At 44.0% G+C, this 252,400-nt stretch overlaps 3 protein-coding genes, 2 long non-coding RNA genes and 2 pseudogenes across 8 annotated transcripts; 4 read left to right on the top strand and 3 right to left on the bottom strand.

The window, feature by feature from the left end:
- The first annotated feature begins 30,691 nt into the window (after positions 1–30,691).
- On the top strand, positions 30,692–30,864 carry LOC141142016 (small nucleolar RNA U3; annotated as a pseudogene).
- A 31-nt stretch (positions 30,865–30,895) lies between these two features.
- LOC141142018 (small nucleolar RNA U3) lies at positions 30,896–31,021 on the bottom strand (annotated as a pseudogene).
- A 26,684-nt stretch (positions 31,022–57,705) lies between these two features.
- Positions 57,706–96,699, bottom strand: CRIPT (CXXC repeat containing interactor of PDZ3 domain). The gene is made up of 5 exons (XM_073628496.1): positions 96,551–96,699; positions 94,168–94,233; positions 91,717–91,771; positions 87,910–88,013; positions 57,706–61,056 (listed from the first exon to the last, which is right to left on the bottom strand). Exons 1-5 carry the CDS (start codon positions 96,564–96,566, stop codon positions 60,992–60,994), a joined length of 306 nt encoding a protein of 101 aa, XP_073484597.1. The 5' UTR covers positions 96,567–96,699; the 3' UTR covers positions 57,706–60,991.
- Positions 96,676–135,830, top strand: PIGF (phosphatidylinositol glycan anchor biosynthesis class F). 3 transcript variants are annotated; one of them, XM_073628493.1, is made up of 7 exons: positions 96,676–96,871; positions 101,131–101,214; positions 104,451–104,686; positions 107,219–107,310; positions 110,435–110,551; positions 114,219–114,327; positions 135,507–135,830. In XM_073628493.1, the coding sequence occupies exons 3-7, from the start codon at positions 104,459–104,461 to the stop codon at positions 135,618–135,620; spliced, it is 660 nt and encodes a 219-aa protein (XP_073484594.1). In that variant the 5' UTR covers positions 96,676–96,871; positions 101,131–101,214; positions 104,451–104,458; the 3' UTR covers positions 135,621–135,830. The 3 variants fall into 3 exon arrangements, with proteins under 3 accessions (XP_073484594.1, XP_073484595.1, XP_073484592.1); XM_073628494.1 differs by lacking the exon at positions 101,131–101,214 and having other exon boundaries at positions 96,676–96,907; XM_073628491.1 differs by lacking the exon at positions 101,131–101,214 and having other exon boundaries at positions 96,679–96,871.
- On the bottom strand, positions 120,110–192,037 carry RHOQ (ras homolog family member Q). Of its 2 annotated transcripts, none has more exons than XR_012244028.1 (6): positions 191,634–192,037; positions 168,939–168,997; positions 145,858–146,022; positions 143,439–143,534; positions 135,460–136,056; positions 120,110–120,370 (listed from the first exon to the last, which is right to left on the bottom strand). XR_012244028.1 is itself a non-coding variant. In XM_073628495.1 (6 exons), the coding sequence occupies exons 1-5, from the start codon at positions 191,776–191,778 to the stop codon at positions 135,901–135,903; spliced, it is 621 nt and encodes a 206-aa protein (XP_073484596.1). In that variant the 5' UTR covers positions 191,779–192,037; the 3' UTR covers positions 120,110–120,370; positions 135,867–135,900. The 2 variants fall into 2 exon arrangements, 1 of the variants encoding a protein (XP_073484596.1); XM_073628495.1 differs by having other exon boundaries at positions 135,867–136,056.
- Positions 191,543–220,781, top strand: LOC141140942 (uncharacterized). Its single transcript, XR_012244029.1, has 3 exons — positions 191,543–191,703; positions 217,292–217,481; positions 219,918–220,781. It is a non-coding gene; the product is annotated as an uncharacterized lncRNA (long non-coding RNA).
- A 1,546-nt stretch (positions 220,782–222,327) lies between these two features.
- LOC141140938 (uncharacterized) lies at positions 222,328–225,186 on the top strand. Its single transcript, XR_012244027.1, has 4 exons — positions 222,328–222,599; positions 222,983–223,054; positions 223,141–223,317; positions 224,941–225,186. It is a non-coding gene; the product is annotated as an uncharacterized lncRNA (long non-coding RNA).
- Positions 225,187–252,400: the final 27,214 nt, after the last annotated feature.

The following is a 252,400-nucleotide window of genomic DNA, read 5'->3' as shown; positions in this document are numbered from 1 at the left end:
AGAATTGAGCGATAGTGAATTGTGGGGAAATTAATTTTATTATTATATTATTATTTTTTGTAATTATTTATAGTTATTTATTATATTATAATTTATGATTTTGTTTTTCAAACTTTATCATACCCGGGGTATATACAAGACTCTGGTTTGAACAGATTTAAGTGTGTTATTGCTAAGAATTACAGGCCTACAATATAAAAAAACACATTTCTATGCAAAACAATGTACCGCTTTGAGACGCAAAAATCTGACATCATGCCTCTGAGGCATCCAATCTGACCCAATTTCTGAATCACAAACCAACCATGAGTCATAACATACATTTTCCTGCACTAACACTAGTAGCACACTAGAGGGTGCTACAGTGGTATTAAATAGGGCATGTATATGTGGGACCTTTACCATGGATGAATTAAAGCGAGCCTGTTACCAACTTAACCACTTGCCGACCAGCCGCCATCATTATACTGTGGCAGGCCGCCACGGTCCCGCGAACCGTCTTAGCTGTACGTCGGTCCCTTTAAGCGGGGATAACAGGCACATGCCCGCAAGATGACCACCAGCCAGGCACAAAAGCAAGAACAGGGACGTGTGTGTGTGTAAACACGCATATCCCTGTTCTGTGAGGAGAGACAGATCATCTGCTCCTACTAGCTAGGAACAATGATCTGTCATCTCCTCTAGTCAGTCCCATCCCCCCTACAGTTAGAACACACACAAGGGAACACATTTAACCCCTTGACTGCCCCCTAGTGTTAACCCCTTTCCTGCCAGTGACATTTACACAGTAATACGTACATTTTTATAGCACTGATCGCTGTATAAAAGTCAATGGTCCCAAAAAATGTGTCAAAAGTGTCCGATCTGTCCGCCATAATGTCACAGTCCCGATAAAAACCGCAGATCACCGCCATTACTAGTAAAAACAAAATATAATAATAAAAATGCCATAAATCTTCCCCATAGTTTGTAGATGCTATAACTTTTGTGCAAACTAATTAATACATACGCTTATTGTGATTTTTATTACCAAAAATATGTAGAAGAATACATATCGGCCTAAACTGAGGAAAAAATTAGCTTTTTTTTTTTAAAAAAAAATGGGGATATTTATTATAGCAAAAAGTACAAAATTTTTTTTTTTTTTTCAAAATTGTCGCTCTTTTTTTGTTTATAGCTCAAAAAATAAAAACCGCAGAGATGATCAAATACAACCAAAAGAAAGCTCTATTTGTGGGAAAAAAAGGACGTCAATTTTGTTTGGGTACAGCGTCGCACAACCGCGCAATTGTCAGTTAAACTGACGCAGTGCCGAATCGCAAAAAATGGCCTGGTCATTAAGCAGCCAAATCTTCCGGGATTGAAGTGGTTAAAAAAGTTCAGTGAAAAGGACAGAAAAATCAAGTAATTTTAAATGTTTACTTGCAGTTCTTTTTTCCTTTTCCATAAATTATTTTTTAATTTTACTTACAATGTGCTAGAAAATGTGGAGAGTCATTTCCCTAGCACAGCCTCACTCTCCTTGCATATCATCGCCCTCTTCTCTTTTGGGAGTGACTAAGTGCCCTGTGCTGACCCAGCTCCTCCATCCCTCCCCTACATTTATAGATCAGCCAGGGCAGGAACACAGGGGAATACTATAGATTGCCACACCCAGCAGCAGTCTGAGGGCTTTTGGATTTCTACATAATCGAGGCTTTTACAAGTAAATAACATACATGACATACATTAAAAGGACATATTGTATAAGGGTTGATTTACTAAAACTGGAGAGTACACAATCTGGTGCAGCTGTGCATAGAAACCAATCAGCGTCTAGTTTATTTTAATTTTTTTTTAAGGTCAAAGCTTAAAGTGGTTTTGTAAACTCAGAAAAAACAAACAAAAAAAAAGCCTGCAAGACAAAGGCATAATGAGCTAGTATGCATCGCATACTAGCTCATTATGAAATGCTTATCTTAGATCGAAGCTGTTGTAGCGGTTCCCACACACCGCTCTGACCGGAGACATGTCTCCCGGAGTTATTTCTGGGTTCGCGGGCTCCGGGGCTGGGACTGGCCGGAGCCGCGATGATATCACTCCTGTGCATGCGTGCGGGAGACGCCGGTCATGGCACGGCCACTGAAGAAACGGCTCGAGTGGGCCGTTTCTTCAGTGCGCATGTGGCGATGACGTCGGCGTATGCGGATACAGTGAATATCTCCTAAACTGTGCAGGTTTAGGAGATATTCACGGTACCTACAGGTAAGCCTTGTTATAGGGAAACCTGTAGGGAAAAGTGGTGTAACAGGGTTTGAAACAATTTTAATTGAACAAGCTGAAGTTAGAAACTGATTGGCTACCATGCAGAGCTGCACCAGATTTTGCACTCTCCAATTTTACTAAATCAACCAATATTTTTTTTTGTTTTTTTTTGTTTAAATGGATGGTCTAGTGACAGGGTCACTTTAATATACATATTGCTAAATAATGCTCTTTCATGAACATGTTGTGTCAAAATTTTACATGAATATCTTAAACATTGTTTGTTTGCTGCACCTTTTTGGCTGTGCCGCAGTGCTAATAATCTCCTGTTTTATATATTTACAGTTCAAGAGCGTCTCACAAAACAAATCGCATTAGCCATCAATGACGCTCTGCAGCCACTGGGGGTGGCTGTTGTTATGGAGGCTTCGTAAGTAATGTTTTCAATGATTTATTTCAAAAGACTTTTATGTATTTCAATGTCATACATTGTTTATTCTATCCAGGGCCGAAGTTGGGCAAGTTGATCTTTAGCTGTAAGGGATTTGTTCACACCATTTCCATCGAGCTACAAAGATGAAAGCAGTCTCAACACGGGATGGGGAACAAAGAAAATAATTGTTTTCCATGTGCGCAGGGGCGTTTTCTGAAATCAGTGGGCCTATTTGCAAGATCATAAGTTGGGCCCTTTTGCTTGACTTGCAGAGTGCTTAGTTCGTCATGGTGAAGAGTGCAAATGATTTTTTTTTTATTGCACAGGGTGTTGCTGGGATTGTAAAAGACCTGGGACACCTTTGTCCACCTCAAGCGGAGCTGTAATGCGGCGTGCGTAGCCTTTTTTCTAGTCCCGTCGTACGTGTTGTATGTCACCTTGTTCTGGACGGTCGGACTTTGGTGTGACCGTGTGTATGCAAGATCACTAGAGCGGAATTCCTTCGGAGTTCCGTCAGAGAAACCTTCGGAGTTTATTCCGACGGCAAAACCGGTCGTGTGTACGCGGCATACAGTGGCTGTTTGTTACCCCAACATTTCAAATTCCTGATATGTGCCTGCTGTACCATGTACTTGCATGAGAAAGTCTCCTGTTCCCTTTGTATTGCTTCCTTTATGAGAAAGCCCTGGTGTTCCTGCTAGTCCCTTTGCTTTCTTATTAAAAACTGACCACACTAAGCAGGAGAATACACCGTGGTCAGTTCCCTAGCTATGCTGGGAACTCAGGCTGCTCTCCTCCAACGATCAGATTTGTCCTGAAACGCCCCCCCCTGTCACTGGGAAGTTCAGTGTGCTGCTACTGCCCCGGCTAATGCAGCTGAGAAAAGAGGGAATGTGATTTATGTTTTTTTTTTTTTATATCTATACAAAAATGTTTTGCCTTTCATTTCTATTTTAAACTAAATGGGTTGTTTTAAAAGGTGATTGTTTACAATCACTTTAAAAGTGGGAGAGGCTTAAAGGGGCATGGTTAAATAAAACAATAATTATTGAGGCTGGCAACCCTGAGGGGCCCCTTAGTGGCATGGGGCCCTCGGGCAGTGCCCGAGTGCCTGAATGGTCAATCCGCCCATGGTGTGAACCCAGGCTCAATGTGAACGTGGGCTAAAACCTGGAAGCTGCTTTGTTTCTATGCAGATCTGCACCAGATTTTGCACTTTCCAATTTTAGTAATTCAACCCCATAAAGTCACATGACAAGTCACAGCCCCTTGTTTTCAATGGCACTCGTTCAGATTGGTGCGACTTAATGTTGCAGTGACTTTGAAAAGGTGCCTGCACTACTTTGATGCGGCTTGTAAAGATGGATCAAAGTCACAATGGAAATTGTGCGATTTTGGAGTCACGCAGGCGTGAATAGAGCCTTAGGCCCACCTGTGTTTTTAGTCTGATAATCACATTCTGTACCTGGAATCATGGAGTAATTTGGTTTTCCTCTCACCCCAGGCACATGTGTATGGTAATGAGGGGCGTGCAGAAGATGAACAGCAAAACCGTCACCAGCACAATGCATGGAATCTTCCGAGATGATCCCAAGTCCAGAGAAGAATTCCTCTCACTGATCAAACAATAAGAAGCTGCTCTGTATATGTGCATAATTTTATCATAGACAATCAACTGTAAAAGATTTGATTCTTAAACCAATGGTGCTGAACACACTGATTATATTCTGTTATCATAAAAAGAAAATAAAAATGTGTTTTTACATAATAACCTGAGTCAACAAACATCAGTATGTTCAATCGACTTTTGCCAAAGAAGGCAATTGTAAAATTGTCACCCACAGTGACTGTTCAGGTATTCTGACAGTTGCAGATGGTGGCTGTAAGAATACAATAGCCCAGTGCATAGTTGCCAACATTGTAAAAAAAAAAAGTGGGACACTTTTGTGGCTGTAGGTGGAGCCGTACAATAATTAGGGGGCGGGGCATTCGGGCGCGCCTAAAAATGGGTGTGGTTTACGTGACATAGTGGGCGTGGCTTAAATGGGCGTGGCTCCAGAGGGTGTGGTTAGAGTCTGAGATGAGTGAGGGATGGAGAGGGAGAGAGGGATTAGAGGGGGAGAGGGGAAGAGGGAAATGACGGGACAGCAGCCCCAGATCCTACACAATAAAAATATGTGTATTCTAGAAAGTTTAACAATCAGCAGATAAAGATACTCCAAACACCTGGTGTTAGCACTTCAATCATCCCGGCATCATGGTTGTTATGGTGTCAGGATGATTGAAGTGCATTATTTCTATTATTACATTGTAATATAAAATTAAATCATTCAACTCACCATAATGTAGAATCAGTGGGATCCCTGAGCGTGTCACTAGCCACGTCGCCTGCCACCAGCCTTCTGTCCTTGCGTCAGATGTCCCAGCAGAGTCCGTCCTTGCATCAGGTGCCCCCGGCGGAGCCCCCCTTACATCAGATGTCCCCAGCGGAGCCCCCCTCACACCAGGAGTCCCCAGCGGAGCCCCGCCTCACACCAGGAGTCCCCAGTGGAGCCCCCCTCACATCAGGTGTCCCCGGCGGAGCCCCACCTCACATCAGGAGTCCCCGGCGGAGCCCCCCTCACATCAGGTGTCCCCGGTGGAGCCCCCCCTCACATCAGGAGTCCCTGGCGAAGCCCCCTCACATCAGGTGTCCCCGGCGGAGCTCCCCCTCACATCAGGTGTCCCCAGCGGAGCCCCCCTCACATCAGGTGTCCCCGGCGGAGCCCCACCTCACATCAGGAGTCCCCGGTGGAGCCCCCCTCACATCAGGTGTCCCCGGTGGAGCCCCCCGTCACATCAGGAGTCCCTGGCGGAGCCCCCCCTCACATCAGGAGTCCCTGGCGGAGCCCCACCTCACATCAGGAGTCCCCGGCGGAGCCCCCCTCACATCAGGTGTCTCCGGCGGAGCTCCCCCTCACATCAGGTGTCCCCGGCGGAGCTCCCCCTCACATCAGGTGTCCCCGGCGAAGCCCCCCCTCACATCAGGTGTCCCCGGCGAAGCCCCCCCTCACATCAGGTGTCCCCGGCAGAGCCCCCCTCACATCAGGTGTCCCCGGCAGACCCCCCCCTCACATCAGGTGTCCCCGGCAGAGCCCCCCCTCACATTAGGTGTCCCCAGTGGAGCCCCCCCTCACATCAGGTGTCCCCGGTGGAGCCCCCCCTCACATCAGGAGTCCCTGGCGAAGCCCCCTCACATCAGGTGTCCCCGGCGGAGCTCCCCCTCACATCAGGTGTCCCCAGCGGAGCCCCCCTCACATCAGGTGTCCCCGGCGGAGCCCCACCTCACATCAGGAGTCCCCGGTGGAGCCCCCCTCACATCAGGTGTCCCCGGTGGAGCCCCCCGTCACATCAGGAGTCCCTGGCGGAGCCCCCCCTCACATCAGGAGTCCCTGGCGGAGCCCCACCTCACATCAGGAGTCCCCGGCGGAGCCCCCCTCACATCAGGTGTCTCCGGCGGAGCTCCCCCTCACATCAGGTGTCCCCGGCGGAGCTCCCCCTCACATCAGGTGTCCCCGGCGAAGCCCCCCCTCACATCAGGTGTCCCCGGCGAAGCCCCCCCTCACATCAGGTGTCCCCGGCAGAGCCCCCCTCACATCAGGTGTCCCCGTCAGACCCCCCCCTCACATCAGGTGTCCCCGGCAGAGCCCCCCCTCACATTAGGTGTCCCCAGTGGAGCCCCCCCTCACATCAGGTGTCCCCAGTGGAGCCCCCCTTGCATCAGGTGTTTGTCCCCAGTGGAGCCCCCCTTGCATCAGGTGTGTGTCCCCAGTGGAGCCCCCCTTGCATCAGGTGTGTGTCCCCAAAGGAGCCCCCCCTCACATCAGGAGTCCCACAGCGGTGCGCCCCCCCCCCCACCTCAGAGGTGTCCTAGTAGTCACGAGTCCGCAGCATGGCTAGTATCAGACAGGAAGACGGCTGGGGGGGGGGCTAGACAGAGCTCCTGCGTCGCCGCCCACCCTCCGCTCCGTCTCACCCCCACTACCCCCCGCCCCGCTGCCAGTCTGATATGGAAAGGGGCGGGGGTAGGCGGGGTGAGGTGGAGCGGGGCGGAGGGTGGGCGGCGACGCAGGAGCTCCGTCTAGCCCCCCCCAGCCGTCTTCCTGAACTTCATCAAAATGTCTCCGCCGGCCGCGGACCTCTAGCGGCGGCGGCGGCGAATCGTAAGGAACCGGATTTCTCTGGACATTTCCCAGGACACCAGAAATTCGGGAATTGGGCCCAAGTCCCGGGAATGTCCCGGGAAATCCGGGACAGTTGGCAAGTATGCCAGTGGCAGGGTGTCCATTAAGAGCGCACAGGTGCCGCCCCCTCTCTCCAGCCACCCCCTCTATGTAGATGGATAGATTCATGCATTGCATGAATCTATCCATGGCCGCCGCCTCCACCCCCTATTCAGGCATCCGGCCCCTTTTCGGACGCCGGGCGCCTGAATTACAGCGGCGGGGGGTGTTTTTGAAGCACCTGATTAAAGCCAAAAAGCGAATGACTAAACGTGGCTGCATTTGCAATTGATGGGAACAGTGGCAGCATTTGATGGCACAGTGGCAGCATTTGATGGGCACAGTGGCGGCATTTGATGGCACAGTGGCTGCGTTTGATGGGCACAGCGGCTGTGCGCCCAGGTAGGGGGCGTGTGCGCACGCGCCAACCCGGCTATCTTGTGATTCGTCACAGCACAAGCCAGTCAGCGGGCCTCAGGCAATGATTGCCCACCGGCACCCACTGTTCTGCTCAGTCATTTACAGAACAGAGCTCTGTTCACTAACGGGGGATCTTGTTTTTTTTAGCCTGCTTAGCAGGAAAAAAGAACAACAGGATCTTTAGTAATAGCACATATCACACACATTACATGAAGTTAGGCACACATTTAACCCCTTGATCGCCCTAGATGTTAACTTTTTCCTACCCAGAGTCATTAGTACAGTGATGGCGCATATTATTATTATTTCTATTATAATTATTAGCACTGATCACTGTAATAGTGTCACTGGTGATCTCAGTGGCAGTTAGTCAGTTCCTCCCAGTGTCAGTTAGTGTCAAATTGTCCACCGCACTATGGCAGTCCTTTTATAAGTCACTGATCACCGCCATTAGTACTATAAAAAAAAAATTCCAGTATATACCCCATAGTTGGTAAACGCTATAACTGTCAGACAATCCAATCAATATACACTTATTGGTTTTTTGTTTTTTTTATTTTTTTTACAAAAGACATGTAGCAGAATACATTTTGGCCAAGATTAACCTCCCTGGCGGTTTTCCTGAGTCTGGCTCGGGGTTAAATTTCAGTACCATTAGCGGTAACCCCGAGCCACACTTGAGATTGCATTGCAGGATCCTGTTGCAGTGTTACTTACCTTGTCACCGGGATCCTGCGATGTCCCCCACTGTGTCTGCGGGCTCTGTCCTCTGCCCCAATGTCCTGTGTGCCGGTGGCTCCGTTCCCTGCAAGCGCAATGCACAGGGGTGGAGCCCGGCGGCAAATTCAAAAAATTGAAAATTCATAACAAATACAGTACATTGTAATCTTACAGATTACAGTACTGTATGAAATCATTTCACATCCCTTTTGTCCCCAGTGCTTTGTCCAATGACCTGCATGCAGTTTTATGTTATATATACTGTTCTTTCTTCCTGGAAACTTAAGATTGTCCATAGCAACTGAAAAGTGTCCCTTTACGGCAAAAGTGGTTTTAGACCAGCTAGAAAATAGCGATAATAAATTAGAACACTTGCAGAATTGAGCGATAGTGAATTGTGGGGAAATTAATTTTATTATTATATTATTATTTTTTGTAATTATTTATAGTTATTTATTATATTATAATTTATGATTTTGTTTTTCAAACTTTATCATACCCGGGGTATATACAAGACTCTGGTTTGAACAGATTTAAGTGTGTTATTGCTAAGAATTACAGGCCTACAATATAAAAAAACACATTTCTATGCAAAACAATGTACCGCTTTGAGACGCAAAAATCTGACATCATACCGCCAGGGAGGTTAATTAAATAAATTAGATTTTTTAATTGGATATATTTTATTACAGAAAATAAATAATATTGGGTTTTTTTTTCAAAAGAAACTTTTTCATTTATATAGCAAAAAACAAAAAACTCAGTGGTGATCACATACCACCAAAAGAAAGTTTGTTTTGTGCAGAAAAAAAATGATTTACATTTTTGTTTGTGTACAGTGTTGCATGACCGCGCAATTGTCAGTTAGGCCAGGTTCACATATGTGTGAATTGGATGCGGGTTTTCCTGCATTCCAATTCGCATGACATGTGAGTGTCACTGGTTCTCAATGGAGCCGGTTCACACAGGTCTGGGGCAGCCGTGGTCCGCATTCCAAAAGGGTCCTGTGCGTCTTTGGGTCCGGTTCAGATGTAAATTCAGGCAAAAATTCAGACCTGATTCGCACCTGAACTGGTGAACAGGAATGCACCCGACCCCATCCTGGGAACCGCGGCTGCACATATGTGAACCCGGCCTTAAAGTAGCGCAGTGCCAAATAGCAAACAAATGGTCTGCTCGTGAAGGGGGGGGGGGGTAAAATCTTCTGAGACTGAAGTGGTTATAAAACATTAGTTGGATCAACCTCAAAAGTATTATACAGGCATACCCGTGAGTGTACGTAAAGTGCTTCGCAAGTACGGACATTCCAGCGCAGCCACAGTATGGCCTAAAAGAGGCGGAGCTGCTGCCCAGGGTTGTTGCCAGCGAAGAGGCCGCAAGTGAAGAGTCAAAGTTTCCGCTAGCCAGCCCAGAGTTGCCCTCTGCCCGCTGGCCCAGAGTTGCCGTCCGTCCGTCCACCCAAATACCTGCCTAAACTTGGAGTGGATTACTGTACAGTACTATAAACTTCACTCCCTGACCCCCCACTATAGGCCCTGACCCCCCACTACAGGCCCTGACCCCCCCCCCCCCCCCACTACAGCCCTCGTAGCCCTTGTATGCCTGTAAATGACTATTGCAATGCAGTACATGCATTGAGAAGTAAAAAAGGTATTGCTTCACTTTAAGTACATTTTCGTTTTACCTGCATGCTCTGGTCCCTTTGTGTACTTAAAAGTGGGGTATGCCTGTATATGTTTTGTAATAGATTAATTTCTGCTCCATCCAGTGGCCAGTTTTGTTTTTTTATTTTATTTATTTTTTTGTGTGTGTTTGTTTTTATACCTCAATGAGAAGATACCGCATTTTGGCCACTAAATGGTGCTGATGATATTGGAATTAATCTATTACAAAAAATATGGGGATAATTTGTTCATCTTGCCCAAATGCTTTTGATTCATTCAAGGTACAGTATATGTCATAAATAGGCCCTAAGGGGTTGATTTACTAAAGGCAAATATACTGTGCACTGCAAGTGCAGTTGCTCCAGAGCTTAGTCAATGAGGTAAAGCTTCACTTTGCAAAGAGTACCCAATCATATGGAAGGATGATAAATTGGATGATAAAACCAGCAGAGCTTCCCCTCAAATGCACTCGCAGTGCGCAGTATATTTTCCTTTAGTAAATCAACCTCTAAGGCAGTGGTTCTCAACCTGTCTAGTGCCGTGACCCCTTGATAAAATTTCCCAAGTTGTGGGGACCCCTAACAGTAAAATTATTTTCGTAGCATGGGTTGTCAGCACCCAAGGCAAGACAAGTCATTTACACCCCTAGCCCACGGACATTTAGCGCTCCCTGAGTCCCTTCCACAGTATTAAAACCTCTTATGGTACATTTTAGAAAGTCTCTTTGTTCTCCTTTCTTTCCCTTTAATATCTCTCTATCCTAATTTCTCGTTTTTTTTTCCCCTATCCCTCTCTCTAGCTGTCTTTCTTGTTCCTTCTCTTATTCTTTCTCTCCCTTTTCCTTTGTTCCTCACCCTCTTTTCCTCTCCCTTCCATGTATTCTCTTTTTTTATTCCTTCTCTTACTCCTTGGTGTGGGGGGGGGGGGGATGGGATGAGTGGCAGTGCTGGCGGGAAGTTGTGATCAGCCAACTTAGGTGCTCTTGATGAAGGTCATCTGCTGATCTGAGAACTGTAGTGGGGACTTTTAATGGCAACTATAATCACAGGTAGTGTTACTCACTGTGTCTCCGGCTTCACTGTGTCTCCGACTTTGTGGTGTCTCGTAGCAATGACACCTATGCCAAAATCAGGAGATAGGGTCTCCAACCCCTCCCACTTCACAATCCTCACCAGTCAGCTAATCTCCAGTCTCTGTCCCCCAGCCATGCCGTGAACTGAAGAAGAGGCTGAGTGGGCGGCCGCAGGCTCCAGGAACAGCCCAGCTGGGCGGCCGCAAAAAAAGCTGGGAGAGCAGTGCAGGCTTCAGGAACAGCCCAGGATTCGGTGACCCCTGGCAAATCATCATTCGACCCCCAGGTTGAGAACCACTGCTCTAAGAGTTCATTTACACTTGTTCCGGCTTTAACACACATTAACGGCTAGTTTACGCTTGCTTCAAAACATGGCTTCGGAAAGGCTTTGTTAATGCTCTCTGAATGCCAGTCAAAACTCCTGTCACAAAAAAATGGGTAGCTTACAGTCCTGTTTACACCTTGGTTTTGCTTTGCTTTGGCTTCGCTTCAAAAATTATACCCCATGTAGCCTTAGTGGTGCTTCAAAGCGTCTTCAAAGCCTCCATAGAAGTCTATGGAAAAAGCTCGCTTGAAGCCCCACTGAAGCCCCATCAAAGACCCAGTGAAGCCTCACCGAAGACTCAGGAAGCCCCACCGAAGCCTCATCGGGACTGTAAGCTAACCATTTCATTTAGTGATAGGATCTTTGACTGGCGTTCAGAGAGCTTTACCAAAGCGTGTCCGAAGCCATGTATTGAAGCAAGTGTAAACTAGCCCTAAGTGTGTATGGTCAGCTTAATTCACACCAATCAGGTGGGTTTTTGAACTGTCACTAAACCTGAACTCCAAGCAAGCCACTAATTCCATGACTTCCGCATTTTATCAATTTTTAGGTCTGGTTCACACCTATGCAGTTTCCTTTGGATCCGTTCCTGCAGTGCTTTTTGTGTTTTGTGCACACGCCTTTTTGATGTATTTTGCTTTTTTAATGCAAAACACATCAAAAATGCTTTTAAAAAAAGGATAAAAATGCACTGCATGCTTTTCTGCAGCGTCTCCATTGAATCTTGAACGACTGTGGCGTAAAACCAAATGCCTGCAGGACTTCACCCTATATAAATCTGCCCTTCTAAAATACAATTCCTGCCTCTATACTGCCAAACAAGTCTACTTTATCTCTCTTATTAATACCTTGTCATGCAGTCCCCGTCGACTCTTTTTAACCTTTAACTCTCTGCTTCGTCCCCCACCCCCTCTACCCACTAACTCACTCACTGCCCAAGAGATTGCCAATCACTTCAAAGACAAAACTGATGCAATTTGTGAGGACACCACCACTGTGCGTACATCTTCCCCACCCAACATACCTTGCCTAACAGCACATTCAACACTCTACTCTTTCGAACTGGCTACTACTGAAGAGGTTATAAAACTTTTCTCAGATGCCCACCTAACCAATTGTCCCTTGGATCCTGTTTACTCACAACTACTACGGTCACCCTCTTCTTCTATCCTATGCTCCCTCACTCACATCTTCAATCTCTCCCTCTTTAGTGGCACCTTCTCCTCCCCTCTAAAACATGCACAGATCACTCCCATACTTAAAAAGCCCTCACTGGACCCCACCAACCTAAACAACTTAAGACCCATCTCATTGCTCCTCTCCTCTCACCTCTAAACTTCTAGAATGCTTAGTCTACAACCGTCTTAGCTCCTACCTCAGTGAAAATAACCTTCTTGACCCCTTACAGTCTGGCTTTCGCTCGCAGCACTCCACGGAAACTGCCTTACTAAAACTCACTAACGATTTACTAACTGCTAAAGCCAACGGCCAGTACTCTATACTCCTATTACTTGACCTTTCTGCGGCTTTTGATATTGTTGACCACCCGCTCCTTCTCAATAAACTCCATTCCCTTGGCCTCCAAGATTCTACTCTATCATGGTGCTCTGCCTACCTATCCTTCAGTGTTACCTTCAGTGTTACCTACAACTCTGTCTCCTCCTCTCCATTGCCCCTTTCTGTGGGGGTCCCCCAAGGCTCTGTTCTTGGACCCCTTCTCTTCTCTATCTACACCTCCTCCCTTGGTCACTAGTTAACTGCCCACGGCTTCCAATACCACCTATACTCTGATGACACCCAAATCTATCTGTCTACTCCTCACCTCACTCCTTCAGTCTCCTCTCGCATTACTAACTTACTAACTGACATATCAGCATGGATGTCGCACCACTTCCTTAAACTAAATCTCTCTAAAACCAAGCTATTAATATCCCCCCCCCTCCCCCCCGCCCGTGCCCCCCTCCATGACTTTTCCATCAAAATCAACAATACAAATATCAGTCCCTCCCCTCACACCAGGGTACTAGGTGTAATCCTAGACTCTGACTTGTCCTTTCAGCCTCAAATCCAATCGTTGTCAAAAGTTTGTAGAATTCACCTCCGTAACATCTCTAAAATTCGCCCCTTTTTAACAAATGAAACCACCAAGCTCCTCATTCACTCCCTTGTTATCTCTCGCCTTGACTATTGCAACTCCCTTCTCATTGGCTTACCTCTCCATAGGCTATCCCCTCTTCAGTCTATCATGAATGCTGCTGCCAGACTTATCCACCTTACCAACCGCTCAGTGTCTGCCAACCCTCTCCTTCAATCCCTACACTGGCTCCCAATCACCCAACAAATTAAATTCAAAATACTAACCACAACATACAAAGCCATTCACAACTCTACCCCGAGCTACATCACCAATCTTGTCTCAAAATATCACCCAAACCGTCCTCTTCATTCTTCTCAAGACCTCCTACTCTCAAGCTCTCTCGTCTCCTCCTCCCATGCTCGTCTCCAGAATTTCTCCAGAGCCTCTCCCATCCTCTGGAACTCGCTACCCCAACCTGTCTGGCTATCCCCTACTTTTGCTACCTTCAGACGATCCCTGAAAACTCATCTCTTCAGGAAAGCCTATCACGTGTCCAACTAATCTTCTACCACTTCCATCAGCTCATTCCCCACAGTTACAACCTTTTGTAGCACCTGCCCCACCCTATTAGAGTGTAAGCTCTGCTGAGCAGGGCCCTCTTAATCCTCTTGTATTTTATTGTATTATATCTGTTTTGTCTCCCTTTTATATTGTAAAGTGCTGCCTAAACTGTTGGCGCTATATAAATCCTGTATAATAATAATAAAAATAATAATAGTGCGTTTCTGCAAAAAGCACCAAAAAACATACAGGTGTGAACCAGGCCTTAATGTATTGCTTCATCAGTTGAAATTTCACTCCTAGAGCATAACTTTAATCAAAACATTTTTAAGTTCACACTATTGCATCTTGAGAACATGCACACAATCGGGTGCGTTCCCGACATATGAGTTCTGCTGTTAAAGTAGAACTTCACCCAAAAGAGAAGTTCTGCCTTATGTCCTCCTCCCCCTCCTCTATCACATTTGATACATTATTATTATTATTTTAATCTTTTTTTGGGGGGAGCAAGTACCTAGTTTTGATAGGTACTTGCTCCCACTTGGAATGCCTAGGCAATCTGAGCGGAAGTTTAGCCACCCCCTTCTCTTTGCCTGCAGACTGCTGGGACATGTCACAGGTCTCAGAAGGCTGCAGGGCCATTTACAAAGTGCAGTGTGGCTTGCGCATGCTCAGTGGGAAGCCAGCTGCGAAGCTGCAAGGAATCACAGATGGCTTCCCTTAGTAAACATGCTGGCGCCAGAGACCTGAACATCAGCAAAGAACCGGCCCGGGTGAGGACAGTGCTGAATCCTTGAACAGATACAGTAAGTGCCCTTTTATGAAAAGTCAGCAGCTACAGTATATGTAACTGCTGACTTTTATATTTTTCTTTCTAGAATGAAGATCCTCTTTAACCACTTCAGCCTCGAAAGGATTTGCCCCCTTCCTGACCAGGCCATTTTTTGCGATACGGCACTGCGTCGCTTTAACTGACAATTTTGCCGGTCGTGCCATGTTGTACCCAAACAAAATTGATGTCCTTTTTTCCCCACAAATAGAGCTTTCTTTTGGTGGTATTTGATCACCTCTGCGTTTTTTATTTTTTGCGCTATAAACAAAAAAAGAGTGAATATTTTGAAAAAAAACCCCACAATATTTTGTACTTTTTGCTACAATAAATATCCAAAACATAGATAAAAAACAAATTTCTTCATCAGTTTAGGCCAATATGTATTCTTCTACATATCTTTGGTAAAAAAAAATCGCAATAAGCGTATATTGATTGATTTGCGCAAAAGTTATAGTGTCTACAAAATAGGGGATAGATTTTTTTTATTATTATTTATTTTTTTTTTTTTTACTAGTAATGGCGGTGATCCGCGATTTTTATCGGAACTGCAACATTGCAACGGACACATCGGACACTTTTTTGGGACCATTGACATTTATACAACGATCAGAGCTAAAAATAGCCACTGATTACTGTATAAATGTCACTGGCAGGAAAGGGGTTAACACCAGGGGGCGATCAAGGGGTTAACGGTGTTCCCTATGTGTGTTTCTAACTGTGGGGGGAATGTGGCTGACTAGAGGAGGAGAGATCTGTCTCCTCTCCCCTGACAGAATGGGATTTGTGTGTTTACACACACAGATCCCGGTTCTCACTCTGTAACGAGCGATCGTGGGTGCCCGCGCACCTGCTACAGAGTCTTAAAGAGCCGACATAAAGCTACAACAGCTCACCAAAGGGAGCCAACCTGCCGCAGTATAACTGCAGCGGCCAGTTGGGAAGCGGGTAAAGTGTTATGCTGCGTACACACAACCGGAATTTCCAGCAGAAAAGACTTGACGGAACGAATCCGTCTGACATTTCGATCGTGTGTGGGCTTCATCGGACCTTTTCTGTCAAAAAATCTGACGGACCTTAGAAATAGAACATGTTTCAAATCTTTCCGCCGGACTCGATCCCTATCGAAAAAAAACGTCTGTCTGTATGCTAGTCCAACGGACCAAAAACGACGCAAGGGCAGCTATTGGCTACTGGCTATTGAACTTCCTTTTCTAGTCCGGTCGTACGTCATCACGTTCAAAACGATTGGACTTTGGTGGGATTGTGTGTAGGCAAGTCTGTTTCGTCGGAACTCCGTCGAAAAGTCCTTCGGAGTTCAGTCCGACGAGAAGTCCGCTCGTGTGTACGCGGCATTACTAAACTCACAACAGTAAAATCAGTCTGTATATGCAGTAAAGCATGCTTGTTATACTCTCTGTGGGACCTAAGGGGTTAATCCTCCTCATTGATAAGACAGAGCCTTTGGAGACACTCTGCACATGCTCAGTTTGGTGTGAGAGTTTTTTCTTTCTTGATAGAGTGCATGTGAGCACAGGGCCTATCAGCACTGTCCAGACAGAGGGTCAGTGGTCCTGCAGCCTCATAGGACAGTCAGAGGAGAATGTAAATTCCTCCTACAATCTTTAACCAGACATTGATAGAAGTCACAAGACTGCTATTTGAGTTGCCACCTCTCCGGGATTCACCCGGATAGTCCGGTTTTTACATCCTCTGTCCGGGTTTCTGGCTGCCTGACACCCGGACAGCAGGGAACCCTCAAAAATTCTTCCAACACCCCCAGGAAAGCTTAATCAGAATCTAGCATCTATTACATGTATCAGAAGGTCACCTATCTTTACATATTTGTAGCTGTCTGGATGCAAACAGCCCTAGTTACAAGGGACTTGTTTGTCTCTGTGGGGGGATACAGAACCTCCTGGCCGCAGTTTCCGATGCTCTGCTTTTAATTCCGGCTACTGGAGCTAGGGTTGCCACCTGTCCAGGATTCACCCGGACAGTTCGGGTTTGGAATCATGTGTTCGGGTTTCAGACTGCCTGAAACCCGGACACATTATTCAGACTGGACTATGGCTTCCCAGCAGGGTTGCTGGCTGCAGTTGTCTAAGCTGAGAGAGTGTATGCTACACTCTCTCTTTCATGCTGCCCAAAGCCAGCATTAGCAATCTCCGCCCCAAACACACACACAGACGGAGAGGAGAGAGAGCTTGATCTGCACCTCTTCTTCCCGCCCCTACCCCTCTGTGTCTGCCCACACTCCAATCCCCGGGGCTGTCCTTCAGAAAAAGTGGGGGCTGGAAATTTGAAGTCCAGCAGTCTCAGATACATCTAGATGAGAGGGGCTGACTGCCAAGGGGTGAGTGAGCTCACTGTCCATCCCTGTCTGTGACTGTAGTCTCCCCCCTTCTCTCTTCTGCCTCTGAGTGAGTACACTAAGGTAACTCAGGGTTCTCAGAGCACCCCTTACATCAGAGTTCCTCTTTAGACCAGAGGCCGCAGTTTTCTCCCTTAAATCAGAGTTCTCAGTGTTCCCCCTCTTTAAATCAAGGTTCCCAGAGCATCCCTTATGTTGGGGTCCCCAGAGTTCTCCCTTACATCAGAGTCTGCAGAGTCCCCCCTTATAGTGAAAGGGAACTCTGCGAGTTCAGATGTAAAAGGGGAACTCTGTGGACTCTGATGTAAAGGGGGGACTCTTGTTATTAACTTCATACAATTAGAAATTTTATTTATTAGCAAAATATATGGATAGTTTATACAAAAAAATAAAATATTGCTGTGTGCCGCTAAAGTGTTCGGGTTTGACTTGAAGAAAAGGTGGCAACCCTAACTGGGGCCCTCTCAGGACTGCTCACACTGGCAGTCCTATCTGGTGGAGAAGAGCTGTGAGTGTGGGCAAGAAGAGGAAGGAGCTGCATGGACTGGGCTGTGAGTGCGGGAACAGCAAGACAGAGAGGGGAGGAGAGGAGCTGGCTGCCCATTACCAGGCTACATATGTATGTATTCCTCTGATTCCTCTGTGTGTTGTGGTTGTGTCTAGTGTATTTATGCATGTTTGTGTGTATCTGAGTGCATGTATGTATCTCAGTATGTGTATATATGTGTGTGTGTGCATGTATATAACTGAGCATATGTACAGTATATATCTGAGTGTGTGTGCATATGTGTGTGTATACATTTATCTGTGTATATCTGAGTGTGTGTATATATTTATCTGACTGTACATATCTGTGTGTGTGTAAATATCTGAGTGTGTATATATGTGTGTATACATGTATCTGATTGTAAATATGTGTGTGTATACATGTATCTGATTGTATATATGTGTGTGTAACAGACATCCCAACCTGCAAAAACTAATTTCAGGGAGGTTTCAAACTAATTTCAGGGAGGTGATGCTTCGCGCCGTTGCCGACACCCCCCCCCCCCCCCCCCCAATAAAATGCAGCCTTACCAGTGCCAAATAAATGCAGCTACACCAGTGCCCATGAAATGCAGCCTGATCACACAGGGGCTGGGCTGGTGGTCCTGGGGTCTGGCTGCTGGAGCTGGGCTGCTGGTCCTGGGGTCTGGCTGCTGGGGCCTGGGGTCCGGATGCTGGAGCTGGGGTGCTGGTCCTGGGGTTTGGCTGCTGGTCCTGGAGCCTGGGGTCTGGCTGCAACGGGGCTGGTGAGGCATCCCAGCCAGAGAATTCAGTATAGACCACCCTCCCTCAGTGCAGACCCCCCTCCCGCAGTACAGACCCCCCTCCCGCAGTACAGACCCTCCTCCCGCAGTAAAGACCCCCCTCCCATAGTATAGACACCTCCCCCTCAGTACAGACCCCCCCCCTCCATCAGTATAGATCCCCCCAGTGCAGACCCCCCCTCCATCAGCATAAACCCTCCTAGCATATACACCCCCTCCATCAGTATAGACCCCCCAGTGCAAATCCCACTCCTTCAGCATAGACCCCCCTAAGTGCAGACCCCCCCCTCCATCAGCATAAACCCCCTCAGTGCAGACCCCCCTCTCCACTTGTGCTAGTAGTCCCCCCTCCCATAGCGCCCCCAGCATTTGTCCATGTACAAATATACAGTACACTGTTCAGACCTCAGAACAGCACAGGATATGCACAGCGGCGTGTTCCTCCATGGACTCCCTCATCCATCCTGTGTACAGTAGTGTGGGATGAGCTGCAGTGAAGAGGGCAGGAGGGGCGGGGTACCAATCTGAGCCGAGAGCCAGGGAGAGACACAGATCAGTGGGGTATGCGGATTGTGCAATGTCGCTGCCCACAGGTGTCACCCGAATGTGGCCTGCACCCCCCATAACAATGCCACTCACTGCCTCCGCCCACCCCACTCCTTCCCTGCTGAAAAAAAGTACCCGTGCCCATGCAGCAGCCAAAGCAGGCTAAGGACAGCAGTATTGGGTGTCCCCCCCCTGCCTCAGCTCACAGCACCTTACATCTGCCTGTCACTCAGCCACAGACCAAGCGGCCGTACTCCATTCGGGCTGCTCTGTCTGTCTGTGGCTGAGTGACAGGCACAGCCGGGAGATCGCCCTGCACTCGCGGGAGCCCAGGAGCCCGCTGCCAAATGCGGGAGGCTCCCGCGGCTCCGGGGAGACTTGAGATGTCGGTACATGTATCTGATTGTATATATCTGAGTGTGTATATACTGTATGTGTGTGTATACATGTATCTGATTGTATATATACTGTATGTGTGTGTATACATGTATCTGATTGTGTATATCTGAGTGTGTGCATATGTGTGTGAGCATGTACTGTATGTAATTGAGCATATGTATATATCTCAGTATCTGTATGCACTTGAGTGTGTGTGTGTGTGTGTGTTTGTGATTAACTAAAAATATATATCTGAGCATGTAATTTATTATCCTCCATTGATGTGAACATCTGATAATTCATATAATTAATTACTAATAATTTCATTATATACATATACATAAAATGTAAGCACCAACTGTGCAATAACCTTGTCCATTCATGTGAAAAAATATTAAAATTGATAAATTCTTCTTCCGTGCCTCACACCTAAAGAGAGCAGCTCCCCCATAATTTTGACCCCCCCAGATCAGAAAGTAATATAGCGCTTCAGCATCTATCCATGGGGCAACTACCACACTAAGCATCACACACAGTGCAAGCAGATCTCACAGATAAAAATCCATATAAGCACTTTAAAGCGGAGTTCCACCCAAAAGTGGATCTTCCGCTCATCGGATTCCTCCCCCCCTCCGGTGTCACATTTGGCACCTTTCAGGGGGGAGGGGGGTGCAGATACCTGTCTAAGACAGGTATCTGCACCCACCCACTTCCGGGAATAGACTCCCGCGGGAGTCACGCCCCCTCCCGCACTCCCCCGCTGTCTCCTGGGAAAGACACAGGTCCCAGGAGATAGCGGGGACCATTGAGAAAGCGCAGCGCGACTCGTGCATGCGCAGTAGGGAATCGGGAAGTGAAGCCGCAACGCTTCACTTCCTGATTCCCTCACTGAGAATGGCGGCTGCAGCACCCGAGGACCGAGGGACGGTTCAGTCTCGGGTGCCGACATCGCTGGACCCCGGGACAGGTGAGTGACCTTATTTTAAAAGTCAGCAGCTGCAGTATTTGCAGCTGCTGACATCTAAAAAAAATTTTTTCGCGGGACTCCCGCTTTAAGGAGAAACGGAACTCACAATAGTGAAATACTATCGAAATTTTATATTTAAAAAAAAAAAAAAGTAGCTGGCTGACATAAAAGCATACAGGCCGTCCCGTCTTTCCCATCCCTCAAAGTCTGTTGGTGTACATCTCACTACCCCGTCCACTCCCGCTCCAAGGTCTTTTACAATCCTATTGTCTATAACAGGGGTCTCAAAGTACCGGCCCACGCGCCATTTGCGGCCCGTGGACTGGTTAAAAATGGCCCGCAGGCAGGGCCGATCCAGGACGTCTTTTTTCACTGCACCACAGAGGGGGAGGCGCCGAAGAACTTTACCTCTCCATCTGCTCTGTCCTCTCCGCTGCACGCTGCTGCAGCCCAGAGAGAGAACAGAGCGGAGGAAGGATCCGCCCATCGCCCCGCCCACCTAGGCACCGACCTCAGAGCGGGAGATTGTGTTCTCTGGGTCCCCTGTCACTAGGCATGTGTGGAAGCCAGGAGGAGAGGACTCGGGAGGAGGATGATCCTGACTGCCAGGAGAGGTGAGTGAGCATCACACTGAGGCAAAGGCCTTAGTGGGGTGACTGGGGTAGAAATGTGTGCAGTGTGGGGGGGATTTTATGGAGTGTGGGGGGATTTGTGCAGTGTGGGGGGTAATGCTGGGGGTTAACAATGCGTTTGCTGACATCAGTGCTGGGTATAGTATATTATTGTTGGTCTAGTTTATTGTTGTTTGAAGTTTTGAAAGTTTACATGTGGCCCCAATGAGATATGAAAACTTGTCATGTGGCCCTCTGGCAATTTGCGTTTGAGACCCCTGATCTATAGTGTTACTGAAAAAAAAAAATGCCGTCTGCCAGTAAAGTGTTCAAGTTTGGCTTGAAGAAATGGTGGAAACCCTATACTGCTGATGAGAAAAGGTATTTAGCAGTTTATATTTACTAAAATAATTGCATTTCCATGTTCTGTGTACTGTGGGAGACCAGATATAGTGAATGCAGGGTCCTGGGTTTATTAACATTTTAAAGGGATAGTTCATCTTTACCACAAAACTACCTATGCAGATAAGAGGCATCTGTAGATAAAAACAATCTGAGCAGCTCTGACTAAAGATGAATGATACCCTTGCTATAGATGTAGGCATTTCCATACCTTATGAAGCCTGACTGGAATACTCCCAGGACGTTGCTAAGCGAGGCCTAGTCATCACTGCTCACCTCCATTATCACAGGAGTGAGCTCTCTGCACTCAGAGCTACTGCATCAGGGGAGCGAAAGAGTATGTGAGGGGGTTTGAATCAGAGAAAGAACTCACTCCTGTGATAATGGAGGTGAGCAGTGATGACTAGGCCTCGCTTAGCAACGTCCTGGGAGTATTCCACTCAGGCTTCATAAGATATGTAAATGGCCTACATCTATAGCAAGGGTATTATTTATCTTTAGTCAGAGCTGCACAGCTTGTTTTAACCACTTGCCGCCCGCCATATAGCAAAATGACGGTGGCAAAGTGGTTTCAATATCCTGACCGGACGTCATATGACGAGATCAGGATATTAAACCGCTGCGCGCCCCCGGGGGCGCGCATCGCACCGATCGTTGTTGCAGTGTGTCAGTCTGACACACCGCAACTCCGATCTAGGTAAAGAGTCCCTGACAGAGGCTCTTTACCACGTGATCACCTGTGCCCAATCACAGCTGATCACGATGTAAATAGGAAGGGCCAGTGATTGGCTTTTCCTCACTCACGTCTGACAGACGTGGTTAACCACTTCAAGACCAGGCCTTATTCTGGCACTTGTTGTTTACAGGTAAAAATCAGTATTTTTTGCTAGAAAATTAGTTAGAACCCCCCAAACATTATATCTTTTTTTTTAGCAGAGACCGTAGAGATTAAAACGGCGGTCGTTGCAATATTTTATGTCACAATGTATTTGCGCAGCGGTCTTCTAAACGTAATTTTTATTTGAAAAAATACACTTCAATCAATAAATAAAACAGTAAAGTTAGACAATTTTTTTTGTATAATGTGAAATATAATGTTATGCCGAGTAAATAAATACCTAACATGTCGTACTTTAAAATTGCGCACACTCATGGAATAGCGTCAAACGACGGTACTTAAAAAGCTCCATAGCCAACGCTTTAAACACCTTTACAGATTACCTGTTTAGGGTTGCAGAGGAGGTCTAGTGCTAGAATTATTGCTCTCACTCTAACGATTGTGGCGATACCTCACATGTGTGGTTTGAACACCGTTTACATATGTGGGCGCGACTTACGTATGCATTCACTTCTGCGCGTGAGCTTGAAGGGATGAGGCACTTTACATTTTTTTTTCTTATTTATTTTACTTTTTTATTTTTACATTTTTTTTTTTTTTTTGATCACTTTTATTCTTTGTACAAGGAATGTAAACATCCTTTCTAAGGCACCTTTCACATGGGCTGTCCGATAAGGTTCGCCTGTCAGATTTTCAGGTGGACCTGATCAGACGCTCCATTCACCTCTATGGAGCTGCGGATGTCAGCAGGGACATGTCCGCTGACACCCGCCGCTATTCGATCCTCTCTGCCAAAACAAGGTGGATGGTGGTCCTATTTTCCATCCATCTGGTGGATCAGATCAGATGGGATCAGATGAAAACGGACAAGCGGTCAGTTTTCCTCCGATCTCCCCATAGAGGAGAGCGCGACTCTGTTCATCTCCACTCTGATCAGTAAGTGGAGACAGACCTGTCATCCGCCTGCTCAGCGGGGATCAGCAGAGTGGTTATCGTCATTTCTCTATTCACGCTAACAGAGGGGGTCTGCGCTGATAATCAGTGCAGTCCCCTCAGCGATGCCTGCCAGTGCCCACCAGTGATGCCTACTTGTGTCCACCAGTGATGCCTACTAGTGGTGCCAATCAGTGCCCATCAGTGATGTCTATCAGTGCCCATCAGTGCCACCTATCAGTGCCCATAAAGGCTTTCCATCAGTGCTGCTTATCAGTGCTGCCTATCAGTGCCCATCAATTTTGCATATCAGTGCCTCCTCATCAGTGCCCATCAGTGCCACCTCATCAATGCCGCCTCATCAGTACCTGTCAGTGCATCCTCATTAGCGCACATCAGTGAAGGAGAAAAATTACTTATTTACAACATTTTGTAACAGAAACTAAGAAAAACTCTTTTTTTCAAAATTTTTGGTCTTTTTTTATTTGTTTAGCAAAAAACAAAAATCTCAGTGGTGATTAACCACTTCTGCCCCGGAAGATTTATCCCCTTAACCCCCCTGGCGGTATTCCCGAGTGTGGCTCGGGGTTAAATTTCAGTACCATTAGCGGTAACCCAGAGCCACACTCGGGGTTGCATTGCAGAATCCTGGTCCAGGTTACTTACCTTGTCACCGGGATCCTGCGATGTCCCCCCCGCTGTGTCCTCCGCCAGATCATCCGCCCGATGCCCTGTGTTTCGGGCTCCGTTCCCTGTGAGGGTCATGACGCATTGGGGGCAGAGCCCGGCGGCAAATTCAAAAAGTACATAAAACATAACACACACAGTACACTGTAATCTTACAGATTACATTACTGTATCAAAACATTTCACCTCCCTTTTGTACCTAGTGCTTTGTCCAGTGCCCTGCATGCACCTATTATATATACTGTTCTTTCTGCCTGGAAACTTGAGATTGTCCATAGCAACCAAAAAGTGTCCCTTTTCATCAAAAGAGGTTTTAGATCAGCTAGAAAACAGCAACAGCAAATTAGAACACTTGCAGAATTGAGCGATAGTGAATCGTGGGAAAATTCATTTTAATATTATTATTTTTTATAATTATTATATTATAATTTATGATTTCGTGCTTCAAACTTCATCATACCCGGGATATCTACTAGACTCTTGTTTGGACAGATTTAAGTGAGTTATTCCTAAGAATTACAGGCCTACAATATAAAATGCTAAATTTTTATGCAAAACAATGTACCGCTTTGAGATTCAAAAATCTGACATAATCATACCACCAGGGAGGCTACTGACCAGGCCATTTTTTGCGATTCGGCACTGCGCTGCTTTAACTGACAATTGCGCGGTCGTGCGACACAGCACCCAAACAAAATTGACTGCGACATTGCAGAGGTGTTTCTAACTGTGGGGGGGAGGGGACTGACTGGGAGTACAGAGAGATCGCTGATCCTAATCACTAGGAACAGACGATCACTCTGTACTCCCCTGACAGAACGTGGATCTGTTTGCCTACATTGACAGATCCCCGTTCTGGCTTATGATTTTTACATTTTTTTGAATTTGCCGCCAGGCTCCGCCCCGTGCGTCACGACGCTCGCAGGAAATGAAGCCTGGCACAGAGAGGCATCGGGCGGAGGACACAGCCCACAGACAGCGCAGGGGGACATCGCAGGATCCTGGGGACAAGGTAAGTAACACAGCACCAGGATCCTGAGATGCAATCCAGAGTGTGGCTCGGGGTTACCGCTAATGGTGCTGAAATTTAACCCCGAGCCACACTCGGGAATACCGCCAGGGAGGTTAAAGGGCCTGGCGCGAGATTGAGCCGACCTTCCGCAATATAATGACGGCAGCTGGTCATCAAGCGGTTAAATACCACCAAAATAAAGCTCTATCTGTCTTAAAAAAAATGATAGTATGGGTATAGCATTGCATGACCGCGTAATTGTCATTCAAAGTGCGACAGCGCTGAAAGCTGAGAAATGGCCTGGGCAGGCAAGGGGTGTAAGGGCCCGGTACTGAAGTAGGTAAAATGCCTCTTTATACCATTCCGTTTGGTAAACATACCTTCTATTTAGCACATATGAAGGTACATCTTTCATTGTAACACATCCCTTTATAATTAAAAAAAAAAAAGTTAAAACGAATTAAAAAACAATGTATCCCTTAGGCCTGGTTCACACCTATGCATTTTTAGTGCTTTTTGCATTTTGCAGATTTGCACTACAGTCCATTTAACATGGTTTCCTATGGAACACGTTCTGTAGTGCAAATCTGCAAAATGCAAAAAGCATACCTCCCAACAATTTGAGATCGGAATAAGGGACACCTACTAGCAAATGTATGTAGGCATAGCACACGCCCTATGTCACGCCCCTTAAAAGGGACTTAACCAAAAAAAAAGGTTAATTAACCGCTTGCCGACCAGCCGCCGTCTTTATACGGCGGCAGGTCAGCACGATTCCTGCTTGTAGCTATACGTCGGCTCGTGGGATTGGGTTGGCCGGCTGCTTGCTGCAGGGATGCCGATGCTCGTGGCCGACATGCGCGATTGCGGGCACGAGAGGCAGAACAGGGACGTAAACACACAAATCCCTGTTCTGTGAGGAGTGACAGATCGTGAGTTCCTAATAGCTACCCTGTTTCCCCGAAAATAAGACCTAGCGTGATTGGCGGTGATGGCTGCTTTATAAGCCCTACCCCCCAAATAAGCCCTAGTCAAAGTCCTTGTAGGTCTTATTTTCAGGGTAGGGCTTATTTTCGGGGAAACAGAGTAGGGCTTATTTGGGGGGTAGGGCTTATATTGCAGCCATCACCGACAATCACGCTAGGTCTTATTTTAGGGGAAACAGGGTAGGAACCACGATCTGTCATTTCCTCTAGGTCAGTCCCCTCCCCCTACAGTTAGAAACACTCCCAGGGAACACAGTTAACCCCTTAATCGCCCCCTAGTGTTAACCCCTTCCCTGCCAGTGACATTTTTACAGTAATCAGTGCATTTTTTTAGCACTGATCGCTGTATAAATACCAATGGTCCCAAAAATGTGTCAAAAGTGTCCGATGTGTCCGCCATAATGTTGCAGTCACAATAAAAATCGCAGATCGCCGCCATTACTAGTAAAAAAAAAAAAATTAATAAAAAATGCTATAAATCTATCCCCTATTTTGTAGACGCTATAACTTTTGCACAAACCAATCAATATACGCTTATTGCTTTTTTCTTTACCAAAAATATGTAGAAGAATACATATCGGCCTAAACTGAGAAAAAATTTGCTTTTTTAAAAAAAAAAATGGGGATATTTTGTAATAGCAAAATGTACAACATATTGTGTTTTTTCAAAATTGTCGCTCTTTTCGTGTTTATAGCGCAAAAAATAAAAACAGCAGAGGTAAACAAATACCACCAAAAAGAAAGCTCTATTTGTGGGAAAAAAAGGACATCAGTTTTGTTTGGGTACATCGTCGCATGACCGCGCAATTGTCAGTTAAAGCGACGCAGTGCCGAATCGCAAAAAATGGCCTGGTCATTCAGCAGCCAAATCTTCCGGGGCTGAAGTGGTTAAATCCACAAGTGCTTTTTTTTACCACTAATATTCCTTTATATTGGCTTTTAAAATTGACAAATGCAGCAATTTATAGATTGGATGAAAGGTTTAGCACTGGGAAACACGCTTTGAAAGATAAAAAGTGCATTGTATATACAACTATATAGATCAGACCAAAATGAGGGACAAATGAGGAGGAAAGAGGGACAGAGGGACAATGCTCCAAATCAGGGTTGCCACCTTTTCTTCAAGCCAAACCCGAACACTAAAGCCCCTTTCACACAGGCTTTCTGATCAGGTCCTACTGGAAGAACTGAGTTTTTCAGTCAGACCTGATCGGAGCCTCCATTCACTTCTATGGAGTGGCGGATGTTAGCGGTGACATGTCCACTGACACCCGCCTCTATGCGATCCGATTCTGTTCATGAAATCCAGACAGATGGTGACTCTATTTTCCATCCGTCTGGCGGATCGGATCGGATGAAAATTGGGAGCAGGGCTCTGACAGGTCCGTCTCAGCACAGTGAGCGGAGACAGACCTGTCATCTGCCTGCTCAGCGGATCGATCCCCCTGCTAAGCAAAGTGGAGTCCGCCGGCAGGATCGCCTGTGTGAAGGAGCCCACTAGCGTATGGCACTGCGCTTGCTTAACTCGATCCATTCAACTGAATGGGGCTGTGTAGTAACTGTGTGCAATGCACATGGCTACAGCACAGTGACATGGGATTTTAGGGGTTAAAAACGGGTGGTGAGGAGAAAACATAACGCTTCTTCACCACCTGTCAAATGCTTTTTAAAAAATGATCCACAGTGGTTTACTCTTTAGAGTGCTTTGCGACTTTGTTTACACTTATGGTTGGGGGACAGTAAAAAATAGAGGTTGAGCTGTGTTTTTACTCCTACCTAACTGTTCCTCTTATGCTGCAAAGGCAGCAGAGGGGGAATGTGCATAGCCAAAATGCTTTGCATCAGTGTGGCAAAAATTGTCTGCACTGTTGGGTTCAGCGAGAAGTAATGCCTGCTGAATGTGGCTCATCCAAGTGAATGGGGGTTTCCCACATCCGTGTGCAATGCATTCAGTTGCAGGGTGCTGCTGTGGGGTTTAAACAGGTGGTGAGGAGGTGATATAACACCTCCTCACTGCCTGTCAAATTTGCTCTGAAGAGAAATCCAGACATGGATCGCTCTTCAGAGGGCACCACATTTGTAAACAAGCCCTGAGCATGGGTTCACACATATGCGATGTGGGAACCAACGCAATTCCAGCGCCAGTTACCGCATCGCATCTCTCCTGCAGGCAGTTCACGCTGCCCTCTGCGAACCTCTGTGGGTGTCATTATAATGTTAAAGAGGAGTTCCCATTTTAAAAACAAAATTAAAAGTCAGCAGCTACAAATACTGCAGCTGCTGACTTTTAATAATCGGACACTTACCTGTCCCAGGGTCCAGCGATGCCGGGGATAGAAGCTCCGCTCGTCTCCCCCTCCGTTCGGCGGCGCCGGCATTGCAACTGTGGGCACCGGCTGTGGCTTCACAGCCGGGCACCCACTGCGCATGCGCGAGTGGCGCCGTGCGCCGTGATTGCCGCTCAGTCATCTGGGACCTGTAATGTGTCCCAGATGATTGACAAGGAGGAGGGAGCAGAGCTGAGCCCTTCCTGCGCCCAGGGGAAGTGATGTCACCAGCCCAGGCACTGAAGGAGGCAGACTACGAGGGACCCCCTAGCAACAGCCATTTAGAGGTGAGTAAAAAAAAAATTTTTTTTTAATTTTTTTTAAAAATTTTTTTAGGAACATTCATGCTTTTTTTTTTTTTTTCGGTGGAACAACCACTTTAATGACACCCCCATATTGGTTCACAGCTTGCAGTGCGAACTGTGAACTCGCACAGGAATCAGATCACATGAGTGAGAACACCCATGCGATCTGATTCCAGTGTAAAGGAAAAAAGTCTCTCTCTTTTTGTAAACCTAATGCGAGTTCAGCCATACAACTGTATACAACTGTATGGCTGAACTCGCATTGCACAGACATCACATGTGATCAGCACAGCAGTGCGGGTGCGAATCACATGCAATGTCTGTGTTTGCACAAGTGTGAACCCAGGCTAAGGCTGTTCAGCCATGCCAATATATTCTGTGGAGTAACCTCTTGTCTGCAGCAATTCCAAAAAACTTCTGCTCAGCTGGGGGCCAGGGAAAGGAACACTATTTATCCCCCCCCCGGCTCAAGTGCTTAGCTTCTGTGGTGATCCAGACTGTGGCTCTGCACTCCATCTGCTTTGCTGGTGAAGGAATTGAGTAGTTAAAGCGGAGCTCCACCCAAAAATGGAACTTCCGCTTTTCAGGATCCTCCCCCCCTCCGGTGTCACATTTGGCACCTTTCAGGGGGGGGGGGGGGAGCAGATACCTGTCTAATCCAGGTATTTGCTTCCACTTCGGGGCATAGACAGCCGCAGTATCCGCAGATATCTACACCATGTCTGGCCTCTCCTCCGACCCCCCCACTGTTTTCTGGGAGACACACAGGTCCCAGTAGACAGCAGGGACCAGTGGGATCTTGCAGCGTGACTCGCGCATGCGCAGTATTTAACCAGGCTGTGAAGCCACAAGGCTTCACTTCCTGATTCCCTTACCGAAGATGGCGGCACCTCCACCCGAGAGCCAGATTGGCTTCGGGTGCCTACATCGCGGGCGCCCTGGACAGGTAAGTGTCCATATTTTAAAAGTCAGCAGCTGCAGTATTTGTAGCTGCTGATTTTTTTTGGCGGAACTCCGCTTTAATGTTATCAGGAGTAAAGCCCCGTACACACGATCGGACCTTCCGACGGGAAATGTTGGATGTCAGGCTGTTGGCCGAAAATCCGGCCATGTTGATTTTCCGCCAACAAATGTTGGCTAGCATGTCTTCAAATTTTCCGCCAACAAATGTGTGTTGTCGGATTTTCTGATCGTGTGTACACAAGTCCTCCGGACAAAAGTCCAAAGTACAAACACGCATGCTCAGAAGCAGAAGGGGTCGGTCTTGTAAACTAGCGCTCGTAATGGAGAATTAACATTTGTGACGTGGAAAATTATGAGATCTCCAAATGCAGCGCACAATTCTCTTCTTCTTTAATGGGATAATAATGAAGCTGCTTTGCTGGTGATACTGATGGAGTTATGGCAAACAAATTTTCAAATGCTTTTTTTTCTAGTGATATCAAGAATAATATTATATCTGCCTACTCCCAAACTGTCATTTGAAGTAAAACACATAGCCAAGTATTATTCTCCACAATTTTTTTATTGTGCATTAAAAAAAAAAAAATAGACATGCTATCTGCCAATAGAACTTAACCAAAAACTGCATTCTATACATCCAAAAATATATAAAATATACCAAATGAAATCATTATTCAACCAAAAAAATAATGTCAAAGCAATAACTCCAAGGCCAATAATAAATAACGCGTTATCTCCTCTGATTCTGCAACATGTCTGGTTGACGAACGGCCATTCAGAAACGAACTGAAAAGCAGAAAATTAAAAGCGCGAAAAGAAAAGCGCAAATCAACACTCACCAAACTTCTACTAACATGAAATTATCAGAAGGAGCCCAAAGGGTGGCGCAAAAGAGCTGAAAAACCACGTAGTACGTCTAGTACGTAATTGTTGGTCAACATTTGTGTGACCGTGTGTATGCAAGACAAGTTTGAGACAACGCCCTTCGGACACAATTCCACGGTTTTGTTGTCGGAAAGTCCGATCGTGTGTACGAGGCATAAGTTCTTATCTTTATTCAGCAGTTCCGACCATCTAACCTGAGTATACAAATCGAATTTGTTGCGCTATCACGAAAATAGTAAATATGAGCAGCTAGCACAATATTGTTGGGTGCAATAAAAAATATGTGGGGTATAGGTGTAGCGCTATAGATAAATCATATTCAAAAAGTCCATGTGTTGAACCATAAAAAATCTCCAGTTTTTAGTCAATCTGAATCAGTTCATAATAAATCTCTGTAGACGTAAAAGGAGAAAGAGCCCATCACCATCACCCAAACACACTGACCCTTACCGTCAAGCAAGTGGGTTAAATATCATAGCATTATTAAATGGTGTCCACGAAGAAATGCCTCTCATTGCCCAGAGCTCCTGACTCCATTGATAAACTCAGAATTGCGGTAAATGCTGTTAGCCAGAATAGTTATGCCAAAAAGGTACAGAATTACGATGAGGAGCTGTTGTGGTTTTTCCTGAGTGCAAAGTTAGAAGCGTTGCTTTGTGGTAGTGCTAGTAGCTGTTGATGACCGTTCCTCTTCTCTCTTGTAGAGAGGTCGGAGAGAATGACCACAAGCCATTTCCCAGGCAGCAGTAGGAAATGGGAAATGGCTTGTGGTCATTCTCTCCGACCTCTCTACAAGAGAGAAGAGGAACGGTCATCAACAGCTACTAGCACTACCACAAAGCAACGCTTCTAACTTTGCACTCAGGAACAACCACAACAGCTCCTCATCGTAATTCTGTACCTTTTTGGCATAACCATTCTGGCTAACAGCATTTACCGCAATTCTGAGTTTATCAATGGAGTCAGGAGCTCTGGGCAATGAGAGGCATTTCTTCGTGGACACCATCTAATAATGCTATAATGTTTAACCCACCTGCTGACGGTAATGCCGCGTACACACGACCGGACTTTACGGCAGACTTTGTCCGGCGTACTTTTCGACGTACTTTACGATGGACTTTCCGAATGAACCGACTTGCCTACACACAATCAACCAAAGTCCGACAGATTCGTACATGATGACGTACACCGGACTAAAACAAGGAAGTTGATAGCCAGTAGCTAATAGCTGCCCTAGCGTCGGTTTTTTGTCCGTCAGACTAGCATACAGACGAGCGGATTTTTCGACCGGACTCAAGTCCGTCGGACAGATTTGAAACATGTTTCAAATCTAAGTCCTTCAAACTTTTAAGAAAACAAAGTCCGCTGGAGCCCACACACGATCGAATTGTCCGACGAAATCAGGTACGCCGGACCAAGTATGTTGTAAAGTCCAATCGTGTGTACGCGGCATTAGGGTCGTTGTGTTTGGGTGATGGTGATGGGCTCTTTCTCCCTTTACGTCTACAGAGATTTATTATGAACTGATTCAGATTGCCTAAAACCTGGAGATTTTTTATGGTTCAACACATGGACTTTTTGAATATGATTTATCTATAGCGCTATACCAATCTAATCTGAGTCCCGAGGTCCACTTCTATACAGATCCACCGGACATTTTAGTTACAGGGAACTGCGGAATAAAGATTACTCCGCCTGAGCCCGAAAATCATCAAATAGTCCCGACGAAGTAATCTTTGTGCTGCAGTTCCCCGTAATTACATTGTCTGGTGGATCTGTATAGAAGTTGACTTCGGACTCAGATTAGATTGTCGGAACTGCTGAAAAAAGATAAGAACTTACTCCTGATAACATTAACTACTCATGTTCCTCCACCAGCTGAGCAGATGGAGCACAGAGCCACAGTGCAGTCTGAATCACGTGTCCATGATTCAAAACCCGTACTGTCCGGGTGAATCCCAGACAGGTGGCAAGCCTACTCCAAATCGGGGACAGTCCCTCGAAATCAGGGACAGTTGGGAGCTATGCAAAAAGCACTATAAGTGCATAGGTGTGAACCAGGCCTTAAAGTGATTTTAAAGTCTGGTTTGTTTCTTTTTTAGTTAAAAATAACAAACATGTTATACTTACCTGCTCTGTGTAGTGGTTTTGCACAGAGCAGCCCACATCCTCCTCTTCTCGGGTCCCTCTTGGGCGCTCCTGGCCCCTCCCTCCTGTTATGTTCCCCCCACAGCTAGCAGCTTGTCATGCGAGCCGAGCTGCTGCTCTGTGTGTCCATTCAGACATGGAGCCATGGCCCGGCCCCGTCCCCTTTCTCTCCTCATTGGCTGACTGACCTTGATTGAAAGCAGCGGGAGCCAATGGTGCCGCGCCGCTGTCTCAGCCAATGAGGAGGGGAGTCCCGGGCAGCCGAGACACTCCTGCAACATTGCTGGATCTAGATGGGCTCATTTAAGTATGAGGGGGGCTGCTGTACACAGAAGGCTTTTTATCTTAATGCATATAATGCACGGAGATAGAAAAAAAAAACTATCTTTACAACCCCTTTAAAGTCTATAGTACTGTAGACATTGCAATGACGAATTAGATCTCACAAAGCCTTTTAAGTCAGACTAGAAAAACAACAGCACCTCACAGTGGCAGAATAAGATATTACATGTACCCATTCATAATGCTGATACTAATATTTTAATGTTGACACCAATATTGTCATGAAAATTGGAACAGCATTAGTCTGAATATAAAGAATGACTAGCCAAAAAATAAAAAGGGGCAGAGCAATGCCTGCACATTATGTCAGGTTCTTTGAGTTGAACTAAAGTCTGTTATACCTATCTTCCCTCTGGTGATGCAACTTCAGCTATCTCCGTCGCCTGAGCTGACATCTTCTTCTGCGTTTGGCAACCTCTGCCATCTCAATTGGCTGGTTTGGGATGATGTACAGTTGTGTTAAAATTAATAGCAGTGTGTTTGAAAAAGTGAGTAAAGCTTAAAATCCTTATAATAGCGTTTATTTCCATACAAGCAAATGCATCGGGAACACTGCATTAAAGTGAAAAACCTTCTTTGCTGCAGCTGCCCCTCCCCCATTTCCTTACCTGAGCCCATCCAATCCATGTGCACAGCCGCTGTCTTTGTGAGGTCAGGCACTGATGTGGACGAGAAGGCCTGGCTCACAGCCTCTACTCTAATTTATCCCAAAAGAATTCTATTGGGTTGTGGTCAGGACTCTGTGCAGGCTAGTCAAGTTCCTCCACCCCAAACTCGCTCATCCATGTCTTTATGGACCTTGCTTTGTGCACTGGTCCAAATAATTTGGTGGAGGGGGGATTATGGTGTGGGGTTGTTTTTCAGGGGTTGGGCTTGGCCCCTTAGTTCCAGTGAAGGGAACTCTTAAAGCGTCAGCATAACAAGACATTTTGGACAAATTCATGCTCCCAACTTTGTGGGAACAGTTTGGGGATGACCCCTTCCTGTTCCAACATGACTGCACACCAGTGCACAAAGCAAGGTTTTTGTTTGACAGCACGGCTATTCATATACAAGCCGTGTCTCAGCGGGAGATCCTGCTCTGTGTCATCCGGCCACACGATCCTCACAATTCCTCCCTGGTGCATTGCTGGGCATGAATGACTGATGAGGCTGCACTTATGGGCAATGATGAGGCTGCACTTATGGGCAATGAGAGGCTGCATGATACGCTGCACTGGTGGGCAATGGTATGCTGCACTGATGGGGCTGCACTGATTGGCTGCACTGATGGGCATTGATTGGCTGCACTGATGGGCACTGATCAGCTGCACTGATGGGTACTGATATGCTTTATGTTAACATTGTAAAGTTGTTGTTGGACAGTTAATATTTATTTTTGGAACTTAATTCTGCAAAAAACATTTAACAGTGTAATTTCATGAGATAATTTACAAGCGCGTGTTTAGAGGCAGATTTAAGAGCGGAGCAGGGTAGGGGTGGGGTGGGGCAACTGGTGACGAGTAACTCTTAGGCCCCTTTCACACGAGGCTTCCATGGAGTCCGCCTCTGTCCGCCGGCTCAGCGGGAGATCTCTCCGCTGATCTCCGCTGAGCCGGCGGATGACAGGTCCTTCTCTGCTCACTGAGCGGGGAGTAGCTTGTCAGGCGCCGCTGCTGCCTATGGAGGGATCGAATGAAAATGGACAGCATGTCCGTTTTCATCAGATCTCACCCGATCCGATGCGCCAGTGACGGATCAGGACGTAGGGCCATCTGTCTGCTTTCAGCGGATCGGACTGGGTCAGATGTCAGCGGACATGTCTCCGCTGACATCTGTCGCTCCATAGGCTAACATGGAGCGCCCGTTCAGGTCCACCGTCAAAACTGACAGGCGGACCTGAACTGTTCGATCATGTGAAAGGGGCCTTAAAGTGGAGTTCCACCCACTTTTACAACTCTTCAGCATCCCTCACTAAACTGTGCACTGTAAACAAATTGGATATTTTTAAATTTTTTTTCTCAGTACCTACTGTATATCTTCTGTATTCATTTTTCACTTCCTCCTCCCTGGCCGCGGCCCATCGCATCATTTCCTGTTTGCAATGCTTGCTGGGAAGGGGTGGCAACTTCCTCTGAAACTGCAGTTGCTATGGAAACCTGACCTGAAACCTATTACACTGCTTGTGCTGCACTGAGCATGTGCGAGATCTGCGAGGATGAGATCCAGGAAGAAATACAGTCTGGCTTCAGATGCCCACACTTAAGATGGCCACGGCCTGCTGTAAGTTTATAAAATAACAAACTACTGCTATAAACTAACAAAACAGACCTTAGTTTACAGACTAACTTTACTAGAATACATTAAGCTTGTGTATTATAGGGGTATTTTTATTTAAAAAGTATCATTTCGGCCGGAACACCACTTTAAGGCCTGGCTAGCGACTCAGGACTTGAAATTTTGAGCCCTGATATAGTGTATATAACTCACCAGGTGCTAAGGGGGTGTGACCACATGTTATCACTACAGAATCTGAATGCCCCCTCTGCACACCAATATGCACCCTTTCTATCAAACTTTGCAGAAATAGAGGGATTTTTAGTTCACATGTATCACAATACATGTTTAAGCCGGCCAACTGCGTCAAAGTAATCCCTCTCTGGCCAGTCATGTCTTGGTAGGGGGGCTCAGTATATAGTCTGCCTGGGGAGATGGTCATGGAAAGAAGTTCAAGGACCAAGACATTAAAAGATGGTACTTAGGGAGGGGGCGGTTAAGTGCCACTGATCACCAATAATTGTGGCATTAGTCATGTGGGGGAGTTACCAATTGGCAACCGCCTAACTGGTAATGTAGTCATTACTTTGAAGTTAAATACCACTGTAATGGCAGCAGCTAGCTGTCACAACCCTGGTATTGCTTTTTCCCTTAGGTGGATGGCTTTCGGGTAAAAGTGTTCCCAGTAGCAGATTTTCCTCAAGATTACTTTTATAGGCGGCGGGAGAGGCAACCCCCCCCCCCCCGCCGCTGCTTCCCGGTCAATTCTGAGCTTACCAGAGCTGTCAGAAAGCTTGGAACCGATCTGATGCGGCCAATGGCTAGGCAGAAAGCCAAGTGCGAGCAACATAGCCCCCACTCGGCTCTATGCCCTTGGAGGACCAGAGCAACCTCTGACGTCACTTTTGGTCCTTCGGCAGATCGACTGGATTTTTTTTTTCTTAAAGTCAAAATTAAATTTTCTTTTTTTTTTTTAATGGTAAATGTGAGATCTGAGGTCTTTTTGACCCCAGATCTCTCAATAAAGAGGACCTGTCATGCTTATTTCTATTACAAGGGATGTTTACATTCCTTGTAATAAGAATAAAAGTGATTAAAAAAAAAAATCAAAAATAAAGGGGCAGTGTAAAAAAAAAAAAGGAAAGTAAATAAGAAAAAAAAATTCAACAATATCTTTCACAATACACAAAAAAATGGGCTAACGTTACTGTTGTTTTTTTTTTTTTCAAAAAATTGCGTTTGAAAGACCACTTCGCAAATACAGTGTGACATAAAATATTTCAATGGCCGCCATTTTATTCTCTAGGGTCTCTGCCAAAGAATATGTACCGTATATAATGTTTGGGGGTTCTAAGTAATTTTCTAGAAAAAAATACTGATTTTTACATGTAAACAAGAAATGTCAGAAAAAGGCCTGGTCTTAAAGTGGTTATTAAAAAAGGCCCCTGTGGAATTCGTTTTTGGGTTAAGGGAATTAAAGGGCTGATGGCCACCGATCATGTTACTGATCAACAACATCATGGGATTCGTTTTTTGGTTGGGGGGGCTAGTGCAACTGATCACCAATATTTAAGGGATTGTTTGTTAACCACTTCAGCCCCGGAGGATTTGCCTGCTCAATGACCAGAGCACTTTTTACAATTTGGCACTGCGCTGCTTTAACTGGTAATTGCGCGGTCATGCAATGCTGTACCCAAATGAAATTTGCGTCCTTCTTTTCCCACAAATAGAGCTTTCTTTTGATGGTATTTGATTGCCTCTGCGATTTTTATTTTTTGCGAAATAAATGGAAAAATACCGAAAATTTTGAAAAATTATATTTTCTACTTTTTGTTATAAAAAAATTGAATAAACTCAATTTTAGTCATACATTTAGGCCAAAATGTATTCAGCCACATGTCTTGGTAAAAGAAATGTGGCTTGGTGGTAAAAAAAATTGTCAATGAATAAGTGTTTATTATTGGTTTGCGCAAAAGTTATTTTATGACTGCCTATCTCATTTCTTGGGGTGATACCAACCCCCCCCCCATGACCCAATTTTGGAAAGTAGACACCCCAAGGAAATTGCTGAGAGGCATGTTGAGCCCAGTGAATATTTTATTACAAAGTTGTCACTAAATAATTTATTGCTCACACTCACACATGACATGGTTATATGTGGAATTACACCCCAAAATACATTCTGCTGCTTCTCCTTAGTACTTGGATACCACGTGTGGGACTTTTTGGCAGTCTAACCGTGTACAGGACCCCAAAAACCAATCTCTGCCTTCAGGCTTTCTAAGGGCGTACATTTTTTATTTCACTCCTCACTATCTATCAGAGTTTCGGAGGCCATGAAATGCCCAGATAGCACAGGACCCCCCAGATGACCCTATTTTGAAAAGTAGACACCCCAAGCTATTGATGATAGGCATGTTGAGGTCATTGGGGTGATTGGGGGGGGGGGGGGGGTTGTGTGCCATCTTTGCATTTTTTGGCCTTCAAAACTGTGATAGGTAGTTAGGAGTGAAATAAAAAATTTACACCTTTAGAAATCCTGGAGGCGGTGATTGGTTTTCGGGGTCCTGTATGCGGCTAGGCTCTCAAGAAGTCTCACACATGAGGTATCCCCATACTCAGGAGAAGCAGCAGAATGTATTTTGTGGTGTAAATCCACATACAACCATGCCATGTTTGAACAATATATCATTTAGTGACAACTTCGTGCAAAAAAAAAAAAGTGTAATTTTCCTGAAACTTGTGGCAAAATATAAAATATTCCATGGACTCAACATGCCTATCAGCAAATAGCTTGGGTGTCTACTTTCCAAAAAGGGGTCATTTGGGGGTTTTGAACTGTCCTGGCATTTTATGCACAACATTTAGAAGCTTATGTCACACATCACCCACTCTTCTAACCACTTGAAGACAAAGCCCTTTCTGTTACTTTTTGTTTACATGAAAAAATATTATTTTTTTGCAAGAAAATTACTTTGAACCCTCAAACATTGTACATTTTTTTAAAGCAGAGGCCCTACAGATTAAAATGGTGGGTGTTGCAATTTTTTTTTTACACAGTATTTGCGCAGCGATTTTTCAAACGCAATTTTTAAAAAATAAAAAACACACTTTTTTAAATTTTAATGCACTAAAACACACTATATTGCCCAAATGTTTTATAAAATAAAAAAGATGATATTATGCCGAGTACATGGATACCAAACATGACATGCTTTAAAATTGCGCACAAACATGCAGCGGCGACAAACTACATACATTTTTAAAAGCCTTTAAAAGCCTTTACAGGTTACCATTTTAGATTTACAGAGGAGGTCTACTGCTAAAATTACTGACCTCGATCTGACCTCACATGCATGGTGCAATTGCTGTTTACATTTGACACCAGATCGACGCTTGCATTCGCCTTTGCTCGTGAGCACGGGGGGACAGGGGTGCTTTTTTTTTTTTTTTCCTTTTTGTTATATTTTTAAACTGTTCCTTTCATTTTTTTTTTAATCATTTTTATTGTTATCTCAGGGAAAGTAAATATCCCCTATGATAGCAATAGGTAGTGACAGGTACTCTTTTTTGAAAAAAATTGGTTCTATTAGACCAGTGGTTCTCAACCCTTCTAGTGCTGTGACCCCTTGATAAAATTTCCCACGTTGTGGGGACCACTAACAGTAAAATTATTTTCGTAGCGTGGGTTGTCAGCACCCAAGGTAAGACAAGTAATTTGCGCCCCTAACCCACGGACATATAGCGCTCCCTGAGTCCTTTCCACTCATACAGTATTAAAACCCCTCATGGTATATTTTAGGATGTACCACTCTTTCTCTTTGTTCTCCTTTCTTTCCCTTTTATCTCTCTCTCTATCCTAATTCCTTGTTTTTTTTTTTCCCCATCCCTCTCTCTAGCCGTCTTTCTTGTTCTTTCTCTCCCTTTTTCTTTGTTCCTCCCCCTCTTTTCCTATCCCTTCCATGTATTCTCTATTTTTATTCCTTCTCTTACGCCTTGGTGGTGGGATGAGTGGCAGTGCTGGCGGGGAGTTGGGATCAATGGCAGTGCTGGGGGAAGTTCTGATCAGCCAGCTTAGGTGCTCTTGATCAAGGTTATCTGCTGATCTGAAAGCTGTAGTGGGGACTTTAAATGGCAACTATAGTCGCAGGTAGTGTTACTCACTGTATCTCCGACTTTGTGGTGTCTCGTAGCAGTGACACCTATGCCAAAATCAGGAGATAGGGTCTCCTCCAGCCCCTCCCACTTCACATTCCTCACCAGTCAACTGACCTCTAGTCTCTGCCCTCCAGTCATGCCGTGAACTGAATGAGCGGCCACAAAAAAGCTGGGAGAGCAGTGCTGGCTTCAGGAAAAGCCCAGGATTCAGTGACCCCTGGCAAATCATCATTTGACCCCCGAGGGGGTCCCGACCCCCAGGTTGAGAACCACTGTATTAGACCCTAGATCTCTCCTCTGCCCTCAAAGCATCTGACCACACCAAGATCGGTGTGATAAAATGCTTTGCCAATTTCCCAATGGCGCTGTTTATATCCGGCGAAACCGAAGTCATGAAATGCTCGTAGCTTCCGGTTTCTTAGGCCATAGAGATGATTGGAGCCATTCTGGTCTCTGATCAGCTCTATGGTCAGCTGGCAGAACCACCAGCTGCATTTTCGGGTTCCCTGTTAGTACAGGAGAGCCCGAGAAAACCATGGAAGATGGTGGGTGGGGTGAACGTTCCCTCCCACTGCTTGTAAAAGCAGTCTAGAGGCTAATTAGCTGCTAGGATTGCTATTACATGAAAGCCGACTGCTGGCTGAAAAGAATGATACCAAGATGATACCTAAACCAGCAGGCATCATTCTGGTGTAACCACTCAAAGTCCAGTACGTTGCTGGTCCTTGTTGGGCATACATTGTAATGTTCTTTTTTTCATGCAGCCTGTGGGCTGAACGAAAAAAAAGAGATTGATCGGTGGGTATGCCCACCATTATCATCCACCCACTTCTAATGATGGGCATACACGCACCATTTATTTTTAACTGTGGTGGTGAAATCATCTCGTACAGCGCTGGAGTCGCTAATTGACGTATCGTGGGAGTTTACAATAAAACAAAGTAACATAACAGTATCACAGTAAGACATACCATACCTGCAAAGCAAATACAATAAAACAGTAAAAAATAAAACATTTTTTAACACAATCTGTGCCTAAAAAATATATGCCGAAGCATGGGGGCAATCCACCCCTAATGTTAGAGGCAAATCTCACCTCCACCCCTGCCCCCATGCTTCAGCATATATGCTCTTATTTTTTTTTTTTTTAAGACGGGAATGGTAGCGTTATCAGTGACACAAATACGGCGATCGATTAGTGACACTGGGGACAGGGGGTGAAAGGGTTAACTGGGGCACAATCAAGGGGTTAAATCTTTATTAGGGGGTTTAGGGGGGTAACCTAGACCTAACAGGGCCTACTACTAATTGCCCTAACACTTATTTCAGTCATAAATGACACCAATGCAGTGATCAATGAAAAATCTGAAAACTGCAATTGGTGACACAGTGACAGGGAGTGAAGGGGTTAACTGGGGGGGGGGGGGGGGGCGATCGGGCGGTGGCAAGTGTACCTGTGTATACTGGTGTTAGTGTAGTGTTGGTGCAACTCACGGTTAGTTGTTATCTCTCCTCTCACTGGAATCGAAAAGAATCCACGAGGAGAGATGACATCACTTCCTCCTGTCTGTGTTTACACTTACACAGACAGGGGGAAGGTTTCCATTCGTTAGGACCAATCACCAGGTCCAGACCATAAATCATTGGCCTGGCCCTGGGGACTGATCGGTCCTCTAACGAATCTGACTGCCACGGGCACGGGGGGGGGGGGGTAGGTCCCGATTGCCCACCCGTGCCATTCTGCTGATGAACATCGACATGCGGCAGTCGGGAACTGGTTAAAGAGGTGCGCCAACCTCCCCCCCCCAAGAAAATTTAAAGTCAGTGGCTACAAATACTGTAGCTGCTGACTTTTAAAATAAGGACACTTACCTGTCCAAGGACCCAGCGATGTCCTCACCTGAGCCAATTCTTCAATCTGCTTCAGGTCCAGGTCTTAGGTAAGGGAAACTGGCAGTGAAGCCTTCTGGCTTCACTGCCAGTTCCCTATTGCACATGCCTGAGCTGTGCTGCACGTTGTAAATGGTCCCCAGTCTTCTGGGACCTGTGATGTGTCCCATAAGGCAGTGGGGGGGAAGAGGAGGGGCCCAAACTTTAGCCATCTGAACAGAAGTGGGAGTGAGTACTGTCAAACCAGTTACCCACTCCGCCCTTCCTCCCAAAAAGTTCCAAATGTGGCTGTGGAGGGTGCAAACAAGTTGAACTTTGCACCCTGTTGGTACCACTGATCACTAGCGATTGTATTTTTTTTTTGGGAGGGGGTTAAGTGATAATGACCAACAATAATGGTGGGTTGGGAGGGGTCTAAAATGACACTGACCACCTGTGATTGTGGGATAGTTTTGAAGGGGGAGGTTAGGTACCATTGACCACCAATAATTGTGAGATTCGTTTGGGGGGGGGTTAGTGCAACTGATCACCAATATTTGAGTAAATATTTTGGGGAGTTAAGAGCTGATGTCCATCAATAATTGTGGTATTAGTTATGTATTTTGGATTTATCCATGCCATCAAACCATGCAATTTCCTCCTCCGGGAATTTTCTTCCGCTAATATCAGACATCTTGTCTTTGGCGTCAGTGGTTGATCCTTATAGGCTAAGAGCTCCTTAACTTATTTTTTAATCCCCTCAATACCGGCATGTTTCTTCATCTCCAAAAACTGGTGGCAAAATATGCAATATCACCATGGGGGGCGCTGTGTAATAATTTACAGTTAGAGGAAGGAGCTGAGAGCACCAAATCCAAAGAGGGAGTTGTCTACCTTTCCCATTGAAATGGTTTCTGCTTTTGATTTCACTTCCTTTTAATGTCATTTTTGAATTTGGTGCCCCACCACCATCTGTTCACTTCTGAACTAACATTCAATTAGTAGAACGTCTTTCACAACGTAACTTTCTCTTTCCATATACTAACATCAGGCATGTTTGTCCTGATAGTACTATATACAATATGTTCCTCCAGAGGTTGCTCAGGGTTCCTTGAGCTGTGGTTGGTTGACCTCCCATCTGATGGTGTCTGCATAGTTTTGGGTCCAGTGCCACCTCACATGGCAATCAGCATGACACCGATGATCTTTATGGTGGTCTGTAAATGTGGCATTCTGACCACAATTGTTGGAGGGACATTCTTCCCACTGACCACCAATGTAGGCATTCATCCTTCCCACTGACGCCTATTTCAAGGGTTCCCCTGGTGTAAAAGGGTTGATGAAGTTTGATATAAAATGTCGGCCTATAAAAAGTGCAGAATAGGCAGCTGCCTGGGGCCTCAAACTACACACCATGCGTTTATATACACGGCCTGTACCTGCAAACATTATACCTGCTGCCATAATGTGACTAATTTACAGAGACTAGACTTATGGTGTTTCCCACTGCCATCCCATGGCCGAAGGGTAATATAGTGGTGAAATATGGGGCGAGATTCCTCACCCTGCTGTCATTCCTCATTATTTAGTATTAGAGAAAGGAAGAAAGAACCTTCATATACAAAGATAATTAAGGTACAACCAATCGGAGATCGGTCACTGTTATCCTTTGACTTCTCAGAGGTGGGGCCTTTTCAGACCCCTAAATTTTCGGATGATTCAGAGGAAGGCGAAAACCACCTCAGTCAGATGGGCTGCAAAGGGGAAAAAATTCCTTCCTGACCCCTTAAGGCGATCGGATTGTCCCTGAATCATCAGTCCAGGGTGCCCAGTTAGTTTCCTCTCATATAGAGGAAAACACGCTGTCTCCAATGACCAGTCTACGGGATGTGTTTTTAAATATTTTTTGGAGAACTTGGATAGCAGAAGGGAATTAGTAGGATGCTCCAAATTAACTATGCACAAGCAAGGTCAACTCTCTTTCTGTAGAACTGTCTAGCAGATTATCTGCTGAACCATACAGCGTTTGCATGTGTAGCAAGGTCTCAGGCCTCCTTCGGTCTAATGAGAACCTCCAGAGTCAGAGATAGCTGACATCCTCCTGTATGTAGTGGATTGCAAGGCATAGTGGGTAAAAGTCCTTGGGCGCCAGACACTTCTTGAATGCAAAAGAAAGTTTATTTCTCCTAACAAACTTTTTTGGGGGAAAGAGAGTTAGGGCCAGGATACCCTTAGGTATTTGCAAGTTCAATTGGCAGACAACGAGACTTCAATAGGAGAACAGCCATGCAGGGAAGGGCATCCAGCAAGAAGCCACATCTGCATGTGCAGGTATGCTGTCTCCTATGGCAACAGTCTTTAACAGTTCCTAACTTGAAGTTTAACAGTTCCTTTATCTTCCACTACAATCTCTCCATGTAGTTCTTCAGCACTAGGGATGAGCCCGATGTTTGAGTCAAATGTAAGTTCAACTCGAACATCGAGTAGCCCCCAAAGCACCGTGTCCCCATGTTGATGGGGACAAGGGCCTCATCCCCACAACCCTTGCCCGATGGTTGTGGGGGTCTGCGGGCGGGGAGGCTTATCGGAATCTGGAAGCCCCCTTTAACAAGGGGACCCCCAGATCCCAGCCTCCCCCCCCTGTGTGAAATGGTAATGGGTACAAATGTACCCCTACCATTTCACAAAAAAAGTGTGAAAATGCTAAAAATGACATGACATGGCTTGGGACAATTCCTTTATTAAAAAATAAAAAAATTAAAATGTCCCACAAAGTCCATTAATCTTCTTCTTCTCTCGCTCCAACGGACCGAAGAAAAAAAAAAAAAGCCGCACGCCGCCACCGATCCGCCTCCATGGGAGGCACCTGCCGTAATGACCATGACAGTTCTTTTATAACTGAGGACGGGGCCACATGGTGACGTCCCCGGGTGACCCCGCCCCCCTCTGACGCACGGGGACATCCCTATGGCTTCCCCGTAGCGTCAGAGGGGGGTGGGGCCGTCACTGTGTGGCCCCGCCCTTAGTTATAAAAGAACTGTCACCTGAGAGGACGGTCATTACGGCCGGTGCCTCCCATGGAGGCGGATTGGTGGCGGCGTGCGGCTTTTTTTTTTTTCCGGTCCGTCAGAGCGAGAGAAGAAGAAGATAAATGGACTTCGTGGGACATTTTTATTTTTTTATTTTTTAATAAAGGAATTGTCCCAAGCCGTGTCATGTCATTTTTACCATTTTCACACTTTGTGAAATGGTAGGGGTACATTTGTACCCTGTTACCATTTCACACAGGGGGGGAGGCCGGGATCTGGGGGTCTCCTTGTTAAAGGGGGCTTCCAGATTCCGATAAGCCCCCCGCCCGCAGACCCCCACAACAGCCGGGCAAGGGTTGTGGGGATGAGGCCCTTGTCCCCATCAACATGGGGACACGGTGCTTTGGGGGGCTACCCCAAAGCACTTCCCCATGTTGAGGGCATGTGGCCTGACCTGAAGGGTCTGGTATGGATTTTGAGGGGGGACCCCAACGCCATTTTTATTTAAAATTTTGGCACGGGGTTCCCCTTAATATCCAGGCCTGGTATGGAATTTGGGGGGACCCCCACGCAATTTTTTTTTTTTTTAATTCTGGTTCGGGGGTTCCCCTTAACATTCATACCAGACCCAAAGGGCCTCGTAATTGACTGTGGGGGAATCCCATGCCGTTTTTTTCAATGGCTTTTATGTGTATTGCTGGGACCGACAATTCATTATACTTTTAAATGACTTTTTTTCCTTTAGAAATGTCATTTTGTGCAGGGACTGTTGTAAAAACAGGAAACACGCGCCACTTTACAGGTATGCTATAGACACCCCCCAGGTACGAAATTTAAAGGAATATTTCATTTTTATTGTTCTACTTTAAGCATTATTAAAATCACTGCTCCCGTAAAAACTGCTGTTTTTTAAAACTTTTTTTTACATTGATACATGTCCCCTGGGGCAGGACCTGGGTCCCCAAACACTTTTTATGACAATAACTTGCATATAAGCCTTTAAAATTGGCACTTTTGATTATTTATGTTTGTGTCCCATAGACTTTATATAATAAAATCATTATTATTCCTGTCTATAGACTGCATACACACAGAGCTGTGACTCCTGAATTGAGGATGTTTATCTCTGTAACTGACAAAATTCAAATCTGCCAGCCTGGTAAACAACTGTCAGTTTTTGAAAAGACAAACAAACAAACAATCTTTATCCTGGTGTGTGTGAGGCTCAAGGTTCAGAGCTGCAATGTAACATCTCGCCATAAGAATTCAAATTTTCCCAAAATCTAATAACATTTAGGTATTGTAGTTTTATCAGGACATTCACCTGAACTCAGTCATGGGGGTTGGAGGGTTCACATACTGTGTGTGTATATATGTGAATATATATATATATATATATATATATATATATATATATATATATATATATATATATATATATATTTTATTTACATATTTTTATATATATACTATGTGGCTGACGCCTATTAAGTTCTCTTGCAGTGCTGATCATTATATTTCACTATTAGGCTCGGGTCACATCTATTGGGGTTTTTTTAGTGCGTTTGCTGAACTGCAGGAATGCATGACAATCCATGTGGCATTATTTCCTATGGGTTCCATTCACATCTATACAACTCTCCACATTGTGTTTTTTTTTTTTGGAAAGGTGCAGGGACTTTTTTTTACACGCAGAGCAGTGCATTGTTGGGTTCATAGACTTCAATGAAGGCTCAGTAAAAATGAATGAAAAATGCTTGTACGTGTGTTTTTTATCGACTTTTGCTGGGGTTTTGTGTTTAAAAAAAAAAGTATCAAAAATGTGCTGGAAAACGTACACAAAATGCATCAAGCACACACACAGAGGTGTAAACTTAGCCATATACTACTTACCATCAACGTCATCTGGATTTGTGATTGTGAGTTTGTGGCTCCTGAAGGTCCAGATTCTGCCTATGGCAGCCCTGACCCTCCGCCCAATTGCCCTGGCCCCACCCCTATTAGGGGTAGTAAGGGTGGGCGGTCCATTTGTCTGGTGCTCCCCTGTTAATGGGTGCACGTTTAATAATAATACGGAATCTTCTTGGTTGTTGTTCAAAAGATTCTTCGCCTTGTAACCGTTCTTTCTCTGAAATCGTGTCATTGTTCTCATAGAACCCGCAACACCGCAGAGAGAGAGATATTGCATCCTGCTCAGACAGAGTCAAATAAGCAAGTGAGCTGCAGCTGCTGTGTGAGCCTTTATATGGACATAGGGGGAGGAGTCACACGATGACATCACAGGTTCCGTATGCATATGAGGTCACATGACCTTACTGCTGAAGCCACACCACAATATCTGATAAACAAAGCCATTGGGACTGCTATGTGTGTTTATTTGGCAATTATTTTACCAATTAAAGAAATATGGGACATTTTTGCTCATTTTACATCTGTTTTCTCCATGATTTCTGTATCCAGCCCATAATAAAATCATTATTATTCCTGTCTATAGACTGCATACACACAGAGCTGTGACACCTGGATTGAGGATGTTTATCTCTGTAACTGACAAAATTCAAATCTGCCAGCCTGGTAAACAACTGTCAGTTTTAAAAAAAAAAATCTGGTAAACAAAGCTATTGTGACTGCTATGTGGGTTTATTCAGGATGAGGCTGCTTATGTCTGTAACTGATGAAATTCAAATCTGCCAGCCTAAAAATAACTGTCAGTTTTTGAAAAAAACAATCTTTATCCTGGTGGGTGTGAGGCTCAGGGTTCAGAGCTGCAATGTAACATCTCACCATAAGAATTCAAAGTTTCCCAAAATCTAATAACATTTAGGTATTGTAGTTTTATCAGGACATTCACCTGTGTGTGTATATATGTGGAAAAAAAAAATATATATATATAATAAAATCATTATTATTCCTGTCTATAGACTGCATACACACAGAGCTTGTGACTCCTGGATTGAGGATGTTTATCTCTGTAACTGACAAAATTCAAATCTGCCAGCCTGGTAAACAACTGTCAGTTTCAAAAAATATATATATATATTTTTTATCCTAGTGTGTGTGAGGCTCGATATACAAAGCTAACACGTTGCCATAAAGATCCTTACAATTACATTTTTTAGTTTTATAAATATTTTTGATTCATGTTTTTTTTGAGACAGATTTATTTTGCTGATATTCATTAATCACTCTGGGGGGTTTTATTATTTAGCCACTTTTTTTCTGACATTTGTTGTTTACAAGTAAAAATCTGTATTTTTGCTAAAAATCACTTAGAACCCCAAAACATTATATATATTTTTTTACACTGTGCCTTTTTTTTATTTAATTTTTTTTGATCACTTTGATTACTATTACAAGGAATGTAAACATGTATAGAAATGTAATATAAATAAGCATGACAGGTCCTCTTTATTGGGAGATCTGGGGTCAAAAAGACCCCAGAGCTCTCATTTACCTTTTAAAGCAAAAAAATAAAAAAAAAATATGAAATTTTGCCTTTAAGGGGAAAAAAAAGCATCCCTTTAAGTCCAAAAGGTGGAAGTGATGTGAGCTGCTGCCATAACCCCAGTATTTAACGTCAAAGGAATGATGTATATTTACAGTTAGGCGGTCGGCAAGTGGTTAGTATAGAAAAAGAGAAGAAAAAACTATTTCTTTTACTTTCCATTATAAATCATTGTAAATAAAAATGCCAGGATAGTGTGAACACTGATTGTTGCTATATAAACCCCCAGAGGCGATCTCTCATTACCACAATATTTTGGAAATGAAGAATCATTCTGGTATTGACGGGGTTAAATAATAATTTTTTTAATACATTTTAACCACTTGCCGACTGCCTTCCGCATATATACTGCGTCAAGGCAGCTCGGTTGTGCAAACTGCCGTACCTGTACGTTGGTCTGTGCATGTGGTACTGCGGATGTGCCGCAAGGAGCTCACCCGCGGGTCCGGTGGACCCGTCCGCCGGCCACCCTCGATCGCTGTGAAGAGAGGCAGAACAGGGATCTGCCTATGTAAACAAGGCCGATCCCCATTCTGAAAGGGGAGGAGAGATAGATCAGCTGTTCCTAGCGATCAGGAACAGCGATATCTCTCTACTCCCAGTCAGTCCGTCCCCCCACAGCTAGAAACACCTCCCTAGAGACCACTTAACCCCTTGATCGCCCCCTAGTGTTAACCCCTTCCCTGCCAGTGCCATTTATACAGTGATCAGTGCATTTTTATAGCACTGATCACTGTATTGGTCTCACTGGTCACAAAAAAGTGTAATTTAAGGTCAAATTTGTCTGCTGCAATGTCGCAGTCCTGCTAAAAATCGCTGACCACAGCCATTACTAGTAAAACCAATAAAAAAAACAAAAAGTCCCTAAATTTTTCCCCTATTTTGTAGATGCTATAACATTTGCACAAACAAATCAATATATGTTTATTGCGATTTTGTTTAACAAAAATATGTAGCAGAATACATGTTGGCTTTATCAAGAAATTCGATTTTTTTATATTTCTTGGGGGGATATGTATTATAGCAGAAAGTAAAAAATACTGGGTTTTTTTTTCAAAATTGTCAGTCTTTTTTTGTTTATAGCGCAAAAAAATAAGGACCGCAGAGGTGATCAAATACCACCAAAATAAAGCTCTATTTCTGGGGGGAAAAAAAGGACATCAATTTTGTTTGGGTAACACGCAGCACGATCGCGCAATTGTCAGTTAAAGCGACGCAGTGCCACATCGCAAAAAATGGCCTGGTCATTAAGGGGTAAATCCTTCCGGGGCTGACGTGGTTAATGATTGTAAAATTTGCTGAGTGCAAATCTTCCGTAATTGGTGGAGAAAAGTTTAATTGTGTGCAATGACTAGACATTATGGCTAAGCTCCCCATACACACACACACACACACACATACTGTACACATACCTTGGTGCAGCCTGAAGGATGTCATGAAGGGATGAAACCATCTACCATAGGGAAGGTGACCCCTTTCTGCCTTTATTTTTTATAACTCACCCTCCCCCCTCCATTCTGGATTAAATACTCCTCCAACCTTCCCACAAACCTCTCCCCTAGCACAGCAGACTCCTCTCAAAACCTCTGAGGTGCAAACCATCTTTAGCATTTAAGTTGTACCCCAATGAAAAGTCAGCCCGGTGCACTAGACACCCAAATTTGCCCATCCTACACCATTTCTTCAGCCATACATTTACCTCTACAAGTTCCCACTGACTTGTCTGGGTTTGTGTATGGTATAGGCAATATTACAGAGAACATAATCCTGGGGGGCTTTCCTTCACCCTGCAGCCTAGTCCTCTAAATGGATTCTTGGAGTTCCTCCATCTTCCATGTCTTTCTGTGATTGGTCAGAGCTTGGACCAAGACAGCTGGGTCATTACTGGTTATTTTTTATAATTTGTCCACCTGGTCCACCACATGTCCAACCCTGGCATCAGGAGACAGCAAACAATACCGTGGAGCCAATTGTGGTGCCTAATTTTTCTTCCTGATGATAGAATCCCCAAATATCACCAACTGTCTAAGCCTTCCTGCATTACCCTTCCCACTAAATTGGCTTTTCTGCAGTTCTTAGTAGTAGCAGACACATCTAAGTTGGCCACCACCCAGGTTTTCCACCCACAAATCTTCACCCAACCTAGCACATAGTTTGGGGTGCTCAAATGTAGATACATTTCTGTGCACCCACCATTCTCTCTATGTACTGTAACCTAGCTTCCTACCCCCTCATCCTGACTAACTCTTCCACCATCTCCCCCACACCAACCCCATCAACTGCCGGCTCAGTGAGCAGAAGACTCAAGGTTGGTGGTTCTCCTCAGTGCTGGAATTCTCTCCTCCAAATCTTTAACTACAAAAAAAAGTTTACATACTTTCCCAACAAAAAAAATATGGCAATGTTTACGTTTGTCCTAGCCGGAAGTGACAAAAATGCTTGTCGCTTTCGATCTCCTAGACCAGGTGTCTCCAAACTTTCTAAACAAAGGGCCACTTTATGGTCCTTCTGACTTTAGGGGGGTCGGATGTTGGTGTCAGTGGAAGGAATAATGCCCAATCGTTAGTGTCAGTGGGAGGAATAGTGCCCCATCATTGTTAGTGAGAGGAATCGTACCCCTTAATTGCTAGTGGGAGGAATAGTACCCTATTATTAGTTAGTGGGAGGATTAGTGCCCCATCATTGGTGTCAGTGGGAGGAATAGTACCCTATTATTAGTTAGTGGGAGGATTAGTGCCCCATCATTGGTGTCAGTGGGAGGAATAGTGCCCATTCATTGTTGTCAGTGGGAGGATTAGTGCTGCACAGCTGGTGTCAGTAGGAAGAATAGTGGCTCATCATTGGTGTCAGTGGGAGGAATAGTGCCCATTTGTTGTTGTCAGTGGAGGGATTAGTGCTGCATAGCTGGTGTCAGTAGGAAGAATAGTGGCCTATCATTGGTGTTAGTGGGAGGAATAGTTCCCCATTGTTCGTGTTAGTGGGAGGAATAGTATCTTGTATTAGTGAAAGGACCATGAGGTAGTAGCCGAGGCCCACTATTTTCACACAACAGCCGGGCATCAAACTCTGGAAAGAAATTTTTCCTATTCTGCCAATCTGACTTTCTGCTTACAACCAGTGACCTACCAAGTCAGTCCAGCGTGATCCCCACCCTTCAAAAACTTGTATTAGTGAGAGAAACACTGCACCAAGGGCTTGATAAAAGGCAAGCAAAGGGCCACAGTTTGGAGACTGCTGTCCTAGACCATAGAGGTGATCGGAGAAGATAAATTCTCCTTTCACCTCTATTGTTATTGGCCGCAACCACCGGATCAGATTCCGGGCTTGCCAGTGCACCAGAAAACAAGGTACGACACCAGAAGCTGCGGGAGGGGGGAGACCCCTCCTACTGCTTGTAAAAGTGATCTAATCAGCCACTCAGGTCACTTTTATAGGGTAGAGAATCGCCGGCTGAAAATGTTGATACCGAGGTTATGGCTGACAGCTGCAGCCATGGTCCATAACCACTTGAACACAATGACATAAATGTACATGATTGTGCGTTTGTGAGCTCACCCATCATCAGTATATAATGCAGATTGTAATTTACGGAAAGCTTAATAAATCTGAGTGGTTTTTTTGGGGGGGGTGGGGAGACAACTGTTGTGGTACACGAAGCACACAGCAAACTAAATGCCCTCCAGTTGGGGCCTCCCTCTACGTGGATGATAGGTCTTGGAGTAGGTAAGTGGTCATCCAGTTTCATGGTGGAGCACGGTTTTGAATATTGGACTCAAAATGGAAAGGACACAATGATTGATGAAAATTTGATTATTGATTTGTAATCAGCACTTTATAGACATTTGTGTTTTTATTGATTTGTCTTTTAATATCATATCATATAATTTTTCATCAGGAAGGTTTTCTGCATTTAGTGTACATACTGATCACTGGTTCTACCACCATGTTTGGTGATCATCTCTAATTTACTGAACCCCTGAAAACCAATCTGAATACGTGAGCGCAGTTTATTACTTTGTGATATGTAAGTGAAGCTGTACTTATCACATTTACTTCATATTATACCGCATTCTTTTCAGAATAATTTGCTCATCTTATGGTGGTTAATGGATATCTCTCGTTTTTGTTTTTTGTTTTTTTCATTATCAAAAGAAAACTGCCCCAGGTTGTATATTTCCTGACCGACCACTAAAGAACCCCAAAATAAATTCTCTTACTCCTGAAGTTCCCAATTATACCATTAGGGGGTCCAATTATTTGTTCTTTGTACCCTTAGTAGGCCAAGCAGCAGGGAGAAGGGTAGTGGTGGCCAATCTGCCTTTCTCCTACACTGCACATAGTGACAGGCACTCTGCCCGTCTCTGTACACCAAGTTAGAGTCAGTCATATTTAGCTCCAGTTTCATTATCTAGGAACTGGAGGAAATTATTTTTGAATTTGGTGCATTAATAGCAACACTTTGTAAAAGTGGCGATATTACCAACTACGGAAAGTGGTTCTTTGCATGGCGATCGGAGGATGCCCACCCATGACCTCCAGGGATGCCCACTCATGGCCACCAGGTATGACCACCAGGGATGCCCACTCATGGCCACCAGGTATGACCACCAGGGATGCCCACTCATGGCCACCAGGTATGACCACCCATTAACACCAGGGATGCCTACCCATGACCACCAGGTAAGCCCACTAGAGCCCACCAGAGATGCCAATCAGTGCCCATTAGGGATGGCACTCTGTGCCCATCAGAGATGCTTGCTGGTGCCTCCTGATCAGTGCTGCCTATCAGTGCCACCTATGAGTGCCCATCAGTGCTGTATATCAGTACCATCTATCAGGGCTGCTTTTCAGTGCCTATCAGTGCTGCGCATAAGTGCATCTTCATCAGTGCCACCTCATCAGTGCCAATCAGTACTGCCTCATCATTGCAGCCTCATCAGTGCTAATCAGTGAAGGAAAAAAATGACTTATTTACAAAGTGTTGTAACAGAAATGAAGAAAAACTTTTTTTTTTTTTTTTCTTCTGTCTTTTTTTTAGCGCAAAAAATAAAAACCCAAGTGGTGATGAAATACCACCAAAAGAAAACTCTATTTGTTGGAAAAATGATAAAAATTTAATTTGGGTACAGTGTCGCATGACCACGCAATTGTCATTCAAAATGTGATAGCGATGAAATCTGAAAATTGGACTGGGCAGGAAGGGGGGAAAGCGCCCTTCATTGAGGTGGTTAAGAACTGTCAGATGGCAGAGCAGGCAAACAGCAGGAGCTTTTTTATTTTCCCGGTCCAGTGGTGCGGAGGGCGTCGTGATTGATGATGGATCTAGCCCGTACTCATTCATTTGGAAGGTGGGGGGGTCGAGATTTGGAAGCCCCCTTATTAATTGGGGCTTCCAGGTTCCCATAAGCCCCCTGGCCGCAGACCCCCCACAACCACCGGCTAGGGTTGTGGGGAAGAGGCCCATGTCCCCATCAACATGGTACCCCGAAGCTCACTCGTCCCCTCCCTTTCCTGACCTGCCTTGTTGCATGCTTGGATAAGTGCTTGGTATGGCTTGGGGACCGCACACCGCTGTTTTCCCAATTATTTTTTGCCGGAAATTCTGTTTCTTTCATTCAGCTGTCAGCGGTGAAACCAAAGCAAAGTTGGCCTGTACCTTTAGCAGAGAAACAGCCTCAAAGCATCATGTTTCCACCTCGTGCTTGACTGTAGGGATGGTGTTCTTAGGGTCATAGTCAGCATTTTTCTTCCTCCAAACACGGTGAATAGAGTTAATGCCAAAGGGCTCAATTTTGGTCTCATCTGACCACAGCACTTTCTCCCAATCCTTCTCTGAATCATTTAGATCAGGGATCTCAAACTGGCGGCCCTCCAGCTGTTGCAAAACTACAAGTCCCATCATGCCTCTGCCTGAGGGAGTCATGCTTGTAACTGTCAGCCTTGCAATGCCTCATGGGACTTGTAGTTTTGCAACAGCTGGAGGGCCGCCAGTTTGAGACCCCTGATTTAGATGTTCATTGGCAAACTTCAGATGGGCCTGTATCTTCTTTAAGAAGGGCACCTTGCGGGTGCTGCAGGATTTCAATCCATGGCGGTGTATTGTGCTACCAATGGTTTGTTTGGTGACTGTGGTCCCTGCTGCCTTGAGATGATTCACAAGCTCCTCCCATGTAGTTCTGGGATGATCCCTCACTTTTTTCGTGATCATCCCTACCCCATGAGGCGAAATCTCGCATTGGAGCTCCAGACCGTGGACGATTGATGGTTATTTTGTATTTCTTCCATTTACGAATAATTGCTAACAGTTGTCTCCTTCTGACCAAGCTTTTTTCTGATGGTCTTGTAGCCCATTCCAGCCTTGTGCCGGTCTACAATCTGGTCCCTGATGTCCTTTGATGGCTCTTTGGTCTTGCCCATGATGGTGAGGTATAAATGGAAGAAAGAGATTCTGTGGACAGGTGTCTTTTATACACATGAGTTGTCGTTAGGAGCACCTTCTTAAATTGACAGGACTAATCTGTGTACCACATGAGCACCTACTGTAGCCAGTCTGTGGGAGACAGAATTATTGTTGGTTGGTAGGGGATCAAATACTTATTTACTGAACTGCAACTCAATTTATAACATTTGTATAATGTGCTTATTCTGGATTTTTGGTTGATATTCTGTATCTATCATTTAAAATACACCTATGATAGAAATGATAGACCCTTCCTTTCTTTGTGGGCAAACTTACAAAATCTGCAGGCAATCAAATAATTATTTTCCCCACTGTATATGGAATAAAGTACAATTGGCTGAGATTAGGGCCTTTTTAGGCACGCACGTTATTAGCTTTAGTCTACTCTGCTGTATTAATAATTATGGCCTTCCATATAGGTTAGTCCTGTAAGGCAGGGTTCACACTATTGGATGCAGGGAAACCCGCATCGAATTCGCATGACAGGAGAGTGTGACCGGCTCTCAATGGAGCCGGTTCACACATCTCTGGGGTGGCCGCGGAGCGCACTGCAGAAGAGTCCTGTGCATCTTTGGCTCCAATTCAGGTCCGAATTCAGCCAAAAATTTTCACCTAATTCAGACCTGAAACGGTGAACCTGAAACGGGACCCATCAAACCCCCTGCTGCGAGCTGCGCCGCACACAGTGTGAACCCAGCCTTAGGATTTATAGCTCCCCTGGCTAAACACTCCCTTGGGATGTTGCTCGTCGTTGACATTGTGGCAATCAGCTATATCTCACTGTGTTCTTTAAAGTGCTACTAAACCCAGGACCCTGCATTCACTATATCTGGTCTCCCACAGAACATGGAAATGCAATAGTTTTAGTAAATATAAACTTTAAATACCTTTTCCCATCAGCAGTAATACAGCAGTCTTATGACTTCTTTGAGTGTCTGGTTAAAGCTTTTAGGAGTTGTCTAGACATATGCACTGCCAAAAAAAAAAACTTGTTTGTTTTCGTTTCATTTGATTTTGTTTTTTTTCCCGTTTTTCAGGTCATTCGTTATGATCCCAATTAGTAAATTTGTGCATTTGTAAATTCGTACATTCGTAAATTAGAAAAACCGAAAACGCGAAAATTAGAAAATCTGAAATGGTAACTAATTATAGGTATTGTAATTTCCTTTCAAATTTGGCTGTTAGTGAATGTAACAAATACGAATTTATCCAAAGTTACGTTTTATCCGAAATAACGAATGCCGCATCTAAACAAATGAAACAGAAGAAATTAATAATAAATAATAATAAAAAGTTTTTATTATTATTATTATTATTAATTACGTTCCATTTGTTTAGATGCGGCATTCCTTATTTCGGATAATTCGTAACTTCGGATAAATTTGTATTTGTTACGTTCACTAACAGCCAAATTTGAAAGGAAATTACAATTACTATAATTTAATAGTTCGTAATAGTTAAGTTATTATTAAATATTATTTCAGATTTCTGAATTTACAAATTTTACGGATTTACTAATTTACTAATTTCCGAATGTACGAATTTACAAATGTATGAATTTGCGAATGAACGAATGTACGAATTTACAAATATTCCACTATTCAGAAAAATTTCTTAAACAGGTTTTCGTTAATTCGGATATTTCCGAATCAACAAATTTGTCAAAAAATGAATTTGGAACAAAACGAATTGCACATGTCTAGAGTTTTCATTCTACTCTGACTGTCCTATGAGGCTGCAGGACCCCTGACTCTGCCTGGACAGGGTTGATTGGCCCTGTGCCGATCACATGCACCCTCCAAAAGAAAAGAAAAAAAAAAAAAAACTCTCTGCACATGCTCATTTTGGTGTGTATTGCTAGAGTGCCTCCAAGGCTTTGTACTATCAGCAGATGGATTGGGGACAGTAAAAGAAGGGGAGGATCAGAGAAGGCAGGATCAAAAAGCCTTTTTATACAATACAGAGGATTAACCCCTTAGGGTAACCCCTTGTGAGTATAACAAGCATGTTTTACTGCATATACAGACTGATTCTACTGTTGTGGGTTTACACTTTAAGTATAAGATGTAAGCATTATACATTGGTATGACCGTTATATTTTTTTCATGTTTTGTTTTAAAAAGGTTATTATATCTCTGTATTCACACCTTAGATCGACCATCATTTCCCCTAAAGAAAAAATAATATTCTCTCTCATTTATGATGGCTTTAATGAATTTGTATGATTAATACACGTGTACCTTTATAATATTTTTTTTTGTGCAAGTGTCTAAAAAGTCCATAACCTCAGCCAATGGAACATTATGTGGTAAAGCGTACATATAGCCAAATCATTTTAGTTTTGGATTGAGTTGCGCAGTATTAGAACCTCTGTCAGGTTTTTATAGGTTTTTTTTTTGTATCCCTGCTAGGCAGTTTCACCTTTTGTAATTGTCCATGGACAGAAATTGAGATGAAATTGGTGAGTCTGACGTCCTGGGATCGCAGGGTGCTGGGTAGGAGATGACTTTCTACAGAGGACAGCCTTTGTTTAAAGTTGACTATTTTAGTCCTAGCAATTCCTATTTTATTAATAGATGATAACCTGCTTTAAAGTGATATAAAATAAATAAAAAATAAATAAAAGCCCCCCCATATGATTTTAGTCCTCATACATACCTTTGAAATGATCCCCTCCAACGCTGGCACTCCTGTTGGTCATGGGCGCTTCCAATGTTTCCCGGTCGTCCTACCTGGTTTGGACTCTTTGGCTGCTTGACTGGGTGGGCTGTGATGATGTCACTGCCACACATACGAACATGAGTCACATCATCTTGGCACAGAGCTGAGCATACGCAACTCAGTGTACATTCAAGCAAAACAATGCTAGAGAAGCATAAATGACAGAAGAGACCAACAGGGTCTACTATAAAAATCCCATCTGTCAACCATTTGACATTTTCTAAATTAATTCTGCTTTAAGAATTTCAACTTGCAGCATTAAAGCTGTGGGCAGGAAAACATTGTAATCATTTGACTTAAACAGGAACTGCAGTCTGTTCACATAAATTTGTAATAAAAACATCTTTGCCATTCTGAAGCTTCCCTCCAACCACGTTGCATATTATTTTATATATACTGTGATTCTGTACTTGCCAAATATGCTGCAGAAATCTCCCTCCACTGAGTATAGCTGCAACCATTTTAAATGTGGGCAGCTGACCCCCCCCCCCCCCCCAGCAAACTTTCTCTAGAGAGAGAGCGAGATGTGCATGATGTTATAAGCCTAGGCTTTTTACCAGACAAGAAACAGGAAGTGGGCTGTATAAGCATAGCTTCCAACTATCCCTGATTTCGAGGGACTGTCCCTGATTTGGAGCAATGTCCCTCTGTCCCTCATTTTGGTCTGATCTATATAGTTGGATATAAAATACACTTTTTATCTATTAAAAAGTGTTTTCCAGCGCTAAACCTTTCATCTGATTTCTAAATTGCTGCATTTGTAAATTCCAAAAGCCAATATAAAGGAATAGTAGTGGTAAAAAAAAAAAAAAAAAAAGCACCTGTGGTTTTAACCAAGCTTGTTTTTTTGTACAATTCTCCTTTAAGGGGGCGTGGCAAGGGGTGTGTCCTATGCCTGCATACTTTTGCCGATAGGTGTCCCTCATTCCCATCTCAAAAAGTTGGGAGGTATGTATAAGGTATTTACTGACAGAAAAAAAAAAAAAAATATTTACTATCCAAAGTTAAAACAAGGGAGGAAGATTTAATAGATGGAAAGATGAATAAAATGACTGAAGTTCCGCTTTAATATAATAATTATCAGACTTTATAGGATGTAGAAATGTACAGTTTATTTCATACACAAATCTTCTCAGTCTGCAGAGCATGGCACTACTTTTTACATCATAAAAACAACCCTAAGCAAAACAGAACTGATGAGAACCAAATTCTTACTGCAGAAGATAAAAATAAAACATAAATTAAGAAAAAAACAAATCCAAGAATAAAGCTTTCTACACATCATTTATATAAATTTTCACAAACTGGTTTATATTTTTTAACATTTATGCATGAAGATATGTTTCTGAGTACATTAAAAATAAAAGCTGACTTTTCATGCAGTAACAATGTAACTGACAAATGTCACTTTTTTTTTACATCGACCTATAGACTGCACAAGTTACTTATTGTATTTTAGGTAACATGGTCCACTGATTACCATAAAACTTAGAAAGGGAAACACCTTCTTGCACATGTCATTCTAGCAATTTGTAAGTACAATACGGAGAATGATTATGTGACCGCAGCAGGGAGGCATGTCTACCAAGCACCCAGTAAGGAGGAGGTGACTGGAATACATATATCAGTTTCAACAGAATATTAGATGTAGGAGTCTGCAAGATCCTTGCAATGTGTATAGTGTCTATGCAATGAGCTTAAAGTGATTGTAAACCCCCCTGACCTCTTTTACACATCGGTGAGCCTTTACTAAGGCTTACCTATATGTACTGAAAATATCTCCTAAACATTTGCTGTTTAGGAGATATGTGCCTTGTAGTGCACCGAAGATGTCATTGGAGCATGCACAGTGAAGAAACGGCCCTCTGAGCCGTTTCTTCCCCAGCGTGTGCGGCTCCCGCGTGCATACGCTCCAGCCAGTCACAGAGCCGGAGTCCGTGGCCACAGAAGGAAGAGGGGTGAAGATGGATGCTTCCAGCAGTGGGGACATCGTGGGCTTCGTTTGCAAGGTAAGTGACACATAATGGGCTAGTATGCAATGCATACTAGCCCATTATGCTTTTACTTTGCAGGGGAATATAGAGGAAGTAAAACCCATCAGGGTTTACTTCCTCTTTAAAAGCGGTAGTAAAGCCCGCTTGGTCATTTTTACCTATAATAAGGCTTACCTGTAGGTAAAATGAATATCTCCTAAACATACACATTATAGGAGATATTCACCCTTGATTCAGCCAGTTATGTCACCGGTGCATGCACCCTGAAGGTCCGGCGTAATTTGCCGGACCTTCAGAGCTTCGTGCCAGAACCGAGGGCTCTCACTGCTGCAGGGCCTTGTTCCAAGGTGAGTATTTCATTAAAGCGCTTTTATGCGATACAACAGCTGCGGCTAACAACAGCACTGTGGCCTGATTCACACCTATACAGGTTGCAGTTTGAATATTCCAGGTGCATTTTGCGTTTTTCAATACACATTTTTGCTCCATTGAAGTCTATGGAACCAAAAAACAGAAAAAAAAATCCCTGGCCCGTTCCATAAAATGCAAAGATATGAACTACATCCATAGGAAACCATGTTAAATGGATTGCAGTGCGTTTCTGCAAAACTGAAAACACACTAAAAAATGCATAGGTGAGAACCAGGCCTAAGAGGAACACTTTTTTTTTTCCTCCGAAAAGTTCATTCAACAAGCTGTAATATATTTTGTGCAGGAAAAAAAAAAACAAAAAAACAAAAATGATATATTTATATATTCACAAGAGCCTGTTAGGCCTCATTCACATGGGGCGCGCACAAAACCGTACACCCATGGAGTGCGGTGTTTACCCGCACAGATGTCACATTGGGAGCAGCAGCTGTGTCTGTGCAGCTGCTACGTCCCAATCGACAGCAATGGGAGAGCCTGCATGGGGATGCACAGAATACCTTGTGTATGCTCTGTAGGAATAAAACCTTAAGGCTGGGTTCACAGTGGTGATAATTGGATGCAGGTTTCTCCGCATCCAATTCACATGTCAGGAGATTGTGACCGGCTCTCTATAAAGCCAGTTCACACAGCTCCACAGTGGCTCTGGTGCAAATTGCACAGGAGTTCTTTTCGTCTTTTGACCCATTTCAGGTCCGAATTCAGCCCAAAATTCGGGTTGAAATCGGACCTGAAATTGTGAATGGAGACGCACCGGACTCCTGCTGTGAGGCGGAGCATGCTGCAGTGTGAACCCCACCTAAAGAAGAATAGGGGTTGAATTACTTAAGGTAAATAGACGTGAAAGTGCAGTTTCTCCAGAGCTTAGTAAAGGAGGTGAAGCGCTGCTAACTTCCATCATCCAATCATATACAAGCAAAAAGCAGTTTATTTATTTATTTTTTTCCTTGCATGTGAGTGGGTATTTATTGTAAAGTGAAGCTTCTCCTCATTTACTCTTGATCAACTGCACTTCCAGAGTGCAACTACACCTGCAAAGTCATTTTGGCTTTAGTAAATCAACCCCTTAGGCCAACATTGCTGAGCTCCTTCTTAGAGACACTTGGCAGAATTAATAAATTGGCTTCTCTCCATTCAAGCAACTATTTTCTCAGACTCTTTATATCCCCCCCCCCCCCCCCAAATTTACTCATTAACCATTCATGCCAATGTTACTTACAGTGTCTGTCCAATGCCACATCCCAACCCACTAATTCCCCACTCCAGGGCTCTCTCCCTGCACCTTTATCCATTTCAGTGGCCACTTAAATACCCAGTGATTGAGCCTAGAGGGGGTGGCGATGTTACCCCCTCTGTCATGTAGAGGAGGCCACATACCAGCCCATATTCAGAAGTACTAGGTATTTTTTGCCAACTAACATGGAGAAAGGTGCGGCAGGGGACAGTGTTAAATGACAATGGGGTTGATGTACTAAAACTGAAGAGCGCAAAATCTGGTGTAGCTCTGCATAGAAACCAATCAGCTTCCAGTTCTTATTGCCAAAGCATAACTAAACAAGCTAAAGTTAGAAGCTGATTGACTACCATGTACAGCTGCACTAGATTTTGCACTCTCCAGTTTTAATAAATGAATCCCGGTGTCTCTTAAAAATGCAAGCTGAATAGCTTGTACACAGGCGGTCAAGTTCCAGTATTTCTGTGTCAATGCCTTGTAATGTGAATGCAGAAAGTGAAGAGTCAGTTCATGACCTCCATACTTGTCTTGGGTCAAGGACTCAAACATATTGAAGCCAGAGGATCAGCATGCCAGCCAGGCAACTAGCATTTGTACTTCCCTTGTAGCAGGTTTCCTTTAAACTCTTGTTCACCCCCCTCACCCTCCAAATTACTTGGTGAAACATTAGCCAGGTCAAGCATTAGAATCATTACGCAGCTCTTGCAGGCTTTTATTAAACAGAAGTTTGCTTGTAATTTTTCGTGTCCAACACTTTCTTCCCACACATTGCGCAGATTCCTGCAAGAAAAACAGATGGCAGTGTAAGCACATTCAACATAAAACAATTCTCTTATACAGTATGTTATTAATTATTAACAGACAGGGAGGTAGAAGGAACTCATTTTTTTTTTGCTGTGCTTGTCTGCAGATACCACAAGATCAGAACTACCCGATATGTTTTCCTTTGTGGCATTGGAGATGACAAGTGCTCTCTTGCAAGTTGCGGGGGAATAGAAAAAAAAAGTTGATCTCGTGATGAAAAATACAGAGAGACTGGGATACAAGATCTAACCACTCATGTCCAGCAGGGTTATGCCTTTCTTTTGAGGCAAAAGCAGTTTTTAGTTGTAGTGATTTGTCTGTTTTTGTTCACAATTTGTGACTGAACCTAAAGCCAAATGTCAGGCACATATATAAAGACACAAATGAATGCATAAAAGAGAAAAAAGGTCAGTGCTACTACCCATACACCACATAGATAGAGCTCCCAGGTGCTCAATCCACAGTCGCTGGCTGAGTAGAGTAATGTAGAAAAAATGATCCGCACTCCGGTTGTTGCTCCTAAAATTTCTTCATTTTATTGAACAGCCACAGTGAACAGACGCTGATTAAATCAGTTGACGCGTTTCAGCCTATAAAGCCTTAGTCATGACTAATTTGTGGATTTGTGTCTTTTTTCAACCTGAATATGTAAACTATATTTGGCCCGTGTGTACGGCCCTTAAAGTGAATGTAAAGACAGAAGGTTTTTTTTTGTTTTTTTTTTTTTTTAGCTTCATACATTCTATGCATGAAGATAAAAAAAACCTTCTGTGTGCAGCAGCCCCCCTAATACTTACCTGAGCCCCATCTCTATCCAGCGATGTGCATGAGTGCCTCGGCTGTCCAATCTCCCTCCTGATTGGCTGAGACACAGCAGTGGCGCCATTGTCTCCCGCTGCTGTCAAAGTCAGTTAGCCAAATCGGGAGAGAGAGAGGGGGGGCGGGGTAGAACCTCGGCTCAGAGTCTGAATGGACACACGGAGCAGTTTGGCTCGGGTGCCCCCACAGCAAGCTCCTTGCTGAAGGAAAACTTGACACAAGGGAGGGGCCGGAAGCACCGAAGAGGGACCCGAGAAAAAGGAGGATCCGGGGTGCTCTGTGCAAAACCATTTCACAGAGCAGGCAAGTAAAAAATGTTTGTTATTTTTAAAGGAAAAAAAAAAAAAAAAAAAACACACACAACACAAGTAAGTATCACTTTAAGGGCCATGTGAGGAAGGAGATTTTGTTGCAATAATCCTTTTTTTTTTCCCCCCCTAAAGTGATTGTAAAGGCTTGTTTTTTTTTTTTTTTTTTTTTTTTTTGTTTTTTTATAAATAACAAACATGTTATACTTATCTCCTCTATGCAGTAGATATGCACAGAGCAGCCTGGATCCTCCTCTTCTCGGGTCCCTCGCCGGTGCTCCTAGCCCCTCCCCCCTCTGAGAGCCCCTCGTGGACATCGCTGGAGAAAGAAGGGGCTCAGGTAGATAATTGGGGGGGGGGGGGGGGGCTGCTATACACAGAAGGTTTTTTAGCTTAATGCATAGAATGCATTAAGCTAAAAAAAACCTTCTGCCTTTACAACTTCTTTAAGGACAATGCAAGTTGCTGGCAGTTGAGTTTTTGCAGCATTTTCAGCAGCAAAGGTGTCATGTCTCGCTACGCCAGTTGGCAAGGGAGAAGACTCACAAAAGCAGGTTGTGTTCTCCCTGTATTTTCTAGTGATCCTGTTCTTGATGAATTCTCACTAGTGACAGAACTTCCAATGTGATGGGACCCTGCAGGCAGGACTTTGACCTTTAGCTTCTAAAAAAAAAAAATTGCTTTTAGTAAACAAATTCCCAGTGATTACATTGCTATCTACAAACCTCTGTTTATCAGGGCCATTAGTGAATGGTAATGGCAAGGAATTCACTGCTAGATATCTCTGGTCTAACTTGACTAATAGCAATTTGTAGCTTAGCGATGTATCTCACTGATGATATGCTTTTCACAATTACAGGTCAAACTGGTTCTACATCATTACTTTGGTGTTCGCTGCTACAATTACTGCCCATTCATTGATTTGTAGCTAAGCCACAAACGGTGAATGAAGTTCAAATGTCACGGATGAGCTTAAAATCACTGAGTGACCAAGCTCCAAATTGCTGAAAAACAAAGAAAGATCAGTGTCAGGGTCAATGGTGACCTGAAATTCTACAACCGAGACCCTGTTAACTGGTCTGACTTCAAACGTGGTCAGTTAGCTTTTAGTTAACCTTTTGCCCCTGTGGGGCAATTTTGAAATTTTTCACATACATGTTAAAATTTGCATTTTTTTTTCTCCCCTTTTCTAGAAAATTACTTCGAACTCCCAAACATTATATATTTTCTGAAAGCAGAGGCCTTGGAGATTAAAATGGTGGCTGTTGCATTTTTTTTTTGTTGAACAATATTTGTGCGGCCCTTTATCAAACGTAAATTTTAAGGAAAACGTGGTTGTAAAAATCAGAGATGGAATATGAACAAAGCATATCCCTCTATAGCAGTGATGGCGAACCTTGGCACCCCAGATGTTTTGGAACTACATTTCCCATGATGCTCTGGCACTCTGCAGTGTAGTGGAACATCATGGGAAATGTAGTTGCAAAACATCTGGGGTGCCATCACTGCTCTATAGTGTGTACTTGTCTCAATCCAGAGCACCAAGTGTAATTTCTGCCTGCTGCCTCATTCCTCTGCTATCTGCATGAGTCACTTCTGACAAGTTTTCCTGACATTAAGGCCCCTTTCACACTGGGGCGGTAGGGGGCCTCGGCGGTAAAACAGCGCTATTTTTAGCGCTGTTTTACCACGGTATTCGGCCGCTAGCGGTGCGGTTTTAACCCCCCCCCGCTGGCGGCCGAAAAAGGGTTAAAACCCCTCGTATAGCGCGGCTATAGCCGTGGTATTACCGCGGTAAACCCGCGCTGTCCCATTGATTTCAATGGGCAGGAGCGGTTTAGGAGCGGTGAATACACCGCTCCTTCACCGCTCCAAAGATGCGGCTTGCAGGAGATTTTTTCTTCTCCTGCCAGAGCACCGCTTCAGTGTGAAAGCCCTCGGGCTTTCACACTGAACAAACAGCGGAGCTGTTTAGGGGCGGTTTGCAGGCGGTATTTTTAGCGCAATAACGCCTGCAAACTGCCCCAGTGTGAAAGCGGCCTAAGAGAAAAAAAAAAAAAAAGACAGCGGAAAGACCTCCAGCACACAGTCTTTGATTAACAGCCTTAGCCCTGTTCCTGTGTGAAGGGGGGTGTGCTCCCTCCCTCCAATCAACTCTGCAGTGTGGAATTTAAGCTCTCCGACCCCTGTTTTGGCAGCTTGGACAAGCTTTCAAAAATTCAGGTTTTTAAACAGCTGTAGAGAAGAGAGGACTGCAGATAAAATGGTACAACTTATGTAGGAGGCTTTGTTTCATCTTTCATCACCTGAGCCTAGTCACTTCATTGGGTATATGTAAGGGGTTACAACCACTTTAAAATTAATTTTAGTACACATAAACACAATATAATAACTAATTTTTTGGCAAGATATAAAAGATGGTGCTGCGTTGAGTAAAGAGATACCAAACAGGTTAAAGTGGATGTAAACCCGATTCATGAAATTTGAGCTGGGCACATATCTGCAGTGTTTTGTTATTTCTCTTCAAAGCCCTGTGTCCCATAGATTTGTCCTGCTCTGTTGTTCTGTTATCAGCCTGATAACTTTTGACAAGCTCTCCGAGACGGGAGACTGAAGTGTGTGTCGGAGGAGGTTGCTATAAATAGATTAGCAGACTGCTAAACTATTCACAGGCACGCTCTGCGTGTGTGGGGATGGGGTGTGTGCCTTTCCTCCAATCAGCTGTCTCACAGTGTCTAACAATAATCCACCCCTACAGATGAATGAGGAAGTGAAAAATCAAACAGGACGTGCACTTTCCAAGCAGTATTTAAAGGGGGAGACAGCAGATATACATGTAAAACCTATGTAGGGAGATTGGTTTCATCTTTGTGTATCATCTGAGCCTGTTCACTTCACTGGGTATATGTGAGGGTTTACATCCACTTTAAGATTTAAAATTGTGCATGCCTGTGAAACAGCAACAAGCTATAGTACCTAAAATTGTCCATAGGCACCACTTTAAAAACCTTTACAGGTTATTAGTTTAGTTAGAATCAAACATGAGCTATGGCGCTAGAATTATTGCTCTCACTCCAATGTTTGTGGCAATACCTCATATGTGTAAAAAGAGTAAATCAGCGCAGATAAGTATATAAAAAGCACTCAGCAGCTGAACACCAGGGTCAACAATCAAATCCCTAAAGTAAATAAATATGCAGATGGTGCAGCGCTAAATAAAAAAAATATTCATAAAACATATAATAAATGAAATCGTTCAGATTCAAATGCAGCACAGAAAGTCCATGGAACATCCAATGAATCCAATCACTCAGGTGAGGTGAGATTGTATGCTGACATCAGTGACTTATCAGTGTACCCTCCACCAGTACAAAGGATGGCCTCTCACCTGATGACAGGGACCCTTTAATTATAGAGGGTCATACAAGCGTTCCCTTACGGATCAATTCAGGATGGGGCACAGCAGATAAATATCCATCACTTCCGTCATGTAGCAGGGCACTGAGGGGTGGATTAAGGCACTTTCCCAGGTGTGTAGTATGGAACAGAGAAGGATAACAAAATAGTGCTCTCCGTATAATATAGTTTATTTAAATAAAACAAATGATACACTTACAAGTGAGGCACTTCTCCAGTGCCGGATGAAATGGCATGAATCGATAGCGTGTAAACAAAGCAGGGCAGGATGCACAATGGCCGCGGGTGACGTCATGACGTATCCTTGTTCTGGACGCGTTGCGTCCCAGTGGGCGGGGACTTCTTCAGTAGATAAACTACGTGGGCACCCGCGCTTTATACTAGGTGAGTTACCATGGCAATTGTAAATAAACCTTGGACGGCGTACACTACACCGGGATACAATCCCAGAAGTGTCCCCATACGAGGCAAACTGAACCAACGGAAATAGATCTATGGATACCGATTTTACATACACATCAAAACACCATAAAATTGGCAATTTAAATCCTAATTAAATGCATTACCACAAAGGAACATATGCAATATTAGAAAATATATATAAAAATATAAAATAATCCCCATAATATATAAAATATATTATATTAAATGGAATTAAAAATAGGGAATTGAAAAATAGAAAAGAAAATAATGATAAAATATATACATCATCCGCGGCACCAACAATAATACTATAATGAATCAACGATCAGAGATAAAACAATTAGTATCAAAATCTACATTTAATCCATCAGGGCAAAGAACTCGGGTTTCATATATCCAATAAGATTCCCTTTTGCTTAATTGTCTATTAAAATTGCCCCCCCTCCAGTGCTTAGTAACCCTTTCAATGCCCCAGAATTTCAAACTCTTAGGATTCTGTTGGTGAAAGAGTTTGAAATGTCTAGACATATTGTGGGTCTTAAGGCCTTTCTTGATATTATTAACATGTTCCGCCAACCTCACATGCAGGGGTCTAGAAGTTCTACCGATATACTGGAGCCCACAGCCGCACTCCAGCATATAGACAACACCGACAGTGTCGCAAGTGATTAATTGCTTAATATCATACTCTCTATTGGTGGCTGATGCAAGAAATTTTTTTTTTTTTAATGTTTCCTTTGGAGTGCTTGCATGGGACACATCTTCCACATGCATAAAAGCCTCCCAAAAAGGAAAATAACCTGTCGGAAGTTGGGACTGGGGGATTTAAAACACCAGGGGCTAAACGATCCCTTAATGAAGGAGCTTTCTTGTTGATGAATTGTGGTCGGTCCGGTAACACAGGGCCTAAAACTTTATCCTGCTTTAGGATAGACCAATTTTTTGGTATGATTTTCTCAAATTTGCGATATTGCACATTTATAATCTAAAACAATTTTAAAATTATGGTTATCTCCTTTTAGATCCTTAATAGGATTAGAGATAAGTGTGCTTCTATCCATCGATTTAACTCTTGTTACTTCTTCCTCTAAAGCAACTCGATCATAACCTTTTTGTTCAAATCTAGAAGTGAGGACATGAGACTGAATGACAAAGTCATCCTCATTAGTGCAATTACGACGTAACCTGATGAACTGTCCCCTGGGGATGTTGCACAACCAAGAACGGTAATGACAACTGCCCAGGGGAATATGCGAGTTACGATCGGTGGGTTTGAAATAGTTGGTAAGCTTAAAATGATCATTGTCAATGCTAATGGTCAAAACAAGAAACACAACCCTTTCAGGGTCAATCGTCCATGTCAAAGATATATTTTTTTTCTTTGACATGGACGATTGACCCCGAAAGGGTTGTGTTTATGAGGATGACTTTGTCATTCAGTCTCATGTCCTCACTTCTAGATTTGAGCAAAAAGGTTATGATCGAGTTGCTTTAGAGCAGTGGTTCTCAACTCCAGTCCTCGGGACCCACCAACAGGCCAGATTTTAAGTATTGCCTTGGGGAGATGCAGACTAGAATACTGCAATCACTGAGCCGCAAATTATATCACCTGTGATGTATTTCAGTTATCTTGCAAACCTGGCCTGTTGGTGGGTCCTGAGGCCTGGAGTTGAGAACCACTGCTTTAGAGGAAGAAGTAACAAGAGTTAAATCGATGGATAGAAGCACACTGATCTCTAATCCTATTAAGGATCTAAAAGGAGACAAACATAAAATTTTAAAATTGTTTTAGATTATAATGTGCAATATCGCAAATTTGAGAAAATCATACAAAAAAACTGATCTATCCTAAAGCAGGATACAGTTTTAGGCCCTGTGTTACCAGACCGACCACAATTCATCTACAAGAAAGCTCCTTCATTAAGGGATCGTTTAGCCCCTGGTGTTTTAAATCCCCCAGTCCCAACTTCCGACAGGTTATTTTCCTTTTTGGGAGGCTTTTATGCATGTGGAAGATGTGTCCCATGCAAGCACTCCAAAGGAAACATTAAAAAAAAAAAACGGAAAAAATTTCTTGCAGCCGCCACCAATAGAGAGTATGATATTAAGCAATTAATCACTTGCGACACTGTCGGTGTTGTCTATATGTTGGAGTGCGGCTGTGGGCTCCAGTATATCGGTAGAACTTCTTAAAAAAAAAAAAAAATGGAGGGGACACTAGAGAGAAGAAAAGGAAATTGCTGCTCACCCCTTAAAAATTGGAACAAAAAAGGAAAGATTTCCCCACATTGGGGTTTTTAGGCAGCACAGTAACAGATATAGTCAATGTTGTATGAAAAAATATAACAATTTTATTGGATAATATACCATCAGAGTTAAAAACAATGAGCTCCAGTGGGAATTACTTTAAAAATTGTTGGCTGAACATACATAGGCAGACATTTGTTCATAACAATACTTTAAATCATGAACATTAAACCTGACGCGTTTCAACCCCTATAATTGGGGTCTTCTTCAGAGGATCAGTCTGCTGGGGAGAACACGAAAATAGAGTTGATATACACATATAAGTTCCATTGGTAAAAATATAATATTAACTACATTAACTATGTAATACATCAATGCAGTATAGTTACCAAATGAATGTATGTCCAACGGAAAATACAGATTCCCACATGGAGATCCCTTTAAAAAGATATGTTTCTTTGCCCTCTTCCCCAAGGGGAGGATTCCAAACACTTCTACCGCCACCGCAACCCAGACAAGGATGGTGAGAAGCAACGTGGCTTACGAGAGGTCACACTTTAAAGCACCGCCCGCCAGAGCAGACGACCGGCCGGAAAGCATCAGACCACCTGCGATGAAAATTTGCAAGGCAAAATAAGTAAAAGCCCATAATAGGGTAGTCAGATTTATTCTGTGGACTAAAAAAGCCACTGAGGAATCAAGGTCATCTAAGTTTATAAATGTAATATATATGGTTCAAGCCGAAAGGGTTACGAACCATATTTATCTGGTATGTGTTTAAAGGTAAATACCATGGGGGGCGTGGCCTGGACGGCGATGTGAGCGGACGTGTGAGCCTGTAGCTCCGCTGACGGCAGATCCTCCTTCACTCATCCTGCACGATAGGAACACCGAACCCCGCTAAAAAACAGCCACAAACCGGACACGAACCACCGAGCACATCATGTCCCCGCCGAGGCGCACCAACACAGCCTCCTCGTCCCTTGAGAGATACCGCAGGACGGAGCGGGACACAGAGAGCCAAGATGGCGCCGCGCCAGCAGAGCACGAGGCCTCTCTCACAAATCAACCACCTAACGACACCGCCAAGGTACTTGAGGCAATCTCCCTATGCCAATCTACCCTTACATCTAAAATAGAGGAGGTGAAGGTGGATATTTCATTAATCAGGCACGACAAGACAAAGCTCAGAGAACGGGTCACTGAGACTGAGACTAGAATTGGGAGGGTGGAAGACACGCTGTACCCCCTGCAAAACTCACAGGAGGATATGCAGCACCAACTACAGCAACTGGCACAGAAACAGGACGATTTGGAGAACCGGACCCGCAGGTCCAATCTCCGGTTTATTGGACTGCCAGAGGGTTCTGAGGGCACTGACCCAGCCACCTTTTTAGAGCAACTCCTGATCAAAACGTATGGGAGGGAGGCATTTTCAACTACTTTTGTGGTAGAACGTGCCCATCGCATGCCAGCCCGCCGTCCACCTGAAGGGGCACCCCCGCGCACATTCATAGCAAAGCTACTGAACTTCAGGGACCGGGACGCGGTCCTACGGCTGGCAAGACTGAAGGGAAATATTCCATACCAATCCGGCTCCATCTCAGCGTTCCCGGACTTTTCAGCGGAGGTCCAGCGCCAAAGAGCTAGATTCTCTGACATCAAACGTCGCCTCAAAGCACATCACATAAAATACGCAATGCTTTTTCCAGCCCGCCTTCGTGTGGTGGGCGAGGACCGTGTCCACTTCTTTGAAGACCCACACATGGCTTCCACATGGCTGGATCAACAAGATGCGCAGAGAAACCGGCCTGCCTGAGACATACCCCCGCTGTCAACTAAAGTAAGTGACATTGCACTACTCTTTAAACTGCAATATTTCTCAGGATCCTCGTAATTCGGCCCAACAGATGCACCTCCACAAACCCCATAGTTGCTGAACGTTTTCCTAACAATATATCCTGTGGACCTCCTATACGCCATGACACTCCACCGATAAAAATTCTGAACTGCCATAGGGCCCTACACATCGCCCCAGGCCCACTACACACTGCTACAAGCCACTTATGCTCTCCGCATGAGAACCCCTATAACACCAATACCGAAATAGCTCGTCACTATCCTCCATTTTGTCTGAAAACCATGCCTTGCTACCAATCACACCCTAAAGGATCACAGAGGACTGTTACGGCTCCTTTACGGCTTAGGGACTGGGAGGACTTTGCCCTTGCTATACTCATACTCCTTTTTGTCAACCATCACAGTGGAAATTGTTCCTACCATACAGAAACTTTTTTTTTTTTCTACTTGCCGCATAACTGAGGCTACGTGTGCTTCATCGCTGGTATATCACCCAGTATTCGTTCGCCCCCCAAAGGGTGTTTGTTTATGTCACCACTGTCGTTGCCCAATAGGCTATTGATGGTGCTGACTGGTTTAATGTGCACCTGTTCTTTGATTTTTTGTTTTAAATTTACTTACAGTAACACCTTTTATCCTCACAGCTGCACTAAGTTTGGGATGCATGCCCCAGTCAAGTTCGGGCGACTGAGGGCAGGGAGGGTGGGTAGGGGAAAAGTTAAGTTACAAGTTAAGTTAAGAAACATGTATAACAACTTGCAACGCACTGCACTGTATTTCTATGTGTATTGTTACATGAAGGAGAGAGGAGTGGCCGAGACCACCCCGGGAGACTGGAGGCGGGCACACGCCCTTAACAAGCGCCATAACTCTATCCTAAAAGGTCATTGGAAATGCCATTCAAATGGCTAATTTAAAATTTCTTATCTGGAATGTTCGCGGGATTCGTGACAAACTCAAGCGCACGGCTGTCTTTACCTGCCTTAAAACATACCGTGCAGACATCACGGTTTTGGTTGAGACCCACGTTACAGGACAGCTCCAGCTCGCGCTGAAGCGACCCTGGATAGGCTGGGCGTTTCATGCCACTTACACTCCTTACTCCCGCGGGGTCTCGGTCCTTATAACTAAGACTGCACCTTTTGCGTTAATTTCAGTGCGCACAGACCCTCACGGTAGCTTTGTCTTCATACATTGTACATTATATGGCTCCCAATACTTGATTATGGCATTCTACATACCCCCACCATATAAATCCAACTTCATTACAGAAGGCCTACTATATATGGCTCAACACCCCAATATACTCGCTATCTGGATGGGGATTTCAATATGGTACTGAACCCTCAGATAGATAGAACACAACCCGGGCAGGATGTCCACCCTCCAGACACTACCAGACTAGGACGTACATTAAAAGAATTTTCGCTGACTGATGTCTGGAGATATAGACATCCCCATGACTTGGCGTACTCATGCTTTTCTGCAACCCATTCCACTATGTCCCGCATTGACCTTATTTTAATATCCGACATAATACTTACCCAATTAACTGACTCGGGTTATCACACTAGATCCCTCTCTGACCATGCCCCCTGCTGGGCAACACTACAATTGACCCAGCACGCTGGGCCTCGGACCTGGCGATTACACCCCTTCTGGTTATCAATGGTAAGCGACCAGGAGGAAACACACGAGGAATGGAAATTCTTCTTTAGAATTAATCAAAACACTGCCTCCACGGGCAATATTTGGGAGGCATACAAACTACATGTCCGCACTATTCTAACTTCCCGCATAAACAGAATCAAAACCTCCTCCAATTTACTTATCAAGCAGGCCTCGGATAGGATTGACACACTAACAAGAGAATTTCATAAAGATCCCAGTCAAGAAAGAGCAGCAACACTTAGACTCCATACACGGCTACTAGACCAACTACACTACGATAAAGCTAAGCAGAAACTCTTCTTCCTAAAGCAACGCATGTTCGAGCAAGGGGAGCGCGCTGGCAAATTATTAGCATACCTGGCCCACCAAAACACCAACCCCCCAGTGGTGGTAACCCTGCTGGGACCCCACAACACCAAAATTTCAGACCCACCTGAAGTGGCGGAAGTATTTCGCAAATACTACTCAGATTTATACTCCTCTAAGGTATCAGCCACTACACAGGAAACCAGACTGTTCCTTCAGGAAATCCCCTTCCCACAATTATCAGAACCTCAGCTACAAGAACTGGAGGCTCCCCTCACACTAGATGAAATTACCCTAGCTATTGCATCCTTGGCTCCGGGAAAGGCACTGGGAGGTGATGGTCTCCCATTAGACTTTTATGCGGCATACTCAGAGATATTAACCCCTGAACTCCTGAAGCTATACAATCACATATTTGAAACTAAAACCCTCCCTGAAACCCTCCGTCAGGCGGTAATTATAGTAATCCCCAAACCGGGCAAAGACCCCCAACTACCAGAATCCTATCGCCCTATTTCACTTCTCCAAGCAGACATAAAAATATTAGCCAAAATATTAGCCATGCGCCTTAATAATAGCATCCTCTCTCTTGTCCACCCCGACCAGACAGGATTCATGCCAGGAAAAAACACAGCCATGAATCTAAGACGCCTACACATGAATATCCAAGTGGACCACGAGAATGTGGGAGATAGAGCCGTAGTGACACTCGACGCCGCCAAGGCGTTCGACTCAGTGGAGTGGGGATATCTCTGGGAGTGCCTACGGGGCTACGGATTCGGCCCCAACTTTATACAATGGGTACAGCTGCTATATTTTTCCCCAATAGCAAGAGTGGTGGTAAATGGCTGCACATCCGACCCCTTCCCGTTAAGTAGAGGAACCCGTCAGGGTTGCCCGCTGTCCCCTTTGCTATATGCTTTGGCGGTGGAACCTCTGGCTATTTCCCTTAGACAGAATCCACACATACGGGGGCTACGAGCGGGACCTTTAACAGAAACATTAAGTATGTACGCAGATGACATGCTCATTTATTTAGAGGACACCGGTCCATCTTTACAGGCGACCCTGTTAACTATTGAAGAATTTGGTAAACATTCAGGTCTAAGCATGAACTGGACCAAATCCCAGATTCTCCCACTAGATGTGACATCCCCAACACATAACGCGGCGTCTCTCCCCCTGCAGAGAGTTGCATCTATTAAATACTTAGGTATAGTAATCACTAGAGATCCATTGGAATACACCACGAATAATATTGAACCACTTTTTTCATACCTAAAATCACGAACACAAACCTGGGCGAGACTCCCTCTTGGTGTAATGGGCAGGATTAACCTCTTTAAGATGATACTACTACCAAAATTTCTTTATACACTCTGGAACTCCCCAATTTTTATTCCCCTTAAAATTTTCAAAACCCTCGATAAAATCCTTAATTCCTTTGTTTGGGGCCCTAATAGGCATAAACTAGCCTGGAACACACTTAAAAACCCTACTTCTTCTGGGGGGGCTGCCCTCCCGGACATACACACGTACTATATAGCAGCTCAGCTCTCACACTTCTATTATATCCACAAAACAGACGAAGAAAGATACCAAATTTTAGTTTGCAGGAAAGCTAATAAAGACCTATACTCCCCACTACAAGTTCTCTTCAGAGGAGGCAACACCAAACACAAAAAAGAGGACCGCAACTTACTGCTATCCCAGCACAGACGCGTATGGGAGAGAGCTGTCAGGCTCACTGGAAATGATCCTTTCCACTCACACACTCCATTGTGGCATAATCCACAGTTGAGGGAGCTCATGTCTTTACCTGGGACCACCACTTGGGCCGCTAAAGGAATAGTATTCCTATTTCAGGTTATCACTATATTTGGCATGAGAAATTTTGAAACAATTTGCGAAGAGTATGACCTCTCTCCCCACATGCGATTTAGATACATACAACTGAAACACGCACTCCATGCACAATTCACAAATGGCTTCCCCAATCCACAATCATTAACACTAGTGGACGTGATTACTGGATCAGACCCAGACAAACTTATCTCTACCCTATATACCATTCTACGCACCAAATCGGTAGCCAATATTGCCGATAATGCAAGGCTTAGATGGGAAAATGATGTAGGACCAATAGATTGTTCTGACTGGGAGGACATACTGGAAAACGTTAAAAAAACCTCACCTAAAATCTCAGAACGCCTGACCCAACTTTACATAATACACAAATCCTATCTCACACCAGCCAGAATAGCCAAATACTCCCCACAGCAAAACCCAAACTGCCCTAGGTGTTCCAGTAACCCCTGCACATTCTACCATTTAATATGGCTATGCCCCGAAATACAAAGCTACTGGACACAGATCATTAAATTCCTCCACGACCATATGGGTTCACCGATCCAGCTAGACCCCAAGCTATGTCTCCTTGGCCTTTTACCAGACACCATCAAAGACAGATCCACAATCACATTTCTCAGCGAATCAATATTTTATGCTAGAAAATTAGTGGCTAAGTATTGGATGGGTACAGACTCTCCCACCATACAGACCTGGATTAGGGAGGTGAACATCTCACTACCATACAAAAGGGCTATGTACAAACACAGAGGTCGCCCAAATAAATACTATAAAATTTGGAACAAATGGCTGAACAATGAAAACACTTGCGTTGTTTAATTTTGAAGTATTTTAGGAGTTTAATGAGCCTCCCGTGAACACCTCATTATACTATGGTATATAAGACCAAGCTACAACCCCCAATAAATGCCATAAACAGGTTTTAATAACTAGAAATGCAATGATGAAAACTGTGAAGCACTTTCTGTAACCATATTGTTATATGCCGATATGTAAAATGCACAACATACTTGTGTACCCTCACACTTTGTGGGAAATACCCCTTCATGTGATTGCAAGTGATGCACTATAACTGTACAATGACATAATTTTTCAACAATAAACATGTTCTTTTTCAAAAAAAAAAAAAAAAAAAAAAAAAAAAAAAAAAAAAAAAAAAAAAGGTAAATACCATAGAAGGTACATAGCTGCAAGAATAATGGTAAATACTCTATTTGTGCAAAAAAAAAAAAAAATGGTGGTGACGGAGTGAAGGAAAAGTGAAAAAGGGTTGAAAAGTGAAATAAAACATGCAAACTAGGTATAATGAATTATAATAAACAACTAAAGTGGTGCAGACAAGTGCAAGTGAGTGGAGAGGGGGGGAAAAAGGGGTTGTTTGGGGGGTGGTGATGTGAGAACGGAATTGTTACCTCAACAAGTGCTAGATAGCGCATGTGGATGCATCAAATTGTCCCATATGACTAGACTGTTACTTGTTAGCCAACCCGGGATTGGTCACAAGCTGTATAAGACTCAGGGGGTTGGTAACCACAACCTGAGTCAGCCAGTCTAAAAACAAACAAAATATAGAATTGTAAAGAATATGACCAAACATATTGTTAGTAGTCAAAAAAATAATGGTAATAATAGGGGTCAATGAGCCCTAATTGTGTGAGACAAAAAGATGCTATAACAACACATGGCTAAAAGGGTGTACTTACTAAGTGGTCGAGAGTGACAGCAGGAGTGATAACAGGCAGCAGAGGATGTTTGCAGTTCACCAGATAAGAAGAGATTGAAGACATGTTACAAGTGCCAGTTTTTATACCTATAATTAGGGGGGTGTGTGTACCTTGCACCAGTCCATCCAGGTGTGTACAATCCGCCGATAATCCCATGGTGGGCGGCATGGCGGCCATCATGGCAGCCAAGTGTGATCTCCCCGGCGTTCCGGAAGAGCGTAGCTCCGAACTCTCGTCATTCTCGACGAAATCTCGCGATGTCTATGACGTCACGTCGCTCGCGCGGGGCCCCGCACATGCGCAGTGACGAAAGGCATCCGAGAATGTTCCGGAATGCCGCCGGCAAGGAGGGAGAGATCCCCAACGCGGCGCCCGGTGGCCAGCCAAGCGTCCAATGGGGAAACATGGGGGGAAGAGGAGCCGCCCGGACGGGCCGGCCCGTCCCCCCCCCCTTGCTCCCCCCCATGTTTCCCCATTGGACGCTTAGCTGGCCACCGGGCGGCGCGTTGGGGATCTCTCCCTCCTTGCCGGCGGCATTCCGGAACATTCTCGGATGCCTTTCGTCACTGCGCATGCGCGGGGCCCCGCACGAGCGACATGACGTCATAGACATCGCGAGATTTCGGCGAGAATGACGAGAATTCGGAGCTACGCTCTTCCGGAACGCCGGGGAGATCACACTTGGCTGCCATGATGGCCGCCATGCCGCCCGCCATGGGATTATCGGCGGATTGTACACACCTGGATGGACTGGTGCAAGGTACACACACCCCCCTAATTATAGGTATAAAAACTGGCACTTGTAACATGTCTTCAATCTCTTATCTGGTGAACTGCAAACATCCTCTGCTGCCTGTTATCACTCCTGCTGTCACTCTCGACCACTTAGTAAGTACACCCTTTTAGCCATGTGTTGTTATAGCATCTTTTTGTCTCACACAATTAGGGCTCATTGACCCCTATTATTACCATTATTTTTTTGACTACTAACAATATGTTTGGTCATATTCTTTACAATTATATATTTTGTTTGTTTGTAGACTGGTGGACTCAGGTTGTGGATACCAACCCCCTGAGTCTTATACAGCTTGTGACCAATCCCGGGTTGGCTAACAAGTAACAGTCTAGCCATATGGGACAATTTGATGCATCCACATGTGCTAGCACTTGTTGAGGTAACAATTCCGTTCTCACATCACCACCCCCCAAACAACTCCTTTTCCCCCCCTCTCCACTCACTTGCACTTGTCTGCACCACTTTAGTTGTTTATTATAATTCATTACACCTAGCTTGCATGTTTTATTTCACTTTTCAACCCTTTTTCACTTTTCCTTCACTCCGTCACCACCATTTTTTTTATTTTTTTTTGCACAAATAGAGTATTTACCATTATTCTTGCAGCTATGTACCTTCTATGGTATTTACCTTTAAACACATACCAGATAAATATGGTTCGTAACCCTTTCGGCTTGAGCCATATATTACATTTATAAACTTAGATGACCTTGATTCCTCAGTGGCTTTTTTTAGTCCACAGAATAAATCTGACTACCCTATTATGGGCTTTTACTCATTTTGCCTTGCAAATTTTCATCGCAGGTGGTCTGATGCTTTCCGGCCGGTCGTCTGCTCTGGCGGGCGGTGCTTTAAAGTGTGACCTCTCGTAAGCCACGTTGCTTCTCACCATCCTTGTCTGGGTTGCGGTGGCGGTAGAAGTGTTTGGAATCCTCCCCTTGGGGAAGAGGGCAAAGCAACATATCTTTTTAAAGGGATCTCCATGTGGGAATCTGTATTTTCCGTTGGACATACATTCATTTGGTAACTATACTGCATTGATGTATTACATAGTTAATGTAGTTAATATTATATTTATACCAATGGAACTTATATGTGTATATCAACTCTATTTTCGTGTTCTCCCCAGCAGACTGATCCTCTGAAGAAGACCCCAATTATAGGGGTTGAAACGCGTCAAGTTTAATGTCCATGATTTAAAGTATTGTTATGAACAAATGTCTGCCTATGTATGTTCAGCCAACAATTTTTAAAGTAATTCCCACTGGAGCTCATTGTTTTTAACTCTGATGGTATATTATCCAATAAAATTGTTATATTTTTTCATAGAACATTGACTATATCTGTTACTGTGCTGCCTAAAAACCCCAATGTGGGGAAATCTTTCCTTTTTTGTTCCAATCGGTAGAACTTCTAGACCCCTGCATATGAGGTTGGCGGAACATGTTAATAATATCAAGAAAGGCCTTAAGTCCCACAATGTGTCTAGACATTTCAAACTATTTCACCGACAGAATCCTAAGAGTTTGAAATTCTGGGGCATTGAAAGGGTTACTAAGCACTGGAGGGTGGTGGGGAGGGGGCAATTTTTTTTAGACAATTAAGCAAAAGGGAATCTTATTGGATATATGAAACCCGAGTTCTTTGCCCTGATGGAATAAATGTAGATTTTGATGCTAATTGTTTTTTCTCTGATCGTTGATTCATTATGGTATTATTGTTGGTGCAGTCGATGGCCGCGGATGATGTATATATTTTATCATTATTTTTTTCTATTTTTCAATTCCCTATTTTTAATTCCATTTAATATAATATATTTTATATATTATGGGGATTATTTTATATTTTTATATATATTTTCTAATTTGGCATATGTTCCTTTGCGGTAATGCATTTAATTAGGATTTAAATTGCCAATTTTATGGTGTTTTGATGTGTATGTAAAAATCGGTATCCATAGATCTATTTCTGTTGGTTCAGTTTGCCCCGTATGGGGACACTTCCGGGATTGTATCCCGGTGTAGTGTACGCCGTCCAAGGTTTATTTACAATTGCCATGGTAACTCACATAGTATAAAGCGCGGGTGCCCACGTCGTTTCTCTATCTGCTGAAGAAGTCCCCGCCCACTGGGACGCAACGCGTCCAGAATGAGGATACGTCGTGACGTCACCCGCGGCCATCGCGCATCTTGCCCTGCTTTGTTTACACGCTAATCGATTCATGCTGTTTCATCCGGCACTGGAGAAGTGGCTCACTTGTAAGTGTATCATTTGTTTTATTTAAATAAACTATATTGGGCGCATGCGCGGCATGGAGAGGAGCAGACGCAGCTGAGGAGAGCTCCATCGTTCCTGGGCAAACGGCCGCATTAAACGGGGATAATATCACCCGCAACTGGCACATTTTGTGACATCCCCACACTACTAACATAGTGCATGCCTGCACCCTCACACAATACTGCCGGAGATCTGTGAAAAGAGGCAGCATGTCTCAAGATGGCGCCGGCTCCCTGCACTCCACTGCAGAGTCTCACTCCCCTGCTGAAGTTCGGCAAGACCCCATGGCATCAGCATCAGGAGGACAAACACCAGAAAACAGTGAGTACACCCCCCTTTCAAAAGCTGAATTGGACATCAGCTTAGATGTACTTTGCACTAGGTTACTCACTAAATTTCAAACAGAACTGCAAAAATCTACCTCCACTTTGTCCCAAGAAATAGCTGCCCTAGGCTCCCACACTGATTTACTTGAAAACAAGCATGATGAACGTGCAATTACTTTCGATGATTTATCCAGGGAGCATGAAAACCTCTCATCAGCTTTCGCGCAACTGCAAGCGCATGTGGAGGATTTAGATAACAGAAACAGAAGGAATAATATCAGAATAAGAGGTGCCCCAGAAACCATTACTGATTTACCAGCATATACCACCAAATTATTCCGGACGCTGTTACCAGAGCAAAATCCCCAGTCCTTCACGTGCGATCGCATACACCGCGCCCTAAGAGCTAAACCTCCTCCTGACAAACCTCCCCGAGATATAATCCTCTGTATGAAAGACTTCTTGGTGAAGGAAGAAATAATGAGAGCTGCAAGGAGTCTCAGAAATATTACTCTTGATGGAGTACATTTGCAGTTATACCCAGATATCTCTCAAGCTACCCTGGACAGACGCAGGAAAATGAAAGAAAATTACTACAATTTTTTCCACGGCCAGAATCAGATACAGATGGGGTTTTCCTTTTAAGCTGATTATCCCGCATAACGGCACAACTTATATTGCCACCTCGATCCCTGAAGGCCAGGATATTCTCGTCAAGCTAGGATTATGGAACCCCAATAATCCTCCACGTACCCCATCTACGCCCAGGCAAGCTCCGATATGGAACACTCCCTCACACAGAGGGGACAGACGCAGGCCTAGACATGAAGCGGGCCAATGGAGTCCTAATTAACATCAGGCATCTATGATGAGCCTTCAATTTCAGTCATTTACACTGGATATTTGAGATCCAATTGGCTCTCTTTCTACCATATCTTTTTTTTCAATTTCAATTATACCCATTTTCTGGTTCCATTTGTTTTACAGGTTTCAATCTTCTATTTTTTTTTCCAGGCGGAATCTATTACAGGTTACTATATTGTTCTTATACATTAAATCTCCTCTATTTCCTTTAGCAGCTAATTATGGTGTTATTATCCCTAAAGGACTCAACACTGACATCTTCAGCTTTTCACAGGGACTTTGAGTATACAGCACTCACCTTCATCTAACTCACATACCAACTCATATAATAACTGCAACGCTGACATCTTATGACTATATATGGTATTACGATCATTCCTCTCTTTTTCAAGATAATGGTATCCAACATCCATGTATATGATCTAATTCAACATTTAACAGTTGTAATTCCTTCTTAAATTAACAAGTTATGATAATTTTGAATTTAAATTCTGTTTCTATGCTGTTTACAATGTACATGACTTCAGATCTCTCAGCAGTATGGAATACACATGAGGCATAGATCCAAATAATACCGCAAACCTTTCTGTAAAATTATATATACACAACATTTTTGCTGATTGTGGTTACATACCAGCTATTAATACATTTACATTAGTAGATGTTGGGGCTATTAATATTTTTCAAGTTGCTCATTACAGGGCCTTTAGTAAAGTTACGCAAGCTTAGTTGCAAAAAAATATATTTATGCTTTCAGACAAAAGTTTTTTTTTTCTTTTTGATGTACTATTATTAATATAACAACTATTAGTGGCGGCCGTTTGCTCACTTGTCGACATGAATCATCCCCTCTCAGTCGTTACCCATTCTCCAGTTTTTAGGAGACATTACAAGTTTTTTAGATGTATCGATTTACATCTTCTATTTCAACTTTCTATATCACTTTTTTTTATTTTTTTCATTACCAATATTTTGACGCACAAACTGCTAAGACTGAGTTTGAGACACTGTGGTCTCATATGTGTTCTCAGTCGGTTGGAGATTCCTGTCTTTCCCAACCCCATGTTATTTTCCTATAATAGATCTATGGTACAACTCGTATGGTTTAATAAAATTTTCGTTAATACATCAGATAAGAAAGTTCACGGTACAAGGCTTAAATTCTTTATTCGCATCAATAGAATTAAGCGAATCGTTTTTTTCTTTAACTTTTTTTGCACCTGTTTATATATAGAAATAATATCTCAAGATAGAGAGAGATAATATATATATATATATATATATATATATATATATATATATATATATATATATATATATATATATATATATATATATATATATATATATATATATATATATATATATATATATATATATATATATATATATATATATAAGAAAATTTTTCAATACACATTAGCACTTTCTGTCAGAGTCCCAAAAATAAACGTACCACCATGACCATTGTAACTATTTCACATAATGTACAAGGATTTAATTCCCCAAATAAAAGGAAAAAAGCTTTTTTGCAATTTAAGAAATTAAACGCAAAAATAATCCTTTTGCAGGAAACTCACTTTATGAAGGACAATCATCCAAACTTCTTTCATAAAGCTTATAATCAATCCTTCTACACTTCATCTCCCTCTAAAACTAAAGGAGTAGCCATCTTTATTCATCAATCTTTACCACTTGAAGTTCAACAGGTCTACAAAGATCAAGACAGTAGATTTATTATAATTAAAGGTATCCTGTCTGGTAGAGAACTAACAATCGCCAATGTTTATGCACCAAATAAAACTCAAACCACCATTCTTTACTCATTTATTTTAACATCCTGCAACGTTATCATTCACTACATATTATATTAGGTGGAGACTTTAATTCAGTAGCTCAACCAAATTTAGATCGTAGTAGACACAATATAAACTCAAGAACATTCTCTAAAACAACATAAAAACACATAAACGACCTACAACTTATAGATTCATGGAGAGCATTAAATGTGGGTGCACGTGAATACACTTTTTATTCACACCCACATGATTCATATTCACGTTTAGACTATATCTTATGTACCCCTATAATCCTATCCAATGCATGTGAAGCACTGATTCACCCGTGTACTTGGTCAGACCATCAGATAACTACACTCAACACACATTTTATAGGTCTTACCTCAACACCTTACTCATGAGACTCAACGAATCTTTATTAACAGAACCTACCCACCAACAAGAAATAACCTCAGCAATTAAAGATTATTTCACATTAAACGATACACCAGGTATATCCCCTACTACTTTGTGGCTTGCTCACAAAGCAGTCTTGAGATGTCGTGTTATTAAAATGGCAGCTCAAGCCAATAAAAAAAAAAAAAAAATGGGCAAAAATTCACTCCCTTACACTCGATCTCCAAAAACTTTATAGAGAACATACAAAACACACATGATCCAGATGTCTATAACATGATATCTCAAAAACGCAATGAACTAGATTCTATACTTACATTTAAAGCAGAGAAGGCTCTCCGTTGGTCAAAAGACAATTTTTTCCTCTCAAGTAACTCCTATTCAACAAATGTTTGCACGGAAATTAAAATAATTCTATTAAACCCACCCACGTCTACAAGCTTAAAAATAACACTAATCAATTAGTCACTCATCCGCAAGATGTCCTATCAATCTTTTCAAAATTTTATTCTGAGCTTTTATCCAAACCTTCTTCACCAATCCCTTCCTCAACGATATCATGGCTAGATAATATTCCCGTCCCTTCATTATCCCCTTCACAAACAGACCATTTGAATGCTCCCTGCACAGACGAAGAAGTTCTCCAAATCATTAAATCCCTTAAAAGAGGAAAGTGCCTTAATCCACCCCTCAGTGCCCTGCTACATGACGGAAGTGATGGATATTTATCTGCTGTGCCCCATCCAGAATTGACCCGTAAGGGAACGCTTGTATGACCCTCTATAATTAAAGGGTCCCTGTCATCAGGTGAGAGGCCATCCTTTGTACTGGTGGAGGGTACACTGATAAGTCACTGATGTCAGCATGCAATCTCACCTCACCTGAGTGATTGGATTCATTGGATGTTCCATGGACTCTCTGTGCTGCATTTGAACTTGAATGATTTTATTTACTGTATGTTTTACGGACACTGATAAGTACACTGATAAATCACTAATGTTAGCATGCAGTTTCACCGCACTTGAGTGATTGGATTCATTTGATGTTCCATGGACTTTCTGTGCTGCATTTGAATCTGAATGATTTCATTTATTGTATGTTTTATGAATACCTCATATGTGTGCTGCAATTACCGTTTACATGTGCGCTCCGGACCTGCATTTGGATTTGTGCATGAGCACAGGGGTGCTTTTGACTTTTTTTTCTATTATTTTCATTTGTTTTATTCAAATGTATTTTTACACCCCTCACGGTTTTGTAAATATTTTATTATATCTTTTCATGTGACAACACTGAAGAAATGACACCTTGCTACAATGTAAAGTAGTGGGTGTACAGCTTGTATAACAGTGTAAATTTGCTGTCCCCTCAAAATAACTCAACACACAGCCATTAATGTCTAAACCGCTGGCAACAAAAGTGAGTACACCCCTAAGTAAAAATGTCCAAATTGGGTCCAATTAGCCATTTTCCCACCCGGTGTCATGTGACTCGTTAGTGTTAAAAGGTCTCAGGTGTGAATGGGGAGCAGGTGTGTTAAATTTGGTGTTATCGCTCTCACTCTCTCATACTGGTCACTGGCAGTTCAACATGGCACCTCATGGCAAAGAACTGTCTGAGGATCTGAAAAAAAGAATTGTTGCTCTACATAAAGATTGTCTAGGCTATAAGAAGATTGCCAAGACCCTGAAACTGAGCTGCAGCACGGTGGCCAAGACAATACAGCGGTTTACCAGGACATGTTCCACTCAGAACAGGTCTCGCCATGGTCGACCAAAGAAGTTGAGTACACATGCTCAGCGACATATCCAGAGGTTGTCTTTGGGAAATAGACGTATGAGTGCTGCCAGCATTGCTGCAGGGGTTGAGGGGGGCGGGGGGTCAGCCTGTCAGTGCTCAGACCATATGCCGTACACTGCATCAAATTGGCCTGCATTACTGTCGTCCCAGAAGGAAGCCTCTTCTAAAGATGATGCGCAAGAAAGCCCGCAAAACAGTTTGCTGAAGACAAGCAGACTAAGGACATGGATTACTGGAACCATGTCCTGTGGTCTGATAAGACCAAGACAAACTTATTTGGATCAGATGGTGTCAAGTATGTGTGGTGGCAACCAGGTGAGGAGTACAAAGTGTGTCTTGTCTACAGTCAAGCATTGTGGAGGGAGTGTCATGGTCTGGGGCTGCATGAGTGCTGCCGCCACTGGGGAGCTACAGTTCATTGAGGGAACCATGAATGCCAACATGTACTGTGACATACTGAAGCAGAGCATGATCCCCTCCCTTCAGAGACTGGGCCACAGGGCAGTATTCCAACATAACGACACCAAACACCTCCAAGACGACCATTGCCTTGTTAAAGAAGTTGAGGGTAAAGGTGATGGACTGGCCAAGCATGTCTCCAGACCTAAACCCTATTGCGTATCTGTGGGGCATCCTAAAAATGGAAGATGGAGGAGCGCAAGGTCTCTAACATCCACCAGCTCTGTGATGTCGTCATGGAGGAGTAGAAGAGGACTCCAGTGGCAAGCTGTGAAGCTCTGGTGAACTCCCTGCCCAAGAGGGTTAAAGCAGTGCTGGAATATAATGGTGGCCACACAAAATATTGACATTTAGGACATTATCACTTAGGGGTGTACTCACTTTTGTTGCCAGCGGTTTAGACATTAATGGCTGTGTGTTGAGTTATTTTGAGGGGACAGCAAATTTACACTGTTATACAAGCTGTACACTCACTACTTTACATTGTAGCAAAGTGTCATTTCTTCAGTGTTGTCACATGAAAAGAAATAATAAAATATTTACAAAAATCTGAGGGGTGAACTTACTTGGGAGAAAATTATATATATATATATATATATATATATATATATATATATATATATATATATATATATATATATATATATATATATATATATATATTTATTACACACACAAATTCAGGGTGGAAGACACCCATCAAACAAGTGACCTGACCAACCCAATATAATTTTCAATCATGTATATATTTGCAACCTAGTTGACCATTTCCTAGCCTTCTTAGTGCATTACTGGCCATTATATGCCCATTTACCCAATTTATTTTTAATTATCCCATTTTTAACAATCCCTCATCCACCTTCAGCAATTTCTATCTATATGGTTGGTCGGGGCTGGCTTTACTGGTCTCAGTCCCGGGGTTGCAATGCGCTCAGTTCACTACCCCCCGCCCATCCTCGTCACATGATGGGGCGGGTGGTATCCTCAACGCATTGGCGTCATGAATTCCCGTCCCACACACGGCGCCAATCGACGCCGTGCTGGGGGAATGTGTGCTCTTCCCATTCTGCGCCGCAGCGATGGGCGGGCGGGCACCCATTGCCTTTGGTGTCCCCCTCCCCCTACACGCTGCCTTGACGCCCATACATGACGCTGGTGTGAACACGCCCCCAACCTGGGGTATTTAGTGGCGAACGGATACCGGCTCACTCCATGCACTACCTCGGCGGCGTGGTGACCTCCATGCTTCACAGCTTTCTTAGACAGGTACTCACTTCACTTTTATGTTATTTTTTATTCGCTAGCTTGCCAGTTTGTTTTCGTACTTTTTGGTCTGTTTTTTACTAGCACACCTTGATACACACACACACACACACACACACACCCTATTTGAATTCAGTTGTGCCCTTTTTATTCAACACTTAGCTGGTCCACCATCCCCTATTGGGCTCAAATACATTCACACATACACACACACCAATATTTTGGTGTTTATGCACAGACATTTACCCTCACTATTCACACACACCCTCTCATACCTGCCCCCCCTTCCCCCTTTTTCTAGAACTGGGTCTGCTTTGCAGCATGCTTGCCCGCTCCTACGTGGTGGTGTGCCGGTGTCTTTAGTTGCCATTTTTTCCTCGGCTTGAAAGTTTTCTTTTTGGGGGATGTTTACTGCCTCAACCCCAGGTGAGATTACATGACCCAGTCTACCGACCTAACCCTTCCCGAGAGTGGTGATCGACCTGCGGTTTTCTGTGAGTAATATGGAAACAGGTGCTTCTTGTTTACCTATTTCCCACCTATATAGGAGGGCCTCATTCCCTAAAAGATTTATTGTTATTTTTTAGTTTTCTATGCATCTGACTCTTGATGATTGGTTGAAAGCCAAGAAATGCGTTGAGTTACCAACTAATGAATGCTCCAATAAATTTGTTATATTCCCAATGTAATGACTTCTGTATTAATTATGTATATTATTTGATCTTTTGTATCAACTATATATCTTGTCCAACGTTCAATCATATTAAATATTTTTATATGAATACTACTATGTAAATCCTTTGTGATTACAAATATTCAGTCTATATTATTGCATATTTATATTTTTGACACTACGGATTTTGATTTTGTTGTTCTTAAAATAAATTTAATCTATCTTCCAATAATCACCATTGACTCTTTGATATGCCTCATTTAAAGTCCCGTTTACTATTTTCCTTTAATATACACACACACACACACAGAACAGCAAGTATGTAAAAGAGCCAAATTATAACACAGCAGCATGAGGTGCTTTGGAAATGTGTGTGTGTGTGTGTGTGTGTGTGTGTAAGGCCCCTTTCACACGATCGGACCGCTCAAGTCCGCCTGTCAGTTTTGACGGCGGACCTGAACGGGCGCTCCATGTTAGCCTATGGAGTGACAGAAGTCAGCGGAGACATGTCCGCTGACATCCGACCCCGTCCGATCCGCTAAAAGCAGACGGATGGCCCTACGTCCAGATCCGTCGCTGGTGGATCGGATGAGATCTGACGAAAACGGATCATGCTGTCCGTTTTCAACCGATCCCTCCATAGGCAGCAGCGGCGCCTGACAAGCCCCTCCCCGCTCAGTGAGCAGAGAGGGACCTGTCATCCGCCGGCTCAGTGGAGATCAACGGACTGATCTCCCGCTGAGCCGGCGGACCGAGGCGGGCTCCGTGGAAACAGAGTCCGCCTCGTGCGAATGAGGCCTTATACTTCACACGCTACAGGACACCACAGCAAGATAAACCTTATTTAAATAAATAAATGGAGAGAAAAGAAAAAAAAACTTGGGCTCTGTCACATTAACCTATCAAAGCCTTGTCACTGGCTCCTTCACCAACTCCATTGTGTTCTCTGTAGCAATATGCAAACATTACTCCATGTGACACTGCAGGCTCCAAACTACACTCTATATTTTTATAAATGGAATACAAGATGGTGGTGCACTATGGAGTAAACTCTGGAAGTTCAGCTCATGCCTATATCCACTCTGTTATTATGGGGGTTTGAAGCTGAAGTTTAGCTTAAAAATGTTTTTCCTCTACAACTTTAGCTACACTATTTATCTGTAATGAAGGAGGCCCACACGATGTGATGACTGCTGGATTCTGTAGAAATCTTCACTTCCTCTTCCTGCTGCTCTGCCCTTGGAATTAACAGCTTCGGGTCTCTGGGTTTAGCTGCACTAGAGATGACCTGATGGGGGCACACCCCCTTCTGCCCTCTCCTCCAATTAGAAAAGGGTTTTCACTGATTACACTGCCTGTAACATGCTCTCTGTGAATAGGAGAGAGCCTGATCAGTCACAGAATTCTCTTCCCCCATTCACAAATCCTATTATCAGACTCAAAATAAGGTAGAAAATAAAAAGTAAAATATGAAACAAGTTTTCAGAGTTAATAGTGTGTTTCAGGTTTGTGGGAGAAGTTCTGTCACTCACCCTTCTTATAGGCACATCCTTGGCAGTAGTGAGACCCAGGCTGGTGGACAGAACTCTTGCAGATACGACATATCGCAAAGCGATTTTTTCCATATGGATCAAACCTGCATTAATTGAGCAAGGAACACTGTTGAATGAACACATTTTGATTCAGTAGAACATGAGTGCTATGGCAGAACGCTATACAAACATCAATGACTAGGAACATCAAAGTCTATAGCCTAAGTATGCCTGTGCTTATGGACACCCGATTCATGCATGAACAGGCTGTTCTCTATTTGAATATAAAACTTGTCCCATCACCTTAACAAGTGTTAGGAGGGGAGAGGGAGCATTTTTAAGACTGGTTAGGTTTAGTGTGGAATTGAACTTTAAACCTTAAAGTGGAACTACAGGTGATACTCGAAAAATTAGAATATCGTGCAAAAGTTCATTTATTTCACTAATGCAACTTAAAAGGTGAAACTAATATATGAGATAGACTTATTACATGCAAAGCAAGATAGTCCAAGCCGTGATTTGTCATAATTGTGATGATTATGGCTTACAGCTCATGAAAACCCCAAATCCACAATCTCAGAAAAGTAGATTATTACATGCAATCAATAAAACAAGGATTGTACATAGAACAATATCGGACCTCTGTATAAGCATAAGCATGCATATGTACTCAGTACTTTGTTTGGGCCCCTTTTGCAGCAATTACTGCCTCAATACGGCGTGGCATGAAAACTATCAGCCTGTGGCACTGCTGAGGTGTTATGGAAGACCAGGATGCCTCAATAGAGGCCTTCAGCTCTTCTGCATTGTTCGGTCTCATGTCTCTCTTGGCAATGCCCCATAGATTCTCTATAGGGTTCAGGTCAGACGAGTTTGCTGGCCAATCAAGCACAGTAATCCCACAGTCGTTGAACCAGGTTTTGGTGGTTTTGGCAGTGTGGGCAGGTGCAAAGTCCTGCTGGAAAATGAAGTCAGCATCCCCATAGAGCTCGTCTGCGGAAGGAAGCATGAAGTGCTCCAAAATCTCCTGGTAGATGGCTGCGTTGACCCTGGACTTAATGAAGCACAGTGGACCAACACCAACAGATGACATGGCTCCCCAAATCAACACAGACTGTGGAAACTTTACACTGGACTTCAAGCATCTTGCAGTGTGTGCCTCTCCATTATTCCTCCATACTCTGGGTCCTTGGTTTCCAAATGAGATGCAAAATTTGCTCTCATCAGATAAGAGGACTTTGGACCACTGAGCAAGAGACCAGGTCTGTTTGTCTTTAGCCCAGATAAGACGCTTTGGACGTTGTTTGTTGTTCAGGAGTGGCTTGACAAGAGGAATACGACATTTGAAGCCCATGTCCAGGATCCGTCTGTGTGTGGTGCCTCTTGATGCACCGACTCCAGCCTCAGTCCACTCCTTGTGAAAGTCCCCAACACTTTTGAATGGCCTTCTCCTGACAATCCTCTCCAGGTTGCGGTCATCCCTGCTGCTTGTGAACCTTTTTCTTCCACACTTTTCCCTTCCACATAACTTTCTATTAATGTGCTTTGATACAGCACTTTGGGAACATCCAACTTCTTTTGCAATTACCTTTTGAGGCTTTCCCTCCTTATGGAGGGTGTCAATGATGGTTTTCTACACAACTGTCAGGTCAACAGTCTTTCCCATGATTGTGATTCCTACTGAATCAGACAGAGACCATTTAAAGGCTCAGGAACCCTTTGCAGGTGTTATGGCTTAATTAGCTGATTAGAGTGGGACACTTTGAGTCTAGAATATTGCACCTTTTCACAATATTTAAATTTTCTGAGATTGTGGATTTGGGGTTTTCATGAGCTGTAAGCCATAATCATCACAATTATGACAAATCACAGCTTGAACTATCTCGTTTTGCATGTAATGAGTCTATCACATATATTAGTTTCACCGGTGAAATAAATAAACTTTTGCACGATATTACAATTTTTCGAGTATCACCTGTAAACCTAACTTGTAAAAAAAAAAAAAAAAACAAAAACAAACTACAAGCGGCTAGTTCTTTATAGCAGAAGAGACATGCTATGTCATTTCTGCAATAAACACACAGTTTACCTGCCTGCTTGTAGTCCTCAACGAAATGTACACTAAGCTGCACATGTGCAGCTTAGCAAGCATTCCTGGCACACTCTGGCTGTGCTGGAACCAATGACTCCCATGCAGGATAACCATCCCCCCCACTGGTTAATCAAGCCCAGCACCCAAAAGTAGCCTGGGAGAAGACACCAGCAGCTGGAATGGGATGTAAACTCCACATCGCTGGAAGGTGAAGGTGAGTATTTTGGGGAGTTTAGTTCTGCTTTAGCTCTATTTTTTTTAGCTTTGGATTGCAAGAAAGACTAGAACCACTATCAATTAATTATTGCTGCCACTGTCCCCCTTTGGGAGATTATTCTCCACTTCCTGCCTATAAGTGTCAGATAGAACATGGAGTCTCACCTACTATGATATATTCAGCAATTAAAACGCATTTCCCTGAAGAGTAAGGATGGTTAAGAACCTCTGTTAGGTTTTTGTCCCCATTAGGCAAATTTCCTCTCACCTCCTGTCCAGCGGCCCTCAAAAAGTATTTCAAACCTGACACAGAAATCTTTTCAGCCGGGAAAAGCCATTTAAAACTTGAGTTTTGATCACCTGCTTGCAAAGTACTAATTCAAGTGGTTCTAAAAGGCAGAAGTTTTTTTTTTTTTTATAGCTTAATGCATTATGATAAAAAAAAAAAAAAAAAAACTGTCCAGGACTCTCCCTCCTTATTGGCTCCTGCTGCTGTCAAAGTCAGTGAGCCAATGAGAAGAGAGAGGGGGCAGGGTTAAGCCATAGCTCTGTGTCTGAATGGACACCCAGAACAGCGGCTTGGCTCCCCCATAGCAAGCTGCTTTCTGTGGGGGCATTCAGCAGCAAGGAGGGGCCAAAAGCGCCGGCAAGGGACCCGAGAAGAAGAGGATCGGGGCTGTTCTGTGCAAAACCACTGCACAGAGCGGGTAAGTATAACATGTTTGTTTTTAAACAACCCCCCCCCCCCCAAAAAAAAAAAAAAAAAAAAAAAAAAAAAAAAAAAAAAAAACTTTAAAATCACTTTAAGACAGAAGTGCTCAACCTTTTGAAGAGCGAGGGCCACTGAAGTGATTTTGTAACCGGTCGCGGGCCACAATTAAATTAAATGGTTCAGAATTTAGATTTTTTTTATTTTGAATAGCAGAATAAACATTTTCCTCCTGCATTCACTAAATTCCAGTGGGAGAGAGGAGGAGAAGCTGTCTTTCAGAGGTTGTAGGAGGAAAATGGAGAGGATCGGTTTCTGTATATGCCTCCTGTCCTGTCCAAACCTAAAACAGAATGTGACAGGAAAGCCGCGTGGACCGCCTGAAGCATGGGGCAGGGTTGCCATTGCGACCTTCGATGCTACGCCAGTGGTTGTGGTGTGTGGTAAAAACAACTATGGGGTTTTACTGCCCCCAAACCGCAAAAGTAAGCAAGCTCTTAGTGTCCTAAACCCCCTAGAAAAGGCTGCTTTCACACTGATGCACTGCGGTATACCTCAGGTGCAGCGCAGAGCACCTGTGGCTTTTCCCGTGTGTTATCTGCGCTTTTCCATAGACTTCTATTATATCTTGCAGGTGTGCTGCACTTTCAGAAAGTGCACCAAACCCACAGGATATAATGGTTTGAGGTCAAAGGTCACATCAGAGGGCTCCGAGGGCCACAGGTTGAGCACCCCTACTTTAAGAGAAACATGAAAAACCAGGAGAGCTATTGATGTAAACTCAACTTACCTTGCTTTCTTTGCAGTCAGTGCCTTGTTTTCATTCAGTTTCCGACCTCCACTTTCTAATAAAATTAAGATACAAATTTAGATTAGGATGAACTCAAATACAGAAAATGTGTCAGCTTCAATTTATTTGACAATAATCATTCCTCAAGAAGTGCTATTATATTATTATACAGAAGTACACAGTAATATTCTTACAGTGGATCAGTTGGCTATAATCACCAATCATCTGCATCTCAAGGCTAGACAAGGTGCGATTGGGCAACATGCCTGTTTGTTTGCTCGCCACCCAGTTTCAAAACTCTACATCACTACATATCCATCCTCTGAATGGCCTGCTGGAGATTTTCAGAACAAACCTTAAATTGATTGTAAAGTCGGAAGGTTTTTTATCTTAATGCATTATTTGAATGCATCTATGCATTCAGATAAAACACCTTCTGCGTGAGGCAGCTTCCCCAGCACCCTATAATACATACCTGAGCCCCATCTAGATCCAGCGATGTTGTAGGATTTTCTTAAGCTACCTGTGATTCCCATCCTCATTGGCTGAGAAAGCTGCGTGGTGCCATTGGCTCCCGCTGCTATCAAAGTCAGTCAGCCAATGAGGAGAGAAAGGGGGCAGGGCCAGGCCATGGCTCCATGTCTGAATGGACACAGGGAGCTGTGGCTCGACTCGGGTGCCCCCATAGTAAGCTGCTTGCTGTGGGGGCACTCATCAGGAGAGAGGGGCCAGGAGCAGCGTAGAGGGACCCAAGAAGAGGAGGATCTGGGCTGCTCTGTGCAAATCCACTGCACAGAGCAGGCAAGTATAACATGTTGTTATTTTTAACTAAAAAAACAAAAACAAAACAAAAATTAAAAAAAAACACGAGAGACTTTAAAATCACTTTAAGCTGGCCATAGATGGATAGAATTTCAAATGAAAATAAGGTTCTAAGAAAGTTATAATTAGTGGATCAAATGTGATGAGAAATTTCAAAGCAGGATAGAAATTTGTTCATTTGAGGAAAAGTTTCCTACATAGTATGTGGTTTGATCATCAGTGCAGAACCACCAGGGATGCCCACTAGAGCCCATCAGGGATGCTAATCAGTGCCTCCTCATCAGTGCTGCTTATCAGTGCCCATCAGTGAAGGAGAAAACTTGCTTATTTACAAAATTTTATAACAGAAACAAAAAAAAACCCAGTGGTGATCAAATACCACCGAAAGAAAGCTCTATTTGTGGGAACAAAATGATAAAAATTTAGTTTGTGTACAGTGTAGCATGACTGTGCAATTGTCATTCAAAGTGCGACAGCGCTGAAAGCTGAAAATTGACTTGGGCAGGAAGGGGGTGAAAGTGTATGGAAGTGGTAAAAGTCCATTCATTCCAAAACCAAAATGTTAAAAGCGTACAAAATCTTTTGAAGGACGCACGAATGTTCTTAGAATATTCTGAGAATTTTTATACAAATTTTCCTAATACTTTTCATTTGAAGTTCTATCCATCATGGCCAGCTTAAAGCAGAACTTTACCCATAACAACTTAATAATTATTTTTGAAAGGAACATACATTCCACAATAAAGAAGTGTTCCAGACTGGAAGAAAATACTGTAGCTGCTGACTTTTAATACTAGGGCACTTACCTGTCCAGGGAGCCCACGTTGTCGGAACCACAGCCGATCTTCAGGTCGACTCCCGGGTGCTGCCGCCGTCATTCCTGGTAAGGGTACCCAGTAGTGAAGCCTTTCGGCTTCACAGTGGGTACCCTACTGCGCATGTGCTTTCTAATTGGCCCAATGGCGGGGGAAGGAGGAGAGGGACCGAACTTCCGGGAGATCGGGCCGCGGCCTGTCCCCGGAAGTGGGCCTGTGAAAAACAGTTCCCCCGTTCCACCCTGAGAGGTGCCAAATGTGGCACCGGAGTGGGGGAGTGGGGGGGGGGGCAAGGAAGCGTATAAGCGAGAGTTCCACTTTTGGGTTGAACTCTTTAATAACGATGCTACTAAAATTAGTGTGTGCTGTAGATTTCCTCCAGCATTGCTCCTGTTTCTTCTTGCTGGAGGCTGCCATTTTGCTGAAGCCCAGAGCCCCTGAGCAGCAGTAAAATCATAAATCCGAACTAAACCTATCGATTTAAAGGGGTTGTAAACCCTCGTGTTTTTTCACCTTAATGTATCCTTTGTAATTACATTCTGAAATACAAAGCCATTCTTCCCACATTCCGAAGGCAAGGAAGTGGGTGCTGCTACCCCCCCCCCCCAGTGTCATAATGCGGCTTTATCACGGGTGCTCTGGCAGAGGCAGCCGACTCCTCATCCACACGGTCCATATAAGCAAAGAAAAACTGGCACTCCGGTGTATGCTCTGCAATCTTGTGTTTATTGGCGGGTGACATCCACAAATGTCAGCGCGTTTCAGCCAAACTGGCCTTATTCATGACTTCCCATTTTAGTAAAAAATATTTTACCTGTAGTGTTCCTTGCACCGGACTTCCATGTGTCTGGTGTGATGACTGTGCCCAGCTTCTTCTCACCTAACATTACAAAAGGATATAGATGTCATTAGGAAAGGTGCAAATAAACTAGATGGTTTCTGTAATTTCATAGCTTGCAGAAGAAAAAACATTGAACACAAAGAACGCTTGCTTAGCATTACCCATTATGAATAGAACTCATGTGGCTCAATTCACATTCTTTAAAGTAGGGATACACCAACATACATAGATAGAATAAAAAATATATAGATAGAGAATATATAGATAGAAAAAAAAAAAGTGTGCTGATAATGGCATACAGCATCCCATTGATTTCAATGAAACCCCCCCCCACCCATGCACTACAATGAAAAACGCCCCCCCCCACCCCCCCGTGGACTACAATGAAAAATGTCCCATTAACTTCATTGCAAAAATCGCGTCCCATGGACAGGCACACAAGCAGCAATAATCAGAAATCCTATTCTTTCCATAGGATAAGAAATTTGTATTCCTACCTGTGTTAGAGATGTCCCCTCACTAAGAGAAGGCTAAAAGACCCTGTAGTAAGCTTTTTATTGCAAAGTCCCTGTTAGAGATTTCCCCCACATTTCCTCATCAGTGTCACTGAGACAGAAGTGAGAGAAAATCTCCCCTACGTGAGCAAAGACACGGATTAAACCCAGACAGAGGTTCGAACACTACCCCACCGCCTTACTTCCTGGGCCAGTGAAACCAGGAAGAGAAAATCTCCCCCACATGACTCCAGCCAGTGAATAAACCCAAACAACTGTTCTAACACTACCCCACTTCCTGGTCCAGTGACAACAGGAAGTGGATAAAATCTCCCCCATGACCCCCCTGTGTTAGAGATCTCCCCGCATTTCCTCATTGGTGTCACCAAGACAGGAAATCTCCCCAGCCAGTGATTAAACCCGGAAAGAGGTTCTAACCCTACCCCGCCTCCTCACTTCCTGGCCCAGCGTTAACAGAAAGCAAGATAAAATCTCCCCCACGTGACCCCAGCCAGTGATTAAACCCAAACAAATGTTCAAACTCTACCCCACTTCCTGGCACAGTGACAACAGGAAGTGAGAGAAAATCTCCCCCACATCACCCCCTGTGTTAGAGATGTCCCCCACTAAGAGTTTGAATGCTAGAAGTCCCTGTTGGCTTTTTATTGCGGTGTCCCTTTTAGAGAATTCCCTGCATTTCTTCATTGGTGTCACTGAGACAGGAAGTGAGAGGAAATCTCCCCAGCATAACTGCAGCCAGTGATTAAACCCAGACAGGGGGTTCTAACACTACCCCGTCTCCTCACTTCCTGGCCTAGTGCCAACAGGAAGTAAGAGAAAATCTCCCCCATATGACCCCAGCCAGATGTTCCAACCTTACCCCATCTCCTCACTTCCTGGCCCAGAGACAGCAGGAAGTGAGAGAAAATCTCCCCCACGTGACCCCCTGTGTTAGAGATGTCCCCTCACTAAGAGTAAGAGAAGGCTAGAAGCCTCTGTAGGCTTTATATTGTTGTGTCTCTGTAAGAGGTTTCCTCACACTTCCTCATCGGTGTCTCTGAGGCAAGAAATCAGCCCAGTCAGTGACTAAACCAAACAGAGGTTCTAACACTACCCCATGTCTGCACTTTCTGGCTCAGTGACTACAGGGGGATGAGAGAAAATCTCCCCCACATGACCCCAGACGGTGATTAAACCAATCAGAGGTTCTAACCCCTGGTCAATTGACAACAGGAAGTAAGAGAAGATCTCCCCCACATGACCCCCTGTGTTGTTAGAGATGTCCCCTCACTAAGAGAGGACTAGAAGCCTCTGTCAGCTTTTTAGCGCAGTGCCCTGTTAGAGATTTCCCCCGCATTTCCTCATTGGTGTCACTGAGACAGGAAGTGAGGTGGAAATCTCCCCAGCCAGTGATTAAACCCAGAAAGGAGGTTTTAACCCTACCCCATCTCCTCACTTTCTGGCCCAGCGACAACAGGAAGTGAGAGGAAATCTCCCCCAAAATGACCCCTGCCAGCGATTAAACCAAACAGGAATTCTAACCCTATCCAACCCCCCTATCAACGGCACAACATCGCGTTTCCTCATCTGTGTCACCGAAACTGGAAGTGGGAGAAAATCCCCCATGTCCCCCAGCCAGAGGTTCTAGCCTTACACCAGCCTAACAACACAGCCAAGTTTAGAATTCAGCAACCCTTTCTGTGGAACAACCACCACCCAGGTCAGGACTGGTGTGACTCTCTCTCACGGTCAGCAACTCAGAAGCAGCCAGGCAAGCTCTATATAATGTTTTTTTTTTTTTTTTTTTTTTTTTTGTAGAAGAAAGGCCAGCGACGGCTACCGGAGGCTATCAGCCCACTTACACTTCTCGCACACCATCTTCTCTTCCTGGTAAACACGGGCGCTTCCTATAGACGTCACTTCCCGCTTTGGTCAGGTGCTGGCTCAGGCGGGCGCCAATTGGCTTTAGGCTGAGGCGGAAGCGAGGTGGCTTTAGGCTGAGGCGGGCGTGGATTGGCTTTGGGCTGAAGCGGGCACCGATTGGCTGCGGGCGCTGAGTGTCTGTTGGCTGAGAGGGTGCCGATTGGCTGTAGGCGCTGAGTGTCTGTGGGTTGAGCGGGCGCTGATTGGCTTGTGGGCGGGTTCCCGGCGCAGGTGATGGAGGAGGAGCTGTGAGTGGACAGGTGAGGTGATGGTGACCTGAGGAAGGAGAGGAAGGGGTGTGTGTAGTGGTCGGGTTCGGGTTCTGGGTTGGGGGGTCTTCTGAGCTTATAATGTCCCAGCCAGAGCCGTATGTGAGCTGTGAGGCCGCACACCGCGGGAGAGCCATCATTAGGATCTGTCTGCCCTTCACCCCCTTCCCCCCATGAGCTTCCTGACTGGAAATACCAGAGGCCTGGCTGCTTTTGGCCCTCAGGAGTGCTGGGCGGTGTGTCCTAAGAGGAGTCAGCATTTCTCACCTCCCAGGGGGCCCACTCATCCCTCACCCTGTGTCTATGAATGGGTATTATACATCTTTTTTCCTAACACCCTAGAGAATAAAATGGTGGTCCTTGCAATAATTTCTGTCACAACGTATTTGCGCAGAGGTCTTACAAGCACACTTTTTTTTGGAAAAAATACACTTTTTTTAATTAAAAAATAAAACAGTAAAGTTAGCCCATTTTTTTTTATATTGTGAAAGATAGTGTTACACCGAGTAAATAGATACCTAACATGTCACGTTTTCAACATTGCGCCCGCTCGTGGAATGGCGACAAACTTTTACCCTTAAAAATCTCCATAGCCGACGTTTCAAAAAATTCTATAGGTTGTATGTTTTTAGTTACAGAGGAGGTCTAGGGCTAGAATTATTGCTCTCGCTCTACCGATCGCGGCGATACCTCACGTGTGTGGTTTGAACACTGTTTTCATATGTGGGCGCTACTCACGTATGCGTTCGCTTCTGGGCGCAAGCTCCGCGGGACGGGGCGCGTTTAAAAAAATGTTTTTTTTTTCTTATTTATTTCACCTTTTATTTTTTATTTTTACACTGTTCTAAAAAAAAAAATTGTATCACTTTTATTCCTATTACAAGGAATGTAAACATCCCTTGTAATAGAAAAAAAGCATGACAGGACCTCTTAAATATGAGATCTGGGGTCAAAAAGACCTCACATCTCATATTTACACTAAAATGCAATGAAAAAATAAATGTCCTGACGTCGCTTCCATCATCCAACTTCATTGAGTCGAGTGGGGGCCATCATTCCCTCCTTTTTTGACCTCAAATCTCATATTTACACTAGAATGCAATTAAAAAAAAAAATAAAAAAATTGTAATTTAAAAAAAAAAATGGCCCTTTAAGAGCTATGGGCGGAAGTGACGTTTTGAGGTCGTTTCCGCCCTGCAGTGGTATGAAGACGGGTGGGGGCCATCTTCCTCTCACTCGTCTCCATACCACTGACGTAAGAGGATCCGATCGCCTCCGCCACTGCCGACCGCTCCGGTAAGCGGCAGAGGGCACCAGAGCGCGGCGGGATGGGGGGGCCCCCTCTCCTGCCGCCGATAAAAGTGATCTCGTGGCAAATCCGCCACAGAGACCACTATTATCGGAAAGCGGACCGCTGGCCGAAGAAGAGGATACCGGGGTTATGGCAGCTAGCTGCTGCCATAATAATGATATTCCTCTTCAAAGTTAGGATGTATATCAGCGTGCGGCGGTCCGGAAGTGGTTAGGGAGGGGGCTGGGAAGCCGGCCGCTGTGTCCTTAACAACGGATGAGTCATCAACTGTCAACGGGCTTCCTCGCTGACAGCTGAATGGAAAAGAAAAAAACATTGCCAGTGTTCTGTAGGGGTGCGCATCTTCACTGGCCTCACGATTCGATTCGATTACGATTATCAAGTCAATGATTTGATTCCGCGATGCATCACGATTACAGCGCAAGTCCGCAGGTGCTCATGGTTTTCATCAAAAAAAATTAAAATAGTCAGGAGAACTCCATTTTTTTTTTATTCTATCTGTTCTTAAGAAAAAAAGAGACAGCAGAGGAGCTCCAGGCTCTCTTCCAAAATACTAAAGGAGATGGTCAGAGCCTGCGGACATGCTACAGGAGATGATCAGAGACTGCGGACATGCTACAGGAGATGATCAGAGACTGCAGACATGCTACAGGAGATGATCAGAGACTGCAGACATGCTACAGGAGATGATCAGAGACTGCAGACAGACATGCTACAGGAGATGATCAGAGACTGCGGACATGCTACAGGAGATGATCAGAGACTGCGGACATGCTACAGGAGATGATCAGAGACTGCGGACATGCTACAGGAGATGATCAGAGACTGCAGACATGCTACAGGAGATGGTCACAGACTGCGGACATGCTACAGGAGATGGTCACAGACTGCGGTCATGCTACAGGAGATGGTCACAGACTGCGGACATGGCACAGGAGATGGTCACAGACTGCGGACATGGCACAGGAGATGGTCACAGACTGCGGACATGGCACAGGAGATGGTCAGACACTGGGGACATGGCACAGGAGATGGTCAGACACTGGGGACATGGCACAGGAGATGGTCAGACACTGGGGACATGGCACAGGAGATGGTCAGACACTGGGGACATGACACAGGAGATGGTCACAGACTGCGGACATGGCACAGGAGATGGTCAGACACTGGGACATGGCACAGGAGATGGTCACAGACTGCGGACATGACACAGGAAATGGTCAGATACTGGGGACATGGCACAGGAGATGGTCAGACACTGGGGACATGGCACAGGAGATGGTCAGACACTGGGGACATGGCACAGGAGATGGTCAGACACTGGGGACATGACACAGGAGATGGTCACAGACTGCGGACATGGCACAGGAGATGGTCAGACACTGGGACATGGCACAGGAGATGGTCACAGACTGCGGACATGACACAGGAGATGGTCAGATACTGGGACATGGCACAGGAGATGGTCAGACACTGGGGACATGGCACAGGAGATGGTCAGACACTGGGGACATGGCACAGGAGATGGTCAGACACTGGGGACATGGCACAGGAGATGGTCACAGACTGCGGACATGGCACAGGAGATGGTCAGACACTGGGACATGGCACAGGAGATGGTCACAGACTGTGGACAATAATGCAGAGTTGTGGTGTGATGAAGGCACATAGAAGACAATTCTATGATATGGACTTGTGTCACAGCGCCCACCCCCCCCTCCTCTGTACTTACATGCTGCTCTGCCGGTGGCAGCCTGTAACGAGCAGGGCGATCTGCCTGCTCACCATCTCCCCCCGATCTCCATTCGTGCGGCCGGTGTTCCGCCGGTTGTCACATCTCAGGTCAGCAGTGAATTCTCCCGGGAGAGCGCTCCGTGCATAAAGTTGCTATTAGTGTGTGTATATTCCGGTCATGTGACTCTCAGCCGTGCCTCCCTCCTCTCACGTCTCTCCTGATGTCAGCCCCGCCCGCCTCTCTTCTGACCTGATAGCTCCAGTCAGTGGGCGGAGCTGACACCAGGAGAGACTGAGAGGAGGGAGGCGCGGCTGAGAATCACATGACCGGAATATACACACACTAAAAACAGCTTTATGCACGGAGCGCTCTCCCGGGAGGGGGCGGGGCCAGACATCGATCTTTCGGGTCGCATGCATCGATGCCGCATCGGGGACACCCGAATCGTGATGCATCGATGCTGCGATTAATTTCAGCAGCCCTAGTGTTCTGTCGAACAGTGCCCTCTGTCGCAAAAATGCCCGCTCTGGGCTGCACATGCGCAGTACGGAACGGCACAACAGCTGATTTCCCGATCACAATAGCTTACGAGCGCCGAGGGACAGAATTATTCTGCCTCACACTTGCGGGGCGTGTTCGGTGTTGTGAGGGGTGGGGTTTTTTTGTGTTGAGGGGCGGGGTTTTTTTGTGTTGATGGGCGGGTCCAGTGCTGCAAAGGGACAATGTTATTTTCCGATTCTGTAAACAATGTATGCAGCACTAACCCCGCCCATCAACGCAAAAAAAAACCCCACCCCTTTACAACATTGAACACGCCCCGCAAGTGCGAGGCAGAATCGGAGAATAATTCTGTCCCTGGGCACTCATCGGCTATTGTGCCTGACGCACTGCTCATGCGCCGTCACAACAGCTGATCGGGAAATCAGCTGTTGTGCCATTCCGTACTGCGCATGTGCAGACCGGAGCGGACATTTTTGCGATAGAGGGCATTATTTGACAGAACACCGGCAGTAGAAAAGAAAATGTCGTGGGGGTCCCCCCAATCCATACCAGGCCCATCGGGTCTGTTACGGATTTTAACCACTTAAGGACCGAGCCTAATTTTTACACTTGTTTTCAAGTTAAAATCAGTTTTTTTGTTTGTTTTTTTTGCTAGAAAATTACTTAGAACCCCCAAACATTATAGTGTTTTTTTTTTTCCAGACCCCCTAGAGCAGTGGTCATCAACTCCTGTCCTCAGGGCCCACTAACAGGCCAGGTTTGGAAGATAACTGAAATACATCACAGGTGATATCATTTGCTGATCAATGATTGCACTATTCTAGTCTGCATCTCCCCAAAGTAATACTTTAAATCTAGCCCATTAGTGGGTCCTGAGGACAGGAGTTGAGAACCACTGCCCTAAAGAATAAAATGGCGGTCGTTGTAATACTTTATGTCACATCGTATTTGCGCAGCGGTCTTACTAACGCAATTTTTGTTGGGGAAAAAAAAAAATTACACTTTTTTTTTAATTAAAAGATAAGAAAAGTTAGCCCAATTTTCTTATTATATTGTCAAAGATAATGTTACGCCGAGTAAATTGACAGCCAACATGTCATTCTTCAAAATTGCGCCCGCTCGTGGAATGGCGACAAACTTTGATGCTTAAAAATCTCCATAGGCGACATTTAAAAATTTCTACAGGTTACCAGTTTTGAGTTACAGAGGAGGTCTAGGGCTAGAATTATTTCCCTCGCCCTAACGATGCCTCACATGTGTTTTGAACACCGTTTATATATGCGGGCACGACTTACGTATGTGTTAGCTCCTGCACGCAAGGACGGCGGGACGGGGCGCTTTAAAGTGGATGTAAACCTGAAATTTTTTTTTTCTTTAAGTCATAATGTAGAGTATAAGATTTCCTATCATTTGAGCCCAGTCTTGCCACATCTCTGAGCAATCCTCTTTTATTGTTCAGTGAGATAAATCTTGACAAACAGCGAAAAACTTTGTCAAATCCTCCCCCTTGCTGTGAGTGACGGGTGATTTACATCTCGTCCACTAGCCTAAGAGACATGCATTATTTTTTAATTCCCTCCCCCACTCCTTTCTTCAGCAGCTCTGCAAGGATTGGCTGTTCCACACCTCAGCATGATTTGGCATGCTGAAGTCATGTGGTTACTTTCCTGTCTTTTCATTGGATGTTAGAGATCATAGCAGGAGTTCAGTGTAAGAAATACACAGGAGAAAATGCATATTGATAAGGGGAGTGTAGAGGAGGGCGGGGAGTCTACTGACATCACGACTCCACCCACCGAGCTCCAGACAACAGACCCACCCACAGAATCTGCAGTTTTTCGGGTCTCATAACAGACAGAGGGGAGACATTTGACAGGTAAAGATACATGCAGGAGGCTCATGTATATCCTTATAGATAACCCCTATGGCAGTAGTTTAGAAAGGATGACATTGGGTTTACATCCACTTTAATTTTTTTTTTTTTTTACTTTTTTTTTTTTAATTTTACACTGTCCCTTTAAAAAAAAGAATTTTGGATCACTTTTATTCCTGTTACAAGAAATGTAAACATCCCTTGTAATAGAAAAAAAGCATGTCTGGACCTCTTAAAATGAGATCTGGGGTCAAAAAGACCCTAGATCTCATATTTACACTTAAATGCAATAAAAAAATACATGTCCTGATGTCGCTTCCGTCATCCAAAGTCATTGAGTCGAGTGGGGGCCATCATTCCCTCACTCGGCTTCCAGCCTCTGAGGTGAAAGGATCGGATCGTCTCCGCCGCTACCAACGGCTCCGGTAAGCGGCAGAGACGACCAGAATGCAGCGGGGGCCATGTTGATGGGGACAAGGGCCTCTTTCCGACAACCCCGGGCGGTGAGTGCCTTGTCCCCCCCACCCCAAAGCGCTCGCTTTAAAGCAATTTTTCATTTCTACTGTTTTACTTTAAGCATCAGTAAAATCACTGCTCCTGTAGAATTTTTTTTTTTTTAAATGTTTGCATTGATCCATGTCCCCCAGGGCAGTACCCGGACCCCAAAACCCTTTTTATGGCCAATAACTTGCATATGTAGTTGGGGTCTAAACCTTTGCGATGTTCGAGAGCTCTGGCGCAAACCGAACTGGGGGGGGGGGGGGGGTGTTCGGCCCAACTCTATGCGGTACATAGAGCTGAATGTTCTGTGTCACTTCAATAAAGTTAAAAAAGAAAAAAGTAAACGGTGTGATGTGTTGTATCCTACAGTGACATGACTGCGTGAGCCCTGGCAATGTGTTGTGCTAAAGAGGAACAAAAAGCATCCAACTAAAGTGGCCATATGTATGTTATTCATTGTTTGTACCCCTAATAGGGCCCGGAAACAAAATTCTTGAAATATATCACTCTGTGTGTAACGCATCAATAATAAATATATGAGTTTCATTTTTTTTATTTAATTATTGAAATAAATTAACTTTTTGATGATATTCTAACTTTTTGAGATGCACCTGTATGTGGTGTAGACTCGGCTATGGTATATGTGGGGTAGACTCGGCTATGGTATATGTGGGGTAGACTCGGCTATGGTATATGTGGGGTAGACTCGGCTATGGTATATGTGGGGTAGACTCGGCTATGGTATATGTGGGGTAGACTGGGCTATGGTATATGTGGGGTAGACTCGGCTATGGTATATGTGGGGTAGACTCGGCTATGGTATATGTGGGGTAGACTCGGCTATGGTATATGTGGGGTAGACTCGGCTATGGTATATGTGGGGTAGACTCGGCTATGGTATATGTGGGGTAGACTGGGCTATGGTATATATGGGGTAGACTCTCAGCTATGGTATATGTGAGGTAGACTTGTCTATGGTATATGCAGGGTAGACTCGGCTATGGTATATGCGGGGTAGACTCGGCTATGGTATATGCGGGGTAGACTCGGCTATGGTATATGCGGGATAGACTCGGCTATGGTATATGCGGGGTCGACTCGTCTACGGTATATGCGGGGTAGGCTCGGCTATGGTATATGTGGGGTAGACTGGGCTATGGTATATGCGGGGTAGGCTCGGCTATGGTATATGCGGGGTCGACTCGTCTACGGTATATGCGGCATAGACTCGGCTATGGTATATGCGGGGTCGACTCGTCTACGGTATATGCGGGGTAGGCTCGGCTATGGTATATGTGGGGTAGACTGGGCTATGGTATATGTGGGGTAGACTGGGCTATGGTATATGTGGGGTAGACTGGGCTATGGTATATGTGGGGTAGACTGGGCTATGGTATATGTGGGGTAGGGCTCTTTTTGGAAAGGTAATTCAATAAGTCAGGATGTAGGAATAACAAAGTTTTTCACTTGTTTCAGTCACAATACTGCAGCTATCTCTTAAAAAAGGTTTTCCTGCCTTCAGATAAAAAGTGGAAAACCAGTGCAAAGCCAGTGCATGCTGCAAAAAAATTAAAGGGAACCATATAAGTACAAAATGAGGTTTTGGTTATAGTACTTTATTTAAAGAGCATGTCTTTTCTATTCTTAGGTGACCCAATGGATGAGACAGAGATCCGGAGACTTGCAGTGGGACATGTGCTGAGCGTCTTGGCTGTGCTGTTCTCCCTGTGTGTCCCACCACTCCTCTTCGATCACTTCTCTGTCCTGGGAACACATCTCACATGGCTGTGCTTCTGCTCTGTCTGTGTCATCGCTGTTAATCTTTTATTACTTTTAACGCTCAAACCAAACCCTTCAACCAAAAGAAGCTCTCTTTCAAACAAGGTGATTAGATAATGTATTTACCTTATCCTAGAGTTCTGCTGTTGTATGATGACTTTAAAGCCTAAAGCGCTAGGTACACGGTGTGTACAGCTCCTTGTCTGTTGTTGAACGAGCATGCTGGAAAACCAGCAGCCAAACGGCGTCTGATCAGTGCTTGTAGCCATTGGCTGCGAGTGCTGACCAGTGTGTTCTAGTGGGGGGCGGTCCCCCTGTCAGAGCACAATAGCACAACGGTGGAGATCTTGGTACTAACATTGGATAGTTAGTACAGCAACCTGCTCCAGTTTTTTTGTGTTTTTTTTTCAGCCCGCAGGGTGGAACGAAAAAAAAAAGCTTCCTGTGTGCACCAGGCTTTATTCCATGTTAATGTGACGTAAAAGTAGAAACTATTGGCAAAATGCTTTTTCTTTCATTTTGGATAAAGGAGGGTTGTAACCCCTTCCAGGTTTTTTTTTCTGCCATCTGTGTCCAATTGGGAACATTTCCCTTCACTTCTTGCTCCATTGCCACAGGAAGTGAGAGGAAATCCCTTGGGGCGCTGCAGGTCACCAGAACTAGTGTCCCCATTGGAAGATTTTCCCTCCATTACTGTTCTGGGGAAAACCCAAAATTTGGAATTTTCTTTTACTTTCTTTTACTTTCACTTTCAACAGTAGTGTTAAAGGGGCCAAAGAGAGAGGGTGAATCTCCTTAATGGGGGGGGGGGGATAATAAAAACCTGACAGGTATTCTAATCAATCTCCACTCTATCCAAAACCAAACAAAACAAAAAAACAGTGCAGCAATATACAGTGTAACGTGTGTAGGTAATCGAATTAATATAATTCCTTGAGAATTAACTAACTGCAATATAAATATAGGTGTTTAGTGTTCCATATATGCTCAATATTCCTCCTGGTGCAAAAAATAATAAATGTCCACAAAAATGAATTTCTGAAATAACTCCGTAAATTGAAACTCTATGGATATTCCTTCTGTGCTCCGATCAGCTGGATTGAAGATTCACCAGAAATCCAGGCTGCTTAAGTGCAGCAAACCCGCGTATCCATCATGCACAGCTTTTGTGTGAACCCAGGCTTGTCATAGTGATTTCAGCCTGGATTCACACCGGAGCAGTGGGGAAACCATATGCAATTCTTTGCATAGCGATTTGAGCCTGTTCATTTTATGTGAGCTCAAATTGCACCTTAAAGGTATCCGTACTTGTTATCGGTGAGTAATTAACCAAAAGTTTCGGTACTCGTATTCACCGATATAAGAATTCAATATCAGTGCAGCCCTAATAGTAACCAATCAGGGTCTAGGTTTTATTGCCAAAGCTCTTACTAAACCCACAACAGTAACATCAGTCTGTATATGCAGTAAAGCATGCTTGTTATACTCAATGTAAAACCTAAGGGGTAAAAAAAGCTGTTTGATCCTGTCTTCTCTGATCCTCCCCCTCTTCCACTGTTCCCAATCCATCTCCTGATAGAACAGAGCCTTTGGAGTCACTCTGCATGTGCTCAGTTTGGTGTGTATTGCTAGAGATTTTTTTTTTTTTCTTGGGAGGGTGCATGTGAGCAGCACAGGGCCAATCAGCACTGTCCAGACAGAGGGTCAGGGGTCATGCATCCTGATAGGACAGCCAGTGCAATATGAAAACTCTACCTACAAGCTTTAACCAGACACTGATAGAAGTCACAAGACTGCTATATACTGCTGATGAAAAAAAGTCTTTATTGGTTTATATTTACTAAAATTATTGCATTTCCATATTCTGTGTTCTGTGGGAGACCAGATATAGTGAATGCAGGCTCCTGGGTTTAGTAACACTTTAATTTAACAACCTGAAGTTTGAAGCTGATTGGATACCATGCAGAGCTGCACCAGATTCTGTGTGCTCCAGTTTTAGTAAATCTCCCCCAATGAGTGCCTTTGGACCCCTTTCACACTTGGGTGCTTTTCAGTCATTTTAGTGCTAAAAATAGCGCCCGTAAAGCGGCTCTCAAGCCACCCCAGTGTGAAAGCCTGAGTGCTGAGTGCTTTCACACTGGGGCGGTGCGCTTGCAGGATGGGAAATAAAGTCCTGCAAGCAGCATCTTTGGGGCGGTTCGGGAGCGGTGTATATACTGCTCCTGCACCGCCCTGCCCATTGTAATGAATGGGCAGTGCTGCCAAATAGCCTGCAAAGTGCTTCGCCAGCGCCGCAACACAGGCACTATTAACCCTTTCCTCGGCCACTAACCGGGGTTAAAAGCACCCTGCTAGTGGCTGAAAAGCACCCCTATAGCAGCGGTAAAGCACCGCTACAACTAACGGTGCTTTACCTCTAACGCCGGCACTGCCCCAGTGTGAAAGGGGTCTTAGTGATCACAAATACCTCACTTAGTGATGCCTTGTATTTCCTGGTTAGGAGAGCCCTCCTAACAATCTACAGTCAATCTGGTGACATCCTCCATGTTTTTTTTCTTGACAGGTTTCCTTTCATTAAGGTTTGTTTAATGGAATATTTTGCTTTTACTTTTTCTAATTTGTTATTCTGTTTTGCAGGTCAATAAACTGTATAGATCCTGCCTATACTTCTTAGCTTCCTGTCTGCTGTTTCATGGGATTATAGTTTTGTATGGTGCACCTCTTGTAGAGTGAGTATTGTTTTCATTTAGCAGTCCTAAAATCATAATTTCCGTACATCACATTTATTCTGTAAACTAGAGGTGCAGAACGAAAAGGAGAGTGGAAAAGAAGCTGCCATGGTTTTGTTTATAAGAAAGTATTCCTTTAAATGCACACAATCCGTCTAGCTACCAGCCAACCAGCGATGCCATGAAAGCTTGTACAGCTCCAGGAATCGGCCTTATATCAATTCCTATGCAGAAATCCCCCTGTATATATGCCTTTATCAGAAAAAAATGTAAACGGGTAATCTTGAGTGCTTCTAGTAGAATATTCAAAGGACGGTGGCGGAGACAAAAATATGAATAACATCTTGCCGACCACCCACAGTATATATATTTCATTACTTTGACGTTTAAAACAGAGTTATGGAAGCAGCCAGCTGACAGAACTCCGATATCATTTTTTTCTGTGGGGGATTCAGCGTCTGCTTAACGTGATCCTGGCAGGAGATTTGCCATGGGATCACTTTTAGACCCCTTTCACACTGGGGCGTTTTTCAGGCGCTTTAGCGTTAAAAAAGCGCCTGAAAGAAGCCTCATCTGCAATCCCAATGCGAAAGCCCGAGTGCTTTCACACTGAGACCCATTTCACACTGGGGCGTTTTTCAGGTGCTTTAGTGTTAAAAAAAGCGCCTGAAAGAAGCCTCATCTGCAATTTCAATGTGAAAGCCTGAGTGCTTTCACACTGGGGCGCTGCGCTGGCAGGGCGTCATAAAAAGTCCTGCAAGCAGCTTCTTTGCAGCGCTTTTGTGTTTTTTCCCCGGGGCTAGGTGCGCAGATGGCCTGAGCCCTTTAACACTGCCAGTGCTGGGAAAATGCCTGAAAAATGCCCCAGTGTGAAAGAGGTCTTAAGCGGCGCTTTACCAGCGTTTTTCGGGCGCTGGCAGTGTGAAAGGGCTCGGGTTTTTACATTGGGATTGCAGATGAGGCTTCTTTCAGGCGCTTTACATGTGTTTTTTATAAAGCTAAAGCGCCTGAAATACGCCTGAAAAATGCCCCAGTGTGAAAGGGGTCTTAGAGGCAGCGGGAGAGGTGTGTGTGTGTGTGTGTGTGTCCCCCCCCCCCCCGGCGCTTTCCAGACGATCCAGGGTTTACCGGAGCCGATCCGGTGTTCTATCAGAATACCGCTACCCATCAGAAAATGCAACAGAAGTGACGTTGCAAACAAAATAGGTTATTGCTATGGTATGTGTTCTAGCATGGCCGCTATGCCTTTCAATAGGTTTCCTAATGTGACAGAATATGAAGGCGGCAGCGGACATCTTCTTACACCCAGGCAAGTCTTCAATTTCACACTTATATTAGCAGTTAATTCACCTTATATACTGAAATAGACTATTTCACTGCGACAGAGTGAAATAGTCATAGTTACATAGTTGGTGAGGTTGAAAAAAGACACACGTCCATCCAGTTCAACCTGTGTGTGTATGTTAATAGTACGATGTATACCCCTGTATGTTGTGATCGTTAAGATACCCATCTAATTTTATAAAATAAATTATTGACTCTCCCCGCTGAGACCACTGCTTGTGGAAGAGAATTCCACATCCTTACCGCTCTGACAGTAAAGAACCCTCTACACAGTATAAGGTTAAACTGCTTCTCTTCTAATTTTAGTGAATAGCCGTGTGTGTTTTTAAATTCCCTTTCACTGAAAAGTTTGTTCCTTATGCTAGAGTCACCAGTACAGTATTTGTACATTGATATCATATCCCCTCTCAAGTATCTCTTCTCCAGAGAGAATAAGTTCTTTCCCCATAGATGAGATCCTCCAGTCCCTTTATTAGCTTTGTTGCCCTTCTCTGGACTCTCTCCAGTTCCAACACATCCTTCCTGAAGACTGATGCCCAGAACTGGATGGCATACTCCAGGTGCGGCCAGACCAGAGTCTTGTAGAGTGGGAGAATTATCATTTTATCTCTGGATTAAATCTCCTTTTTAATGCATGCCAATATTCTGTTCCAGTGATCCAATGTGTGTTAAAATTTTACTCTGCAGGTTAGTCACAAGAAACTGCATCATTCCAGTGGCCTAAAGTTATTGGGACACAACTGTATTTCATGGCAGACATAAAGAAACCTATTCCCAAAAATATGATAAAAACGCACACAAGCAGGGGTTACCTTTTAGGCTCATTTCACATTGTTATGCTGCATTGCGGTGTGTTAACAAACTCCCGTTCAAACTTGTGTTGCATTAAGACAGCCTATTCCTATAAATGGGCTTCCAATGCCTCTCCATGCAGGCAGAATCAGACATGTACCATCTTTCTAAACGCAGCATGTCACAGTGCACACTATGCTCTTTACCTATTTACCTTATTTTCACATGCCAAATGCACTCTCCTTGCAGTTTCTGGTATTGGTAATGCAGACCTGTGTAGTGACATGTCAATTCTGGGGGGTCCAGTTATCCATGTTATCACCCAAGATTCACACAAGATTCTCACAATACCAACCAAATCGTTCTCTTCGTTCCTCCCAAGACCTGCTCGCTAGCGCCCTCGTCACCTCCTACCATACTCGCCTCCAGGACTTCATCCGAGCTTCTCCCATCCTTTGGAATTTCCTACACCAATCTGTCCAACTATCTCCAACTCTATCCACTTTTAGGCAATCCCTGAAAATTTGCTTATCCTGCCCCTTGCCTAACAATTGTACTTTTATTTTCTTCATCAGCTCATCACACACAGTTATTACCTTTTTGTTTCACTTGACCCTCCCTCTTAGCTTGTAAGCTCTAATGAGCAGGACCCTCTGATTTCTCCTGTATTTAATTGAATTGTAATGGTGCTGTCTGCCCTCATGTTGTAAACCGCTGCGCAAACTGTTGGCGCTATATAAATCCTGTATTATAATAAATTTTATACTTAAATCTTGCGTTAAAAAAAAACATTGATAGATAGGCCCCTAAATTGCTTGTCTCCACTCCCATAGACTCCACTGTAACACACTGTGCTGTGACAGACATAATTGCAGTGCATATATGTTTTCTAAACTCTTTGGCTCAGTGATCTACATCTTTTACTAAAAATGTGATTGGTTTGTATTGTAATTTCACTCTCCAGCTGACTCTTCACATTATGTTACAGATCGGTGGGGGAAACCTTCTTTTTTGCGGTCTTGTTGTCATCCTTCACAACGTCACGCTGTCTGTGCATTCTTGGACCAAATTTTCATGCTTGGGTCAGAGTATTCAGTAAAGATGGGTAAGTCGTCATTTTTTAAATCCTTTTCCTGATAGTTACATGCTAAAATAATTTATTTATGCGCATAATCATGCAATATCTGTATTGTCAAATTAAATATAAAAGAGGAATTGCGCAGTGATGTATACCCCAAAACTAAAATTAAACCAAACTCAAATATTCAGCTGCTGAACACCCTGACTTGTCCACCAAGAACAAATACATGTAATATATACAAACAACAAAGTGCAGCGTCATAAGTGAGACTCTAATATACACAATATATCCAAAAGTCCATGCAGCACTGAGTAAAACTGCCACATATATAATCAAACGGGTACAATATTAAACATAAGCACAGTTCAATCCTAGTGCAGCACCAAAAGTGAGACTGCCTAATGGTGATCTTCCACAGATTCAAGCCAAAAGTCTGTGAAACAGTTTTGTATGTACAAAATATGATTCCAGTGCATATACACAAATATTAGTGTCCATGAACTCAGACTGTCACCTCTTCAGCAAATAGCACTACATGACTCCACACGTATAGTGTATGTAAATATATGGACTCATCCCTCTTGAGACCTCTATGTCATAGGAGGTCTATATTCGCATATATATATATATATATATGTGTGTGTGTGTATATATATATATATATATATATATATATATATATATATATATATATATATATATAATATCATGCACCTGTCTCCAACTTACGCGTTGCACCCTCTAGGGGGGCTTCATCAGAGTATTCTGACCTATTTGAGCGCAGAGGAGAAGGATTTTTATTAGGAATGGAGACATTTAGATGCCCTGATTGTGGATGGAGGGGGACCCCTACAGTGGAGAGAAGCAATCATATATGAACAAAAAAAACGCCATATAGATCACCTATGACATAGAGGTCTTACAAGGGGGGTGAGCACATATATTTACTATATATATATATATATATATATATATATATATATATATATATATATTTTTTTTTTTTTATATATATATTTTTCCCTTACAGTGAGGGGAAAAATGTATTTGATCCCCCTGCTGATTTTGTAAGTTTGCCCACTGACAAATGATCAGTCTATAATTTCAACCACCTCAATACTGGCCACTTTCACCCCCTTCCTTTCCAGACCAATTTTCAGCTTTCAATGCTCTTGCACTTTCAATGACAAATTACTCAGTCATGCTACACTGTACCCAAATGAAATTTTTATCATTTTGTTCACACAAATAAAGCTTTCTTTTGGTGGTTTTGCATGGCTGCGCGATCATGCTCCTTCTGAAGGACGTTCAGGAATGTCCACTCAGAAGAAGGAAGCGCCCACCGGCCGTTTTTATATGCAGTGGCCGGGTGGGAAGTGGTTAATGGTAGGTTTATTTTAACAGTGAGAGAGACACTACGCAGTGAAGGACTGAAATCCTGCAGCCCCCACAAGGTCCCCCTGCTCAAGAAAGCACATGTACAGGCCAGTCTGAAGTAATTACCCACTGAGGACATCTAGTGGGCTGTAGTGTTTTTGCACATTCTGAGGACATTTTTTTGCAGCAAGTAGTATATATGCATGTTAATATGTGATATTTGATGGTCACTAAGTAATATTGGCACATTGCACATTTTTTAATATTTGCCATATTTTATTTTTTAGCACTTTAAACAGTTTTTTGGAATATTATTTTGTCACTAGTAAACACTAAGTGGACAGTATATTTTTGACACAATATTAAATGATACAGAAAAGCACGCTACATAGGATAGATATCCTAATTTTGCATATTTCAGCAGTGGTATCATACACAGAAGTTAGCGCAATCCAGTTTTATATTAAACCTGTTGGCCAACTACAAGAAACATCTGACCTCTGTGATTGCCAACAAGGGTTTTGCTACCAAGTACTAAGTCAAGTTTTGCAAAAGGGTCAAATACTTATTTCACTCATTAAAATGCAAATCAATTTATAACTTTTTTGAAATGCGTTTTTCTGGATATTTTTCTTGTTATTCTGTCTCTCACTGTTAAAATAAACCTACCATTAAAATTATAGACTGATCATTTATTTGTCAGTGTGCAAACGTACAAAATCAACAGAGGATCAAATACTTTTTCTCTCTCATTGTATGGCGTCACATGGTGCTATTTGCTGCAAAGCGTTGACTTTCTGTCCGTATAATCCAGTTTTTGACAGTCGTGTAGTTATTTTTGCATTTTTACAACAATACTTGTTATGTAACTGCATCAATACTTTATCTGTAATATTTATACTGCAAATAAGGCTTATTGTGAATCTTTTTAAACATACGTTGAACTTCATGCCCTAAAAAATCTCAGTTAGAGGGTTTGTACATGTAGTAAAGTTTAGTGAACATTCACTTTCCTAAACGAACAGCCTCTAAAACACACAAACATACGGTTTAAGGTTCCTTTGTCTTGTGAAGTTCTAAATGAATCTATAGGAGTGCCAACAGTGACACATAAAAGCAATGTAAGTCCTTGTTCACACGGGTGTACTACAGCACATGTCTACATGAGGGCTGTATTTGCCCATATGGGTGTTCTGTTCAATTCCATGCAGGCAGCACCATTCATGTCAATTGGGAAGCAGTGTCGTCTCACCCTCACCTCATCTCTAGAATATAGCAAGGGTGGGGGGATGATCTGTACTGCACAGAGGTAATCTGGGAATTTGTGGCAGGATGACAGATATTTTTTAATCGAATTTATCAGTCGGGTATAACAAAATGCTGCCAATGTTAGATTTAACAGACCAAAACAGCAAATTAGAGAAGTCCATTATTAAGGTTTACATACATTTTTAAATACTAGCCTCTAACCCAGAATAAGTGTTAATTTTGACATCAAATTTTAATTTCGTTTTAGTCAACTGACATGTTTTAGTTGTATTTTAGTCGACTAAAAGCTACAGTACATTTTAGTCAACTAAAATCCAATGGGTTTAGTTAAATTGTAATGCTTTATGTAAGCATTTGTCTAGAATTTCCAAACTCATTATATACTCCTGGAGTAAAAATCGAATAGGTTATTATTTCTGGTATAAAGGTTTGTACATGCACTACAGACACAGATTTAGCTGTTGTGATATACTGTATAACCAGTGTTAATTTTGACTTCAAATTTCCATTTAGTCATAGTCTTTTGACTAAAATGCCATTTTAGTTTAGTCATATTTTAGTTATTTGAATTGTTTTAGTTTAAGTCGCATTTTAGTCAACTAAAATAGTGTTAATTTCATCAACGAAAATATTTTCATCGACAAAATGAACACTGCCCGGAACAAGTATACAGATAAGGACTGCTATCTAGACCCTGACTTTCTTGATCTGCGTTTTTGTTCCTTGTCAGTGACTGAACGTATTGAAGCCAGAGGGTCAGTATAACTGCCAGGCAACTAGAATTTTCAGGAGGTTGACACACATATTTCACTTAGCAAAGGTTTACTTTAAATGAAGTGGGAGTAAGCTTTTATTGATGGTAGCCCTCGTGGTGCATACATACACACCTACACAGGTTGAACTGGATGGACTATTGTCTTTATTCAACCTTACCTACTATGTAACTATATAACTATGTATATGAAAAACTCAGAGCTTGCAAAAATGCTGCAAGACAGTAAAATGTATGTCTTTTTACATACGACTCCTTTTTCTCTATTCTTAGGGCAATGTCAGTATGGGATCACAGTCTTCAGATCACAACCATCTGTAGTGTGGTTGGGGCCTGGTTGGGGGCGTTTCCTATTCCTTTAGACTGGGACAGACCTTGGCAGGTGAGTCATTCATGCAGATTCTTCAGGACAGTATGTTTGTTTTATGTTAACTGGTACATTGACATTGCTTCTGTCCAATCGGTCATCAATTACTTTTCTCGTAAGTCTACCATTGCATCTTTCTTCACCTTGGCATTTAGTAATTCTTGGAAACATTGTTTTTGTGTTAGCGTAAGTATTATGAACATTGTAAGCAGTTGTCTATACTCGCTAATTCTTTGCTGACCAATGAAAACACTGTTGACGTTACTCAAATTAACTAAGGTGCCCACAGTGGGTACCAGTGTGTCAGTGACCAATACCTGACACTTCATTTGGTCAACAATTTCTGTTTAGAGCAACACCATACCTTAGACTCGGTTTCCACTATTGCGACCCCAAAGTAGCGCGATTTACAGTGCGACTTTGCAATGCGATTTTTGATGCAATGTCATGCGACTGGTGAGAACCATGGCAGAACAAGTTGCACTGAAGTCGGAACAAAGTAGTATAAAAAACCTTTTTTGGAGCCGCTTTGACTTAAGTCGCACCAATTAGAACAGGGACCATTGAAATACATGGATTTTGACTTGTCATGTTGTGCGATCAACTCCCAGTAGTGGAAACAGAGCCTGATGCCGCGTACACACGATCGGACTTTACGGCATACTTGGTCCGGCGTACCTGATTTCGTCGGACAATTCGATCGTGTGTGGGCTCCAGCGGACTTTGTTTTCTCAAAAGTTTGACGGACTTAGATTTGAAACATGTTTCAAATCTATCCGACGGACTCGAGTCTGGTCGAAAAGTCCACTCGTCTGTATGCTAGTCTGACGGACAAAAACCGACGATAGGGCAGCTATTGGCTGCTGGCTATGAACTTCCTTGTTTTAGTCCGGTCGTCACGTACGAATCCGTCGGACTTTGGTTGATCGTGTGTAGGCAAGTCCGTTCATTCGGAAAGTCCGTCGTAAAGTCCGTCAAAGTCCGCCGGGCAAAGTATGCCGAAAAGTCCGGTCGTGTGTACGCGGCATAAGAGTCCTTTCACACAGGGAGGATTCCATTGTGATCAGCTGATCTCCTGTTGATCTGAGCAGAGCGGGCGGGTGACACATCTGTCTCCACTCAGTATCTGCAGAGCGGACATGAGCACACCCTGCTTTGCTCTGTGGGTGGCCGGGAGTAATCGGCCAGCGATGTACCTCTGACTACCTCTGATCCACTGCTCCTAAATGGAAGAGGACGGGGTCCTCTCTCTCTCAGACCTGGAGGTAGCTGGGTGTAAACGGACACAAATCCGTTTACACCCGCCTGTCCAAAGGGATGAATGGACCTTCCAATCAGGTCCACCTGACAGGCAAATCTGATTGGAAAGCCCGTCTGAAAGGGGCCTGAGACCTGCTAACTGCAGGAGATCTCACACTGCATGAAGAACTAATAGGATTTATGTTGGCAAATGCTAATAAAGGGGCCTGCTTCCCGCAGTCCCTGTTCATCACAGAAACAGAAAATGTAGGTAAGCAGGTAAGTACTTAATGAAGAAAACACAGAGCATTAACCCTTCCTTATTCCCTGGAGAAATGTCAAATAATGACATAATTGTGAAACCCTTTAAAAGGCATGTCTTCATGTAGCAGATTATGTTAAGGTATAACTAAAGGCATAGATTTTTAAAGTTTTGTACAGAATGGAAAGGAATTAGAACCCCTGTCAGCTTTTATTGCCATCTGTGTTTCTGTTAAGGAGAGTCACTCTCTCTCTGTTTGTCCTGCTTACCATTATGATTGAAAGTGAAAGTAAAAGAAAATCCCAAATTTTGGGTTGTCTCCAGAAAAGCAAAGAAGGGGGAATCTTCTAAAGGGGACACTAGTTCTGATGACCTGAGGGTCCCCAAGGGATTCCCCTAATTTCAGGGCTTTCCTCTCACTTTCTGTTTGGCTTTGGGACAGGAAGTGAATGGAAATCTCCGCAATGGGATGACGGGAAAAAAAAAAATCTGAGGGGTTATAACCCTCGCTTACTCTATCCAAAATGGAAAAAAAAAAAGTCTTGCCTATAGCTCTACTTTAAAATGTACTGTCTGTTTTCCCAATCTATGAAAGTTTTTGCATATTTTGCAAGGGGTAGTGCTAAGCTCCATGTTCCTTACCTTTTTAGAAAGAATCTCAAATGCTTAGCTCAAATGCAAGTTCTAGGCAAGAGCGCAGCTCAGTTACTAAGACTCTATGTCCATTGGGTAGCCCCACAATTCCAGGCACAACATTTATATTGAGAGCTGCAGCCATTGCCTAACCCTCCTACAAACCAATCACATGGTGTCTGCTGCTTTTTTAAGCCTCATTGTTTGGTTCATCTTGTAGCTTTAAGAGTTTAGGTTGGGGGGGACTAGGTGTCGCTTATTGTTTCTGGGAAGCTGCACTGCAGAGCAAATCAGCTCAGGGGAGTGAGAAATGGCTAGAATAATAAATCATGCATAAAGACCAGTAACAAGACTAACAATTACTTTCTGTCTGTACCATCATCATCATCATCATCATCCCTTCCTAGGATGATATATCTGTAAGTGACACCCAACACTCCCTCAGCTTAAAGTACTGTATGACTGCCATGACACTGCACAGCCATTATTAAATAAACCAACTAAGGTGTCTAACTTTTTTTCAGCAACATTTTTCTAACAATTTCAAATAGGATGGGGGCAAGTCACAATGTTAGGTTTTTACTGCTGTCTGCACCAATTGGGGAGATTTTTCTTTCACTTCCTGTCCCAGTGAAAAACATGTCACCTGGCCAGGTATTAACCACTTCAATATGGGGCACTTATACACCTGACTGCCCAGGCCAATTTTCAGCTTTCAGCGCTGTCACACTTTGAATGACAATTGCGCAGTCATACAACACTGTACCCAAACTTAATTTTGTTCCCACAAATAGAGCTTTCTTTTGGTGGTATTTGATCACCTCTGGGATTTTTATTTTCTGCTAAACAAATAAAAAAAAGACAGAAAATTTGAAAAAAAAAAAATATTTTTTTTTTGTTTCGGTTACAAAACTTTGTAAATAAGTACGTTTTCTCCTTCACTTATGGACACTGATGGGACTGCACTGACGGGCACTGATAAGGCGGCACTAATGGGCACTGATAGGCGGCACGGATGGGCACTGATAGGCGGCACAGATGGGCACTGATAGGTGCCATGGATGGGCACTAATAGGTGACACAGATGTAATGTATAGTACCGATGGATGCCAATCAGTGCCAAACAATAATGCCTGCCAATCAGTGATGCCCATTGTGGGCACTGGCATCCATTGTGGGCACTGATTGGCATCCCTGGTGGTCTAGGGTGGCATACCTGGTGCTAACATCCCTGGTGGTCCTAGTGGCATCCCTAGTGGTCCAGTGTGGGCATCCTCAGGGGGCTGCGCTGATCATTGATCAGCACAGACCCCCCCCCGTCAGAGGAGCAGCCGATCGGCTCTCCTCTACTCGCGTCTGACAGATGCGAGTGTGGAAAAGCCGATCAACGGCTCTTCCTGTTTACATCTTGATCAGCCGTGACACGGCTGATCACGTGGTAAAGAGTCTCCGTCAGAGACTCTTTACCTAGATCGGAGTTGTCAACAACGATCGCCACGATGAGCGCCCCCGGGGGTGTTCAGCGGCTTAATATCCTGGCGACGTCATATGACGTCCGGTCAGGATATTGAAACCACTTTGTCGCTGTTGTTTTGCTATATGGCGGGCGGCAAGTGGTTAAAAGCAGAAGAACGTAACCAGCACACCGTGGATCTCCAACGTGGGTCCAAAGCTTTATTTAGCGTCATATTGTTACAGCAAGAACAACGTTTCGGAGCCTTGCAGGACCCCTTCATCAGGCATTTGATGTCACATGCCTGATTAAGGGGTTCTGCACTGCAGCACCTGATTACATGCATCGCCATTTTTCCAAGAATGTGTGCGTTGGGATTGTGCATTGGCCAGATAGTAAGGAACACATTAGCAGTTAATGCACTTTTTTTAAGTAAAATAGGGAAAGGCTACAACCTCTATATCAGATTTATGTTGCTGTCCTCTCTTGCCCAGTGACACCATTGTCTCTTGGGTACAGGGAGTGAGGGAAAATTTCCCTATCTGGCCTACAGATAGCAAGACACCTGGCAGGATCTACTCCTTCCCTTGGTCTACTTGAATCTTAAAGCTAAAGTTTAATCTGCTCAAATCTGGCCTTCCCTGGTTCCTCCTTCCCACCTCATCAGCATGCTAATCTTTTAAACACAACCTTTCCATTTTTATTACATACTTTTTTATTTTTTATTTTTAAGACCCAGTGATGTTTTAACTGTTTTATAACTGGAGGTGTCTGTGCTTCTCTGTGCAATGCAGTAAGTGTGTGTGTTGTACATAGCTTCTTGAAAACATCACCCTGCCTCAAAATACCTCTCTTAGGCCTGATGCAAGCCTGTCCTGGTTGTTGTGAGGAGTGGGCATTCCTAGGCCATGCTGCATTTGCAAGCGGGCTGCTCTAAGTAATGCCAACTTGTACTGAGCCTCTATGACTAAAATCCAGTAAATGAAAGGGGTGGGCCATGGACGGTAAGACGCGGGAGGAAAGATGTAGATCAAGGGTCTCCATAACTGCGAATCGCAGGCTGTATGTGGTCCCTTGGCACACTATTTCTTCCACTGTCAGCAGAGATGTGGAACTAATTCCCCCACTGATGGGGCACTATTCCTCCCACCGACACCAATGATGGAACTGAATTCATCCCACTGACACCAATGATGGGGCACTATTCCTCCCACTGACACCAATTATGGGGCACTATTCCTTCCACTGACACCAATGATGGGGCACTATTCCTCCCACTGACACCAATAACGGGGCACTATTATTCTTCCCACTGACACCAATGATGGGGGCACTATTTTTTCCTCACTGACACCAATGATGTAATTTATTTATTTATTTTTTTTACTTTCACTGCTTGCTGGGGCATTTTATACTGTCACTGGCCACAGCCCAGCCCCCTTAAAGTTTGAAGGACAGTAAACTGGCCCTTTGTTTTGAAAGTTTGGAGACCCCCTGAGCTAGATGATGCTGGCCCCCAGCCAGGCTCTGTTTGACTTGCTGCAGAATCTGAAGCACATTGTGAGAAGCTTACAGTGTGCAGTGAAATCGGGGGGGGATTATTACAGGAGAGGAGCATGTGCAAGACTGATTGGGGGCTGGAGTTCAACTTTAAGGAAAAAGAGGTCTTTAGCACTTATTTTTAGTGTATTAAAATAATTGCAGTCACAGCACATCAGTTTATATATATATATATATATATATATATATATATATATATATATATATATATATATATATATATATATATATGATCCTCTGGAACTCCCTGCCCCAGTATGTCCGGTCAGCTCCTACCCTGTCTGCCTTTATTCGATCCTTGAAAACACATTTATTTAGGGAAGCCTTCCCCACCTCCACCTAAGAACTGTACTTGAGTCTCCTCCATCAGATCATCCCTTACAGCCACTACCTTTTGTACCACCTCCCCTCCCTTTAGATTGTAAGCTCCATGAGCAGGGCCCTGCTATTTCTTCTGTATTGAACTGTATTGTAAATTCTGCTGTCCTCCTTTTTATTGTAAAGCGCTGTGTAAACTGTTGGCGCTATGTAAATCCTGTATAATAATAATAATTTATTCCAGGGAACCAGGTCTTCAGTTCACAGTTATCCCAGGTGTTTGAAAAGCAGCTGAAAATCTCTTAGGGAACAATAAAAAGTCCACACATAGCTGGTAATAAACACTACACAGATTTATTAGGCATGATAAATGACCTATGCTCATCACATTAGAGATATTCGCACCAAAAAAAAAAAGACTGAGGCACATTGGCGTGATCAAGTTGTGCAGAGGCTTGCGTTGAGGTCATGCCAAGCTTGTCCGGGCGTGAAGAGGTGACACAAATTCCCACAAGAAATCTCCCATACCTCAGATCTAGGCAACTCCGCTTCCTCTTATTAATATTGGCATTGGCTGCTTCAAAGAGCCTTTACTATACAAAAAAAAAAAAAAAGCACACTCTGCATTATACACACACGTTCTCATGCTGGTGAAAACGAGTGTTAACGAAATCACTTCTCGTACCAGTTTTGCAAAGTCTTTTAAATAAGCCTTTAATTAAAACGTCTTTTATTTTCCGTACCCATTGCAATGTAGAAAAAGCAATATTAAAAACACAGTGCCGTTTGGTTATACAACAATAGAAAATAACTTTGCACACTATATAGGAGCTTCAATATACAACATGCAACTATCTAGAAAATGCAGCTGTACAAAAACGCCACATTGGTTTAAATGTTAGAGGAAAACTCATTTATATAAATACTGCAAATACTGCAGCACTTTTACAGTAAATCCAGTTCATCCATGTTTAGAGAGCTACTCGATACTTCGTTCAGGCTTCAGACACTGAAAGTAAGAGCATAAATCAGACTGAGCACACGGGCTGGAAGCGGTTTTCTGAGCAACACAATAGGGGAGGTTTAAGCCTGTTTTGCACGGGCTTCAGCTGGTATAAGAGCAGTGTGAACAGCTAGCTTTGAGAAAGCATTTGCAGAGCTTTCAGCAAGCTTTGTTGAAGCTTTTAGGGTACCATTCAACTCCAGTTTCTAAATGTTGAACACAAATCCTAATGTGGGAGGTGATTGCCGCTTTAAGCAAGCTGCTAGCAGGCTTCAACAGTACTTCAAGCTTGCAGAAAGCCTGCTAGCAGCTTGCTTAACCACTTCAGCTCCGGTAGATTTACCCCTTTCATGACCAGGCCATTTTTTTGTGATACGGCACTGTTACTTTAACTGACAATTGCGCGGTCGTGCGACGTTGTACTCAAATAAAATCGTAGTAATTTTTTTCCCACAAATAGAGCTTTCTTTTGGTGGTATTTGATCACCTCTGCGTTTTTTTTTGCGCTATAAACAAAGAAAGACTGACAATTTTGAAAAAAAAATAAAAAAATTTTTTTACTTTCTGCTATAAAACATACCCAATAAAAGAAAATGTAAAAAAAATCTAATTTCTTCATTAATTTAGGCCAATATGTATTCTTCTACATATTTTTGGTAAACAAAATCCCAATAAGCTTATATTGATTGGTTTGCGCAAAAGTTATAGCGTCTACAAACAATTTTTTTTTACTAGTGATGGTGGCGATCAGCGACTTATAGCGGGACTGCGATATTGCGGCGGACAAATCAGACACCTAACTGACACATTTTGGGGACCAGTGACTCTAATGCAGTGATCACTGGTAAATAATATGCACGGTCACTGTACGAATGACATTGGCAGGGAAGGGATTTTAGATGGCGATCAAAGGGTTAAATGTATTCCTAGGGAGTGCTTGCTAACTGGGGGGGGGGGGTGCTTTGACTGGGGGAAGGTAAAGATCCGTGTTCCCACTTAGCAGAAACACAGGATCAGTACATTCTCCTCTCACAGAACGTTTTCGAACTGTTTCGACAGGTACCCGCTCCCACTTCTGGCTCAGCTCCGGTGAGGACATCACTGGATTCCTCTGACAGGCAAGTGCGCTAATATTAAAAGTCAGTAGCTACAGTATTTGTAGCTGCTGACTTTTTATTTTTTATTTGGGTGGGGCCTGGAGCTCCTCTTTAAAGTGGCAATCAACTGCCATTAGGATCGGTGTTCAACATTTACAAACTGGAGCTGAATGGTACTTTTAAAGCTTCAACAAAGCTTGCTGAAAGTTCTGCAAATGCTTTGTCAAAGCTTGCTGTTCACACTGCTCTTATACAAGCTAAAGGCCGTGTGACAAAAGCCATACTAAGACTGGAGCACACACAATCTGGTGCAGCTGTGCATGGTAACCAATCGGCTTCTAACTTCAGCTTCTTCAATTAACCGCTTGACGACCAGCCACCGTCATTATACTGCAGCAGGTTGGCACGGCTGCACGAATCGCTGTAGGTGTACGTTGTTTTTTTTTTTTGTTTTTTTTTAAATAAAAACCGCAGAGGTGATCAAATACCACCAAAAAAAAATTTATTTGTGGGGGGAAAAAAGAGGACATCAATTTTGTTTGGGTACAGCGTCACACGACCGCACAATTGTCAGTTAAAGCGACACAGTGTCGTATCGCAAAAAATGGCCTGGTCATTAAGGGGGAAAATCCTTCCGGTCCTTAAGTGGTTAAGCTTTAAAAATAAAACCTGGAAGCTGATTGGTTTCTATGCAGAGCTGCACCAGATTTTGCACGCTCCAGTTTTAGCAAGTCTCCCCAATGTTATTTATGGCCCATTAAGCATAAGAAACTAGTCTTGTTGCATTTTCCTTTTTATTCTCCACATCATTTTATTAAAGTATTACGCGTTACATTTTAATACAGTTCTAACCATCCCAGCAGTGTTGTGATGGGTCACATTGGAACCCGCTGCACTAAAAAAAAGTACTACATTCAGTACGGTTTCCAGCGCATACCTCAGCAACACTGTGGTATGAACTGAAACCATTGCAATCAAGGCATTTTCCCTTGTGTCTGTGTTGCGACTGTGCTGGAAATAGCTGCCAACGCAGCCCCGCTGCATCTGGTGTGAGGCACTAAAGGTAAAGAGCATGTTCACTTTTGCAAAGTGAATTGTTACTTCATTTAGTTAACAAAGTGAAGCTTTTCTAACTTTCTGATGTATTTTTTTATTTATTTCTTATAGGTACTTCTATAGTGCTGTCAATTTACACAGTGCTTTAAATATATATACATTGTATATTCACATCAGTCTCTGCCCACAAGGAGCTTAGAATCCTATTTTCTTCAATTTTTTTGCACATGATTGGGTATTCTCAGCAACGTAAATTTTCACTTAGCTTTACCTCACTCATTCAGAAAAGATGAATTAACACCATACACCCACTCCACCTACCCCAGTGATGGCGAACCTTGGCACCCCAGATGTGCAGAGTGCATGAGCACCATGGGAAATGTAGTTCCAAAACATCTGGGGTGCCAAGGTTTGCCATCACTGACCTACCCCATCCCCACTCTACTTACCTCCGTGGATGCTGAGCTATCAATGCCACGCAGCCAGTCTGGGGATTTGAAATGTCTGCTCTTCTCTGTGCAATGCTTCTGGGATGGATCAGAGTGATCCTTTGGCTAATCAGAATCGCTCTGATCTATCACAGAAGCGCTGCAGAGAAGAGGAGAGATTTAAAGGCCTAAAAGTTCACTTTTGGAACATGTTACATGTTCCACCTATATTTAGGATGGAACATGTAAATGTGTTTTGTTTTTTTTGTTTTTACCTGCAAAAAAAGATGCATATTTATTATTTTTTTATAAGGCTCTGTGCACATGCGTTGTTTAAGGTTTTAAAAGCTGTAAGGTTTTAAAAGTGGTATTTTTTTTTCTGCTCCTATAAACTAAATAGTATCCTATGTGTGCATGCGCACTACTTTATTAGCATTTTTTGAGCTTTAGAATCAAGAACAACTTGTGACATCACCAATCGGGCATGCTGGGTCAGTGACGTCACAAGGTGGTAACGTCACCGGGTGGCCACGCACCTTAGCAATTTAAAAACCGTCAGACGGCAGAGGGGAGTATTCAGTGCAAGCGGAGCTATTTTTTCTTTTATCAGGGTGGGTGGTGGGCGTTGTGATTGACAATGGATTTACATCGAGGGGATATTGTTTTCATTTTTTAATAAAGGAATTATCAAAAACTTCTTTATTTCTTTTTGACACTTTTTGGTGAATGAGTAGGCGTACAATGCCCCTACTCATTCACACTGAAGGGGGTGGGATCTGGGGGGCTCCCTTTGTTAAAGGGAGCTTCCAGATTTCAATAAACCCCCTGCCTCCTACAACCACCAACCAGGTTTGTGGGGAAAAGTCCCTTGTCCCCAACATGGGAACAAGGTGCTTTAGGGGGGTGGGGGGCTCGCTCGCACACCCCCCCCCCTTCCTTTTAGTTGACATTCAGCTGATGAGTCAATCGTTATTAAAGACGCTGGCAGCCCGCCCGCTCCTTAATGAAAATGCTACCGCTCCTAAACACTTGTAAATGCTCCCAAATGCTGCAAAAACGCTGGCAAAAAATGCAAAATATTAGCATTTTTTAATCATCTAGTGTGCATGGTGCCTAAAAGGTGAACTTATCTTTTAAAATCCCTGAAACACAACACCAGCTGCGTGTGCACTGACAGCTCTTCACCCATGGAGGTGACAGTAAGGATTGGGGGGGGGCCGTGTTTTCATTTTTTCTGAAAAGTGAACTAATTCTTAAACCAAAGTAAAAATAACTTTGTAACATGAACATGCTCTACTCCTTTAGTAAAACCCCCATTGTTAAATCTAATAACATTTTATTCTCATATTCTTTAACATAGTATAACCTTTGCTTTATGTTTAGTGGTCCTTTCAAGCCAGAAGGTTAATAGCTGTACAAAACTACAATTTACACCTATGCTTTCTCTGGAAACAACTGAGCATGATGGTAACGACTAGCCGGGGGAAATCAATTTGCAGTATATTATTGTGAATTTGATTGAATAGATGCACCTGCTGCCCTGTGCACAAAATCAAATGAGGATATACTAGTGCAGCATATCTTTCTCTTGGCACTGGTAAATATAAAGTTAAAAAAATGTCGTTTTGGCTGGCATTCAATAAGGTTGATTGAATACCACAGTCAAATATGCTGATAACTGAAATTACTTTGCACCACGGTTCCTCTGCCAGCTAAACCTCCCAACCACACAGAGGCTGGCTTTGCATTCCAGACTGGATGGTGATAGAATAGAATGGTCTGGCTCTGTCTATCCTGACAATAAACATAACATAGGCGATAGAAAAGCATCAATTTTGTAGGCTGAAAAAGGATTATGAACATGTAACTTCTCATCTGCCTGTCGCTGTGCGAATATCACTTACTGGTACTGGAAATTACCCATTCACCCACAGAAAGGCTGCCACAGCTGTGATCAGCAGATACTTTTAAGCTACTTTCACACGGATCTGCTGCAAAAACGCATATGGGGTTTTGCTGCAATTTTACCGCATTTGCTGTGCGTTTTTCACAGGACATATGTCTCAAAATCCGCCGCTTTATACCACATTTTAAATGGGGACGTGTGTTTTTTTTGTTTCGTTTCGTTTTTTACTGCACCAAAAATGCGGCAAACAGGATTTTTTTTTTTTACAACGGAGGCGCAACGCCCCAGTGTGAACACACATAGAATTTAAACAACTTAAAGACCAGGCCTTTTCTGGATTTTTTTTGTTAAAAAGTTTAAATCATCATTTTTTGCTAGAAAATTACTTAGAACCCCAAAAAATGATGTATATTTTTTTTAGCAGAGACCCTAGAAAATAAAATGGTGATCATTGCAATATTTTATGTCTTTCAAATGCAATAAAAAAAAAAAATCCAAAAACACAATAGTTACCCTTTTTTTTATATTGTGAAGGATGATGTTACGCCGAGGTAAATAGATACCTACCATGTCTATGCTTTAAAATTGCACACGCTTGTTGAATGGCGACAAACTACGATAATAAAATCTCCATAGGGGACGCTTTGAAAATGTTTACAGGTTACCTGTTAAGAGTTAGAGGCGGTATTGCACTTGAATTATTGATATTAATTCTTGTGCTAATGTTCGGCGATACCTCACATGTGTGGTTTGAACACCGTTTACATATGCTTGCGCGACTTACGTATGTGTTTGCTTCTGCGCATGAGCACAAAGGGATGGGGGGATTTTTTTCTTATTTTACTTTTTATTTTTACACTGTCCCTTTATTTTAAAAACTGTGAAAGCAGCCTTAGTTTTGTTTAGATTGGGGAAGATTTCTTCCTGTCACCACCCCAATAAGATTAGAAAATACATTGGGGATGGAAAGTATTCAGACCCCCTCAAATTTTTCACTCTTTGTTATATTGCAATGATTTGCTAAAATCATTTAAGTTCATTTTTTTTCCTCATTAATATACACACAGCACCCCATATTGACAGAAAAATACAGGATTGTTGACATTTTTGCAGATTTATTAAAAAAGAAAAACTGAAATATCACATGGTCTTAAGTATTCAGACCCTTTGCTGTGACTCTCATATTTAACTCAGGTGCTGTCCATTTCTTCTGATCATCCTTAAAGATGGTTCTACACCTTCATTTGAGTCCAGCTGTGTTTGATTATACTGACTGGACTTGATTAGGAAAGCCACACACCTGTCTATATAAGACCTTACAGCTCACAGTGCATGTCAGAGCAAATGAGAATCATGAGGTCAAAGGAACTGCCTGAAGAGCTCAGAGACAGAATTGTGGCAAGGCACAGATCTGGCCAAGGTTACAAAAAAAATTCTGCTGCACTTAAGGTTCCTAAGAGCACAGTAGCCTCCATAATCCTTAAATGGAAGACGTTTGGGATGACCAGAACCCTTCCTAGAGCTGGCCATCCGGCCAAACTGAGCTATCGGGGGAGAAGAGCCTTGGTGAGAGAGGTAAAGAAGAACCCAAAGATCACTGTGGCTGAGCTCCAGAGATGCAGTCGGGAGATGGGAGAAAGTTGTAGAAAGTAAACCATCACTGCAGCCCTCCACCAGTCGGGGCTTTATGGCAGAGTGGCCCGACGGAAGCCTCTCCTCAGTGTAAGACACATGAAAGCCTGCATGGAGTTTGCTAAAAAAAAAAAAACACCCGAAGGACTCCAAGATGGTGAGAAATAAGATTCTCTGGTCTGATGAGACCAAGATAGAACTTTTTGGCCTTAATTCTAAGCGGTATGTGTGGAGAAAAGCAGGCACTGCTCATCACCTGTCCAATAGAGTCCCAACAGTGAAGCATGGTGGTGGCAGCATCATGCTGTGGGGGTGTTTTTCAGCTGCAGGGACAGGACGACTGGTTGCAATCGAGGGAAAGATGAATGCGGCCAAGTACAGGGATATCCTGGACGAAAACTTTCTCCAGAGTGCTCAGGACCTCAGACTGGGATGAAGGTTTACCTTCCAACAAGACAATGACCTAAGCTCACCGCTAAAATAACGAAGGAGTGGCGTCACAACAACTCCGTGACTGTTCTTGAACGGCCCAGCCAGAGCCCTGACTTAAACCCAATTGAGCATCTCTGGAGAGACCTAAAAATGGCCGTCCACCAACGTTTACCATCCAACCTGACAGAACTGGAGAGGATCTGCAAGGAGGAATGGCAGAGGATCCCCAAATCCAGGTGTGAAAAATTTGTTGCATCTTTCCCAAAAAGACTCATGGCTGTATTAGATCAAAAGGGTGCTTCTACTAAATACCGAGCAAAGGGTCTGAATACTTAGGACCATGTGATATTTCAGTTTTTCTTTTTTATTAAATCTGCAAAAATGTCAACAATTCTGTGTTTTTCTGTCAATATGGGGTGCTGTGTGTACATCAATGAGGAAAAAAATGAACTTAAATGATTTTAGCAAATGGCTGCAATATAACAAAGAGTGAAAAATGTAAGGGGGTCTGAATACTTTCCGTCCCCACTGTATATAGAAGCTTTTATATGCACCCATATTCTTTAAACTGCAGAGTGTCTGCCACTCAGCAAAAACAGTAAGAAGACAGCTCTGGAAGAAACCCATAAAGATCAAATCTCTGAGTAAGGAAACTAGGGCATGGTGTATTCAGCCTCATTAAGTGCCTGTCAATGCCCCCCCCCCCCCCCCCCCCCGTGTTCTGCTGAGCCCCGGGGCTGGGTAATGTGCTATAGTCCATAAAGTAAGAGTAAGGTGCTACAACCCTATAGAGTGAAAAAGTCCTCTAGAGCTGTAGGGTGCAGGATAAGCAGTCGCACAGCTTTAAACACAATTGTAGAGGAAGACTATCTGCAACTCCGTACATGCTCTTACAGGATTCAAGTTTAATAGTTCTCCATATAAGGCTCAGTTCACACTACCCTGCAATCTGCGGGCTAGATGCAGGTATAGGAATCGCACCTGCAACCACCCACAGCCGAATCTCGCTGCCCTTACGAGACACGTGGTGCTGCCATTCATTCTGAATGGCACCCCCATGCACCTCAGCCTGCAGCACGTTTGCAGGTGCGGGGACTGCAGGGAAATCCCATGGTCAAAAAGACCACGCAGTTTCCTTACTGCCGCAATTTTTAAAAGGTGCATGCACGTCTTTTTATTTTTCTGTGGGAAACACGGGCACAGCAGCCCATTCAAATGAATGAGCTGCCGTGCCCGAGCAAATGCGCGCCACACGGCCAGCAATAGTGTGAATCTAGACTTGTAGACACAACAACGGTACAGCAGATGTTGACGCGTTTCAGCCTTGTTGTGGTACTATGTAACTGTTTTACACTCACCATCAAGCCTGAGGCATTGTTTATCCCCACTGGGACATTTTACGACTTCCACTGGCCACAGTCTGCTTCCCCCCCCCCCCCCCCCCCCAGTCTAAAGGACAGTAGACTGGCCCTTCCTTTGGAAAGTTTGGAGACCCCTGTTCTATATGAATGTTTTGTCAATCCACTTTATAGTGATCTCTGAGTGGGCTAAACTACACAACTAATTGTACACCGTTTGTGCTTTTATAATTCCCACCTGCACATTTCACAAGTGACATTGTCAGCTGCTGTGTTTACCAAGATAAATGATGGGAGGAAGGAGTCCCTTTAGGAGGACCTTCTAGATCTAAGACACATAGTCTCTGGTACCACATCCTTGAGAAATTGTGTACAAACCCCCCCCCCCCCTAACTAAAGAATAGAGGACTTTAAAGGTACCACGTATATATATAAAAAGTCAATATTTTATTCTACAAAATGTTAAAAAGACAGAAGTACTATATGTCAACATTGCAAGTACATAGGATTGTATTGTATGTCATTACTCATCATCCCCGCCAGACTTGTAACTTCAAGCAATCCACAGAAGTTACAGCAAGAAATCCATCACCCAAGTCTGGCGGGGATGATGAGTAATGATATACAGTAAAACCTTGGATTGCGAGCATAATTCGTTCCAGACACATGCTTGTAATCCAAAGCACTTGTATATCAAAGCAAATTTTCCCATAAGAAATAATGGAAACTCAAATGATTTGTTCCACAACCATTTATTCATAAGTCCTTCAGTTTATAGTCAATATAAAAAGATTATAGCAATGTGACCAGGTTGTGTAACCATAACATGTCCATCCACAAATGGAAGCCTCCACAAGGGGATTAGAAGAAAAATCCAGCAGGAGCTCCAGAGTATAAAAGAGAAGAGAGGCGCCTCTAAGTGTAGCAAATATGGTTACATTTAATGAAAGTACAACATTTAGCAACTTACATAGTTGATGAATAAAAGAGGTACATCTAAGTATGCAGACATCCGGGGTAAAGCTGTCCACATAGACCATCCTCCTCACCGCCGGCTCTCACCGCTGTCAGTCTGCAATCATGACCGGGAAGACTACCCTGCAGTAGAGTGATCTGAAAGCGAGGCTTGAAGCGTTCGTGGAGCGCAGTATGGAAGGGATGATGTCGATGGCGGTGTGGAGGGCGGTCTATGTGGACAGCTTTACCCTGGATGCTGCATACTTAGATGTTCCTGTTTTAATCATCAACCATGTGAGTTGCTAAATGTTGTACCTTCATTAAATGTAACCATATTGCTACACTTAGAGGGGCCTCTCTTCTCTTTTATACTCAGTTGTGACATGACGCTACTTGTATATCAAGTCAAAATCTCTTTAAAAATGTTGCTTGTCTTGCAAAACGCTCTCAAACAAAGGTTTTACTGTACAGTACAATCCCATGTACTTGCAATGTTGACATATTGTACTTCTGTCTTTCTAATGTCATATATGTTTTTTTTAACATTTTGTAGAATAAATTATTGACTTTATATATACATGGTACCTTTTCAAAGTCCTCTATTCTTTAGGTAGGGTTTTTTTTGTACTGTGCTTACCAGTTGTGGACTGAAGTGGTAACCCCCCCCCCCCCCAAATTGATATTATTCATTTATCCTACATAATAGGTGTAATATAGAATAACTCAACAATGAAACAAGGACCAGTAACACAGAGATATTAGATTCAACATGCTGGCTTCCACCCAAAACTGGAATAACACTTTTGGCCCTTTAGCTCCATGTCTAGAGACTAAAAGGATAGAAAGCGCTTATCAGGTAATATTGGGGGTTATTGTTTCACAAAAGCTACAGCATCTCCTATGGCTTAATGCTGGTCCACAGTATAAAATAGGACATACAGTTATTGTAGTTGTTACCAGCTGGGTAAGGGTTTGTGTACACAGGCTTTTGTTTTGCATCTGTGCCACTTTTCTTGCCCATAGAAATCAATTTAAAAGAAGCAGCTACAGTAGATGTAACACTAAACTAAGCAAAAGGAAAAGCAAAGTATCTAAAAAATGTCTTTAGGCATAAAGCATCTGACTTGCTTCTGAATTATGCCACTGTCCATGAATACTAAAGCAGCTCATAACATTGGCAAACATGCACAAAAGTTTTCACAAAAGTAAAGTTAGCTGAAACGTATCCCTTGTTAGGAAATTACAGTGGATGCTGGGGCAAGGTTCACTACTGTGTAAGAATGTTGCTAAACTAGGCAGAAGAATCTATCTGGTGGTATAAAATCAGCGATATAGCTATGCAGAGGAGCCCATGTTTGCATTTGGCGGGTGTAATGCAAGTTGGCTTAATTACACTATTAGTCTAAGGCCCCTTTCACACGATACTGACAGGCGGACCTGAACGGGCGATCCATGTTAGCCTATGGAGCGTCGGATGTCAGCGGAGACATGTCCGCTGACATCCGACCCCGTCCGATCCGCTAAAAGCAGACGGATGGCTCTACGTCCAGATCCGTCGCTGGCGGATCGGATCGGGTGAGATCTGACGAAAATGGACACGCTGTCCGTTTTCGTCCGATCCCTCCATAGGCGGCAGCGGCGCCTGACAAGCCCCTCCCCGCTCAGTGAGCAGAGAGGGACCTGTCATCCGCCAGCTCAGCGGAGATCAACGGACAGATCTCCCGCTGAGCCGGCGGACCGAGGCGGGCTCCGTAGAAACGGAGTCCGCCTCATGTGAAAGGGGCCTAAGAGCTGGTGGGGGGGAAATCAGGAACATGTGCCATTTGTTCCATTTCAGCAGGTGTAGCAGACCTTTCAAATGGTTTCAAGATGAGAAAACTCGATCTGCTTATAAATACTTAAATCAGTGACAGGTTTAGGCCTGATTCACACCTATGCCTTTTTAGCGCTTTTTGCATTTACCAAATTTGCACCACAGTCCATTTAACATGGTTTCCTATGGAACACGTTCTGTAGTGCAAATCTGCAAAATGCAAAAAGCACTGAAAATGCATAGGTGTGAATCAGACCTTATGGAGATTCAAGCATTTAAATATTGGTAACAATTAGTTGAGCCTTGAGTCCCGGTTTACACTGGTGCGATGCGGGGAAACCCTGCGATTTCAGTGCCGGCTCCCGCGTCGTACCTGAATCGCATACTGGTTCACACTGACATCTGTGAACCGCTGGGGGTGTCAATGTACACTTAATGACACCCCCCCAGATCAGTTCGCAGATCACAGTGCGATCTGTCAAATGGTGTAGGAATCGTGTCGCATAGGCGTGAACAGTCATGCGATCCAATTCCAGTGCGGACCAAAAAAAAAGGGTCCTGCACCATTTTGGTCTGAATTCAATGCGATGCGATTTCAGCCATACAGTTTGTGTGGCTGATTTTGCATTGCATGTGATCTGCACAGCAATGCGGTGTAAATCGCATGCAATGTCTGTAATCGCACAAGTGTGAACCCAACCTGAGGCTCCATGCACACTGGCTTTAAAAACATTGCTTCTACAGGAGTTTTGTGTTCTGCCTGTAGATGGAGCTCAATGTTATCCTATGTGTCCATGCACATTAGAATGATTACAGGCATATTTTGAGGCAGAAAAGGCAGGGAAAAAAAACCTTCTGGTTCGCGTTTCTGATTGGAGCTTTTTGGAAAAAATGCAAAACTCCTAAACTTTGTAAAAAAAAATGCTCTATGTGGATGTTTTTTTCTGCCAAGGGAACTGAAGCTTTTTAAGCCCAGTGTGCACAGAGCCTTAAACTCTGTAGCTGCAGACACTGGAGCAATTACAAACATCACAACAGAAGCAATATACTAATTTAAAGCAGACCTGTCCCCCCCCCCCCCCCTCCTCCCCTTCCCTATAACATAATTGTAAAATAAAATAAAAATGTATGGACTTCCCCCCCCCCCCCCCTAAAGTTCAGGTCTGTCATTCTTGTCCAGGCATGTACCTGGACCCCTCAGGTCACTGAGATCCCTTTTATGGTGTTTTCTGTACCTGTGCAAGGCTCTGCAAACTGCCTTCTGGGATTTTTACATTACTCATCTCAGGGACAGCTCATGGGATCTTGCGCATGTGCAGAAACCGTTCACTGGCAGGACCAATGGCATGTCTGCACCTGTGTGAGCGGTCCTGCGCAGACTTACTGCTGGGATCTGCCAGGTCCCATAAACCTGTCAAAGATCCCTCCAGTGTCTCAGCGCATGCACTGGATATGAATTTCAAGATGGCAGTGCCAGAGAGAAGCAGTGTAGGGAGAACTTCCCCTACAAGCAAGACAACGTTGAACTCAATGGACTGGTAAGTATAGTTCTTTTTTTTTCTTCACCAGTTCCAGTCTGGGCCAATTCCGACATTCCTCTCCTACATGTAAAAATTAGCATTGTTTGCTAGAAAACTAATTAAAACCCCCAAACACTCTATATATATATATATATATATATATATATATATATATATATTTAAAGCAGAAGCTCTAGAGAACAAAATGGTGGGTGTTGCATATTTTTATGTCACACGAAATTGGCGCAGCGGTTTTTCAAAAGCAAATTTTCTGGCATAAATACACTTTAATGAATTTGTGACAGCTCCTCTTTTTGGACAGATCTAAGGTCTATTAGACCAGTGGTCATTAACCCTGTCCTCAGGGCCCACTAACAGGCCAGGTTTTATGTATTACCTTGGGGAGATGCAGACTAGAATACTGCAAATCACTGAGCAGCAAATGCTATCACCTCTGATGTATTTCAGTTATCTTGCAAACCTGGCCTGTTAGTGGGCCCTGAGGACAGGGTTGATGACCACTGTATTAGACTACAAATCGCTACCCTGCCCTCCAAAGCATCTGATCAAATCGAGATCAGTTTGATCAGAGGCTGTCACAAGCCGATAACGGCTTGTTTACATGAGAACAAAAACCAAAAGTGACTAAATCCTCGTTGCTCTCGGTTTGATGTCACACAATGGGAGGAACAACATCAGTTGTTCTCACTGTGTTCCCGGGGGCTGGGGGTGGAGGGACCCCCTTGGCTCTATTAAAAAAAAAAAAAAAACTGGGATCCTGGTTGTTGCCAACTTAGGCTGTTTATAAATAGTTTCTAAGAAAATGATGATCATCATCAGTGCTTCTGTTTACGTGGAAGTATTACTCCACAGTGCCTCCAGCTACAGAGGTCAGTGAGTACTTGTTTTAAAGTTCATTTACTGCATGTAAAAAAATATTGAAATGCTTAAATGTGCCTGGCTTGGCTACAGGTTTAATTTAGGTAGCAATTTACAAGTCTTTAAAATCATGTAATAAGTTTGGTTTTTTTAGATCAAATTAGATCTTGAAACATTTGTTTACCAGAATCTTCAATATTAGGCCCAATTAACCCTTTAGGACAGGGGTGCTCAACCTGTGCCCAATGAAAGAAAGATTGAACTCTTTGGCCTGAATGGCAAGCATCATCTCTGGAGGAAACCAGGCACATGTGGCCCTCGACCTCACCAGGGAAGGGCATGCCCATGCTCTGAATAGTGGGTCGTGAAGCCCAGATCACGATCCAAGGGTTGCCAACCGCCATTCCAGAGCATCTGAGTGCATGGAGCCAGTGCCAGCACCGGAGACAGCAAGTGGCCATGGAAGGAGCAGGAGCTGCATAAGCTAATGCTTCTTCTGTAGCGCCGGCTTCTGTCCCAGGCAGAGCAATACCAAGTGCACTTCACCTGGGACCTTCCTAGCAGCCAGCCTGAAGAAGGTCCCAGTGCACCTGCAACTTTCGTGTGGGTTAGCTACACTGAGCCGCAGACTTCTATTATATCCTGCAGGTTGGGTGTGCTTTCAGAAAGTGCAGCACACCTGTAAGACATTAATAGAAGTATATGGCAAATTGCAGATAACCTGCAGAAAAGCTGCAGCACATCAGTGTAAAAACAGCCTTTTAGGGGGGCTGAGGATAGTAAGTGCTCATTTACATTTGCGGTTCGGGGTGTTAAAATCTCATAGTTCATTGTGGCCTGCGACCAGTTATCAAATCACTTAGGCCCCTTTCACACTTGTGCGACTTGGGACTACAAAGTTGCATGACAAGTCGTATCTCATGATTTCCAATGAATACCATTCATATATGTGCAACTTCAAGTCGCACCGACTTCAAGGTAGTCCCTGTACTACTTTGATGCAAGTTGAGGTCCACAGAGCTGAAGTTTACACAGGCATTCCCTGAAAGCGCTGTAAAAATTGCGCGACTTTCAAGTCGCGGCAGTGTGAAAGGGGCCTTAAGTGGCCCTCGCTCTTAAAAAAGATTGAGCATCCCTGCTTTAGAAATACTACGTCAACTAACAAAATAACATATTGTGTGCTGCAGATTTTCATTAATCAGCACCCGGAACTAATGGTACCATCTCCCTAGGACTCCATATCAAGTAACTTGCCATGAAGTTCTTTATAGGAAATAAAACATTTACTGACCCCAGATCAAAGTGATGTATCTGTCTGAAAAATTGAAATGTGTATGCCATTTTTTTTTTTATATATAAAGCATTGTATATTTTAATGAACACTCTTGCTGTATAAACATAATGCAGGGGGCAGATAAGTGCATTAAACAGGGAAAAAAATAAACCTCTTTGTTTAGTACTTTAAGCATTTTTCCATGTTCACAATAATAACTTAGATCTTTTTATATCTGTGGCAAGATAACAAAAAAAAAAAAAAACCAGGCCCAGTGATACAGAGCTATCCTGTAGATACAGTCATTACATCTGTATGACATGCCTACCATTGTGCTAATTGGTGACCATACTTGTTCTGTGTGTCTTCCTTTAGGTGTGGCCCATCTCTTGCTCTCTGGGTGCCAGTTTTGGTTACGCTATCAGCCTCCTCTTGGCACCCTTCTGGATTTACTGGAACCGGAAACAACTGACATACAAACGAAGATAGCAGGGACGGGCGGATGATGAGAGCTTCTGTGCAATGAAACTCAGGCCACCTTATCAAGTTCTGTCCCCATAAGAGACACTTGTAACCTCTATAGAAATATTACCCTGAGAAATGGCATCTTTCAGAACATCGCTGAACAATCATGTCCTCGTCGTGTTGCCGTCAAACGTTATGTTTGCAAAAGCAGGTCAATAAAATATTTTTTGTGCAGCTGCGGTACAAGCGTTGTGTGCGTTGGACTCGTACCGTGTGTGGGGGTTGCACGAGGCACATCCTTGCCTCACGTGATCAGACAGCAGTTTATACACCTCGAGCCCAGTCTCTTCTTCATGGGGTTTTTCTTTGGCGTAAGAATAGCTATAATGGATTCATCAAAGACGGCCTTCAAACCTTTCTGTGTCAGAGCCGAACACTCGACGTAGCAGCACGCCCCGATCTGTCAACAGGAGAAATAGGTGCTTAGAGACTGAAGTTGCCAAATTACTTAAAGCAGTAGTAAATGTAACAAAGACTTACCTTAAAACTAAGCGCTCCAGCGGTGCATTGTAACCGCTGCAGAGGCTTCCATCTTCACCTGGTCTTCCTTCCGGGTTCATGGGGCCACGGCCGCAGCCGTGTGAATGACCAAGCCGCGATTACTCCCGTGCATGCATGCGGGTCCACGGCACACAGCTCTGAGGGAACGGCACAAGTATGCTGTTACTTCAGAGCGCATGCTCCGGTGACGTTGCCAGCTGCTGCTCACTGGAATATCTCCTAAACCAGGGATATGTAATTAGCGGACCTCCAGCTGTTGCAGAACTACAAGTCCCATGAGGCATAGCAAGACTCTGACAGCCACAAGCATGACACCCAGAGGCAGAGGCATGATGGGACTTGTAGTTTTGCAACAGCTGGAGGTCTGCTAATTGCATATCCCTGTCCTAAACGATGCATGTTTAGGAAATATTCATTTTACCTACAGGTAAGCTTACCTGTAGGTAAAAAATAAAGTTTAGGAGTTTGCTACCACTTTAAGGGATAATAATAATAAAAAAAAAAAAATAAGCAGAAGAGGGCGCCACCACCTAAATGTAGACTATTTATACAATCAGCATTAAAAGTGAAATGCATTCACTGCATAATTAGGAAGGTCAGCATATCGTAAATACAAGATGGAACCATCTATGGAGCAGCTCTAGTTAGAAGGATCAATGTCAAACTGGAACCCAAGTACCCTCAGATGCATCCTTGACAAAGAACGGTGATTTCAATTTGAAACCTGTTGGATTTGAGTCCAGAAGTGACCTCACTCAGCCCATAGAGGGTTAACTCTGCATTTGAGGGCGGTTGATGGCTATCCTTCTCCCTGACACCAGCAGCTTCCCTGCACAGCTCTGCATTTACCAGCCGCCTTCCTGCCGACCTCTGCTGACTAGAGCTGCTTCGTAGATGGTTCCATCTTGGATTTACGATACGCTGACCTTCCTAATTAAGCAGTTTTGCTTTTAACACTTTTTTAAAATAGTCTACACTCAGATGGTTGCGCCCTCTTCTTCTTTTTTTTTTTTTTTTTTTGTATGTCATTAGATATATATAGTGTTTTTTTTCGTGACGTCTAATTAACCTAAACAGTAATAGAAAAGAATAAATGAAAAAAACTGTGGCGCTATCCTAAACAAATTCATTTTTCACCCTTATGCCCCGTACACACGGTCGGATTTTCCAACGGAAAATGTGTGATAGGACCTTGTTGTCGTAAATTCCGACCGTGTGTAGGCTCCATCACACATTTTCCATCGGATTTTCGAACACACAAAGTTTGAGAGCAGGATATAAAATTTTCCGACAACAAAATCCGTTGTCGGAAATTCCGATCGTGTGTACACAAATCCGACGGACAAAGTGCCACGCATGCTCAGAATAAATAAAGAGATGAAAGCTATTGGCCACTGCCCCGTTTATAGTCCCGACGTACGTGTTTTACGTCACCGCGTTTAGAACGATCGGATTTTCCGACAACTTTGTGTGACCGTGTGTATGCAAGACAAGTTTGGGCCAACATCCGTCGGAAAAAATCCTAGGATTTTGTTGTCGGAATGTCCGAACAAAGTCCGACCGTGTGTACGGGGCATTAGAGTGATAATAGAAATTCAAATACACATTGTAACCACCAAGTGACAAGTGAAGAATATACAAAAAGTACACAACAAATGATTACATTGCTACTGAGTGTAAAAAAGGATCCTAAATAAAAAGTCTTTATAATGGTGATGTCATCTTAGTAACTTCCACCACACCAGAGTGCTGAGTGAGCCCCCTCCCTAAAGAAATTCACTCACCGACTCCAATTGCCTACACTCTCATGTAAGGCTTAAGTGCTTTTATACCTCAACAGGAAGGGTCACAACGGCAAACCAAATATCCAAAAATGTGTGCAGGAACCGTTCCACATGTAAATGAAAATAGTGCTCCAATAGTGTAAATCGTATAACCAGTTTATTGAAAAACACACACACTCTTCAATGTTTAAGCTCACAATTTCCAAATTCAAAATAGCAGAGTAAAACTTCCACAGCAAACTAAACTCCGCAGCACAGCACAGCAAACAGTAGGATACCACAGTGAAGGGTTGCGGTCACGGCAGACCCGAGGTAAGCCACCCCAGGGGCGTGGCTGTAGGATGGTGTTCACCAATGACGAGTGACGCTTTCTAGCTGCACCAGGGAGTGGAGATTTGTCAGAGAGGCTGGCCATCGAGGAGTAGGTGAGATTAGCGATCTGACGACCTGCTTACCTCGGGTCCGCCGTGACTGCAACCCTTCACTGTGGTATCCTACTGTTTGCTGTGTTACTAAGAAGACATCACCATTATAAAGACTTTTTATTTAGGATCCTTTTTTACACTCAGTAGCAATGTAATCATTTGTTGTGTACTTTTTGTATATTCTTCACTTGGTTACAATGTGTATTTGAATTTTTATTATCACTCTAAGGGTGAAAAATTAATTTGTTTAGGATAGCGCCACTGTTTTTTTCATTTATTCTTTTCTATTACTGTTTAGGTTAATTACACGTCACGAAAAAAACACTATATATATATATATATATATATATATATATATTTTCAACATCTAAAATTAATTATTGTATTCCTGGGCGCAGTGGTGGTAAACGAAGTAAAGGGGGGCAGTGATACTTTGAATACCAACCTTGGTGTTATGTCATTAGATAATTCAAGACCTGGTCCAGAGAAGCAGCTCTGTATTTACCTGCTGACTAAGGCTGCTCCATATACGTTTCCATCTTGGATTTACAATATGCTGACCTTCCTAATTATGTAGTGAGTGCATTTTTGCATTTAAATATTAGTTTTATAAACAGTCTACACTCAGAAGGTGGTGTCCTCTTCTGCTTATTATTAGTATGTCATTAGGCAACTCAAGACATGGTCTAGAGGAGCAGCTCTGCATTTACCAGCCTCCTTCTTGCTGACTAGAGCTGCACCATAGATGGTTCCATCTTGGATTTATAATATGCTGACCTTCCTAATTATTATGCAGTGAGTACATTATTGCCTTTAATACTGGTTATAAAAACAGTCTACACTCAGATGGTGGCGTCCTCATCTGCCTATTAACTCAAGACCCGGTCCAGAGGAGCAGCAACCATCTCCAGTGCTTTTTAATATTTTTTTAATGAACTTTAACCCAGTTGCCCCCTTAATATCAGGTCCTATTTGATACCAAATCTCCCATAAGCCCTGTAGCTGTACTATATAATATTTAATCGTTATTAGCAACCAGGCTTGTTTATCAAACTATGCACTTACATTTGCAACTTTCTATAGCCAAAATGTTAGTTTCTGGATAGAGAGAGATTAAAATCCCTGTCAGGTTTTTTTTTTTTTTTTTTTTTGACTGTGCCCCGTTGGGGAGATCTAACTTTACTTCCAGGCCAAAGTTGTTATCAGAACACTGGAAGATTCCCCCTCACCTCCTGTGCTAGTTTTGATTTCCCATTACTTTTTGTCCTGAAAACAACGAGAAGGGATACGGCAAGAAGAACCTGACAGGTGTTGTACCACTTTCTTACTCCAGAGCGAGAGGATGTCACCAGCCCACCAAGGATCTCCAGAACAGGTCCAATGCTTTATTCAGCCATTACATCATTTTAGCAGAAACGTTTCGGAAGCCTGGCAGGACCCCTTCATCAAGTCACGTGGCTAGGGAACCGCAACATCACTTTTCTAGCCCCATGGCCTGCTGAACAAATGGATCTCAAGCTAATGGCTGCTGCAGCCATCAGCTTGTGATTTAACAGTTCACTCTTTAGACGTACTATGTACGTCCGAAGAGCTGAACTAGTTAAAAATGCTAGCTGCCTGGCAGTCATGGTGACCCTCTTTTACTTCTATTCAGTGACCTGGAAAAAAGTAGGCAGATAAGGACCTCTGATTACACTCCAACTTCACTGGGTTTGTACCTGTTTTGGGCTCACTGAAAAGCACAGAGGTCAGAGGGTTAGTATGACTAGCATGTTCAGAAGGAGGTCAGCAATCACAGCCCCATATTTGTCTCATCAATCAAAAGATTCGGTATTGCTAATGAAGAATAAAACATCCAAGGCTTTCTTTATATATATATAAAAAAAAAAAAACACTCTACATGTGCAAAAAAAAAGGCAAAATTATATAAACTGCTCATTTCTGCTCAGTAGACTTGAAGGAACGGCCCCTGTCACAGACAGAAGTTCAGAGACGAGAACTATATTTTCGAACAGTAAAGTTAAATTGCCCAGAAAAAAAGATGACGAGAACATACATTGTCCTTGAAATGGGACCACTTTGCACAATTTCTCTTCCTGTTCAGTAGGCAAGAAAAGAAAATTGCAAGCTTTGGATCTCATCGCTGCTGTACGGATTATTGGAGGCTGTACATAGAATACAATACAGAAAGGTAACAAGATGTACAAAACATTTGCAGGCTGGATTAGTAACACTTGGACAATAGCGGAGTGCTCTCTTGCCTATAACAACCAATCAGATTCCTGGAGCTGTCTGCAATGACTTGTGTGATCCTTAGCACACAGAATCCCCCGAGTTGCCAGGCGACCTTTGGGGTGGTAGCAAGCCAAAATTTGATGTGAATCACGACGAGCTTTTTGCAGAGGCAGAAAGGACAGGTGGCAGTAGTGCATCTTTACAAATGCGACTTGCTACGCTATATTACCAATAGTATTGGGACGCCTGTCTTTACACGCACATGAACTTTAATGGCATCCCAGTCTTATGCCCTGTACACACAGTTGGATTATCCAATGGAAAATGTGTGATAGGACCTTGTTGTCGGAAATTCCGACCGTGTGTGGGCTCCATCACACATTTTCCATCGGAATTTCCGACACACAAAGTTTGAGAGCTTGCTATAAAATTTTCCGACAACAAAATCCGTTGTCGGAAATTCCGATCATGTGTACACAAATCTGACGTACAAAGTGGCACGCATGCTCAGAATAAATTAAGAGACGAAAGCTATTGGCTACTGCCCCGTTTATAGTCCTGACGTACGTGTTTTACGTCACCACGACAACTTTGTGTGACCGTGTGTATGCAAGACAAGTTTGAGCCAACATCCATTGGAAAAAATCCATGGATTTTGTTGTCGGAATGTCCGATCAATGTCCGACCGTGTGTACGGGGCATTAGTCTGTAGGGTTCAATATTGAGTTGGCCCACCCTTTGCTATAACAGCTTCAACTCTTCTGGGAAGGCCATCCACAAGGTTTAGGATTTTGTCTATGGGAATGATTGACCATTTTCCAAAAGCGCATTTGTGAGGTCAGGCACTGATGTGGACAAGAAGGCCTGGCTCACAGTCTCTGCTCTAATTCATCCCAAAGGTGTTCTGTCGGGTTGAAGCCAGGACTCTGTGCAGGCCAGTCAAGTTCCTCCACCCCAAACTCGCTCATCCATGTCTTTATGGACCTTGCTTTGTGCATTGGTCCAAATAATTTGGTGGGGGGGGGGATTATGGTGTGGGGGTTGTTTTTCAGGGGTTGGGCTTGGCCTCTTAGTTACAGTGAAGGGAACTCTTAAGGCGTCAGCATATCAAGACATTTTGGACAATTTCATGCTCCCAACATTGTGGGAACAGTTTGGGGATGGCCCCTTCTTGTTCCAACATGACTACACACCAGTGCACAAATCAAGGTCCATAAAGACATGGATGAGCGAGTTCGGGGTGAAGGAACTTGACTGGCCTGCACTGAGTCTTGACCTCAACCCGATAGAACACCTTTGGGATTAATTAGGGCGGAGACTGAGAGCCAGGCCTTCTCATCCAACATCCGTGCCTGAACTCACAAATGCTCTTCTGGAAGAATGGTCAAACATTCCCATAGACACACTCCTAAACCTTGTGGACAGCTTTCGCAGAAGAGTTGAAGCTGTTATAGGTGCAAAGGGTGGGCCAATCCAATATTGAACCCTACAGACTAAGGCCCCTTTCACACTGGGGCGGGGGCGGCGTCGGCAGTAAGCGGCGCTATTGTAAGCGGCGCTTTACCGTTGGTATTCGGCCGCTAGCGGGGCAGTTCTACCCCCCGCTAGCGGCCGAGAAAGGGTTAAAAACCTCTGCAAAGCGCCTCTGCAGAGACGCTTTGGCGGCGGTATAGCCGAGCTGTCCCATTGATTTCAATGATTGGGCAGGAGCGGTGAAGGAGCGGTATATAGTCTGCTCCTTCACCGCTCTGAAGATGCTGCTAGCAGGACTTTTTTTCCCGTCCTGCTAGCACACCGCTCCAGTGTGAAAACCCCGAGGGCTTTCACACTGGATACAAAGCTGCGGCACTTTCGGGTCGGTTTGCAGGCGCTATTATTAGCGCAATAGCGCCTGCAAACCGCCCCCAGTGTGAAAGGACCCTAATACTGGGATGCCATTAAAGTACATGTGCATGTAAAGGCAGGCCTTCCAATGCTTTGGGAAATATCATATAATATATATATATATATATATATATATATATATATATATATATATATATATATATATATAGCGCAAGTTCAATAATAATTCACGAGTAAGAAAAACGCAGTAGTTAAGAGAAAAGTTTTTTTTTGGTTATTCATACTTACCTAAGTGGATGCTGCATCTGTCCCCCGCCGCCTCTGTACTGAGAACCGAGCCACCGAACACCAATGGCTCAGTTCTCTCACCTCCCCGAGCGGAGAGATGCTGCCTGTCAGTCACTCTCCTCCACGCTCACTGGAGCGCTGAGCTGGGGAGGGGCGGGGAGCGGCTCACTGAGAGGCTGAGACAGCCATCATTGGACTTCCTATTGGTTGTCCATTGGACCCCGCCAATGGACAACCAATAGGAAGTCCAATGAAGAAAGAAGCATCCAAGAGGTGCTGGGACTCGTGAGCTCATATTAAGTAGTGAAAAGGACAAAAACGTTCGGAGGGCTCACTGGCTCAGATAGGCTGCTCATAACAGAAAAGGCTACCCAACACATCACGCAACCTCAGATTTAGGTGGTTATTTTAGGCATTTCGCTTAGGGGGCTTTTTATACCAGCACAGCGATTACTTTGGGCGGGATGCTATAAGAGGGGTGCTACTTCAGGTGCCAAAGGTTGTGTGCCTACAGGTTCCAATGATAGAAATCCAGCTCTGGAATCAAGCATTCTGATTGGCCGATATGCACAATGGCTCCACTTTGACTTTATTAAACCAACCTCACCTGTCTAGTACAAAACAACAAATACATCTGATATACAATGAAGCCGGGACTACAAAGTACTCCACTCATAACAATCAAAAACAATCCGTCTCTTTACCTCTTTCGCCAACTTATGCCCTTGCTCGCTGGTAATGGGTTTTTCCTTCACATCATTTAGTTTTGCTAGAGTCTTGGGATCATCTCGGAGGTCGATCTGCAAAGCAAAGCATTCAAATTAAATTCTTTTTTTTTTTTTTTGGTCTCTTTTTTTCATAAATCGGAAACAAGAAAAAATCAAATAGAAGAATGAGGAAGCGGTATCACAGAGCGATGGTGCAGAGTATGCCCTCGTGCCCTCTTTGGAGAATCACATATTATAAGACATTTAATGAGAACCAAAACGCAGAACGCTTTTCATCACGGTCAGATAAAATGAGCTGACCCAGATACCTTTACTTCATCTGAAAAACTGCTCCGAAGACTTTGAAACTGCATGTTTATAGCGGGGCTGTGTCAAAGAGGCCTTTTTTTTACTGTAAGGATTGGCAGATTCTGAGCTGATTAAGGCAAAGCATCGGACTGATCCAGTGATTTACCCCTTCAGTGCCAGAGACGTTTTTGCACATTTTTTTGCACATTAAAAAATGAATTTAAGGCGTGAAGATTAGTTAAAGGGGTTGTAAACCCTCGTGTTTTTTCGCCTTAATGCATCCTATGCATTAAGGTGAAAAATTCTTAGAGGATTCTAACTGCTCAACAGTCCTGGGTCTTCTTTGTTGTATTTTTCATTTCAAGATGCGCTCTTAATTTTCAGTTGGTGAAAGGTCTGGACTGCAGGCAGGCCAGCTAAGGACCCGGACTCTTCTACAGTGGAACCTCGGATTGTGAGTAACGCGGTTAACGAGCAATTCGCAATACGAGCAATTATTTTTTTTAAATCCTGACTTGGTTTGCGTGTGTTGTCTTGCAAAACGAGCAGGAGTCAAGCTTCTGCGGTGTGCAGTACTGCATTTGGCCAGAGGTGTGGGGGCACTGGTGACACTCGGAGCCGTTTGTAAATACTCTGAAACACTTGGAAATACTCCGTTTCCAAGCCTTTCCGAGTGCATCCGAGCGGTCTCCGAGTCTCTCCAGCGCCCCCCCCACCTCTGGCCACATGCGGTATTGCATACCATAGAAGTCACTGTGGAACTAATTATCTTCGTTTCCATTGACTTCTATGGGGAAACTCGTTTTGATATGCGAGTGCTTTGGATTACAAGCATTCTCCTGGAACGGATTATGCTCATAATCCAAGGTTCCACTGTACTATGAAGCCATGCTGTTGTCATAGATGCACTATGCAGTTTAGCATTGTCCTGCTGAATTATGCAAGGCCTTCCCTGAAAGCTATGTCATTTGCATTGCAGGCTCATATGCAAGAAAAATAATAAAAATGTATTAAAATTTAATAAAAATAATAAAAAAAATTTTTAAAAAGTTTTTTTTTCTGCAAATGTGGGTGCATTTTTTATTTTTTTTTTGCAAAAGATGGACTTAACCTATAATGCGTCGCTAACATTGCAATGGTGGGGAAAGGCATAAACACGACATGGCCCCTGCTGACAGCCAATAATCTTAAAGCAAGGTGGGTATCACATAAAAGTATTCTGAGTAGGGATGCAACGATACCAATTTTTTTTACAATGAGTATGAGTACCGATATTTTTTTTTAGTACTCGCCGATACCAAATACCGATACCTACCGCAACTGTTTTGTTTTCACTTCAGCTATCAGCAATGGTACAAAGCATTGAAAAGTTATTTACATATTTTTTTTTTTACATTTTGCGCTTTTTCAATGTGAAATGTGTAAATATATGTTAATATATATATGTAAAAATATTCACTAACAAAGCAAAGAAAAAAAAAGTTTTCATAGTTTATCGTTTATAATATAGACGTGAACAAAAAAACAAAAAAGCAGGAAAATAATAATTAAATGGAGGAGAATAGGGAGTTAATTAAGGCTGATTAGAGTAAATTAAGGGTAATAAGGAGTTAAACAGAGGAACATTTGTTCATCCCTTTGATCTGCAGATGAAGAAACAGAAAGATACAAAAAGAAACAATGTTTCTATTAAACTTAGTGTTTCAGGGGCATGAGCAATGTTGTTAATAAACATTGCTGGCTGATTTTTATTTTTTTTTGACAGCTCCAATTACCAGACTTCTTTAATACTTCAGCTGTCAACAGGGGAGACCCACTGACAGCTCAAAGAACTGAGCCTGAAAGTATCGGCTTCAGCTATCGGTGCATTTGCACGAGTACCGATACTTGTGCAAATACTCGGTATCGGCACAGATACTGATACTAGTATTGGTGCAACCCTAATTCTGAGTGTTCGTTTAAGAAGATATGTTGATCTGCATTTTAACAGCTCTCCCACCTTCCATAATGGAGATAAAACCTGCAAACAGGCTGAAAAAAATATCTCTCATTAGAAAGGACAGAAAAAGTTTTGGAACGGAAACAGAGTTCCCCTTTAACACTCTACCTGAGTTCCCACTAGCAGGAAAGGTACGTTTGGTGCGTATTCCTTTAACTCCGGAACCCATTCTTCCTTCACGTTCTGGAAGGAGGCCGGATTCACCACGGAGAAGCAGATGAGGAAAACGTCTGTCATGGGATAAGATAATGGCCTCAACCGATCGTAATCTTCCTGGAAAAAGAAGTCATGATTAATAGTCAGCTGAAATATGGGAGATCATATCACTGTGATGGCATCATACGAAGTTTAATACTTTCTATGCACATCACCCAAAAGTCCAGCTAAGCACAAGTAACAAAAGGGAGCGCCTTGAACGTTTGCCCACCACACGCCACGTGCCCCCGCCACAGGCAATATTCACATCTTACCGAGTTGTATGGTAAAAGCTGAACTCCAGGTAGAAAAAAAAAAAACACACAAATGACTATTCAATCATCAGTTATTCATTCATTAACCCTATCCTGTCCTGCCCCAGTGTCCCTTTAATTGGGTATTTATGCCCCAGAGGAAGACACAATAGACTGCCCCCATCACGTGACCACTGTAGTTGGGAGCGCAGAAAGAGCGCACTCCCTGCACAGAAACCTCAGCTGTTCATGGATTATTATTATTATTATTAACGATTTATATAGCGCCAACAGTTTACGCAGCGCTTTACAATGTAGAGGGGGGACAGTGCAATTACAGTACAATACAGAAGGGACAGGTGAGCCCCGGCTCCTACAGCTTACATTCTAAAGGGAGGGGGTGATGGTACAAAAGGTAATAGATGCGAGGAATGATTTGATGGGGTTGTTATGTGGGTGTGGGATAGGCTTCCCTGAATAAGTGAGTTTTCTTTATTAAATAGACTGTACACTTTTCAAAGTGCACTTGCTCCAGAGCTTAGTAAATGAGCAGAAGCTCTGCTGACCTCCATCATCCAATCATGTGCAAGCAAAAATGCAGTTTTTTTTTTCCTTGCACGTGATTGGGTATTCTTTGCGAAGTGAAGCTTTACTTCATTTACTAAGCTCTGGAGCAACTGCCCTTGCAATGTACACAGACTATTTTTGCCTTTAGTAAATTAACCCCATACACTCACCTGGCCACTTTATTAGGTACACCTGTTGAATTGCTTGGTAACACAAATTGCTAATCAGCCAATCACACGGCAGCACCGCATCAGAATGGGGAAGAAAGTGGCCGGTGATCGTATATTTGCAAATGTGTGTGACTAAACCCCTATGAAGATCAGGAATACTGACTACATAGGAGTCTGCTTACAAACAGTTCTTAGAGAAGCCCCACTTTGTCATGATATGTAGAGCAGCTGAGAGTCCGCTGTTTGACCTTGTAGATGCCAAGATATGGTTCACTTTGCCATAGAACATGCTGCTGTTTTCCTAAAGTGTGCTCTATACTTGGATTGCAGCCAGAAACAACAAATCCCTTAAGAGATATGATCAGAATGTACAAGTGTGGGCAGGTACCTCACCCATAGGCATTGGAGTCCCTGAAGATGGGGGGGGGGGGGACATCTGGGGTACAGAAAAAGGTATGAGAAAAGAGGAAAATTTGGGGCGGAAAAAAGCAATATTTTTACTTTCTGCTATAAAACATATCCAATAAAACAATTTAAAACATCTAATTTCTTCATAAATTTAGACCAATATGTATTCTGCTTCATATTTTTGGTAAATATATCCCAATAAGTGTATATTTATTGGTTTGCGCAAAAGTTATCGCGTCTAATTAAATTAGTAATGGTCAGCAAGACTGATAGTATGGCAAGCAAACTGACACTACCTGACACTTTCTAGGAACCAGTTACACTAATACAGTGATCAGTGCTAAAAATATGCACTGTCACTGTACGAATGACACCGGCTGGGAAGGGGTTAAACATTTAGAGTGATCGATGGGCTATGTGCCTAGCCAGTGTTTATGTGTGCTGCTTTTACTAAGGGAACTGATAGATTTTTCCTTTCCTGCAAAGCAGGGAATGATATCCATCGCATCCCTGCTGTCAGAACGGAGCTCTGCCTTGTTTACATATGTAGAGCTCCATCCTGACTGGCAGGTGCCAGCAGACATATACAGTGATCAGTGCTAAAAATATGCACTGTCACTGTACTAATGACACTGGCTGAAAAGGGGTTAACATCAGGGGCGATGTGTGCCTAAAGCCTCATACATACGATCGGAATTTCCTGCAGACAAAATCTCTGACTTTTGTCCGAAGGTAGTTGGCCAGGAACTTGTCTTGCATACAAACGGCAAGGAATTGTCGGCCAACAACCCAAACGTAGTGACGTACTACGAGCTAATAAAGAGGAAGTTCAATTGTCAGGCGCCACCCTTTGGGCTCCTTCTGCTAATTTCGTGTTAGTAGAAGTTTGGTGAATGTTGATTTGCACTTTTTATTTCGTGCTTTTAAGTTTGTTTCTGAACGGCCGTTCGTCAATCAGACATGTTGTGGAATCGGAGGAGATAACCTGTTATTTATTATTGGCCTTGGAGTTATTGCTTTGACCCAAGTCCAGTCCGGGAACAGGAGGAGGAGGATTTCTTGGACCAAAAATTGGTTGCTTTATTAATCGTGACCAATTATGTCATATGCCTTTGCTGCGGGAGCTCCAAGAGAATAATCCGGATGATTTTCGGAATTATCTCCAGATGACGGACCTCTGCTTTCACCAACTCTTGGCATTGTTAACCCCCCATATATTAAGAAGCAGGACACATGCATGAGACTTTTATTTTATTTTTTGGTTCAATTTTGATTTTGTATATTTTCTATATTTTTGGATGCATAGAATGCACTTTTTAGTTAAGTTCTATTGGCAGATAGCATGTCTAATTTTATTTGTTTTCTTTTTTAATGCACAATAAAAAATTGTGTAGAATAATACTTGGCTATGTGTTTTACTTCAAATGACAGTTTGGGAGTAGACAGTTACATTTAAAAAAATACAATGTAACATTGACAAGGGACACCAACATAGTTGTATCTTTGATCTTAAAAACTACGGGATAATGGTGTTGTGGTAACTTGCCCAAAAAATAAAAAAATAAAAATCATAATAATATTATTCTTGATATCACTAGAAAAAAAAAAAGCCTTTGAAAATTTGTTTGCGATAACTCCATCAGTATCACCAGCAAAGCAGCTTCATTATTATCCCATTAAAGAAGAAGAGAATTGTGCGCTGCATTTCGAGATTTCATAATTTACTACGTCACGAATGTTAATTCTCCATTACGAACGCTAGTTTACAAGACCGACCGCTTCTGCTTCCGAGCATGCGTGTTTGTACTTTGGACTTTTGTCCGATGGACTTGTGTACACAGGATCGGAAAATCTGACAACAGACATTTGTCCGCAGAAAATTTTTAAGCCTGCCATCCATTTGTCCGCGGAAAATCCGACAAACAATTGTCTGATGGAGCGTACAAACGGTCGGATTTTCCGCCAACAGCCTGACATCAAACATTTCCCGGCGGAAAATCCGATTGTGTGTACGAGGCTTAACAGTGCTTGGTTCATTCACTTTTTACTTAGGAAGGTGCCGGTTGTTATTCTCTGCTTTACAGGGTAACAAAAACCGCCACATTCCAGCTGACAGGACGGAGCTCTCTTGTTTACACTCACAGGTCCGGTCATGTCACCCTCTTCACCGATCAGCGGGTGCTGGCGGTCAATCATTGGTCAGCAACCGCCGACCGGTTTGTGCTGTGACTAATCACAGCATAGCTTCGCTCGTGCCCCCTACCTGGAAGTACTGGATCACATATTAGATACTTAATCCAAACGCAGGAGAGCCACTCTGCCTTTATACTCCTACGTGATTCGGTCGGCAAGTGGTAATTGGCGGCCAATGCGGGGGAAACCCGCATCCAATTCGCAATAGTGTAAACCCAGCCTAAAGGGATGCTGGCCAGGCAGCTTTCCTCATTAGAGCCCTGCAGGTGCAGCAGCTCATTGATAATTAGGAAACCACTCCCATTAGACTCACTTTCCCACATGGACACAGACAAACACACAGGAGGGATTTCTTCAGAATAACAAAAGGTAGGATTCTGCAACAAAGTTTGTTATAATCCTTGTAAAGTACATCGATCACTCAGAGGGGAATGTTCTTCTCTCAACAAAAGTGGAGTTACTCTTTAATTATTTCATTTTGTCATATTCGTTTTCAGAATTAGTTTCGTATATGCGTTGTTCCCAATCGATTCGTATTTTCGAAAGTTATTTCAGAAGATGTTGATTCCGCTTTAAGATAAAAGTGGTCTCCGCTGTGGATTCGCCACAAGATCACTTTTAATTGGCAGTGGGAGAGGTGCCCCCCCCCACTGCATTCCAGTCGTCTCTGTCGGTTACCAGAGCCGTTGGTAGCAGCGTAGACAAGATCCAATCCTTCCCCTCTGAGGCACTGTGTCAAGTGAGGGAATGATGTTGGATGACAGCAGAGACGTCAAACGTCTCTTCCACCCAATGGCTGTAAAGGGACATTTCTTTTTTTTTGCATTTAAGTGTAAATATGAGATCTGAGGTCTTTTTGACACCAGATCTCACATTAAAGAGGTCCTGTCATGCTTTTTTTCCATTACAAGGGATGTTTACATTCCTTGTAATAGGAATAGAAGTGATCCCATTTTTTTTTAAAGGGACAGTGCAAAAATAAAAAATTAAAAGTAAAATAAATAAGATTTTTTTTTTAAAGTGCCCCGTCCTGCCGTGCTCGCACGCAGAAGCGAACGCATACGTAAGTCGCGCTCACATATGTAAACAGTGTTCAAACCACACATGTGAGGTATCGCCGCGATCGTTGGAGTGAGAGCAATAATTCTAGTGCTAGACTTCCTCTGTAACTCTAAACAGGTAACCTGTAAAGCCATTTAAAATATCACCTATGGAAATTTTTATGTACCCTAGTTTGTCGCCATTCCACGAGCATGCACAATTTTAAAGCGTGGCGTGTTAGGTATTTATATGATAAAATTGGCGTTTATATTGTGTTTTTTTTTTTTTTTTAAATCATTAAAATGTATTTTTTCCCAAAAAAATGTGTTTGAAAAACCGCTGTGCAAATACAGAGTGACATAAAAAATTGCAACAATCTGCATTTTATTCCCTAGGGTCTCTGATTAAAAAAAAAAAGTATAATGTTTGGGGATTATAAGTAATTTTCTAGTAATAAATACTGATTTAAACTTGTAAACAAAGAGTGCCAAAAAAGCCTGGTTTTCAAGTGGTTATTTAATTTGTCAAAAGATGAAAACTGCATATATTAATATCTCCACCCGAAACCACCCTTCTTGACGCGTTTCATCACTGCTGAAACACATCAAGGAAGATGGTTTCGGGTGGAGATATTAATGTATGCAGTTTTCATCTTTTGACAAATTAAATATAGAAAGAAGAGCTACATTTTGGAGTGCGGATTATATTTACTTTTCACTGTGGTAGCCAGCACCTGGGTTGTCCGTGTAGGTTGAAAGTAGCAAGTCTGGAGTGGGAGCCATGGGTTTGGATATGTTCCTGTTATATGTCTCCATTAAGTATTGGAAAATCAAAAGAATGCTTTAAAAAGTAACTGTAATTTTTTTACCGTGTACGGCTAGCTTAAGACCCCCTTCAAACTGGGGCGCTTTACCCCCTCTGTAACCCTAAACTGGTAACCTGTAGACATTTTTAAACATCGCCTATGGAGATTTTTTAAGTTTCAAAGTTTGTCGCCTTTCCACGAGCGGGCGCAATTTTGAAGCGTGACATGTTGGGCATCAATTTACTCAGCGTAACATTATCTTTCACAATATAAAAAAATACTAGGCTAACTGTACTGTGTTCTTATTTTTTTATTTAAAAATGTGTATTTTTTTCCCAAAAAATTGCGTTTGTAAGACCGCTGCGCAAATACGGTGTAACATAAAGTATTACAACGACCGCCATTTTATTCTCTAGGGTGTCTGAAAAAATATATATAATGTTTGGGGATTCTAAGTAATTTTCGTACAAAAAAAACCCCGATTTTAACTTGTAAACTTGTTTGAGAAATAGGCCTGGTCCTTAAGTGGTTAACATTACAAAAGGCCCAAACTATCCCATTCTATCATCCGAATGAATATAAAAAGAATTAATTGTTTTCATTATAATTTATTTGGGATTCATTCAAATTCCTTTCTATCGTGATTCAGGGATTTGGATACATCCAAATCTCAGAATAACGAGAATGTAGTCCAAATTTCGATTCGTAACGAACATTTCTGCCTCCAACTGACAGTGGGGACTTTTGGGGTTACTCTGTAAGCTCCACGTCGATATGAAATAACATACAGTGCCTTGCAAAAGTATTCACCCCCTTGGCATTTTTCATGTTTTGTTGCCTTACAACCTGGAATTAACATGGATTGTTTGAGGATTTGCATCATTTAATTTACAGAACATGCCCACAACTTTGATGATGTTTTTTTTTTTTTTTTTGTGAAGCAAACAAATAGGACAAAATAACAGAAAATGTCAATGTGCATAACTATTCACCCCCCCTAAAGTCAATACTTTGTAGAGCCCCCTTTTGCGGCTATCACAGCTCCAAGTCGCTTTGGATAAGTCTCTATGATCTTGCCACATCTTACCACTGGGATTTTTGCCCATTCCTCCCGGCAAGACTGCTCCAGCTCCTTCAAGTTGGATGGTTTGCGCTTGTGAACTGCAATCTTTAAGTCTGACCACAGATTTTCTATTGGATTGAGGTCTGAGCTTTGCTAAGGCTATTCCAACACATTTACATGTTTCCCCTTAAATCACTCAAGTGTTGCTTTAGCAGTGTGTTTGGGGTCATTGTCCTGCTGGAAGGTGAACCTCCGTCCTAGCCTCAAATCACACACAGAGTGGTACAGGTTTTGCTCAAGAATATCCCTGTATTCAGCACCACCCATCTTTCCCTCAACTCTGACCAGTTTCCCAGTCCCAACCGCTGAAAAACATCCCCACAGCATGATGCTGCCACCACCATGTTTCACAGTGGGGATGGTGTTCTTTGGGTGATGTGATGTGTTGGGTTTGCAGCAGACATAGCGTTTTCTTTGATGGCCAAAAAGTTCAATTTTAGTCTCATCAGACCAGATCACCTTCCTCCATACATTTTGGGAGTCTCCCACATGCCTTTTCGCAAATGCAAAATGTGCCATTTTGTTTTTTTCTGAAAGTAATGGCTTTCTTCTGGCCACTCTGCCATAAAGCCCAACTCTATGGAGCGTACGGCTTATTGTCATCCTATGTACAGATACTCCAGTCTCTGCTGTGGAACTCTGCAGCTCCTCCAGGGTTACCGTAGGTCTCTGTGCTGCCCCTCTGATTAATGCCCTCCTTGCCCGGTCCGTGAGTTTTGGTGTGTGGTTGTCTCTTGGCAGGTTTGCTGTTGTGCCATGTTCTTTCCATTTGGTTATGATAGATTTGATGGAGCTCCTAGGGATCATCAAAGATTTGGATATTTTTTATAACCGAACCCTGACTTGTACTTCTCAACAACATTGTCCCTTACTTGTTTGGAGAGTTCCTTGGTCTTCATGGCAGTGTTTGGTTAGTGGTGCCTCTTGCTTAGGTGTTGCAGCCTCTGGGGCCTTTCATAAAGGTGTGTCTATGTAATGACAGATCATGTGACACTTAGATTGCACACAGGTGGACATCATTTCACTAATTGTGTGACTTCTGAAGGTAATTGGTTGCACCAGAGCTTTTTATAGACTTCATAACAAAGGGGGTGAATACATACGCACATGTCAATTATCAGTTTTTTATTTCTGAAAAATAGTTTTATGTATATATTTTTCTAATTTTACTTCACTAAATTAGACTATTGTGTTCTGATCCATCACATATAATTCAGATTAAAAAAAATTGAAGTAAAGGCTGTAATGTAACAAAATAGGTAAAAAGCCAAGGGGGTGAATACTTTTGCAAGGCACTGTAAGAGAGATTCCTGGTACGGGAAAGTGCTGGGCACAAAGTATTTCTATTTGCAGTAAAACAAATATAACAAAAATAGGAAAAATAGAATAGATCCTTTGTCCAGGCAGGTTGGTGATGTGTGCGCCCCTTGCAGGACGTAGAGTTCGGTGATGGCTCCCCTGACCCGGCACAGTGTATACAGCCTCTGTACATAGACAGCACACACAGCATTCACCAGCAAGGTCAAGAATTAGCACTGCATGTCCTGGCAATTATCAAGCCTCGCTGATCACATGTTGGCGGGCACGCAGCAGAACAGAATGCACTTTAATGGCCATTTTTATGATTTACTAATGTAAAGGAAAACAGCGTGAGATTTAACAAGCAGTAAATAAACAATGACAAGCAGGCTGGAAATGAAGTTGGAAGGGGAACTATTTATAGACTGATGAGCCTCGGCATAGCCAACAATCATACAGAAAAGTCACAGGAAAACGTAAACAACTGCCATGCAAATGAGACCTGCCACAACGTACGGCCAGGCTTCAAGGAAATCTCCGGGTTTATTTTAAAGGTGTATAATAATGAAAATGCTTTTCAATAAAGTATATCTTTTTATACAATATACAGTGTTCTCATTTTCTCCTTAGACTTGGTTCACATATACTATATTGTCAAAAGTATTGGGACGCCTGCCTTTACACGCACATGGCGTCTTAGTCCGTAGGGTTCAATATTGAGTTGGCCCACCTTTTGCAGCTATAACAGCTTCAACTCCTCTGGGAAGGCTGTCCACAAGGTTTAGGAGTGTGTCTATGGGAATGTTTGACCATTCTTCCAGAAGCGCATTTGTGAGGTCAGGCACTGATGTTGGATGAGAAGGCCTGGCTCGCAGTCTCCGCAAAGGTGTTTTATCGGTTTGAGGTCAGGACTCTGTGCAGGCCAGTCAAGTTCCTCCACCCCAAACTCACTCATCCATGTCTTTATGGACCTTGCTTTGTGCACTGGTCCAAATCATTTGGTGGAGGGGGGATTATGATGTGGGGTTGTTTTTCATAGGTTGGTCTTGGCCCCTTAGTTCCAGTGATGGAAACTCTTAAGGCGTCAGCATACCAAGACATTTTGGACAATTTCATGCTCCCCACTTTGTGGGAACAGTTTGGGGGATGACCCGTCCTAGAACTGGCCAGCCACGCTGTAACCGTCGCTCGGCTATAGCACGGTCGGCAAGTGGTTAACTCATAGGGGTTTATGAAAGGCAAATAGACTGTGCACTTTGCAAAGTGCAGTTGCTCCAGAGCTTAGTAAATGAGGTAAAGCTTTGCTTTGCAAAGAATACCCAATCACGTGCAAGGAAAATAAAAGAAGAAACATAATTTTTGCTTGCACATGATTGGATGATGGAAGTCAGCAGAGCTTCTGCTCATTTACTAAGCTGTGGAGCAACTGCACTTTGCAAAGTGTACAGCCTTTTTGCCTTTAGTAAATCCACCCCTATGTGTGCCTTCACTTTTTTACAAAGGAGCTGAATTCCTGGAATTCAGCTTTAAATAGGAACATAAGGAAGGATTAAAAGATAAAGAAACTGCATATTCAGAAAGTGATCAGCTGTTGAAAGTGCTAAAAAAAAAACTGGAGGTTTAATATCACTTTATGGTGGAACCCTCTCACAAATCCAAAATCCAAGGTTTACGGAGGAATTACATTTCCAGATGTGTACAAAATGAAGGTTTTCATCTCCTACCGCTCTGTGTGTCGCAGTCAAATCTTACTAAAATTCCTGTGACTTCTCAGTAACGTTTTCCCATTTCGCTCTCTAAGCAGTTTAGTAGAGTGGATGGCATCACACCCAGGTTAGAGTACGAGCTGGCACCTCTTCCTTTGTGATCTTTAAATCAGAGGCCATCTGCTACGTCTGTGGTTTAAAAAGAAATTCTAGTCTGGCTTTACTGCTTGTGACACCATCCAGCAGAGCCAAAAATAAGTTCTGGGCAGGAATCCAATGTTTAACCATGAAAGGGCAGTGGTAACGGTTGCTTAGGTATAAGCCTTGAACACATGTATGAAACCTAGAAGGGCTTATGGTCCTTCTGTTGCAAGCTTAGGCAACCTGCGGCTTTCCAGTTGCTGCGGAAGTGCAAGACCCAACGTCCCATCGCAGGCCATAGCTAGCTGGCAAGGAAAACAGTTCCAGCAGTCTGTGACAGTTACGTTTCTTTAGGGTGGTCTACTTCAAAGTTTCCCGTACCAGCACCTGGGATTTCGGCTTTGCTAATCTGAAGTAGAGTCTCACTATGAATAAACTGCCCCTCAACCTCCACATTTTCCAGAAGTACCCCCTAGCTTGCTGCAAAACCTCCAGACCCCCCTCCCCCATAGTGCCCCATGTAGTGTCCCTCAGCCTCTACTGCGCCCTCCAGTCTCCCACATTGCTCCTGGAAAACCCCCAGCTTCCTGGAAAGACCCTCCATTCCCCTCTGGAGACCCAATCCCCAACAGTTACCCCCAGCTCCCCACATAGTGCCTGTCAACCTCCCACAGTGCCCCCAACAGTGTCCCTCAGCCTCTACCGTACCCTCCAGTCTCCCACATTGCACCTGGAAAACCCCCAGCCTCCTGGAAAGACCCTCATTTCCCTCTGGAGACCCAATCCCCAACAGTTACCCCCAGCTCCCCACACAGTGCCCCTTTTCTACCACATTGCCCCTGAAAACCATCAGCCATCTCCAGAGACATCATCCCCCATAGTTGCCCCCAGGGCCGGTGCTACCACTAGGCAAACTAGGAAGCCACTGGCGTTTCTACTCTATTCTCTCTGCAGCAAGCAACTAATGCCGCGTACACGCGGTCGGACTTTTTGGCAGACTTTGCCCGGCGGACTTTTCGACGGACTTTCTGAATGAACAGACTTGCCTACACACAATCCACCAAAGTCCGTCTAATTCGTACGTGATGACGTACGACCGGACTAAAACAAGGAAGTTCATAGCCAGTAGCCAATAGCTGCCCTAGCGTGGCTTTTTGTCCGTCAAACTAGCATACAGACGACCGGACTCGAGTCCGTCGGATAGATTTGAAACATGTTTCAAATCTAAGTCCGTCCAACTTTTGAGAAAACAAAGTCCGCTGGAGCCCACACACGATCGAATTGTGCGACGAAATCCCGTCCGCCGGACAAAGTCTGCCATAAAGTCCGACCGTGTGTACGCGGCATACGTCTCAGCATCTGCAGGCAGCCCTCAATCCGTTCGCACATAGTGTCAGAGGACTGGGTCTGTGTCCCGACTCCCGAATAAATAGAAGCAAGCAAACATTCATTGATGGGCACTGGTGAGGCTGCATTGAAGGGGCTGGTGGGCTGGATTTGATGGGTGCTTCATTAAAAAGGTGGGGTATAGAATGGGCGGGGCAAATGGGGTGGAGCCAAGGGGGGTGGCAAAATGAGGTTTCGCCTAGGGTGTCAAAAATCCTGCTTGCAGCATCTTTAGAGCAGATTTGGGGAGCTAAAAAAAACACACCAAAAACACACCTTCCCATTGAAATGAATGGATACAGCATCAAAAGGGCCTCAAAAACATCCCCACTAATCATTTTTGGTGCAGTTTTTGAGTCACATGTCCTTTATAGACCGCACTGCAAAAGCGCTCCATTAACGCATAGGTGTTTTACTGGCAGTTTTGAAGTGAACTAGTGTGAAAGTGCCCTAAGGAGAGCCGATGAGCAGAAAAAAGTCAGGCAGATCACAAGTTAACGATCACTGATATACTGTATTTATTGGCGTATAACACGCACTTTTTCACCCTAAAAATCGGGTGCAAATAGTGTGTGCGTGTTATACGCCGATCCTGCAATTTGGGCTGCCTAGGAGGGAACGGGAGGGGGGCGGGACGAGCGCCGTCAGATTACATACAGTGAGAATCTCCTGTTTATTCAGTGGCCTCTGTAATAGGAAGTCCCGTCTCCTGGGCCGGCATTGGACCAGTGTTCTGTCTATCATAGAAGCCGGTCCAGGAGGAGGGACTTTGCATTAAAGAGGCTGCCGAGTAAACAGGAGATTCTCGCTGTATGTAATCTGACGGCTCTCGTCCGGCCCCCCTCCCTGTGCCCTCCGAGGCAGCAGTAATCTGAGGTGAGGCTGCAGATGGGCACTGATCAGGCTGCATTTATGGCAATGGTGAGGCTGCATATGGGCATTGATCAAGCTGCAATGATGGGCAATTGTGAGGCTGCAGATGGGCAATGGTGAGGCTGCAGATGGGCATTGATCAGGCTGCATTGATGGCAATGGTGAGGCTGCAGATGGGCATTGATCAGGCTGCATTGATGGCAATGGTGAGGCTGCAGATGGGCATTGATCAGGCTGCATTGATGGCAATGGTGAGGCTGCAGATGGACACTGACCCTTATTTTGCTTCAAAGTTCTTTATTTAAAATTTAAGTTTTTTTCCTGAAACTTCCCTCCTAAAATGAAGGTGCGTGTTTTACGGCGTGTTATATGCTGATAAATGCAGTAGATAATGTACTTCCAGCAGTCTGTGAATTTAAAGTGATACTAAACACACACTTTTTAATTTATATTATCCCTTCTATTTCTGTATGTGGATGATGACACTATGTCATTATTCTAATAAAAAAGCAAAAACATCTACAAGTACCTTTTTTCTTAATCCATATACAGCTGTCACATGACCCAGCTCTCTCCCAGCCTGTCTGCAGGGAAACATAAGTAGGTGGAGCTTCTATTCCTCTGTTGCTGGTCACATGATCAACACAAAAAAAAACAAAAACAAAAAAAAAAAATGAAATAAATAAAATAAATAATTAACCCCTTCCCACCGACCGTACGCACATCTGCGTACTCCGCTTTCCGGGGTTATACCGGGATAATGCCTGCAGCTGCAGGCATCATGCCGGTACCGTTGTTTAGAGCGGGCGATCGGCTATCCGAGTATAACAACCGATGCGGCTAAAAGCCGCTTGGCTGTTATACCAGAAGAGCGGGAGGGGACATCTCCCCCTCCCGCCGCCTCCCGCCGCTCTTACCGGGCCTCCCGTGCGATCGGGAAGCCCGGTGTCCAATCGGCCGCCTTCGGCGGCTGGGGGCGGGCTGGAACGAAGCTGTGGCACTTTAATGGCATCCCAGTCTTAGTCTGTACACACGGTCAGAAAATCTGAAGTTAAACTTCGTCCGATGAACGATCTGCCGATTTTCTGATCGTTAGTACGCTGCTTTTGACAGCTGATTTCGCATATTCGGCAGACAAAAACTGGATGTGCAGGCTCCAAAATTTTTATCTGATGTGACCACAATGTCTGATTTTCTTTTCATTGGTACGGTTTTCTGACAAAAAAAAAAAATCTGAAGAGCAAGACTAGGCATGCTCAGAAATGAGAGAACACATACAAAACAAATCAACACGTTACGTCACTTCTGATGTTGAATTCTGTCGTCAGATAATTTTCTGATGGTGAGTACCCTCTTCACTTTTGATTTAAGACCAGCATCCAACAAAAAACTGACGAAAATTCAACCCATAATCTGACCGTGTGTACAAGGCTTTAGTCCGTAGGGTTCAATATTGAGTTGGCCCACCCTTTGCAGCTATAACAGCTTCAACTCTTCTGGGAAGGCTGTCCACAAGGTTTAGGAGTGTGTCTATGGGAATGTTTGACCATTCTTCCAGAAGCGCATTTGTGAGGTCAGGCACTGATGTTGGACGAGAAGGCCTGGCTCGCAGCCTCCGCTCTAATTCATCCCAAAGGTGTTCTATCTGGTTGAGGTCGTTCCCACTACCTCCAGGACCAGGGCGTTGCCATGGGCACTGGTTTGCGCACCGGCATACGCCAATCTGTACCTGGGGGAGTGGGAACGACTACTATTCATGGACACCCAGGCAGCCAGTTACACCAGGCATGTGGTAACATGGTATCGCTCACACTGAGGCCACCCGTGTGTTTGCGGTAAGTGGTGTTTAAGTGGTGCTTTTGCGCCACTTTTCAGCCGCTAGTGGGGCGCTTTTAACCCCTGAAAAGGGGTTCAAAACTCCAGTGTTGCGGCGCTTCGGAAGCACTGCCCATTCATTGCAATCATTACGCTTAATGATTAAGCACAAGATGTTTGTGTGAAACGCGTCTACGTGACCACAGTTTGGGGTCTTTGGTGTTATCTTTGTGAAGCAAAATAAAAGGCAATCGGAAGTTCTGGATGTGCAGCCATTTCTTTCTTCTCTCCGGGGCTAGCACTCTGCAAGATACTCCAATCAGCCTTATCTTTATACACCTGGAGCAGCGGTTCTTTTCCTTGTATACATCTCGGCACACCTTGATGCCAGCATGGATGAACCCCTGGTGCACATGTGCAGGAGTTCCATCATCACAGCCTGGCCAATTAAGAATGCCGAAGACCCTGTGCCCCCGAAGAAGCTGGGAGAAGAGAATGGCGCTGCCCAAGGAGCTTGTGGACATTGCATTACTGGACAGGAGGCGATGGTTTACTTATGCTTTAGATCCCACTAGATCAGTGGTTCTCAACCCCTCTAGTGCCGTGACCCCTTGATAAAATTTCCCAAGTTGTGGAGACCCCCAACCGTAAAATTATTTTCGTGGCTTGGGTTGTCAGCACCCAAGGCAAGACAAGTAATTTGCGCCCCTAACCCACGGACATTTAGCGCTCCCTGAGTCCCTTCCACCTGTACAGTATTAAAACCCCTTATGGTACATTTTAGGATGTACCAATCTCTTTGTTCTCCTTTCTTTCCCTTTTATCTCTCTCTATCCCAATTTCTTGTTTTTTCCCCCCATCCCTCCTTCTAGCCATTTTTCTTGTTCTTTCTCTTATTCTTTCTCTCCATTTTTCTTTGTTCCTCCCCCTCTTTTCCTCTCCCTTCCATGTATTCTATATTTTTATTCCTTCACTTACTCCTTGGTGGGGGGATGGGATGAGTAACAGTGCTGGGGGATTTCTGATCAGCCAACTTAGGTGCTCTTGATGAAGGTCATCTGCTGATCTGAGAACTGTAGTGGGGACTTTTAATGGCAACTATAATCACAGGTAGTGTTACTCACTGTGTCTCCGACTTTGTGGTGTCTCGTAGCAGTGACACCTATGCCAAAATCAGGAGATAGGGTCTCCTCCAGCCCCTCCCACTTCACATTCCTCACCAGTCAGCTGACCTCTAGTCTCCGCCCCCCCAGTCATGCCATGAACTGAATGGGCGGCTGCAAAGAGGCTGAGTGGGCGGCTGCGGGCTCCAGGGACAGCCCTGCTGGGCGGCCGCAAAAAGGCTGGGAGAGTGGTACGGGCTTCAGGAACAGCCAAGGATTCGGTGACCCCTGGCAAATCGTCATTCGACCCCCGAGGGGGTCCCGACCCCCAGGTTGAGAACCACTGCACTAGATGATACAAGGAAACAGAGACGGTTCCTTTTCAGATACTTTGATAAATCAGGCCAAAATGCCATGGAAGTTTCACTTGGATTGAAGAGCCAGCTGATAAATTTTGAGCAATGGCCAAGGCAAACCCACTTACCACTGACCTGACAGCGCTCTGAATACTCCATGAACATCATGGATATATAAACACGGCACATTTCAATATGTAAACCATCCAAGCATAGGAACGGGCTGTGTAGCTACCCTGCATAATATGCTCTGTGTTGCCATAAATGTTCAGCGGAGAGAATAATGATCAAAGAAAATGAGATTCTTGCATGCGTTTGTAAAGATCCTTTCCCTCTGCTCAGAGTAATACAATGTTCTCTTCACTCCCTTCTACAATGAGATGGCAGATGACATTCTATGTGCTATAACTAGATAATACCCCTCATCTGTGCGTACACAAACTGCAGCTATTCTACTCTATTTATCCAAATGAGGGGTTTTTTTTTCTGTTCAGTTTCAAAGTGAAATGCAGAATAAGGCGATGGAGTTTAAAGCTGAACTCCACACAATGGGAATACATACAGTACTGTGCAAAAGTCTTAGGCAGGTGTGAAAAAAATGCTGTAAGTGAAGAATGCTTTAAGAAATAGCAATGTTAATAGTTTATTTATTTTTTTATCAATAAACAAAATGGAAAGTAAATGAACAGAAGAGAAATCCAAATCAATATTTGGTCTGACCGCCATTTGCCTTCAAACCAGCATCAATTCTTCTAGGTATGTTTACACACAGTTTTTGAAGGAACTAGGTTGTTCCAAACATCTTGGGGAACTAATAACAGATCTCCTGTGGTTGTCGGCTGCCTCAAATCCTTCTGTCTCTTCGTGTAATCCCAGACAGACTCCATGATGTTGGGATCAGGGCTCTGTAGGGGCCAAACCATCACTTCCAGGACTCCTTGTTCTTTACACTGAAGATAGTTCTTAACTACTTGGCATCCGCGCTATAGCCGAAGGACGGGCCTTAATTGCCAGGAGGGCGTCCATGGACGTCCTCCCGAGCAAGGTCGCGCGCGTTGCGCTCTGTGATCACTGAGTCTATGAGACTCGGCTGATCACAGATCCGAGTAAGGGGTTGATCCCAGCCCCTTACCACGTGATCAGCTGTCACCCAATGACGGCTGATCACGTGATGTAAACAGAAGCTCGGTAATCGATTTTTTTTTTTCCACGCGCTATCAGCGTGAGGGTAAAAAAAAGTCGATCACCGGCTTCTGTCAGAGGGACATCGGTCCCTCACTCAGAAAGCCGCGGCTGTGCCCACCAGTGTCACCTGCCAGTGCCCACTGTGCCACTTACCAGTGCCACCTACCAATACCACCTACCAGTGTCCATAGTGCCTCCTTACCAGTGCCCACAGTACCGCCCATAAAAATGCCCACCAGCGCTGTCAATCAATGCCCATCATTGTCTAATAATCAGTGCCACAGATCAGTACTGCCTATCAGTGTTACCTACCAGTGCCTACCAGTGCAGGTTATCAGTGCCACCTATCAGTGCCCTTCAGTGCCACCCATCAGTGCCAACCAACAGTGCCGCCTCTCAGAGCCACCTCATCAGTGCTGCCTATCAGTGCCCATCAGTGAAGGAGAAAAATTACCTGTTTTCAAAATTTTATAACAAATTATGAAACTTTTTTTTTTTTTCAAAATTTCGGACACTTTTTGTTTTATTTAGCAAAAAATAAAAAAACCCAGCAGCAATTAAATACCACCAAAAGAAAGCTCTATCTGTGTGGAAAAAAATGATAAAAATGTCATTTGGGTAAACTGTAGCATGACCGCGCAATTGTCATTCAAAGTGTGACAGCGCTGAAAGCTGAAAATTGGTCTGGGCAGGAGGGGGGTTTAAATGCCCAGTAAGCAAGTGGTTATGACATTGGCTGTATGGTTGGGGGTGGTTGTCCTGCTGCAGAATAAATGTGGGGCCAATCACATGCCTCCCTGATGGTATGGCATGATGGATAAGTATCTGTCTGTATTTCTCAGCATTGACCACACCATTGATTCTGACCAAATCTCCAACGCCATTTACAGAACTGCAGCTCCAAACGTGCAAGGAGCCCCCACCATGTTTCACAGTTGCCTGCAGACACTCATTATTGTACTCATACACAACACTCATTATTGTACTCATACACAACACTCATTATTGCACTCATACACACACACAATACTCATTATTGTACTCATACACACACAATACTCATTATTGTACTCATACACACACACACAACACTCATTATTGTACTCATACACACACACACAACACTCATTATTGTACTCATACACACACACAACACTCATTATTGTACTCACACACACACAATACTCATTATTGTACTCACACACACACAATACTCATTATTGTACTCATACACACACACACACAACACTCATTATTGTACTCATACACACACACAATACTCATTATTGTACTCATACACACACACACAATACTCATTATTGTACTCATACACACACACACACAACACTCATTATTGTACTCACACACACACAACACTCATTATTGTACTCATACACACACAACACTCATTATTGTACTCATACACACACACAACACTCATTATTGTACTCATACACACACACAATACTCATTATTGTACTCATACACACACACACAATACTCATTATTGTACTCATACACACACACACAACACTCATTATTGTACTCACACACACACAACACTCATTATTGTACTCACACACACACAACACTCATTATTGTACTCATACACACACACAACACTCATTATTGTACTCATACACACACACAACACTCATTATTGTACTCATACACACACACACACAACACTCATTATTGTACTCACACACACACACACACAACACTCATTATTGTACTCATACACACACACAACACTCATTATTGTACTCATACACACACACAACACTCATTATTGTACTCATATATACACACACACACACACACACACACACACACACAACACTCATTATTGTACTCATACACACACACACACAACACTCATTATTGTACTCATACACACACACACAACACTCATTATTGTACTCACACACACACACACACAACACTCATTATTGTACTCATACACACACAACACTCATTATTGTACTCATACACACACACACAACACTCATTATTGTACTCATACACACACACACACACAACACTCATTATTGTACTCATACACACACACACACACACACAACACTCATTATTGTACTCATACACACACACACACACACACAACACTCATTATCGTACTCATACACACACACACAACACTCATTATCGTACTCATACACACACACACACACACACACAAAACACTCATTATCATACTCATACACACACACACACACACACACACACAACACTCATTATCGTACTCATACACACACACACAACACTCATTATTGTACTCATACACACACACAATACTCATTATTGTACTCATACACACACACAACACTCATTATTGTACTCATACACACACAACACTCATTATTGTACTCATACACACACACACACACAACACTCATTATTGTACTCATACACACACACACAATACTCATTATTGTACTCATACACACACACACAATACTCATTATTGTACTCATACACACACACAACACTCATTATTGTACTCATACACACACAATACTCATTATTGTACTCATACACACACACACAACACTCATTATTGTACTCATACACACACAACACTCATTATTGTTCCGCTCTCCAGCCCTTTACTAAACAAACTGCCTCCTGCTACAGCCAAATATTTCACATTGTGGCTCATCAGTCCAGAGCACCCGCTGCCATTTTTCTGCACCCCAGTTCCTATCTTTTCATGCATAATTAAATCACTTAGCCTTGTTTCTTCGTCCTGTGCATGAACAATGTAAACAAGACAGATTGTCATTCTGTCAGTGGGGAAGGCATTGATCCTGTGTTCCTGTGTTCCACAGGATCAATGCCTTCCCCTAGTCAAAGCACCTCCCACACAGTGAGAGAGCACAACCTAGGCACCCATTTAACCCTTTGATCGCCCGTGATGTTAACCCCATTCCCAGTCATTTGTACAGTGACAGTTTATATTTTTAGCACTGATCACTGTATTAGTGTTAGAAAAATAAGGAGTTGCGCTAATACCTGTATAACATACCATAAAAATCTGCAGTGAAAGAAGATAGTGATGATAAGTATAAATAAAGTGAATCTAAAAAGCATGTGATAATAATCAAAAAAAGTCCCATTGAGTGAAATGTCAATACAATAACCTAGTGGCTGTAAATCATCAGCATAAGTGTAAAACAAGTCCACGTGATAATAAATGTTAATCCGTGACAGCAAGGAAGGGTCCACCACCGGGAATGGAAGGGGTTACTCCTTACCAGATGGCCGTGACCCCCCACTACAGAGGATCACAGCAAGCAGATAACTTTGTGAGCCAGAGAATGGAAACTGTTAGCGGCGTCCACTAGAGGTCATCTCATCGTCAGCCACACCAGCGAAACCCAGGGCAAGGGTACCATACAATATATGAAGAAAGCTCACATAGTGTAAAACCAACAAATTTATTCAAAGTTTAAAACCACAGAGTGCACACTTACAAGCATAGTGGATAAAAAAGCCTGAAGTCCGGTTCCTTGGCCACAGGAGCGCGGACAAACCCGTCCTACTGGAATACAATTTGCTTGGGGGTGACGTCAGCACGTCGTCTGGCTCCGCCCTACACGTTTCGTGACACCATCACGTCTTCCAGGGGCACAGGCGGCGCGCTACGTCACCTCCTTAAATAGTCCCAGAGCGAAACCAAGCCTCGCTGTGAATTACTACACGCTGCGAGTCACCCAAGACGCTACAGATACTTCCGGCATCCGGATGCGCTTCACAGTACAAGCAGTCAGCAAAGGTTGTCAGTTTCTGTTAATCTATACGGACCGATATGTGTCATAGAGTAATTCGATAGAAATCATTTGGGGGACTTTTTTCCTCTATAGCCTCAATTTTATCCATTAGATGCCATCTCAATGTGATAACAAGACTCTGACGGTTTATGAAATGATATATTCCCCTCAGTGGGCTTTTGGGATTTATCCATTAGATGGCGCTGCTGCATTCATGCGGGATGGTTAGGTTTGAGACTACTATGCACCAATTATCCCTTTTCCGGTCCCTAAAAGTTCAGACCTAGATAGAAGATGTGGGAATATAAGCACTTAAACTTGTATTCCCCTTTTAAGGGGTTCTTTTTTGTGTTCTAGATAGGTTTTGTCAGTGCTCATATTGGATAAGTCTAAATCACTAGATTTGGAGTGTTAGTTATCTAGTAGAAGTTTACTATTGTTGGGACATATATGAACTGTCTATTTTAGTTTATTTTATGTTCAGTTTTATATGTGTATTGAGTTTGTCATATATTTGCAGGATACCTTTATATGATATGTAATTGCAAAATACCTGTACATGAACTTGTTACCCAGACGTATATGTTGTTTACGGACACATATCGGTCCGTATAGATTAACAGAAACTGACAACCTTTGCTGACTGCTTGTACTGTGAAGCGCATCCGGATGCCGGAAGTATCTGTAGCGTCTTGGGTGACTCGCAGCGTGTAGTAATTCACAGTGAGGCTTGGTTTCGCTCTGGGACTATTTAAGGAGGTGACGTAGCGCGCCGCCTGTGCCCCTGGAAGACGTGATGGTGTCACGAAACGCGTAGGGCGGAGCCAGATGACGCGCTGACGTCACCCCCAAGCAAATTGTATTCCAGTAGGACGAGTTTGTCCGCGCTCCTGTGGCCAAGGAACCGGACTTCAGGCTTTTTTATCCACTATGCTTGTAAGTGTGCACTCTGTGGTTTTAAACTTTGAATAAATTTGTTGGTTTTACACTATGTGAGCTTTCTTCATATATTGTATGGTACCCTTGCCCTGGGTTTCGCTGGTGTGGCTGACGATGAGATGACCTCTAGTGGACGCCGCTAACAGTTTCCATTCTCTGGCTCATAAAGTTATCTGCTTGCTGTGATCCTCTGTAGTGGGGGGTCACGGCCATCTGGTAAGGAGTAACCCCTTCCATTCCCGGTGGTGGACCCTTCCTTGCTGTCACGGATTAACATTTATTATCACGTGGACTTGTTTTACACTTATGCTGATGATTTACAGCCACTAGATTATTGTATTGACATTTCACTCAATGGGACTTTTTTATTATTATCACTTTATTTATACTTATCATCACTATCTTCTTTCACTGCAGATTTTTATGGTATGTTATACAGGTATTAGCGCAACTCCTTATTTTTCTAATTTTTATTTACAATTAATGTTTATTGTCGGATTTGCAGCTTTTCAAATGATTTAATTATTCACTTGGTTTTTAGCGCAGTTTTTTTCAATTTTTTCCACTGTATTAATGTCACTGGTCCCCAAAAAGTGTCAAAAGTGGTAGTTAGTGTCCAATTTGTCCACCACAATATCGCAGTCCCACTATAAGTCAGTGATTACTAGTAAAAAATAAATAAATAAATATAAATGATCCTGCCAGTAGACCCATTATTTTTCTACTGTACAAAAAATAAGCTGGCAACCCAATAGCTTCTTCTTTACAAGATTTATTAGGCACAACAGCGATGAACAATCCAACATAAATCTAACGCGTTTCGGCCGAAGCCTTCCTCATAGCAATTATTATCTTTCTACTGCCTGTAACAGGGCGACAACGCTGTTCATTCTGCAGTAAAATCACAGCAGCCTTGTCATCCTGTAGACGGGGTTACCTTAGATGCAGATTTAAGGCTGAAGTTTGGAGATGGCTTTTTTTGCATAGCGGTTTTGGTTTAGCTTGGACCAGTGTAAGTATGTATATGCCGTACCTGGCTAATCCCTCCGGAACAGGGGTCTCAAACTTGTGGCCCTCCAGCTGTTGCAAAAATTACAAGTCCCATCATGCCTCTTCCTGTGGGAGTCATGCTTGTAACTGTCAGCCTTGCAATGTCTCATGGGACTTGTAGTTTTGCAACAGCTGGAGGGCCGCCAGTTTGAGAAGGGCCGCTGGAGGGCCGCCAGCTCTAGAAGCTGGAAAGCATTGTGTTAACCACCACTACTCCAGTGATCTCCACTAGCTTGCTTGCTTGGCCTGGACACCATTCAGAGAATGCTTTACATTTTCTCAATGAATCGTTCTCTGATTGGATGAGGTGGAGAGGCAGAGCAGTGATGCCATGATCTCCACCTAGTCTAATCAGAGAGCGCCTTGCATTCATTAAGAAAACTGCAAGGTATTCTGGGAATGGTGCCTGTGCCAAACGAGCGGATGCCCTGCTCCGTAGTGAACATGGGGTCACTCATTCGGCACAGTGCTCCTCCATTCACAGAACACCTTGTATTTTTTTATGGGACCTGGAAGCTAGCGGTGAACACTGTATTAGCGGTGCCTACTACAGTGATTTCCAGCTTCCATGAGGATTGGTCAGGTATGGCCCATACATATTTACGTTTGTCAAAGCCGGACAAATGAAACTATGCGAAAAACTGCCATGACTAAACTTCAGCTATAATGGACTTTAACCACTTGCAGCCCGCCCAACGTGAAATGACGGAGGAGAGGTGCGGATCTTGTTCTGGGTGTAATAGGTGGAATATATACATACAAAGGACATTCACTATCTGTTATACTCACTTGTCCTGCGGTATCATAAAGTCCGAGAAGGTACTGTATGCCGCCAACAGTAACACTCACTGCAAGAACAAGAACACAGCGTTAGGCTGAACAAAGTGAAATTCAGCACCGGATTAGTGCATTGCTCTGTAAGCTAATGAATGGGTGGATGGTGGGGGAGTATTTAGGAGACTTACCAGCGTATCAATCTTCACTAGCAAAGCAAAGGCAGGGGGCGGGGCAGTGACACAGAATTTCAGAAATGCTAAGTAATTTTTACCTTTTTATGCTACATGGCTAGAATACAATTTGATGTCAGGAGCTTACACAGGGCTGAGAACTCTGCCCACCCCCATGTGACAGCACTGGACCAATCACCAAGCACCAGCACTTTTTTTTTAGCAACTGGGGTTCCCAGGACACCAGATTTCAGGAAAGAAAGGGAGACTGTCAGTGGCTGTGTGCCCTTTAGACATTTTAAGGCTTAGTGTTCAATTTTGACCCCAGTGTAAATTAAAGTGTTACTAAACCCAGGACCCTGCATTCACTATATCTGGTCTCCCACAGTACACAGAACATGGAAATGCAATTATTTTAGCAAATATAAATTGCTAAATACCTTTTCTCATCAGCAGTATATAGCAGTCTTATGACTTCTATCAGTGTCTCTGGTTAAAGCTTGTACGAGGAGATTTCATTCTCCTTTGACTGTCCTATGAGGCTGCAGGATCCCGGACCCTCTGGCTGGACAGTGCTGATTGGCCCTGTGCTGATCACATGCACCCTCCCAAGAAAAGAAAAAAAGCTCTCTAGCAAAACACACCACACTGAGCATGTGCAGCTCGACTCCAAGGATCTGTACTATGAGGAGATGAATTGGGGACAGTGGAAGAAGGGGTGGATCAGAGAAGACAGGATCAAACAGCATTTTTACACGATGTGGAGGATTAACCCCTTAGGTTCCACATTGAGTATAACAACAAGCATGCTTTACTGCATATACAGACTGATTTTACTGTTGTGGGTTTAGTAACACTTTAAAAGTGGAACTAAAGGGAAAACCTTTTTTCCTGGTAATAACTTGCCTACAGACTAATATAATATACAATGATTTTTTTTTTTTTTTTTAAAGATATGTGGCAGAATAAATTTTGGCCTAAAGTTTTGAAGAAAGATTATTTATTTGCAATATTTTATAACAGAAACTATGAAAAACTTTTTTTTTCTTCCAAAATTTTCAGCTTTCTTTTTTTAGCAAAACAATAAAAAACCCAGTGGTGATTAAATACCACCAAAAAAAAGCTCTATTTTTCTGCAAAAAAAATGATAACAGTTTGTGTACAGTGTTGCATGGCCGCGCAATTTTCATTCAAAGTGTGACAGCGCTGAAAGCTGAAAATTGGCCTGGGCAGGAGGGGGGTGAAAGTGCCCGGTAGGCAAATGGTTAAACAGCCGCCCCATTTGTATGGTCCACAGCCAACGGTATAAACATTTCAAAACATTTTTATTCCCTAAAGTGTCCAGCAGACAGAATTGGTTTCCCTGCGATGTCCTTCAGTAAAAGGCTGCGTGGTAAATGACCCCTCTGCTGGCATATGAGAGGCTTGTGCTATCGGAGAAGGTTGGCGGCGTGTCATACACTTGTTCAGCTTTTCTAGGACGCTCTGCCAGGTACTGCACTCTATCCCGTCCTAATATAGCCTACAGAGAGGAAGTTTAGCCTGAGCCAAGCACAATACAGAAGGCAAGCTCTGCCACAACGCCCCCCCCAGGGTCAGGTCATGCTGCCCAAGGAACTAAAAGTTCCAGAAAACAATCGCTTAACAGCTAAAGTATCTTTTTTTTTTTTTTTTTTTTAATCGTTTTTACTGTACATATACGGCGGCAAGGCGGGTACCTGATCCTACACTTCCGGATTTGTGATTGGACCCAGCAGGAGCCAATCAGCAGGTCTGGCAGACTCGATGTCTGCCAGGACTCGCCGATCATTCGGGACAGAAGCAGAACGGTGGTCTGCCTATGTAAACAAGGCAGATCATTGTTCTGTCAGTAGGGAAGGTAGTGATCCTGTGTTTCTGCAAAGCATAGTACAAGCACCTCCCCCCACAGTTAGTAAGCACATTTTAGGCACACAGTTAACCCTTTGATCGCCCCTGATGTTAAAGAGGAACTGCAGTCTTCTGACATAATTTGTAATAAAAACATCTTTGCCATTCTGAAGCTTTCCTCAAAAAGACCCCCAAATGTCTTTTTTACCTTTTTTTTGATCTGTTGCTTTAAAAAAAAAAAAAAAAAATATATATATATATTTTTTTTTTTCTCCCAACCTGGACTGGAAGTGATGTCGGGACCTTGTCCTCCAAGGTCAGAGTCGATGAAGAGTGTTAACCGTTGGATCATTCATTCGGCGAACCAGTGGAAACAGCAAGCCCGAGAAACAGTGGCGGGAGCATCCCCTCCAGTCGTTTCAGAAACCGTTTCAGCGGCAGATGAGCCGCTCAGACCGGTTTCATGAGAAAGCTGTTCGCATTCAGAAAAAAAAAACTGTACCGAGGTTATGGCTGAAGATAACCTGAGCTGAGGTTAATCACTTGCAGATCTCAATGTATATATATATATATATATATATATATATATATATATATATATATATATATATATATATATATATATACACAGTATATATATATTGTGGTCGGCAAGTGGTTAAGCGTTAATTACAATGTAGGACTATTCTGTATGCATAGTACAAAAGAGCCGGCACACGGTGACCAATCGCCAATGCTTATTTTATTTCAACTGACAATCAAGGTATGACAGAGACGCTAAAGCATTTTGGCCAATATGGTCTTACTCATGAGCCTTAAATAAGGCAGTATCGGCTCAAATGTGTTAACATCTCTGTCATGCCTTGATTATAAGCCGAAGATGAAATTAAATATACTGTAGCATTGAGGATTAGTCACCTGTGTGCCAACTCTCTTCTACTGTTTGGATTACTCCATGGCTGGCAGAAGCCTGGATGTAGACCAAGTGAGGAAAATGAACCAGCAGGTTTATTGAAAGACTGCCAACAGGACTAAAACAAGGGACCAAGGGGTGACGATGTTCCACCCATACATTGTGCTTCTTTAAAACCTAAAGGAACCTGGATGAACAGTGGTGTTCTATGTTGATGGAATAAGGGTGGAGGAGGTTGAACATTCTCAACTTGAGATTAGCTGTTCTGTAACCAAAGCCTTAGGCTACCTACTTTAGAGGGCTGGTCGGTGTGAGGGCACAGCCTGTCCACCATCAAGGTCAACTGTTTCACGGGTCTTCTGTACACGCCTGAGCAAACATACAAGTTTATGGCAACGGAGAGGAGAAGAGTCAGGAGGGGTGCAGTTAGATTTGCCGATCATAGCAGGCAAAAACACCAAAAAGGATGAATTTTCAAAACTGGTCAGATTGAACCTTTCCCAGGAAAAAGGTCATTTCAATGGAAGTTTGGCACACCCCATCAACAACCACCCCCAGCAGTCTGCAGACCGTGTGTGGTTTGTGCATGTGTAGTGGGTAGCCGGCTGTGAAGTTGCATGGAGTCATAGCCGGCTGCCTGCGCCAAGGACTCAAAGAACGGCAAAAAACTGACCCAGGTGACGACGGCGCTGAATCCATGGATAGGTAAGTGTCCCTTTTTTTTACAGTATCTGTAGCTGCTGACTTTTAATTTTTTTAAAACAGAGTGAAGCTCCGCTCTAAATTTGTCAGTACAAACAGCCATAGGTTAAAATGTTGCTATAGCGCAGGCAGGAAGTGGTTAATATCTCACTTTTTTTTTTTTTTTTTTTTAAAGTTTAGTTACAATGAACATCTGTTCAATAAATACAGAAAAATACCTGGTGATCTTTCAAAAAATATTGTGCTGTCCTGTGCACTCTGTAATGTTATCAGCTTTGTCCGGTTCTCTTTTGTGGCCTACAGAACACAACACCCCTATGTTATGAATAGGAGCGGGGAGGGGTCGCTCTGTGGTCCCTTGAATACTTACGGTACTTTCACACTGGGGCGGTGCCGGTGTTAGCGGTAAAGCGCCGCTAACATGCTTCTTGCAGGACTTTTTTCCCATTCTGCAAGCGCACCGCCCCAGTGTGAAAGCACTCAGGCTTTCACACTGGGGAGGCAAGAGAGGCGATTTGCAGGCGCTATTTTTAGCGCTAAAGCGCCCCAGTTTGAAGGGGGTCTTAAGCTAGCCGTACACGGTAAAAAAATTACAGTTACTTTTTAAAGCATTCTTTTGATTTTCCAATACTTAATGGAGACATATAACAGGAACATATCCAAACCCATGGCTCCCACTCCAGACTTGCTACTTTCAACCCACACGGACAACTCAGGTGCTGGCTACCACAGTGAAAAGTAAATATAATCCGCACTCCAAAATGTAGCTCTTCTTTCTATATTTAATTTGTAAAAAGATGAAAACTGCATACATTAATATCTCCACCCGAAACCATCTTCCTTGATGTGTTTCAACAGTGATGAAACGCGTCAAGGAAGGTGGTTTCGGGTGGAGATATTAATGTATGCAGTTTTCATCTTTTGACAAATTAAATAACCACTTGAAAACCAGGCTTTTTCTGCCACTCTTTGTTTACAAGTTTAAATCAGTATTTATTACTAGAAAATTTCTTATAATCCCCAAACATTATAACTTTTTTTAAAGTAATTTCCTAGTAAAAAATACTGATCTAGTAAAAAAATCACTATTTCTGGGTGCTTATTGACATGTGCTTTGGGTCATTGTCCTGCTGTAAGACCCATTACCTCAAGGTCCCCATTACAGTCCGCCTTTACATCAAGGTTCCCATCACCTTATATCAGGGTTCCCATCAGAAACCCCCCCCGGATAAGGTTCCCCATCAAAGCCCCCTTTTACATCAGTGTACCCCATAACATCAGGGGTCCGATCACCTTACGTCAGTTTCCCTATTAGAGTCCCTCCTGATATCAGGGTTCCTATTAGACTCCCCACTGACATCAAGGTTCCCCATCAGAGTTCCTCCTTTCATAAGGATCCCAATCAGAGCCCCCCCTTACATCAGGATAGCCATCAGAGCTCCCCCTTATAACAGGGTCCCCACCAAAGTCCCTCCTTACATCAGAGTCCCCCCTTACAACAGGGTCCCCATCAGAGTTTTCCCTTCCATGAGGATCCCAATCAGAGTTCCCCCTTCCATGAGGATCCCAATCAGAGTTCCCCCTTCCATCAGGATCCCCACCAAAGCCCCCTTACATCAGGATCCCCCAACAGAATCACCCCTTACATCAGGATCCCCATTTGCGCCACCCCTTACATCAGGTTCCCCATCAGAGCCCCCCTCCTTACATCAGGATCCCCATTAGCACACCCCCTTCCATCAGGATCCCCATCAGAGCCCCCCCTTCAGTCAGGATCCCCATCACAGTACCTCCTTACATCAGGATCCACATCAGAGTTCCCCCTTACATCAGGGTTCCCATTAGAGCCCCCCTTACATTAGGACCCCCTATAGAGCCCCCCTTACATTAGGACCCCCTATAGAGCCCCCCTTACATAAGGGTTCCCCATAGAGTCCCAACTTGCATTAGGCTCGCCATCAGAGTCCCCCCCCCCCCCCCCCGTAAAATAAGAAGCGGACAGCCTCTGCTGACCATAATCTTCAATCAGTGTACATTGAGTATACACCACTGACCCTTTCTGTGGGCTGGATATAAAATCTTGGAGTGGGCACACCGGACAGTCTGGAGACCCCTGTCCTAAACTAAGCATTTAACTCCACACTGTAGGGCCAGATCTTTACTTATTCCAGAGTTGGGCTTTAAAGAAGTCTGATGTCAGTCCTATACTAACTATCCTGTAGAGCAAGCGTCTCCAAATTTTCTAAAAAAAAGGGCCAGTTTACTGTGCTTCAGACTTTAGGGGGGCGGACCCTAGCCAGGGAATAAACAATGTCCCATCTTTGGTGGGGAATTATTAATGCCCCATCATCGGTATCAGTTGAAGGAATAGTGCCCTGATGTTAGTGTCAGTGCCCCATCGTTGGTGTCATTGGGAGTAATAGTGCCCCATCGTTGGTGTCAATAGGAGGAATAGTGTCCCATCATTGGTGTTGATAGGGAAAATAGTATCCCATCATTGGTGTCGATAGGAGGAATAGTATCCCATCATCCTTGTCAGTAGGTGGAATAGTTCCCCATTGTTGGTGTCAGTTCACCATCATTGGGAGGAATAGTGCCCCATCAATCGTGTCAGTAGGAGGAATAGTGCCCCATCATTGGTGTCAGTAGAAGGAATAGTATCCCATCATCCGTGTCAGTAGGTGGAATAGTTCCCCATTGTTGGTGTCAGTTCCCCATCATTGGGAGGAATCATGCCCCATCGTTGGTGTCAGCGAAAGGAATAGTGCCCCATCATTGGTATCAGTGGAAGGAATAGTGCTCCATCGTTAGTGTCAGTGGGAGGAACAGTTCCCCATCCTTGGTGACAGTGGGAGAAACAGTGTCCCATTCTTAGCGTCAGTGGGAGGAACAGTACACCATCATTGGCGTCAGTGGGAGGAACAGTGCCCCTTCCTTGGTGTCAGTGGGAGGAATAGTGCCCTATTATTGGTGTTAGTGCAGACACCACAGGCTGTCCTGAAAAAAATCTTGACTTATGAAAATCCTCGACCTCGTCACTTCCGGTGCGGCTACGTTAGTAAACAGCTGTTCGCGCGGCTTTACCGCACATGTGCAGACACTATCTTCAGGTCCAGAAAAATTATAGCACGAGCAGGCGGGCAGAGGCGGCGAGTTGCTTAATTACGTCAGCAGCAGCCCCACCCCTAACACATCCCTAGGCTGCTCTAGAGAAAGGGGGCAGGCCCCGTGCATAAGCAGAGAATCAGAGATCCCCGTGCCCAAGAGCTTGCAATCTATTAAAATGCCATACAGTTTATCTCTGTTTACTGTTTGGTCTTTTGATAAGTGTGCTTTACATAAAGCATGTCAAGCCGTAGCTGTGCTCCCTGGGGATATGCTGATTGCCCATCTGTGCTGCTGCTGCAGGGAGCCCAGGTGACCATGAATGAGGGCCCTGCAGACTTGGTCATGGTGAGTGAGACCATCCCATACCACACTCCATCTCCCCCCGGTGACAGGGACCCCCTTCTCCCCCAAGGACAGGGACCCCCCTTCTCCCCCAAGGACAGAGTCCCCCCTTCTCCCCCAAGGGCAGGGACCCCCTTCTCCCCCAAGGACAGAGTCCCTCCTTCTCCCCCAAGGACAGGGACCCCCCTTCTCCCCCAAGGACAGAGTCCCCCCTTCTCCCCCAAGGACAGAGTCCCCCCTTGTCCCCCAAGGACAGAGCCCCCCCTTCTCCCCCAAGGACAGGGACCCCCTTCTCCCCCAAGGACAGGGACCCCCCTTCTCCCCCAAGGACAGAGTCCCCCCTTCTCCCCCAATGACAGAGTCCCCCCTTCTCCCCCAATGACAGGGACCCCCTTCTCCCCCAAGGACAGGGACCCCCTTCTCCCAAAAGGACAGAGTCCCCCCTTCTCCCCCAAGGACAGGGACCCCCTTCTCCCCCAAGGACAGAGTCCCCCCTTCTCCCCCAAGGACAGAGTCCCCCCTTCTCCCCCAAGGACAGGGACCCCCTTCTCCCCCAAGGACAGAGTCCCCCCTTCTCCCCCAAGGACAGAGTCCCCCCTTCTCCCCCAAGGACAGGGACCCCCTCCTCCCCGGGGGACAGAGAGAAGAGATCACAGTGATATCACCCACAGGCTTACTACGGGGCGTCTGTTGTCCACCATCCCTCCTCCCCCCTGAAGCTGGCACTGGGGTGATCGAATGACCGGTCCGGAGCGCCCCGAGAATAGATAAGAATACACATCTTCCATCTACAGGATAGCTAGTATAAAACTTAGAATGGGGTGGGGGTCAAGATTTAAGATTAGACAGGTTCAGGCCGGACTTCTGCTTTAATTTTAATCAGTCAATCAGACAATGACAGGAAATGGGTAGAAACTAAAAATATGGTTTAGTGGGTTTTTTATCTTCTGGGAGGTCTGAGTCATGCGATTCAGCTCATCAACTCAAATATGTAAAAAACGAAGATCTATATGATATGATATTGAATACATCTCCTGCCTGAGATGTCAGTGAGGTTTTCTGAACTGTGTCCTGTAGTGATGTAGTAGTGGGTAGATAATTAATTAGTTGTTATTAGTACGATGCAAACCCGATTCTTCCAGAGAGATGCACTTCGGAATCAATCCAAACAGAGGTACAGACAAGATGGATGACAGGCTATTCATTTAGACACCTTCAGGAGAGCCCAGTTCCTTCTGTCGCACCTTTAGCCAAAATGGGCTTTCCTTCTTATACACCTTTTCTCCGCCCCCCCATGGGCGACAAGGGCTGAGCAATTCGATTGGTCGTTTCTATTAGGCCTTTGATCTGCTTCTGTCTTTCAGAGTGACAGATAATGACCCCCTAGCCGTAAACAGCTGCAGTCATAAAACTACCACCTAGGTTGACCGTTTCCCATGGATACCCCCTCAAGTCTAATTACCATCAATAAATACTTCTTCTATGGTCCTTTATCATCCTTAAAAATGTAAACAATGTACCCTTTGATTAACCACTTCAGCCCCGGAAGGTTTTACCCCCTTCCTGACCAGAGCACTTTTTGCGATTCGGCACTGCGTCGCTTTAACTGACAATTGCGCAGCTGTGCGACGTTACACCAAAACAAAATTGACATCCTTTTTTTCCCACAAATAGAGCTTTCTTTTGGTGGTATTTGATCACCTCTGCGGTTTTTATTTTTTGCGCTATAAACAAAAAAAAGAGCGACAATTTTGAAAAAAAGCAATATTTTTTACTTTTTGCTATAATAAATATCCCCCAAAAATATATAAAAAACACATTTTTTCCTCAGTTTAAGCAGATATGTATTCTTCTAAATATTTTTGGTAACAAAAAATAAAAAATCGCAATAAGCGTATATTGATTGGTTTGTGCAAAAGTTATAGCGTTGACAAAATAGGGGATATATTTATGGCATTTTTTATTGTTAAATATTTTTTTTATTAGTAATGACGGCGATCTGCGATTTTTATCGTGACTGTGACATTATGGCGGACGCATTGGACACTATTTTTGGGACAAATGCCATTTATACAGCGATCAGTGCTATAAAAATGCACTGATTACTGTGTAAATAACACTGGCAGGGAAGGGGTTAAACACTAGGGGGCAATCAAGGGGTTAAGTGTGTCCTAGGGAGCGATTCTAACTGTGGGGGGGATGGGCTACAAGTGACACCACAGTGATCACTGCTCCCGATGACAGGGAGCAGTAGATCTGTCATGTTGCTAGGCAGAACAGGGAAATGCCTTGTTTGCATCTCTCCGTTCTGCCACTCCGTGACACGATCACCGGGACACCGGCGGACATAGAGTCGGCGGGCGTGCGCCCACTAGCCCCGCAAATTAAAGGAGATGTACAGGTACGCTCATTTGCCCACCACTGCCATTGTGCCGACGTATATCGGCGTGCGGCAGTCGGCAAGTGGTTAACAGGCCATTCCTCACATACCTAGGTAGACTTGCATAAGATCAACATCAAAGGGTCATCAGCTGACCTTTTGATATGTTAAAATTGAGTTGGCTTGGACAACTCAACAATTATCAACTGAATTCTGGCCTCGTCAGTATGTCAATATTGTACTGTAGGTATACATTATATATTATCCTACATAAATCGGCCAACATATTACATGTCCCAGCAATCCTTGCAGCCAACTTATCACATGGATGTCCTTTCGAAGCCAGAAATTAGCAGAGGACATTGAAATGGAACTAAACCCTCCAATCATTTACAGCCATAGAAGTTGCCATCTTAGCCTCTATTTGATCCACAGTTGTTATGATGCTGCACATGTGATCCGTTATGACACCAGCCATTTCATGGCTTGACAGTTCAGATGAGAGCACAAGCAACTGTGACAGTTATTATTTATGGCATGCCTTCAATGTAACCATTTTTGTTAAATCGATAGGTTTAATTCCGTTTTAACAGTACTGGCCATGTGACTGCCCAGACTCCCTGGGGGGAATTATTAAAAAAGTATTCGAGACAAACTTTGTCTCCAGTGGAGTGCAGCCAATCAGAATTTAATAGAAGAAATGAGTGTATTTATCCCGCGCTATCTCCTCTGGAAAATCTTCCGAAACTCTAAATGTGCGACAGCTGCAAACCAAATAATTGTCTTCCCACAACTCAAAAAAGTGTAAATAAGGTATTGTATGTTGGTTGCGGTTATCCAAATTGTTTAAATCATCATGTGTGAATCACAATAACATAATCCTTCATGTCTTAAAATAAAACATGAAATGTTCATCCAATAACCATGAATTCAAAGTAAAGTTCATAAATAATAATAAATTCTTCAATCTTCAAAAAAATTGCTCCTTAATTGTGAACCTTCTGCAAACCTTCACCCTGTGTGGGTTTAAAAATGCATGTGCAGCAATCCCCGTCACCTATTCACCACTGCGCTCACCTCAATATTAGACCTATAATAGGTCCAACATCTCCTTCCCCAGCTGGGGTGTACCCTAGGCTTTAAACAGATGATCGATGTCCTCTCCTCCTCTCCCCTCTCCAGGTTTCACTATAGACTTTTATATGGACTGTTTAAAAAAAAACTCCTCTCTCATCTGCCGCCCCACTTGAGGTTGCTCTGCTCGGAGATCCTGACATTCTCCAGCGCTGATTATTGACTGAAGCATCAGCTCCTCAACTTGTTGAGTTGGTCATTCAGAGCCACCTTGATCTTCAGAAGAGCCTCCTCCTCCTTCCTTAGCTCCTGCAGACAACTCAGCATCGTGCTCTGTGCCCCGGATCACGGCCTCGGCCGCCTCATCACCGCAGAACCCAAGGGCCCCTCGCCGCCTTCGCCGTCCCATCACCACAGAACCTCAGGGACCATCACCGTCTCACCACCACAGAAACTCTGGGCCCCTCACTGCCTCGGCCGCAAACTCTTGATGAAGTCACGTGATCAGTGGCACAACGCGTCAGAAGACAGTTAACGTCACTTCCGCTCGCAGCCGAGACCGGAAGTCTCTGGTTTATGTGAAGCTGAATAGTTCAATTTTAGATGTAAGTTACTGTTTTTTATTAAAATATTTTACTGAGATTCTGCACATGGAGATTTATTTATATTACATGTGAGAATACAATGAAGGAGCGTGGAGGAGTTTAAGGAAATATAAAGTATCCATTGAAGAAAGAGCCTGCTGCTGACACCTTAGAGAGCGATACCAGAAGTGCGACTAGACCTGTAGGGGTCTTTTCCTGAGATGAGAGGCTGGGGCACTTTGTGGTCACGGATGGTGAAAGTTTTTCACTTTGAAAGAATTGAAAAATGATCTTGTTTGTGCATTCTGGATGGTGACATCACTATATGAACTATTTTTTGCACTCGAGTTTTGCACGGAGCACTTTATGAATTTTTCTGGAACTCTTTTTATGTGAAAACATATATTTATTTCCATTCATATATATATATTTTGTGTTGTTTTAGCATCTGTACTTTATTATATCATCAGTCATTGGATGTTACTTTCACTTTATTCACATTTTGCACAGTATATTTTCAGCAATTGAATAGTTATTGGAAGTGTTTTTATGTACTAAATTCATATATTGAGGAAGCGCCACATCATTATTTATTATATTGTCACTGTGCGGGAACATTTATTCGTGTTGGCAGCTACTCACTGAAAGTACACTATATTGGTTCGCACATTAGTATATTCACACTAATTGCACTAGAATTATTGCTCTCGCTCTAACGTTCATGGCGATACCTCACATGTGTGGTGCGAATACCATTTATGTATGTGTTTGCTTCTGCGCGCGAGCACGGAGGCACTTTACATTTTTGGGGGTTTTTTTCTTCTTAATTTTACTTTTTATTTTTACACTGTCCCTTTCATTTTTTGACCAATTTTATTCCTATTACAAGGAATGTAAACATCCTTTGTAAGGGCCAGTTCACACCACATGCAGCCCAGTGCGTTTTTTGTTTCTGCATAAAAAACGCAAGAAAGGTAGGTTATATGGTTTTCAATGGCATGGTTCACACTAGTGATTGCAGTTCCAGTACGTTCCAGTTCCAGGAAAAAAATTAAAAATTTAGAACATGCTGCATTTTTCCTGCACTGGACTGTACTGGAACGCTGTAAAACGTATTAAAAAGGCACTGGAACACACGTCCTTATTTAAGGTTAAGAAAAAAGAGGGGGGAAAAAATGCACTGGACTGCATCAAAAACGAACCAAAAACGCATCAAAAACGCGCATGCAGAAAAGCATCTGGAACGCATCTGGACTGCGTTTCTATGGTGTGAACTGTGCCTCATAGAAATAGGGATGACAGGTCCTCTTTATGGCAAAATCTGGGGTCAAAAAGACCACAAATCTCTTCTTTACCTTTCGACCCCTATCACACTGAGGCAGGTTTCAAGCGTTTTACTGCTAGAAATAGCGCCTGAAAACTGTTTCCCATTCTCTGCAATGGGTGCTTTCATACCCGGGCAGTGCGCTTGCAGTACGTTATAAAAAGTCCTGCAAGCAGCATCTTTGGGGCGGTTTTGGGGCGCTGTATACACCGCACCCAAAACGCCCCTGCCCACTGCAATAAATGGGCAGCGCTTCTGAAGCGACTGAAAAGCGCTGCAACACGGGAGTTTTAACCCCTTCTTTGGGGTTAAAAAGCGCCCCGCTATCAGCCAAAAAGCACTGCTCAAACAGCGGTAAAGCGCCGCTTAAAACGAGCGGCGCTTTACCGCTAAGGCCACTTTCACACTGAGGCGCTTTACAGGCGTTTTTGCGCTAAAAAAAAATAGCGCCTGTAAACTGCCTCTTGTGCAGCCCCAGTGTGAAAGCCCGAGTGCTTTCACACTGGGGCGATGCGCTTGCAGGATGGGAAAAAAAGTCCTGCAAGCAGCATCTCTGGGGCGGTGCGGGAGCGCTTTATACACCGCTCCTCCACCGCCCCCGCCATTGAAATTAATGGGCGCCGCTATTACTGCGGTAAAGCGTCGCTAAAACTACTGCAGCGCGCCATATTGTGTGAAAAATGCGTAGAAACGCACCTTGTAGATTGAAATTCATCTGGATCAGCAGGAACCGCCCAAATTTCCCTCCATCTATGGGCAGGCTGCTTGTACAGAAGTCGATCCATTGATTGACTTCAAGATCGCAGGATATCTCGTACCTGCACAATAAAAGCGTGAATTCTGATTGGTTGGTCTGTGCAGCACAGACGCTAATGTTCTTTGCTAATAATTCCCATCAGGATGACTCAACCCGGCTGATGAAGTCATGGCTTTTTGCTCAGAGAAAGGAAGAAGCAACCTTTGCTGATCTCACCGTCATAATAAGGCCCAGAGATACGATTGTCATCATCATTATCTCTATGGATTATTCCAACACTTTCCAGGAAAACACAGGGAGGGGGCAGAGAGCAGACAAGACAACCATTGTGTGTATGGGAGGGATGGCGAGGAAAGTCGGGTCAGCTGCTGATTGCTAAGAAACACTCAGCCCTGCAGTAGTACTGCCAGAGACAGGGCCAAAGCTACACAGCCCAGGGAGAGGTGGCCCTGAGGTCCAGACCTCCGAGGGGCCCGGACTCATAACCCCCAATTTGCCAAAGCTCTCCTCCCTTTCATTAGATTTCATTTAGTTCTTAAATGGTTTAGCAGCTTCAGTTACCTTGACAAGAACTCTAACATGGCTCTTTGGCAGAAGTAATGTAGAAAAAATGATCCGCACTCTGGTTGTTGCTCTTAAAGTGGAGTTCCACCCAAAAAAAAATGTCATTAATGTGCTTGAAAAAAAAAAAAAAAAAAAAAAACATTTGGAAATTTTTTTTTTTTTTTACTTACCTTACAATGCCTGTTGCTATGTGATCCCTCGAAATCTGCCTCCTTCAACCCCTGGGCTCCTGACATCACTTCCCTCGGCGCAGGAAGGGCGATCACCTCTCCCCCCCCTCCCTCTAGGCAATCATCTGGGACACGTGACAGGTCCCAGATGATTGTGCGGCCAGTCGCGGCGCGGCTCGCACATGCGCAGTGGGTGCCCGGCTGCGAAGCCACAGCCGGGCGCGCACAGTTAAAATGCCGGCGCCGCTGAGCAGAGGGGGAGACGAGCGGGGTTTTGATCCCCTACATCGCTGGACCCTGGGACAGGTAAGTGTCCGATTATTAAAAGTCAGCAGCTGCAGTATTTGTAGCTGCTGACTTATATATTTTTTTTTAAGCGGAACTCCGCTTTAAAATGTCTTCATTTTAATGAATAGCCACAGTGAACAAATGCAGATTAAGTCAGTTGACGCGTTTCAGCCTATAAGACCTTAGTCATGACTAAGGCCTTATAGGCTGAAACGCGTCAACTGACTTAATCTGCGTTTGTGACTAAGGCCTTAAAGGCTGAAATGCGTCAACTGACTTAATCTGCATTTGTTCACTGTGGCTATTCAATAAAATGAAGACATTTTAAGAGCAACAACCGGAGTGTGGATCATTTTTTCTACATTACTCTACTCAGCCAGTGACTGTGGATCGAGCACCTGGGAGCTCTATCTATGTGGTGTATGGGTAGTAGCACTGACTTTTCTGTTTACTCTTTGGCAGAAGGGATGAGAACTAGGAGCTTGCTGTTGTGCACTCTAAGTTCTCCGCTGCAAGCCAGTTAAAGGGATAGTTCGCCTTTACCAAAAAACTGCCTGTGCCAATAAGGGGTGTCTGTAGATAAAAACAAACTGAGCAACTCTGACTAAAGATGAATACAGACATCCCAACCTGCAAAAACTCATTTCAGGGAGGTGGCGCTTCGTGCCCGCAACTCCCCCCAGCGGCAAAATATTTTTTAAATCACTTTTTCAATATTTTTTCACAGTGCTTCTGGGGAAGGGGGTGGGGGGTGGGTGGTAAGTGTCAGTGGACAGTGTCAGTAGTTTTTTTTTTATTTTTAATAATTGATTTTTTTACAATTTCATTTGTTTTAAATTATTTTTTCACAATGCTCTTTGGGGGAGGGGGTTGGGGCAGTGGACAGTGTTGGTAGGGCAGGGGAGAGTGGTGTGGTTTATTTTATTTTTTTACACTTTTTCATTTTTTACTTTTTTTAAAATATTTTTTGAGGGGGCTTTGGTGAGATGTCAGGGGTCTAAACAGAACCCTGACATCTCCCCTTTGAGACAGACAAAGGGATTGAGGACACAGATTCCCCAGTCCCTTTCTCAGCACTAAAGATGAATGAATAGGAGACAGAGGCTCCTGTCCATTCATAAACTGAGCAGAGTAAACACAGTTTACTCTGCTCAGTTATCATGGGAAACAGGAGCGGCGATCTTGCTCACTGTGTCCTATTCCTGACAGTCGTCGCCCCCCCACCACCACTAGCCGGCTGAAGAGGAGAGGAGGGGAGCCGGCTGCAGTGGATGAGGGGGTGGAGGAGGTGGAAGAGAACACGGGGGCCGGGGGAGAAGGAGGACACGGAGGGGGCTGGAGGAGAACAGGGGGGGCTGAGGAGAACACGGGGGCCGGAGGAGAACACGGGGGCCGGAGGAGAACACGGGGGCCGGAGGAGAACACGGGGGCCGGAGGAGAACACGGGGGCCGGAGGAGAACACGGGGGCCGGAGGAGAACACGGGGGCCGGAGGAGAACACGGGAGCCGGAAGAGAACACGGGGGCCGGAGGAGAACACGGGGGCCGGAAGAGAACACGGGGGCCGGAAGAGAACACGGGGGCCGGAAGAGAACACGGGGGCCGGAAGAGAACACGGGGGCCGGAGGAGAACACGGGGGCCGGAGGAGAACACGGGGGCCAGAGGAGAACACGGGGGCCAGAGGAGAACACGGGGGCCAGAGGAGAACACGGGGGCCAGAGGAGAACACGGGGGCCAGAGGAGAACGCGGGGGCCAGAGGAGAACGCGGGGGCCAGAGGAGAACGCAGGGGCCAGAGGAGAACGCGGGGGCCAGAGGAGAACACGTGGGCCAGAGGAGAACACGTGGGCCAGAGGAGAACACGTGGGCCAGAGGAGAACATTGTGGGCCAGAGGAGAACATTGTGGGTCAGAGGAGAACACGGGGGGGGAGAGGAGAACACGGGGGGGGGGAGGAGAACACGGGGGGGGGGAGGAGAACACGGGGGGGCAGAGGAGAACACGGGGGGCAGAGGAGAACACGGGGGGCAGAGGAGAACACGGGGGGCAGAGGAGAACACGGGGGGGCAGAGGAGGACACGGGGGGCAGAGGAGGACACGGGGTGCAGAGAAGGACACGGGGGGAAGAGAAGGACACGGGGGGGCAGAGAAGGTCACGGGGGGGCAGAGAAGGTCACGGGGGGGCAGAGAAGGTCACGGGGGGGCAGAGAAGGACACGGGGGGCAGAGAAGGACACGGGGGGCAGAGAAGGACACGGAGGGGCAGAGAAGGACACGGGGGGCAGAGAAGGACACGGAGGGGGCCAGGGGAGAAGGACACGGAGGGGGCTGGAGGAGAACAGGGGGGGCAGAGGAGAACATGGGGGGGAGAACACGGGGGGAGGAGAACACGGGGGGGGGGGCGGAGAGAACACCGGGGGCAGAGGAGAACACCGGGGGGCGGAAGAGAACACCGGGGGGCGGAAGAGAACACAGGGGGGCGGAAGAGAACACAGGGGGGCGGAAGAGAACAGGGGGGGGGGCGGAGGAGAACGCAGGGGGGCAGAGGAGAACACCGGGGGCAGAGGAGAACACCGGGGGGCGGAAGAGAACACCGGGGGGCGGAAGAGAACACAGGGGGGCGGAAGAGAACACAGGGGGGCGGAAGAGAACACAGGGGGGCGGAAGAGAACACAGGGGGGCAGAGGAGAACGCAGGGGGGCAGAGGAGAACGCAGGGGGGCAGCGGAGAACGCAGGGGGGCGGAGAACGCAGGGGGGCGGAGGAGAACAGGGAGGCGGAGGAGAACACGGGGGGGGAGAAGGACACGGAGGGGACGGAGAAGGACACGGAGGGGACGGAGAAGGACACGGAGGGGACGGAGAAGGACACGGAGGGGGCCGGGGGAGGAACACATGGAACAGCTGGTAATGATCGGTGCGGCGAGAGGGACAGCTGTGAACACTGATCTCCCTGTATAGCTTTGTAGCTGACAGCCACAGGAGGGGGAGAAGGAGCACCGGAGTTCGTGAGGGGCTTGCGGGTGTGCGGGAGCCGCCGCAGAAATGTAGGAGACTCCTGCACCTCACAGGAGACTTGAGATGTCTGTGAATAATACCTTTGCTATAGGTGTAGGCCATTTATATACCTTATGACCCCTTTCACACTGAGGCAGTTTTCAGGCATTTTAGCGCTAGAAATAGCGCCTGTAAAGTGCCTTAAAACTGCCTTCCATGCCGCCCGAATGTGAAAGCCCAAGTGCTTTCACACTGGGGCGGAGCGCTTGCGGGACATTAGAAAAAGTCCTGCAAGTAGCATCTTTGGGGTGGTTTGGGAGCCATTCCCAAAACACCCTGCCCATTGCAATGAATGGGAAGCTCTTCCGAAAGCACCTGAAAAGCGCTTCGGAAAGTGCTGCAACATGGGCGTTTTTAACCCCTTCTTCGGCTGCTAGCAGGGCGTTAAAAGTGTGGGGGTTAGAGGCCGATAAGCGCTGCTTAAACAGCGCTAAGGCGCTGCTAAAACTAGCAGCGCAACATTGCTAAGCGAGGCCTAGTCGTCACTACTCACCTCCACCATCACAGGAGTGAGACCACACTTAGTAACGTCCTGGGAGTATTCCAGTCAGGCTTCATAAGGTATGTATATGGCCTACACCTCTAGCAAGGGTATCATTCAGCTGCGCCGTTTATTCTAATCTACAGATGCCCCTTATCTGCATATGCAGGTCTTTTGTAAAGGTGAACTATCCTTTTAAGGACCAGGCCTTTTTTTTTTTAGAATTTTATATATATATATATATATATATATATATATATATATATATATATATATATATATATATACATATATACATATATATATATATATACATATATATATATATATATATATAATATCTTTATCTTATACATTTATATTTTAGACAATATGTATAAAAGAAATTTGACAAGAGGAGAAAAATTATGGATATCTTATAGATACAACAATTTCCAGACCAGGCATTTCTTTTTACATTTGTTGATTACAAGATTAAAGTAGTATTTTTTGCTAGAAAATTACTTAGAACCCTCAAACATTTTATATATATATATATATATATATATAATATAGGACAGATTTGGATGCATACCGTATATACTCGCGTATAAGTCGAGTTTTTCAGCACATTTTTTTGTGCTGAAAGTACCCCCCTCGACTTATACTCGAGTCAAGCACTTTTCTGCAGCAAAAAATTTCATTTTCCGAACCGAATTTGGGGCCCCATATCTCAGGGCCACTTGATGCTAGGAACCCCAAATTTGGTGTGCTAACCCAGTTACGGGGCCCCAAAATCAGTTCGGAAAATGTCATTCTCTGCTGCAGAAAAGTGCTTGACATTTTCTGAACTGATTTTGGGGCCCCGTATCTCAGGGCCACTTGGGGCTAAAAACCCCAGCTTTGGATGCTTTTTTGGCTGCAGCTAGGGGGCATCTAGGAACCCTTAACTACCGAGTTTGAAGTTCGGGGGACCTATGGCTACAAATGGGCACAGTGAGGCATGCAAATGGGCACAATGAGGCTGCAAATGGGCATTGTTGACCCTCTTTTCCACTTACAGTAGCTGTGCATTTCTCACCCTCGTCTTATACTCGCGTCAATACGTTTTTCTCATTTTTTTGTGGTAAATTAGGGCCTCGACTTATACTCGGAACGACTTATACTCAAGTATATACGGTAGTATGTAAAGCACTATTTATAAATATCACCAGAACTGGAGGTCCTCGGTTTGAATGCCAACCATGGCACTATCTACATTAGTTTGCATGTTCTCCCTGTGCCTGCTTGAGGTTCCTCTGGATACTTCAGTTTCCTCCCACACTCCAAAGACTAGAGCTGAACTCAGGCATCCTCCCAAATCATCTCTAGCTGAACTTGTGTTCTTTATTTTTATTCCAATGAACTGCAGCCAGGGTCATTCCCACACTGCAGCTCGCATAACCAAAGAGGCGGGAATGACCTGGGTTCAATAGAGTCAAAAAAGGACGCAAGTTCAGAGAGAGATGAGTTCAGAGGATGTCCAAGCTCCACTCTACCAAAGACATGCTGGTAGGTTAATTGGCTCCTATTATATGTGTACAACTTGGCTAGCACATGTGCTAGCACTATCTGCATGGTGGTCTCAAGCTCCAACAGTTGAGATAAGACCCGGCCACCTACCTTTTAAAAAGTTTGCCAAGAAAATTCTATGAAAAAAAGGCTTTCAAGCGTACCAGACATGGTGCTGAGAGTCACGCACAACCAATTGGATAAACATTTACATACTTTTCAATGTAAAATAGCCAAACTTAATGTTGCCTAGGTACATATGGGAGTGTGTATGGGTAAATACGTGCACAGGATACAAGTACAGAAGATATTAAACTAAAAATATAATAGACTAAACTGGAAGTGAACTGCTGCCCCTACAAATACACTACCACCAAGGTGGAGTGTACTGAAATTAAATAAATAAAACGTAGGTCTGGCGCTGTTGCAGACCTACGTCTAGGTACATATGGCCCTGTACTTGGCAGTTGAAAAATTGAAAAATAGCACTGGACCCGTAAGGTTATCTTGATTGGTACTACTATCTTAAAGTATTGATGTTGGTGTGAATGATCTGGTTCCCGGGCAGGTAGCTTCTAAACCTCAGAGGATCCCCAGAGTCTCTTTGGCTTGTAGCATAATGTAACAAAAAATAGAAACAGAAGCACCACAAGGAGGTCCAGATATAACTTTACTCCAATAAAAGTCAAGGGGACAATCCAAAAATAAGCGAACATGTTTCGGGGGTACAATAGCCATGATAAATGGAGCCACCCTGGACCCCTTAAATGTACAGGCATCTTTTTGGATGGCCCCCCTGACTTTTATTGGAAACAGTTGTACCTCAACCTATTAACAGTGGTGTGACGCTTCAGTTTAAATTTTTGTTACAGTACTTGGTGGTGACCTTTGGGCAGCAGAGACACCATGAACCGCACCCATCAGGTTATCATGGCCACCCAAGTGAACCGTTCCCTCTGACTGGTCAATCTTGCTCTATATCCAACTGTTACTCTGTTGACCTTAGCAAGTTGGGTCATCTGCCTAAAAGGTGGCCCGGCATGCTCCCTATAATGTAACAAAAATGAAAATGGAAGTGCCACACCACCACCAAGAGGTCCATACATGACTTTATTCCAAGTCAGCAGGGCAATCCAAAAAACAGTTATTGTGTTTTAGAAGTCCAATAGCCCTGATCAAGGGGGCTCTTTTGGATCCCTGAAACATGTTGGCTACTTTTTGGATTGACCCCTGAGCTTTACCGGTATAATGTTGTATCTGGACCTCTTAGCAGTGATGTGGCACTTCAATTTCAATTGTTGTTAGTGTACTTGGTGGTGACCATTGGGCAGCAGAGACACCATAATGTGCACTCATCAAATTATTAAGGCCACCCAAGTGAAATGTTTCCTCAGATTGGTCAGTCTCGCTCTATACCTAACTGTTCCTATGTTAAATATACCAGGTTCTGTAGTGAGATTATTCACCAAAGTGAACTGTTCCCTCCAATCTGTCAGTCTCGCTCTATAGCAAACTTGACATTACCAAGTCCTGTCATCAGATTATTACGGCCACCCAAGGAACTGTTCCCTCCGATCTGTCAGACTCCCTCTATACCCAATTGTTGCTCCATTGATCTTACCACATTTCGCCATCAGATTATTATGGCCACCAAAGTGAACTGTTCACTCTGATTGGTCTGTCTTGCCCTATAGCCAGTTGTTGCTCTACTGACTCTACCAAATTGGGTCATTGGATTATTACGGCCACCCAAGTGAACTGTTTCCTCTGATAGGTCAGTTTTGCTCTATACCCAGCTGTTGCTCCATTGACCTTAGCAAGTTGGGTCATCCACCAAAAACGAGATCCAGTGTGCTTCCTATTAGTGGCACTGACCTCTGGGCACATGAGATGTCATAACCCGCACTCATCAGAATATTACAACCACCCAAGTTACCCGTTCCCTCTGATCAGTCAGTCTTGCTCTTTACCCAACTGTTGCTCTGTTGACCTTACCAAGCTGGGTCAACTTCCAAAAAAGTCTGGAAGCTATATAGTTATATATAGCTATATAATATAACAAAAGTGGAAACAGAAGTGCCCACCACTGCTAAGAGGTCCAGATACAACTTTATTCCAGTAAACGCCAGGGGGACAATCCATGATGAAGGAGGCTTTCTTAGACCTCCAAAACGTGTTGGTACCTATTGGATTGCTCCCGAGTTTTTATTGAACTAAAGTTTGCCTTTGGGCAGCAGAGACACCGTAACGTGCACCCATCAGATTATTTTGGGCACCCAAGTGAACCATTCCCTCTGATTGGTCAGTCTTGTTCTATACCCAACTGTTATTCTGTTGACCTTACCAAGTTGGGTCATCAGATTATTATGGCCTCCCAAAATTAACCTTTCCCTCCCAATGGTCAGTAGATTATTACGGCCACCCAAGTGAGCTGCTCCCTCTGACTGGTTACTCTCATTCTATACCCAACTGTTGCTCCATTGACCTTACCACGTTTGGTCATCAGGTTATTATGGCCACCCAAGTGAACTGTTCCCTCCAATTGGTCAGTTTCACTTTATAGCCAAGTATTGCTCCTTTGACCTTACCAAGTTGGGTCATCAAATTAATACAGCCAGCCAAGTGAAAATTCACCTTTGATCAGTCAGTCTCGCTCTATATCCAACTGTTGCTTTGCTGACCTTTGCAAATTGAGTCATCAGATTATTATGGCACCCCCCAAGTGAACCGTTCTCTCAGATTGGTTAGTGTTGTTCTATACCCAACTGTTGCTCTGTTGACCTTACCAAGTTCAGTCATCAGAGTATTACAGTCACCCGAGTGATCTGTTCCCTCCGATCGGTCAGTCTCGCTCTATACCCAACTGTTGCTCAGCTGACCTCACCAAGTTGGGTCATCCACAGAAAAAGTGATCTGGTGTGCTCCCTATAACTGACAATGACCTCTGGAAGCAGAGATGCCATAACCCACACCTATCATATTATTACAGCCACCTAAGTGAAGCCTTCCCTCTGATTGGTCAATCTTGCTCTATAACCAACTGTTGCTCTGTTGACCTTACCAAGTTTGGTCATCAGATTATTACAGCCACCCAAGTGAACCATTCCTTCTGATTGGTCAGTCTCGCTCTATACACAACTTTGGCTCAGTTGACCTTACCAAGTTGGGTCATCTGCCAAAAATGTGGTCCTGCATGGTCCCCATAAGTGGCACCAACCTCCCCTGTCCACCAGGGGTCACTCTGCTGCTGCAGAACCTCTTGCTCCTCTGATTGGCAGCTGTGTGGCATCTGCAGTAATACTTATGATGTAATCTTTTGCTCTTTTTTTTTTTCTTCTCCTAACATGCCTCCCCCCTCCCCCTCCATGGTGCCCCCATTGTCTTGTTTTGAGCACCTACCTGCATAGTGGTCGAAGACGGTGGGTACATACTCCTCCGGGAAGGCGTCGTTGGCATAGCTCATCAGCAGGCAAGTTTTGCCCACCGCCCCGTCCCCCACCACCACGCATTTCAGCATGCTACTGCCGCTGCCATTCGCTGCCATGGAGCCTCATCTTAGGGGGAGGAGGGCAGGACGTTCCGGGCACCGGGTGGGGGGGAGGGCAGCCGCTGCCCCTCCGAGGATTCCTCCCAACGGGCGGACTTCTCACCCCCCACTCCCTCCCCCAACTTCGGAGGGCACAGCACTTTCCGGCTACAGCCTCTCCGGGCTGGGAGGGAGACAGACTGTGCCGCCTAAGGGAGCGTCTCCAAAGAGCTGCCTGCGGTACGGGAGGAAGCGGGGCTCAGCCACATGTCACTGCCGCCCGCCCGCCTACCTACCTCCCTCCCTCCCCGCCGACCCCTGCCTACCTACCTCCCCGCCGCCTCCTACCTACCTCCCCGGTGCCTACCGACCTGCCGCCCGCTTACCTACCTCCCAGCTGTCCTTCTACATCCCCCCATCCACAACTGTCCTACATCCCCCCATCTACAAATGTCCTTCTACATCCCCCCATCCACAACTGTCCTTCTACATCCCCCCATCCACAACTGTCCTTCTACATCCCCCCATCCACAACTGTCCTTCTACATCCCCCCCCCCATCCAAAACTGTCCTTCTACATCCCCCCCCCCATCCAAAACTGTCCTTCTACATCCCCCCCCCATCCACAACTGTCCTTCTACATCCCCCCCCCATCCAAAACTGTCCTTCTACATCCCCCCCATCCACAACTGTCCTTCTACATCCCCCCCCATCCAAAACTGTCCTTCTACATCCCCCCCATCCACAACTGTCCTTCTACATCCCCCCATCCACAACTGTCCTTCTACATCCCCCCCCCCATCCAAAACTGTCCTTCTACATCCCCCCCCCATCCACAACTGTCCTTCTACATCCCCCCCCATCCAAAACTGTCCTTCTACATCCCCCCCATCCACAACTGGCCTTCTACACCCCCCCCCCATCCACAACTGTCCTTCTACATCCCCCCCCCCATCTACAACTGTCCTTCTACATCCCCCCCCATCTACAACTGTCCTTCTACATCCCCCCCCCCCCATCTACAACTGTCCTTCTACATCCCCCCCATCCACAACTGTCCTTCTACATCCCCCCCATCTACAAATGTCCTTCTACATCCCCCCCATCCACAACTGTCCTTCTACAACCCCCCCCCCCATCTACAAATGTCCTTCTACATCCCCCCATCCACAACTGTACTTCTACACCCCCCCCCCCATCTACAAATGTCCTTCTACATCCCCCCATCCACAACTGTACTTCTACATCCCCCACATCTACAAATGTCCTTCTACATCCCCCCCCATCTACAAATGTCCTTCTACACCCCCCCCCATCCACAACTGTCCTACATCCCCCCCATCCACAACTGTCCTTCTACACCCCCCCCATCTACAAATGTCCTTCTACATCCCCCCATCCACAACTGTACTTCTACATCCCCCCATCTACAAATGTCCTTCTACATCCCCCCCCATCTACAAATGTCCTTCTACACCCCCCCCCATCCACAACTGTCCTACATCCCCCCCCATCCACAACTGTCCTTCTACACCCCCCCCATCTCGATTGTACTTCTACATCCCCCCATCCACAACTGTCCTTCTACACCCCCCCCATCTACAACTGTCCTTCTACATCCCCCCCATCCACAACTGTCCTACATCCCCCCCCATCCACAACTGTCCTTCTACATCCCCCCCCCATCTACAAATGTCCTTCTACATCCCCCCCATCCACAACTGTCCTTCTACATCCCCCCCATCCACAACTGTCCTTCTACATCCCCCCCATCTACAACTGTCCTTCTACATCCCCCCCCATCTACAACTGTCCTTCTACATCCCCCCATCCACAACTGTCCTTCTACATCCCCCCCATCCACAACTGTCCTTCTACACCCCCCCATCTACAACTGTCCTTCTACATCCCCCCCATCTACAACTGTCCTTCTACACCCCCCCCATCTACAACTGTCCTTCTACATCCCCCCCATCCACAACTGTCCTTCTACATTCCCCCCCATCTACAACTGTCCTTCTACATTCCCCCCCATCTACAACTGTCCTTCTACATCCCCCCCATCCACAACTGTCCTTCTACATCCCCCATCCACAACTGTCCTTCTACATCCCCCCCCATCTACAAATGTCCTTCTACACCCCCCCCATCCACAACTGTCCTACATCCCCCCCCCATCCACAACTGTCCTTCTACACCCCCCCCATCTCGATTGTACTTCTACATCCCCCCCATCCACAACTGTCCTTCTACACCCCCCCATCTACAACTGTCCTTCTACATCCCCCCCCATCCACAACTGTCCTACATCCCCCCCTCCCATCCACAACTGTCCTTCTACATCCCCCCCCCCATCTACAAATGTCCTTCTACATCCTCCCCCATCCACAACTGTCCTTCTACATCCCCCCCAATCTACAAATGTCCTTCTACATCCCCCCCATCCACAACTGTCCTACAGCCCCCCCCATCCACAACTGTCCTTCTACATCCCCCCCCATCTACAAATGTCCTTCTACATCCCCCCCATCCACAACTGTCCTTCTACATCCCCCCCATCCACAACTGTCCTTCTACATCCCCCCCATCCACAACTGTCCTTCTACATCCCCCCCATCCACAACTGTCCTTCTACACCCCCCCATCTACAACTGTCCTTCTACATCCCCCCCATCTACAACTGTCCTTCTACATCCCCCCCCATCTACAACTGTCCTTCTACATCCCCCCCATCCACAACTGTCCTTCTACATCCCCCCCCCATCTACAACTGTCCTTCTACATCCCCCCCATCCACAACTGTCCTTCTACATCCCCCCCATCCACAACTGTCCTTCTACATCCCCCCCATCCACAACTGTCCTTCTACATCCCCCCCATCCACAACTCTCCTTCTACATCCCCCCCCATCCACAACTGTCCTTCTACATCCCCCCCCATCTACAACTGTCCTTCTACACCCCCCCCCATCTACAACTGTCCTTCTACATCCCCCCATCCACAACTGTCCTTCTACATCCCCCCATCCACAACTGTCCTTCTACATCCCCCCATCCACAACTGTCCTTCTACACCCCCCCCATCCACAACTGTCCTTCTACACCCCCCCATCTACAACTGTCCTTCTACATCCCCCCACTGTCCTTCTACACCCCCCCCCCATCTACAACTGACCTTCTACATCCCCCCACTGTCCTTCTACACCCCCCCCCCCCCCATCTACAACTGACCTTCTACATCCCCCCATCCACAACTGTCCTTCTACACCCCCCCATCTACAACTGTCCTTCTACATCCCCCCACTGTCCTTCTACACCCCCCCCCCCATCTACAACTGACCTTCTACATCCCCCCATCCACAACTGTCCTTCTACATCCCCCCTCATCTACAACTGACCTTCTACACCCCCCATCCACAACTGTCCTTCTACATCCCCCCATCCACAACTGTCCTTCTACACCCCCCCCCATCCACAACTGTCCTTCTACATCCCCCCCATCCACAACTGTCCTTCTACATCCCCCCCAGCCACAACTGTCCTTCTACATCCCCCCCATCTACAAATGTCCTTCTACATCCCCCCCATGCACAACTGTCCTTCTACATCCCCCCATCCATAACTGACCTTCTACACTCCCCCATCTACAACTGTCCTTCTACACCCCCCCATCTACAACTGACCTTCTACATCCCCCCATCCACAACTGTCCTTCTACATCCCCCCTCATCTACAACTGACCTTGTACACCCCCCATCCACAACTGTCCTTCTACATCCCCCCCCATCCACAACTGTCCTTCTATATCCCCCCCCCCATCCACAACTGTCCTTTTACATCCCCCATCTACAACTGTCCTTCTACATCCCCCCTCATCCACAACTGTCCTTCTACATTCCCCCTCCCTCATCCACAACTGTCCTTCTACATCCCACCCTCCCCCATCCACAACTGTCCTTCATCCCTCTCCATCCACAACTGTCCTACAACCAACCAATCACACTGATCTCTCCTCTACACCTGTCCTTCTACATCCCCCCATCCACAACTGTCCTTCTACATCCCCCCCATCCACAACTGTCCTTCACCCCCCCCCCCGTCCACAACTGCCCTTCTACATCCCCCCATTCACAACTGTCCTTCTACACCCCCCCTCATTCACAACCGTCCCTCTACATCCCCCCTCATCCACAACTGTCCTTCTACATTCCCCCTCCCTCATCCACAACTGTCCTTCTACATCCCACCCTCCCCCATCCACAACTGTCCTTCATCCCTCTCCATCCACAACTGTCCTACAACCAACCAGTCACACTGATCTCTCCTCTACACCTGTCCTTCTACATCCCCCCATCCACAACTGTCCATCTACACCCCCCCCCATCCTCAAGTGTCCTCCTGAAAGTCCAGCTTTTCTGCCATTCTCACCTTCACAACTGACCTTCTCGATTCAACTCCCTCTACTCTTCTCTTTTCGACAACTATAGTTCTAGATTTACCACCTCTGCCCTTTTTTTCTCTACCACTATTCTTCTAGTTTCAACCCCCTTCTACCCTTCTCTGTTCCATATCTGCCCTTCTTTTATTTCCTTCTAGATTTTCTAAAGTCAAGATCTTCTGTCATTCTCACCCCCACAAATTTCTTAGATGCAACCCTCCTCTTCACTTCTCTCCACAAACAACTATCCTTTTTCTAGATTTGATCCCCTCTGCCCTTTTCTCCTCTACCAATACCCTTCTAGAGTCACCTCCACAACTGTCCTTCTACATTCAACTCCCTCTACACTTCTCTGTTCCACATCTGCCCCTCTACTAGATTCCCCCATCCTTCCCCCTCATCCACAACTCTCCTAAAAGTCAAGATCTTCTGTCATTCTCACCCCAACAACTTTCTTAGATTCAACCCCCCTCTTCACTTCTCTCCACAACAACTATCCTTTTTCTAGATTTGATCCCCTCTGCCCTTTTCTCCTCTACCAATAACCTTCTAGAGTCACCTCCACAACTGTCCTTCTAGATTCAACCCCCTCTACTCTTCTCTCTTCTACATCTGCCCTTCTAGATTCAACTCCCTCTACACTTCTCTGTTCCACAACTGCCCCTCTACTAGATTCCTCAGTCCTTTCCCCTCATCCACAACTCTCCTTCTAAGGCCCCTTTCACACGGGACGGATCCATGTTGATCCGCCCCGTGTTTATCCGCTGCTCAGCGGGGATCGCTCCGTTTTCCCCAGCTGAGCAGGCAGATGACAGGGCGGGACCCGCACACTGTGCAGGGACCGCCCTGTCAGATCTCCGCTCTCCCCTATGGGGGATCGGAGGAACACGGACCGTCTGTCCGTGTTCTTCCGATCCGCTCTGCAGACGGATAGAAAAATAGGATTTTCTTCCGTCCGCAGAATCGGATGTACATCCGCTGACACCCGCTATCCCATAGGGATGCATGTATGTCCGTATTTCATCCGAAAATGGATGGATGAAATACGGACATACTGTCCGCATGTGTGAAAGGGGCCTAAAAGTCAAGATTTTCTGCCATTCTCCCCTTCCTAATTGTCCTTCTAGATTCAACCCCCTCTTCTCTAGTCTCTTCCACATCTGCCCTTCTAGTTTCCCATCCTTCCCCTTCGTCCACAGCTGCCCTAAAAGTAAAAATCTTCTGCCATTCTCACCTCCACAAGTATCCTTCTAGATTTTACCCCCTCTACTCTTCTCTCTTCTACAACTGGCCATCTTTTAAATTCACCCCCTCCCATCCTTCCCCCTTATCCACAACTGACCTTCTAAAAAACAAGATCCCCTGCCATTCTCACCTCCCCAACTGTCCTAGATTAAACTCCCTCTAATCTTCTCTCTTCCACAACTGCCCTTCTTCTAGACTACCCCCCACTGCCCTTCCCCCTCATCCACAACTGTCCTTCTAAAATTCAAGATCTTCTGCCATTCTCCCCTCCCTAATTGTCCTAGATTCAACCCCCTCTACACTTCTCTCTTCCACAACTACTCTTCTTCTAGATTTAATTCCCTCTGCCCTTTTCTCTTCTACCACTTTTCGTCTTCTAGAGTCAAACCTCCCTTTCCCCCTCATCCACAAATGCCCCTCTAAAAGTCAGGTTCTTCTGCCATTTGCACCTTTTTTATTTATTTTTTTCTTTTCTTTATTCCACATCTCCCTTTTTCTAGATTCAACCCCCTCTGTCCTTCCCACCCCTATCCACAACTGTCCTTCTAAAAGTCAAGCTCTTCTGTCATTCTCACCTCCACAATTGTCCTGGATACAACCCCATCTACACCACAAATCTCCCTCTTCTAGATTCAAACCCCTCTGCCCTCTTCTCTTTCACAATTGTCCCTTTTTTTAGAGTCAACAACATCTGCCCTTTTCTACTGAACAATTATCCCTCTTCTAGATTCAAACTCCTCTGCCCTTTTCTCTTCATTAAATTTCCTATATCCAAACCTGTCTTCCCTTCTCTTCTCCACAACTATCCTCAATCTAGTATCAATGTCTTCTCTAATCCACAACTGGCCTTCTGCTACATTCAACCCCTCTTTCCTTCTGTTCTCCATAACCAGCCTTCTGTCCTTCTCTACCCCATAAATGTCCTTTTAGATTCAGCCCTCCGTACCTTTCTCTCCTCTAAAACTTTCCTTGTAGATTCAATGCCTTCTGCCCTTCTCTCATGCACAACTGTCCTTTGTGTAGATTTAAATCCCTGTGCCTTTCCCCCCTCTACAACTGTTCTGCTAGATCAGGGTTTCTCAACCAGGGTACAATGGAACCCTATGGTTTCTCCAGAAGTTGCTAGGAGTTCCTTGAGCAATGAGAACTTTCTGCCCCTCAGATAAACTTCCCATTGACGCCAATGATCTTTTTGAGGTGGTAATTCTTCCCAATGACCACAAATGTAAAGAGCATTCTTCTCATTGACCATCACACTAATGTATGGCCATTTTTACCAGAGGTTTCCTGATACCGAAAAGGTATTTTAAGGGTTCCTCTGTGTTGAAAAGGTTGAGAAAGGTTTAACTCTAGAAAATCCTTTCTGCCCTTCCCACCTCCCCAGCTGTCCTAATTTCAGACCCCTCTGCCTCCACAACTGTCCTAGATTCATGCCTTTCTGTCCTTCCATCCTCTACAATAGTTCTAGATCCAAACCCCTCTGTTCTGCTCTCCCCACAGCTGTCCCTCTTCTAAATCTAAACCCTCTGCCCATCTGTCTTACACAACTGTCCTAGATTCACCCCTTCTCCCCCCCTCAAGCTTTTTTCTTCTAGATTTAAACCCTCTGCCCTGCTCTCCTCCACAGCTAACCTTCTGCATTCAACACCCTCTGTCCTTCTATACCCCACAACTGTCCTTCTAGATTCAAACCCTTCTGCCCTTCTCTTGTCCTCAGCTGATCCTCTTATAGGTTTAAAGCTGTTTTAAACACCAAACCAAAAATGTAATATATTGCAGATGTGCTGGCTGCATTCGTTCTCTTTTTTAGGCTTGATTCCCCCTCTGTTTTCACCTGGTGATCTGGCCAGTACCGCACCACCTGTATTAGAGGCCCCCACTGAATGAGCACAGGGGCCACCTTTGGACAGCAGCATTGTTAATCCGGAGGGGGGGGGTTAGGTGTTAGATGTATTAGCAGATTTAGATACGCTAAACAAATTGAAACCAAACTCCAGCTCACACTTTATAATCGGTTATAGCAAACTTTTTTTTTGTTTTGGGATGGGCACGCAGCACGGCAATCAGCGGTGAGCTCTGTCCCTCGGACACAGCGCATCACCATTTAGGGTAAGGAGCTAATGACATTGGCTCTTGACCATGTGATCAGTTGTCTCCAATCACAGCTGATCTCATGTAAACAAATGCTGGTTTTTGGCATTTTCTTTCCTCAGCGCTGTCACTGTGTGAGAAAAGGAAAGCCATTAACTGACTTTCCTGTGACAGCAGATATTTACACTAATAATCAGTGCCCTGATTTTCAGTGCAGCCCCAGCAGTGCCAGTCAGTGTCCATCAGTACAGCATATTTGTGCCCATCAATGCAGCATATCAGTGTTGTCATCAGTTCCTCTTCGTCAGTGGCCATCAGTGCTGCCTCATCACTGCTCATGAATGCAGCCTTATCAGCGCACATCAGTGAAGAAGAAAAATTACTTATTTGCAAAATTGTATAACAGAAACAAAGATAAAGGTGTTGTTTTTTTTCCTGTGTTTAGCAAAAAAACAAAACAAAAACCCAGTGGTGATCAAATACCACCAAAAGAAAGTTCTATCTGTCTGAAAAAATGATTAAAATTTCATTTGGGTACAGTGTTGCATGACTGTGCAATTGTCATTCAAAGTGTGACAGCGCTGAAAGCTGAAAATTGGCCTGGGCAGGAAGGGGGTAAAAGCGCCTGGTAGGTAAATGGTTAATACTGCTTTATACCCTCTGCCCTTCTCTCCTGAATAATTGTGCCTCTTCTCAGTTCAACCCCATTCCACCATTCCCTACTCTACATCTGTCTGTCTTTATGTTTGAGATCTATTTAGCCACTTCCTGCCCGGGCCTATAGCAGAATGGCGGCCGGACGGTGGTTGCATTATCCTGACTGGGAGTCATATGGCGTCCAGCAGCATAAGCCAAGATTGTGCGCCCGCAGGGGCACGCAGCGCGGTGATCGGAGGTGCTGTGTGTCACTCTGACTCACCGCAACTCCGTTCTAGGTAAAGAGCCTCTGACGTAGGCTCTTAACCACGTGATCAGCTGTGACCAATCACAGCATTTAACGAGGAAGTGCCGCTAAACGGCTTTTCTTGGTGCACGCTGAGAGGAGAGCAGATTGGCGGCTCTCCTGTCCGGTGGGGGGGGGGGTCTGAGCTGATAATCAGTGCACTGATTATCAGCTCAGCCCCCATCAGAGGTGTCACCACAGCTGCCAATCAGTGCCCATCAGCTGCAAGTCAGAGCCCACCAAAGTCCTAATCAGTGCCCGTTAGTAACGCTTGTCAGTGCCCATGTCAGATGCCCAATGCCGCCTGTCGGTGCCCATAAGTGCTGCCTATCATATATTGATATATTAGTGCCTCCTCATCAGTGCCACCTTATCAGTGCCGCCTCATCCGTGCCCATCAGTGCAGCCTCATCATTGCCCGCCAGTGAAGGAGAAACAAAATTTTATAACAGAAACGAAAAAAAAGGTTTTCTTTTTTTCAAACATTTCGGTCTTTTTTAGTTTGTTTAGCAAAAAATATAAACCCCAGTGGTGATCAAATACCACCAAAAGAAAGCTCCATTTGTGGGAAGAAAATGATAAAAATTTGGTTTGCGTACAGTGTTGTATGAAAGTGCAATTGTCATTCAAAGGGCGGCAGCGCTAAAAGCTGAAAATTGTCCTGGGCAGGAAGGGTGGAAAGTGCCATTGAACATTGTACAGGCAGTTAAAATGTTACCAGTATAGCTGATGTAACTAAATGTGACACCCAAATTATACATTGTTGAATAATTTTAAATACTAGTAAAGACAAATATTTGCAAATACAGCACTGAGATGTGTCCTTTTTTGTAGAAACATTTTCTTTGCTAATGCCAAGCATTGCGTAAAGCAAAACCATAATAAATATATATATTATATATATACTGTACATACATATACACAGTATATACATTATATTACCGAAATTATTGGGACACCTGCCTTTACACACACATGAACTTTAATGGCACCCCAGTCTTAGTCTATACGGTTCAACATTGAGTTGGCCCACCTTTTGCAGCTATAACAGCTTCAACTCTTCTGGGAAGGTTGTCCACAAGGTTTAGGAGTGTGTCTATGGGAATGTTTGACCATTCTTCCAGAAGCGCATTTGTGAGGTCGGGCACTGATGTTGGACGAGAAGGCCTGACTCGCAGTCTCCGCTCTAATTCATCCCAAAGGTGTTCTATCAGGTTGAGGGTAGGACTCTGTGCAGGTCAGTCATGTACCTCCACCCCAAACTCACTCATCCATATCTTTATGGACCTTGCTTTGTGCACTGGTGTGCAGTCATGTTGGAACAGGAAGGGGCCATCCCCAAACTGTTCCCACAAAGTTGGGAGCATGAAATTGTCCAAAATGTCTTGTTATGCTGACGCTTTAAGAGTTCCCTTCACTGGAACTAAGGGGCCAACCCAACCCCTCAAAAACAACCCCACATCATAATCCCCCTCCACCAAATGATTTGGACCAGTCCACAAAGCATAAAGACAAGGATGAGCGGGTTATTACTTTTGGTAATATAGTGTGTGTGTATATATATATATATATATATATATATATATATATATACACACACACACTAAGGCCGCATACATACGGGCGGACTTTTCAACCGGACTTGTCCGACAGACTTTCCAGCGGACTTTCCATGGACTTCCGACGGACTATTTAACGAACAGACTTGCCTACACACGATCACACCAAAGTCCGACGGATTCGTACATGATGACGTACACTGGACTAAAATAAGGAAGTTGATAGCCAGTAGCCAATAGCTGCCCTAGCGTCGGTTTTTGTCCGTCGGATTAGCATACAGACCAGCGAACTTTTCGATAGGAACTGGGTCCAGTGGAGTTCCGACGTAAAGATCTGAAACATGTTCCAAATCTAAAGTCCGTCAGATTTGCGACTGGAAAAGTCCGCTGAAGGTCCGGTGAAGCCGGATTTGGTCTGTCGGCGTCCGTCGGATAAGTCCAGTCGAAAAGTCTGACCATGTGTACGCTGCATAAGGGTTATCCCTCAGAAAGGTGGAAAGTGTTATAATAAGCTAGCCACACATTTCATATATATATATTTTTTATTTTATAATCCAATTCCTTGTGTTTTATTTAGGAAATGCATGCAGCTATTGACATAATGCATTTAACCCTACGTACTAAGACTGGGATGCTATTAAAGTTTGCGTGTAAAGGCAGGCGTCCCAATACTTTGACAATATAGTGTATACTGCTAGTGATTGCTGCCATTAAATGTGTATCTCTAGGAATTTAAGGCAGGGCGGTGAAAAAACACCCCTCTCCATTGAAATGAATGGAAAGCTCTTCAAAAGCGACTGAAAAGCTCTTCAAAAGTGCTGTGTTTTACTGTCATAAGAGGAAATCTTCCAATATAGGAATACTTGTTCTGGGGTCAACTGCCTAAGAGGAGAATGCCCTTTGGGAGATTTCCTCCAACTTCCGGTTGCATCTCTGAACAGAAAGTGAAGGATAATTTCCCGAGTGGTAGACAGCAAAAGAATAAACTGACAGGGGTTTTAACCCTTTCCCTACTTTATCCAAAACAACAAAAAGTTTTGTCTATATACTGTATACACTTGAAAGTGAACCTGTATCTAAATACCACCCCAGGAAGGATCACACTCTATAGGTATGGATATGTAGGTTATGGTGCCGCAGCACTATCACCTACATACAGTGCCTTGCAAAAGTATTCACCCCCTTGGCTTTTTTACTTATTTTGTTACATTACAGCCTTTAGCTCAGTGTTTTTTTAATCTGAATTATATGTGATGGATCAGAACACAATAGTCTAAGTTGGTGAAGTAAAATTAGAAAAATATATACATAAAACAATTTTTCAGAAACAAAAAGCTGATAATGGGTATGTGCGTATGTATTCACCCCCTTTGTTATGAAGCCCATAAAAAGCTCTGGTGCAACCAATTACCTTCAGAAGTCACATAATTGGTGAAATGATGTCCTCATGTGTGCAATCTAAGTGTCACATGATCTGTCATTACATATACACACCTTTTTGAAAGGCTCCAGAGGCTGCAACACCTAAGCAAGAGGCACCACTAACCAAACACTGCCATGAAGACCAAGGAACTCTCCAAAGTAAGGGACAATGTTGTTGAGAAGTACAAGTCAGGGTTAGGTTATAAAAAAATATCCAAATCTTTGATGATGCCTAGGAGCTCCATCAAATCTATCATAACCTGCCAAGAGACGGCCGCACACCAAAACTCACGGACCGGGCAAGGAGGGCTTTAATCAGTGAGGCAGCACAGAGACCTACGGTGACCCTGGAGGAGCTGTAGAGTTTCACAGCAGAGACTGGAGTATCTGTACATAGGACGACAATAAGCTGTACGCTCCATAGAGTTAGGTTTTATGGCAGAGTGGCCAGAAGAAAGACATTACTTTCAGCAAAAAATAAAATGACACGTTTTGATTTTGCGAAAAGGCATGTGGGAAACTCCCAAAATGTATGGAGGAAGGTGCTCTGGTCTGATGAGACTAAAATTTAACTTTTTGGCCATCAAAGAAAACGTTGTCTGGCGCAAACCCAAAACATCACATCACCCAAAGAACACCACCCCCACAGTGAAACATGGTGGTGTCAGCATCATGCTGTGGGGATGTTTTTTTAGCAGTTGGGACTGGGAAACTGGTAAGAGTTGAGGGAAAGATGGATGGCGCTAAATGCAGGGATATTCTTGAGCAAAACCTGTACCACTCTGTGTGTGATTTGAGGCTAGGATGGAGGTTCACCTTCCAGCAGGACAATGACCCCAAACACAATGCTAAAGCAACACTTGAGTGGTTTAAGGGGAAACATGTAAGTGTGTTGGAATGACCTAGTCAAAGCCCAGCCCTCAATCCAATAGAAAATCTGTGGTCCGACTTAAAGTTTGCTGTTCACAAGCGCAAACCATCCAACTTGAATGAGCTGGAGCAGTTTTGCAAAGAGGAATGGGCAAAAATCCCAATGGTAAGATGCGGCAAGATCATAGAGACTTATCCAAAGGGACTTGGAGCTGTGATAGCCACAAAAGGTGGCTTTGCTATTTTGTTGGTTGTTTGTGACAGATCTCAGATGCCTCTGCTGGGCACCTCCACCAGACCTGTGTCTCCTGTCCTCCAAACGCACCCGCAGCCTGCAGACTCGCCATAACCAGCCCTTAACCCCTCAATCACGAGACAAGCCACACAGGTGTTGAAGGTTAAACATGCAGAGCATAAACTGTTTATTAAATACAAAAACATCCACCTTTAAACACAGTTAGGGACACTCCCCTTAGCCTTGTCATAGAGGGGGTAGGGGACAAGGAAGAACCAATGGGAACTCAACACTTGTACATGGAAACAGAAACTACAGTTGAAACACATAAAGGGATTATGATAAGCAGGCAGCCCCTCCTTACACATCCCCTACTGGGAGATGTCTCCAGACCTTTGTCTACGTGCCATGACCCAACACAATTAAAACACAGCAGCAAGAGGGGGGGATGGGGGAGAAGGGATGTAGCATTACATTACATTATCTCAATGCCATTTTGTCCCCAAGTCTCTCAGTCTCTTCTGGGCCATAGTCTGTGGGTAGGAGGCCAGCCCACAGTCCCTTCCAAAACACACAGTGACAGTGGGTTCTGTCACATTTCTCCCCTTTTAAAAACAGACTAACCAGGTTCCTGACCCTCCACTGGTCTGGACCTGTGTTAGTCACAAAATCCCACCCCAGGCAAACAGAAAAAGAAACAGTACGACTCTGGCGCTGGGGAGCAAAACCACACATACGTTATCCATGAATAAAAACAGCCTCTGCAGAGTGGGAACAGCTGTCCGCACTCCCCTGATCCGGGGCTGGATTGTAGGTATTGGGGGAGCTGAATAATCCTCTGCCCCGATGCTAGCGCTTCAGCTGGTAGGGAGCGTATGCTGGTAGTGCTAAGCCGTTGGGGAGGAAAAGGTACTTGCTTTTCTCCTGGTGTAGTTACCAGCAGCTGGGAAGGTATCTTGCAGGGACTATCTCCCGGACTCTCTGTCTCTTTTTCTGATGCTGGGCAGAGACCGACAGCACTTTGCCCCGTAGCCAGCGCTTCTGCTGAGGGGACATATACAAAGGTAGAGTTCAGCCGCTGGAGAGGGGGAAGGGATTTTTCCCCTCCCGGTTCTGTGACAAGCCGCTGGGGCGACTTCTGATAGGGGCTGTCTCAAACACTGGGGTAGTGTCCAAGTGCTGGGGAGGGAGAATTGCTTTCTCCACTCCCGGTGGGGATATCTGCTGTTGGTAAAACAGCTCACTGAGGTCATCCCTCGGACTCTCCGGATCCAATTCTGAGGGTGGGCAGAGGCCAGCGGCGCTCTGCTCCGTTGCCAGCACTTCTTCTGGGAAGGTGAACACTGGGGTAGTGTCCAATTGCTGGGGAGGTAGAATGGCTTTCTCCACTCCCGGTGAGGACATCTGCTGCTGGGGAAACAGCTCACGAAGATCATCTCTTGGACTCTCCGGATCCAATTCTGAGGGTGGGCAGAGGCCAACGGCGCTCTACTCCATTGCCAGCGCTTCTGCTGGGGATATAAATACTGGAGTAGGCTCCAAGTGCTTGGGAGGGAGAATTGCTTTCTCCACTCCCGGTGGGAATATCTGCTGCTGGGGAAACAGCTCACTGAGGTCATCCCTCGGACTCCCTGGATCTAACTCTGAGGGTGGGCAGAGGCCAGCGGTGCTCTGCTCCGTTGCCAGCGCTTCTGCTGTGAAGGTGAACACTGGGGTAGTGTCCAATTGCTGGGGAGGTAGAATGGCTTTCTCCACTCCCAGTGGGGATATCTGCTGTTGGGGTAACAGCTCACGGAGATCATCCCTCGAAGTCTCCGGATCCAATTCTGAGGGTGTGCAGAGGCCAGCGGCAATCTGCCCCTTAGCCAGCACTTCTGCTGGGGGGGATGATCTCTCGGACTCTCCGGATCCAATTTTGAGGGTGGTCAGAGGCCAACGGCACTCTGCTCCGTTGCCAGCGCTTCTGCTGGGAAGGTGAACACTGGGGTAGTGTCCAATTGCTGGGGAGGTAGAATGGCTTTCTCCACTCCCGGTGGGGATATCTGCTGTTGGGGTAAGAGGTCACGGAGATCATCCCTCGGACTCCCTGGATCTAACTCTGAGGGTGGGCAGAGGCCAGCGGCACTCTGCCCCTTAGCCAGCGCTTCTGCTGGGGGGATGGACATAGGGGTAGTGTCCAATTGCTGGGGAGGGAGAATTGCTTTCTCCACTCCCTGTGGGGATATCTGCTGCTGGGGAAACAGCTCACAAAGATCATCTCTCGGACTCTCCGGATACAATTCTGAGGGTGGGCAGAGGCCAACGGCGCTCTGCTCTGTCGCCAGCGCTTCTGCTGGGGATATAAATACTGGAGTAGGCTCCAAATACTGGAGTAGGCTCCAAGTGCTCCAACTGCTTTCTCCACTCCCGGTGGAAACATCTGCTGCTAGGGAAACAGCTCACTGAGGTCATCTCTCGGACTCCCTGGATCTAACTCTGAGGGTGGGCAGAGGCCAGCAGCATTCTGCTCCTAGCCAGCGCTTCTGCTGGGGCACCGGATGCGATACTCTGGACTTGCTGTGATCACCATCTACCAACCTTCCAGCGCCCGTCTCAACTCCCCTTTCTGAAACTTTTATACTATTAGCTTGCCTTGGGAACCTCCGATGCGTTCTGACATTCTAGCACTCACAGTGCCCTCTGTATCATCGCCGCTTCTTCCATTGTCGTTAGGACGGGAAAATGTAGGAGTACACCTGGCCCCGTTTGCTCCGTATCTTCGCGACTGTCCGCTATTTCTCCCGGACAGTCCCAGGCAATGGGAGCCATGCTGGGCTGCTGATCACCGTCAAACGGCTGCTTGTAGGCAATCTCAAGCTCCCATTCCTGCTCAGCCAGGAACTCCAATTCCTCCAGGTCACACGCCTCTCCGGGGAGGTCCAGCACCTCATCTCGGAAGTCAAGGATGTCTTCCAGCCGCAACTCCTCGTCGCTCCCAAAGTCTGGGTCTCCGTACATTTTTTGATGGAGCAGCCCCACGCCGCCATAGCCAAAGCCTTCTGTCGGGCTGCCATCTGCTGTACCTGGCCACAGTTGAGCCGCAAACCACCAGAGGGCTCTGTAGCTGGCGTCCAGCCTCATCTCCACCTGGACCAATCTTCAGAGCTCCGTCTTCCACTCATCTCGTGGTCGTTCCTTCAGGAACACCTCTTGCGCACGGTACTGCATCCAGTTCATCTCTGTGGAAGAGGGAAGGATCTTCCCCTGAAGGTGTTGCTCGTGGCTTAGTGTCTCTTGCCAGAGTTTCTGGTGGGTCACATCCCCCCAGCCAAGCATGGTGTGCTCTGTCGCTGGTCCCCTATGTTGTTTCCGCATGCCTTGCAGCCTCTTCCAAATTCCTCTCTCATGCTGGCCAGTCCCCGTATCGTTCCTGACTGAATCTTAAATCCTGGTGGTAGTTTGGATGTCCAGGACTGCAGGAGACATCCCACCGCTGCCACCAATGTGACGGATCTCGGATACCTCTGCTGAGCACCTCCGCCAGACCTGTGTCTCCTGTCCTCCAAACGCACCCGCTGCCTGCAGACTCCCCATAACCAGCCCTTAACCCCTTAATCACGAGACAAGCCACACAGGTGTTGAGGGTTAAACATGCAGAGCATAAACTGTTTATTAAATACAAAAACATCCACCTTTAAACACAGTTAGGGACACTCCCCTTAGCCTTGTCATAGAGGGGGAAGAACCAATGGGAACTCAACACTTGTACATGGAAAAAGAAACTACAGTTGAAACACAAAAAGGGATTATGATAAGCAGGCAGCCCCTCCTTACACAACCCCTGCTGGGAGAGGTTTTCAGACCTTTGTCTACGTGCCATGACCCAACACAATTAAAACACAGCAGCAAGGGGGGGGGGGGGGGGGGATGTAGCATTACATTACATTACATTATCTCAATGCCATTTTGTCCCCAAGTCTCTCAGTCTCTTCTGGGCCATAGTCTGTGGGTAGGAGGCCAGCCCACAGTCCCTTCCGAAACACACAGTGACAGTGGGTTCTGCACATTGTTCATTTTAGTTCTACAGTTTTTGTACTTTTTAAATTTAAAAGAGAACTCCAGCTTTTGAACTAATTTACATAGTTCATTTGGGCCAAACTATGTCTCTCCCTAAGCTATCAGCCCACTGCATATGCGATAAATCATAAAACTGTATGTATCTGCGGCTACATACATACAGTATACAGCACTGTGTTCCAGGTATAAGCGGAGACTTCCCAGAACACAGATTCTATTAATGAATGAAATTCATTCATTAACTACTTGCCGACAAGCTGCTGTCGTTATACGGAGGCAGGTTGGCTCCCCTGCGCGAATCGCCGTAGCTGTACAGCAGCCACTTTAAGGGGTATAGGGGGCGTGCCAGCGGCGCGACGTAAGAGCCGATGCATGTGGCCAGCGGCCAAGATGTCCTCCGGCCACCCGCGATCGCTCCTTAGGGAGCCAGAACGGGGATCTGTCAATGTAAACAGACAGATCCCCATTCTGACAGGGGAGGAGAGAGAGATCTGCTGTTCCTAGTGATTAGGAACAGCGGTCTCTCTGTACTCCCAGTCAGTACACTCCCCCCCCCAGTTAGAAACACCTCCCTAGGGAACACCTAACCTCTTGATCGCCCCCTAGTGTTAACCCCTTCCCTGCAAGTGACATTTATACAATAATCAGTGGCTTTTTATAGCACTGATTGCTGTATAAATGTCAGTGGTCCCAAAAAAGTGTCCGATCTGTCCACCACAATGTCACAGTCCCACTAAAAAAACGCAGATCACCACCATTACTAGTAAAAAAAAAAATAATAATAAAAATGCCATAAATATATCTCCTATTTTGTAGACGCTATAACTTTTAACTTTTACGCAAACCAATCAATATACGCTTATTGCATTTTTTTTTACCAAAAATATGTAGAAGAATACATATTGGCCTAAAACGATGACATTTTTTTTGTGGGGGGGGGGGATTTATTATAACAAAAAGTAAAAAATATAGTTTTTTCTCAAAATCGTCGCTCTATTTTTTGTTTATATCGCAAAAAATAAAAACCGCAGAGGTGATCAAATACCGCCAAAAGAAAGCTCTATTTGTGGGGAAAAGAGGACGTCAATTTTGTTTGGCCACAGTGTCGCACGACCGTGCAATTGTCAGTTAAAGCAAAGCAGTGCCGTATGTCAAAAAATGGCCCGGTCATTAAGGGGGAAAGTCTTCCGGTCTGTAAGTGGTTAAAAACTGTCAGTTTTGGTTTTTGGCCAAGTGCATCCTTTATTTTCGGTTCTGGTTTTGGCACCAAAATTTCCATATGGTGCGCCACTATCAGAGACTGCAGACATACTACAAGAGATGGCCAGAGACTGCAGACATGATACAAGATATAGTCAGAGATTACAGAACCTTTACAAGAGATGGTCAGAGACTGTAGACAAAATACAAGAGATGGTCAGAGACTGCGAACATGATACAAGAGATGGTCGGTGACTGCGAACATGATACAAGAGATGGTCGGTGACTGCGAACATGATACAAGAGATGGCCGGTGACTGTGGACATGATACAAGAGATGGTCAGAGACTGCGAACATGATACAAGATATATTCAGAGACTGCGAACATGATACAAGAGATGGTCGGTGACTGTGGACATGATATAAGAGATGGTCAGAGACTGCGGATATGATACAAGAAATGGTCAGTGAATGCAGATATGATATAAGAAAAGGTCAGAGAGTGCAGACATGATGCAAGAGATGGTCAGAGACTGCAGACATGATGCAGGAGATAGTCAGAGATTGCAGACATGATACAAGAGATGGTCAGAGACTGAGGACATGATACAAGAAATGGTCAGAGACTGCAAACATAATGCAAGAGTTTGTCAAAGACTGCATATATGCTGCAGGTGAATGTCAGAGACTGTGAACATGCTATAGGAGATGTTGTGAGGACATGCTTCAGGAGGAGATGGTCATAGACTGGAGATATAGTAGTGTTTTCTAGCATGTAATATACTGTAACAAATCAATGGGGAGACGCAGTGTCTGAGAGGCCCAGAGGGCAGCGCAAAGAGTGCCGCAGGTTGGGCACCAGGATTATAAGATGGGAAGAGGAGACTGTGGAAATGCTTCCCCCTGCCTGCAGCACACTGATAACATCATCTCAGCCTAGGCAAAGTCAGTGATTGAAATGAGCTCAAAGACTTTTTTTATTGATCAAAGATGGAGATTTTTTAAAACTGTCTATGGTGACATGTCAGGCATTGATCCACGCAGACTTTTAAAGTTGCTCTATTAAGCCTAACACTATGTGTATGAGGCTTATCTTGATGACGCAGCAGCTTGTGCAGTGTTTGTCTTGTCAGGTCATCAGTCTACCTGTCTGCAAGCAATTTATGTTGCTTGTGTTGCAGAATGGGCTCAATGACCCGGCATCAGACAGCCAGCACAGACAGATATTTGAAATCTGTCTCAGGACAATAAATCATTTTTGGATAGTTACACCTATTGAATGAATATTTCGAAAATTCACAAAGCGGCTTAGTTTCCTTGGTGATCATTCCAGCCTGCATGCACCAATGTAAAATCCTCTACAACTAGCAGAAGTATGGATGCCAAGAGACAGCACGAAATAGGCACGGGCACACCAAAAAGAAGTCACCATATTGCCGGCAGCAACAAAAAACTACTTAGCCGATTGGCTAATAACATTCACAAAGTTTTAATACAGAAAGCTTTTTTAAAATGTGCTTCTAAAATGGTTACCAGTACATTAAATCAGGGGGTCTCCAAGCTTTCAAAACAAAGGGCCAGTTTTCTGCCCTTCAAATATTAGGGGGGCTGGACAGTGGCCAGTGAGAGTAGAAAATACCCCAGCATTAGTGAGAGTAAACAATGTCATACGCTTGGTGGTCAGTGGGAGTAAAAAAATAAAAATAAATTATTGGTGTTAGTGGGAGGAATAGAGCCCCATTATTGGTGTCAGTGGGAGGAATAGAGCCCCATCATTGGTGTCAGTGGGAGGAATAGTGCCCCATCATTGGTGTCAGTGAGAGAAATACTGCCCCATCAGTGGTGTCAGTGGGAGGAATAGTGCCCCATCATTGGTGTAAGTTGGAGGAATAGTGCCCCATCATTGGAGTCAGTGGGAGGAATAGTGCCCCATCATTGGAGTCAGTGGGAGGAAAAGTGCCCCATCAGTGGTGTCAGTTGGAGGAATAATGCCCCATCATTGGTGTCAGTAGGAGGAATAGTGCCCCATCATTGGTGTAAGTTGGAGGAATAGTGCCCCGTCATTGGAGTCAGTGGGAGGAATAGTGCCCCATCATTGGTGTAAGTTGGAGGAATAGTGCCCCGTCATTGGAGTCAATGGGAGGAATAGTGCCCCATCATTTGTGTCAGTGGGAGGAATAGTGTCCCATCATTGGTGTCCATGGGAGGAATGGTGCCCCCCCCATTGGTGTCAGTGGGAGAAATAGAGCCCCATCATTGGAGTCAGTGAGAGAAATAGAGCCCCATCATTGGTGTCAGTGGGAGGATGTGCCCCATCCGTGGTGTCAGTTGGAGGAATAGTGCCCCATCATTGGTGTAAGTTGGAGGAATAGTGCCCCATCATTGGAGTCAGTGGGAGGAATAGTGCCCCATCATTTGTGTTGGTGGGAGGAATAGTGTCCCATCATTGGTATCCATGGGAGAAATAGTGACCCATCATTGGTGTCGGTGGGAGGAATAGTGCCCCATCAGTGGTGTCAGTTGGAAGAATAGTGCCCCACCATTGGTGTCAGTAGGAGAAATAGTGTCCCATAATTTGAGTAAGTGAAAGGAATAGTGCCCCATCATTGGTGTCAATAGGAAGAATAGTGCCCCATCAGTGGTGTCAGTTGGAGGAATAACCGTACATACAAAAGAACATTACAAGATAACAAAATTAAAACAGAAACTGTAGCAGTATTAATAAACCCCACGCTCACATTGGTGGCCAGGACAGTGCTATTTTCTCTCATATTTACATAGTTAATTTGAAAAAAGACACAAGTCCATCTAGTTCAACCAAAAAAAAAAATCATACAATCCCATATATACAATCTTATACCCACATTTGATCCAGAGGAAGGCAAAAATAACACTGCAAAGTATGATCCAATTTGTTACAGCAGGGGAAAAAATTCCTTCCTGATCCCCCGAGAGGCAATCGGATTTTCCCTGGATCAACTTTACCTATAAATGTCAGTACCCAGTTATGTTCTGTACATTTAGGAAAGAATCCAGGCCTTTTTAAAGCAATCTACTGAGCTGGCCAGAACCACCTCTGGAGGGAGTCTATTCCACATTTTCACAGCTCTTATTGTGAAAAAACCTTTCTGTATTTGGAGATGAAATCTCTTCTCCTCTAGATGTAAAGAGTGCCCCTTTGTCCTCTGTGATGACCTTAAAGTGAATAACTTTGTACATGGTGATCATATCCCCCCTTAATCTCCTTCTCAAGAATAATAAATTTAGTTCCTCTAATCTTTCCTCATAGCTGAGCTCCTCCATGCCTCTTATCAGTTTGGTTGCTCTTCTCTGCACTTTCTCCAGTTCCCTGATATCCTTTTTGTGAATTGGTGCCCAAAACTGAACTGCATATTCCAGATGAGGTCTTACTAATGATTTGTACAGGGGCAAAATTATATCTCTCTCTCTGGAGTCCATACCTCTCCTAATACAAGAAAGGACTTTGCTCGCTTTGGAAACCGCAGCTTGGCATTGCATGCTGTTATTGAGCTTATGATCTACTAAAACCCCTAGATCCTTCTCCACTATGGATTCCCCCAGTTGTACTTCCCCTAGTATGTATGATACATGCATATTCTTAGCCCCTAAGTGCATAACTTTACATTTATCAACATTAAACCTCATTTGTCAAATAGTTGCCCAATTAGACAGAGCATTGAGGTCGCCTTGTAAATTGGAGACATCCTGTAAGGACGTCTGCAAAGTTTGGTGTCATCTGCAAAGACTGAATTGTTACTTTTATTCCCAGACCCGATATCATTTATAAAGTTATTAAAAAGTAAGGGTCCCAGCACTAAACCTTGGGGTACACCACTGATAACCTTACACATTCAGAGTACAAGTCATTTTGTGGTCGGTGGTAATGTTTGTTATTTAACCATCTCACAATGGTGATTGATGCTGCACCTGGCGGCAGTGACAGGCACATCAGGTAAGTGTTTGAAGATAGGAGGGTGGTAAAAGTACTGGCTAGAGTGGCCACTGCCTGCCATACACAATCCGTTCAAGTGAAACGGAGCCGTGCTGCAACTGCGCCGCAGTGTGGCGGTGCGCCATTTACAGGGTTAAAACAGGCAAAATATTGGCTCCTCACACCTCTGAAAACTGATCCAGCAGTGACGGCTGCATGTCTAAGAGCCCTTTCACACTGAGGCGCTTTTCAGGCGTTTTAGCGCTAAAAAAGCACCTGAAAAGCGCCTCTCATGCCTGCCCAGTGTGAAAGCCTGAGTGCTTTCACACACTGGGGCGGTACGCTTGCAGGACGGGATAAAAAGTCCTGCAAGCAGCATCTTTGGGGCGTGTATACAAAAAAATGAAATTAATGGGCATCACTGCCGAAGCGATTTTAACCCTTTCTTCGCCCGCTAGCGGGGGGTTAAAAGTGCCCCGTGGCCGGTCGAACGGTCGAAAAGCGCCACTATAACTGCGGTAAAGCGGTGCTAAAACTAGCAGTGCTTTACCGCTAATGCTGGTACCACCCCAGTATGAAAGTATCCTAATAGTCATCCATGGCAAGAGATGTATAACCTGCCAGAGACGAAACGCAAGGTCTCCCCCCCCCCCTTATGGGTGATGTCACATTTACATCTTCTTATTAAACAATTCTACCCGCCACAAAGTCTTTGTTATTTAATTATCCGCTGTGTGGGTGTATGCTGAATAATACATTGAAATACTAATTGTAGACATTATTTATTCATGTGACACCAATAAGTTATTTTGGGCTTTAGGAAAGACTGTAAACACCAATAAATAATTAGTCATCTTTATTGGCAATCTGGACAGGCCACCGATTGATCCGATAAAGTAACGCGTTGGCATGAATGTCATGAATGCCGCTCTGCAGCATCCCGGCACACAGTAGACCTTCAGGTCGGGATCACACTGCGATGGGTTAACAGGCGCTCACTAATGTTCACTATGCCTTGCGTTTTGTATGCGTTTAAGGCAACTCATTCATTCGAACACTCAAAACACAAAGGGCTCATTCACACATTTGGGGTTCGGGGCACGGTATAGATATGTGCGGTTTGTTTCATTATGAATTGAAATTCGGGAGGAGTTTTTCGTTATTCAGAAATTCGGATGTATCCGAATTTCCGAATTACAATAGTAACGAATTTAAACAAATCCAAAATAACGAAAAAACTATTTCAGATGAAATTCTAATAGTTTTCTAATTCTAATAGTTTTCGAATCGAATTTGAATTTCCGAAGAGAATAAAATAGAATAGAAATTAAAGGAATAGAATAGAAAAGAATAGAATAGAAAATAAAAGATTACAAAAAAAATTGAATAGAAAATAAAGGGATAGAATAGAAAATAAAAGAATAGAATAGAAAAGACCAGAGTAAAACAGAACAAAATAGAATAGAATAGAAAAGAACAGAATAAAATAGAATAGAAAATAAAGGGATAGAATAGAATAAAAAAATAAAATTCTTCTGAAATTTTAATTTCAAATAGAATAAATTTGAATAGAATAGAATAGAAAATAAAATAATTGAATAGAATATAGTAAACAATAGAAAAAATATAATATAACTGTTTTCTGAAATTTGAATTTTGAAAAGAATAAATAATAGAATTCTTCTGAAATTTTAATTTCAAATAGAATAAATTTTAATTCCAATACAATAGAAAAGAATAGAGTAGAAAAAAAGAATAGAATTAAAAAGAATAGAAAGAATATAACCTTCCGAAATGTGCATTTTGAATAGAATAAATTTGAATAGAATAGAAAATAAAATAATAGAATAGAATATAGTAAACAATAGAAAAAATATAATATAACTTTTCTGAAATTTGACTTTTGAAAAGAATAAATTTTAATTAGTAAAGAATAGAATATAAAATAAAAGACTAGAACAGAAAAGAAAACAATAGAATAGAATGGAATAGAAAGAATATAACCATCTTCCAAAATGCGAATTTTGAATAGAATAAATTTGATTTAAATGCAATTCAAATCAATTAGAACTTGTTGAATTCAAAACTATTCGAATTCAAATAAACTAAACGAATTCTGAAAACAAATTAGACAAATTTAACTAAACAAATTTATGTAAATACCGTATCAAAACTAAATTAAATTAACTTTTTCGTTCTGCACGTGACTAGCGTGGTAAAACCCTGCAGACCTAATGGTCTGGTATGAATTTGAGGGGGGGGGCTGCCATTCTTTAAAAATTATTTGGCATGGGATTGCCTTTAAAATCCATACCAGATCTGAAGGGCTTGTTTATTGCCGGCAACTCTTTTGTGTACATTCAGCTGTCAGCGGGGAAACCCGCTGACAGCTGGTGAGTCATCCGTTGTTAAGGATGGCTTGCCAGCCTGCCCCTTAAAAAAACCAGCTGTTCACTGGCTGCTAAGGAAGCCGACGGCCTCCCTCTTAGAGAAAAAAAACACACGTTTAGCAGAGTTTAGAAGAGTTTAGGAGCTGTCAGCGTTTTTTCTGCCAAAACGCTGTTGCTCCAGAATGCCCTGGTAAGTATATCAAAAATGGTAATTGTTATCTGGAATATATCATCTAAATAAAACAAAAAAGAGCCCTAAACAGTTCAGGGAGCAAAATGTAGAGTTGCTATAAAATAAATTCTCACAAAAAAATAAATAAAAATTCTCAAGTATATCAAAAATGGTCATTTATATCTGGAATATACCCTCTAGAAAAAAAAAAAAAAAAAAAAAAAGAATCCTAAACAGTTCAATGAGCAAAGTTTAGCATTACTAAAATTATATAAATAAAGTTACAAAAAAAAAAAATTCTCATAAATTGCAAAAACGGTAATTTTATCCAGACTGTATCCTCTAATAAAGCAAAAAATAGTCCCAACCAGTTCATAGTTTGAGTTAACGAAAAAAAAATTGAGATACAAAAAAAAACAAAAAACTAAAAATTGTATCATATAATTCCCGTAATTTTCCTTTCCTGATGCCGAATGCATGGCATCATTCAAAGGTGTGCTACCATGTTGGTGCAAGCAAAATGGAAAAATTGTACCATTATTATCATATATATTATTACCGTCATTTTCCTTTTCTGGCACTAATCCATGGCAGCACACCTTTGTAAGCTTCCATATTGAAGCCAGCAAATAGAGTTACAAAAAAAAATTCTCACCCATATCAAAAATGGTAATTTTATCCAGAGTACACCTTCTAAACAGAGCAAAAAATAGTCCTAAACAAATCAAGGAGCAAAGTTTAGAGTTACACAAAAAAAAAAAAAAATAGAAGTTATAAAAAAAAAAAAAGAATTTCACAAATAGCAAAAAATGGTCATTTTACAGCAAAATCAGTTTAGCCGCAATTACTTTGCTCATAGTAAATATACATAATATCTGGCAATGTGCTCTCAGTATTTCTCTTTCTGATTGTGAGCTGTAGTGGCATTTGATAAATGGAATTTCTCTTTTCCCAGCAGATGAGAGCCGCTCTGATCATAGGACGTGGATGGGGAGACTCAGGGTTGAATCAATGGCCATTAGGGGTAATGGCTTCTATATTATCCCTTATATAATCCACACAAGCAGCACACTGTCAGATATCATTTTCTGCTCCAGGAATCTTTTTCTCTCCCAAATGGAACATCTGAAACCAAGAAGCCCACACAGGTAAATAGCTTTGCACTTTATATATTTACTACATCATTTTTTTATATGGGGTGCTCTCCATTTTTATGGGTACAGCGCTCTTATGTTATTATTTTACTCTTCTACTGTCTTTAACCCCTTGTCTACCAGGGCAATTTATTTATTATTTTTTTTTAACACACATGTTCAAATCTGCAATTTTTTGTTGGATATTACCTTAAACCTCCAAACAATTATATATTTTCTGAAAGCAGAGGCCCCATAGAATAAAATGGTGGTAGTTGCTTTTTTTTGTTATGTCACATGATATTTGCAAAACTATTTATCAAACGTGTATTTTGGGAAAAAGTACACTAAATTGAATTTTAGTGCAAACACAAAATAATGCCCTTTTTTGGGCGGGAATATAAAAGAAGGGGTTGGGTTGAGTAGATACCAAACATGTCAAACCTTAAGGTATTACTAAACCCAGGACCCTGCATTCACTATATCTGGTCTCCCACAGTACACAGAGCGTGGAAGTGCAATTATTTTAGTAAATATAAACTGCTAAATACCTTTTCTCATCAGCAGTATATAGCAGTCTAATGGCGCGCACACACGAGCGGATTTTCCGTTGTAAAAAAACTTGGATGGTTTTTCCAACGGAATTCCGCTCAAGCTTGCCTTGCATACACGCGGTCACACAAAAGTTCTCTGAACTTTCGACCGTCAAGAACGCGGTGACGTACAAAAGTACGACGAGCTGAGAAAATGAAGTTCAGTGCTTCCGAGCATGCGTCAAATTATTTCCAAGCATGCGTAGGAATTTTGCACGTCAGAATTTGTACAGACGATCGGATTTTCGGATAGGAACTTTTTCCAACCGAAAAATTGAGAATCTGCTCTCAATCTTTTGCTGGCTGGAATTCCACCAGCACAAGTCCGATGGAGCATACACACGGTCGCATTTTCCGACCAAAAGCTCTCATCAGCCTTTTGCTGGCTGAATTTCCGATCGTGTGTACGCGGCATTGGGCTCCATGCACACTGGTTTAAAAAATTGCTGCTATTACAGGAGTTTTGTGTTCTGCCTGTAGAAGCAGCTTTATGTTACCTTATGTGTTCATGCACATAGGAAGATTACAGGCAAATTTTAAGCTCAACATTTAGAGGCAGGAAAAAAAAAACCTTTTGGTTTGCGTTTCTGATTGGCAGAAAAAATGCACAACTCTCCTAAACTCGTCTAAACAATGTACAAAAAATTCTCTATATGAGTGTTTTTTTTTTCCGTCCAAGGGAACTGGCATTTTTTTAAGCCCAGTGTACATGGAGCCTTATGGCTTCTATTACTGTCTGGCACACAGTAGACCTTCAGGTTGGGATCACACTGCGATGGGTTAACAGGCGCTCACTAATGTTCACTATGCCGTGCGTTTTGTATGCGTTTAAGGCAACTCATTCATTCGAACACTCAAAACACAAAGGGCTCATTCACACATTTGGGGCGCAGTATAGATATGTGCGGTTTGTTTCATTATGAATTGAAATTCAGAAGGAGTTTTTCGTTATTCAGAAATTCGGATGTATCCGAATTTCCGAATTACAATAGTAACGAATTTAAACAAATCCAAAATAACGAAAAAACTATTTCAGATGAAATTCTAATAGTTTTCTAATTCTAATAGTTTTCTAATCGAATTTGAATTCCCGAAGAGAATAAAATAGAATAGAAAATAAAGGAATAGAATAGAAAATAAAAGATAAAAAAAAAATTGAATAGAAAATAAAGGGATAGAATAGAAAATAAAAGAATAGAATAGAAAAGACCAGAGTAAAACAGAACAAAATAGAATAGAATAGAAAAGAAGAGAATAAAATAGAATAGAAAATAAAGGGATAGAATAGAATAAAAAAATAAAATTATGAGTGTTTTTTTTTCCGTCCAAGGGAACTGCCATTTTTTTAAGCCCAGTGTACATGGAGCCTTATGGCTTCTATTACTGTCTGGCTGAGCACTAGTTAATGCTTGTAGGAGGAGTTTTCATTCTCCATTGACTGTCCTATGAGGCTGCATGACCACTGACTTTCTGTCTGGATAGTGCTAATTGGCCCTGTGGTGATCACATGCACCATCCCAAAAAAAAACCTCTCTCTAGCAATACACATCAAACTGAGCATGTGCAGAGTGCCTTCAAGGCTCTGTTCTATCAGCAGATGGATTGGGGACAGGGGAAGAAGGGGAGGATCAGAGAAAATAGAATCAAATAGCCTTTTTACACAATGCAGAGGATTAACCCCTTAGGCTCCACAGTGGGTATAACAAGCATGCTTTACTGCATATACAGACTGATTTTACTGTTGTGGATTTCATAACACTTTAAAGTAATATTCCGGGATAACCCTAACTACTCTTAAAATGATGCCCTCCCCCCAACACTTATGCTTACTAACCTGTGTGTACTTACCTGTTTTCAGCCTGCTCCAGTCTGGTCACATGATTCTCTGTGTCAGCTGCAGAGGAGAGAAGAGCGCAGTGGTGGCCGCTACATTTGGGGCGCAAGGGCCCACATTGGTGACTAATGTATTTATATTCTGCTCTGACACTGTAGCACTTTATCACATGCCTGATAAAGGGGTCCTGCGCGGCTCCGAAACGTTGCACTTATCTGTATGATGTGATCTCTTTCAATAAAAGAAAACTTTAGACGGAAGTTGTTGATCCATGGTGTGCTGTCGAATATCTACACTTGCTTGATGTTTCCAGGACCCAATTGGTAACCGCTGCAGCACCCACCATTTTAAGAGCCATATATGCCAGGAATGTGTGCGATAGGAATATCGACAAGACCCCCTAATCCATACACCCGGCCCCTAATCTATTGTGCAGAAAAAAAATAACACAAATTAAATTAGAGATGCTATCTGCCATCCACATGCAAAGAACGTAAAAAAAAAGTGCATTCCATGCATACAAATTTATAGAAAATATAACAGAAAAAAAAAAACATTATTTAAAAAAACACAAAATAATAGAAATTAGTAAGGGGGAGGCGGTGATAATCCCCAGACCAGCGGGGTTGTTGAGGTTCTTGTGGCTGGTATTGCAACTGACCGCCATGCTGCTGTGGTGGGTGGGTTGGCTGTGGAGGTGGTGTATGTGGGCCCACAAAATCACACAGGTGGGTGGTGGCATAGATATCGCCCGTCGCCCCCCTGTAGAGGAGCTGCAGGATGAGATCCTCGCACTTTCTCCTCTGGTCACCGGCCATCCTCCTTAACCTATTGGCCATCCCCACGCCAAATCCCTCACACTCATCTGGGTCTGTCCTGATGGCAGTAGTGGCCTGGCTGAGGAAGGCAGCTGTGGCCTCCTCCAGATTCCTGCTCTTTCTGGTCCTTTTAGCAGGAGGGCATAGGGGAGGATCTGGGACTCTGTCTGGCTGCTGGCCGCTTGCTCCTCCAGACTGACACTTTCCTGTGTATGAAAATGGGACATAATTAGGATCTTTTTATTGGTTTGGTCATTAGTCACACACAATTTTGATCTCCTCACTATTGCAATTTGAATGTGGAGAAATAGAAAAGACTATAATTCTAACCCCAGCAATTTTCATTCTTGTTTAAATCATTTTTGGTCCCTACTGTCTATTGATATGGAAACCACTTTGTTAAGGCAGAAATATTTTCCCAATAACGTCTAGTTATCATCATTGTATTTTTGGATACAAATATGTTCAACAATGCTATACCTGGGTCAAGCTGGGCTCCTCCATATCTTCATCCTGTGCATCAGGACCTGTGCGAACCTCAGGAGCTGTGGCCTCAGACGTAGAAGGGAGCGTAGAAAGCTATGGCCTGGGTTCAATATGGTCTGTCAAAAACCGTAATACCACAGCCTGGGGACATATAGGTCATCCGCTGCTGCTCCAGATCTCTCAGAGTCCAAGACCTTGTTCAGCTCCCTTTTAAATGTACTACGAAGGTTGGCTATATTTTGCCTGACATAGTTGGTGTCTGCCCTGGGGTACACAGGTTTGCACAACTCTACCAGTTTCTCCAATGCTGCCTTCCTCAGTATTTTATTTGAGTAGTCTCTACTCTTCAGCCGCCAGAGACAGGACAGCTCCTGGTACATGTCAATGAAATGGGAGAGAAATTCTGGCGGAGTGAATTTATCAGTCATGATGATATGATTCCTGCAAGACAGAACACAAGACAAACCATAATGTCAGGTGTAACCCATAAGCTGGTCCCCATATAGGCCTCAATCTAAGCAGTATAGGCCACTAACAACCTATGCCCCAATTTCCAATTGTTCCTTTGTTTTCTGCTCCTTTTGTGTGTTGGCGTTCAAACGTCCTCCACTCCAAGATCATTCCTATGGCCGTTCCATCGACCGTGCGTTCTGGCTTTATACACACTTTATACACTTTATACACACATGGGTCAAACTCCAATCTCAGTGGGTCATGACACTGGGGCGTGACCATCTCTCTTCTGCATGCGACACACACAGCGGGACATTTGGAAGGGACAACATGGCGGATTGCAGCCAGCCCCGCAGTGGTGGAGCTCATAGGAGGCACAAAGCAACCCCCATGAGCAAGGGTGAGATGGTGGAGATGGTGCGCATCCTAGAGAAGCACGCATATGACTGCAAGCTGTGCAATTACGAAAGGCCCAACAGCCGAAAGGACAGCATTTTGGAGAAGGTCATTGCCATTTTGCACAGAGAATTTTCGGTGGACCGATCAAAGGACCAAATCCGAAAACGATGGTCTGATCTAAAATACCGGGAACAAGACCAGATGGAGTACATACATCAGATCATAAAAAAAGTAATCAATATTTGGATCTAAACAATATGTATATGTGTAAATGAGCTGTCTGTATATGTTCTTTCTCCAAGTAGCTCTAGAGAATTCTATCTATATAAACTTTTAGAAAATCTTTGTATGACTTGGGATTCCAAAGATAAAGGTAAATATAAAGCATATATGAACATTCTTATTTGGTCATTTTTTTGGACATTAATTTATTTTTTGCACTTATTGTTTTTTTTATCTTTCAACAGGGAGGCACAAAAAAAGGATGCTCTAGCCAAGCCACTGCAATGGTCGAAGGGAGGCTACCCTCGCTTGGGCCCCAACAGGGGAGGTAACAAGGCCATCTTCCCCCCAAAAACATATGTGCCAACTTCAAACACACTCATGTAGACACCGACAGGGGTGTTTCTAGGTGGGCCAAAGGCTATGAGCTTAGGGCAGAACTTAAGGGGTAAAGAACACTTTCTGGTTGCTGCCTGGCTCATCAGTGCCCATTAATGCAGCCTTGCCAGTGTAGACATGGGTAGAGGAGAGGCCCCAGGGCTCCCAGTCACACAGAGTCATGCCTGCTAGGATGGTCATCATATATCCCGTATCCCATAGGAGACAAGAGGGGTGGGGGGCAACTGCAGGACTTTTTCAATGTTGGCACTTGTCAAGTGTTTGCCCTCTGGAAAATACCGTCACCTTCCCTTTTTTATGCATTTTTCACAGAAAAACATCCAGAGTGCAGCATGGTGAAGTCTACTAGACAGGAGCAAACATTGACATCAGACCAAGTGCAAGGTTGGTCAACTAATGTAGCAAAATGGATGCTAGAAACAGATGGCACTTGCAGTGGCTTAATGAATGTTTTATTGTTTCTTTTTTAGAGGAAAGTGAGTGTGGTCAGCTCACCCAGGATGTTTCTTTGGAGCCATGGGATCTGTCTCCTGGACCCAGCACAGACATTGTCATTGTGGACATCAAATCACCTGACACGAGTCTCAGTGAGAGCCAAAGCGAACCAGAAGAGGAATAAATTATTCGGGAGCCTCTTGTTTGCACAAGTAAGTATTTGTCAGGTCACCTGGGACCAGGTGACAGATGCACTCTGTAGGAGTCAGAAGTGCACCGCTAAGGTAGTGGACCCTAGGACTGACTGCTGCGGATTGAACCCTGGAAGGTTCAGGAAACAGGTCTACAGGATAACTAACATGGATCCCAGTGGGAGCTAGAGCATAGATTCCCCAGGGCCTGGGGTGGGGCTATGCTTAGAGGAGAGGTTAAAAAAACAGTCAGGTGAGAGGCAGCTGGTCTTTAGAGATGAACACATGGAGACAGGTAAGCTGACAGAGAAAACTCTATTGCATAACCATGACAGTATTCTTGGAATCTTGCTTCAAATGTGTATACATGTCGACTTTAAAATCTGAAAGTTTAGGGACAGAACTCAGTGTTTCTCCACTCCACTGCTTTAGGTGCACCACCAGGTCCTGTTTTCTAGATTTTCCTCAGTCTATAAACGACTGTGCGAATTACTAACAGTGAAAATGACAGCATCACCTGTGCCAAATTCAAGAAATCAAGAAAACATGACCTGGGTTTGCATCTTGAGGAGGAGAGTTGGGAAACACTGCCCTTACTAATCTGAATTGTAATGTTTATCTGTTTTTTAGAATCTAAAACCCCAAATTTGAAGGTGCCCACAAATTGGGCCTTAACATCCTTATTTTCCCCATGACCCCACACCTAAAATGTGTGTAGTTCCATACATTTATTTTTATAAAGCCCCAAAACACACAGTGTGTCAACATGTGCTATCTCCCATCACGGGGTATTAATGGACGTGTTTTGGAGGTGCAACCCCTTCCTCATAACTAAAGTAGCTCTGAGGAAGGGTTTGCACCCCCGAAATGCATCCATTGATACCCTGTAATGAGATATAGCACATGTTAACAAACTGTGTATTTTGGAGCTTTAGAAAAATAGATGTTTTGAACTACACACAATTTAGGCATGGGATCATAGGGGACATTTAATTGGTAGGCCTCTACGTGTAAGTGGCTTCAAATTTTGGCTTTTAGAGGGGTGAGATCACCCCATCTGAGGAAGGCAAGATCAAACAGTCTTGGGATACTAATGTCTCGGTTGCCCTTCACTTTACCAAACTCGAACTTTGTTAGTTACTGAGTTTTGGATGTGTATCTAATGGTTTAGAACATGCCTGTTAACCACAAAAAATGAGAAATAATGCCAAACATACATGTTATACACCAAGATGTTGGTTTGTTTTAAAACCTTAAAACACACATGTGAATGTGCTTTGAGTAAAATGTTTTTTACTAAACAATGTGTGGCTTATTATTTAATTGCTCAATACCAGTGTATTTCGTAAGTTGTTGTAGTTACAGTGACAATGTGCTCTTAAATGTGGATCCTCCTGCGATTTTTAGGCCTAAAAAAATTAAAAGGATTTGTAAAGGCATAATGTTTTTGAACTTCATGCAATAGATCCATTAAGAACAAAAACATTGTGTGTGTGTGGCAGACCCACAGCACACCATAATAGTTAGCTGAAGAAGATATTGTCACCTCATGTAGCAATTAAGGTGTCAGGGCTGGGCTCAGCCCTTCCTTCTCAAAGCTTGCCGCTCAGCTGTCGGCTAATTCCAGCTCCTTTCTCTCCACAGTGACTCACCTGTTGATTATATCCTGCTCGTCAGTCCTGCCTACTTAAGCCGTCCAGCCCAGATGATCTCTGCCTTCGCCTTGGTCACATCTCTAGAGACGCTCTCCTGTGTTCCTGTTAAAGACTTGCTTGGCTCACATTCCTTCTGGCTCCAGATCCTGCTTGCTGTTCTACTACGCTCATCTCTGGCTCCCTGTTGTCTGACTATCCTTTTCGGTTCCTGAAATCTGGCTATGTTTTGACTACGTTTACTCTGTTTACCTTTTATTAATAAACAAGTGTGATTTAACTGTACTTCTGTCTCAGTCTGATTCATGGTTTCTGACATAAGGTACATTTGCACTATTGGAGCAAGTGTCCAAAATAAAGCCCATTTGGGAACATATTAGACATATAAGAAACACAGACAACAGTAGTTCAAATGAAAAAATGAAATATGAGTTTATGATCTCAAAAAATGATTAGACATGATCAGCTACAATTTGCTGCCAAGCCACTGCCCCTCTACCCACAAAATATTCAAGGTATTTCTGCCATAAATCTCGGGCAATTTGGGAAGGCAATCCAGCACGGGCATTTTTTTTAACAGCCATCAGCCTGCCCACAGACGGATGAGCTGCAGCCTCTTTAGTTGGGCCTGCCACTGCAGGGTCCACATCACTTGGCAGTGAGGCTAGGTAGCTGGTAGCATTCCTCCTTAAAAAATTATGTAGGATACAGCAGCACAGGACCACATGGCTTATCTTGTAGAGTGCCAGGTTGATTGGAGTCAAAAACAGCCTGAAACGACTCAAAAGGATGCCAAAAGCATTTTCGACCACCTTTCTGGTACGAGAGAGCCTGTAATTGAAGATTCTCTGCGCTGGGGTGAAGTTCCTCATAGGAAACAGCTTCATCAGATGTTCCCCCAAAGCAAAGGCCTCATCTGCCATGAAAACAAAATTGAGGCCCTCAACATTCTCCTCAGCAGGTGGCAAATTTAAGGTGCCATTCTGGAGTCGCTTGTAGAGAATTGCGGCCTTTCTTCCCAACAGCCAAATTCAAGAATTCATAGTTGGAAGACACTACAGTGTTGGCTGGTGGTACAATCCGGACATGCTTGCCATCAATAGCACCACCACAGTTGGGAAAATCCCGCTGCTGTTGGAACTAGGCTGCAATGTCCTGCCATTGCTCTGGGTTGGAAGGAAACTGTGGATTAAAAAAAGAAAAAAGAAATTACTATTTCTGCACATAACATTGCAATCAGATTTGACACAAACATGCTTGGCCAACATAAGGATACACTTAAATGAGTATTTAAAGACAAAAGTGAAAGGTCAGCTTATCTTATTCCCCCCCCTCTGGTGGCACATTAGGGGGGAGGTAATGGGTAGATGTTTTGGACAGGTAACCCTCTCCACTTCCATGAGAGCTGTTTGCATAAATAATCAGTGATACTTTGGCCAGCCCCTCCTTACTTACACTATTGGCAGCCCAGTGGCCAGGTAAGAAGTGTCATAATCTAAAAAGCTGGATGCACACTGACCAATTTGCAGCACATTTTGACATTATGATTTAACCAATCAATATAATAGGAGACAAAAACTTAAGAAGTTTCAATTTGTAGGTAATCAGGCAGGCCCTTGCACTACATGGTTTGGGGAATTTATACAGAAATTTGAACACAAAAGAGGGGTAGTGTGTATGGGTTGTTCCAAGTCAGCAGATAGAGTATTTGGATCCATTGACTTAGCATTTTTGGGGGAGAGGGAGGGTTCCAAATGTGTTTGGGCCAAAAAAAAGGCCTCTTGCACTCTGCCCGAATGTGAGGACACCAATAACATTTGTACACATTTTAGGGGTTGTTTAGGGTAAGCCCCAAAAGGTAGCTGACAAAAACATTGTTAAGTTACCAGGCTAGGTGTGTATGGGCCCAGGATAGCATGCTGGGGAGGTTATTGAAGGAAAATATGCATGTAGGTCAAAAAAGGAGCAGGAAAAGCTTACAGCATGCAGGAGGACATTCACAGCATATTACAATATTGATAATTATGTAATCAACAAACTAATAAAATACATTAGCAAACATAAATACATAGAATGTGATCTTAAAGGTAAAAACTTAACCTAATATAGTCCTTCTGCAGGACCTGAATGATGGCTGAGCAGGTCTCTGGAATAATGACTCCCAGAGCCTGGGGGGAGATCCCAGTAGTAAACTTGAGGTGCTGGAGACTTCTCCCCGTCGCCAAGTACCGCAAGGTGGCTATGAGCCTTTGCTCTGAAGTGATGGAAAGCCTCATACATGTGTCCTGCTTCTTAATATAGGGGGTCACCAATGTCAAGAGGTGGTGAAAGCAGGGGTCTGTCATCCGGAGATAATTCAGAAAATCATATGCATTATTCTGCTGGAGCTCCCGCAGCAATAGCATATGACATAATTGGTCACAATACTCATACGTTCTCTCCTCCGATTACGCAACATGGCTTGTTGATGAGCGGCCACACAGAAACGAACTGAAAAGCACAAACTGAAAAGCGTGAATCAACACTCACAAAACTTCTACTAACATGAAATTAGCAGAAGGAGCTGGTGGCGCTCGAGAAGTGAACTTCCTCTTTATAGTCTCGTAGTACGTCACTACGTTCGTGTTGTCGAATGACAATTTGCGCAACGTTAGTATGCAAGACAAGATCCTGGCACACGCCCTTTTGACAAAAATCAGACGCTCGTTCGTCCAACAATCGTACCGTCTGTACGAGGCTTTAGGGGTTGCACTCCCACACCTGCATGGTTAAGTAATCTTTTCTCAGTGTGGCTCCACCCTAGCCTCAACAGGAAGCACTATTTAACACTGTGTTCTCCAAGCCTGCCTTGCCAAGCAATATAGTGTGTTTGGTTTCCTGTCTCCTGCTTGCCGTGTGCTCTACATCTGTCTCTGTTACCGATCTTGGCTTGTTCTTTGACTACCCCTGCCTGCTTGTTACCCTGGCCTTTGGGTGTTCTCTGTCTATCCTTGTCTGCTAGTTGCCCTGACCTTTGACTTATATCCTGACTATCCCTTGTTGTTCTGGGCTGCTGCTTCCTCTCTATCCTCCTGTAGCCTACCTGTGAGCGTGAGCTGGGAGACCCTGGGGGCCGTGACCTGGAGCCAGTTGCAGCGCAGGCCATCCTCACCACTAGAGGCTCTGGTGAACACCTGCTGGCTCTTAGACTCCACGCCCTGGGGAATCTTATGCTCTAGCTCCCAGTGAGATCCGTGTTGGTGCTCCAGTGGACCGCCCTTACGGAACCTCCCAGAGTTCCATCCGCAGCAGTCAGTCCTAGAGTCCAGTACCTTAGCAGTGCACTCCTGACCCCAACGGTGTACATCTGTCACCTGGACTCAGGTGACCTGACAGTCTTATTGCAGACACCAATTTTCTGCCGTCCTCCTCTGCATAACTGCCAGATTCTCCCTCTGGCTGGACTACAGGCGACTGGTTCTAGCACATGCATCACTTCCATCTACTGTCTGGGCCCCCCCTTTTCCCCTGCAGTGCTGCTGGCTTCCCTCCTCTCCTGCCGGCAGCTGCTGTGGGCACACGGGGTGATGTTTCAGGATGGAAAGTGGGAAAAGGGGCTGGTAAACATAAAATTTATTGGCCCCTTCATTTCCTCAACGAACACAGTGAGTGATCGGTACCAATGACTCCTGTGTCCATTCATCACTGAAGCATAGTAAACAGTTTACTATGCTTTAGTTTGTGAATGAGCAAGAAGCTTCAGAGCGCTTCCAATTCACTCAACTTTGCAACTGAGGCTGCAAAGAACGGGACTGATAAAATCTATCTCCTCAGTCACTTTGGGCCGGGGGGGGGGGGGGTGGCCTTGTCAGGTTGGCTGTATGGGGCCCTGTGATTCAGCAGCCCTGGGTGTACAGATAGGTATGTCTGTGTGAATGAGGCCTTATATTGCCATGGCAGGTGGGGGTGGGTAGACCTGGAAAGTTAAACTGAGATACCATAAAGCTGGAGTTCTCCAGAGATAGAAGAAGTCAAGGGGGTGATTTATGCCATGGCACGTAATCACAAGTGAAATGTCAGTATTCCAGTGAGCACAGTCAATCTGGACTCAGCTAAATGCAATACAACTTTTATAACCACTGAGTGTAAAAAATGCCTTCCTACACCGCTCTGCACCACAATACTTATAGGTTATAAACACATAGAAAAGATTAAAATTGAAATTAACCACATAGACTACTACTAATCCTTATAACCACTACCAATGATGACAAGGATAGAAAATTAAAAGCTGCTGTTAAAATAACAAAATTTAGTACAATATATTAACATAAGAGTATTCAGTTTGATCACTGTATCAGTCCCATGTTATAACAGCGCTTATGTCAGTCCACCAAATTCCATCTGACATACATATGTTATTCAAAGCATATAACACGATGTGATGACTATTAGTATATTCAGCTTCCGAAGATAGTAGGTGATTCAAAGTAGTAGTTAAAAGCGTGCACCAAACACCAAAATCTTCACCATGTGAGGCACACTCCCCTAAGGGGTTATACTCACCAGAGCTCAAAATTTTGTATTCCTTTAAATTAAATCCTTGTGCTTCTTTAAAGTGCAGTCATCACCATTGCAGGCTGCTTATAGAGTATGGATCAACTCAATCAGATGCAATCATATAAAACAAAGAATTCCAACATAGCGTAATCATATTTCACTCATTTATTATAACCCAAATCCATCCCATATACAAAATACATACAAGATATTAAAAATCATCAAGCATGTAAAATAAAACTTGAGCATAGTCACCAGTCTGCCGTGTAGGTAAGCCTCATAGCATCGGTAAGAATTGTTTCCAGCTGACTGACCCGAATACGTTGCTTCCAGTCGTCGTGGAGGTCATCTGACGCGTTTCACCATATCCGACGTCAACTGAGGGCATGATCTCACGGTGTGACAGCCACGCTTATGTTGGTCCATCCTCCAGCCTGTTAACCCTTCGTGTGCCGCATGTCTCGATTTTTTGTTGCACATCAATGACGTGTCAGCACATCCAGGCTAGATAACAAGGCCAAGTGATTGGATATCATGAAAAAACATACTGCTCTAGTCAATCTAACAAGTCCGAGTGTCATGCCACCTTTTCAGATGAACCTTTATGCACTGAACTTAGTATTACCTAATCAACCTAAACTAAATTAATTTTGACATTATCTGAATAATTCTATTTAGAACATTATTAGTATATATGTTAACACACTTTTATATATTGGTTGCAATGTCAGTAACCACTGCATGTACCAAGTTTCATACTCATAGATTTTTTTAAAACACATGAATCTAAAAAACTAGAATTACAAATCAATATACATCTTACACAATGTTTAAAATCTTACATAGTTAATCCTGACATTTCTCCTAGGAATATATACATATCTGTCAGAATATACCACAGGTCAATAAAATCAATTGGTTATGATCTCGCAAAATTAACACATTTTAAAATAATTTCAATAATCACCAATAAAACAATTAATATCTAAATCTACCTTTAACCCTTTTGGCGCAAGAGTGTCGGTGAGGAATATCCATTAAGTCTCTCGTTTTGATAATTCTCTAACAATATTATAGCCCCTCCATACAGGTTTCAAAGGTGAACACCCCAAAATTTTATGCCAGATGAGTCCTGGTTGTGAAAGATTTTAAAATTCAAAGAGATGTTATGGTCTTTGAACCCTATTTTAATATTCTGGATGTGTTCTGCTATCCTTATTTTTAAACATCTCTTTGTCCGACCTATGTACATGAGCCCACAGGGACATTCTAGGGCATATACCACATGTGTAGTATTACATGTGATGAACTCTTTGATGGAGAATGCTTTCATGTTTGAGGATGATGTGAAACTCACCAAACTCCAAATAGGTCTAGTTACTTCTCTGCATGCCTTGCATTTTTTGTAGGCAAAGAAGCCTATGCCAGAAGAAAGGTGGTCTCGTAGGTGGGTCTAGTACTTTTTTTACCACTTTATCTCCAAAGTTGGGTGCCTTCCTATAGATAAACTTGGGATTAGGCGGGAGTACTCGTTTAAGCACCTTATCAAGAAGTAGTATATGCCAATGGGCAGCAAATGTTGACTCCTGACTAGTGGTGTCTCTAAGCTCCATCTCTCAAACAACTCTCTCTGGGTAACACCAAAACCTCTTCTACTATATTGTCCAAATGTTGTTCGTTATATCCTTTATCTACAAAGTTGCTCTTATTTTTGCTTGGGACATATAATCAGCAACCGTAGAACAATTCCTTTTTACCCGCATAATTTGCCCCTGAGGGATATTCCTAAGCCACATTGGATGGTGGCCACTTTGAACTAGAAGGTAACTGTTATGATCTGTGGGCTTGAAGTATACTTTTGTTTCTAATTTATCTTCTTTCCTGTACACATTGACATCCAGAAAATTTATCCCATCTTTACTATACTGGCTTGTTAATCTGATTTTATTTCCATTATTATTTAAATCCTCTAAAAATCCTTGAAGGGAAATTGTTGATTCTGCCCAAATAAAGAAGAAGTCACTGATATACCTTCTATAACAGATCAATTATTTTCTTTTTAAAGAGAATATTGATTTATCTTCCTATTCTCCCATGAATAGGTTTGCAATACTGGGCGCAAATTTCGCACCCATAGCTACTCCCCTCTTCTGGGAGAAAAATGTATCATCATACCCAAAATAATTATGGGCTAAACAAAAATCTAAGGCTTTACGCAGAAATACTTTTTGGTTATGTGGAATGTCATCTCTCTGACACAAGGCCCAATTGAGGGCCAATAAAGCATCGTCATGCTGTATCACTGTGTAGAGGGATGACACATCTGCTGCTACTAAGTAATCCTCTTCTTTTCCCGGTCCGTATCCTGTAAAAGTTGTAATACATTTTTCGTGTCCCTAAGGTAAGCCTAAGTCTGGATAACGCTTTTTTGGAGAAATTGGTCCAAATATTGGCCCATCCTTGACGTGACTGACCCTATACCATTAACCATTAACATGACCCTATACCATTAACAATTATATTGCAATACAACTTCTACATTTGTGGAATGTATATTCAAATATAATCACATATTTATTTGTGAATAACCCATAACCATCCCTTATATGTCTAGGTATCCTGGATCTCATGGTCTGTCACTATCAGTCAGTAGGCTGCCAATAGATATATCATAGTGTTTTTTCATATGTGTGGAGCAAACATGGACATTCTCCTCACTTCCCATAATTCAGCATTTGGAGTGACCTATAGTCAGGTATGAGCACTGTCACTAGGGGTAGCTCAATGCAAATACCAATGTAGCACCCTCTAGTGTGCAACTAGTGTAGGTAAGGTTATGTTTGTGTCTTTCGGTAGATGTGTGAGTCTGTAACTAGGTCGGGTTACTTTAGGCCAGGCTGGAAGGCTCTACAGGGCAGGTCTCTGATCCCTCCTCCTGGTTCTAGAAGCTTGGAGAAGCTTCTGGAAGTTAGTAGGCGGAGGGTAGGAGGTTCTGATCTGAATACTTGAGGGAGTCTGACCCACCCCCAGGCAGGAACTAGCTGGATCAGCCCTTAAATATGGTGTAGCCTGGCAAGAGGAAAGTCGGGCGGAAGATGGAGTGAGGAAGCTAAGCGGTGTGGCCTGGGAGGGCATCCCGGGTTGAGGGGAGCTCTGCCCCCAGGAAGGAGGCTGGAAGAGGAAGCTGTGTCATGCAGCCTGGGGTGGGGGCTCTGCCTCCAGGCTGGGATCTGAAAAAGGAAGAAGTAATGAGGGATCTCCACTATCCCTCTCCACTATCCCATGGTCTCAGTTGAAAGACACCCTAGCTTGTGGAGAAGCACCTGTACATTAAGAGGACTGTAGAGGACTGAACAGTTTTCTCTGCTGGACAGCAGAATTTCCAGGGACAGTGTGAGTACTTCTACATCCCTCAGGGCAGAAAGGGTTAAAATTGCCAGATATATTATAGAACAAGCTTTTTCTGGGACTGTGCTATCAAGTTGTGGTCCAATCCCTTGTCCTGGGACATGTCACTGAGCACCCAGGTGGGCTTTTCAAGAAAGGGGACAAAGGGCTCCTGCAAGTTGAGATTCTGCTAAAATTGTACCCTGGGAAACAGAGCTCCTATAAAGGGGGATTTCTTTGTCAAGTTCTTAGAGACTGTGGCTTTTCCAGAGGGAATTCAGTCAAGTGTATGTTCACTTTTCTTGATCACATAGAGAAGGAAGTTGTCCTCATCATTGTTCTTTAAGTCAAGTTGGGCATCCCATGAATCCCTATAACCTATCCAAGTTGTTTTCCCCAATAAAAACAAGCCCATGAACTGATTCCTTGTCTCTGAATGAGAGTTGAAAAATGTGCCTTGCCTGGCTGTGCAGGAATAGGGTAACCCAAAATCCAGCGGCCCTTACAGGGGTAGCACTACACCAACTTTCAAAAACTTGGTACTTGCGTAGGATTTTTGGGGGTGAGTGTGGGGGGGGGACATAGTCAGCAAATTGGGCAATTGAGGGCATGATGAAGGTAAGATCCCCTTGTGATGCTTGCTGTACAGTCTGAGTTAGCTGGGTCCTGTGAACAGAGTATAAGGACACTTTAAACAGGACTCTAGTACAAAAAAAATGCTGTATCATTCACCTTTAAACCAGAGCTGTCCATCACAGTACTTCTTCTCAACCTCTAGATGTCTCCGCCCTTTCAAGTTGAATGACGGTCATTATTTGTTGCACTTTGTCTGACTACTGAAGATTGTGAAACTGACAATAGACGGGCCATGGACCCTTCCACGTCGCCCCGATCTACTATCTCAAGGTCCTATATTCCACCCCAATTTACAGTCTCTAAATTTGACGGCATGGCTATTGAAGCCAGGGTGTTAAAGGAGCGTGGCATGGGACCAGTGGTGTCTACTTCAGTAGTGAATGCTAGAAAAGCTATGACGGAATACCGGTTGTCATAAATGCACACCCTTGGGGTCATGGAGCATCCTGGATTTAGAGTACTACTGCACTGCCTAAAGTGAGCACCAATCAAGCTAGGAGGAAGGACCAGCTACCACCACTACTGGCAGAGAAGAGGAAGTGAAGCCCCTTCGAATTAAGGTGTGTATTGTGGCTCAGTGATTAGCACCCCTGTCTTGTAGCCCTGAAGTCCTTAGTTTGAATCCAAATCAGGGCACTATTTGCATGGATTTTGCATGTTCTCCTTGTGCTTGCATGCCTACTCGCAGTCCAGAGACATACTAGTTGGTTAATTGGCTTCTGTCCTTGGGGGGTATAAATACACTATATTGCCAAAAGTATTGGGACACCTGCCTTTACAAGCACATGAACTTTAATGGCATCCCAGTCTTGGTCCATAGGGTACAAAATTGAGTTGCCCCCCCCCCCCCCCTTTTCAGCTATAACAGCTTCAACTCTTCTGGGAAGGTTGTCCACAGGGTTTAGGAGTGTGTCTATGGGAAAGTTTGACCATTCTTCCAGAAGCGCATTCGTGAGGTCAGGCACTGATGTTGGATGAGAAGGCCTGGCTTGCAGTCTCTGCTCTAATTCATCCCAAAGGTGATGAATCGGGTTGAAGTCAGGACTCTGTGCAGGCCAGTCAAGTTCCTCCACCCCAAACTCGCTCATTCATGTCTTGCCACATAGTTGGGAGTATGAAATTGTCCAAAATGTCTTGGTATGCTGATGCCTTAAGAGTTGCCTTCACTGGAACTAAGGGGCCAAGCCTAACCCCTGACAACAACCCCACACCATAATCCCCCCTCAACCAAACACTTGGCACAATGCAGTCAGGCAAGTCCTGTTCTCCTGGAAACCGCCATACCCAGACACATGCATCGGATTGCCAGACAAAGAAGCATGATTCGTCACTCCAGAGAACACGTCTCAACTGCTCTAGAGTCCAGTGGTGCTGTGCTTTACACCACTGCATCCAATGCTTTACATTGCACTTGGTAATATAAGGCTTGGATGCAGCTGCTAGGCCATAGAAAGTTTAGAGGTCTGTAGCTATTGATTCTGCAGACATTTGGGGACTTCTGCACACTTCAGCATGCGCTGACCCCGCTCTCTCATTTTACGTGGCCTACCCCTTCGTAGCTGAGTTTCTGTTGTTCCCAATTGCTTCCACTTTTTTATAATACCACTAACAGTTGACCGTGGAATATTTAGTAGCAAGGAAATTTCACGGGTGGACTCATTGCACAGGTGGCAACCTATCACGGTACCACGCTTGAATTCACTGAGCTCCTGAGAGCAATCCATTCTTTCACAAATGTTTGTAGAAACAGTTTGCATGTCTAGGTGCTTGGTTTTATACACCTGTGGCCATGGAGGTGATTGGAACACCTGAAAATAATGATTTGGAGGGGTGTCCCAATACTTTTGGCAATGTAGTGTGTATATATATTTTTTATGGGGTGGGACAGAAGTGGGGTTTTCAAAGGTTGGAGTTTTGCTTTAAAAAAATAAAATCATAACGCAAACATTTCTCTCTAATGACTTGTTTCAGTATTTAATTACAGACCATTTTTTTCTAATCGTCAGTTACATGATAAATCTAATTATCTGAGATTATGATTTTGTCTCAAACAGAGAAATGTAATCACAACCTCTTCTTCTCTGAGAATGATGTCAGAACGGGTCAGCTTTGTACCGTTATCCATTACTGTAGATTGAATTTACACACAACGGGAAATTGAGACTGAAGTCTTACAGGAAAATTTATAAAGCAGAGAATCTGACATTCACCAAACATTCACTGTGAGGGAATCCTATGGTTGTATGTATTTTAAATGACAGTGATTGGGATTCCCCATCAGTGAGTGTTTGGGGAAATTCACATTCACTCCTAAACAGTTTTAAACTATAATTGTAGTGGCTACATTCGTTTTCTTTTTTTTTTTTTCAACAGACCAAGCTGTCCAGCAAAAGTGGCAGTTAAGAGGGTTGAGATGAACCATTTACCACTGACAGGGGTGCTTACAATGATCAGCTTTTATTTATTTATGTAAAGCCTTTAGGCTGCATTCACACCTGCGTATTTACTAACTGTGTGACAAAACACACTAAAATTATGCGTTTTGCAGTGCGTTTTGGAAATGAGCTGCAAGCGTGGGTAGGAGATGCGTGTTTGGTCACGTGACAAAGCGTGCACTGAAAAAACTGGCCAGCGTTCCACAATTGAAAGAGTTCTAGAGATATTTTGGGGAGTTTGTCATGCATAGGGCAGCTCATTCAAGTAAATGGGCTGCCCTAAACACGATGCGCGCTAACAGATGAAAAACATGCAAAAAAAAGGGCAGGGGCAACATTGGGGTCTATTAAAACCCCTAATGTCTCCAAACAGAGTACATGTCACCTGCCCAATGTTATCACATGGGGGTTTATTAACCCCTATTATAGCAATCAAGTAAAAAAAAAATACATATAAGAAAAAAAAAGTTCTAATAAAGTAATACAAAAAATAAAGTAAAATGAAAAATAAATACATAAAAGAAAAAAAGTTAAAATAAAATTATAATAAAGTAATAATATAAAAAAAGGAAAATTAAAAATAAATATATAAAACAAAAAAGTTAAAATAAATTCTAATAAGGTAATAATAAATAAAAAAAATTTGCACCCAAGCAGGCGCGTTGCCAAGCTGCGGCTCTGTGTGTCCATTCAGACACGGAGCTGTGGCTCAGCCCTGCCCCCTCCATCTCTTGATTGGCTTGGCTCACTGGCTGTGATTGACAGTGAGTCAAGCCAATCAGCCAATCAGGAGTGCGAGTCCCCGGAGAGCCAAGACTATTGTGGACATCGCTGGATCAAGAGGGGGCTCAGGTAAGTATTGGGGGGGGGGCTGCTGTATGCAGAAGGTTTTTTACCTTCATGAAGGTTATAAACCTTGTGCCTTTACAACCTCTTTAAGCTCATCCCTATCCTAGGGTGACAACACTGCTCCTCCATAGATACAGTGCCGTGAGTAAGCGTTGACACCCTAGAACAGGAAATGTGATACCGGCAGGATCTTTAAGTGAAGATAATGAAAAAAAAAATCTTATAAAAAAAAAAAAAAACAAATGCAGCCACCACATTTGAGAACTGATAATCTTATATTAATCAATATATATTGTTTTTATTCCTGGGTTTAGATAGGGTTTATGATGCACATACATATGGTTATTAAACAAGTAAGCATTTAACGAGAAGAAATTATTGTGTTAGAGAAAGTAACATCACATTACACACTGATTGAATAGAATCTAAGCCGGCAAACACAAAGTGACGGATCTGCTTCTGCATTGCACCAGAAACAGGCTTTAAAAGCCGGACTAATTCTATCTACTGCTGAGCTACACACTGCGTCTCCTGTCCCCAGGTGCCATATTTATGAAGAATAATAATGTGGAAGTAATTAAAGTTCTGGTCAATTTTATTGCATTTTTTTTAATATGCAGGCAATTCTGCATTGTGATTTACAGTTTTATGATTTGTCAGCTGCAGCAGAATCTCCATACACATTCGAACTGCCTGTATATTGGCATGGCTGGATCTAGCCAATACAGATTTTCCGTGTACATGCCTGAGCACCCCTATTGTGCCAGGAACAATAGAAACAAAAAACACATTGATGACCATGTAAGACTTGATTTTTTCATGCTGGATGCTCAGGATTCTAAGCAGATAACTGACGTCTTGTTAAAAAAAAAAAAAAAAACGCACCTTGAACAATGATAGATTATGCATTTAGCTGTTCAGGAATGTAGTTGCTCATATAAGAAATCGGAGTTATTTCTGAAAGCCAGAGTAGACTTACCCGAGTTGTCTGAGTGAGCGTTTATTTAATTGTCTGCTCACCATTTGTACATGGAGTCTTTTTCTTTTCAAGGGCAAACAGTTAGCGTTTTTTGTCTATAGCAAACAAAGCTTTTAAAACAAAACCAAAAATCCGGTCACTGTAACCAGTTTTAGGCCACTGTTTATTTTGGAGACCAAAGAGCACTCTAGGTAAGACATCGCAGTGATCACTCCATAGCATTCAGAAAATGCAGAGTCTGGGGTATCCTACGGAGGGCATGACCTCAAACTAGGTACTGGGGTACAGCAATATGGAGATGGAAACATTACCCTTTATTCTCCCCCCCCCAGGCATACCTGCCCTTAATCTATCCCTTCCTAGATGTGCTCCTACTATGGAGGCTCTGGAAATTTGGAGTTAAGACCACAACATATACAGAGGTCCCTTTGTATGGGCACTACAGTTTACACATGTATTTGCAAATGAGTGCAAACAAAACCCTCTTAGTAAAGTGTTAGACAAGGTCAGTTTGGTTGTTTTGCAGGCTGGCTGGTAAGCGTGCTGGGAAAGCTTTTGTTTTTTTGTGATGTGCATTGCCCTTCCATGTGCACCTTGCTGCAAAGGCCGGTTCCAGGTTGGGGTGGTTGCCACTTTTTTGTACATTGCCCTTTATTCTTCTCTCCCTCTACTGAAATACAGATATTACGCTGCACCATTGTCCTCTGGCCAGCACTGGGAAGCTAAAGCCAAGCAAGCCTATATACTTCTATGCAAAGCGCTGAGAATCCGGGGAATTGTAGTTTGGGACAGCAGCCATATAAAGGTTAGTAGTGATAGTAGTGGATGCTTGGAACAAACTTCCAGCAGAGGTAGTGAGTCAATCAACAGTATGTGTTTTTTTTATTGTAATGTTATTGTAATGCTCCAGGCAAAGATAAAACAAGTAAAACTGATTCCTCTTCAGCTAGTGAAGAATAGGAGCTAGGGGTCAATTTACTAAGAGTTAAATAACGGCCAAAAAATGCGGTAAGGTAAAATAATGCTTGCTAAGGCACAGACCAGGAAACCGGCCACCAAGCCCTTAATAGATGAGTCATGAGCTGGTAACCCCACGTCAAAATTTTCTTTTTTTTTCAGGTCCAGGGGTGCGGCGGGCAGCGTGATTGATGATGGATCTACATCAGGGGAAATGTTTTTTGTGATTTTTAATAAAGGAATTGTCACAAACTGTCTTTGTGTTATTTTTTTTCTAAATGACACTTTTTTGGGGAATGAGTAGGGGTACAATGTACCCCATACTCATTCACATGGGGGGCTGGGATCTGGGGGACCCCTTGTTTAAAGAGGGCTTCCAGATTCTGACTAGTCCACCCGCCCACAGACTCTCACAACCACAGCAAAGGATTGTGGGGAAGAGGCCCTTGTCCCCATCAACATGGGGACAGGGTGCTGTGGGGTAAGGGGGGCAGAGCCCCCGGCCCCAAAGCACCACCCCCCCATGTTGAGGGCATGTGGCCTGGGATGGTTCAGGAAGAGGGGGGTGCTCGCTCGCCCCCCCCCCCCTTTCCTGACCTGCCATTCTGCATTCTCGGATAAGGGTCTGGTATGGATTTTGGGGGGGATCCCATGCCGTTTATTTTTTTAAATTTTGGTGTGGGACCCCATGCTGTTTTTTTAATCATACTTTTTAATTGCTGGCATGTTTTTTTTTTCATTTAGCTGTCAGCGGGGAACCCACTGATAGCTAATGACCCATCCCTTGTTAAAGATGTGGAGACCGGCTTCCCGGCCGCTCCTTAGCAACCAGCTATTGGGGGGGACCCCACGCTGTTTCACACAAATACCTTATGTGATACTGCCAGTAAAACCCTCTTGATAAATATCGCATGTTTTTTTACTCTGTGTTCCTTTTGTGAATTGGGCTCAAGAGCTTACCGCATGGTTCTTGGACAATATTTACCGGCATATTTTTCCTTTTTTGCGGTAAATACCGCATAATCGTTATTTTTTTTTTGTGACTTGGGCTTTATTTACCGCATGCAATTATTTATGCAAATGAGTCATGTGACCCTGTTATTGCATGTGGTAAACGTTAGTGAAATGACCCCATAGTCTTCAACGGGGATGACTTTACTTACTCCATGGTCCCGCGACATCTAGGTCCCTCCTAAAAGCATTTTCCTTCACTTCCTGTGTGGTCATCAGAACAGGAAGAGAGAAGGATTTCTCCAACTGGAAAACAGACATCAATTAAAGCACTTCTATAAGGAGAGTAGGGAAAGGTGTCTCTAGATATGCAGATTTGGTAGAGGGAGCTATGTGTATACATTTTAACATCTTTTGTTTTTATGATGAATTTGCATGTCCCTTTGCTACAAAAGATTGCCGGCTCAGCAATAGTTCTTCTCTGTAAACAGTAAACTGTGTGACCACATCCTGAAACTGCAAATGTCCAGAAATCTACAGTAAGTGATTTGTAAGATTATATGCACAAGTACAAGCAGAAACGTTTCTACTGTTTCTGAAGTTAGGATTGCCGACATGCATATAAATTGATCGCCAGATTATGTGTGGTCTTTGTCCACCCTGTGTTAAAGAAGAATTCCAGCTATGGATAATTTTACATGGTTACATTGGATCAGCTTGGATCAAGGTAACTACAGTATGTCACAAAAGTGAATACACCCCTCACATTTTTGTAAATATTTTATTATATCTTTTCATGTGACAACACTAAAGAAATGACAGTTTGCTACAATGTAAAGTAGTGAGTGTACAGCTTGTATAACAGTGTAAATTTGCTGTCCCCTCAAAATAACTCAACACACAGCCATTAATGTCTAAACCGCTGGCAACCCCTAAGTGAAAATGTCCAAATTGGTCCCAAAGTGTCAATATTTTGTGTGGCCACCATTATTTTCCAGCACTGCCTTAAACCTCTTGGGCATGGAGTTCACCAGAGCGTCACAGGTTGCCACTGGAGTCCTCATCCACTCCTCCATGACGACATCACAGAGCTGGTGGATGTTAGAGACCTTGCGCTCCTCCATCTTCCGTTTTCAGGATGCCCCACAGATGCTCAATAGGGTTTAGGTCTGGAGACATGCTTGGCCTCATCATCACCTTTACCCTCAGCTTCTTTAGCAAGGCAGTGGTCATCTTGGAGGTGTGTTTGGGGTCATTAATTATCAGATTGGAATACTGCCCTGCGGCCAAGTCTCCGAAGGGAGGGGATCATGCTCTGCTTCAGTATGTCACAGTACATGTTGGCATTGATGGTTCCCTTAATGAACTGTAGCTCCCCCAGTGCCGGCAGCACTCATGCAGCCCCAGATCATGACACTCCCACCACCATGCTTGACTGTATTCAAGACACACTTGTCTTTGTACTCCTCACCTGGTTGTTGCCACACACACTTGACCCCATCTGAACCAAATAAGTTTATCTTGGTCTCATCAGACCACAGGACATGATTCCAGTAATCCATGTCCTTAGTCTGCTTGTCTTCAGCAAAATGTTTGCAGGCTTTCTTGTGCAACATCTTTAGAAGAGGCTTCCTTCTGGGATGACAGCCATGCAGAACAATTTGATAGTGTGCGGCGTATGGTTTCAGTACTGACAGGCTGAACCCCCAGACCTTCAACCTCTGCAGCAATGCTGGCAACACTCATACGTCTTTTTCCCAAAGACAATCTCTGGATATGATGCTGAGCACGTGCACTCAACTTCTTTGGTCGACCTTGGCCAGGCCTATTCTGAGTGGAACCTGTCCTGTTAAACCTCTGTATGGTCTTGGTCACTATGCTGCAGCTCAGTTTCAGGGTCTTGGCAATCTTCTTATAGCCTAGGCCATCTTTATGTAGAGCAACAATTATTTTTTTCAGATCCTCAGAGAGTTCTTTGTCATGAGGTGCCATGTTGAACTTCCAGTGACCAGTATGAGAGAGTGAGAGCGATAACACCAAATTTAACACACCTGCTCCCCATTCACACCTGAGACCTTGTAACACAAATGAGTCACATGACACCGGGGAGGGAAAAATGGCTAATTGGGCCCAATTTGGACATTTTCACTTAGTAGTGTAATCACTTTTGTTTCCAGCAGTTTAGACATTAATGGCTGTGTGTTGAGTTATTTTGAGGGGACAGCAAATTTACACTGTTATACAAGCTGTACACTCACTACTTTACATTGTAGCAAAGTGTCATTTCTTCAGTGTTGTCACATGAAAAGATATAATAAAATATTTACAAAAATGTGAGGGGTCTAATCACTTTTGTGAGATACTGTATGTATATACCATACCTGTGGGGTCCTTCTAGAAGCTGGAAATAATTGAAGTACACAGCGCTACTCCAGTGATCTCCACTTGCTTCCAGGTTCCATGCCAAGGGGTTGCCTGTTGCATTCTGAACACAGGAGGTTGACCACTTGGCACAGGCACCATTCAGAGACTGCTTTTGCATTTTCTCAATGCAAAGTGTTCTCTGATTGGACAAGAGAACCTCCTGTGTTCAGAATGCAGCATGGCAGCCACTCGTTACAGGACTCGGAAGCAAGTGGAGATCACTGGAGTAGCGGTTTCTACTTCTCTGATTTGCAGCTTCTAGAGGGATCCCACAGGTATGGTATATGCATAGTTACATTAATTGGTCCTCGCTGAACCAATGTAACTATGTAAACAATGCCATATATCTTGAATGCTTCTTTAAAGGGTAAGTTCACCTTGACAGAAAACTTTGTAAGGTGAACTTACAAAAGTCCCCCTCCTCGCCCCCCGGTCCCACTGACCTGGACCTCGGTCATCTCCAGTTCTAAGGCCCAGTATATCCATGCCGGGTGTCTGGGGCTTAGCAATCCTCTCAGCTGAATGTCCAAAACGTCCCCCCTCAGGATGACGTTATGGAATATTGTAATTGGTCAGCTCTGTCACATGGGTGTCGCTGACCAATCAGCAGCCACATAGCCCCTCCTCTCAGCTATGAAGATGCCACGTGGATGCAGAGAGGATGGGGGGGGGTTGGGTTGGGGGCGAGGAGGGGGACCTGTCCACGTTCACCTTACAGATTTTTCTGTAAAGGTGAACTTAAACTTTAAAGTCCTTTACATCAGCAGAAGCCTTTTTTTAATACTTCTTCTAAAATACCAGAGCCCAGTTACTAAAAATCTTTACCAGCTTCAGTAAGACTGGGGTTGGAAGTCTTAGTGAAAAAAGACATAAGGAGGTTCTCTAGCATTCAATCCTTTGGCTTATTTTTGGCCGAAGACAGAAAAAGCTATCTTTTATTATTATTATTATTATTTTTAACACTTAACACTATCTTTAAAACTTTTCAGATGATTTTTTTTTCTCATGAAAACAGTTTTATTGTGAGAATAGAAATGACTGGAAAACAACCAAACTCAAGTGCAAAGAGCTAAATTTCAACACTGCTCTCTGATCACTTCCTCTTCTGAAGCAATGTCTGTGCCACAGCCATATATTAACCATTAGAACCCTTGAGCATGTGCCTCTCAAATGTTTAGGAGTCAAAACCCATAAGCATAATCTTCAGAATACTGCTTCACACTGTTCTGAAGCAAGTATTGTGCATTCTGTATTTGGTCTTGGGTGCCTATGATGGTAATTATGCGATCATCTAATCCTTCCAATGGTTCATCCATTTTGATTGATGCTCCGGATTCGTGACGAATCTCAGATGATTTTTTATATTGTTTTTACTTATTTTTTATTTGTATTATTTTTATTCTACGTAAACTTTTTTGATGTTCTATTCATGCCATGGCAGGTGAAAGGTTTCCAGTTACAGCTCCAGTGGCAGTTCAGCAAAACCCACAGATATTCACAAGACAGACTGTTGTGACCTTTCTTTTTTAATTAAAGAGGCCATGTGCATTTGGTGAGTAGACAATTCACTCACACTCCATCGGGTGATATTTACAAGATTTGCCTTGGTGACGGTGTTATGGATAACATTCACAGCACAAAAGATGACTAATGGACTTTGAAAAATTGATCTATGAATGTATCACCACTATTATGAATTGTTATTCACTCAGAACGATGCACTTTAATTGTTTTGATTAGTAGTTCCTATTATTTTTTGGTATTATTATTTTGAGGTTTCTAGTTCTCTAGCGCCCCCTACCACTTATCACTTTAACACGCCTTGAAGTGTGGAATACCTGCGGTGGTTGGGGAGCACTGCAGCGTGGTAGTTTCAAGCCACAGGCTATTGGAAAGGTAAATACAGAGACTGTTCTTCTATGTAGCTGGTGTTTTATTTGTGAGTAACCAACACAATGCAGTGTATACTCTTGGCATCTTGGGGATGCGAAGAATAAAACTAGTTTCTAGGATAATGTAGCTCTAGTGCTCATCTGCAAGATTTTCAGAATCAGTGGCTCCAATGGAGAAGAAGCTTGTCTAGACAAAACCGAGGAGAAGATTGTGGCCGTAGACAGAGCAATAAGGGAGTGTGCAAAGCTGTCAGCACTAGAGGAGGGCAAACTTGTAAGCAAGTTTGCAATATTATGCAAACTTGCACATTACAGCTAGAGCTCTCACAGCCATCTTCCCTACAGTTCTGCTTTTAAAGGTCAACTGACTGTCAACCTGGTCTTCATAAACCTCCCCCATTACCCATGAACTTTCTATAAAGGCACAGGCAATATTTTGACAGGCGAAGACCAAATTTTGGACTACTCTTGAAGGACCTGCTGAGTGCTGAAGGCTAAGCGGACTGTTGTGGTCACGCGAAAGGCCACAAGTAGCATTGACGCTCCAGCCATGTGGATACCAACCTGTATACATGAGCTATGTACAGTAGGCCATATAGCTTTTTCATACATTGAAATGTAAAGTATTAAATATTGCCATATTGGTGGGTATAAACCCAGCATATTGGATCACACAGGCAGGGTTCCTAAAAAACCACCATAGCACTGTGAAAAAACGCCTCTGTCTGCAATGGTTTATATCAGAGGTCTCTAAACTTTCTAAACAAATGGCCAGTTTACTGTTTTTCATATATTAGACTGTGGCTAGTGGGAGTAGAAAATGTCCTGGAGTCAGTGGGAGTAAACAATGCCTCATCATTGGTATTGGGGGGGGATAGTGCCCCATCATTGGTGACGATGGGAGGAATAGTGCCCCATCATTGGTATTAATGAGAGGAACAGTGCCCCATCACTGGTATTCGTGGGAGAAATAGTGTTTCATCATTGTTATTAGTGGGAGGAATAAAGCCCCATCATTGGGAGGAATGGTGCCCCATTTATGGTGACTGTGGGAGGAATAGTGCCCCATCGTTGGGGCCAGTGGGAGGAAAAGTGCCACATCATTGGCATCAGTGGGAGCAATGGTGCCCTATTGTTGGCGTCAGTGGAAAGAATAGTGCACCATCATTGGTGTCAGTGGGTGGAATAGCGTCCCATCATTGGTGTCAGTAAGGGGAATAGTGCACCATCATTGGGGTCAGTGGCAGGAACTATGCCCCACTTTTGCTGACAGTGGGAGGAGTAATGACCCAAGGGCCGGATAAAAGCAAACAAAGGGCCACATCTGGTCCCGAGCCACAGTTTGGAGACCACTGGTTTATATTAAGCTCAGATTTAAGGTATAGTAAGTTATATTGTATGGACATACAGAGTTGTTAGCGCTGGAGGGGATCAAACTTATGGGTAAGTTTGCCATAATGTGCAAATATGCTCTGCGGCCTTACACATTACAGTTAAAGCTCTCACATCTATCTCCCCTACAGGTCTGCTTTTAGAGGTCAACTGACCGCCAACCTGGTCTCCATAATCCTCCCAATTACCCATGGACCTTCTCTGGGGCAGGTGCAGATTATATTTTGGGCAACCAATACCACATTTTGGACTACTCTTGAAGGATCTGCTTGGTGCTGAAGGCCAAGGCGGCTGTTGTGGTCATGTGAAAGGCCACAAATACCAATGGTGCTCCACCTGTCTGCAATGGACTGTATAAAGCTCAAATTAAAAGTTATTGTAAGGCATATTGTACAGATACATCATCTTTGGCACAGCTGAAGGGTTTCCTGTAACTTTACCGGTCAACCTCTAGCTTTTACTTGTTGCCTGGAGTTATTGGAGTGGATAACGTTTTTCCTGTCCCTGGTCTTGTATGACTGAAGAATAAAAAGGAATCAGGTAGTCTCACACTATTAGGTCCATTTCATAGAAGCCCATAAAAGAAAACACAGCAAGAATTATCTGTCATGCTACTTATTTTTTTTTTTTTGCTGAAGTGGCTGATGCAGTTTCAATTCCACATAATCTCAGCTAGTGCAGCTATCGGAATGATAACAATTGGAGAATGTGAGGTTATTGCTTGTAACCACAGTCTGAACATCAGTAATGAGAACTGCATTATAGATTCTCGGAGTTTACTTTATTTCTGTGTTTAAATGTGACTTCATGTCCCTGTAGCTTCCAGCCTGAGGAATAAGTACAGGATGCTACCAACACTGTAAAATAATTTCCGGGGACATATTGGCGCTATTTTTTAAATGCAGATAATTTATATTGTGATTCAGTTATTGCTCCAAATCTGAAATCTAGACTAATTGCTAAATACACAGGTTAAATATATAAAATAAATCTAGTTTATTTGCCAGGGGATTTGTATTTCTGGATTACAGTTATAGTCTGTGAAAGGGATGCAGTCTTCTTTCCACCTCCAGGCTGCTGATTGGGCAGTAAAGGTGCAGCAGGAGACTAATGATGTAATTTCTCTGCTCATTCCTGCATTTAGTTTGTTCCTTTTTAGAACATTTGCATACAGCACACTTTAGTGGCTTAAAGCGGCGTTCCACCCAAATTTTGAACAATATTTGTATGTATTCTCTTCCTTGCCTAGATGCTGACATGCCGTTTAAAAAAATTTAAATCGCCGTAATTACCTTTTATTTTTCTATTCTTCTTTGCACTTCCTGGTTCTCCTCCCATGGGAGTAGGCGTGTTTCTAGCCTCTCCCAGACTCCTGGGAGCTAGTCTCAGGCTTCCCAGGATGCCACTGAGCATGTGCGGGAATGAGCGGTGAATGCTGGGAGCACAGCATTCACCACATCCAGGAAATAAATGCTTGTGGGCTTCAAATGCCCACAATGAAGATGGAAACCGCCTGCAGTGAATAAAATAAGTTATTCTTTCCGACGAAATCTGACACAGGCGGACATATTACACACAATATGTGAGTATGTAATGCTGAGAAGAAAAGTTTGTGAATGAACTCAAAAAAAAAAAAACGATAGATAGGTGGACCCCCACTTTAAGTCCTATCCCTCCCTCTCCCTGTCTAAGTGCTGATGTATAAGGGATTGCAAGAGGCTGATATCAAGTTAAATGTACTGTAGGTACTTACTATTAATTGCATTTAATGATTTAAAGCGATAGTAAACTGCTGTGGTTTTTTTTTGCAGCCTGCAAGGTAAAGCCATGATGTGCTAGTATGCATTGCATACTAGCACATTATGTGAAACTTACCTGAAAACGAAGCCCTCCAGCAGTGTGCTGTCACCGCCGATAGGGCTTCCATCTTCACCTGGTCTTCCTTCCGGGTTTGTGGACTCCGGCTGTGTGAGTGGCCGAAGCCGCAATAACACCACTGCCACTTACTGCACAGGACTCTGAAGAAATGGTGGCCGTTCCTTCAAAGCGCATGCTCCGGTGACGTCACCAGCTGCATGTACAGTACATATCTCCTACATTTAGGAGATATTTATGGTACCTATAGGTAAGCCTTATTATACCTATAGGTAAAAGTCAGAGATGGCAGTTTACTCCCACTTTAAGTGATATTTATGTCTGCCTGGAGTTCAGACTTAAAGTGATAGGAAAGTTTTGTTTTTTTTCAAAATAACAAACAAATAACAAGCATGTTATACTTACCTGTTATTATTATTATTATACAGGATTTATATAGCGCCAACAGTTTGTGCAGCGCTTAACAACATGAGGGCAGACAGTACACTTACAATACAAATCAACACAGGAGGGATCAGAGAGCCCTGCTCGTTAGAGCTTACAATCTAGAAGGCAATACTTTCCACCTGACTTAGCACAGGTCTGCGCCACTGGAAGAAAGGACCATTGACTTTCTTACACTTGACATGTCAGAAGATGGATGCCATTACATTGTGGTTATGGTGAACCAAATTACCAAATTTGCAGTGGTAGTACCAAACCAGAGAACCAACTGATTGCTGCCCAGATGGTGTGGAAGCACTTCTGTCTCCCTTATGTCTGCTTACAGAATATTCATTAAGACCAGGGACCCTGTTTCTGAAAGTGTTTCCAAGAATGGTGCACTCACTGTGCATTAAGAAGAGGTTGCACACTAACCTGTACAACTCAGAATGCAGAGAGGCATGTAAGAGGTTCAGTCATGCTTTGATATAACTGCTAAAATGCATAGCTCATGAAAATCTAAGGAAATGGACCCACTACTTAGCCGAAGTTGTCTGAAAGTACAATTATACAGTACATTCCTCAACAGGCCGCTCAGCCTACAATGTCATGTCTAGCCATACTCTTGGGGAGGTGGGCCACAGATCTATGGACAGGAATGCTCACAGAAGAACGTGATCACAGTCCGATTTCCTCATTTAGTAGTGGAAAGATGTCTGTCTAAAGTCCATCCGTTTGGTAAAGACCATTCATAGGTGGAGCAAGAAGATTTGGAAGCCTAAGGCCAGGTTCACATATGTGTGAATTGGAAGCAGTTTTCACCGCTTCCAATTTGCATGACAGGCAAGTGTGACCGGCTCTCAATGGAGCCGGCTCATACAGGTCTGTGGCGGCCGCATAGCGGATTGCAAAAGGGTCCTGTGCATTTTTGATCTAGTTCAGGTGTGAATTTAGGACCTGAATTGCACCTGAACCGGTGAACAGAAATGCACTGGACCCCGGGCACGAAACCACGGCTGCACATATGTGAACCTGGCCTCAGACTTTGACCTTGGGAACCTGGGAGCAGAGTGTTATATTGATGCACACCAGCAAGAAAATTTACAAACACCATGGGAAGAAGACCCTGGAGTTGTCCTACAACAGCCCATTTCAAGTGTGCCATTCTATGACATCCTAAGGAAAAGAACCCAAGATGCCTACAAAATAAACCCCTCAAACCCATTAAAACCCACAGAGAGGCCCATAAAGGGGTTTTCAAGGAACCTGTCCAAGTTCCACAGCTACAAATGTCTCTCATACCGGTTTAACGAGGTTCAATGGTAGCTGCCTTGCTCTTATATCTCCAAGACCCCCGGAGAAGCCATGAATCCTAACAATATAACACAACCCAACAGTCACCCAGCTCAGGTCCATGCTTCCTTTGAAGCACCATCGGCTGATGCGCCTGAAAACAGAGACCTTTCAGAAGGTGAAACTGATTCTCAACCCTAGAGGTCTCTCAGAGATCTGACTTTGGGAGACCCCTGTACAATTCGCATAGGATGAATTTGAATGATCTGGAAACTTGCCAGGGACAGCAAGTTCAGAAGGGGTGGAGTGCCCATATATTCCCTGAGTTCAGAAGCAGGAGCAAGTACCTTTAACTGCATTTCTTATAACTCACTGGGTTCCTGGACACACTGAGGGAGTATATATTCCTCAACTTTCTTCCCTCAGGAGCTCAGTAAAGTCACACCTGTTGAGGCAAAGGTAGCTGGGCAAGTGATCTGCAACCAGGTGATGGGCCCTTCACTGTCAGAAATGGCGTATGGACAGCCAGGCTGGAACCTAATAATATGCGGCTTCTCCAGAAACAAAGCTATCGAGCTCATTTTAGGTTGCATGCATGCTAAGTGATGTGACAATATAACACTTCCACGTCTATAGTAAATTGAACTAAGTTCTTGCCCTGACAATGCTATCATCTGCTTTTATCTCCAGAAGGATCTGGTCATCTTTGTTCAGGCATCTACCAGGATGAGCATCTACTTGCTGTGCTGGCAAAGAGATAAGGCAATCAGTTAAAACCCGGTGCCCCAAGTTTTAAGCAGGGCACACTCAGTCTGCACGTGGAGGTACCTTTCGCCACACGCGCTCATTAACCACTTGTCTACTGGGCACTTAGATCCCCTTCCTGCTCAGCTTTCAGCACTGTCACACTTTGAATGACAATTGGGCAGTCATGCAACACTGTACCCATAGGACATTTTTATAATTTTTTTCACACAAATAGAGCTTTCTTTAGTGCTAAACAAAGACCAACAATTTTGAAAAAAAAAACCTTCCTGTTATAAAGTTTTGCAAACAGGGAATTTTTCTCCTTGAATGATGTGCACTATTGAGGCTGCACTGATGGGCACTGATGAGGCGGCACTGATAAGGCAGAACTGATGGGCACTGATGAGGTGGCACTTATGGGCACTGATGAGGCGGCACTGATGGGCTGCACTTATGAGGTGGGACTGGTGGGCACTGATGAGGCTACACTGATATGCGGCATTGATGGGCACTAATAGGCGACACTGATGAGCACCAATAGGTAGCACTGATAGGCGGGACCGATGGGCACTTCTAGGCAGCACTGAGGGCCACTGATAGGCGGCACTGATGAGGAGGCACTGATAGGCGGCACTGATGTGCACTGTTGGGGCTGCACTTATAATCAGGACACTGGTGATCAGTGCCCTGATTATCAGTGTAGATGTCCCCTTTCACACTTGCCGGCTTCCAGCTCTCTTCTCCTCACACTGAAATATCATGAGGAAAGAATGCGTGTGTTTACATCGTGATTAGCTGTGATTGGCCGGTTACCCCGATCTATAAGCAGCTGTGTCCAAAGGACACAGCGATCACGGAGTGCGCTGGGCGCATGCTGCAGGGGGGGGGCGCGGTTCTTGGAGGACGTCAATAAATCCCCTTCCAGAATTGGAAGACTGCTCTGTTGCCATCATTCGGCTATAGCGGGGTCGGCAAATGGTTAATGCCCAGGACCAGGCAGAGGCTCTGGTCATGTGAAAAGTCTAACAAGGCAGTTCCCTTACAGATGTGCTATAGCACAGTGTGCAGTAATGAAATGTACGGAGTTCCTCTGAAAAGTGCTGTTCCCTGTCACTGCACACTGGAACTTAATGTATGGGTTGTATTAGAAGGGATGTGCTGAGCCTGCACCCACTCCACCAGTTCAGAGTACCTCTGTTATCTTATTCCCAGTAACAGAATGGGGTCCCAATCACCCCCTCGCTACCAGAGGACCTGTCACAATTACCAGATACCATGCCTAACGACTGGTTGTTTAGTGTCTTGAACTGTGCATGGGTACTCTTAGCAACTATACTCCTCTTCTCTGTCTTGTTGAGTTAACCCCTTTGTAATGGTGTTAATTCCCTTTGTGCTTTACAGAGCCTGGTTCTTTTTGATACTCCAGAACCAACATGTACCCCTTTGATAACTTCAGACCAGGCTTAGAACAGTTGATACAACTTTACTGAACAGATTCCAACATTATAGTCAAACATGAACATAGTCCAATCCCTAACCCTAACTACAGCTGCCCAGGCATACCCCTGCAAGGTGGTAGTCCATGCTGGCGTTCTCCATGACTTGGATGTCCTTGGAACCCTGGTGCCACCAACGGACTGCAAGGAGCAGCAGTCCCAAGACCATGAGTCAAGTCGAGAGCCCTGGACCTCAGCCTTCCCCTTTTTTATACCACAGGTAGGCTGGCTGGAACCAAAAAGCCAGGGAACTGAGCACACATAACTTAACCTTTTACCCTGGCCTGGGCCAGCCTCTAATTTACTAAGGCAGACATAATTAAACCTGCCTATATGAGCAGTTGCCTTTAAAAATGTCTGGCACAGTTTTCAACCATGCTGCATGCTCTCACCTACAAAGTTTCTGATCACAGGGGGAGAGGGGACTAGGAAAATGCTTCCTCCTGCCTGTAGCAGATTGGAGACATCATTCCCGGCCTGTGTAAAGTCCCTTCAATCTATCTCAATAACTGCTTTTTAATGCTAAAATGTGCAGGTTTTCGGAAAACATACACTGTTGTTGAATATTGTGACATGTCAGGAATTTACTTCCTGCAGTTAGCTTCCTTTTAATTAATGCTTGGGTAGTGCATGGGGGTCCAAATGATAATCAGGAGAAGGAAGGGTTCTCCTCCTAACCGAATGGCCCCTCTACCTAGCTTCCCCTGTATGCTTCTAATGCCGGGTACACACGAGCGGACTTTACGGCAGACTTTGCCCGGCGGACGGGATTTGGTCGGACAATTCGATCGTGTGTGGGCTCCAGCGGACTTTGTTTTCTCAAAAGTTGGACGGACTTAGATTTGAAACATGTTTTAAATTAATCCCTCGAAATTGAGTCCGGTCGAAAAGTCCGCCATCTGTATGCTAGTTCGACGGACAAAAAGCCACGCTAGGGCAGCTATTGGCTACTGGCTATGAACTTCCTTGTTTTAGTCCGGTCGTACGTCATCACGTACGAATTCGACGGACTTTGGTGAATTGTGTGTAGGCAAGTCCGTTCATTCAGAAAGTCCGTCGTAAAGTACGTCAAAAAGTCCGCCGGGCAAAGTCTGCCGTAAAGTCCGCTCGTGTGTACGCGGCATAATGGTCTCCTTGTCGTCATAGTCCACTGTGCAGGCAGACTCAAGCTGTATGT

This window comes from Aquarana catesbeiana, linkage group LG04 (genome assembly GCF_042186555.1).
Source record: "Aquarana catesbeiana isolate 2022-GZ linkage group LG04, ASM4218655v1, whole genome shotgun sequence".
NCBI classification, from domain to species: Eukaryota; Metazoa; Chordata; class Amphibia; order Anura; family Ranidae; genus Aquarana; species Aquarana catesbeiana.
The sequence above is the reverse complement of the archived record's forward strand: the minus strand, read 5'-3'. Positions and strand labels throughout refer to the sequence as shown.

Bases quoted from the DNA above. Each gene is read 5' to 3' on its own strand.
- CRIPT (XM_073628496.1), bottom strand. The intron at 91,772-94,167 runs GTAAAATATTTT...TAATTTTATTAG, and splicing joins CGGTGCAAGGAACACTACAG to AAAGTGGAGGTCGGAAACTG. The intron at 88,014-91,716 runs GTAAGTTGAGTT...CAATTAATGCAG, and splicing joins CTGACTGCAAAGAAAGCAAG to GTTTGATCCATATGGAAAAA.
- PIGF (XM_073628493.1), top strand. From the start codon at position 104,459: ATGGATGAGACAGAGATCCGGAGACTTGCAGTGGGACATGTGCTGAGC. The intron at 107,311-110,434 runs GTGAGTATTGTT...ATTATGTTACAG, and splicing joins TATGGTGCACCTCTTGTAGA to ATCGGTGGGGGAAACCTTCT. The intron at 114,328-135,506 runs GTGAGTCATTCA...GTCTTCCTTTAG, and splicing joins ACTGGGACAGACCTTGGCAG to GTGTGGCCCATCTCTTGCTC.
- RHOQ (XM_073628495.1), bottom strand. From the start codon at position 191,778: ATGGCAGCGAATGGCAGCGGCAGTAGCATGCTGAAATGCGTGGTGGTG. The intron at 168,998-191,633 runs GTAGGTGCTCAA...TTGTTCTTGCAG, and splicing joins CGTCTTCGACCACTATGCAG to TGAGTGTTACTGTTGGCGGC. The intron at 146,023-168,938 runs GTGAGTATAACA...TTCTTTTTCCAG, and splicing joins TTTATGATACCGCAGGACAA to GAAGATTACGATCGGTTGAG.